Source organism: Pseudophryne corroboree (genome assembly GCF_028390025.1).
Source record: "Pseudophryne corroboree isolate aPseCor3 chromosome 3 unlocalized genomic scaffold, aPseCor3.hap2 SUPER_3_unloc_10, whole genome shotgun sequence".
Lineage (NCBI taxonomy): Eukaryota > Metazoa > Chordata > Amphibia > Anura > Myobatrachidae > Pseudophryne > Pseudophryne corroboree.
The window spans coordinates 400,706-689,063 of record NW_026967494.1 but is presented as its reverse complement, the minus strand read 5'-3'; the positions used below and the strand labels follow the sequence as shown (position 1 = coordinate 689,063).

Below are 288,358 nucleotides of genomic sequence, written 5' to 3'. Positions count from 1 at the left end.
CGGCGCCATCCGGAGGGCGCCGCACCAGGGCAAGATCCGCCACTGTGCACCCCGTAGTGCCCTGCTGTGCCCCCCTGCTTTGAAGGGAACCAGACGCGTAGCATCTAGTTTCCCTTCATGGAGAGGACCTTAGTTGTGCGGTGCGCGATGACGTCATCGCGCACCGCACAGCAAAGGTCCTCTCCATGAAGGGAAACTAGACGCTACGGTCTAGTTTCCCTTTGTCTAGAGGACCTTTGCTGTGCGATGCGCACCGCACAGCATAGTGGCACAGACACTAGGGGTCATAATTGACCTCTAGTGTCTACGCTGTTCTATGGGAGAGACGTAATAACGTCTCTCCCATAGATCGAAGAGAACAGAAGAGAGGAGGAGAGGAGAAGAGCGGCGCCGCCGGCGGAGGGGGTCTGGATCAGGAACGGGGATGGTAAGTATACTTTTTATTTATTTTTATTTTTTCTTTCAGCGCGCTGACCACGCCCCCAATCGAAGCCACGCCCCCATTTTTTGCCCGGGGCGCCACAAATCATAGAACCGGCCCTGGCCTCTGTCACTACCTTTTCCCCCATGAGCCTCTGTCACTACACCCCCCAATGGGCCCGTCACTACATCCCCCCTCCTCCCCATGGGCCCCTGTCACTACATACTCCCCTTGGGCCTCTGTCACTGCATCCAACCATGAACCTCTATCACTGCATCCCCCCCACCCCCCCTTATCACTTTGTCACTACATTTTTTCCATGGGCCTCTGTCACTACACCCTCCCCCATGGACCTCTGTCACTACATTCTCCTCCTTGGCCTCAGCCCGGTCAGTAACACCGCAGCTGTGACCATACATCACCCATTATTATTATACACACATCACAACATCAGGACGGGGAAAGCGCCATGTTCTCGGCTCCCTATGGGGGCCGCCATGTTGGCTTAGTCTGAGCAAGCTCTGATAATGACGTAACAGGGAGCTGGGGCTAGAGAGTAGGCGGGGCTAACGATGGCTGAGTGACGGAAATCTGGGTGCTGTGGGCGGAGCTGGAGCTAGTTGAGTGACGGGGCATTGCGGCCTATGAGAGGGAGAGAGGGCGGGGCTGGGTGTAACAGTGACTGGAAGCTGCGATTTATGAGCAGGAGAGTGGGCGTGGCCGCGGCCAATGTACAGGAGAGTGATAGGATACGGCGGCAAATGGGCGGGAGAGTGGGCGGGCAGGGAGAGGTTGTTGTGTGACGAGACGCTGCGTCCAATGGGCAGGGAGTGGGCGGGGCTAGAGGCAAATGAGTGACGGAGTATTGCGGCCTATGAGAGGAAGTAAGGGCGGGGCTGTGTTTAACTGTGACTGGAAGCTGCGACCTATAAGCAGTGAGTGGGCGGGGCTGCTCCTGGTTGCTGAGTTACCGTGGTAGTCACTACCCATAATCCCATGCGTTATGGTGACGATCCCACGGAAATGTCGCCCCGCCCACTTCCGGTACACATTTCTCCGTCCAGGCCAGGGTGTGAGCTGCTGCCTTATCCTCCACGTAATGTCCCCTCATCCCTCCTGTCTCCTGCCCCATCCTCTCCTAATACCCCCTCTCCTACCTCTCCTAATACCCCCTCTCCTGCCCCCATCCTCTCCTAATACCCCCTCTCCTGCCTCCTACCTCTCCTAATACCCCCTCTCCTGCCTCCAACCTCTCCTAATACCCCCTCTCCTGCCCCAACCTCTCCTAATACCCCCTCTCCTGCCCCAACCTCTCCTAATTCCCCCTCTCCTGCCCCAACCTCTCCTAATACCCCCTCTCCTGCCCCCATCCTCTCCTAATACCCCCTCTCCTGCCTCCTACCTCTCCTAATACCCCCTCTCCTGCCTCCAACCTCTCCTAATACCCCCTCTCCTGCCCCCATCCTCTCCTAATACCCCCTCTCCTGCCTCCTACCTCTCCTAATACCCCCTCTCCTGCCCCCATCCTCTCCTAATACCCCCTCTCCTGCCCCCACCTCTCCTAATACCCCCTCTCCTGCCCCATCCTCTCCTAATACCCCCTCTCCTGCCCCCATCCTCTCCTAATACCCCCTCTCCTGCCCCCATCCTCTCCTAATACCCCCTCTCCTGCCTCCTACCTCTCCTAATACCCCCTCTCCTGCCCCCATCCTCTCCTAATACCCCCTCTCCTGCCCCCACCTCTCCTAATACCCCCTCTCCTGCCCCATCCTCTCCTAATACCCCCTCTCCTGCCCCCATCCTCTCCTAATACCCCCTCTCCTGCCCCAACCCTCCTAATACCCCCTCTCCTGCCCCCACCTCTCCTAATACCCCCTCTCCTGCCCTCAACCTCTCCTAATACCCCCTCTCCTGCCTCCATCCTCTCCTAATACCCCCTCTCCTGCCCCCATCCTCTCCTAATACCCCCTCTCCTGCCCCCATCCTCTCCTAATACCCCCTCTCCTGCCCCCATCCTCTCCTAATACCCCTCTCCTGCCCCAACCTCTCCTAATACCCCCTCTCCTGCCCCCATCCTCTCCTAATACCCCCTCTCCTGCCCCCATCCTCTCCTAATACCCCCTCTCCTGCCCCATCCTCTCCTAATACCCCCTCTCCTGCCCCAACCTCTCCTAATACCTGCTTCTTCTGCCCCCAACCTCTCCTAATACCCCCTTCTCCTGCCCCCAACCTCTCCTAATACCCCCTCTCCTGCCCCCAACCTATCCTAATACCCCCTCTCCTTCCCCTGACATTCTACTAATGCCCCCTCACCTAATGACCTTCTATTGCCCTCTCTCCTGCCACTGACCTTCTCCTAATGCCGCCCTCACCTGCGGCCCCTGACATTGTCCTAATGCCCCCTCACCTGCGGCCCCTGACATTGTCCTAATGCCCCCATACCTGCGGCCCCTGACATTGTCCTAATGCCCCCTCACCTGCGGCCCCTATATTTTCCTAATGCCACCTCACCTGCGGCCCCTATATTCTCCTAATGCCTCCTCACCTGCTGCCCCTATATTCTCCTAATGCCCCCTCACCTGCTGCCCCTATATTTTCCTAATACCCCCTCACCTGCTGCCCCTATATTCTCCGAATACCCCCTCACCTGCCCCTATATTCTCCTAATACCCCCTCACCTGCCCCTATATTCTCCTAATACCCCCTCACTTGCAGCCCCTGACATTATCCTAATACCCCCTCACTTGCTGCCCCTGACATTCTCCTAATGCCCCCTCACTTGCTGCCCCTGACATTGTCCTAATGCCCCCTCACCTGCTGCCCCCGGCATTCTCCTAATGCCCCCTCACCTGCTGCCCCCGGCATTCTCCTAATGCCCCCTCACCTGCTGCCCCCGGCATTCTCCTAATGCCCCCTCACCTGCTGCCCCCGGCATTCTCCTAATGCCCCCTCACCTGCTGCCCCCGGCATTCTCCTAATGCCCCCTCACCTGCTGCCCCCGGCATTCTCCTAATGCCCCCTCACCTGCTGCCCCCGGCATTCTCCTAATGCCCGCTCACCTGCTGCCCCTGACATTCTCCTAATGCCCCCTCACCTGCTGCCCCTGACATTCTCCTAATGCCCCCTCACCTGCTGCCCCTGACATTCTCCTAATGCCCCCTCACCTGCTGCCCCTGCATTCTCCTAATGCCCCCTCAGCTGCTGCCCCTGCGTTCTCCTAATGCCCCCTCAGCTGCTGCCCCTGCGTTCTCCTAATGCCCCCTCAGCTGCTGCCTATGCGTTCTCCTAATGCCCCCTCACCTGCTGCCCCTGACATTCTCCTAATGCCCCCTCACCTGCTGCCCCTGACATTCTCCTAATGCCCCCTCACCTGCTGCCCCTGACATTCTCCTAATGCCCCCTCAGCTGCTGCCTATGCATTCTCCTAATGCCCCCTCACCTGCCGCCCCTCACATTCTCCTAATGCTTGCTGCCCCTGACATTATCCTAATTAATGCCCCCTCTCCTGCCCCTGACATTGTCCTAATGCCCCCTCACCTGCTGCCCCTGACACTCTCCTAATGACCCCTCACCTGCTGCCCCTGCATTCTCCTAATGCCCCCTTAGCTGCTGCCTATGCGTTCTTCTAATGCCCCCTCACCTGCTGCCCCTGCATTCTCCTAATGCCCCCTCACCTGCTGCCCCTGACATTGTCCTAATGCCCTCTCACCTGCTGCCCCTGCATTCTCCTAATGCCCCCTCAGTTGCTGCCTATGCATTCTCCTAATGCCCTCTCACCTGCTGCCCCCGGCATTCTCCTAATGCCCCCTTACCTGCTGCCCCTGACATTCTCCTAATGCCCCCTCACCTGCTGCCCCTGACATTCTCCTAATGCCCCCTCACCTGCTGCCCCTGACATTCTCCTAATGCCCCCTCACCTGCTGCCCCTGACATTCTCCTAATGCCCCCTCAGCTGCTGCCTATGCATTCTCCTAATGCCTGCTGCCCCTGACATTATCCTAATTAATGCCCCCTCTCCTGCCCCTGACATTGTCCTAATGCCCCCTCACCTGCTGCCCCTGACACTCTCCTAATGACCCCTCACCTGCTGCCCCTGCATTCTCCTAATGCCCCCTTAGCTGCTGCCTATGCGTTCTCCTAATGCCCCCTCACCTGCTGCCCCTGCATTCTCCTAATGCCCCCTCACCTGCTGCCCCTGACATTGTCCTAATGCCCTCTCACCTGCTGCCCCTGCATTCTCCTAATGCCCCCTCAGTTGCTGCCTATGCATTCTCCTAATGCCCCCTCACCTGCCGCCCCTCACATTCTCCTAATGCCTGCTGCCCCTGACATTATCCTAATTAATGCCCCCTCTCCTGCCCCTGACATTGTCCTAATGCCCCATCACCTGCTGCCCCTGACACTCTCCTAATGCCTCCTCACCTGCTGCCCCCTGCCTGTCACCTGCTACCCCCTGCCTGTACCCTACCACCCCGTCTGTCACCCGCCTCTCCTGCCACCCCCTGCCTCTACCCTGCCTGTCACCCACCTCTCATGCCACCCCCTGCCTGTCATCTGTTACTCCCTGTATGTCACCCGCCTCTGCTGACGCCCCTGCCTGTCACCCACCTCTCATGCCATCCCCTGCGTGTCATCTGCCTCCCCCTGCCACTCGCTGCCTGTCACCCACCTTTCCTTCCACCTCCTGCCTGTACCCTGCCACCCGCCTCTCCTGCCGCCCCCAGTCTATACCCTACCACCCCGTCCTGTACCTTACCACCCCCTGTCTGTTACCCACTTCTCATGCCGTCATCTGCCCCTCCCTGTATGTCACCTGCCTCTCCTGCCACCCCCTGCATGTCACCCACCTCTTTTGCCATCCCTTGCATGTCATCTGCCACTCCCTGTATGTCAAACTGCAAAGGTAAAGAAAAAACACCCTAAGGTGGATTTTCTCCAGGCGCTGATGAGGGAGGTGCACCACAGCAGCTAAAACAAATGGGGTTGGTCAGACCCCCAAAACACAAATGAGTATAGGAAGAATTAAAGCGCTAAAATGGTCATATATGAGAGCAGAAGGTCACATGAAAATACACATTTATTGAAATAAAAAATAAACTTAAAAATGGTTAAAAATTGTAACAATGTATGAAATATATAATAAAGGACACAATTAAGTGTCAAATCGCTGTCTCTCTCAGTCCTGATAGGAATGCATAGACAGTTCACACCTGTTCCAATAAAACAGTCCCTTAATTTGATATGCTCAAGGTATCCCGTCAATGTTCCATCATGTATAATAGTTACCACCAGCAGTTGTCCAAGGTGTTTAAGCGGATAGGCATCCGCAACGGCTTGTCCCTTGTTTAGCTGTGGGTGATGGATGTTCTTCAAACGGGTCCACAAAATGAGCCAGTGGTGGGGACCTGGTCCGGGTGGAGAGTCCTCAGGAATGGATTGTAGATGGTGGGCACACACAGCACCAATCGGGCGATTGCACGTGTATATACCTCTGCACCTGTGTACAATGCCCACGTGTATATACCTCTGCACCTGTGTCTGATGCCCACGTGTATATACCTCTGCACCTGTGTATAATGCCCACGTGTGTATACCTCTGCACCTGTGTATAATGCCCACGTGTGTATACCTCTGCACCTGTGTATAATGCCCACGTGTGTATACCTCTGCACCTGTGTACAATGCCCACGTGTATATACCTCTGCACCTGTGTCTGATGCCCACGTGTATATACCTCTGCACCTGTGTATAATGCCCACGTGTGTATACATCTGCACCTGTGTATAATGCCCACGTGTGTATACATCTGCACCTGTGTATAATGCCCACGTGTGTATACATCTGCACCTGTGTATAATGCCCACGTGTGTATACCTCTGCACCTGTGTATAATGCCCACGTGTGTATACCTCTGCACCTGTGTCTAATGCCCACGTGTATATACCTCTGCACCTGTGTATAATGCCCACGTGTGTATACCTCTGCACCTGTGTATAATGCCCACGTGTGTATACCTCTGCACCTGTGTATATAGCCCACGTGTATATACCTCTGCACCTGTGTCTAATGCCCACGTGTGTATACCTCTGCACCTGTGTATATTGCCCACGTGTATATAACTCTGCACCTGTGTATATAGCCCACGTGTGTATACCTCTGCACCTGTGTCTAATGCTCACGTGTGTATACCTCTGCACCTGTGTATATAGCCCACGTGTATATACCTCTGCACCTGTGTATAATGCCCACGTGTATATACCTCTGCACCTGTGTCTAATGCCCACGTGTATATACCTCTGCACCTGTGTCTAATGCTCACGTGTGTATACCTCTGCACCTGTGTATATAGCCCACGTGTATATACCTCTGCACCTGTGTATAATGCCCACGTGTATATACCTCTGCACCTGTGTCTAATGCTCACATGTATATACCTCTGCACCTGTGTATATAGCCCACGTGTATATACCTCTGCACCTGTGTATAATGCCCACGTGTATATACCTCTGCACCTGTGTCTAATGCCCACGTGTATATACCTCTGCACCTGTGTATAATGCCCACGTGTGTATACCTCTGCACCTGTGTCTAATGCTCACGTGTGTATACCTCTGCACCTGTGTATAATGCCCACGTGTGTATACCGCTGCACCTGTGTATAATGCCCACGTGTGTATACCTCTGCACCTGTGTATAATGCCCACGTGTGTATACCTCTGCACCTGTGTCTAATGCCCACGTGTGTATACCTCTGCACCTGTGTATAATGCCCACGTGTGTATACCACTGCACCTGTGTATAATGCCCACGTGTATATACCTCTGCACCTGTGTCTAATGCCCACGTGTGTATACCTCTGCACCTGTGTATAATGCCCACGTGTATATACCTCTGCACCTGTGTATAATGCCCACGTGTATATACCTCTGCACCTGTGTATAATGCCCACGTGTATATACCTCTGCACCTGTGTATAGTGCCCACGTGTATATACCACTGCACCTGTGTATAATGCCCACGTGTATATACCTCTGCACCTGTGTCTAATGCCCACGTGTATATACCTCTGCACCTGTGTATAATGCCCACATGTATATACCTCTGCACCTGTGTCTAATGCCCACGTGTATATACCTCTGCACCTGTGTATAATGCCCACGTGTGTATACCTCTGCACCTGTGTATAATGCCCACGTGTATATACTACTGCACCTGTGTCTAATGCCCACGTGTATATACCTCTGCACCTGTGTATAATGCCCACGTGTGTATACCTCTGCACCTGTGTATAGTGCCCACGTGTATATACCTCTGCACCTGTGTATAATGCCCACGTGTATATACCTCTGCACCTGTGTATAATGCCCACGTGTGTATACCTCTGCACCTGTGTCTAATGCCCACGTGTATATACCTCTGCACCTGTGTCTAATGCCCACGTGTTTATACTGCTGCCCCTGTGTCTAATGCCCACGTGTGTATACCTCTGCACCTGTGTATAATGCCCACGTGTATATACCTCTGCACCTGTGTATAATGCCCACGTGTATATACCTCTGCACCTGTGTATAATGCCCACGTGTGTATACCTCTGCACCTGTGTATAATGCCCACGTGTGTATACCTCTGCCCTGTGTATAATGCCCACGTGTGTATACCTCTGCACCTGTGTATAATGCCCACGTGTGTGTACCTCTGCACCTGTGTATATAGCCCACGTGTGTATACCTCTGCACCTGTGTATAATGCCCACGTGTGTATACCTCTGCACCTGTGTATAATGCCCACGTGTGTATACCTCTGCACCTGTGTATATAGCCCACGTGTGTATACCTCTGCACCTGTGTATAATGCCCACGTGTGTATACCTCTGCACCTGTGTATATAGCCCACGTGTGTATACCTCTGCACCTGTGTATAATGCCCACGTGTGTATACCTCTGCACCTGTGTATAATGCTCACGTGTGTATACCTCTGCACCTGTGTATAATGCCCACGTGTGTATACCACTGCACCTGTGTATAATGCCCACGTGTGTATACCTCTGCACCTGTGTATAATGCCCACGTGTGTATACCTCTGCACCTGTGTATAATGCCCACGTGTGTATACCTCTGCACTTGTGTATAATGCCCACGTGTGTATACCTCTCCACCTGTGTACAATGCCCACGTGTATATACCTCTGTACCTGTGTATAATGCCCACGTGTATATACCTCTGCACCTGTGTCTAATGCCCACGTGTATATACCTCTGCACCTGTGTATAATGCCCACGTGTGTATACCTCTGCACCTGTGTCTAATGCCCACGTGTATATACCTCTGCACCTGTGTCTAATGCCCACGTGTATATACCTCTGCACCTGTGTATAATGCACACGTGTGTATACCTCTGCACCTGTGTACAATGCCCACGTGTGTATACCTCTGCACCTGTGTATAATGCCCACGTGTGTATACCTCTGCACCTGTGTATAATGCCCACGTGTATATACCTCTGCACCTGTGTATAATGCCCACGTGTGTATACCTCTGCACCTGTGTACAATGCCCACGTGTGTATACCTCTGCACCTGTGTCTAATGCCCACGTGTGTATACCTCTGCACCTGTGTATAATGCCCACGTGTGTATACCTCTGCACCTGTGTATAATGCCCACGTGTATATACCTCTGCACCTGTGTCTAATGCTCACGTGTGTATACCTCTGCACCTGTGTCTAATGCCCACGTGTGTATACCTCTGCACCTGTGTATAATGCCCACGTGTATATACCTCTGCACCTGTGTCTAATGCTCACGTGTGTATACCTCTGCACCTGTGTCTAATGCCCACGTGTGTGTATACCTCTGCACCTGTGTATAGTGCCCACGTGTGTATACCTCTGCACCTGTGTATAATGCCCACGTGTGTATACCTCTGCACCTGTGTATAATGCTCACGTGTGTATACCTCTGCACCTGTGTATCATGCCCACGTGTGTATACCACTGCACCTGTGTCTAATGCCCACGTGTGTATACCTCTGCACCTGTGTCTAATGCCCACGTGTATATACCTCTGCACCTGTGTATAATGCCCACGTGTGTATACCTCTGCACCTGTGTATAATGCCCACGTGTATATACCTCTGCACCTGTGTATAATGCCCACGTGTGTATACCTCTGCACCTGTGTATAATGCCCACGTGTATATACCTCTGCACCTGTGTCTAATGCTCACGTGTGTATACCTCTGCACCTGTGTATAATCCCCACGTGTGTATACCTCTGCACCTGTGTATAATGCCCACGTGTATATACCTCTGCACCTGTGTCTAATGCCCACGTGTATATACCTCTGCACCTGTGTCTAATGCCCACGTGTATATACCTCTGCACCTGTGTATAATGCCCACGTGTGTATACCTCTGCACCTGTGTATAATGCCCACGTGTATATACCTCTGCACCTGTGTATAATGCCCACGTGTATATACCTCTGCACCTGTGTATATAGCCCACGTGTGTATACCTCTGCACCTGTGTATAATGCCCACGTGTATATACCACTGCACCTGTGTATAATGCCCACGTGTATATACCACTGCACCTGTGTATAATGCCCACGTGTATATACCTCTGCACCTGTGTATAATGCCCACGTGTATATACCTCTGCACCTGTGTATAATGCCCACGTGTATATACCACAGCACCTGTGTATATAGCCCACGTGTGTATACCTCTGCACCTGTGTATATAGCCCACGTGTGTATACCTCTGCACCTGTGTATAATGCCCACGTGTGTATACCACTGCACCTGTGTATAATGCCCACGTGTATATACCTCTGCACCTGTGTATAATGCCCACGTGTATATACCTCTGCACCTGTATATAATGCCCACGTGTGTATACCTCTGCACCTGTGTATAATGCCCACGTGTGTATACCTCTGCACCTGTGTATAATGCCCACGTGTATTTACCTCTGCACCTGTGTATAATGCCCACGTGTGTATACCTCTGCACCTGTGTATAATGCCCACGTGTATATACCACTGCACCTGTGTATAATGCCCACGTGTGTATACCACTGCACCTGTGTCTAATGCCCACGTGTATATACCTCTGCACCTGTGTCTAATGCCCACGTGTGTATACCTCTGCACCTGTGTATAATGCCCACGTGTGTATACCTCTGCACCTGTGTATAGTGCCCACGTGTGTATACCTTTGCACCTGTGTATATAGCCCACGTGTATATACCTCTGCACCTGTGTCTAATGCCCACGTGTGTATACCTCTGCACCTGTGTCTAATGCCCACGTGTATATACCTCTGCACCTGTGTCTAATGCCCACGTGTGTATACCTCTGCACCTGTGTATAATGCCCACGTGTGTATACCTCTGCACCTGTGTATAATGCCCACGTGTGTATACCACTGCACCTGTGTCTAATGCCCACGTGTATATACCTCTGCACCTGTGTCTAATGCCCACGTGTGTATACCTCTGCACCTGTGTATATAGCCCACGTGTGTATACCTCTGCACCTGTGTATAATGCCCACGTGTGTATACCTCTGCACCTGTGTATAGTGCCCACGTGTGTATACCTCTGCACCTGTGTATATAGCCCATGTGTATATACCTCTGCACCTGTGTCTAATGCCCACGTGTGTATACCTCTGCACCTGTGTATAATGCCCACGTGTGTATACCTCTGCACCTGTGTATAATGCCCACGTGTATATACCTCTGCACCTGTGTCTAATGCTCACGTGTGTATACCTCTGCACCTGTGTATAATGCCCACGTGTGTATACCACTGCACCTGTGTATAATGCCCACGTGTGTATACCACTGCACCTGTGTATAATGCCCACGTGTATATACCTCTGCACCTGTGTCTAATGCTCACGTGTGTATACCTCTGCACCTGTGTCTAATGCCCACGTGTGTATACCTCTGCACCTGTGTATAATGCCCACGTGTGTATACCTCTGCACCTGTGTATAATGCCCACGTGTGTATACCTCTGCACCTGTGTATAATGCCCACGTGTATATACCTCTGCACCTGTGTCTAATGCTCACGTGTATATACCACTGCACCTGTGTATAGTGCCCACGTGTGTGTATACCTCTGCACCTGTGTATAATGCCCACGTGTGTATACCTCTGCACCTGTGTATAATGCCCACGTGTATATACCTCTGCACCTGTGTCTAATGCTCACGTGTGTATACCTCTGCACCTGTGTATAATGCCCACGTGTGTATACCTCTGCACCTGTGTATAATGCCCACGTGTGTATACCTCTGCACCTGTGTATAATGCCCACGTGTGTATACCTCTGCATCTGTGTATAATGCCCACGTGTGTATACCTCTGCACCTGTGTCTAATGCCCACGTGTGTATACCTCTGCACCTTTGTATAATGCCCACGTGTGTATACCACTGCACCTGTGTCTAATGCCCACGTGTATATACCTCTGCACCTGTGTCTAATGCCCACGTGTGTATACCTCTGCACCTGTGTATAATGCCCACGTGTGTATACCTCTGCACCTGTGTATAGTGCCCACGTGTGTATACCTCTGCACCTGTGTATATAGCCCACGTGTATATACCTCTGCACCTGTGTCTAATGCCCACGTGTGTATACCTCTGCACCTGTGTATAATGCCCACGTGTGTATACCTCTGCACCTGTGTATAATGCCCACGTGTATATACCTCTGCACCTGTGTCTAATGCTCACGTGTGTATACCTCTGCACCTGTGTATAATGCCCACGTGTGTATACCTCTGCACCTGTGTATAATGCCCACGTGTGTATACCTCTGCACCTGTGTATAATGCCCACGTGTGTATACCTCTGCACCTGTGTATAATGCCCACGTGTATATACCTCTGCACCTGTGTCTAATGCTCACGTGTATATACCACTGCACCTGTGTATAATGCCCACGTGTGTATACCTCTGCACCTGTGTATAATGCCCACGTGTATATACCTCTGCACCTGTGTATCATGCCCACGTGTGTATACCTCTGCACCTGTGTATAATGCCCACGTGTGTATACTACTGCACCTGTGTATAATGCCCACGTGTATATACCTCTGCACCTGTGTATAATGCCCACGTGTATATACCACTGCACCTGTGTATAATGCCCACGTGTATATACCACAGCACCTGTGTATATAGCCCACGTGTGTATACCTCTGCACCTGTGTCTAATGCCCACGTGTGTATACCTCTGCACCTGTGTATAATGCCCACGTGTGTATACCTCTGCACCTGTGTATAATGCCCACGTGTGTATACCTCTGCACCTGTGTCTAATGCTCACGTGTGTATACCTCTGCACCTGTGTATAATGCCCACGTGTATATACCTCTGCACCTGTGTACAATGCCCACGTGTGTATACCTCTGCACCTGTGTCTAATGCCCACGTGTGTATACCTCTGCACCTGTGTCTAATGCCCACGTGTATATACTACTGCACCTGTGTATAATGCCCACGTGTGTATACCTCTGCACCTGTGTACAATGCCCACGTGTGTATACCTCTGCACCTGTGTACAATGCCCACGTGTGTATACCTCTGCACCTGTGTACAATGCCCACGTGTGTATACCTCTGCACCTGTGTACAATGCCCACGTGTGTATACCTCTGCTCCTGTGTGTAATCCTTGGGCTCATATATTGTGTGTAAATCTGGCTCTGGTACTAGCCAGTGCCTCCTGATAAATGTACCTCACCGCACGTCCCTGGTGTGTATGTCTGGTAGGTACATTGAGTAAAAAGAAGGTAACCATAATGCAGAGGTAAGTGTGCCCGTTATAGGACAGGTACACTGTGTGGGTTGGGATGAGTGTGTCTATTGGCACAATAGTAATAATACAGGGACATGACTGGGGAGGTGAGGGGATCTGGGAGCGTCACTGTGACATCAGTTATATCTATAGTAATAATACAGGGACATGACTGGAGAGGTGAGTGGATCTGGGAGCGTCACAGTGAAATCACTTATATCTATAGTAATAATACAGGTATATGACTGGGGAGGTGAGGGGAACTGGGAGCGTCACAGTGACATCACATATCTATTAATAATACAGGGACATGACTGGGGAGATGAGAAGATCTGTGAGTATTTACAGTGATGTCTCCCCCATTTCGCAGGGTTACGCAGTAGTGAAGAAGACATCCGGTGAGTGTGAGACACCGAGCAGCCATCCCCGTGTGTCAGGAGGACTGCGCAGGACCCAGAGCCCCATCACGGTGCCTCCACCTCACTCACTGACACATGAGACACATTGACCAGAATATCCTGCAACTCCCTAACAAGATCATTCAGCTGCTGACTGGAGAGGTGACTGCTGGGAATGGGATATTATACAGTAACACCAGGGGATGTGTCTGGGTAATGACTGGAGAGGTGACTGCTGTGACTGGGACATTATATAGTAACACCAGGGGACGTGTCTGGGTGATGACTGGAGAGGTGACTGCTGGGAATGGGACATTATACAGTAACACCAGGGGATGTGTCTGGGTGATGACTGGAGAGGTGACTGCTGTGACTGGGACATTATATAGTAACACCAGGGGACGTGTCTGGGTGATGACTGGAGAGGTGACTGCTGTGAATGGGGCATTATACAGTAACACCAGGGGACGTGTCTGGGTGATGACTGGAGAGGTGACTGCTGGGAATGGGACATTATATAGTAACACCAGGGGACGTGTCTGGGTGATGACTGGAGGTATGACTGCTGGGAATGGGACATTATACAGTAACACCAGGGGATGTGTCTGGGTGATGACTGGAGAGGTGATTGCTGGGAATTGGGCATTATACAGTAACACTGGGGGACGTGTCTGGGTGGTGACTGGAGGTATGACTGCTGGGAATGGGACATTATACAGTAACACCAGGGGATGTGTCTGGGTGATGACTGGAGAGGTGACTGCTGGGAATTGGGCATTATACAGTAACACTGGGGGACGTGTCTGGGTGGTGACTGGAGAGGTGACTGCTGGGAATGGGGCATTATACAGTAACACCAGGGGACGTGTCTGGGTGATGACTGGAGAGGTGACTGCTGGGAATGGGACATTATACAGTAACACCAGGGGATGTGTCTGGGTGATGACCGGAGAGGTGACTGCCGGGAATGGGACATTATACAGTAACACCAGGGGATGTGTCTGGGTGATGACTGGAGAGGTGACTGCTGGGATTGGGATATTATACAGTAACACCGGGGGATGTGTCTGGGTGATGACTGGAGAGGTGACTGCTGGGAATGGGACATTATACAGTAACACCAGGGGACGTGTCTGGGTGATGACTGGAGAGGTAACTGCTGGGAATGGGGCATTATACAGTAACACCGGGGGATGTCTGGGTGATGACTGTATCATTGTGTGTGTCAGGTTCCTATAAGGTGTCAGGATGTCACTGTCTATGTCTCCATGCAGGAGGTGGAGTATGTAGTGGAACACAGGGGTCTGTACAAGGACGTGATGATGGAGAATCACCGGCCCCTCACATCACTGGGTAAGAGGACAATGTCATGTATTGTACAGGGGAGAGCAGGTATGGGGGCCCCTATATACACACCTCATCTGATAATCACATATATACACTGTACTCAGTCACTGTGTGTCTCCTACAGATGGGCCCAGTAACAGAGATACCCCAGAGAGATGTCCCCGTCCTCTGTATTCCCAGGACTGTACAGAGGAGAATCACAGGATCCCACAGGAGGATCAGGTAGGTGGGATTTAGGGTCTCCCCAATATACCAAAGTGACTGTCACTATATAATGTGTAGAGGAGCTGTGTGTTTTATACACTGATATTATACTGTTTCACCTCAGTTTAACCAAACAGTATGCAAATGCCATTGTATTTTTTGGGTTATTTAGATAGAACGTCTTTCTCGTATAAAGGCAGAAGATATAATGAGAGAAGAAGAGACGTATGTGACTGATATGAAGGCAGAAGATATAGAGGGAGAAGAAGAGACGTATGTGACTGATATAAAGGCAGAAGATATAGAGGGAGAAGAAGAGACGTATGTGACTGATATAAAGGCAGAAGATATAGAGGGAGAAGAAGAGACGTATGTAACTGATATAAAGGCAGAAGATACAGAGGGAGAAGAAGAGACGTATGTGACTGATATAAAGGCAGAAGATACAGAGGGAGAAGAAGAGACGTATGTGACTGATATGAAGGCAGAAGATATAGAGGGAGAAGAAGAGACGTATGTGACTGATATGAAGGCAGAAGATACAGAGGGAGAAGAAGAGACGTATGTGACTGATATGAAGGCAGAAGATATAGAGGGAGAAGAAGAGATGTATGTGAAGGGTGATCAGCAGTGTAAGGAGGAGGAGATCCCTACAGATATCAGCACAGGTGAGTAATAAACACTTTTCTCTAACGTCCTAAGTGGATGCTGGGACTCCGTAAGGACCATGGGGAATAGCGGCTCCGCAGGAGACAGGGCACAAAATAAAAGCTTAAGGATCAGGTGGTGTGCACTGGCTCCTCCCCCTATGACCCTCCTCCAAGCCTCAGTTAGATTTTTGTGCCCGGCCGAGAAGGGTGCAATCTAGGTGGCTCTCCTGAGCTGCTTAGAATAAAAGTTTATTTAGGTTTTTTTATTTTCAGTGAGTCCTGCTGGCAACAGGCTCACTGCATCGTGGGACTAAGGGGAGAAGAAGCGAACTCACCTGAGTGCAGAGTGGATTGGGCTTCTTAGGCTACTGGACATTAGCTCCAGAGGGACGATCACAGGTACAGCCTGGATGGGTCACCGGAGCCGCGCCGCCGTCCCCCTTACAGAGCCAGAAGAGACGAAGAGGTCCGGTGAAATCGGCGGCAGAAGACATCCTGTCTTCAGACTAAGGTAGCGCACAGCACCGCAGCTGTGCGCCATTGCTCTCAGCACACTTCACTCTCCGGTCACTGAGGGTGCAGGGCGCTGGGGGGGGAGCGCCCTGAGACGCAATATAACAGAAATATACCTTAGGAGGCTAAAGAAATACATCACATATAGCTCCTGGGCTATATGGATGTATTTTATCCCCTGCCATTTTACACAGAAAAAGCGGGAGATAAGGACGTCGTGAAGGGGCGGAGCCTATCTCCTCAGCACACTGGCGCCATTTTCCCTCACAGCTCCGCTGGAAGGACGGCTCCCTGACTCTCCCCTGCAGTCCTGCTTCTGAATCAGGGTAAAAAAGAGAAGGGGGGGCATTTTGGCAGCAGATTACAATATAAAACAGCAGCTATAAGGGTTTAACACTTATATAAGGTTATCCCTGTATATATATAGCGCTGGGTGTGTGCTGGCAGACTCTCCCTCTGTCTCTCCAAAGGGCTAAGTGGGGTCCTGTCCTCTATCAGAGCATTCCCGGTGTGTGTGCTGTGTGTCGGTACGCGTGTGTCGACATGTATGAGGAGGAAAATGAGGTGGAGGCGGAGCAGTTGCCTGTGTTAGTGATGTCACCCCCTAGGGAGTCGACACCTGACTGGATGATTGTGTTTAAGCAATTAAGTGATAATGTCAGCAATTTGCAAAAAACTGTTGACGACATGAGAAAGCCGGCAAATCAATTAGTGCCTGTTCAGGCGTCTCAGACACCGTTAGGGGCCTTAAAACGGCCGTTACCTCAGTGGGTCGACACAGACCCTGACACAGATACTGAGTCTAGTGTCGACGGTGACGAGACAAACGTAATGTCCAGTAGGGCCACACGTTACATGATCACGGCAATGAAAGAGGCATTGAACCTTTCTGACACTACAAGTACCACAAAGACGGGTATTATGTGGGGTGTGAAAAAACTGCCAATAGTTTTTCCTGAGTCAGATGAAATAAATGAGGTGTGTGATAAAGCGTGGGTTTCCCCCGATAAAAAACAGCTAATTTCTAATAAATTATTAGCACTATACCCTTTCCCGCCAGAGCTTAGGGCGCGGTGGGAAACACCCCCTAGGGTAGATAAGGCGCTCACACGTTTATCTAAACAAGTAGCGTTGCCGTCCCCTGATACGGCCACCCTCAAAGAACCAGCTGATAGGAGGCTGGAAAATATCCTAAAAAGTATATACACACATACTGGTGTTATACTGCGACCAGCAATCGCATCAGCCTGGATGTGCAGTGCTGGAGTCGCTTGGACGGATTCCCTGACGGAGAATATTGATACCCTGGATAGGGACAATATTTTGTTAACTATAGAACATTTAAAGGATGCATTGCTATATATGCGTGATGCGCAGAGGGATATTTGTACCCTGGCATCAAGAGTAAGCGCAATGTCCATCTCTGCCAGAAGAGCATTATGGACGCGACAGTGGTCAGGGGATGCAGATTCCAAACGGCACATGGAAGTATTGCCGTATAAGGGGGAGGAGTTATTTGGGGCTGGTCTATCGGACCTGGTGGCCACGGCAACGGCTGGAAAATCCACCTTTTTACCCCGGGTTACTTCACATCAGCATTAAAAGACAGTCTTTTCAAACTCAGTCCTTTCGTTCCCATAAGTACAAGCGAGCAAAAGGCCACTCTTTTCTGCCCAAGGGCAGAGGAAGAGGAAAAAGACTGCACCATGCAGCCGCTTCCCAGGAGCAGAAGCCCTCCCCTGCTTCTGCCAAGTCTTCAGCATGACGCTGGGGCTTTACAAGCAGACTCAGACATGGTGGGGGCCCGTCTCAAGAATTTCAACGCGCAGTGGGCTCACTCGCAAGTGGATCCCTGGATTCTACAGGTAGTATCACAGGGGTACAAACTGGAATTCGAGGCGTTTCCTCCTCATCGGTTCCTGAAGTCTGCTTTACCAAAGTCTCCCTCAGACAGGGAGGCAGTTCTGGAAGCCATTCACAAGCTGTATTCCCAGCAGGTGATAATCAAGGTACCCCTCTTACAACAGGGAAAGGGGTATTATTCCACGCTGTTTGTGGTACCGAAGCCGGACGGCTCGGTGAGACCAATCTTAAATCTAAAATCTTTGAACACTTACATAAAAAGGTTCAAATTCAAGATTGAGTCACTCAGAGCAGTGATAGCGAACCTGGAAGAAGGGGACTATATGGTGTCTCTGGACATCAAGGATGCTTATCTCCACGTCCCAATATACCCTTCTCACCAAGGGTACCTCAGGTTTGTAGTACAAAACTGTCATCAGTTTCAGACGCTGCCGTTTGGATTGTCCACGGCGCCTCGGGTCTTTACCAAGGTAATGGCCGAAATGATGATTCTTCTACGAAGAAAAGGCATCTTAATTATCCCTTACTTGGACGATCTCCTGATAAGGGCAAGAACCAGGGAACAGTTAGAAGTCGGAGTGGCACTATCTCAGGTAGTACTACGTCAGCACGGGTGGATTCTAAATATTCCAAAATCGCAGCTGATTCCAACGACACGTCTACTGTTCCTAGGAATGATTCTGGACACAGTCCAGAAGAAGGTGTTTCTCCCGGAGGAGAAGGCCAGGGAGTTATCCGAGCTAGTCAGGAACCTCCTAAAACCAGGACAGGTCTCAGTACATCAGTGCACGAGGGTCCTGGGGAAAATGGTGGCTTCTTACGAAGCGATTCCATTTGGAAGATTCCATGCAAGAACGTTTCAATGGGATCTACTAGACAAATGGTCCGGATCGCATCTTCAGATGCATCAGCGGATAACCCTGTCAACAAGGACAAGGGTGTCTCTCCTGTGGTGGCTGCAGAGTGCTCATCTACTAGAGGGGCGCAGATTTGGCATTCAGGATTGGATCCTGGTAACCACGGATGCCAGCCTGAGAGGCTGGGGAGCAGTCACACAGGGAAGGAATTTCCAGGGCTTGTGGTCAAGCATGGAAACATCTCTTCATATAAATATTCTGGAACTAAGGGCCATTTACAATGCCCTAAGTCAAGCAAAACCTCTGCTTCAGGGTCAGGCGGTGTTGATCCAATCGGACAACATCACGTCAGTCGCCCACGTAAACAGACAGGGCGGCACGAGAAGCAGGAGGGCAATGGCAGAAGCTGCAAGGATTCTTCGCTGGGCGGAAAATCATGTGATAGCACTGTCAGCAGTGTTCATTCCGGGAGTGGACAACTGGGAAGCAGACTTCCTCAGCAGACACGACCTTCACCCGGGAGAGTGGGGACTTCACCCGGAAGTCTTCCACCTGATTGTAAACCGTTGGGAAAAACCAAAGGTGGACATGATGGCGTCACGTCTAAACAAAAAACTGGACAAATATTGCGCCAGGTCAAGGGACCCTCAGGCAATAGCAGTGGACGCTCTGGTAACGCCGTGGGTGTACCAGTCAGTGTATGTGTTCCCTCCTCTGCCTCTCATACCAAAAGTATTGAGAATCATAAGAAGGAGAGGAGTAAGAACTATACTCGTGGTTCCGGATTGGCAAAGAAGGACTTGGTACCCGGAACTTCAAGAGATGCTCACGGACGAACCGTGGCCTCTACCTCTAAGAAAGGACCTGCTACTGCAGGGGCCTTGTCTGTTCCAAGACTTACCGCGGCTGCGTTTGACGGCTTGGCGGTTGAACGCCGGATCCTAAAGGAAAAGGGCATTCCAGAAGAAGTCATCCCTACCCTGGTCAAAGCCAGGAAGGAAGTAACCGCAAAACATTATCACCGTATTTGGCGTAAATATGTTGCGTGGTGTGAGGCCAAGAAGGCCCCTACAGAGGAATTTCAACTGGGTCGTTTCCTGCATTTCCTGCAAACAGGACTGTCTATGGGCCTAAAATTAGGTTCCATTAAGGTTCAAATTTCGGCCTTGTCGATTTTCTTCCAGAAAGATTTTGGCTGTGGCAATCCTGCCATGGAATGTGCAAGCTGAATTGTACTGGCTTCAGTACCTGAAGTTCAGACATTTGTGAAAGGGGTGCTGCACATACAGCCTCCTTTTGTGCCTCCAGTGCCACCTTGGGATCTCAATGTTGTGTTGAGTTTTCTAAAATCACATTGGTTTGAACCACTTTCCACGATAGACTTAAAATATCTCACGTGGAAGGTGTCGATGCTGTTAGCCTTGGCTTCAGCCAGGCGTGTGTCAGAATTGGCGGCTTTATCATGTAAAAGCCCTTACTTAATTTTTCATTCTGACAGGGCGGAATTGAGGACTCGTCCTCAATTTCTACCTAAGGTGGTTTCTGCATTTCACATGAATCAACCTATTGTGGTACCTGCGGCTACTAGGGACTTAGAGGACTCTAAGTTGCTTGACGTTGTCAGGGCCTTGAAAATATATGTTTCCAGGACGGCTGGAGTCAGAAAATCTGACTCGCTGTTTATCCTGTATGCACCCAACAAGCTGGGTGCTCCTGCTTCTAAGCAGACGATTGCTCGTTGGATTTGTAGTACAATTCAGCTTGCACATTCCATGGCAGGATTGCCACAGCCAAAATCAGTAAAAGCCCATTCCACAAGGAAAGTGGGCTCATCTTGGGCGGCTGCCCGAGGGGTCTCGGCTTTACAACTTTGCCGAGCAGCTACTTGGTCAGGGGCAAACACGTTTGCAAAATTCTACAAATTTGATACCCTGGCTGAGGACGACCTGGAGTTCTCTCATTCGGTGCTGCAGAGTCATCCGCACTCTCCCGCCCGTTTGGGAGCTTTGGTATAATCCCCATGGTCCTTACGGAGTCCCAGCATCCACTTAGGACGTTAGAGAAAATAAGATTTTACTTACCGATAAATCTATTTCTCATAGTCCGTAGTGGATGCTGGGCGCCTATCCCAAGTGCGGATTGTCTGCAATACTTGTACATAGTTATTGTTACAAAAAAAATTGGGGTTATTATTGTTGAGCCATCTTTTTCAGAGGCTCCTTTGCATTTATCATACTGTTAACTGGGTTCAGATCACGAGTTGTACGGTGTGATTGGTGTGGCTGGTATGAGTCTTACCCGGGATTCAATATCCTTCCTTATTATGTACGCTCGTCCGGGCACAGTATCCTAACTGAGGCTTGGAGGAGGGTCATAGGGGGAGGAGCCAGTGCACACCACCTGATCCTTAAGCTTTTATTTTGTGCCCTGTCTCCTGCGGAGCCGCTATTCCCCATGGTCCTTACGGAGTCCCAGCATCCACTACGGACTATGAGAAATAGATTTATCGGTAAGTAAAATCTTATTATTACAGAAGTCACATATTCTCATTGCTCAGTCACTACAGCAATCTCTTATCCTACATCCTCCTCCACCATCAGCCCTGTTCTCAGTTGGGTGTTTCTAACACAAGGCTATCCTTGACAAACATCACATGAAGAGCGTTATTACACACAACACTATAATGTTATTAAAAGTAACAAGCAGAAGTTTATTTTTAGGGATCATATATAAGTAGTAGTGTGTTTTTTGTGGAGCGTCTAATTTGTATGGGATCTAAATTTCTCAGTTTAGCAACCTTTTATTAAATAACCTTCATTTTGTTAGATGATGCAGGTATTAAATAACTCCTTGTATATAGTAGACCTTTGGCTCACCACAGAAACCAGAGAGAAGGACATTATTAGCATTGGGGTGATCTGTAGACCACCTGGCCAGGGGCAGGATTTGGACAGGAATCTATTGTTGGACATCACTAAAATGGCTTTAAAGGGAGAAGTCCTAATCATGGGAGACTTTAATTTAACTGATACAAATTGGGTGGGGGTCTTTTGCAAGATCAGCTACAAGTGGAAAATTTCTATATTCCTTACAGGGAGCATCTCTCAAACAGCAGATATATCCCTTCTGCATAGAAGAGCGGTCGGGAAAGAAAGAGGTAAAACCTCCTTTCTCTTTCATCCATTAGGGGACACTGGAGTCTTATACAGTAGGGGTGTGACGCTTGCAACCGGAGGTGTGGCACAATCTAAAAATTAGCATTGTCTCCACATTCGGCTCCTCCCCCTTCACATCCCTCAATTTGAAAAATTGTTCCAAGGAGGTACCAGCACAAGAAGGGAGCTCCTGCTCCATTTCAATATTGAGACTGAGTTACCCTAATGTAAAGGGGGACGAAAGTCTTAAGAATAGAGAGACAATGATCCCTACTAAAGGGGATCTGCATCTCTCCTCAGAAAATCCGGAGCACAGAGTCAGCAGTGAGTACTGGTTGTGAAGGGGCCCTAGTTACAGTTACACTCACGGTAACCATAGCTTCTTCATGGATCCAGGAGGCAGTTTGACAGACTTCCTCCCGCGGACCGCACACAACGCTGCTACCTTCTGTCTCTAAGCCCTGGGACTCAGCAGCGCATCTTCCCCGCCGCCCCCCTCCTTCCGCTGGCGCTGTGACAGAACAAACGGTCTAAAACACTCCCTGGCCAGCTATATACTCCCGCTTCATGTCTGCTCCCCCGCCCGCCCTTCCTTCCTCTACAGACAGAGGGCTGAGGGAGACACAGCGCGGCTGTCAGCGGCAGCGTATACCGCCGCCTCTTAAACACACAGCGTGGCGCTTGAAAAGAGCGTCCCCTCCCGCTGAAACGACATATCTCTTGCTGCTAGCAGCCGCAGCTTCCCCTGCACTCACAGAGACCCGGGCTATATCCCCTGCACGCTTCCTCCCGCCGTCGGTGCTAGTACGAGGGCTTCTCATACGCTGCTGCCAAGTAACTTAAGCCCTGGTAGGCTAGCAGCGCAGCTCCTCCGCCGCTCCCCTTCTTTTAAAGAGAGTAGAGGCTATTCCATTTGGGGGTTAGATGATGTTTGATGAGTTAGACAAGTGGATTTCGCAGGCAACTGCAGTGACATCTACCTTTCTACCTACTTCTTACTCGAGCACCACATCACACGTTAGAGGAGGTTGCTCGGGACCAGTGTTTAAATTCATTTGATCGCTGTCGTACCGAGCCAGAAGAGGTTTTGGAGCAACAGACTCGTGGAACCAGAGGTAGAGGTCGTTCATAGTCAACACCAGAAAAGCAGAACAGACCTGTGGCATGATGGTTTCCCTGCTCACCTGGGGTCCCCCTTGGGGGGCGCAGAGTTGGAAGGTTTTCGGGACGCCTGGGCCAAAACATCACCAGATGTCTGGGTCAACCAGATATTTCCCAGGGTTACAGGATAGTTACAACAGCGTCCACACAGTCCGTTTATTTGCAGCGCGAGGTCCTAGGTGCCCATTGCGAGCAGGAGCGTTACAGGAGGCAACTTCAAAGACTCCTGCATACAAAGGGTTAAGTCGCCAGTCCCAGATCCTCAATGAGGAACGGGATTTTATTCAAAACTTTTGGTAGTGCAAAATACCTTCATATCCCGATTTGGACCCCTCACCAAGCTTACTTAAGATTTGCACCGGTGTGGGATCACTACCGAATCAGGGCCCTGCCATTCGGTCTATCATCAGCTCCAAGAATCTTTATAAAGATCATAGCAATAGTGGTGACAGGATTGAGACAGGGGTCACGATCATACCTTATCTAGACGATCTACTGATCAAGGCCTCATCTCAGAAACAGCTGATAAAGGATGCTCGGAAATCTCATCAATTTCTCATTCAACATGGGTGGATTGTGAACTTCCAGAAATCCAACCTCATGCCAACTCCACGGATTCAATTCCTCGGTCTCATCTTGGACACGATACAATTAAGAGTATTCCTACCAGAGAACTAGATCCAGGACCCACAGAGGTTAGTGGCTCAGGTACTAAGGACACAGATGGTTTCTCTACACCTCTGTGTGCTACTTCTCGAGAAGAGGGTGGCGTCATTCGCAGCTCTCCGGTGCGGAGGACTTTATTCCTGACGATTCCAGATTAAACTCATTGCTCAGGGAGCAGGTTCGCACTGGCTTCTACATCGAAGAATCCAGCATCCACCACGCATACGAACCTTCTTGATTTGGTGGTCGTTGCACAAGAATCTCGCAGCAGGCAAGAGATTCGGCATTTGGGATTGGAGGACCCTGACAACGGACGCCAGACTCAGAGATTGAAGTGCCGTCCTAGTGGAACAAATTCCTAACGGTTTGCAGATTCAAGATGGAATAAATCCAGTCAGTTATTGTGTGTTTAGAACATGGAGGGGTCATGGTATCCATGGACATAAAGGATGGACGTTACAGGAGAGCAGCCTACCCATAAACATTCTTGAACTGAGAGCAGTTTACAATGCACTTCTCTTAGCCGCAGACCTAGTCATGGGTCAACACTTAAAGATACAGTCGGACAATGTCACAATGACGGCTTACATAAACCATCAAGGAGGAACAAAGAACAGGATGGCGTTAAAGGAAGCCACAAAGATCTTGTTGTGGGCAGAAAGGCGAAACCTCATCCTCTCGGCAGTGTTCATTCCAGGTGTGGAAAACTGGGAAGCAGATTATCTCAGCCGCCAGGACATGCATCCGGGAGAGTAGTGCCTACATCCACGGATTTTTGACATGGTGGTGAGGAGATGGGGTCTACCTCAAGTCGATCTAATGGCGTCTCGGCAAAACCATCAGCTGCCCAGATATGTGTCCAGGCAAAAGTTCCAGCAGCAGAAGGAGTGGACGCATTGACAGGAGGGTTTACATTTTTCCACCTTTCCCACTCATACCCAGGGTTCTGAAATGGTTGAAATGAGAACGAGTGTGGTCAATTCTAATTGCACCAGATTGGCCCCACAGGAGTTGGTATTCAGACCTGCGAGGGTTACTAGTGGAAGATCCTTGATGGTTACCTCAGAGGGAGGACCTGCTATCTCAGGGATTGTTCCAACACCCAGCTACGTTTAACGGCGTCACTATTGAAACCCGGATCTTAAGAAACAGAGGGATACCAAGAACGGCCATTCCTACGATGTTTGCCGCTAGGAAGCCGGTCACAGCCATGCACTACTACAGGATTTATAAGAAGTGCATGGACTGGTGTCAAGAACGTGGTTGGAATTCGACGAACTTCCACTTATCCAGACTTCTACTCTTCCTTCAGGCCGGTCTAGATGTAGGACTGAGGCTGGGCTCTCTGAAGGTTCAAATTTCGGCTCTCTCCATCCTATTTCAACAAGCGGTTAGCACTCTTGTCAGAGGTTCAAACCTTTTTACAGGGGGTTCTGAGGATACAACCCCCTTTTTATCCTACCACTGCGCCATAGGACTTAAATTTTGGTGTTGGAATTTTTGAGATCTCCAACTTTTGAGCCGTTAGCAAGAACAGACCTGAAATATCTCTTTTGGAAAGTTACATTATTGCTTGCCTTGGTTTCAGCCAGGTGAGTTTCTGAGTTGGGAGCCTTATCGTGTAAGAGTCCTTTGAATGTTTCATGAGGATAGGGTAGAACTCCGTACAAGAGCAGGTTTCCTTCCTAAGGTTGGTTTCGGGGTTTCATGTAAACCAGCCAATTGTGGTCCCATCTTTTCAGGGTCTCACAGATGGGGAAGTGTCCTTGGATGTTGTCTGAGCTTTACGTGTATATGTACAAGTTACGTCGTCCTTTAGAAAGTTGGACCATTGTTTGTTCTTAAAAAGGGCTGGTCAGCATCTAAGCAGCCTTTGTCTAGATGGATTCGACTTGCCATTTGGCAAGCTTACATTTCCTGTGACAAACAGTTTCCGGTTCAGATGGGTGCTCATACCACCAGATCAGTGGGTGCGTCATGGGCAGCTGCCAGAGGTGTTTCCACTACTCAACTTTGCAGAGCGGTGATGTGGTCCTCAGCCCACACGTTCGCAAAATTTTACAAGGTTGATAACTTCGCGTCCGGAGACTCTATGTTTGGACGTTTTAGTTTTGCAGGCCACCGACAGCACTCCCTCCCTGGGGGATAACTTTAGGACGTCCCCTACTGTGTAGGACTCCAGTGTCCTCTAGTGGATGAAAGAGAAAAGAGGATTTTGGTACTTACCAATAAATCCATTTCTCTGAATCCTCTAGGGGACACTGGACGCCCACCTCGGTGCTGTCAACCTGCTGTGTTCAAGGTTCTTGTTCAAACAGTTTGTGCAAACAACGTTAGTTTTTCTGTTAAGAGTTTCTTGGATGCTGTTTGATATGTTGTGCGGGTCGGTTCCTCGCCATGTGCTATAGTATCATGTCCTGTTCTCTTGGTCAAATTTTCCAAACTGAGGGATGAGGGATGTGAAGGGGGAGGAGCCGTCTGTGCAGACAATGATCATTTTTAGATTGTGCCACACCTCCGGTTGCAAGCTTCACACCCCTACTGTATAAGACTCCAGTGTCCCCTAGGGGATTCAGAGAAATGGATTTATCGGTAAGTACCAAAATCCTCTTTTTTGGGAGCACTCTTGTTAACTTACTTACCTACCATACCTGGGCCCTCATTCCGAGTCGTTCGCTCGGTAAATTTCTTCGCATCGCAGCGATTTTCTGCTTAGTGCGCATGCGCAATATCCGCACTGCGACTGCGCCAAGTAATTTTGCTATGAAGAAAGTATTTTACTCACGGCTTTTTCTTCGCTCCGGCGATCGTAGTGTGATTGACAGGAAATGGGTGTTACTGGGCGGAAACAGGCCGTTTTATGGGCGTGTGGGAAAAAACGCTACCGTTTACGGAAAAAACGCGGGAGTGGCTGGAGAAACGGGGGAGTGTCTGGGCGAACGCTGGGTTTGTTTGTGACGTCAAACCAGGAACGACAAGCACTGAACTGATCGCAGATGCCGAGTAAGTCTGAAGCTACTCAGAAACTGCTACGAGGTGTGTAATCGCAATATTGCGAATACATCGTTCGCATTTTTACTATGCTAAGATTCACTCCCAGTAGGCGGCGGCTTAGCGTGTGCAATACTGCTAAAATCGCCTTGCGAGCGAACAACTCGGAATGACCACCATAGACAGGAAAACTATGTATATAGGAAACTATAGGTCAGTAAGACAATTCAGAAGAAACTATAGGTCAGTAAGACATTACAGAAGGAAACTAGGTCAGTAAGACAATACAGAAGGAAACTATAGGTCAGTAAGACAATACAGTAAGCCACGATACGTCAGCAAGACAATAAATAAGGAAAATATAGGTCAGTAAGACTACAGTAAGCCACGATACGTCAGTAAGACAATACAGTAAGGAACTATAGGTCAGCCAGACAATACAGAAGGAAACTATAGGTCAGTAAGACAATACAGAAGGAAACTATAGGTCAGTAAGACTACAGTAAGCTGCGATACGTCAGTAAAACAATACAGAAGGAAATTATAGGTCAGTAAGACTACAGTAAGCCACTATACATCAGTAAGACAATACAGTAAGAAACTATAGGTCAGTAAGACAATACATTAAGAAACTATGGGTCAGTAAGACAATACAGTAAGAAACTATAGGTCAGTAAGACAATACAGAAGAAACTAGTTCATTAAGACAATACAGAAGAAACTATAGGTCAGAAAGACAATACAGAAGGAAACTATAGGTCAGTAAGACAATACAGAAGGAAACTATAGGTCAGTAAGACTACAGTAAGCTGCGATACGTCAGTAAGACAATACAGAAGGAAACTATAGGTCAGTAAGACTACAGTAAGCTGCGATACGTCAGTAAGACAATACAGAAGGAAACTATAGGTCAGTAAGACTACAGTAAGCCACTATACATCAGTAAGACAATACAGTAAGAAACTTTAGGTCAGTAAGACAATACAGTAAGAAACTATAGGTCAGTACGACAATACAGAAGAAACTATAGGTCAGTAAGACAATACAGAAGAAACTATAGGTCAGTAAGACAATACAGAAGGAAACTATAGGTCAGTAAGACATTACAGAAGGAAACTATAGGTCAGTAAAACAATACAGAAGGAAACTATAGGTCAGTAAGACAATGCAGTAAGAAACTAGTGCCCTCATTCCGAGTTGTTCGCTCGCTAGCTGCTTTTAGCAGCATTGCACACGCTAGGCCGCCGCCCTCTGGGAGTGTATCTTAGCTTAGCAGAATTGCGAACAAAAGATTAGCAGTTCTGCTATTAAGTATTTCCTTGCAGTTTCTGAGTAGCTCCAGACCTACTCCTAGATTGCGATCACCTCAGTCCGTTTAGTTGCTGGTTTGACATCACAAACACACCCAGCGTCCGGTTAGCCACTCCCCCGTTTCTCCTGCCACTCAGGCATTTTTGCACACTCTCGGAAAACGCTCAGTTTCCGCCCCGGAAACACCCACTTCCTGTCAATCACTCACCGATCAGCAGAGCGACTGAAAAGCGTTGCTCGGACCTGTGAAAAATTGCATAGTTTCGTGTGAAAATACTTAGCGCGTGCGCCCTGCGGCTCATACGCATGGCAGATTCGCCCATTTTTAGCCTGATCGCTATTTTGCTAAAAACGGCAGTGAGCAAACAACTCGGAATGACCACCAATAGGTCAGTAAGACAATACAGTAGGAAACTATTATTTTATTAATTAGCAGTTTCTTATATGGCGCAGCATATTCCGTTGCGATTTACAATTAGAACAACAGTAATACAACAAAACTGGGTAAAAACAGACAGACATAGAGATAGGAAGGCCCTGCTCGCAAACTTACAATCTATGGAGAAATAGGCATTGATACACAAGGATAGATGCTACCTATTGCATAATGGTCAACCAGATTGCTAGGTTCTTAATTGGTTGTATGATAGGATCACCCAGCGATGTTGGCCAAGTGTCAGGAGGGTGTGAGAGTAAAGAAAGACAAGATATGTGATGTTATGTGTACTGTACAGAGAGGATTTAATTAGATAGGGAAGCACTGAAGGTTATGTGGGTAGGTTTGGAATTTGATAGGCTTGTTTGAAGAGGTGAGTTTTCAGGGAACATTTAAAGGTTAAATATATGTATTATATATATGTATAGTTTGGAGCAGAGAAGGGAAAGGGGGGACATGATAGAAACTTTCAAATATATGAAGGGTTTTAACAAAGTCCAGGAGGGAAACATTCTCCAAATGAAGAGAAGCAATAGGACACGAGGACATGCACTGAGACTGGAGGGGGGGAGGTTCAGGAGAAATTTGCGGAAAAATTACTTCACAGAAAGGGTAGTGGACAATTGGAATAGCCTCCTATCAGAGGTGGTAGAGGCTAAGACAGTAGAGCAATTTAAACATGCATGGTATAGACATAAGGATATACTTACAAAGAAATAAGGATCAAATAAGGTTAGAGATAAAAATAATGTAATACAAAATGGGACAGACTGATGGGCCAAGTGGTTCTTATCTGCCGACAAATTCTATGTTTAAAGTCTTTGACCCTTTATCTCAGGGAGTTCAAGTTCAAGATGGAGTCTCTGAGAGCTGTCATCTCAGGACTGACGGAGGGGGAATTCCTGGTGTCCCTGGACATCAAGGATGCATACCTCCACATTCCCATTTGGTCGCCGCATCAGGCTTATCTCAGGTTTGCACTGTTAAACGATCACTATCTGTTTCAACCGAGGGTCTTCACCAAGGTGATGGCAGAGATGATGGTTCTCCTCAGCAAGCAGGGGGTGAACATAATTCCATATCTGGACGATCTCCTGATCAAGGTTTCGTCCAGGGAGAAGTTATTAAGATCCATTGTTCTCACGACACTCTGCTCAAGGAGCACGGTTGGATACTGAAACTTCCAAAGTCTCACCTGGAGCCAACAAGGAGCCTGTCTTTCCTGGGAATGATCCTCGACACGGAGGTGCAGAGGGTGTTTCTACCGGTGGAAAAAGCATTGGTGATTCAAACAATGGTCCGGGGTGTCTTGAAGCCTTCCCGGGTATCGGTTCATCAGTGCATCTGCTTTCTGGGGAAGATGGTTGCCTCCTACGAGGCTCTGCAGCATGGAAGGTTTCATGCTCGATCCTTTCAGATGGATCTCTTGGACCAGTGGTCGGGATTTCACCTACATATGCACCAGAGGATACGTCTGTCACCATGAGCCAGGATTTTGCTCCTCTGGTGGCTACAACTACCACACCTTCTGGAAGGCCGAAGGTTCGGGGTTCAGGACTGGATTTTTCTAACCACGGATGCAAGTCTAAGAGGTTGGGGAGCGGTCGCTCAGGGAGAAACCTTCCAAGGAAGGTGTTCGTATCAAGAATCTCTTCTCCCAATAAACATCCTGGAGCTAAGGGCCGTGTACAATGGCCTTCTTCAAGCAGCACACCACTTACAGGATCGAGCTGTTCAGGTGCAGTTGGACAATGTGACAACAGTGGCCTACATAAACCAACAAGGTGGAACAAAGAGCAGGGCTGCAATGTCAGAGGTGTCAAGAATCCTCCTCTGGGCAGAAAGGCACGCAGTGGCGATGTCTGCAATCTTTATTCCGGGAGTAGACAACTGGGAAGCAGACTTCCTCAGCAAACACCATATCTATCCAGGAGAGAGGGGCCTCCACCTTGAGGTGTTCGATGAGGTAACCTATTTGGTGGCGGTACCTCACATAGACATGATGGCCTCCCATCTCAACAAGAAGCTGTGGAGGTACTGTTCCAGGTCGAGAGACCCGCAGGCATTGGCAGTGGACACACTGGTAACACCGTGGGTGTTCACGTCAGTGTATGTGTTCCCCCCCACTTCCTCTGATTCCAAGAGTTCTTCAACTTGTAAGAAGAACAAAGGTTCTGGCAATCCTCATTGCTCGGGACAGACCAAGGAGGGGTTGGTATGCGTATCTGCTGGATCTTCTTCTGTTGGAAGATCCATGGCCCTTACTTCTTCGGGAGGATCGGTCCCGCGAGCTCTGATTGGCTCACGGGCAGCGCTGACTTGAACAAAGGCACCTGTACCCGCCGGAGACTACGGGGAAGGAGAGGCGCAGGCTGCACTCTCCTCCCCTCACATCAGCGGTGGTGCGGGGAGCAGCAGAGGCAGGGAGGGAAGAGGAGCGGCGGCCCGTCGGTGTGGGTACGGCATACCCACGGCTAAATTCTTAAGGGTACGCCGTTCCTGCCCGTACCCGCATACTTGCACCGCTGCTCATAACTCACTGGTAACAGGGTGTTATAAGTATAGGGGGATGTATTTTGGGATGATGTTAATGTATTAATTCAGTGGAAGGTTATAAAAAAAGTTTCTAGTAGCGCTGGTATGTGGCTGGTTCATACTTCTGTATTGATCTGATTATTCTCTGAGGTAAATGTTGCAGACCGTCTGGGTATGAGGGTGAAAGTTCACATTATCAGTCTAAAGAGTATATCAGAGGATGTGCACTGTATGAATTCCTGTCCGATTAATCTGATAAATCAGTATACAAACTGTGTATCTGTGTATGTGTAACATTACAGTATATCATGTCTATAAGGAACATATATATATACATCAGTCAATGCAGAATGTAATTCAGCTATTGCTTCATGTCAGTAAGACAGGACGGTGTCATGTCTCCTGGTCCCCATGATGAGGATTTACAGAAGTTAAGTTTATAATTTCTCAGTTGAATGATATATTTATACAATTTGAAAACTTCTTTAGACCCCTCATGTCCCTCGAAGCGTGCTTTTACACGTATAATGCAAGTCGTCAGAAGTCGACACGGGGACGTGAGAGGGGATCTGTAGACAGAATGCTATCCTAGCAAAGTGTATTCAAACTATGATGCAAACTTCGGGGAAGAGTTAGAAATCGCTGTTACACTCCTGTACAGGAGATGAGAGATTATTTTACTATAAATACGAAGCCTGTGATAACATCCCCTATTTCTGATGCTATGTTTGAACACACCTGGAAAATCCCAGGCACATAAGTCCTGATTCTTAAGGGTATTTTCACGGCTTAGCCGTGTCCTGAAAAGGATAAGACATATTGGGAGATTTCTCCTGTGGTGCACACCGCTGTGTCCAGATTATCAGATTACTATTACCTGACCCGTCCCCGGTTCAGCATCACTGAAAGAACAGGCTGGCCGCATACTTGAGCCTACACTCCCATTTATATACTCGGCCAGTAAAACTGTCTTCAGGCCACCTATTGTGGGTGCATGGGTTTCCAGTACTATTGGAAAGTATGCAGGACCTCTGTTAGAATTTTATATATGTATATAAATGTTCGATTGGTAGGGATGCTCTTTTCTTGACCCTAGGGGCGGGATAACGGTAAGGTCCCGAGGTCCCCGCCTTTTTTTCGGGAAAGGAGGGGCAGGAACAGAATACGACATCTGTTCCACCTACTATTTTCACATGACGCTTCCCCCTGGAAGTCCACTCAGGTGGGAGACAGGGATCCGCTATGGGTATGCATTACCTACGGTCGCAAGTCAATAACTTAACTGGCTCCCACCTGGCGGAATTATCAAAAGAAATTTGGAAACTAAATCTCTGATTTCTCTGACGTCCTAGTGGATGCTGGGGACTCCGTAAGGACCATGGGGAATAGACGGCTCCGCAGGAGACTGGGCACATCTAAAGATAGATTTAGGACTATCTGGTGTGCACTGGCTCCTCCCCCTATGACCCTCCTCCAAGCCTCAGTTAGATTTCTGTGCCCGGCGGAGCTGGTTGCACACTAGGGGCTCTCCTGAGCACCTAGAAAGAAAGTATAGTTTAGGTTTTTTATTTTACAGTGAGACCTGCTGGCAACAGGCTCACTGCAATGAGGGACTAAGGGGAGAAGAAGCGAACCTACCTAAGTGGTGGTAGCTTGGGCTTCTTAGGCTACTGGACACCATTAGCTCCAGAGGGATCGAACACAGGACCCGACCTCGTCGTCCGTTCCTGGAGCCGCGCCGCCGTCCCCCTTACAGAGCCAGAAGCAAGAAGGTGGTCCGGAAAATCGGCGGCTGAAGACTTCTGTCTTCAAGGCAGCGCACAGCACTGCAGCTGTGCGCCATTGCTCCTCATGCACACCACACACTGCGGTCACTGATGGGTGCAGGGCGCTGGGGGGGGGGGGGGGGGGGGGAATTAAGAAGCAATAAAGAACACCTTGGCTGGCAAACTGATGCCATATATAACCCCAGGGGCTATATAGGTGTTAATTAACCCCTGCCAGAATTCTTAAAATAGCGGGAGAAAGCCAGCCGAAAAAGGGGCGGAGCCATCTCCCTCAGCACACCGGCACCATTTTCCCTCGCAGCTCCGCTGGAAGGATCGCTCCCTGGCTCTCCCCTGCAGTCCTGCACTACGGAAAGGGTAAAAGAGGGGGGGCACAAATTTAGGCGCAGTATAAATATATATATATAGCTATAAGGGAAAACACTCTTTATAGGTGATATCCCAGTGGTATATAGCGCTCTGGTGTGTGCTGGCATACTCTCCCTCTGTCTCCCCAAAGGGCTTTGTGGGGTCCTGTCCTCTGTCAGAGCATTCCCTGTGTGTGTGCTGTGTGTCGGTACTGCTGTGTCGACATGTATGATGAGGAAAATGATGTGGAGGCGGAGCAAATGCCTGTGAATGTGATGTCACCCCCTGTGGGGTCGACACCTGTGTGGATGGACTTATGGAAGGAATTACGTGACAGTGTCAACTCCTTACATAAAAGGTTTGACGACATAGGACAGCCGGCTACTCAGCTTGTGCCTGTTCCAGCGTCTCAAATGTCATCAGGGGCTTTAAAACGCCCGCTACCTCAGATGACAGACACAGATGTCGACACGGATACCGACTCCAGTGTCGACGACGATGAGACTAGTGTACCCTCCAATAGGTCCACCCGTTACATGATTGAGGCAATGAAAAATGTATTACACATTTCTGATAATACCCCAGGTACCACAAAAAATGGTATTATGTTTGGTGAGAAAAAACTACCTGTAGTTTTTCCTGCATCTGAGGAATTAAATGAGGTGTGTGAGGAAGCATGGACTTCCCCCGATAAGAAATTGATCATTTCTAAACGGTTATTGGCAGCGTACCCTTTCCCGCCAGAGGATAGGTCACGTTGGGAAACACCCCCTAGGGTAGATAAAGCACTGACACGCTTATCAAAAAAGGTGGCACTACCGTCTCCGGATACGGCCGCCCTAAAGGAACCTGCTGATAGAAAGCAGTAAACAACCTTTAAAGCTATATACACACACACGGGCATTATATTGAGGCCAGCTATTGCATCGGCATGGATGTGCAGTGCTGCTGCTGCTTGGTCAGATTCCTTGTCGGGATAATATGGATACTATGGATAGGGACAATATTTTGCTGACGATAGAGCATATAAAAGTCGCCATCTTATACATGCGTGATGCACAGAGGGATATTTGCCGGCTGGCATCAAAAATAAGCGCTATGTCCATTGCCGCCAGACGGGGGTTATGGACACGGCAATGGTCAGGTGATGCCGACTCGAAACGGCACATGGAAGTTTTGCCCTATAAGGGGGTGGAACTGTTTGGGGAGGGTCTTTCAGACCTCGTTTCCACAGCTACTGCTGGGAAATCGACTTTTTTGCCACAGTCTACCCCACAGCAAAAGAAAGCACCGTATTATCAGGTACAGTCCTTTCGGCCCCAGAAAAGCAAGAGGGCTAGAGGCGCATCCTTTCTGCCGAGAGGCAAAGGTAGAGGGAAAAAGCTGCAGCACACAGCCAGTTCCCAAGAGCAGAAGTCCTCCCCTGCGTCCGGTAAGTCCACAGCATGACGCTGGGGCTGCTCAGGCGGATCCGGGTACGGTGGGGGCCCGTCTCAGGAATTTCAGCGCACAGTGGGCTCTCTCACAGGTGGATCCCCGAGTCCTTCAAGTATTATCGCAGGGGTACAGGCTGGAATTCGAGACGTGTGCCGTCGTCCCCCCCTACGCTGTTTCCTAAAATCTGCCTTACCGGCAACTCCCTCTGCCAGGGAGGCGGTGTTGGTGGCTATTCAAAAACTGTATTCCCAGCAGGTGATAGTCAAGGTGCCCCTCCTTCAGCAAGGGAAGGGTTACTATTCCACTATGTTTGTGGTACCGAAACCGGACGGTTCGGTGAGACCCATCTTAAATTTAAAATCCTTGAACACTTATATCAAAAGGTTCAAGTTCAAGAGGGAATCGCTCAGGGCGGTTATTGCGACCCTGGACGAGGGGGATTACATGGTCTCCCTGGACATCAAGGATGCGTACCTGCATGTCCCCATTCACCCTCCTCACCAGGAGTACCTCAGGTTTGTGGTACAGGACTGTCACTATCAGTTCCAGACGCTGCCGTTTGGGTTATCCACGGCACCGAGGGTCTTTACCAAGGTAATGGTCGAAATGATGATACTCCTTCGCAAGAAGGGAGTTTTAATTATCCCGTACTTGGATGATCTCCTGATAAAGGCGAGGTCCAAGGAACAGTTGGTAGTGGGGATAGCACTTTCTCGGGAAGTGCTACAACAGCACGGCTGGATTCTCAATATTCCAAAGTCACAGCTGGTCCCGACGACACGTCTTCTGTTTCTGGGAATGATTCTGGACACAGACCAGAAAAAAGTGTTTCTTCCAGTGGAAAAAGCCGAGGAGTTGTCATCTCTAGTCAGAAACCTCCTAAAGCCAGGACAGGTGTCGGTACATCAATGCACACGAGTCCTGGGAAAAATGGTAGCTTCATACGAAGCAATTCCATTCGGGAGGTTCCACGCAAGGATTTTCCAGTGGGACCTGTTGGACAAATGGTCCGGGTCCCATCTCCAGATGCAGCAGCGGATAACCCTGTCGGCAAGGACCAGGGTGTCGCTGCTGTGGTGGCTACAGAGGGCTCATCTACTAGAGGGCCTCAGATTCGGAATACAGGACTGGGTCCTGGTGACCACGGATGCCAGCCTTCGGGGCTGGGGGGCAGTCACACAGGGAAGAAATTTCCAAGAACTGTGGTCAACTCAGGAGATTTCACTTCACATAAATGTTCTTGAGCTAAGGGCCATTTACAATGCCCTAAGCCAAGCAAGACCCCTGCTTCAGAACCAGCCGGTACTGATCCAATCAGACAACATCACGGCGGTCGCCCATGTAAACAGACAGGGCGGCACAAGAAGCAGGAGGGCAATGGCAGAAGCCACAAGGATTCTCCGATGGGTGGAAAATCACGTGTTAGCACTAACAGCAGTGTTCATTCCGGGAGTGGACAACTGGGAAGCAGACTTCCTCAGCAGGCACGACCTCCACCCGGGAGAATGGGGACTTCATCCAGAAGTCTTCCAAATGCTGGTAAACTGTTGGGAAAGACCACAGGTGGACATAATGGCGTCCCGCCTCAACAAAAAGCTAAAAAGATATTGCGCCAGGTCAAGGGACCCTCAGGCGATCGCTGTGGACGCTCTAGTAACACCGTGGGTGTACCAGTCGATTTGTGTTTCCTCCTCTGCCTCTCATTCCCAAGGTACTGAGAATAACACGAAGGCGAGGAGTGAAAACTATACTCGTGGTTCCGGATTGGCCAAGAAGAGCTTGGTACCTGGAACTTCAAGAGATGCTTTCAGAGGACCCATGGCCTCTACCACTACGGCGGGACCTGCTGCAGCAGGGGCCCTGCCTGTTCCAAGACTTACCGCAGCTGCATTTGACGGCATGGCGGTTGACCACTGGATCCTGAAGGAAAAATGCATTCCGGAGGAAGTCATCCCTACCCTGATCAAGGCCAGGAAGGATGTTACTGCAAAACATTATCACCGCATTTGGCGGAAATATGTTGCTTAGTGTGAGGCCAGAAAGGCCCCAACGGAGGAATTTCAACTGGGTCGATTCCTGCATTTCATGTAAGCAGGGGTGACGTTGGGCCTCAAATTGGGGTCCATTAAGGTCCAGATTTCGGCTCTGTCGATTTTCTTCCAGAAAGAACTGGCTTCACTGCCTGAAGTTCAGACTTTTGTCAAAGGAGTTCTGCATATTCAGCCTCCTTTTGTGCCCCCGGTGGCACCTTGGGATCTCAATGTGGTTTTGGAGTTCCTGAAATCACATTGTTTTGAGCCACTTAAGACTGTGGATTTAAAATATCTCACGTGGAAAGTGGTCATGCTGTTGGCCCTGGCTTCGGCCAGGCGTGTATCAGAGTTGGCGGCTTTGTCTTGTAAAAGCCCTTATCTGATTTTTCATATGGATAGGGCAGAGTTGAGAACTCGTCCTCAGTTTCTCCCGAAGGTGGTATCAGCTTTTCACTTGAACCAACCTATTGTGGTGCCTGCGGCTACTAGGGACTTGGAGGATTCCAAGTTACTGGACATAGTCAGGGCCCTGAAAATTTATGTTTCCAGGACGGCTGGAGTCAGGAAAACTGACTCGCTGTTTATCCTGTATGCACCCAATAAGCTGGGTGCTCCTGCTTCTAAGCAGACTATCGCGCGCTGGATTTGTAGCACTATTCAGCTGGCGCATTCTGCGGTGGGATTACCGCAGCCTAAATCTGTAAAAGCCCATTCCACAAGGAAGGTGGGCTCATCTTGGGCGGCTGCCCGAGGGGTCTCGGCTTTACAACTTTGCCGAGCTGCTACTTGGTCAGGGGCAAACACGTTTGCAAAATTCTACAAATTTGATACCCAGGCTGACGAGGACCTGGAGTTCTCTCATTCGGTGCTGCAGAGTCATCCGCACTCTCCTGCCCGTTTGGGAGCTTTGGTATAATCCCCATGGTCCTTACGGAGTCCCCAGCATCCACTAGGACGTCAGAGAAAATAAGAATTTACTCACCGGTAATTCTATTTCTCGTAGTCCGTAGTGGATGCTGGGCGCCCATTCCAAGTGCGGATTGTCTGCAGTACTTGTAAATAGTTATTGTTACTCAAATCGGGTTGTTATTGCGAGCCATCTGTTCAGAGGCTCCGTTGTTATCATACTGTTAACCGGGGTTCCTATCACGAGTTATATGGTGTGATTGGTGTGGCTGGTATGAGTCTTACCCGGGATTCAAAATCCTTCCTTATTGTGTTCGCTCTTCCGGGCACAGTGTTCTAACTGAGGCTTGGAGGAGGGTCATAGGGGGAGGAGCCAGTGCACACCAGATAGTCCTAAATTTTTCTTTAGATGTGCCCAGTCTCCTACGGAGCCGTCTATTCCCTATGGTCCTTACGGAGTCCTCAGCATCCACTACGGACTACGAGAAATAGAATTACCGGTGAGTAAATTCTTATTTTCCATTTGGAAAGGCAGTCTCTACGACTGGCGGGGCTAGGCCCGCTTCCCACTTGACCTCTGCGTCATACCTACATATGGTTGGCAATGCGGCACTGTTATCAGTTCTGGAGGTTCTTAGGCCTCTGTAATTGCAGAGGGTCCTTGTCCAGATGTTCACATCTTCCCTAATCCCGTAATATCTCACAGCACTGCTGTGGCGTAATTTAATGATTCCAGAACGAGTTCTTCTAGCGAAATCTCTAGGACAAGTGTTCAAAGCACATCTTGGGCTGTAACGGTGAGTACGCCGTTGAGCTTCCACCTAGATTTCATTCCCTGAAAAGGGGTAAAATGGTTCCATCTACTCGAGGAACGCAGGTTCAGAAGTCGTACCTGGATCCTCCTCTCTCAGGAGAAAGTTTGACAGACATTCGCGCAAGGGGAGAACTTCCACGACATGTCTGACTTCTTCGCACAAGCATTCTGTAACGAAGGTCGGACTGACATAGTTTACGTCAAAAATCTAAAACATTTGGTGCGTTCCTCTGTAGGGTGGAACGAATGTTTCATCTCAAAATAAAGTTTTGAACACTGGGTTCCAGAACAAACCCACATTCAGTGGCAGTCAGCCCTCTGTTGGTTCCAGGGGCGTTTAGTCAGTGGAGGTGTTCTCTCCAGTTACACTTAATGGAACATAAAATCTGGCGTCCCTCATTGCCCTGGGATGGCCAAGGAGAGCTTGTTTTCAGGCTCTTGGGTTACTTCCAAAGGTTCGAAGGCTTCCGCATCGTCAAAAGGACCTGCGTCTGAAGGGGCCAGTTCTTAATAAACACTTATCGCATATCCGTTTGATGATATGGAAGTTGTGCGGCTGATATTAGCTCGGAATGGTATTCCGAGCAAAGTCATCCCTATGCTATTCGGACAGGGGATGGAGTCACGTCAAGACTTTACCATGGTTTGTCACAACTGAGGGCTTGTGACCGTGACTGGGAGCCTCAGTTGTAGAGGCTGACGGGTACTTGAATTTAGGAGGAGCTGTGGGACTCCTGGACATACGTAGAAGTTGTATAACAAATGCCCTAAGGCGTGACCACGACAACAGGAATATCTTTAAATGCTTTCATTAAACGAAAAGTCAGATAATGTGCAACCAAACAAAAACAGTAACAAGAGAGTCTCTGAAATATTACTGGTTGTGACCAGTAATCTGAAGTATAAGTGGTATGCACTATTGTACTTAGAAGCACAGGTGAAGCATAAAGTGATGCTGGGGTTCGTTGGTAATCTTTGAGTGAAGCTGGGGTTTGCAGATAGAAATGCACTATTGTACTTAGAAGCACAGGTGAAGCATGATGTGATGCTGGGGATCGCTGGAGAGCTGTAGAAGAAGCTGGAGAATGGCTGCTGGAAAGCCGGAGTTCAGACACAGGTGAATCAGGGTAGGCTGTAGAGGGTTAATCACTGGAGTGTCGGGTTACACTGCAGAGTGTAATCACCAGGAAGTCAGGCTGTACCGCAGAGAAAGTCCATAGAACTGCACACTGGAATCACCGAAGACAATTGAAGCACTGACATCCTTCAGTGCTGGGACAGGCTATTTAAACCCACAGGTTAGCAGGGATTGGTGGGCAATTAGGCTCCAGCACTTGTCAGCACCGTGGATAGGAGAAACAATGTCATGTGACTGAAGTCCAACATGGCTGCGCCCATGAACACACACAGAAGGGGAATAAACTACTATAGGAAATGTGTAACAATGGCGATGAAGGCCGCAGTAGCAGAATCACATGCGCCCAGACACGCACAGTGGCCACAGGGACAGTCTCAGGAGGCATTTGGAAGGTAAATACTAATAAGGAATTACCTGGATCGTGACAGTACCCTCCCCTTTAGGAGTGGCCCCAAGACACTACTTAGGCTTGAGGAGGAAATCTGGCGTGGAAAGCCTGAAGCAACTGGATTGCTAGAAGTCATCCCAATCTTCTTCATCTGAAAGGACTGAGGAATAACATGTAGAAGGTTCCTTTCCTGGATTAGAAGTACGAGAAAATTGTGCTTTTGAAGCTAGCACTCCACTAAGGCTTAAATGAAATCTTGTTCTATAACGAGGACTTTTCATACAGAGACCTGTAGAGCTTTTTGGTAATTCTGGAACCTCTTCATGCGTGAAAGCATAACAGGAAAGAGCAGGACCTCCCATAATGCAGCTTGAGTCATCAACAAATTCACCTTCGGAATCTGAATTGAATCCTGATGAACTTGAACTGGCTGGAACCAGAGGAGTCTTTGGACTGACGGATAGGACTTGATTAGATTGGAAGGTGCTGGAATCGTCTGGAACCGAAGGAGGTTGATCCGGACAGACGGATGGGACAGGATTGGGTCCGGAAAAGCTTGACCCGGCTGGAACCGGTGGAAGCTTACTGGAATCGGCTGGAACCAAAGAGGCTTACTGGAATCAGCTGGAACCGAAGGAGTCAGAATCCGGTTGGAAACGGAATGAGTGGTATCCAAGTGTTCAGTTAGACCATCCAGGACCTGGTCCATGCTGGATGCCAACAGGGTGGTGCTCTCTGAAAACGGCAAACAGGAGTTCATAACTGTATCTGTAGCACAAAAATTTCCATCTGGGAACTCTGCTCTGGATACTTCCCTTGGGGCTGAAATTTCGGTGACCCCTCCTGGGGTTGACGAATCAGACACCTCTCTCAGGGTTGTTTTCTCCTGCACCCCTCCTGGAGTTGACAGATCAGAAACTCCTTTTTGAGAAGACGCATATGCCGCTAGTTGAGCTTGAACATTGGATACCCCTCCTGGGGCTGCAGAAACAGACGCCCCGTCTTGGGCTGCTGAATTGGATTTCCCTTTAGTGAAGAAAGTCTCATTAAATCTCTTTTTGTTTCCCGGAATTGGAAATGGGGCTCCTGGACACAGGACCCCAATTGTAGAATTGGGTTTTTCTTTGATCAACTTTTATATTTTTCTTGACCGGATCAGAAGGAGCTGAAGATTCCACATAGGAAGGTTTGTAACTATGAATGCTGTGATGTGGAGATCTATCCCACTTCCTTGGCTTACGGAGAGAACAGTCTTTAATAAAGTGATCAGAACCCCCACAGTAGAAGCAGAGTTGAAACTGCATGCGACGCTTGCGTTCCTCTTCAGAAAGTCTAGACCGTGGCTTACTCCGGAACTTATCTTTTCTTGGAGCAAGGGGAAACGACTTGGACATAGAGAGATTGGCAGCTGTAGCATCCTTGTTCTCAGCAAACTGTGGGAAGGCTTTCATGGAGATGGGAGCAGAGATAATAGGAGTATCACAGAGACACTTTGAAATAACTGGAACGATGCTAGAGAGAAGGTCTTGTAACTGAACCAACAGTTGACTGAGAGTCACAACACTGGCCGCCCCTGAACCATGAAGGGTTACTTGGATTCCATCCAGCCGGGTGGAAAGGTCCTGGAGACAGCGAATAACTTGACCCTGTGCAGCCTCCAGAAGTTCTAAGCGTGCTGCAAGTTGTTGCATCAGGTTAAACGCTTGGGCCTGGTCTCCGGCCAGATCCATTAGGTCAGTGCTTACTGTCACAACTGAGGGCTGGTGACCGTGACTGGGAGCCTCAGTTGTAGAGGCTGACGGGTACTTGAATTTAGGAGGAGCTGTGGGACTCCTGGACATACGTAGAAGCTGTATACCAAATGCCCGAAGGCGTGACCACGACAACAGGAATATCTTTAAATGCTTTTATTAAACGAAAAGTCAGATAATGTGCAACCAAACAAAAACAGTAACAAGAGAGTCTCTGAAATATTACTGGTTGTGACCAGTAATCTGAAGTATAAGTGGTATGCACAATTGTACTTAGAAGCACAGGTGAAGCATAAAGTGATGCTGGGGATCGTTGGTAATCTTTGAAGCTGGGGTTCGCAGATAGAAATGCACTATTGTACTTAGAAGCACAGGTGAAGCATGATGTGATGCTGGGGATCGCTGGAGAGCTGTAGAAGAAGCTGGAGAATGGCTGCTGGAAAGCCGGAGTTCAGACACAGGTGAATCAGGGTAGACTGTAGAGGGTTAATCACTGGAGAGTCGGGTTACACTGCAGAGTGTAATCACCAGGGAGTCAGGCTGTACCGCAGAGAAAGTCCATAGGAGAACTGCACACTGGAATCACTGAAGACAATTGAAGCACTGACATCCTTCAATGCTGGGACAGGCTATTTAAACCCACAGGTTAGCAGGGATTGGTGGGCAATTAGGCTCCAGCACTTGTCAGCACCGTGGATAGGAGAAACAATGTCATGTGACTGAAGTCCAACATGGCTGCGCCCATGAACACACACAGAAGGGGAATAAACTACTATAGGAAATGTGTAACAATGGCGATAAAGGCCGCAGTAGCAGAATCACATGCACCCAGACGCGCACAGCGGCCACAGGGACAGTCTCGGGAGGCATTTGGAAGGTAAATACTAATAAGGAATTACCTGGATCGTGACATGGTTATTGGAGAAAAGATGTCTTGGTGTACGTCCAAGAAACTTCCTTTAGTGGGGTTCCACGTAGGTCTTTTCCTTCTCTTTCCACAGTCCCGTGTGGTTGTGGGCCTATGATTAGGCTTGCTCAAGGTCCAGTTTTCGGCCTTGTTTGTTTTTTCTTCCGGAAACCATTGGCTGCGTTTCCTGCGGTGCAGACGTTCTTGAAAGGGGTTCTGCGGATACAGCCTCCTTTTTTTTTTTTTTTTTGTGTGCCTCCTACGGAGCCATAGGATGTTTCTGTTATGTTACAAGTCCTGCATTCAGATTCATTGAACCTTTATGAGAGGCAGAATTTCAGTTTCTTACATGAAAACTGATCACTTTGTTAGCATTGGCATCCGCAAGGCGGGTGTTGGAATGTGGGACCTTATCTCACAAGAGCCCTCTTTGTTTTTTCATGAGTTTTGAGTTGCGCTAAGGACGCGTCAACAATTCCTTCCTAGGGTTGTGTCGGTTTCTCATATCAACCAACCTGTTGTGGTGTCAGTGGCTACTGACATTTCTACTTCAGTAAGTCCTTGGACGTGGTCCGGGCTTTGAAGGTATACGTGACGAGGACTGCTCCTCTTATAAAGTCGGAAGCATTTTTTGTACTTCATGATACCGATTAAAATTGGGTGTGCTGCTTCTAAGCAGACTCTTTCTCGCTGGATCGAATGTACTATTCAGCATGTTTTCTGCGGCAGGTTTGCCGGAACCTAAATCGGTAAAGCATCACTCTACTCGTATAGTGGGCTCTTCCTGGACATCTGCCCGAGGTGTCTCCGCACTTCAAATTTCCTGAGCAGCTACGTGAGCAGGATCAAACGCATTTGCTAAGTTCTACAAGTTTGATACTTTGGCCTCTGATGACCTCCAGTTGGGTCAATTAGTTTGCAGGGTACATCAGCACTTTCCCTCCCCTAGTGGGAGCTTTGGTATAGGCTCCATGGTCTTTGATGCATCCCCAACATCCTCTAGGACATAAGAGAAAATAGGATTTTAATATACCTACCGGTAAATCCTTTTCTCGTAGTCCATAGAGGATGTTGGGCGCCCGCCCAGTGCTGATGTTTTCCTGCACGGTTGTTACTTGTTCAGTAATGGCAGCATTTGTTGCCACTCTTTGGTCATGTATACTGACATGTTTTCATTGAGTTACATGTGGTTGCATGTTATAAATTCAGTGTGATTTGGTGAAATCTCACCACACAGTTTTGTAGTATCCTCTCTCGAGGTTGTCCATCTCCTCAGGCACAGTTCCTAAAATGAGGTCTGGAGGAGTGGCATAGAGGGAGCAGCCAACCCACACTATTCAAATTTTATAGTACCCAAGGCTCCACAGGACCTATCTATACCCCATGGTCTTTGATGCATCCCCAACATCCTCTACGGACTACGAAATAAGGATTTACCGGTAGGTATATTAAAATCCTATTATTATTGCGCAAGCAGGACAGCACTTTCTCTTCTTTGCTGTTTTATTATTGCAAAACCCATGTCACCTATAGTAATCCCACATGAGCGTTCATGTCACCTCTAGTAATCCCACATGAGTGTCCATGTAACCTCTAGTAATCCCACATGAGCGTCCGTGTCACCTCTAGAAATCCCACATGAGCGTCCATGTCACCTCTAGTAATCCCACATGAGCGTCCATGTCACCTCTAGTAATCCCACATGAGCGTCCATGTCACCTCTAGTAATCCCACATGAGCGCCCATGTCACCTCTAGTAAACCTACGAGTGTCCATGTCACCTCTAGTAATCCCACATGAGCGTCCATGTCACCTCTAGTAATCCCACATGAGCGTCCATGTCACCTCTAGTAATCCCACATGAGCGTCCGTGTCACCTCTAGTAATCCCACATGAGCGCCCGTGTCACCTCTAGTAATCCCACGAGCGCCCGTGTCACCTCTAGTAATCCCACATGAGCGTCCATGTAACCTCTAGTAATCCCACATGAGCGTCCATGTCATAGAAACATAGAATTTGACGGCGGATAAGAACCACTTGGCCCATCTAGTCTGCCCCCCCCTTTTTTTTTTTTACATTCTTTTTATCTCTAACCTTATTTGATCCTTATTTCTTTGTAAGGATATCCTTATGTCTATCCCATGCGTGTTTAATTTGCTCTAATGTTTTAGCCTTTACCACCTCCGATGGGAGGCTATTCCACTTGTCCACTACCCTTTCTATGAAGTAATTTTTCCGCAAATTTCCCCCTGAACCCCACCCCCCCCACTCCCGTCTCAGTGCATGTCCCCGTGTTCTATTGCTTCTCTTCATTTGGAGAATGGACTTTGTTAAAACCCTTGATATATTTGAAAGTTTCTATCATGTTCCCCCTTTCCCTTCTCTGCTCCAAACTATACATATTGAGATTTCTTAGTCTTTCTGGGTATGTTTTGTAATGTAGGCCATGCACCATTTTAGTTGCCCTCCTTTGTACAGTTTCTAATGTATTAATATCCTTTTGAAGATATGGCCTCCAGAATTGAACACTGTATTCTAGATGAGGCCATACCAATGACCTATACAGTGGCATTATTACTTCTTTCTTTCTGCTGCTGATTCCTCTCCCAATGCAGCCAAGCATCTGACTAGCCTTCCTCATTGCTTTGTTACATTGCTTACCTGCCTATAAGTCATCTGAAATAGTGACTCCTAGATCCCTTTCCTCCTCAGTAGTTTCCAGTATAGTGCCATTACTACTATATTTAGCCTTTGGATTTTTGAGACCCAAGTGCATGATTTTGCATTTGTCACCTCTAGTACTCCCACATGAGCGTCCATGTCACATCTAGTAATCCCACATGAGCGTTCAGTGTTGATCAAGCTCCAGTCTAAGCATCCTAGCTTTTTTTGTTTTTTAATAAACATAAAAGCAATGATTTCAGGAAAAAATGTCAGTTTATAGAATTATATATTGTGTCCTGTAACACCCTGGGTCTTGTCTATTCATTTTATATATTAATGTATTTTATTTCCAGCAGATGGACACACAAGCAGGAACATCTCAGAAGGACATCTAATGTTATCCCTGGATTCTGAAATAACCGATAACGACAGTAGACAGGATTCTCCAGGAGCTAACCCCATTACCCCAATTATACATCCAGCTCTATCAGCTGATCCCTCTGATACTGGGAAATGTTCTCCTGATCACTCTGATATTGGTGCATCTGTTACAGCTCTGACAGTAAATACAGTGTTTCCCTGTTCTATAGATGCCAAATGTTTTACACAGAACACAAAGCGTATTACCAATCAGCCAGCTAAGGCAGGTGAGAGGCCATTTCCATGTTCTAAGTGTAGGAAATGTTTTGCACAGAAATCAGCTCTTGTTATACATCAGAGAAGTCACACAGGTGAGAAGCCATATTCCTGTTCTGAGTGTGGGAAATGTTTTGCACATAGCTCACATTTTGTTATTCATCAGCATGCTCACACAGGTGAGATGCCATTTTCCTGTTCTGAGTGTGGGAAATGTTTTCCACGGAAATCACATCTTGTTAATCATCAGAGAAGTCACACAGGTGAGAAGCCATATTCCTGTTCTGAGTGTGGGAAATGTTTTGCACTGAAATCAAATCTTGTCACACATCAGAGAAGTCACACAGGTGAGAAGCCATATTCCTGTTCTGAGTGTGGGAAATGTTTTGCACAGAAATCAAATCTTGTCACACATCAGAGTAGTCACACAGGTGAGAAGACATATTCCTGTTTTGAGTGTAGGAAATGTTTCACACAGAAATCAGCTCTTGTTATACATCAGAGAAGTCACACAGGTGAGAAGCCATTTTCCTGTTCTGAGTGTGGGAAATGTTTTGTACGGAAATTAAATCTTGTTTTACATCAGAGAAGTCACGCAGGTGAGAAGCCATTTTCCTGTTCTGAGTGTGGGAAATGTTTTGTACGGAAATCAAATCTTGTTTTACATCAGAGAAGTCACACAGGTGAGAAGCCATTTTACTGTTCTGAGTGTGGGAAATGTTTTGCACAGAAATCACATCTTGTTTTACATCAGAGAAGTCACACAGGTGAGAAGCCATTTTCCTGTTCTGAGTGTGGGAAATGTTTTGTACGGAAATCAGATCTTGTTTTACATCAGAGAAGTCACACAGGTGAGAAGCCATTTTCCTGTTCTGAGTGTGGGAAATGTTTTGTACGGAAATCAGATCTTGTTTTACATCAGAGAAGTCACACAGGTGAGAAGCCATTTTCCTGTTCTGAGTGTGGGAAATGTTTTGTACGGAAATCAGATCTTGTCACACATCAGAGAAGTCACACAGGTGAGAAGCCATATTCCTGTTTTGAGTGTAGGAAATGTTTCACACAGAAATTAGCTCTTGTTATACATCAGAGAAGTCACACAGGTGAGAAGCCATTTTCCTGTTCTGAGTGTGGGAAATGTTTTGTACGGAAATCAGATCTTGTTTTACATCGGAGAAGTCACACAGGTGAGAAGCCATTTTCCTGTTCTGAGTGTGGGAAATGTTTTGTACGGAAATCAGATCTTGTCACACATCAGAGAAGTCACACAGGTGAGAAGCCATTTTCATGCTGTGAGAGAAATAAATCCGCTCTTGTTGAACATATTAGACATTACCCAAGTACGGAACCATTTCCATCTTCTGGAGTATAATTATCACTGTCGTCCAATGTTCCTCAAGGGTGAATCCTATCTCTTATGCTTTATAAAATATACATGCTACCACTGGGTGAGATAATCAGACGTCATGGCCTGGTCTACCACTGCTATGCTGATTACCTGCTTTTTGCTCCATGTACTGAGAACCAAATACCAATCCTAGCTGAGCGCCAGGGTTGGATGATGCCAGTTGGCTGTGACTCAGTCTTTGTGAAACATAGTAGAAGCTTCCCAACAAAGGACAAGACTACAGCTTTACCAACCATCTGGATTTATGCTTTGGTGTTCAGAATTGCAAAATACTGAACATGTGCTGAATCTTTGTGTTGTCCTGGTATGTGGCTGACACAGACATCAGGTATCCACCACATACAAATCCACATTCTTCCATCTGTGGACCATAGACAGAATCAAGCACTTCATTCCCTCAGAAGTTCATAGACTACTGCAATGCCATCTACCTGGGTCACCCAGCAAAAGAATTACAGAGCTTGCAGCTAGTACAGAATGCAGCAGCCAAGCTGTTACCTAACCCGCCCGTTCCTGCCACATAACACCCATTCTCTACTCCCTTCACCGGCTGCCTGTAAGATGGAAAATCTATTTCATAATTGGCTAACTGACCTTCCCAGCACAACATTACATGGTCCAAGGTACTAGAAGCAGCTTCTGCGTCCTTACTGCCCTGCTTACTTCTACATATGAAGGACTGTTACCAGCAGTACCAAGAATCTCCTGTCATTCATTTATGGGTTGAACTTTTAGCTTTGCAGTCCTGACCATGGAACTCACTGCCTTGCACAGTCCAAAAGACCACCACTCTAGAGACCTTCACAAGCAGACTGGTGACTGCTACTCACACTTTTCATTAATGTACCTCTATTTACTTCCTAAATAATACATCCCAAATGCTTAGGTCTTTTTTCTGCTGTTTATTTTGTATCTTGTTCTTTGTGTAAATGTGAATGTCTAATACCAGTTTCCACAATCTGTATTGCTGCACGACAATATGGCGGCCATTGGAACGTGTTTTCACTTCTAGTTTGCCTAACTTGTTGCAGACACTCATCTTGATAAGGAGTGTTGAGTGTTTTCTGATACAAGATCCTATCCATATATACCCTGTACATTACCATGTGCATTAGAGTCACCCGGGTTCCATCTGCGGTGGTTTGTTGTATGTTACATCTATATGGTGCAGATACTCCCCTGTATGATTTCATAATAAAAGCTTTTGTTTGCGTCTAATTATTACATTAAAGCTTTTATTTTTTTTATCTGTTTTATATTCCCGTCTGAGTAATTACGCCATAATGTCTAATCTCGGAGTGGACACCAGAAGAAACCTTTGTAAGTGTTCCATCATTCTGTTTCGTGTAAGCATACAGGTAAGTGATGGCACGGTGGTCACTGACAGTCACATTCAGGTGGTATAATGGAAGTGGGACTGTCTGGGCTTCTTCTAGTCTACTGCAGAAATAAAAAAATCAGCCTTTATCCTGCTTAAAAAAAAATTAAAAAGCCCATAAATCAAGCTTGGTCGGTCAAGACAGAGGCCACATTAATTGTGGGCCATCATATAGGCTGAGGACCCATGCTTCTGGAATATATGGCATAACTCCCTCTTCGCCCACAAAACCTTCCCTTCACCATTCACAATGTCTACCATTGCCCCTTCAGAAGGGACACAACTTTCCTTTGCTTTTTCTACCTCCTCCTGTACAGAGCCCAGGACCACCTCCATGACCATTTCATGTTTATCTGGAGGCCTGGCATCTGGGAGGTTCATGGCCTGAGATGACCACAGAACCACTAGGTAGTGGGCAAGAAGAATCCACAGCCTCCTGAGGAACTGGAGAGTCCAAGGATCCACCCCACATGAGGCAGAGAAGGGTCAACCACAGGGTCTGGCTCACCAATTTCCTTCCTAAAAGCTGCTCTTTACCCAGTTTGGAACCTGTGGGCTCCCACTCCAATTTCCCTTGAGAGTCCTTACCCTCACTAATCCCCTCTGAACCTACCAGTTGCTTCCCCTTCCAACCACTCCTCCTTTTTAAGTTTTTCACCACCTGCTGTGTGAGTCCCATCCAACTACTCCATTCCTTGACTCATTGGTGTAGCAACCCCCTTCTCCCCCCACACCCCACTGCTACACTGCAGTTAAGCTGTGAGACTTGCTGCTAGCAGTACTCACTACTCAGCACACACACTCACATCATGATTACACAGCTGTGCCAGAGACTCTGTCTCACTGACAACCAGGACGAGACACTCCCAGAAAGGCATATATGTATGAGTACGGAGAGAGTGGGCGCAGTGGGGCTGCATGACTGACACCCAGGACGAGACACTCCCAGAAAGGCATGTATGTATGAGTACGGAGAGACTGGGAGCAGTGGGGCTGCATGACTGACAGCCAGGACGAGACACTCCCAGAAAGGCATGTATGTATGAGTACGGAGAGAGTGGGCGCAGTGGGGCTGCATCACTGACAGCTGAGCCTGTCACGTCAGTGAGATGACAAAATGCAAGATATAATTACCTAGCTAAATCAGGCGCTAATGCAATATTACATGTATTAAATGAGCACCAAATATATTGATTATTAGATAGCAGCTCTTATGCGGCAACTGGATGCCTCAGACGATATAGATTGTATCTCACAAAGTAGACGTGATTCCGCACCAGTTTTCTGAAGGTACAGAAAAAATAGTGATAACAATAATGATAGAGTACCAGAATAACATATGATATGTACGAATGATTCGTATTTTGATTGATAAGTCTGGTGGTTCACCCAGAGTCAGAAACAACTGGGAAGAAAAGGATTTACAGAAGACTCTTGTGTGGGTGCACTCTTGTTTATATTTGTTAGTATGAAGATATTAAAACATAACTTTTATTAACTCATTACTCTAAGAAAAAAAATCCACACTTATATAGTCCACCACAATTATTAAACTTAAGGAAATGTAGACATTTTTTAGAAAATTGGAAATGTTCTGGTTAGTCTATATTAGTAGACTTCAGGAGGGATGTAGACACTCTGGCTCTACATCCTAATCCTATCCCACCAGCACAAGCTCAGCTTGTATTAATAAGACCTCCAAGGGTCATTGAACTGAATTATAGTCAAAAATGTAGATCCTGATTAGTATTGACCAATTTTGGATCTATAATGAATAAAGGGAAACGGTACACAGATCAGAAGAATAAGCAAAAGAAATGATTCAGGGAGAATGTGGTGATCCTTCTGTTGGCTAAGAGTCGAGGAGGTCACGAATTACAACACCGGGTATTCTCTGGGGGTCACCCTCACAGATACTGACCCAGCCCACCACCGTTTTGCTTCCAAGATCGGACGAGATCAGGCTTTATCGGTGGGGTATGGTAGTAATTTATGCTTTCATTAAGGCCCATAGATTGTTTAAGTTTCAATAGAGACATAAAAGAGCGCTGATGGTATATAAATAAAAATATTTCTAATATTTATTACAGTTCAACACAATAAAAACAGTTATGCCAATAATAACCAGATAAAATGTAGCCACAATATTTCTGATTGTATATAAACTGTACACAGATTCAGCTGTAATCACTCACATTAGATCGATTGTATTTAAATGCAGCTGAATCAGCTGATATGTGCAGTACTGCGGTCCATTAATTAACATATTAGAGTGTAGGAGGACTCCAATTTATGTATATACCAGAGGGATCCCACGGTATGAAAGTGGATAATTTAAGTAGTTCAATATCCTCACTTATAGGTCAGTGTTCTCACCCAATGTTGGTAATCTCCGCTGGTTCCCGTCAATAGCAAAGTGCAGTGTGAGCTACAAACGGCTGCAGGTATCCTTCACAGATGGACCAGAGGGAGATGCCGCGAGCTCCGATGATCAGTCTGCAGACAGGGGGCCCCGGCACAGCAGAGGGCAGTAGCGTTCCGTCCCGTGTGACAGCAGTGAGGATCAATGAATTTGTTTATAGCAGGGTTAAACGAAGTGGATGAATCTCCTTCAATGGACCGGCAGTAGCTACAACCCTCAATGCGTTTCTCCGCCACAGGCAAACGGCGGTTTCCTCAGGAGATATGAATACCCAATGAAGAAGTAAATGGGTATTTAAACCATTTGTATCCAATTGGCTTTTGAGTGGTGATATGCACACCTGAGTGAATGCTCGGTGTTGCTTAATTTGTATAGAGTTGATCCACATGATGTAATTAATACAGGGGCTCTTTTGTTAAAAAGAAAAAGGAACTATACAGATACAGGTTGAGTATCCCATATCCAAAATGCTTGGGACCAGAAGTATTTTGGATATCGGATTTTTCCGTATTTTGGAATAATTGCATACCATAATAAGATATCATGGCGATGGGACCTAAATCTAAGCACAGAATGCATTTATGTCACATATACACCTTATACACACAGCCTGAAGGTAATTGTAGCCAATATTTTTAATAACTTTATTAAACAAAGTGTGTCTACATTCACACAATTCATTTATGTTTCATATACACCTTATACAAACAGCCTACAGGTCATTTAATACAATAATTATAATAACTTTGTGTATTAAACAAAGTTTGTGTACATTGAGACATCAAAAAACAAAGCTTTCACTATCTCACTCTCACTCAAAAAAGTCCGTATTTCGGAATATTTGGATATGGGATACTCAACCTGTAATATCAAGCTTAAACAATAAAATTAGTACTTATAGTAAATAGTGGTGGGAAAACAAAGAACACACTAATCCCCATATATATGTATATACAGATAGAATTTCTAATGGACACACAGATACCTAATATGTTGCTTTATTACTTTGACATTAAATACGTCTTGCTTTATAGAGATTTATAGAGATTATTTTTTATATATAGTTTGAATATTTATCATCCTCTCTATTCCTTTGAAGGGGTTTCGTGTTTCAAGTTATTCCCACCACTTTCTGAAAACATATATTCAATATAAAAAGGAATCTCTGAGTATAACCATTAATTTAATTAGAAAGCTCCAAGAAACAAGTATTTCAAAAGAGCTCATAATAACTAGACAGCTAAAATAGCTCAGTGAGTAAGTGACTGAGCTACAGTGAGAGATGTCATTGGTTCAAATCCAACCTAGACTCAATTACTTTATATAGAATTGTTCATATGTTTTAATGTTTACAGCCATTTAGAACAGTTGAAGGGCACCCCAATGGTTGTTATTGGAGAATACATTTATATTATAGGTTTAATCTATTAGGTACGTATATTGAGAAGAGGCAACAAATAAATCACAAGTTGTGGCAAGATTAAGGTGGAGGAAATACCTACAGCTGTATAAACTATTTATAACCCACCCAAAGCATATCGGACCAAACCACTGTATTCATAATAGTAGGAGAGAAAATATTCAAATAGATGTTCCTAATGTATACAGATAATAATTAAACAGAAAAATCTTTTCTGAATCATCAGTCATTGTGACAGAGACCATCTGAGTAAGCCATGTGCATCGTCATATTCAGTGTAAATTGGTGAATATATATATATATATATATATATATATGTCTATTGTTGCTCATATCACACTAGACAAAGAATAATCCAGAGATAGATACAAAGTACCATGTGTATAATATACTCCGTAGATATCTCAAAGGATATATATGTATATATAGACTAAGTTTCTTAACAGAAGGATAAGAAAACAGCAATGGAAAAAGAGGGGGAGGAAAGAAGAAAAATAAGGAAGCTATAGGATAAAATAGAATAACATACAGATATTGATTCATATATTATTCAGCTCAATGTTTTCGTTGAGACCTAGAGGGAACAAAGTATCTATCATACAAATCCAGTATGCTTCCCTCTTACAGAGGAGGTTATATCTATCCCCACCTCGGAATGTCTGTTTTATATGTTCAACTCCCTGTATGGACAGAACCCCACAATCACCTCCATGGAGTGAGAAAACATGTCTAGGTACACAGTGTTTAGTTGACTTTTTAAGAATGAATCTTCTATGTTCTAAAAACCTAGAGAGCGTATTGTTCTACCGACATATTGGCAACCGCAAATGCAGGAGATTACATAAACCACAAATGTTGTCTGGCAGTTTATATTGCCCACTATATCGAAGTATTCTTTAGTTCTATATGATAAGAATTATGATAGTCAGTGAGGTGGATGGGGCATCCCATTCCCAGCTGGAACAGCACACTATATGTAAGAGCCGGAGCGGTGCAGGGCTACTGGCTGACAGCCTAGCATCTCGGTGCAGCGGCAGAAGTCTGTAAATGATGGGAAATAACATCTGGCCCATGGCTACTGTGAGGAAATGAGAGGTCTGTGACAATATAGCTATGCCTCATTTCTCATGTCAGATATGTACTTTTTATCCCCATATCCCTATACATTCATCTGTTTCCTCATTCTCCATAACATGTCCATTACTGCTCACCCAATATTGTGTTTAAATCAACCTTAATATTAATATATGCAATTGTGTTACGTTATCTGTTACCCTTTGGAGCAATGCATTCATGTTAGACCTAGTTTTCTATTGTTTACTACCACCACAGTGGACACTCAAAGGGTGAGTCATATAAGGTACCATTGTCCCTTTTTGTTTACTCCCTATTGTCCAACAGTGAGCTGACCAGACATGGGTAACTACCTGGCTCTCTTCCTTTGATGGTAAAACTAGTTATCATCAGGTATAGACCATCAATGATTCCTGATCATCAATGGTTGATAGCCAATCCTAGACCAGAACCTGAGAGACCACAGCCACCACAAGATCCACAATGTGTACCTAGAAGCTGCCACATCTGGCACTTTATTACCCGCCATCAGATCTACCTTCTCCTAGAGAGCCACCTCTCCACATCTAAGCTGGAACTCTGCAGGTTTCCTTCACCACCAGCTTTGATCTCCTTTGCATCAGCATCACGGCCAGCCACACACAGGTCAATGGCATCAGCATTATGATAACATTTTTTTTTTATATTCAAGATTTTTTATTGAGGTTTTCAATTTTGCTTTAACATTTCACACATACAACACACAAACATTATCCACACCCAACATGTGTGGAGACAGCAGTACATGTATGCAGTCTATAATACATTTAGTAAACATTATTACTCATATAACATATAGTCACATAGCAACGGTGTCTTAGTTCAACACATCCGAAGCATAACAGTTCCCTTAAACTCATAAGCATAGCAGAATTGTCACATTATGTTACATATATCATAGCAAGGCAAGACAAGACCGGCCGCGGGGGTGCCCCCCTCGCACAACATCCCATACTGACACACGAGGAAGAATACGGGTTTAGCTATATCTCACTTTGTAATATTTAGAGTCCATCCATCTACCCCATATTGTGGACCATTTCCTCTCCACCTTCCTAGCCAGAAACACAAATTTTTCATGCGCAATTGTTTTGTTGACCAGGGATATCCACGCCCTAGATGTCGGGGCCTCACTGGCCAGCCATAGCCGGCAAATACAGACCCTAGTTAAAGCGCATAGGTTAATAACATATCGCCTACTAGGTGGGTCTAAGGCTTCCTCGTCCACAATCAGCAGTGTACAAAGCGCAGGAGTACATACGAAGGAGGGAATACCTGTGTCACATAAGATCTGTATAACCGCCGTCCAAAACACAGACACGCCAGGACACAACCACAGTAAATGCCAGAAATCTGCATCCACGACTCCACATCTAGGGCATTGCGAGTTGTGAGCACCCCCGATATGTGCTAATCTCACCGGGGTCATATACACCCTGTGTAGAATGTATAGTTGTATTTGCTGGTATCTAACAGAGGAAGTAGAGATCCGATGGGCTCCTATAGCAGTATTCCATGCATCATCCGATAGCGTACCCACATCTGATTCCCATCTACCAACCCGAAGAGCCGTGAGAGGGTCACCGTGGTGCATTTGCAGGATACGACCATATATCCTAGAGACTAAGTGTCCCGAGTCTAGCGTTTGCAACATTGTTTTAACCGGGGAGTCAGCTAAGACTGGAGGGCCATTTGGGAACTGGGCTGCCAGTGCATGTCTCAACCGTAGGAATTGAAAAAAGAACCTTGATGGAATGTTGTGTGCGTGTTGAAGTTGTTGGAAAGAGTTAAGAATCCCATCACTATATACATGGCCCAAAGATGATACTCCCCATCTTCCCCAAACCTCTCGGACCTGAAGATGACACAGTTCCGGTAACCCATATATGTTATCCAAAGGGTTGTTAGGGTCAACGCCATGGCCACGCATCACCGAGTGCACCATTTTCCACACCAGGAGGGGACCGAGATCATTAACCCATTCCCAGACATGTATCAGTTGCGCCGCGTAGTAATAGAAACGGAAATTGGGGAGGGCCAGACCCTCCATTTCACGTGTTCTGGTCATGGTATCTAGTTTTAAGCGTGCTCGTTTACTGGCCCACACCAGGGAGGAAAGCAACCCGTCTATTTGTTTAAAAATCTTCTGTGGAATATAGACAGGTGATTGCTGCAGGACATAGAGAAGCTTGGACTGGAAGAACATTTTAACCATATTAACCCTCCCCCTGACTGTTAAGGGCAACTTACCCCACGTCTGCACCCGGCCGCAGAGATACACTATTTGGGGAGTGATATTAAGAGAAGAGAATTTTTGAGAGTTATTAGACACCCAAATACCCAAATATTTGAATGATTCCACCCACTTCAATGGAAGAACCACCAACGGGGAGGCAGGGACTTCGCCCTTAAGTGGGATAATAGAGGATTTCTCCCAGTTTATCAGTAAACCAGAGTATCGCCCGAACCCATCAATAATTTCCAAGATCCTAGGTATAGACTCAGCATAGCGATCCACAAACATCAGGATGTCATCAGCATATAGGGCCACTCTGTCTTCCCGAGCACCCACTTTAAGTCCATAAATACCCGCATCTGTTCTCAGAAGACATGCCAGGGGTTCAATGGCCATAGCAAACAGAGTAGGGGACAAGGGGCAACCCTGTCGCGTGCCTCTAGATAAGGGAAAGGAGTGAGATACGAAACCATTGACCGCCACCCTTGCCGAGGGAGAGGAGTACATCAGTCGAACATATTTAATACATTTCGGGCCGATACCAAATCTACGCATAACTTCCCATAAATATTCCCACTCCACAGAGTCAAAAGCCTTAGCGGCATCTAACGAAACGACAATGGAGGAGGAAGGGTCCGCCCGGGGGATTTGTAGGTGGGTAAACAGACGTCTAAGATTAATGGAGGTCGATTTATTAGGCATAAATCCCGTCTGATCTGGGTGTATAATGTGGGAAATAACTGTATTTAATCTACCAGCCAATCTCTTAGCCAAAATTTTAATGTCAGTTGGTAGGAGGGATATAGGACGGTAAGACTCCACTTTCTTAGGATCCTTGTCAGGTTTAGGGAGAACCACAATCACTGCCTCCGTCTATGGCGGAGGCCATAGACGGGGGAAGAGACTCCTGTGTAAAAATCTGGCCATATAACTCAAGTAAGCGGGGGACAAAAAAATCCAAGTTATGCTTATAGACCTCGGAGGGTATTCCATCCAAGCCCGGGGCTTTACCACTAGGAGAGGCCTCAATCGCTGCTCTAACTTCATCAGGGGAAATAGGCGCCTCCAAAAGGTCACAAGCCTCCCCGGACAAGGTGGGGAAGCAGACACCGTCCAAATAACCATTTAATTGTGATGAGGTACAGTCCAATTAAGATTCATATAAGCGACTATAGAAGGATACAAATTCAGCCATCATCAGTGGAGTCTGGGTCAGGTGAACACCTTCAGCGCTCACAATCTCTACCACCACACTAGTAGGTCTGTCTCCCCGAGCCAGAGAGGCCAGGTATGTCCCCGGCCTGTCCCCCGTAGCGTAAAAGGTATGGGATGAGAAAAGGAGTCTATGCTGAGTCTTTTCCATTAGGTAGTCTCTCCATTCCCTCTGAGCCGACAACCAGGCTGACTTGGAACTGATCAAAGAATCCTGCAAATATTGTAGTTCTGCAGCGGCACTCCGGGCCTCCAACTCAGCCTCCCTTCTCCTATAGAAGGATTTTAACTCAGACACCCGTTTAATCAAACTCCCCCGTATAAAGGCCTTAAAGGTGTCCCATAAGTTAGAGATAGACTGGTCGGTACTGTTCAGCTCGAAGTACTCCCGCCATGCGGCTACCATTTCAGATCCGTCTCCCATGTGAACGAACCAGAATGGGTTAAATTTCCACACAGCTTGGCCTCTATCGCAATTAAAGTCTAAATTAAAGGTCAAGGGGGAGTGGTCTGATATACCTCTAGTCTCATATCTAATGTTACCAACGGGGGAACCTTGTCACTCGAGAGGAGGGCCAGGTCAATCCTAGAGAACGAAGAATGGGAGTGTGAGAAACACGAGTATTGTTTAAGAGAAGGGTGTCTCAGTCTTCACGGATCGACCAGGCCCAACCCCGACACCACATTTGCAAACCCAGACCTCCCAGGACCTGCAGCAGACGGAGACATGGAGAGCCTATCCATTACCACATCTAGCACATTATTGAAGTCCCCCAAGCAAATAACAGACACCCCGGGGGATAAGGCCATGAACCCAGCAACCCTCTTAAGTACATCGGGAGAGTATGGAGGGGGCACATAGACTGCTAGCAGGAGGACAGGAACATAAAATAACCTACATTTCAAAAACACATATCTCTCCCAAGGATCTGTTTGTATAGATTCCATTACAAAAGGGACGGTCCGCTTAATAAGGACTGAAACCCCGTGTGAGGCGGACGTGTGCATAGAGTGGTATGCCCAACACACCCAGGGTCTCTTCAGTGAGAGAATCTTACTACCTACCAAGTGTGTTTCCATAAGACAGACAATATCAGCGGCATAGTGTTTGAGCTGTCGGAGCACAAGAGACCTCTTAACTTTATCATTGAGCCCTCTCACATTCCACGATACCACCTTAATCCCCGTCATAGTACAACAAAGGTATGATCAGTGCATCGCCCAGCGGCCGGTCAGCCAGTCACATACAGATTCAGTAACCAGACACCATTGCTTATATTGCACAGTAATAAACCATGTACTTTCACTACATACATTTCCGCTCAAAAAATAAATATAACCCAACACCCTCCCCTTCCCCCCTCCCTGTATACCACCCCCAACATGCAGCATACCTGGATCCCAAAACTGAGTGTACATACCTAAAAATACCTCAGCGAGTGCCCACGTGTCCTATACAGGGTTATTCTACTACACAAATCCGCTGCTAGCTCCTTGTGCTGACCCTTTACATATTTGTAGATATTAATGTCTCCTCTTAGTTGCTGCGTACTCCAGAGACTCTAACCCTTTATTCAATTTAGTAGCCCGCCTTTGAACCCTTTCTAGTTCTCATATCTTTTTTATAATATGGTGCCAAAAATTTAACACAATATTGTGTTTTTCCCCAAAATGCATAATTTAGCATTTTTCTACATTGAACCTCATTCCCCATTTAGACGCCCAGGCTTCAAGTTTAAATAAGTCATTTTGTAGAGACTCCACATCGCTATCTGAATTAATTACCTTACACAGCTTAGAATCATCCACAAAGATTGACACTGTGCTTTCCAGGACTATTCCTAGATTGTTGCTAAATATATTGAACAGTATTGAATACCTTGTGGTATTCCGCTAACTACTGGTGCCCAGCTGTAGAACATCCCATTTACCATTACTCGTACTCTGTTATCCAGCCAATTACCTAGCCATGTACAAATAGTATATCCTAGACTAAGTTCCCTTAATTTGATGATCAGTCTCCTGTGAGGAACTGTTTTGAAGGCTTTTGCAAAATCTAAATACACCACCTCCACTGCTTTTCCCTGATCAAGATTCTCGCTCACTTCCTCGTAGAAGCTAATTGTTAGTTTGACATGATCTGTCCCTTACAAACCCATGCTGACTTTTGCTAATAATCTTATTAACCTGCAGATAATCCTCTATGCCACAGGTTCTCAAACTCGGTCCTCAGGACCCCACACGGTCCATGTTTTGCAGGTCACCTGTAGATTTTTAAAATGTGACAGTTGGTGATACACAGTGCAGTTGCTGGGTGACATGGAAAACGTGAACCGTGTGGGGTCCTGAGGACCGAGTTTGAGAACCACTGCTCTATGCTATCCCTCAAAATACCTTCCAATAATTTGCCCACTATAGAGGTTAAGCTAACTGGTCTATAATTACCAGGATTATTTTAAGTTCCCATTTTAAATAAAGGGACTACCTCCGCTATGCGCCAATCCTTAGGTACCTTGCCTGATCTGATTGAACTGTGGAAAATCAAGTATTGGGATCTTTATTTTGCTTAGTCTCTCCAGGACAACAAGTATCCAGCCAAGAGTCATTACCTTCACTATCTTTATGCACTACTTTCTCTGACTGATCCTTCCTGGTGAATACTGAGGAAAAAAATTGTTCAGTATTTCCGCTTTTATTTTATCATTGTTTATCAAAGCTCCCAATTCATCTTTTAATGGGCCTACGTTCTCCTTTAACTTTTTACTGTTTATGTATTTATAAAACTTTTTAGGATTGTTTTTACTCTCTATAGCGATTTGCTTTTTATTTACAATTTTGCTGCAATTATTACTTTTTTGCATTTTTTATTGCATTCCTTGTAATGCTGGAATGACTCCTCCCCTCCATTAGATTTAAATGTTTTGAAAGCACGCCTCTTTTTAGCCATTGCTTCTTTGACCCCCTTATTAAGCCACATTGGTTTGTTTTTAGTACTCCTGCGTTTACTGCTCATGGGAATGAATTTGTGAATATGCTCATGGGAATGAATTTGTGAATATTGCTATCAAGCAACCCTTTTAAAGCTACCCACATTACCGTTGTATCTTTACCATGAAACAAAACTTCCCAATCAATCTCGTTTAGTGCCTGTCTAAAATATCCCTCCAAATTCCCAACCCAGTCATGAGAGTCGTCCCACCATGTTTCCGTAATACAAATAATATCATACTGAGACTTTGATACAAGCCATTCCAATTCCCCCATTTTACCCGATAGGCTTCTTGCATTCACAAGTATACATCTTAGCTTGGCCTCTCCATTGTCCGTTTGTTTTAGTGGTATCTTATCTATATTTACTAGTGATGAGCACCGGAAATTTTTCGGGTTTTGTGTTCGGTTCCGCGGCCGTGTTTTGGGTTCGAACGCGTTTTGGCAAAACCTCACCGATTTTTTTTTGTCGGATTCGGGTGTGTTTTGGATTCGGGTGTTTTTTTAAAAAAAAACCCTAAAAAAACAGCTTAAATCATAGAATTTGGGGGTCATTTTGATCCCAAAGTATTATTAACCTCAATAACCATAATTTCCACTCATTTTCAGTCTATTCTGAACACCTCACACCTCAAAATATTATTTTTAGTCCTAAAATTTGCACCGAGGTCGCTGGATGACTAAGCTCAGCGACCCAAGTGGCCGACACAAACACCTGGCCCTTCTAGGAGTGGCACTGCAGTGTCACGCAGGATGGCCCTTCCAAAAAACACTCCCCAAACAGCACATGACGCAAAGAAAAAAAGAGGCGCAATGAGGTAGCTGTGTGACTAAGCTCAGCGACCCAAGTGGCCGACACAAATACCTGGCCCATCTAGGAGTGGCACTGCAGTGTCACGCAGGATGGCCCTTCCAAAAAACACTCCCCAAACAGCACATGACGCAAAGAAAAAAAGAGGCGCAATGAGGTAGCTGTGTGACTAAGATAAGCGACCCTAGTGGCCGACACAAACACCTGGCCCATCTAGGAGTGTCACTGCAGTGTCACGCAGGATGGCCCTTCCAAAAAACACTCCCCAAACAGCACATGACGCAAAGAAAAAAAGAGTCGCAATGAGGTAGCTGTGTGACTAAGATAAGCGACCCTAGTGGCCGACACAAACACCTGGCCCTTCCAAAAAACACTCCCCAAACAGCACATGACGCAAAGAAAAATGAAAGAAAAAAGAGGTGCAAGATGGAATTGTCCTTGGGCCCTCCCACCCACCCACCCTTATGTTGTATAAACAGGACATGCACACTTTAACCAACCCATCATTTCAGTGACAGGGTCTGCCACACGACTGTGACTGAAATGACGGGTTGGTTTGGACCCCCAGCAAAAAAGAAGCAATTAATCTCTCCTTGCACAAACTGGCTCTACAGAGGCAAGATGTCCACCTCATCATCATCCTCCAATATATCACCGTGTACATACCCCTCCTCACAGATTATCAATTCGTCCCCACTGGAATCAACCATCTCAGCTCCCTGTGTACTTTGTGGAGGCAATTGCTGCTGGTCAATGTCTCCACGGAGGAATTGATTTATAATTAATTTTAATGAACATCATCTTCTCCACATTTTATGGATGTAACCTCGTATGCCGATTGCTGACAAGGTGAGCGGCGGCACTAAACACTCTTTCGGAGTACACACTTGTGGGAGGGCAACTTAGGTAGAATAAAGCCAGTTTGTGCAAGGGCCTACAAATTGCCCCTTTTTCCTGCCAGTATAAGTACGGACTGTCTGACGTGCCTACTTGGATGCGGTCACTCATATAATCCTCCACCATTCTTTCAATGGGGAGAGAATCATATGCAGTGACAGTAGACGACATGTCCGTAATCGTTGTCAGGTCCTTCAGTCCGGACCAGATGTCAGCATCAGCAGTCGCTCCAGACTGCCCTGCATCACCGCCAGCGGGTGGGCTCGGAATTCTGAGCCTTTTCCTCGCACCCCCAGTTGCGGGAGAATGTGAAGGAGGAGATGTTGACAGGTCGCGTTCCGCTTGACTTGACAATTTTCTCACCAGCAGGTCTTTGAACCCCAGCAGACTTGTGTCTGCCGGAAAGAGAGATCCAAGGTAGGTTTTAAATCTAGGATCGAGCACGGTGGCCAAAATGTAGTGCTCTGATTTCAACAGATTGACCACCCGTGAATCCTTGTTAAGCGAATTAAGGGCTCCATCCACAAGTCCCACATGCCTAGCGGAATCGCTCCGTGTTAGCTCCTCCTTCAATGTCTCCAGCTTCTTCTGCAAAAGCCTGATGAGGGGAATGACCTGACTCAGGCTGGCAGTGTCTGAACTGACTTCACGTGTGGCAAGTTCAAAAGGTTGCAGAACCTTGCACAACGTTGAAATCATTCTCCACTGCGCTTGAGACAGGTGCATTCCACCTCCTATATCGTGCTCAGTTATATAGGCTTGAATGGCCTTTTGCTGCTCCTCCAACCTCTGAAGCATATAGAGGGTTGAATTCCACCTCGTTACCACCTCCTGCTTCAGATGATGGCAGGGCAGGTTCAGGCGTTTTTGGTGGTGCTCCAGTCTTCTGTACGCCGAAAGTGTCCCGCAATTCTTCTGGCCGCCGACAGCATCTCTTGCACGCCCCTGTCGTTTTTTTAAATAATTCTGCACCACCAAATTCAAGGTATGTGCAAAACATGGGACGTGCTGCAATTTGCCCAGATTTAATGCACACACAATATTGCTGGCGTTGTCCGATGCCACAAATCCACAGGAGAGTCCAATTGGGGTAAGCCATTCCGCGATGATCTTCCTCAGTTGCCATAAGAGGTTTTCAGCTGTATTCTGGAAAGCGGTGATACAAAGCGTAGCCTGCCTAGGAAAGAGTTGGCGTTTGCGAGATGCTGCTACCGGTGCCGCCGCTGCTGTTCTTGCGGCGGGAGTCCATACATCTACCCAGTGGGCTGTCACAGTCATATAGTCCTGAGCCTGCCCTGCTCCACTTGTCCACATGTCCATGGTTAAGTGGACATTGGGTACAACTGCATTTTTTAGGACACTGGTGACTCTTTTTCTGAGGTCTGTGTACATTTTCGGTATCGCCTGCCTAGAGAAATGGAACCTAGATGGTATTTGGTACCGGGGACACAGTACCTCCAACAAGTCTCTAGTTGGCTCTGCAGTAATGATGGATACCGGAACCACGTTTCTCACCACCCAGGATGCCAAGGCCTCAGTTATCCGCTTTGCAGCAGGATGACTGCTCTGATATTTCATCTTCCTCGCAAAGGACTGTTGGACAGTCAATTGCTTGGTGGAAGTAGTAAAAGTGGTCTTACGATTTCCCCTCTGGGATGACCATCGACTCCCAGCAGCAACAACAGCGCCAGCAGCAGTAGGCGTTACACGCAAGGATGCATCGGAGGAATCCCAGGCAGGAGAGGACTCGTCAGAATTGCCAGTGACATGGCCTGCAGGACTATTGGCATTCCTGGGGAAGAAGGATATTGACACTGAGGGAGTTGGTGGGGTGGTTTGCGTGAGCTTGGTTACAAGAGGAAGGGATTTACTGGTCAGTGGACTGCTTCCGCTGTCGCCAAAAGTTTTTGAACTTGTCACTGACTTATGATGAATGCGCTGCAGGTGACGTATAAGGGAGGATGTTCCGAGGTGGTTAACATCCTTACCCCTACTTATTACAGCTTGACAAAGGCAACACACGGCTTGACACCTGTTGTCCGCATTTCTGTTGAACCCATTTCTCTGTATTTTCTTCACACGATTGCATCTAGGAATATAGATAACTCAGCTCACTTAGATATGAGATTATCTCATACAGAGTGATGTACAATTTAGCTGGACATATTTCTAGTCTGCAGCGATAGCTGAAGTTATCTTTTGGTAATCCCCACTCCCTGATTGCCACTCGTGACATATTGCTCCTCACAGATTAGTTTATATATGGGGACTCTTCACTTTTCTTCTCGGGCGGGCATATACTTATGAGAGGACGGTGGTGGGGGAAATCCTACCTCACTATTGCTTTCATGTCCTCTAACGCTCATACACGTGGCCACTGTTATTGGTCCTTGTATATGACCGTTAGCCGGAGGTCGCTGGTCAATGCTAAAATGGTTATTAGTACGGTAATGTTTATCATATTGTACGACCCGTTGTTTACTTTTTTCTTTTCTAATGCTTCTCCCCCCCTTATATTGTCTCTATCCTCCCCCCTCTCACCTACCCCCCTCCCAGGATGTGACTGTCATTATCTGGATAAAGCTGATAGTGGTTGGTGTATATGTTTAATCTTTGACACGACAACATACCTGACTTAGTAGTGGGAACTTGGAATGTAGGGGGATTTAACTCCCCAGCGAAGAGACGGAAAATAATCCTTTATCTCAACAAACAACGGATAGATCTGGCTTTCCTGCAGGAAACGCACCTCACACAGGAGGAGACGGTGAAGTTGAACACCTTAAACTGGCAGGTACTGGGTTTTAGCTCATATAATTCTAAAGCTAGGGGTGTTGTCGTATTGGTAAAAAGTCATATTCTCACGGAGGTGGTTTCCACTTTAACTGACCCAGATGGTCGTTATGTTATATTATCTGCAAAGATTAATGGTAAAATGTACACCATATGCAACGTTTACGCTCCTAATGTTTATAACAAGATGTTTTTTCAGTCTCTACTAGCTAAATTGACCCCCTTTTTAACAGAACCTTTGCTCCTAGGTGGTGATTTTAACCTTATCTCTTCCTCCTATCTAGATAGGTCTCATCTTCCCGCGAGACATCTCACACTGCCCAAACTTGGAGTTCCCTTTTTAGCAGAAAGATTACAAGCAGTAGATATCTGGAGGGCTCTGCACCCCACGGAAAAAGAATACACATGCCTCTCCGCTGCACATCACACACTATCCAGGATAGATTACATTTTATTATCCCATTCTTTACTTCCTCATGTGTCTGACTCCCAAATTGAGACCATAGCCCTCTCGGATCATGCCCTGGTAACTGCGACCCTTCACTTTCCAAATGTCTCCTCCCCATCTCCTAAATTATGGCGGTTCCCGTCATATCTCGCAAACGCCCTAAAATTCCAACAGAAATTGGAATCCTCCTGGGAATCTTTTCTGACTAATAATGTATCCCATCTAGAAGAAGTTCCTATATTGTTCTGGATGACTGCGAAATCAGTTCTCCGGGGTGATGATATATCATACGTCTCAGCTAATAATAAAAAAATATGCCACTCAATATTTAGAGTTTCAGAGGCCCCTGTCAACAGCCTACCAGCAATACAAATCCTCCCCTACCCCACAAAACCGCCTCATTTATCTTAACTCTAAAACTCATTTTGACGAATTCATGTCATCTATGGGAAGTAGATTCTCCTTTTCCGTAAATAAATTCTTTAAATTTGGCAATAGAACTGGAAAATGATTGACGACTTTACTAAATGGTTCTCGTCCTCCTATGGTCACGCACCCACTTCGCACATCCACTGGTGCGCTAACCACTACTAACCAAGAAATCTCTGACATTATGAGATCCTTTTATGAAGGCCTATACTCCCCAACTCCACCTCCTTTGCCCGAATCTCCCCCTACAGTCTCCCCATGGCCCTCTACCTTTTGGGACACTCTTCCTGTTCCACGATTACTCCCCAATATGGTTCAATCATTGCTAGATCCCATCACACTTGAAGAAGTCAGAAATGTCATTGGACAATTCGGCAGGGACAAGGCACCGGGTCCTGATGGCTTCAGTGCTGATTTTTATAAGATTCTTCTACCACGTTTTGGTGAGTCTTTGGTGTCGGTCCTGAATGCGGTTTTGACCACTGACACTCTTCCCAGACATTTTAATACAGCCATTCTCAAGGTTCTTCCTAAACCCGGGAAGGACCTCTCTCAGCCGGGATCATACCGCCCAATCTCTTTACTGAATCTCAATTACAAGTTACTTACCAAAATATTAGCGGATCAGATTAAACATTTACTCCCTCATATTATACAGGAGGACCAAACAGGATTTATCTGGCGAAGACACTCGGAGGTCAACGTACGACGGGTCCTGTCAGCTATCTATGCTTCCTCCTCCTCTTTTTCTCTCGCCACTCACCCATTTATCCTATCTCTTGACGCAGAAAAAGCGTTCGATCTGGGTGACTGGGATCACCTTTTCTCTTCTCTTTCACTTTTTGGCTTTCCTGCCCCTTTTGTAAATCTCCTGAAACTCCTTTACACTACTCCTCGGACGCAGGTCTGGTGTAATGGAGTTCTATCCCCAGCTTTTGAGATACATAGAGGAACCAGACAGGGATGCCCCCTGTCACCCTTACTCTTCGCCATAGCGCTGGAGCCTCTGGCGATAGCCTTACGACAATCCCCAAGATTTAAAGGAATCAAAATAGGGGACGTGGATCTCCGCCTGGCCCTTTTTGCTGATGACATTGTCTCAGACCCAGTGACCTCCATCCCAGAGATTCTGGGCCTAATTCAGACATTTGGAAATAGGGCAGGATATAGGATTAATGTAGCTGAATCAGACATTTTACTCTTAGGCCCCACTACAAATGTCCTATCAGATCTCTTTTCATCGCTTTCTTTCAAAATTGCCCCCACAAAAATCACAAACCTAGGGATCCAAATCCCGGCGAATCTGTCTAGATTGTACGAGGAGAATTACTCCCCTAGCCTGGCACGAGTAACAACACTTTTGGATAGTTGGAAATGACTTCCCTTGTCACTGTTGGGGAGGATAGCAGTGTTACAAAACATAATCTTCCCCAAACTGTTTTACCTTATGCAAATGCTCCCAATCCGACTTAATAATCGAGACATCCAATACCTACGGAAAATTATGTCAAGATTCTTGTGGAAAGGAAAAAAATCATTCATAGCTTTAGACAAGCTGATGGCTCCTAAGTTGGAGGGTGGGTTCGGGGTCCCTGATTACGTGTCTTATTCAATGGCTTCGCTGTTTTGTTTCGCTGCTGACTGGCTGTTTGATAGAGAACTCTTCACTGACTCCGCACTGGATGAGGCCTTGTTCTCTCCTTATTCCCCGGGAGCTCTGCTACTTTGAAACATAGAATTTGTCGGCAGATAAGAACCACTTGGCCCATCTAGTCTGCCCCTTATTTTTATTTTTTTTATATTATTTTTTATCACTAACCTTATTTGATCCTTATTTCTTTGTAAGGATATCCTTATGTCTATCCCATGCATGTTTAAATTGCTCTACTGTCTTAGCCTCTACCACCTCTGATGGGAGGCTATTCCACTTGTCCACTACCCTTTCTGTAAAATAATTTTTCAGCAAATTTCCCCTGAACCTCCCCCCCTCCAGTCTCAGTGCATGTCCTCGTGTCCTATTGCTTCTCTTCATTTGGAGAATGTTTCCCTCCTGGACTTTGTTAATACCCTTCATATATTTGAAAATTTCTATCATGTCCCCCCTTTCCCTTCTCTGCTCCAAACTATACATATTGAGATTTCTTAGTCTTTCTGGGTATGTTTTGTGATGTAGGCCATGCACCATTAGTTGCCCTCCTTTGTACAGTTTCTAATGTATTAATATCCTTTTGAAGATATGGCTCCAGAACTGAATACAGTATTCTAGATGAGGCCGTACCAATGACCTATACAGTGATTATTACTTCTTTCTTTCTGCTGCTGATTCCTCTCCCAATGCAGCCAAGCATCTGACTAGCCTTCCTCATTGCCTTGTTACATTGCTTACCTGCTTTTAAGTCATCTGAAATAGTGACTCCTAGATCCCTTTCCTCCTCAGTAGTTTCCAGTATAGTGCCATTAATACTGTATTTAGCTTTAGGATTTTTGAGACCCAAGTGCATGATTTTGCATTTTTTGGCATTAAACTGTAACTGCCAGACTCTTGACCATTCCTCTAGTCTACCTAGATCCTCAATCATTTGTTTTACCCCACCTGGTGTGTCTACCTTACCTTACTTTGTAAACCTTCTTTGATCCCCTCATCGATTCGCAATAATCCCCTTTTCCATGATATCTATTATAACTGGCGCTCCCTACACAAAAAATTCAGGAGTAATCCAGAAATCTCACCATGCATCCCACTATGGGGCAACCCTGCATTTCCCCCATCTCTTATTAATCCTAATTACCGACTCTGGAAAGAGAAGGGTCTCTCTAACTCCTCCAGGGTCTTTGATCCGGGAGGCTCAATGCGGTCTTTTTCCTTCCTCCAAGAGAAGTTCAACCTACCTCACACCCACTTTTACATGTACCTACAAGTCAGACACTATTTAAACCCCACAAATCCCAAACATAACCACCCCCAAGACAACTCTTCTCTTTCCACCCCACTGTCACTTTCACTTGCTGCACACAGAGTTGGACCCACACGCATCAGACAGATATATAACATCCTGACTTCTAGATCAACAGAACACAGATGGAATAGATTATTAGACCAATGGCGAAAAGATATACCCAGTCTAACTTCCCATCAGCAACTCAGTGAGCACTATATCTCCTCTCTGAAAGCCTTAGCCTCCCCGTACTTACAGGAGGTACATCTTCGCACCCTACAGAGGGCATATATTTCCCCCACACAACATGCCCGATTTAATCCCACGGAATCTGGGGAATGTCCCAAATGTCATGTCAGTGTAGCCTCGTTTTATCACATGTTTTGGGAGTGTGGTCTGATCCGCCGCTTCTGGCATAAAGTAATGGCCTTTATTAACCAGCTATTACACATCCATGTGGAAGCGACGCCGCTATCTTGCCTGTGTGCAAATTTCTCAGAATGGGACTTAGGACCAGGGAGACAGAAAATACAACCATTTCTAACCATCCTAGTAACGGTATCAAAAAAAATTATCCTGTCTCACTGGCTCTTGTCCACATCCCCGACTCTGACGGAGGTGCACAGTAAACTTTTGCAGATCTTATACTATGACAGAAAATCGGCCCAAATTAATATTGAATCAGGGATTAAAACCTTTTATAAAAAATGGGGTCTTTATATTGATTCACGGGATCAGACCACACAGACTCAAATATTTAAGGTTTTTGAACACACAAAATGGTTCTTGTATAGGAAATTATTGGAAGACACCTTGCCGTGACATTCCACACTAATATCTACTAGTACCTTTGGGACAAGAACACCATGTTTCCTATAATTGTGCTACTACATCAATTGCGATTCTTCTCACTATATATTTCTAGATAGGACATCCTTATATTCCCCAATCATTCACCCTCATGTGTTACCCTCCCCTTCCCCTTCCCTCCTCTTTTGAGCACTCACTTTTTACTTCTCTTTCTTTTCTCTTTCCTCTGTTTAGTGTTATATATATGTCAGGATACCAAATTCCAAAAGAATCGAACCTCATTATTATGTTTATTGTTATTTAGGAAAAGGTAATCTGGTTCTAGAGGTGTATACACCTTTCTTTATGATTCTGATGATAAAGCGTTGATGGAGACTCCTACGGTTTTGACCCCACAGTTTTGATGTACAAGACAGATTCGCATAAACACTATATACCTTGGTTAATGTTAGTGCAATACTCTTGTGACAAAATACGGATTATGGTTTGGAGTCCACAAGTCTAGATTCTACGGATTTGAACTGTCCCCCTCTTAACAGACTATAATGTATTTGTCAACTTTAGCCTTAACTTCATAATCTCCATTGTCTGCTACTTCGTTGTTTCATATTGAATTTATATTATGTGAAAATCCTAATAAACAGATTTAAAAAAAATATATATATAAATGAAGTAGTAGAAGCACATATCATGTAAAAGCCTGTTATTGAAAGGTGGATTGAAAAGAACCTCACTCTAGAAGATTTCTTTATACATTGTTGCTTATCCAATTGCTACATACTCTGACATTGATTGTAGCTGATACGGCTTAATTCCTTCCCTTCACAGGGAGAGCAGGCTGCGGTGTAACACATTTGTTACAGTGTTGCTATGCAGTTCTCCTGCTGGCAGTACTGTAATGATGGGGTATATGTAATTGTGGTCGAATTGCCGCAAATGTCAAAAAACGGGGCATTTTAAATTCGACAATGCAATACAGTACTTTTCGATAAAAAAACGGACGTTTCAGATTCGACTTTTTGAAATTCGACAGTTGTCAAATTCGACATGTCTGCAGTGGTAAAAATGCGGCTTATCGACAAAAGTATATTCAATTGAAGAAAGTCGATTCGACAACAGTCCTTTTCGACAGTAATTTTGTAAATTTCATTCCGCCTCACTTTGCTGGTGGAATCTAATAAAAAATGTAAAAACATGTTTTTTATTGTGTTTTTTTTTTTTATTGCTAATAGCATATCTATTTATATTAGAATGGATTATGTACCTGGTTTGTCTATTAGGAGCCACAAGTATTATTTATATATTTTTAAAAGAAAATTTTTTTAACTGACTAAAATAGAGAGAGCATGGTTTTCAGTGGGAAGGGGTGGGAACGGGTTAAAATCAAGAAAAAAAATGCGTGGGGTCCCCCCTCCTAAGCATAACCAGCCTCGGGCTCTTTGAGTCGGTCCTGGTTCTAAAAATACGGGGGGGAAATTGACAGGGGATCCGGTCCTGGTGCAAAAAATACAGGGGACAAAAGATGTAGGGGCCCCCCGTATTTTTAACACCAGCACCGGGCTCCACTAGCTGGAGAGATAATGCCACAGCCGGGGGACACTTTTATACCGGTCCCTGCGGCCGTGGCATTAAATCCCCAACTAGTCACCCCTGGCTGGGGTACCCTGGAGGAGTGGGGACCCCTTAAATCAAAGGTTCCCCCCCTCCAGCCACCCAAGGGCCAGGGGTGAAGCCCGAGGCTGTTGCCCCCCATCCATGGGCTGTGGATGGGAGGCTGATAGCCAACTGACACAAAGAAAGAATATTGTTTTTTGTAGCAGAACTACAAGTCCTGGCAAGCCTCCACCGCAAGCTGGTACTTGGAGAACCACAAGTACCAGCATGCGGGGGGGAAATGGGCCCGCTGGTACCTGTAGTTCTACCACAAAAAAAATACCCAAATAAAAACAGTACACGCACACCGTTAAAGTAAAACTTTATTACATACATGCTGACACACACATACTTACCTATGTTCACACGAGGCTCGGTCCACTTCTCCAAGTAGAATCCTCGGTGTACCTGAAAATAAAATTATATTCACCAAAATTCAGTGTAGCATTTGTCCTCTTCTTTTTTGTAATCCACATACTTGGCAAAAAAACTAAAACCGCATTTACCCAGACCACGCACTGAAAGGGGTCCCATGTTTACACATGGGACCCCTTTCCCCGAATTCTGAGACCCGCTCCATTATCCTTAATGGTGGGAACTTTGCGGTCAGCAGTGAGGTTACTCGCGCCTTCGATACAGTGCCTCACAGGAGACTGATCAAATTAAGGGAACTTGGTCTAGGATATACTATTTGTACATGGATAGGTAATTGGCTGGATAACAGAGTACAACGAGAAATGGTCAACGGGATGTTCTCCAGCTGGGCACCAGTAGTTAGTGGAATACCACAAGGGTCCGTACTTGGCGCGCAACTGTTCAATACATTTATCAACGATCTAGGAATAGTCCTGGAAAGCACAGTGTCAATCTTTGTGGATGATTCTAAGCTGTGTAACGTAATTCAGATAGCGATGTGGAGTCTCTACAAAATGACTTATTTAAACTTGAAGCCTGGGTGTCTAAATGGGGAATGAGGTTCAATATAGAAAAATGCAAACTTATGCATTTCGGGACAAAAAACACACAAGCAGCGTACACTCTAAATGGGGAAATTATAGGGGTAACTGTGGTGGAAAAAGATTTGGGGGTGCTCATGGATAATAGGCTTACAGTACACAATGTCAAAATGCTGCAAAAAAGACAAGTAAGGTGCTTGCATGCATAAAACGGGGCATTGAGACAAGGGATGAGGATGTAATCCTGCCACTGTACAAATCATTGGTACGTCTGTATCTGGCATATTGTGTTCAGTTCTGGGTCCCATATTATAAAAAAGATTTAGGAGAACTAGAAAGGGTTCAAAGGCGGGCTACTAAATTGATTAATGGGCTAGAGACACTGGAGTACGAGGAAAGGCTTGCTAAATTATATCTGTATACACTAGAAAAGCGGAGACTTAGAGGAGACATTATTAATATCTTCAAATATGTAAAGGGTCAGCACAAGGAGCTAGCAGCGGATTTATTAGAAGAACTTTGTATAGGACACGTGGGCTCCCGCTGAGGCTAGAGGAGAGAAAATTCCGTATACAAAGTAGGAAAGGGTTCTTCACGGTAAGAGCATTAAAAATGTGAATCTCCCTGCCGGAGAAGATAGTAATGGCAGACTCTGTAAATGTATTTAAAAACCGATTAGACAAATTTCTAACTGGAAAGAGTATGCAGGGTTATAGCATTTACCACAGTGACATTAATCTGGGAGTGGTAAGAGTCATTGTTGTCAATTGGTACTAAGCATTACATCAGCAGGTACATTATAATATGATCAGCTGATCACAGAATACAGGTTGAACCCGATGGGCATTTTGCCTCTTTTCAATCTCACTAATTATGTAACTATGTAACTATTACCTTATATAGGAGTTTAACCGTATTCAGACGCATAGCAAAAGAAACAACAGTAATAATTATTAGACTCGTATGCATCCGGCACTTATCCAACTATTCATACTCAAAAGGTAGATAGAGACTTAGTACTGTGTTACCCGGCTCAATAGAGTGGGATACAGGGAGACTCACCCCGCTTCCAGGACCGATAAATACGTTAGCAAACGCTGAGCGGATCCAGACGCTAATAGTGTAAACACTCGCCCCATGAACCTGCAGTGATCAGAGACGCACCAGTCACAGTCGCCTATGCTGCGACTGGGTCCTTTTAGATACACAGCGTCTCAGACAGAAGCGGGAAAATGGTTCATGGTGGGAGACTTGGAAGAAACTGGTCATGAATCAGGGGGAGGGGCGACCAGGGGCGCCTCTGACTCCCCACTACTGATACCAATACCAGATATTGTGGCCTCATACTACCTCTGGAGCCTATGATCCCTAAGGCCTTGCGCTGGTGCACCCTAGGTGGCAGCCGTGTCAGTGACTGGTAGTCTCCTCCAAAACAGTGCGGCTGTGTCCGTGTTCCCCCACTAAGAAGAACCGATGCCTTACCTTCTCCCCGTGCTCCAGCCACAGCCTGGTAACTTCTGCTGGACTTGCTAGTATATTCGACACAGACGCTCCCCAACAGTGCCGTAACTAGACATTTTAGTGCTGTGTGCAAGAAACGGCATCGGCGCCCCACCCCTTAATGCAAACCAGCGGTGTGCGTCATAGGCGTGCACAAAAAATATAGGGGCTGGGCTTCACGGGAAAGGGGTGTGGCCACAAAATACCACCAATTCATACACTGGTCCCCATTATTCAAATGACGCTGCACAGTAGTGCCCCTTTTTCACATTACGGCAGACAGATTCCCCTTTTTACACAATACGGCAGACAGCGTCCCCCTTTTTTTTTACACATTACGGCAGACAGCGTCCCCTTTTTAGCACATTACGGCAGACAGCGTCCCCTTTTTAGCACATTACGGCAGCCAGCGTCCTCTTTTTTTAAACATTACGGCAGACAGCGCCCCCCTCTTTTACACATTGCGGCAGACAGTGTCCCCTTTTTCACATTACAGCAGACAGCGCCCCCTTTTTTACACAGTACGGCAGACAGCGTCCTCCTTTTTACACATTGTGGCAGCCAGTCCCCCTTTTTACACTTTACGGCAGACAGCGTCCACCTTTTTAACACATTACGGCAGACAGCGACCCCTTTTTACACATTACGGCAGACAGCATCCCCCATTTTACACATTACGGCAGACAGCATCCCCCATTTTACACATTGCGGCAGACAGCATCCCCCATTTTACACATTGCGGCAGACAGCATCCCCCATTTTACACATTGCGGCAGACAGCATCCCCCATTTTACACATTGCGGCAGCCAGTCCCACTTTTTACACATTACGGCAGACAGCGTCCCCTTTTTACACATTACGGCAGACAGCATCCTCCTTTTTACACATTGCGGCAGCCAGTCCCCCTTTATACACATTACGGCAGACAGCGTCCCCCTTTTTACACATAAGGGCAGACAGTGTCCCCCTTTTTACACATTACGGCAGACAGCATCCCCTTTTTATACATTACGGCAGACAGCGTCCCGTTTTACACATTACAGCAGACAGCGCCCCCTTTTTTACACAGTACGGCAGACAGCGTCCTCCTTTTTACACATTGCGGCAGCCAGTCCCCCTTTTTACACATTACGGCAGACAGCGTCCCCCTTTTTACACATTGCGGCAGCCAGTCCCCCTTTTTACACATTACGGCAGAAAGGATAGAGAAAGAGAGATACTTACCATTTCCCCGCTGGCAGTCAGGCTCCTCGTGCTGGCAGCTTCCTCGGTGCAGGCAGGGGAGAAGGAGGAGGAGGGAGGGGGACTGGAGCCGCAGCAGCGCTATGTAATTGGTAGTAGCGCCGCTGCAGCAGTCCCCTCTCCTTCTGTAATTGCTGCCCAACGCCGCTTTGAATGCTGGGATGGAGGAACCGCACCCCAGCATTCACAGCAGCGCCGGGCAGCCAATACGGAAGGAGAGGGGGCTGCTGCAGCGGCACAACTACCAATTACATAGCGCTGCTGCGGCTCCAGTCCCCCTCCCTCCTCCTCCTCCTCCACTGCCCGGCGCTGATCTCTCCTCTCCAGTGCGGCGTACGGCACACAGCAGAGGCGGCATGTAATTAGTCAATTTGACTCATTACATGCCGCTGAGCCCTCAGGGCAACTGCGCTGTGTGCCAGGCACACCTGGCACACACGTAATTACACTCCTGCTCCCCAAATCAGCGCTGTACATGTGGGTAAGCGTTGTCACGACCCGGCAGGGAATTGTTGGAGCGACTCTTTCTAAGGTGCGTATAAGACACTTTTTAGAAAGATCACTCAAGAAAAATGGTCTATAAAAATAAAATAAGAACGCTTATGGCTGATAAAAAACAGCAGCCCTCCTGACATGGTCTGGCTCCTGCCACACACCAAACAAAAAACTGATTTGCATGAGCCAGGAGGTGGGGCTATAGGGACAGACCCACTGCATGCTGGGAGGCCAAAAGCTTTGACCGTTTGGTGCAAATCCGCTGTCATGTCATCATATCCCAAGGTTATCCTGTGGATATCCTGTGGACCCTGCAGGAGAAAAAACTGTTGCAGCAGCTGGGATACAGTTACATAAAATGAGGAGCTGGTGCAGCTGGTTAATGAACTGGAGGAAATCACAGGAACTATACAGCAGCTGCAGCAAATAAAGAGTCAAAAGTTATCATAATGGTGATTCCATGGACCTGTCTGAGGCTGGCCGGGATGCTGATGCAAAGGAGATCAAAGGTAATGGTTAAGGAAACCTGCAGAGTTCCAGAAAGCTGTGGAGAGGTGGCTCTCTAGGAGAAGGTAGATCCGATGGCGGGTGACAAAGTGCCAGATGTGGCAGTTTCTAGGTACACATTGTGGATCTGGTGGTGGCTGTGGTCTCTCATGGTCTGGTCTAGGATTGGCCATCAACCATTGATGATCAGGAATCATTGATTGTCTATACCTGATGATAACTAGTTTTACCATCAAAGGAAGAGAGCCAGGTAGTTACCCGCCATTGATAGTAGCTGTGAAGATACTAGGTTCCAAATCACTCAGGCACAGTGGTAGATGAAAAACCAACAGTGGTTATTGAACAGAATGGGTTATAAACAGCTTTGCACATGCTAAGCCGCTGCCTACTGGGAGTGAATCTTAGCTTCTTAGATTTGCAAACGACGGATTCGCAATATTGCGATTAGCACACTTCTTAGCAGTTTCTGAGTAGCTTGAGACTTACTCTGCCATTGCGATCAGTTCAGTCAGTATCGTTCCTGTTTGACGTCACAAATACGCCCAGCGTTCGCCCAGGCACTCCCCCATTTCTCCAGCCACTCCCGCATTTTTCCAAAATACGTCAGCGTTTTTTCACACACACCCATAAAACGCTCAGTTTCCGCCCAGTAACACCCACTTCCTGTCAATCACATTACGATCACCAGAACGAAGAAAAACCCTCGCAATGCCGTGAGTAAAATACCTAACTGCATAGCAAATTTACTTGGCGCAGTCGCACTGCGGACATTGTGCATGCGCAGTAAGCGGTAAATCGCAAAATAACGAAAATGGGCAACGAGCGAACAACTCGGAATGACCACCCATGTCTGGTCAGCTCACTGTTGGACAATAGGGAGTAAACAAAAATGGGCAATGGTACCTTATATGACTCAACCTTTGAGTGTCCACTGTGGTGGTAGTAAACAATAGAAAACTAGGTCTAACATGAATACATTATCCAAAGGGTAACAGATAACGTAACACAATTGCATATATTAATATTAAGGTTGATTTAAACACAATATTGGGTGAGCAGTAATGGACATGTTATGGAGAATGGGGAAACAGATGAATGTATAGGGATATGGGGATAAAAAGTACATATCTGACATGAGAAATGAGGCATAGCTATATTGTCACAGACCTCTCATTTCCTCACAGTAGCCATGGGCCAGATGTTATTTCCCATCATTTACAGACTTCTGCGGCTGCACCGAGATGCTAGGCTGTCAGCCAGTAGCCCTGCACCGCTCCGGCTCTTACATATAGTGTGCTGTTCCGGCTGGGAATGGGATGCCCCCAGTGCCAGATTAAGGACCACATGGGCCTGGAGCTGAAATTTATGAAGGGCCTATTGTGTACTGTTGCAGGGGGTGTGATCAGCAACAGCAGGGTTGTAACTAGGGGTTGTGTCACGCAGGGCCCACCACACATTGGCCCTCATTCCGAGTTGTTCGCTCGCTAGCTGTTTTTAGCAGCCGAGCAAACGCTAAGCCGCCGCCCTCTGGGAGTGTATTTTAGCTTAGCAGAAGTGCGACCAAAAGGATCGCAGAACGGCACAAAAATATTTTTATGCAGTTTCAGAGCAGCTCCAGACCTACTCAGCGCTTGCGATGACTTCAGACCGTTCAGTTCCTGTTTCGACGTCACAAACACGCCCTGCGTTCGGCCAGCCACGCCTGCATTTTTCCTGGCACACCTGCGTTTTTACGAGCACTCCCTGAAAACGGTCAGTTGACACCCAGAAACGCCCACTTCAATCACTCTGCGGCCAGCAGTGCGACTGAAAAGCTTTGCTAGATCTTGTGTAAAAAAGCATTGGCTGTTGTGAAAGTACGTCGCGCATGCGCTGAACTGACGCTTTTTTGCCTAATCGCTGCGCTGTGAACGAAAACAGCTAGCAAACAACTCGGAAAGACCACTGAAAACAGCTAGCGAACAACTCGGAAAGACCACTGAAAACAGCTAGCGAACAACTCGGAAAGACCACTGAAAACAGCTAGCGAACAACTCGGAAAGACCACTGAAAACAGCTAGCGAACAACTCGGAATGGCCACCATAGTCCCTTGCCTGAGTCAAAGCTGCCAATAATTACAGCAGCCGCTCTCAAGCCAACACGTAACTGCGGGTACTTTTTGTCTTGAGAGTGACTGCTGTAATTGTTGGAGGTCTTGAAATTGGTCCGTAAGGGGACCGAAGCATGACACTTCAGGTGACTTTATAACTGACAGCCTTTACTACAGCATGTGATGCAGGTTATACTGTTTCTGGTGGTATTACATTTCCATTCTTTCTTCTATCTCTCTCTCTCTCTCTATATATATACCGTACATCATTTTAGTGGTGTGCAGATGCGCTAAAGTGCATCTGAGTTGGAAGCTGCTAGGTTGGAGGTAACAGTGGTGGTGTGTGGTGAAGGGTAGAAGGACCACAGGGTAAAGAGGATGTAGCATATAAATTAGTTATAAATATGCTTAACACAGTACAGTGTAGTCAGTAAAACCCAGGAGTGGGTAACAAATCACATCGTAAATAACTAATAAATTAAGTATATTAGTAAATGACTTACTGTTAGCCTAGGTGTCTGTGTTGGTGATTAATCAGTGGTGGCGTGCAGCTGGAAAAACACAGCTCAGTAAGGTTGTGATCCATTTATATTTTATTAGTAATAAATCAATACAGTTCAATCAATGTATTCAAAGTGGCCCAGGGGAGAGTATTAAAACAATCTAAAATACCTACTGTAATAAGGTTGGTGATGTAGGTGCTGACCAGTGTCTAATAGAAGTGTGTAGAATGTAATATGTGTTATTAGACAGTACTCAGGGTGGGTGGGTGAGGGAAGTATATGAAGACAGGTGTGGGGAGCACCAGTGGTCAGTAGAAGTTCTTTAGGGGAACACTTGTATAGCAGTGACCTGGGAACAGTACCGGCTCTTGCCACGGGCTATTTGCCCGGGGCGCCGCTACCTCTAGGGCGCCGCTGCCATGGCAAGAGTCGCTACTGCTCCACCCTCCCTCTCTCCCTGCTCCCCCGGCTGCAGCGAGCGCGGTGTGCGCCCGCTGCAGCTGGCTTCGCTAACTGACGCTAGAGGTAAAAATTGACCCCTAGTGTAAGCGCGGCGCTGCTATCGGAGAGATGTCATGACGTCTCTCCCATAGAGCGGAGCCGGCGCCCGGAGGCAGCGGCAGCAGCTGTCCAGAAGCAGGAGCGAGGCTGGTACGTATGGTGTATTTTTTTTTTTAGGGTTTCAAAGCGGCTACAGGGGGCACAACTACACGAGGCACAGCTACTGGGGGCAGATCTACTGGGGGCACTGGTACAGGGGGAACAGCTACTGGGGGCAAATAAACTGGGGGCACTACTACAGGGGGCACAACTACAGGGGGCAAATTAACAGGTGGCACAGCTGCTGGGGACACAACTACAGGGGGATAACTGAGGGTTCGCCCCTTCCCTATGAAGAAGCCACACCCCTTCCCTATGAAGAAGCCACACCCCTTCCCTATGAAGCCACGCCTCTGTTTTGGGGTGTGCGCCCACGGCCTGCACCAACCTCTGTCTGTGCAGCAGCTATTTATCCCAGCTTTACTTAGCAATCAGCACCAGCCAGATAACTCAGTCACGATCTCCCGGGCTGTCTTCCAGAAGCTAAGCTTGACTGCTGCCAAGGGCAGATTGGGATGGAAAACCAGCTGAGGAAACCTCTGTAAGCAGCCCCAGTGGAGGCGGGGTTTGCTGAGGGGGGCAGGATCCAGGGCTGACCTTATGACCTTATGGCACCCAGGGTGTACGATTCCTTTGGTGCCCCACTTTTCCCCATTTAAAACAGGGACAGTGCTCGCTGATGACATGTGCAAATAATGTAGGGGAGGGGCTTCATTGGGGAAGGGGCATGGCCACATAATAGTACCAATTCACATTATACCACACCGTAGACTCCATCAGTCACATTACACCACACAGTAGTACCCCTTATACACGCCAGGTAGAGCCCCTTATACACAATATGCCAGGTAGAGCCCCTTTTATACATGTTGCGCTAGGTAGAGCATGTTATACAAACTGCACCAGGTAGCCCCTTATACACATTGCACAAGTAGCCCCTTATACACATTTGCACCAGGTAGCACATTATACCCAGTGCACCAGGTATCCCATTATACACATTGTGCCAGGTAGCCCCTTATACACATTGCGCCAGGTAGCCCCTTATACACATTACGCCACGTAGCCCCTTATACACATTGCGCCGGGTAGCACATTATACACAGTGCACCAAGTAGCCCATTATACACAGTGCGCCAAGTAGCCCATTATACACATTGCGCCAGATAGCACCTTATACACATTGCACCAGGTAGCCCATTATACATGTTGTGCCAGATAGCACACTACACACATTGCACCAGGTAGCCCATTATACACAGTGCGCCAAGTAGCCCATTATAAAGATCGCAGCAGATAGCCCCTTATACACATTGTGCCAGGTAGTGCCTTATACAAATTGCACCAGCAAGCCATCACTCACCATTTGGCACTTGTGGTCCTCCAGCTCTATGTTCTTGTCATACTTCCGCGGTGGGGTGCAGGCAGCGTGAAGTGGCCAGGATGGTAGGCGGGCGGCCGGAGCAGAAAGTGGTGAGGGGCATTTTGATGCAGGCAGCAGATGGGTGCTGATGGCGCTTGCGGAATTACTGTGGCCTCAGGCTGCAGATAGCCCACCCTGATAGCCCGCACCTAAAACCTCCACTGGCAGGATCCCCTGAGCTGGACGAACAGTGACCCTCCACGCCCCCACCCCCGCAGTCAACAGTCCAACACTGCTAACAAAGTCCCTCCCAGTGCACGTAGGGCGTCATTCCAAAATGATCGTAGCTCTGCTAAATTTAGCACAGCTACGATCATTCACACAGACATGCGGGGGGACGGCCAGCACAGAGCTAGTACGCCCCGCATGTCAGTGCCGCCCCCACTCCCCCCCGCAGAAGTGCAAAGGCATCGCACAACGGCACTTCAAGAGTAACTCCCGACCAGCGCAGCTTTAGCATGGCCGGGAGCTACTCATCTCTCCCCGGCCCGCAGCTGCTGTGACGTCACGCAGCCGCTGCGACCCGCCCCCCGTTTGGTCCTGCCACGCCTGCGTTGGCTGGACCTCGCCCACGAAACCGCTGGCAAATGCCGCCATTCCACCCTCTAACCCCCCCCCACCCAGTGACCGCTTCTGCCTGTCAATCAGGCAGAGGCAATCATAGCGGGCCGACGCCCTTCGGTCGCCTGGCATATGCCAGCGTACTGCGGTGTTCTGACTTCATCGCACCACTGCGATAAACTGCAGCGATCAGGTCAGAATGACCACCATAGTGCAGCAGAATGCACAAGGATCGAGCAGATCGCCCACCTGAGCATAGCCTCTAATGTGACCAACCCAGAGTCTGTGCATGCAACTATTCCCAGCAACATGCCCATGTTACCACACACACAAAGCCTGCCCCCCACTCCCTACACACACAGCCTGTTTCCCTGTCCCCACACACACACAGCCTGTTCCCCCCCCACCTCCACCCCTACACAGCCTGCCCCTCCAGTCACACACACACTCACCTTGTTCCCTACACACACCTGTCTGTTCTTTCAACACACATACCCTGTTTACCACAGCCCTCCCACTCTCCCCGTTTCCCCCAATCACTCATCACTGCACCTTGTGGACACAGCAGGAGCAGACAGGCCGACCAGGAAAAGGTGGGGGCGTGGCCTTATCAGGGACCCGTGACCACGCCCCCTTTGGGAGAAAAAACCCTACCATTAAGTAAGCACCACTAGCTGGCTCGTCAGAGGGGGTAACGGTATTGAAACAGCGGCTAAGTCACTGTCACCTCACCATGCGTCCCTGGAGGCAAGTACTCTGCTGGCTGCTGCTGCGGTGCACGGGAGAGGGGAGGCGCCTGTGGCATGTCTTACAAAGTGTGATGTCACGGCGCAGGGGAGGAAAAAACAAATGTTTCAGCGCAGAGAGGGCTTTTGAGGCTTCTCTGGTGCTGCTGACTTGATGTGATAGGAAAAATGTTTTCAGCAGGGGATGCTGTGGGCCTATTTTCATGGGGAGGCCTGGAGCTGCAGCTCCATCCGCCCCATTGTTAATCCGGCCCTGGATGCCCCATCCACCTCACTGACGATCATAACTCTTATCATATAGAACTAAAGAATACTTCGATATAGTGGGCAATATAAACTGCCAGACAACATTTGTGGTTTATGTAATCTCCTGCATTTGCGGTTGCCAATATGTCGGTAGAACAATACGCTCTCTAGGTTTTTAGAACATAGAAGATTCATTCTTAAAAAGTCAACTAAACACAGTGTACCTAGACATGTTTTCTCACTCCATGGAGGTGATTGTGGGGTTCTGTCCATACAGGGAGTTGAACATATAAAACAGACATTCCCAGGTGGGGATAGATATAACCTCCTCTGTAAGAGGGAAGCATACTGGATTTGTATGATAGATACTTTGTTCCCTCTAGGTCTCAACGAAAACATTGAGCTGAATAATATATGAATCAATATCTGTATGTTATTCTATTTTATCCTATAGCTTCCTTTTTTTTCTTCTTCCCTCCCCCTTTTTTCCCCTGGCTGTTTTCTTATCCTTCTGTTAAGAAACTTAGGGGCAGATTTATTAAGCTCGGTGAAGTGATAAAGTGGAAGGTGATAAAGAACCAGCCAATCAGATCCTAGCTGTCATGTCACAGGCTGGCTTTTATTATTGGCATAACTGTTTTTATTGTGTTGAACTTTAATATTAGAAATACATTTATTTATATACCATCAGCGCTCTTTTATGTCTCTATTGAAATTTAAATCATTTATATCGTCTAAGTCATCCAGTTGCCGCATAGGAGCTGCTATCTAATAATCAATATATTTGCTGCTCATTTAATACATGTAACATTGCATTAGCGCCTGATTTAGCTAGGTGATTATGGGCCAGATGTACTAAGCCTTGAAAAGTGATAAATATCACGGTGATAAAGTACCAGCCAATCGACTCCTAACTGTCATTTTTCAAACACAGCCAGTGACATGGTAGTTAGGAGCTGATTGGCTGGTAGTTTATCACTGTGAAATGTATCACTTTTCAGGCTTAGTACATTTCCCCCTATATCTTGCATTTAGTCACCTCACTGACCTGACAGGCTCAGCTGTCAGTCATGCAGCCCCACTGCTCCCACTCTCTCCGTACTCATATATACATGCCTTTCTGGGAGTGTCTCGTCCTGGGTGTCAGTCATGCAGCCCCACTACACCCACTCTCTCCGTACTCATACATACATGCCTTTCTGGGAGTGTCTCGTCCTGGCTGTCAGTCATGCAGCCCCACTGCTCCCACTCTCTCCGTACTCATACATACATGCCTTTCTGGGAGTGTCTCATCCTGGGTGTCAGTGATGCAGCCCCACTGCGCCCACTCTCTCCGTACTCATACATACATGCCTTTCTGGGAGTGTCTCGTCCTGGTTGTCAGTGATGCAGCCCCACTGCGCCCACTCTCTCCGTACTCATACATACATGTCTTTCTGGGAGTGTCCCGTCCTGGTTGTCAGTGATGCAGCCCCACTGCGCCCACTCTCTCCGTACTCATACATACATGTCTTTCTGGGAGTGTCCCGTCCTGGTTGTCAGTCATGCAGCCCCACTGCGCCCACTCTCTCCGTACTCATACATACATGCCTTTCTGGGAGTGTCTCGTCCTGGCTGTCAGTGATGCAGCCCCACTGCTCCCACTCTCTCCGTACTCATACATACATGCCTTTCTGGGAGTGTCTCGTCCTGGTTGTCAGTGATGCAGCCCCACTGCGCCCACTCTCTCCGTACTCATACATACATGTCTTTCTGGGAGTGTCCCGTCCTGGTTGTCAGTCATGCAGCCCCACTGCGCCCACTCTCTCCGTACTCATACATACATGCCTTTCTGGGAGTGTCTCGTCCTGGCTGTCAGTGATGCAGCCCCACTGCGCCCACTCTCTCCGTACACATACATACATGTCTTTCTGGGAGTGTCCCGTCCTGGTTGTCAGTCATGCAGCCCCACTGCGCCCACTCTCTCCGTACACATACATACATGTCTTTCTGGGAGTGTCTCGTCCTGGGTGCAAGTGATGCAGCCCCACTGCGCCCACTCTCTCTGTACTCATACATACATGCCTTTCTGGGAGTGTCTCGTCCTGGGTGTCAGTGATGCAGCCCCACTGCGCCCACTCTCTCTGTACTCATACATACATGCCTTTCTGGGAGTGTCTCGTCCTGGGTGTCAGTGATGCAGCCCCACTGCACCCACTCTCTCCGTACTCATACATACATGTCTTTCTGGGAGTGTCTCGTCCTGGCTGTCAGTCATGCAGCCCCACTGCGCCCACTCTCTCTGTACTCATACATACATGCCTTTCTGGGAGTGTCTCGTCCTGGGTGTCAGTCATGCAGACCCACTGCGCCCACTCTCTCCGTACTCATACATACATGTCTTTCTGGGAGTGTCTCGTCCTGGCTGTCAGTCATGCAGCCCCACTGCGCCCACTCTCTTCGTACTCATACATACATGCCTTTCTGGGAGTGTCTCGTCCTGGGTGTCAGTGATGCAGCCCCACTGCTCCCAGTCTCTCCGTACTCATACATACATGCCTTTCTGGGAGTGTCTCGTCCTGGTTGTCAGTGATGCAGCCCCACTGCGCCCACTCTCTCCGTACTCATACATACATGCCTTTCTGGGAGTGTCTCGTCCTGGTTGTCAGTGAGACAGTGTTTCTGGCACAGGTGTGTAATCATGATGTGTGTGTGCTGAGTAGTGAGTGCTGCTAGCAGCAAGTCTCACAGCTTGACTGCAGTATAGCAGTGTGGTGGGGGTGGGAGAAGGGGGTTGCTACACCAATGAGTCAAGGAATGGAGTTGTATGGGACTCACACAGCAGGTGGTGAAAAGCTTAAAAATGAGGAGTGGTTGGAAGGGGAAGGAACTGGTAGGTTCAGAGGGGATTAGTGAGGGTAAGGACTCCCAAGGGAAATTGGAGTGGGATCCCACAGGTTCCAAACTGGGTAAAGAGCAGCTTTTAGGAAGGAAATTGGTGAGCCAGTCCCTGTGGTTGACCCTTCTCTGCCTCATGTGGGGTGGATCCTTGGACTCTCCAGTTCCTCAGGAGGCTGTGGATTCTTCTTGCCCACTACCTGGTGGTTCTGTGGTCATCTCAGGCCATGAACCTCCCAGATACCTGGCCTCCAGTTAAACATGAAATGGTCATGGAGGTGGTCCTGGGCTCTGTGAAGGTGGAAAAAGCAAAGGAAAGTTGTGTCCCTTCTGAAGGGGCAATGGTGGACATTGTGAATGGTGAAGGGAAGGTTTTTGTGGGTGAAGAGAGAGTTATGCCATATATCCCAGAAGCATGGGTCCTCAGCCTATATGATGTGCCACCATGAATGTGGCTTCAGTCTTGTCCGACCAAGCTTGATTTATGGGCTTTGTAATTTTTTTAAGCAGGATAAAGGCTGAGTTTTTTTATTTCTGCAGTAGACTAGAATAAGCCCAGACAGTCCACTTCCATTATACCACCGGAATGTGACGGTCAGTGACCACCGTGCCATCACTTACCTGTATGCTTACATGAAACAGAATGATGAAAAAAATAGAATACCGGTAAATACTTTTCTATGAGCCCGTAGAGGATGTTGGGGACACCAAAAGAACCATGGGGTATAGATGGGACCCGCAGGAGACATGGGCACTTTAATACTTTTAAGGGGCGTGACCTAGCTCCTCCCTCTATATCCCTCCTCCTCTAGACCTCAGCTTAGGAACTGTGCCCAGGGAGACGGACATTTCGAGGAAAGGAATTATTGTCAACCAAGGCAAGCATCTTACCAGGCCACGCCATAAGCATGCCGTACAACATGGTATTCAACTGAACACATGTCAACGAACATGAACAAATTCAGCAACAAGCTGAACCAACAGAAACACAACTAGTGTGTAACCAGAACTAATAACTGCAGATACAGTACACACTGGGACGGGCGCCCAACATCCTCTACGGACTCATAGAAAAGGATTTACCGGTAGGTATTAAAATCCTATTTTTTATTTCGTCCTAGAGGATGTTGGGGACACCAAAAGAACCATGGGGTTTATACCAAAGCTCTATAGCGGGCGGGAGAGTGCGGATGACCCTGCAGCACCGATTGACCAAGCTTTAGGTCTTCATTGGCTAAGGTATCAAACTTGTAAAACATAGCAAACGTGTTTGACCCCGATCTAGTAGCAGCTCGGCAAAGTTGTAATGCAAAGACACCCCGGGCAGCCGCCCAGGACGTGCCCACCTTCCTTGTTGAAAGGGCCCTCACCGATTTCGGTAACGGCAAACCTGCCGTGGAATGAGCCCGCTGAATTGTCTGACATATCCAGCGGGCAATGGTCTGCTTGGAAGCAGGACACCCAATCTTATTGGGAGCATAGAGGACAAACAGAGACTCTGGTTTTCCAACTGGAGCTGTTCTGGCGACATAAATTTTCAAAGCTCTGACCACATCCAGAGACTTTTCCTCAGCCAAAGCGCCAGTAGCCACTGGCACCACAATAGGTTGGTTGATATAAAAAGAGGAAACCACCTTCTGCAGAATTGTTGCCAAGTCCTCAATGCTGCTCTATCTTTATGAAAGATCAAATAAGGGCTCTTGTAAGACAAGGACGCCAACGCAGACACCCGCCTAGCGGATGCCAATGCTAACAAAATGACAACCTTCCAAGTGAGGAATTTCAACACCCTTCACGTAAAGGTTCAAACCAATGTGATTTTAGGAATGTTAATACCACCTTAAGGTCCCATGGTGCACAAAGGGAGGTTGGATGTGCAGGACCCCTTTTACAAAGGTCTGCACCTCAGGAAGTGAGGCCAATTGTTTCTGAAAGAAAATCGACAAAGCAGAAATCTGCACTTTTATGGAGTCTAATTTAAGGCCTGCATCCACTCCATTTTGTAGAAAAATGGAGAAAACGTCCAAGGTCAAATTTCTCCACTGGAGCTTTCTTGGACTCGCGCCAGGAAATATATTTCCTCTCGGGCTAAAATCTGGCGTTCAACCGCCATGCCGTCAAACGTAGCCACTGTAAGTCTAGATAGACGAACGGCCCCTGCCGTAGCAGGTCCTTGCGAAGAGGAAGAGGCCAGGGATCTTCGACCAGTAACATCTGAAGATCCGGGGAACCAAATTCTCCTTGGCCAATCTGGAACTCCAAGGAGTGCTGGAATCAGTGTTCTTCTCAGAATTCTCAAAACCTTTGGGATGAGAGGAAGTGGAGAGAATATGTATACTGACGGATATACCCAAGGTGTCGTCAGTGCATCCACTGCCGCCGCTTGAGGGTCCCTGGACCTGGAACAAACTTCAGAATTTTTCTGCTGATGTGAGATGCCATCATGTCTATATGGGGAAACCCCCCCAAAGACATGTCACTATCGTGAAGACCTCCTGATGGAGGCTCCACTCTCTTGGATGTAGGTCGTGTCTGCTGAGGAAGTCTGCTTCCCAGTCGTCCACACCCGGAATGAATATTGCAGACAGAACGCTTGTATGTTTCTCCGCCCAGCGAAGAATCTTTGTGGCTTCTGCCATTGCTGCTCTGCTTTCTGCGCCGCCTTGGCGGTTTATGTATGCTACTGCCGTGACATTGCCCGAGTGGATCAGGACTGGCAGGTAGTGAAGATGTCAGTTCCAGAACGTTTATATGAAGATGAGTTTTCAGACTTGACCATCTTCCTTGGAAGTTCACCCCCAGAGTGACTGCCCCCCCCCCCAACCTCGGAGACTTGTATCCGTGGTCACTAGGATCCAGTCCTGGATCCCGAACCGGCGTCCTGCTAAGAGGTGAGAGCTGTGGAGCCACCACAGGAGTGAGATTCTGGTGTTGGGAGATAGAATTATCCTCCGGTGCATATGAAGGTGGGATCCGGACTACTTGTCTAACAGGTCCCACTGAAACACCCTGGCATGGAACCTCCCTACTGGAGGGCCTCGCATGCTGCCACCATTTCCCCCAGCAATTGAATGCATCGATGAATGTTTTTGGTTTCAGCAAGAGTTTTACCAAACTCTGAATATCCAGAGCCTTCTCCATAGGGAGAAACACACTCTGCTGGACTGTGCTGCAGAATCGACAGGGACAGTGCAATGTCCTGTACCAACTTGTCCTGTGATTTCGTTTTTATCAGGAGAACGTCCAAGTACAGGATAATTGTAACTCCTTGCTTGCGTAGGAGAAGAACCATCATTTCTACCATAACTTTGGTGAAAATCCTCTGAGCCATGGACCGGCCAAACGGCAACGTCGGAAATTAGTAATGAATATCCTGGATTGCAAACCTCAGGTAACTTTGGTGAGGGGGATAGATGGGGACATGAAGGTAAGCATCCTTCATGTCCAACGAGACCATGAATTCCCCCTCCTCCAGACTGGAGATCACCGCTCTGAGAGACTCCATCTGGAATTTGAATTTCTTCAGGAAGAAATTGAGAGATATCAGGTTGAGGATAGGTCTTACCGAGCCATCCGGCTTTAGTACTACAAACAGGCTTGAATAAAAGCCCTCCCCTTGCTGTGCCAGTGGAGCCGGGACCACAATCTGATTTAGACACAATTTTTGTACTGCTCCACAGACTAGAACTCTGTCTGGAAGTGAAACTGGTAAGGTTGATTTGAAAAAACAGCGAGGGGGAACGTCTTGAAACTCCAGTGTGTATCCTTAGGACACAATTTGCAGAGCTGGAGACGTGCCCCCACCGGTGCGGTCTCCTGCAGTGGAGACCCAGCATCATGCGGTGGATTTGGCAGAAGCCGGGGAGGACTTCTGCTCCTGGGAACCCGAGGAGGCGGGTGTCCTCATATCCGAAAAGGATGTCGAGGAAACATAGGGCAAACAGGTAAACCTACTTGTGGCAGCTGCCAAGATCAAAAAATGTTTGTTTTTTTATCAGGCCGCCACCAATCAGGCTTCCCTGTATAGGGAAGAGACTCCAATTCTACTTGGAGGTAGCATCAGAATTCCAATATGAATGTGCAATGACCTCCTAGCCGAGACCTTCATGGAATCGGTCTGTGAACTCAAGAATTCCCCTGCAGTATCACGGAATCATGCTGCAGCGTCCATGATACGACCCAACGTAAGGAGTATTTAATCCCCCTCCAGGGTATCAATATCGGATGTTAAGACATACCAACCATTTTGAATGCTACTATGCACCCATGTGCCTGCTATGGCAGGTCTAAGTAATGTACCCGTGGGTACATAGCTAGAATACATTCATACAATAATACATTAATATACCTGCATACGACCCACCGGATATGTGACATGGTCCCATGTAGAGCAGGGAGCAACTCCCACTTAATCTGTCTGTGGCGTGAACAAATAATAAAAATAATACTAATAATAATAAATGGAATCCTCCAGGATTCTATCTCACAGAGCGCTCAACCCAGGTGGTCAGTATATATCTGTACATACATACACACAAATGTATATATATATACATCAAGCCACAGACATATATGGACCCTCTGTCAGACACAGCATTAATATGTCCTAAATTGTACTGCTCAATAATGGATCTTATCAGGAAAAACAACCTGGTCGACACCGGAGGCAGTATCCGTGTCGGCAGCAGGGATTAGGAACTGGGCAAATTAACATCCTTGCGACCTCGAGGGGTCTGAGAGAAAAAATAGCTATGAACATCACAACCTTCATAGATAATTCCACACTGTGTCTGGGACACACATTTATGCAACTGTTTTCTGATATGCAAATATTTTACCCAGTCAGATATTGGTGGTGTTGACAGGGCCACCCACACACATTCGTTCTCTTGTGAGAAAAAACATTCAGTTACCGATATGTCGACACACACGTACTAAGCACCCACAGACATTCTAGCTCATGGGAGTAACGTACAGAGGGACCCAGGATTGTTCAGCACATAAAACAAACAGCGTTAACAACTTACAGTCTGGACAATAATACTATAATAAATGACAGACCTGTAGCATTTTCATATGTACATATATATATATATGTAAACACAAGCACCTATATTCACTGCCCCCCCCCCCCCCCCCTGTTTTCCCTGAACACCTCAGTAGGAAAGGAAGGAGCAGCATCTCCCTGAGGAGAAAAAATGGCGCTGAGCTGTGTGCTGGAGAAGTGAGGAAGAAGCCACGCCCCCTCTTCCTGCATTTTTGTAATATATTTAATTATATTTATTTATACTGGCGGGTGCATGTGTTTGGACATAAATGTCCTATATTGCCAGTTCTCTAGAAGTTAATGCTGCCCAGGGCGCTCCCCCCCCAGCGCCCTGCACCCGTAGTGCCTGTGTGTGGGAGCATGACGCGCTGCGCTGAGCCGTGCGGTACCTCATGTAATGCCGTCATCTGAAGAGAAATCTTCTTTTCTTCTTCTACTCACCTGTCGTCGGACTTCTGGCTCTGAAATGGGGTGACGACAGGCTGTGGGAGCGAGCATCCGAGCGTACCCGGCGTTCATCTCCCCTCAGGTGCGGAAGGCATCCTGTCAGCAGCAGCAGAGCCCTGAAACTCAATAGAAGTGGGTCATACTTCTCTCTCCTCAGTCCCACGAAGCAGGGAGGTTGATGCCAGCAGTCCTCCCTGAAAATAAAAAACCTAACAAAAGTCATTTACCAGAGAGCTCTGTAGAGCTCCCCCTTGTGTGACCAGTCTCCTCTGGGCACATTTCTAAACTGAGGTCTAGAGGAGGAGGGATATAGAGGTAGGAGCCAGGTCACACCCCTTAAAAGTCTTAAAGTGCCCATGTCTCCTGCGGATCCTGTCTATACCCCATGGTTCTTTTGGTGTCCCCAACATCCTCTAGGACGAAATAGAAACTTACAAGGTTTCTTTAAATCTTCTGGGGTCCACTCCGAGATTAGACATTATGGTGTAATTATTCAGACGGGAATATAAAACAGAATAAAAATAAAAGATTTAATGTAATAATTAGATGCAAACAAAAGCTTTTATTATGAAATACAGGGGAGTATCCGCACCATATAGATATAACATACAACAAACCACCGCAGATGGAACCCGGGTGACTCTAATGCACATGGTAATGTACAGGGTATATATGGACAGGATCTTGTATCAGAAAACACTCAGCACTCCTGATCAAGATGAGTGTCTGCAACAAGTTAGGCAAACTAGAAGTGAAAACACGTTCCAATGGCCACCATATTGTCGTGCAGCAATACAGATTGTGTAAACTGGTATTAGACATTCACATTTACACAAAGCACAAGATACAAAATAAACAGCAGAAAACAGACCTAAGCATTTGGGACGTATTATTTAGGAAGTAAATAGAGGTACATTAATGAAAAGCGTGAGTAACAGTCATCAGTCTGCTTGTGAAGGTCCCTAGAGTGGAGGCCTCTTGGACTGTGCAAGGCAGTGAGTTCCATGGTCAAGGCTGCAAAGCTAAACGTTCAACCCTTAAATGCATGACAGGAGATTCTTGGTACTGCTGGTAACAGTCCTTCATCTTTAGAAGTAAGCAAGCGGGGCAGTAAGGAGGCAGAAGCTGCTTCTAGTACCTTGGACCATGTAATGCTGGGCTGGCATCATCCACCCCTGGCGCTCAGCTAGACAACCATTTAGGATTGGTATTAGGTTCTCAGTACATGGAGCAAAAAGCAGGTCATCTGCCTAGCAGTGGTAGACCAGGCCATGATGTCTGATTATATAACCCATGGTAGCATGTATATTTTATAAAACATAGGAGATAGGATTGACCCTTGAGGAACATGCACAACAGTGATAATTATACTCCAGAAGATTTAAATGGTCCCGTGCTTGGGTAATGTCTAATATGTTCAACAAGAGCAGATTTATTTATCTCTCAGCATGAAAATGGCTTCTCACCTGTGAAATCGCTGATGTTTAACAAGAACTGATTTCCATGCAAAACATTTCCCACACTCAGAACAGGAGTACGGATTCTCACCTGTGTGACTTCTCTGATGTGTAACAAGATATGATTTCGATGCAAAACATTTCCCACACTCAGAACAGGAATATGGCTTCTCACCTGTGTGACTTTTCTGATGTGTAACAAGATATGATTTCGATGCAAAACATTTCCCACACTGAGAACAGGAATACGGCTTCTCATCTGTGTGACTTCTCTGATGTGTAACAAGATTTGATTTCAATGCAAAACATTTCCCACACTCAGAACAGAAGTACGGCTTCTCATCTGTGTGACTTCTCTGATGTGTAACAAGATTTGATTTACATGCAAAACATTTCCCACACTCAGAACAGGAATATGGCTTCTCACCTGTGTGACTTCTCTGATGTGTAACAAGATCTGATTTACGTGGAAAACATTTCCCACACTCAGCACAGGTATATGGCTTCTCACCTGTGTGACTTTTCTGATGTATAACAAGACCTGATTTCAATGCAAAACATTTCCCACACTCAGCACAGGAATATGGCTTCTCACCTGTGTGACTTTTCTGATGTGTAACAAGTTTTGATTTATATGCAAAACATTTCCCACACTCAAAACAGGAATATGGCTCCTCACCTGTGTGACTCTTCTGATGTGTAACAAGATATGATTTCGATGCAAAACATTTCCCACACTCAGAACAGGAATATGGCTTCTCACCTCTGTGACTTTTCTGATGTGTAACAAGATATGATTTCGATGCAAAACATTTCCCACACTGAGAACAGGAATATGGCTTCTCACCTGTGTGATTCCTCTGATGTGTAACAAGATTTGATTTCGATGCAAAACATTTCCCACACTCAGAACAGAAGTACGGCTTCTCATCTGTGTGACTTCTCTGATGTGTAACAAGATTTGATTTCCATGCAAAACATTTCCCACACTCAGAACAGGAATATGGCTTCTCACCTGTGTGACTTCTCTGATGTTTAACAAGTTCTGATTTCCGTGGAAAACATTTCCTACACTCAGAACAGGAATATGACTTCTCACCTGTGTGACTCCTCTGATGTACAACAAGATCTGATTTGTATTTAAAACATTTCCCACACTCAGAACATATCAGTGGCCTCTCACCTGCCTTAGCTGGCTGATGGGTAATACGCTTTGTGTTCTGTGTAAAACATTTGGCATCTATAGAACACGGAAACACTGTATCTACTCTCAGAGCTGTAACAGATGCACCAATATCAGAGTGATCAGGAGAACATTTCTCAGGATCAGGGGGATCAGCTGATAGAGCTGGATGTTTAATTGCGGTAATGGGGTTAGCTCCTGGAGAATCCTGTCTACTGTCATCTTTTATGTCACAATCCGGGGATAACATTAGATGTCCTTCTGTGATATTCCTGCTTGTGTGTCCATCTGCTGGAAATAAAATACATTAAAATATAAAATGACCCAGGGTGTTACAGATTACAATATATAATTCTATAACTGACATTTTTTTACCTGTAATCATTAAAAAACAAAAAAGCTAGGATGCTTAGACTGGAGCTTGATCATGTGGGATTACTAGAGGTGACACAGACGCTTGTGTGGGATTACTAGAGGTGACACGGACGCTTGTGTGGGATAACTAGAGGTGACATGGACGCTCACGTGGGATTACTAGAGGTGACATGGACGCTCACGCGGGATTACTAGAGGTGACACGGACGCTCATGTGGGATTATTAGAGGTGACGCTTCTCTGAATCTACCTACTCTTCGCTACCTCTTTCAGTTGGAGTACCGCAAGGCTCAGTCTTGGGTCCTCTGCTTTTCTCTATCTATACCTCATCTCTTGGTAAACTAATCAGCTCTTTTGGTTTTCAGTATCATCTGTACGCAGATGATACTCAAATATACCTATCCTCCCCTGACTTGTCCCTATCTGTACTGGACCGTGTCACTGAATGCCTTTCTGCCATCTCATCCTGGATGACATCTCGCCACCTCAAACTTAATATTTCAAAGACAGAGTTAATTATATTTCCACCGGCCAATAGTAGGTACCAACCTGATATCTCTATCACTGTTGAAAACTTGACTATCTGCCCTACCCCACAAGCTCGCTGCCTAGGTGTCATCCTTGACTCTGATCTGTCCTTTGTTCCCCACATTCAATCTGTCTCAAGATCATGTTACATGCATCTAAAAAACATATCCAAAATATGACCATACCTTACACAAGACACTGCTAAAACTCTAATCCACGCTCTCATTATCTCCCGCATTGATTATTGCAATAGTCTCCTAACTGGTCTTCCCAAAACAAGACTCTCACCACTACAATCCATTCTGAATGCAGCGGCGAGGCTCATCTTCCTCGCTAGACGTTCATCGTCTGCAGATCCACTCTGTCAGTCCCTCCATTGGTTACCTGTACTCTACCACATTCAATATAAAAATAAGAATTTACTCACCGGTAATTCTATTTCTCGTAGTCCGTAGTGGATGCTGGGGACTCCGTCAGGACCATGGGGATAGCGGCTCCGCAGGAGACAGGGCACAAAAATTAAAAGTTTGACCACTAGGTGGTGTGCACTGGCTCCTCCCCCTATGACCCTCCTCCAAGCCTCAGTTAGGATACTGTGCCCGGACGAGCGTACACAATAAGGAAGGATTTTGAATCCCGGGTAAGACTCATACCAGCCACACCAATCACACTGTACAACTTGTGATCTGAACCCAGTTAACAGCATGATAACAGCGGAGCCTCTGAAAAGATGGCTCACAACAATAATAACCCGATTTTTGTAACAATAACTATGTACAAGTATTGCAGGCAATCCGCACTTGGGATGGGCGCCCAGCATCCACTACGGACTACGAGAAATAGAATTACCGGTGAGTAAATTCTTATTTTCTCTGATGTCCTAAGTGGATGCTGGAGACTCCGTCAGGACCATGGGGATTATACCAAAGCTCCCAAACGGGCGGGAGAGTGCGGATGACTCGGCAGCACCGAATGAGAGAACTCCAGGTCCTCCTTAGCCAGGGTATCAAATTTGTAGAATTTTACAAACGTGTTCTCCCCTGACCACGTAGCTGCTCGGCAGAGTTGTAATGCCGAGACCCCTTGGGCAGCAGCCCAAGATGAGCCCACCTTCCTTGTGGAGTGGGCATTTACAGATTTAGGCTGTGGCAGGCCTGCCACAGAATGCGCAAGTTGAATTGTGCTACAAATCCAACGAGCAATCGTCTGCTTAGACGCAGGAGCACCCAGCTTGTTGGGTGCATACAGTATAAACAGCGAGTCAGACTTTCTGACTCCAGCCGTCCTTGAAATATATATTTTTAAGGCTCTGACAACGTCCAACAACTTGGAGTCCTCCAAGTCGCTAGTAGCCGCAGGCACCACAATAGGAAGGTTTAGGTGAAACGCTGAAACCACCTTAGGGAGAAACTGAGGACGCGTCAACAGTTCTGCCCTGTCCGAATGGAAAATCAGATATGGGCTTTTGTACGATAAAGCCGCCAACTCTGACACTCTCCTGGCCGAAGCCAGGGCCAGTAGCATGGTCACTTTCCATGTAAGATATTTCAAATCCACCGATTTGAGTGGCTCAAACCAATGGGATTTGAGGAATTCTAAAACTACGTTGAGATCCCACGGTGCCACTGGAGGCATAACCGGGGGCTGTATATGTAGTACTCCTTTGACAAAAGTTTGGACTTCAGGAACTGAAGCCAATTCTTTCTGGAAGAAAATCGACAGGGCCGAAATTTGAACCCTAATGGACCCCAATTTGAGGCCCATAGACAATCCTGTTTGCAGGAAATGTAGGAATCGACCCAGTTGAAATTCCTCCGTCGGGGCCCTCCTGGCCTCACACCACGCAACATATTTTCTCCAAATGCGGTGATAATGCTGTGCGGTCACTTCCTTCCTGGCTTTAATCAGGGTAGGGATGACTTCCTCTGGAATGCCTTTTTCCTTCAGGATCCGGCGTTCAACCGCCATGCCGTCAAACGCAGCCGCGGTAAGTCTTGGAATAGACAAGGTCACTGCTGAAGCAGGTCCCTTCTTAGAGGTAGGGGCCATGGATCTTTCGTGAGCATCTCCTGAAGTTCCGGGTACCAAGTCCTTCTTGGCCAATCCGGAGCCACGAGTATCGTTCTTACTCCTCTTATATTTATGTGAAGAGACGTCTGCAGGCTTGACCACACGCCCTGGAAGTTTCTTCCCTGTGTGACCGCTCCCCAGCCTCTCAGGCTGGCATCCGTGGTCACCAGGACCCAGTCCTGTATGCCGAATCTGCGGCCCTCTAACAGATGAGCACTCTGCAACCACCATAGCAGAGACACCCTTGTCCTTGGAGACAGGGTTATCCGCTGATGCATCTGCAGATGCGACCCGGACCATTTGTCCAGCACATCCCACTGAAAAATTTGTGCGTGGAATCTGCCGAATGGAATTTCTTCGTAAGAAGCCACCATTTTCCCCAGGACTCTTGTGCATTGATGCACAGACACTTTTCCTGGTTTTAGGAGGTTCCTGACAAGTTCGGATAACTCCCTGGCTTTCTCCTCCGGAAGAAACACCTTTTTCTGAACAGTGTCCAGAATCATCCCTAGGAACAGCAGACGTGTCGTCGGGATCAGCTGGGATTTTGGAAAATTCAGAATCCACCCGTGCTGTTGTAGCACTACTTGGGTTAGTGCTACACCGACCTCTAGCTGTTCTCTGGACCTTGCCCTTATCAGGAGATCGTCCAAGTAAGGGATAATTAATACGCCTTTTCTTCGAAGAAGAATCATCATTTCGGCCATTACCTTGGTAAAGACCCGGGGTGCCGTGGACAATCCAAACGGCAGCGTCTGAAACTGATAATGACAGTTTTGTACCACGAACCTGAGGTACCCTTGGTGTGAAGGGCAAATTGGGACATGGAGGTAAGCATCCTTGATGTCCAAGGACACCATAAAGTCCCCTTCTTCCAGATTCGCTATCACTGCTCTGAGTGACTCCATCTTGAACTTGAACTTTTGTATGTACATGTTCAAGGACTTCAGATTTAGAATAGGTCTTACCGAGCCGTCCGGCTTCGGTACCACAAACAGTGTGGAATAATACCTCTTTCCCTGTTGTAAAAGGGGTACCTTGACTATCACCTGCTGAGAATGCAGCTTGTGAATGGATTCCAATACCGTCGCCCTGTCGGAGGGAGACGTTGGTAAAGCAGACTTCAGGAACCGGCGAGGGGGAGACGTCTCGAATTCCAACCTGTAACCCTGAGATACTACCTGCAAGATCCAAGGGTCCACTTGCGAGTGAGCCCACTGCGCGCTGAAATTCTTGAGGCGACCCCCCACCGCACCTGAGTCCGCTTGTAAGGTCCCAGCGTCATGCTGAGGACTTTGCAGAAGCGGGGGAGGGCTTCTGCTTCTGGGAGGGAGCTGCTTGCTGCAGTCTCTTACCCTTTCCTTTGCCTCGGGGCAGATATGAATGTCCTTTTGCTCGCTTATTCTTATGGGAACGAAAGGACTGCGGCTGAAAAGACGGTGTCTTTTTCTGCTGGGAGGTGACCTGAGGTAAAAAGGTGGATTTTCCGGCTGTTGCCGTGGCCACCAAGTCCGATAGACCGACCCCAAATAACTCCTCCCCTTTATACAGCAATACTTCCATATGCCGTTTGGAATCCGCATCGCCTGACCACTGTCGCGTCCATAAACTTCTTCTGGCAGAAATGGACAGCGCACTTACTCTTGATGCCAGAGTGCAAATATCCCTCTGTGCATCTCGCATATAAAGAAATGCATCCTTTAAATGCTCTATAGTCAATAAAATATTGTCCCTATCCAGGGTATCAATATTTTCAGTCAGTGACTCCGACCAAGCCACCCCAGCACTGCACATCCAGGCTGAGGCGATAGCTGGTCGCAGTAAAACACCAGTATGTGTGTATATACTTTTTAGGGTATTTTCCAGCCTCCTATCAGCTGGGTCTTTGAGGGTGGCCGTTTCTGGAGACGGTAACGCCACTTGTTTTGATAAGCGTGTGAGCGCCTTATCTACCCTAGGGGGTGTTTCCCAGCGCGCCCTAACCTCTGGCGGGAAAGGGTATAATGCCAATAACTTCTTTGAAATTAGCAGTTTTTTATCGGGGGTAACCCACGCTTCATCACACACTTCATTCAATTCATCTGATTCAGGAAAAACTACAGGTAGTTTTTTCACACCCCACATAATACCCCTTTTTGTGGTACTTGCAGCATCAGATATATGCAAAGCCTCCTTCATTGCCGTGATCATATAACGTGTGGCCCTACTGGAAAATACGTTTGTTTCTTCACCGTCGACACTGGAGTCAGTGTCCGTGTCGGTGTCTGTGTCGACCGACTGAGGTAATGGGCGTTTTACAGCCCCTGGCGGTGTTTGAGACGCCTGGACAGGCACCAATTGGTTTGCCGGCCGTCTCATGTCGTCAACCGACTTTTGCAGCGTGCTGACACTATCACGTAATTCCATAAACAAAGCCATCCATTCCGGTGTCGACTCCCTAGGGGGTGACATCACCATTACAGGCAATTGCTCCGCCTCCACGCCAACATCGTCCTCATACATGTCGACATACACGTACCGACACACAGCAGACACACAGGGAATGCTCTGATAGAAGACAGGACCCCACTAGGCCTTTGGGGAGACAGAGGGAGAGTTTGCCAGCACACACCCAAGCACTATAATATACAGGGGCAACCTTAATATAAGTGTGTTCCCTTTATAGCTGCTTAAATATTATAATTATCGCCAAAAGTGCCCCCCCTCTCTGATTTTACCCTGTTTCTGTAGTGCAGTGCAGGGGAGAGCCTGGGAGCCTTCCTACCAGCGGAACTGTGTGGGAAAAATGGCGCTGTGTGTTGAGGAGATAGGCCCCGCCCCCTTTTCGGCAGGCTCTTCTCCCGTTTTTTTCTGGATTCCTGGCAGGGGTTAAATACATCCATATAGCCCAGGGGCTATATGTGATGTATTTTTAGCCAGCTTAGGTATCTACATTGCTGCCCAGGTCGCCCCCCCCCCCCCAGCGCCCTGCACCCTCAGTGACCGCTGGTGTGAAGTGTGCTGAGAGCAATGGCGCACAGCTGCAGTGCTGTGCGCTACCTTAAGAAGACTGGGAAGTCTTCAGCCGCCGATTCCTGGACCTCTTCTGTCTTCAGCATCTGCAAGGGGGCCGGCGGCGCGGCTCCGGTGACCCATCCAGGCTGTACCTGTGATCGTCCCTCTGGAGCTAGTGTCCAGTAGCCTAAGAAGCCAATCCATCCTGCACGCAGGTGAGTTCACATCTTCTCCCCTAAGTCCCGTGTTGCAGTGAGCCTGTTGCCAGCAGGACTCACTGAAAATAAAAAACCTAACATAGGAGAGCCACCTAGATTGCACCCTGCTCGGTCGGGCACAAAAACCTAACTGAGGCTTGGAGGAGGGTCATAGGGGGAGGAGCCAGTGCACACCACCTAGTGGTCAAACTTTTAATTTTTGTGCCCTGTCTCCTGTGGAGCCGCTATCCCCATGGCCCTGACGGAGTCCCCAGCATCCACTTAGGACGTCAGAGAAATACTTTTACTCACACACAAGGCCATTAACCAAACTACACCAACGTACATCACTTCGCTTATCACAAAATATCTCCCAACCCGACCTCTGCGCTCTTCACAAGACCTGCGTCTCTCATCCACACTCATTACTCGCTCCCACTCACGACTGCAGGACTTTCATCGGGCTGCACCCACTCTGTGGAATACCCTACCACGCACAATAAGACTCTCCTCTAGTCTCCAAACCTTCAAGCGTTCCCTCAAAACTTACCTCTTTAGGCAAGCGTATCAAATTCCTGAACCGCCCAGATAACTTTCCTAAACCTTCCTATCAAATTACATCCACTCTGTACAGTCCACACATATCCTCACATGTCTTCTCATTCTATGCAATAGATAGCACCTTTCCTTGTGTACATATGCCTATTTCCCTATAGATTGTAAGCTTGCGAGCAGGGCCTTCCTACCTCTATGACTGTTATCACCCAGTTTGTTATTATTTCAAATTGTAAAGCGCAACGAAATTTGCAGCGCTATATAAGAAACTGTTAATAAATAAATAAATAGGTGACACGGACGCTCATGTGGGATTACTAGAGGTGACATGGACGCTCATGTCTGATTACTAGATGTGACATGGACGCTCATGTGGGATTACTAGAGGTGACATGGACGCTCATGTCTGATTACTAGATGTGACATGGATGCTCATGTGGGATTACTAGAGGTGACATGGACGCTCATGTGGGATTACTAGAGGTGACATGGACGCTCATGTGGGATTACTAGAGGTGACATGGACGCTCATGTGGGATTACTAGAGGTGAGATGGACGCTCATGTGGGATTACTAGAGGTGACATGGATGCTCATGTGGGATTACTAGAGAGGACATGGACTGTCATGTGGGATTACTAGAGGTGACACGGACGCTTGTGTGGGATGACTAGAGGTGATATGGACGCTCATGTGGGATTACTAGAAGTGACATGGACGCTCATGTGGGATTACTAGAGGTGACATGGACAATCATGTGGGATTACTAGAGGCGACATGGACGCTCATGTGGGATTACTAGAGGCGACGTGGACGCTCACGTGGGATTACTAGAGGTGACACAGACGTTCATGTGGGATTACTAGAGGTGACATGGACAATCATGTGGAATTACTAGAGGTGACATGGACGCTCATGTGGGATTACTAGAGGTGACGTGGACGCTCACGTGGGATTACTAGAGGTGACATGGACGCTCATGTGGGATTACTAGAGGTGACATGGACAATCATGTGGAATTACTAGAGGTGACATGGACGCTTATGTGGAATTACTAGAGGTGACATGGACGCTCATGTGGGATTACTAGAGGTGACGTGGACGCTCACGTGGGATTACTAGAGGTGACACAGACGTTCATGTGGGATTACTAGAGGTGACATGGACAATCATGTGGAATTACTAGAGGTGACATGGACGCTCATGTGGGATTACTAGAGGTGACATGGACGCTCATGTGGGATTACTAGAGGTGACATGGACGCTCATGTGGGATTACTAGAGGTGACACGGACGCACATGTGGGATTACTAGAGGTGACATGGGCTTTGCAATAATAAAACAGCAAAGAAGAGAAAGTGCTATCCTGTTTGCGCACTAAAATAATATATAACCTTTATTAAGTACAGTAAAGTATGTAAGATAAATGAGTGATATATAAAACACAAAAGTAAATGTATAAAGGTGAATAAAGTAATAAAAAAAACAAGTGTATTTGTTATTAAACATTGGCATGTATATTATATTGGGTGATAACTGATTCAGTGCTGGTAATCCTGTTCAGTAAGAATATATTAATATATTACACCCATACGAGGATGGGATAAATTACACATTCAATAATATTGTGGCAGCATTTGCTCCAGCGGAAATCTCAATGTAACATCATACTGTATGTATAAACACTTTATGGGGGGGGGGAATCAGTTAATCGCAAAAAATTCCCTATCCATTTAGCCGCAAATAGTGGTGAAAATTCTCCATAGGTTTTACTGCAAGTTTTTTTATTTTGCGCACAAATGTCTGCGCACTGAGCAGTTGTGCGGTGTTAGGAGGAACTCGTATAAAAAGGCTTTTTAAATGTTTCCTACTGTATTGTCTTACTGACCTATAGTTTCTTACTGGATTCTCTTACTGACCTATAGTTTCTTACTGGATTCTCTTACTGACCTATAGTTTCTTACTATATTGTGTTTCTGACCTATAGTTTCTTACTGTATTCTCTTACTGACCTATAGTTTCCTACTGTATTGTCTTACTGACCTATAGTTTCCTACTGTATTGTCTTACTGACCTAGTTTCCTACTGTATTGTCTTACTGACCTATAGTTTCCTACTGTATTGTCTTACTGACCTAGTTTCCTACTGTATTGTCTTACTGACCTATAGTTTCTTACTGTATTCTCTTACTGACCTATAGTTTCTTACTATATTGTGTTTCTGACCTATAGTTTCTTACTGTATTGTCGTATTGACCTAGTTTCCTAATGTATTATCTTACTGACCTATAGTTTCCTTCCATATTGTCTTACTGACCTATAGCCTCTTACTGAATTGTCTTACTGACCTATAGTTTCCTAATGTATTATCTTACTGACCTATAGTTTCCTTCCATATTGTCTTACTGACCTATAGCCTCTTACTGTATTGCCTTACTGACCTATAGTTTCTTACTGTATTGTCTTACTGACCTATAGTTTCTTACTATATTGTGTTTCTGACCTATAGTTTCTTACTGTATTGTCTTACTGACCTATAGCTTCTTACTGAATTCTTACTGACCTATAGTTTCCTACTGTATTGTCTTACTGACCTAGTTTCTGACTGTATTGACTTATTGACCTACAGCTTCCTACTATATTGTCTTACTGACCTATAGTTTCCTACTGTATTGTTTTACTGACCTTCAGTTTCCTACTGTATTGTCTTACTGACCTATAGTTTCTTACTGTATTGTCTTACTTACCTAGAGTTTCCTTCTGTATTCTTTTACTGACCTAGTTTTCTTCTTTATTGACCTAGTTTCCTTCTTTATTGTCATACTGACCTATAGTTTCTTAATGTATTGTCTTACTGACCTATAGTTTCTTTTTTTAAATATTAAATTTTTATTAAATTTTCACACAGCGTACATAGATATGTATATGTGGAATTAATATAAACAATCTGGATGAGGGTAAAGGGACATACTTACATACACCGCAACTAATAAAGACATTAAAGACATTGGGGGGGGGGGGGAATACAAATCAGGGGTATCATAATGCAACAATGAAGATACAGTACAGTGTAAAGCAAAAGATCTACTTCTCTTTAACCCGTTAATGTCTGGAACGGACTGGGGGATCGAAGCACGGAAAGGTCTAAAGTAGAGATCGAAGCCCAGGGGGAACCTAACTGGTCCGAACCATCCCTGTAAAGGGACCATTTAATCCATTTCTTGCTCATAGCGGTATTTCCTGAGAGATACTTGTTTTGTGCAGTTTCAAAAACATAATGTTGGTGGACTTTGTTTTCTATCATAGAAATAGTGGGGACATTTGCTGTTTTCCATTTGGAGGCGATGGCGGCTTTGGAGGCTATAAGGATATGGCCTAATATGTATCTATCTCCGCTGGGCATTTCCTTACCATAGTAATGGAAGAGCGCCAAGAGAGGTTCGGGCATAAGTACCACTCCCAATACGTGGGATATCAGTAGAAACACTTCCCTCCACAGCGCCCGAATTATTGGGCACAGCCAAAATATATGTAGGATATCTCCCACCATCCCGCAGTTCCTCCAGCACTTAGCAGAAACATCTGGCCATATTGTGTGCATGCGCTCTGGCGTTAGATACACCCTATGGACCAATCTGTAATACATATCACAATGATTTACACATTTAGAAATTCTAAAACAGGATTTAAAGATATCTCTCCACACCTCTTCAGTGAAGGTTGCAGGGAGATCCCTTTCCCATTTGGCCTGTGCAGGGAAAATTCCTCGATGGCCCTCTGTCACCAGATGTTGGTACCATCGTGATATGCCTCCTCTGTTGCCGCTGGGTGTAAGAAGTGACATCAATAATTTAGGGAAATCAGTATGTGGAACTCTATTTGGCACACAACTTTGAAGCCAATGTCGCAGTTGTAAATATTTATGAAAGTCCTGTTTGGGAATCTGAAACTTTTCTTGGAGCAGGGAGAAGGAAACTAGGGTGCCGTCTTGAAGGACGTCCTTAAGGGTATTAAGACCTAGGTCCTGCCAATGGTATAATTGCATGTCTGGTATCAGTAGGGCTATAGTGTGGAGGGACAACTGAGGGGAGGGTATAGCGCCAGGTGAGAGAGATCTAATTACTTCTTTCCATGCCATTAGGGTTGTGTGCACTGCTGGACATTCAGCAACCTTATTTGGAACCAAGTTGGTGGGCAGCCACAGCAGATCTGATAATGTGAAGGGGGATATCGCGTCTCGCTCCAGGGACACCCATGGTTTAGACTTGCTCTGAGTGAACCAGTCCTTAGCCTGTGTAAGTAAACAAGCGGTATGGTATTTCTCTAGATCTGGATACGCAACACCCCCATTCCATTTATGTGCCGTCAATGTTGATTTCGCTATTCTCGGTTTCGAGCCTCCCCATATGTATTTAGTCAAAAGCCGATTAAATCTGTTACAAACATCTTTGGGGAAAGCTCTTGGGATGGTGCGAAACAGGTACATCAACTTTGGCAAAAGGACCATCTTTGCCGCTGCCACCCGTCCGACCCAGGAGACCTCCTGCATCATCCAGTCTTTAATCATCAATTCAAATGTACGATAAAGGGGGTCATAGTTGCAACCTATTAAGTCTCGCCCCCTAGATATATGAACACCCAGATATTTAAGTGACCTAAGTTGCCACGCATACTTATAGTCATTCTTTAGACGACTAAGAGTGCTATCGGGAATGTACAAAGGGAGGGCCTCAGTCTTGGTGGTGTTTAGCTTGTAGTAGGAGACCGCTGCATATGAGTCTAATATAGAATGTAGATGGGGTAGGGACGCCTCCGGTTCTCTAAGACACACCAGAATATCATCCGCAAAAAGACAGATTTTATGTGGTTCCCCCCCTACTTCTGGGCCTATAATTGAATCTGACATTCTAATTTGTTCCGCTAGGGGTTCAACTGCTAATACAAAAATCAGGGGTGATAGTGGGCAGCCCTGCCGGGTCCCATTAGTAATATTAAATATGGAGGAGTTGTACCCATTGTTGAAAACCGAAGCTGAGGGGGAGGAGTACAAAGCCAATATAGAGTCAAGTATTCTACCTTCAAATCCAAAATGACCCAAGGTAATCTTTAGATATTCCCAGTGGATCCTATCGAATGCTTTTTCTGCATCCAGAGACAGAAGCAGGAGAGGTTCGTTCCGGGCCTGGCAGCGGTCAATTAAGTCAATAACTCTACGAGTGTTATCCGACGCCTGTCTGCCCATCACAAAACCTACCTGGTCCGAATTAATCAGACCTGGCAAGAGAGGGGCAATCCTATTTGCCACCATCTTGGCGAACAATTTAAGGTCAGTGTTCAGCAATGCTATGGGGCGGTAGTTCTGAACCACTGTAGGGGATTTTCCTGGTTTAGGGATGGTGACTATTCTGGCCTCCAACATTTCTCTCGGGAAGCATTTGGAACCAGAGGCTTCATTATATACTGATAGTAAGAGTGGGGCCAGGGTTAATTTGAATGTTTTGTAAAAGTTGGAGGGATACCCATCTGGGCCCGGGGCCTTATTTATTGGGCAGGAATCTATAGCTTCTATGACTTCTTCAATTAACCATGGGGTGCTAAGGGATTCACGGGTCTGGGCGTCTATAGTGGGAAGCGATATCTTGTCTAAGAAACCTTTGATGTCTGCTATCGTGGGTTGGGGGGTGTCAAGGTCATTTTTAAGATTGTACAGCTGCGAGTAGTATTCAGCAAACGCGTTTGCTATCTCGATCGGGTCAGTTACTTTGACTCCCGAAGATGTGTGAACAGCATGTATGCGTTCCTTGGCTCTGCGTCCTCTCAATTTGCGCGCCAATAACTTTCCTGCTCTGTTACCAAGCCTATAATAGTTTTGGTTTAGCCGCTGCAGGTTGCGATGTACTTCGGTTAAGGCAAAGGCGTTTACCTTGTCTCGAGCAGTAAGGAGTTGCTTATAAAGAAGCTTATTATCGGGGTCTATTTTATGTGCCGCTTCCAGTCGCGCAGCCTCTTTGTCGGCTGATTCGTGTCTCTTCTTGTATTCGCGCTTAATTCTAGCTGCGCTTTGAATTGCAGAGCCTCTAATCACGGCCTTCAAGGAACACCAATGGGTAAAAACAGATGTATCTCCGGGGCAGTTAGTGGTCAAATATAGGTCAATCGATTGCTGAATGGCCTGGTGAGCCTCATGGTGAGCCAACAAATGCTGGCCCATTCTCCAGGGGCTATGGGGAACCACCCTCTTACTAATATCCCAAACAACAATGATCGGAGAGTGGTCAGACCAAGACATGGGTAGTATATCTATTTTGTTAATAGTCGCTAATGTCCATCTATCTGCTAATGCTAGATCTATACGAGAGTATGAACTATGGACATGGGAATAAAAAGTGTAATCTCGTTCTCGTGGGTGTTTAGCCCTCCAGACATCATACAGTTCGTACTCAGCCAGTAGTTGGTTAAATTTGCCTGAGGGGTCCTGAAGCGGGCTGCTACGGAGGGCCCGGGTCGGACGGGAGCGGTCGACGACAGGGTCTAGTACCATATTGAAGTCCCCTAGAATTAAAAGGGCTCCCTTCATACGTTCTTTGAGAATTCTACAGAAGGATCTAAGGAATGGGATTTGTTTGGTGTTAGGCGCATAACATGAGACCAAAGTAGTCTCTACATTCTCTAATTTACCTATTAAGATTAAATATCTCCCGTCTGGGTCTTCATATTTATCGGACATAACAAACGCGCAATGTTGTGCTATAAGGATAGCCACCCCAGCTTTCTTGGTGGGCCCATTTGCCATGTAACAGAGGGGGTAACGCGTGTTAGTAAATGTGGGAGGGTTTAGGTTCTGGAAGTGTGTCTCCTGTACCGCCACTACTTGTGCTTTAAGTTTATAAAAACAATTTAGGGCAACTCTTCGTTTGTGAGGGGAGTTAAGCCCTTTAGCATTGATAGAAACTATGTTAACCATAGTCCTTTACAAAAGGAGCTAAACGTTCCGATGACCAATTTCCGTGCTTAAACTGATATACCTGATAGGGGAAGGGGATCATTTCCAGGGGGGGGAGGGCAGACAGACAAAAAACTGAAAAAACAAAACTGAATTGATCTCCCTTGAGATCATAACCAGTCGCCATAATAAGGCGGCTGTGTAGGCTAAGGAGGGGGTTAGTGGCGTAGCGCCTACCCGCTGCCATATTTTATATTGCATTCTATACTGAACGCATAAACGAAACATAAACAGAATCATAATCATCCCTGCAATATTAAGGCTTGTAAGGACTTATGACTGTAAATAGAACATGAGGAACAAACATTACAACATTATTCAACTAAGACTTTCCAGTCTGTATACACGGCTCACATACTGGCACCATCGTCAGAGGCATCGACAGGGTTTCTCCAGCAACTCATCTTATCTCTCAACTTCAAATATTCATAGCTGGAGAGTCATTAGTGTCATTACTTTACCAAAATGGCCTCTGCTGACGATGTCCAACTCCAAGCCTGTCACCTCACTTCACCGCGGACCAGTCCTGCTGAAGTCTACGGGGTGAGGAGTCCGCTGAGGATTCCGCAATGTTCCAAGATTTGAGCAACTTTGCTCCTTCATCCGCTGTAGATATAGAGACAGTGGAGCCATCCCGATGGATCAGTAGCTTTGTGGGGAAGCCCCATCTGTACGGGATATCCGCTTTCCTGAGAGCTGCCGTAATGGGGTGAAAGGAGCGCCTTTTATAAAGAGTAGCTGCTGATAAGTCCCCGAAAAGCTGAAGACCCTTAAGGGCTGAGGAGCTATCCGACGTTGGTCTTGATGCTTTCAGTAATGCCTCCTTTACGTGGAAGTAGTGCATTTTCATCAGGACATCTCTAGGCGCGTCTCCTGGGGCTGCTCTTGCCTTTGGCAGTCTGTGTATTCGGTCAATAATGAAATCTGCCGAAGGAGACTGAGGTAGTAGATCTTTGAATAGGGCCACAGCGTAATCATGTAAACTGCTATGTGACACAGATTCGGGAACTCCCCGCAATTTAAGGTTGCTGCGTCGTGATCTGTCCTCCAACTCTGTGACTTAGTCTCGCAGAAGCTTCACCTCTGCCTCCAAGGCGTCATGGGAGTCTAGTAAGCCGTTATGGGACCCCACGACCTCTTCCATTTTATTTTCCAGATGATCAGTACGTCCCCCTAGGTCATCTATAGATTGTTGACACGCTGTTAAGGTGGTACGAATCTCCGCTGCCACGTCGTCTTTAAAGCGAGATAGAAGGAGTTTCATAGTGCCCACAGTCAGAGCATCTCCATCTTCAACTTTGTCCAGGCTTGTAGCGGCCATGGAAGCAGGCGGAGGCATCTCCCGAGAGGGGGGAGTTTGCGGTACTGTTTCTGTAACAGAAGATACAGTGGGTTTAGGGCCCGGCACCTTGGGGGATGACTTGAAAAATAAAGGCTGCTGCTTGGGCTTAGATGTCTTGCCGCGTCTGGACGGCATGCTAAGGCCAAGGCAAGAAAGCTCGGCCTATCTGATCCCGTAAGATATGTACAGTTGGGGCTCCGCTGTCTCTGGTATTATCAGGATGTCATGTAGATATTGGCAAGGGTAGGGGGTACTGCTCCCTTTACATTGGCATGAGCAAGGCTTGCGAGGCTATGTAACTAGCCATCCTCATCTTTGTGCCTATGTATCGTTGGGGTGGACTCCTGTCCCGCGCTCCCAGTCGGCCAGGTATTCTAAGAGTCAAGGGGCAATTCGTGTAGAATCGAGGAAAAGCCCGATTCCGGCCGGACATATAGTACCACCTTGCTGAGGAAAGGTTTTTGGTGGCACCAGGCGTAGGGCTAATAGTGTGGCACCGTGCCGTGTTTCCCGATCAATCTCTGCACAGCTCCCGGTTTTAATGTGAGGGGCCTGTTGGTCGTATGGCTCTGCTTCTCCCCTCCGCTCCCTCCAATGGGCCACCCGCAGCCGTGGGTGTATCCGCAGAGGAGTCGGGAACACACAGGTTTTCCTCGTATCCACAGGTAATTTCTGTGTGTGCAGATGGGGTGGGCGAGGGGGGGGACTGCGGCTATCACTTGTTGTTTAATGAGAACCCGCACCTCCAATTGCGCCCCAGCGTCTCCAGAGCGTGGATAGCTGAGAGCGTTTCTTTACTGTGGCTCTGGTTATATACTTTCTGACATGCAGGGGGGGGGGGGGAGGGGGGGGCCCCGTTCGGAGCAGTGCGCCACCGGAATCCAGCACAGGGACCTCACACCACGGAGGGGAGATGAACAGCCACCACACAGAGTGGACCCGTCTATCCGCTCACCTCCCGGGTCACGCGATGTCTCCTCCGGGTCTCCGCTGTCCTGCCTCCCGTTCCCCTGTCTCCAAGATGGCCGCCACTCGTGTCCCGTCGTGCGCTTCTCGGCTGCTCTCTGAGCCTGGGCTTCCCTTCGCCAGCCAGCGGGAACCTCCAGTGAGTCCTCCGATGCACCCTTACAAGGGGTGAAATGGTAGCCGGTCCCTCGATCTTTCCGGGCAGGCCGATCTCTCAGCTGGGGTGTAATGTGGAAAATTTAGGCCCCGGCTTCTGGGTGTTGAGTAGGCCGCAATCCGCGGGAGCCAGAAAACCGGCTCCCCGATTCCGCAGCTCTTACTCGCCACCTGCAGTAGCCCTCTAGATATAGGATCCAGTTGGTTTGGATCAAATCTGATAGGATGTTGCTGTAATATTCTGTTATAACTCTCAGGTCCCTGAGAGCTCACTAAAAAACGCAGCCTGCTCATACAGCCTCCAGGCCACGCCCCCCCAGTTAGTCGACCTATAGTTTCTTAATGTATTGTCTTACTGACTGAAGGTTTAAAGGGTCCATGTTCTTTACTCACTGTTATTGCTACAGAGACAAAGACGTCTCAAGGTTCCCTTATAAGTTTATAACCATATGAAGCTACTCCCACGCCACACACTGAAACTATGGCCCTCATTCCGAGTTGATCGGTCGCAAGGCGAATTTAGCAGAGTTACACACGCTAAGCCGCCGCCTACTGGGAGTGAATCTTAGCTTCTTAAAATTGCGACCGATGTATTCGCAATATTGCGATTACTAACTACTTAGCAGTTTCTGAGTAGCTCCAGACTTACTCTGCCTGTGCGATCATTTCAGTGCTTGTCGTTCCTGGTTGACGTCACAAACACACCCAGCGTTCGCCCAGGCACTCCCACCGTTTCCCCGGCCACTCCTGCGTTTTTTCCGGAAACGGTAGCGTTTTCAGCCACACGCCCCTGAAACGCCGTGTTTCCGCCCAGTAACACCCATTTCCTGTCAATCACATTACGATCGCCGGAGCGATGAAAAAGCCGTGAGTAAAATTACTTTCTACATAGTAAAGTTACTTGGCGCAGTCGCAGTGCGAACATTGCGCATGCGTACTAAGCGGATTTTCACTGCGATGCGATGAAAAATACCGAGCGAACAACTCGGAATGAGGGCCTATGTACTAACTGTGCCTCAGTTTCAACACGTACCCCTGTCCGTGTACGGAAGTCCTTATAAGGACATAGAGCTCGTGGTGCCCTCGTGCATTTCATGTTTCCGCTGTATGATATCCTGCATGTAGTGTCGTAAGTTAACTTCCTTAACCAATTATGTTCTTGCACGTATTGTATACACCCATGTGTCTTATCTACATAGTGAGCCGTAATCCCTATAATAAACAGAGTGATTCTTAACCAACAGCTGCGTGTTTATTCTTTGTGTTAAGAGTTGCTCTCACGGGTACCTAAGAGGTCATCACATCGAGGGGGTTAAAAGGCAAGATCCTAACAATCTGGGGGCTCGGAGCCGGGGTCCAGACGATCGTCCCCTGACCGGTAAGATAGAGAATTTTGTTGTCTGTCTTGCCCACTAAGGGATTGCGACCATCTACTGGATCTGAACCCGTAGCGTGTTCTGGGAACACGTATGGTAATATCTGAGTCAAGGACTCGATAGTACTCATAGCATAAGAAAAGGAAAATTTAGGCGCCAATAACAGGTATCAGGGATACCTATAGAGGACCAGGGGTCCGTAAAAATGCCTCCTCGATATGATCACCTACTATTTCTTGTCATGACAAACTGATATCATTAGAGCTATAAGGACATTAATTGTACGGGTGGTAAGTGTACGTACATTTGGTGTCACATATTGTTGTACTGCTGTTGTTTTCTGTCCCCGGTAGTTTGTGTAGGAAATATGCAGTCTCACATGTTACCAATGATCTATGATCAGATCAGCTGAATGCATACATAGACTATTGTTCCCCTTCCCTGTTATTTGTGAATTCTTTTAGAAATATATTGCGCGGGTGGTAAGTGTACGCGCATTATATGACATTGTGTTCGGAACAGTCTATGTTTTTATGATAAGATTGTTGCAACTTCACTTTAAACACGTTAGTTACTTGTTGGTAATATGGGATCAGACCAGAGTAAAGAAACTGAATACCCCCCTCCCCTCCCGGGAGAGACCTGCAAGGAATATGTTGCTCGTGTCTCCCCTACAAACTACTACCTTGTTAATCCCTGGCTAGACAACCTAGCTGGCTGGACAGAAGCCATGAAAAGTCCCGATCCCTTGAACTGAGTGAACATATGGACGCAGTGTTTAAAACCCGCTCGTCTCTCCCAGTAGCAGTAGCTTGCAAACAGAAACCTAGTGAGAATGTGACTGAATTCTGGAAGAGATTTAAAAAGTGTTGGTCAGAGGAGGCAGGTCTCACCCTAGTTAATACCGACAACTTACTCATTTCTACATTTATAAACAACTTGTTGCCATCCGTGACATTAACTGTAAAACAAAGTGTTTCTAGTTGGACCTCAGACAACATTGAGGTATTTAGTAAACACTTATATGAGAAGGAAGCAGCAGGCTGCTTTGACATTAAAAAGATTACTCAAAACGTACCGACCCACAGTTTTCAGAACCCCCGGGGGCAACACAGGAACCCTCGCCCCCATCGGGACATCCCACAGAATAGGGGTCCCCCTGCACCTCCAAACAGACGACACACATCCTGCTTTAATTGCGGAAAGGATGGACATTGGGCTAGGGACTGTCCTTACCCCTCTAACAAGACCAAACAACCATTGACTGAACCTGTCCCCACTAACAATACTCCCAGAGACGCCCCAAGGTTCCCAATTGACTGGCAGGGACAGCCCCGCTGACGGGGCCCGGAGGAGAGTGTCCCGACTTTCATGCAGCTCACTGGTCACTGGAAGGAACCCCCAATGGTCAATCTAGGCATAAATGGAACAAGTGTCCCATTCCTGATTGACAGTGGAGCCACCACCAGTGTCCTGTGTAGGGACCATTACCATGGACCCTTGAGAAAGTCCGCTCCTTCAATGGGAATCAATGGGATACCCACAAAAGCTTATTCCACTGTACCTATCCCTATTGACACACCACGGGGACATTACATAGGTACTCACTCATTCACTGTCATACCTGACTGCCCAGTTAACCTGTTGGGAAGAGACCTCCTTACTAAACTACAGATAACAATCACCCCTACTGGTGGGGGTATGGACATAATTTCACCACACTTCCCCGTGATTACTGAATCCTCTGAACTAGGCACCATAGACCCCCACGTATGGGCAGAAGGGCCCCTCGACACAGGCCTGATATCTTGTACCCCTTACAAGGCCACACTGAAACCTGATGTACACCCCGTTTACCAGAAACAATATCCATTGTCTAAAGAAAAAATGGATGGCCTTAAGCCCATGGTAGAGCAATTCCTGCAGCAAGGCATACTCAGACCTGTAGTTTCTCCTTACTGTACTCCTGTCAACCCTGTTGCTAAATCAGATGGCTCAACTAGATTTGTACAGGACTTAAGGGCAATTAACCAGCTAATTGTCCCCATTGCTCCCATAGTCCCAGACACTAACTCCCTCCTCTCAGCCATCCCTGCGAACGCTGTGTATTTTACCGTCAATGACTTGAAAAATGCCTTTTTTAGCATACCTGTTGACCCACAGACACAATTGCTGTTCGCATTTTCTTTTGGGGGCCAGCAATTAACTTGGTGTGGGTTACCCCAGGGGTTCATAGACGCTCCTGTCGTTTACACCATTGTCCTCCAAGCCACTTTAAAATCATGGCACCCCCCCCCCCAGGGTTCTGTCCTGCTACAGTATGCAGATGACCTGCTTCTCTGTAGTCAAACGGAGGAGGCCTGCCGAGAGGATGGTTTATCACTGTTACTATGGCTCTGTCAATGTGGACACAAAGTGTCAATAACTAAAATGCAATGGTGTAAAAAGCAAGTTGATTATCTGGGTTTTGTCCTCACAGAGGGAGAGAGGAAGGTCAGTCCACAACGCATTCAGTCTGTACTGGGTCTGGTCCGCCCAGCCACTCAGAAGGAAATGCTGTCCTTTCTGGGTATGATAAACTACTGCAGACAGTGGATATCTGATTGTTCCTATTATGACAATATTCTGAGACAAGCCACAGTAGCTGACAAACCCAGAGACATACAATGGTCACAAGAAATGTTGGATGCATATGAGAATTTGAAATGTTTGTTGATTAAAAGTCCGGCACTTGGCCTCCCCAACTATGTATTACCTTTTCATCTCTTTGCAAGGGACAACTGTAAAACCATGGCGGGGGTACTAACTCAAGAACATGGAGGTAAGCTGCGCCCCGTGGCATTTTTTTCTAAAATAATGCCCGTGTCAGTCCAGGGAATGCCTGCTTGTCTTCGAGCCCTGGCAGCCTGCGCAAAGGTGGCTGAGATGGCCATGACTCTCACCCTAGGTCACCTTACTGTACTACATACCACACATAATGTAGTTACCCTACTTAAAGGCCTCCACACACAACATATGTCTGCCCAACGCCTTAGTGGCTACGAAGTACAATTGCTGGGAAATCCCTCCCTTACTATTAAGTATGCCAATGCAACTTCAGGCCCTGCCCCTATACTAAATGCTCTTCTTGGTCTCAAAGGTCCCCAAGACGACTTACCCGATGACCATGATTGCGGTATGACTATAGAGACTGAGACATCTCCCAGACTGGACATGTCCCCCATACCGGTACCTGATTCTGACCATGTCTTTGTGGACGGCTCTTGCACTAGACCAAATGACTCCACATACCAAGCAGGTTATGCCGTTGTGCGCCTGCCAAATGACGTTCTTGAGGCAAAGCCCATACCTTATCAATCTGCACAGGCTGCTGAACTCATAGCCCTAACCAGGGCATGTATTCTGTACCAGGATAAACCTGTCACCATCTACACAGACTCAAAATACGCCTACGGCGTTGTGCATGACCATGGAGTTATCTGGTCCCGCCGGGGTTTCATCGGAGCTGACGGTAAGAACATTTCACATGCCCAACTTATCACAGACTTACTTCATGCAATACTCCTGCCTAGTGACATTGCCATCTTACATTGTAGAGCCCACACTGGTGGGGCTGATGAAATTTCCAGGGGTAATGCTCTCGCAGATAGCTCCGCCCGTCAGGCAGCTCAGCTCCCTACCATACACCAAGCAATGGCTGTCATGACCCCACCCATGATAGATGATCAGTATCTACTTACTGAACTCCAAGTTTCTGCCTCCCCCAAAGATTTAGCTGATTGGTTGTTTCCAATAATGCAGAAGAATCCTAAAACAGGATTAATCTGCAAAGAGGGGAAACCATGTATACCTCAAGCAAGTGCTCCTCATGGGATTGGTCACAACAGCAAACATACTACACATACATTACTAGACAAAGATTTCTACATCACAGACGCTAGATTACTAGTTGACCAGTATGTTAGCAGATGCATTACATGCTTAAGAAACAACCCTAACAATCCTATGAAGGCAGCTCACCAACACCTGGCATATCCAACCACGCCCTTTACTCATTTGCAAATTGATTTTACTCATATCCCAAACAAAGGGGCTAAACAGGAGTATGCCTTATAGTAGACATGTTTTCAAGGTGGCCCGAAGCATTCCCTACCAAGGTGGAGGATGCCAAGACTGTTGCTAGAATACTCACACAGGAAGTTATACCCAGGTGGGGCTGCCCATTACAAATAAATAGTGACAAAGGTTCAGCTTTCACGGCCAAGATCACACAGGCTTTGGTAAAGGCCCTACAGATAGAATGGAAGTTTCACATTCCGTATCACCCCCAAAGTTCAGGGGTCGTAGAGAGGATGAATAGGACTATTAAGGACAAGTTAAGGAAGGCCACGGGAGGTACCTTTCACAAATGGAAACAAGTCCTCCCTATCATTCTAGCAGAAATCAGGATGACCCCACAGAAGACTTTGGGATACTCCCCCTTTTGAGATACTCATGGGAAGACCTTTTCCCACGCCCTGGGCAAAGAAACCCAGATCAGATCAGGGAAGAGTATGTCAGGTCTCTCATAACCAAACTGACTGAAGTTTAGCATAATGTTGTTCGGAAAAATCCCTCTAATCCACAGGAACCAACTCACCCCTTCCAGGTGGGAGACAGAGTGGTTGTTAAGGTTCTCCCCAGAAACAAGGAACCAGGAGACTTCGCGTACGGTCCCGAAACAGAGGTTGTTGCAGTTACCAGAACAGCGATCCTTACCAAAGAAGGCCCTACCTGGATACATGCATCCCGAGTGAAGAACATACCTAGACCAGACCGGGAAGGAAGACCAGAAGGGGTACTAACGGGAGTAGACAACTCTGACCCCCAACAACAAAGAGAGGTACTAACGGGGGCAGACAGCCCTGACCTCCAGCAGGAAGAGGTACTAACGGGGGCAGACAGCCCTGACCTCCAGCAGGAAGAGGTACTAACGGGGGCAGACAGCCCTGACCTCCAACTTAACCAAAATGATGACTTCATACATGGAGAAGATGATGGTGAACCACGGACCATGCTGGGCTTGTTTCCCTGACTTTTATCGCAGTCCTGCCACTCCTCTGTAGAACTGAGGTGGCCATAACTGAGAAGGCAGGCATATATACCTTTTGGTATAATTCCTCTAGTACCGAGGTAGCCACCTACATAATAGACTATTGTACCATCGTCCCCTGTAAGTCCAAACGGTGGTCCTGGCAATGTGACCAATATGGGACACCACATTCTTCTAATCAGGCCTACATTTGTGTTACCAGCCCTAGTTGGGGGGGGAGTGTAACTCTTGGGGGGCTGTGGGGTGGAATTCAGGAATTAATTGGGGATATCAGCCCCCTGAGGCAGCTACCAGACGTGATAAAAATGGGGAATCATTGCTTTCTCGACTCACCCTTTATAGGAAAAATAAGTGTGATAGTCACTTTATACTAAGTATACGGCATTCTCAACCCACTGACGCTAGCACCTATGTTCTAGGTAAATACGGAGAATATCTATCACCTCGGAGACAATTTCTATTAAAAGATATGTTTAAGAACTCAGAATATCAGCCTAAAGCTAGTACCCAAAATAACCCCCTCAAACCCCATATAACCACATTCAACGACATAATAGCCATAGATAACCCCACCTTCGAAGACACCCTGGCTATTGAGACCGGGTTCTCTGACATCAATTTCTGGTTAGAATCGATGAAATATAGTGCCATCAAACATAATAAAAGTAACTGCTATGTTTGTGGCAAATCTAGACCTCACTTAGGTACAGTGCCCCTGAATATACCCCTATCCCAGGAGGGTTGTTTTTTCAGCCTCTACAACGGCACCAAGACCAATGACAGTGAGTGTGAAATGTGGAAAAGGGAATCTTTATATTGATTACTCTCATTCTTATATGTGTTATTGTGTTCTGCATCCTACCATGTTGCCGACGGCTCACAACTAAGACCATCGAGAATAATCTCATGTATGAGTCTATAGCCCCACCACATGACAACTCACCTGCAGGCTATAAACAATATCTGGCCAAATACCGTTCAGGGAAACCTCCTCGGAAGAATCATATCATATGAATTTATGATTCTAAGAGGGGGTTGAAGGGTTAAAGGGTCCATGTTCTTTACTCACTGTTATTGCTACAGAGACAAAGACGTCTCAAGGTTCCCATATAAGTTTATAACCATATGAAGCTACTCCCACGCCACACACTGAAACTATGTACTAACTGTGCCTTAGTTTCAACACGTACCCCTGTCCGTGTACGGAAGTCCTTATAAGGACATAGAGCTCGTGGTGCCCTCGTGCATTTCATGTTTCCGCTGTATGATATCCTGCATGTAGTGTCGTAAGTTAACTTCCTTAACCAATTATGTTCTTGCACGTATTGTATACACCCATGTGTCTTATCTACATAGTGAGCCGTAATCCCTATAATAAACAGAGTGATTCTTAACCAACAGCTGCGTGTTTATTCTTTGTGTTAAGAGTTGCTCTCACGGGTACCTAAGAGGTCATCACATCGAGGGGGTTAAAAGGCAAGATCCTAACACTGACCTATAGTTTACAGGAAAAAAAGAGAAGAATTTGAAATGCCCTATAGTGGTGCACACAATCTTATATTAAAATATAACTTTTATTGAAATATATATTAAGCCCAGCGAATATTAAAAGGAAAGTTGCATAGTGTAAATAGAGAAGAAATCGTGTTTTAAAATGAAAATGCTGCGCACTAGAGGTCACCAGATTCGCTCATATATTGCTAACAAAATCTATAGATGGTCAAGAGTAGAGTTCTCAAACTCGGTCCTCAGGACCCCACACAGTGCATGTTTTGCAGTTAACCCAGCAGGTGCACAGGTGTATTAATTACTCACTGACACATTTTTAAAGGTCCACAGGTGGAGGTAATATTTCACTTGTGATGCTGTGAGGAGACCTGCAAAACATGCACTGTGTGGGCCCCCGAGGACCGAGTTTGAGAACCTCTGGTCAAGAGTGTATCAGAAATATTTCATATATTAGACAACTAAGAAGGCTCCAAGAATAGGTGTCCCACAATTATATATATTCCTTCCCAGGATTCCAAATATAGGAGCGTTGAAGCCAGATTCCAGATGTCACCATATAGAACGCTAATGGTTTGCTATATGTCATGCTGAAATATCTCTCAATAAAATAATCAAGATATTAAATGTGTACTGTGTCTCTCTATATCTCACAGTTAATATACAAGCTCTGTTATAAGGTCTCAATAACACCTGTGTGTTCCAGTGGCGTGCAGTGAGGTCAGTGGCTGGTGAGGCATGCCCACTAAAGCCACCGCTATGGCCGCTGCCAGAGGCGAGTTTAGACCTCATGGAGCCCTAAGCAACACACGGATTTGGGGCCCCCTTCCTCGTACAATACATAGCACTATATCATGTCATCACAGCCCCTGGCTGTGCCTGCTGTGCTTGTGTCTCCTTCCTGCACTACAGCAGTAGGGAGCAGATTCTGGAGCCTCCTCTCGGACAGCATGGGGACAGACTCTGCTCACCTCCATTTTCCTCCAGCAGCAGCAGGTCTCCCAACAGCTGCGCTGCTGCTTGTGATGGAGGCTGGAGACAAGTAGAGTCATCCCTGGCCAGCAGTACCAGTCTAGGAATGGGCTCTACCTGGCGCAGTTTAAGAACAGGCTGCAGGCAGGGAGGGTTGGGGGGGTTGTTGGGATCCTGCACATCGGGATGACGCTGTCGGTATTCTGATCATCACTATGCAAAAAGAAGGAGAGTATACACTGCGCCCACAGACAACAGCAGTAAAGGTGTACAGGGAGATGTCACTCTTTCTCCACAAAAATTCTTAGAACAAAAAGTACAAAAGTCCACCCTTTGCTGCGCTATCCTTAAGTCCTTAAATAACAATCATAAGTCCCAAATTCTAAAGTTCATAGAGGTGAATTCTCCACAATCCGAGTGTTTAATAATCAATGAGACGGGGGGGTTCTTCAATGTATAATATTTGACAGTAGTCTGGTCTGTAAATGTTGAAAAGAGGTTCTATGTAGGTACGCACCGTACTCACATATACATTGTGCGTGTTGTACTCGTAAAGGTATCTTTCTCCCTTGTGCACCTTAAGTCTCCTTCCTCACGGGATCCCCTCGATGGCCAAGAAATGAGAATAAAAGAAGAAAAAAGGGGGGGGGGGGTATAAAACCCCAATGGTGTAATACGTTCAATATAATGGATATATAAATAGTTTCCACAGATGTTTTTATGTCTTATTTGATGTTTTAGGTGAGTACCCAACTCACATAAGCAAAAGAAATAATGTTCCTATAAAGGTATCTTTTATTAATTCAAAAGCAATGGGGGTGATGCGTACCCCAAACTCACGTTCTGCAGGATTTCTGAAGACACATCAGGGTTTCTTTAGAGGTTTGTTCTCCTGCCCCTTCTCCGTTGTGCTCTCCCCAGGGTCACCAGGTATGTGGAACCCACAAAGAAGGAAGTTGTTTTTAGGGTTATATATTCATTTATTTGTTAAAACCAATTTAAAACAAATAAATTCTTCTTAAAATCAGAATCAAAATCCACCATGCAAACAAAAACGGGGGAACACGACCAAATACTAGGAGGTAGTTGTGAAAAACAGACCTGGGGTGCGGTACGTCCGGACTCCCACACTCCTAAGTGCTGATCTCCTGGGTACTGGGGTGTGCCGCCTGAACCACCAACGCGTTTCGACTTAAAAAGTCTTTAAGACTTCTTTGTGGGTTCCACATACCTGGTGACCCTGGGGAGAGCACAACGGAGAAGGGGCAGGAGAACAAACCTCTAAAGAAACCCTGATGTGTCTTCAGAAATCCTGCAGAACGTGAGTTTGGGGTACGCATCACCCCCATTGCTTTTGAATTAATAAAAGATACCTTTATAGGAACATTATTTCTTTTGCTTATGTGAGTTAGGTACTCACCTAAAACATCAAATAAGACATAAAAACATCTGTGGAAACTATTTATATATCCATTATATTGAACGTATTACACCATTGGGGTTTTATACCCCCCCCCCCTTTTTTCTTCTTTTATTCTCATTTCTTGGCCATCGAGGGGATCCCGTGAGGAAGGAGACTTAAGGTGCACAAGGGAGAAAGATACCTTTACGAGTACAACACGCACAATGTATATGTGAGTACGGTGCGTACCTACATAGAACCTCTTTTCAACATTTACAGACCAGACTACTGTCAAATATTATACATTGAAGAACCCCCCGTCTCATTGATTATTAAACACTCGGATTGTGGAGAATTCACCTCTATGAACTTTAGAATTTGGGACTTATGATTGTTATTTAAGGACTTAAGGATAGCGCAGCAAAGGGTGGACTTTTGTACTTTTTGGTATTCTGACCATCGTTATCTCAATCGCCAGGATTCTGATACCATCCATCCCTCACAGTGGTCGAAGTGGAATTTTGAAGTTGGGATATGGAAAAGTGAAGGTTGCAATTATGTGCGCGCCGAAGGCGCATGCGCTCCGGATAAGGCGGCGTGGCCACTCACAAAGGGCGTGTGTCCTTCCATGTAGGTTTACCACACCATATACCCCACAATAGTAGAACCCCTTATACTGTCTAGTACTGGTGCCCATTTCACATTATACCACACAGTATATGCGGAAATTCACATTATAGCACACAGAATGAGCCGACATTCACATTGTAGCACACTGAATGATCCAATATTCACATTGTAGCACACTGAATGAGATGAAATTCACCTTGTAGCACACTGAATGAGCCGAAACTCACATTGTAGCACACTGAATGAGCCGACATTCACATTGTAGCACACTGAATGATCCAATATTCACATTGTAGCACACTGAATGAGATGAAATTCACCTTGTAGCACACTGAATGAGCCGAAACTCACATTGTAGCACACTGAATGAGCCGACATTCACATTATAGCACACTGAATGAGCCGAAATTCACATTGTAGCACACTGAACTGAATGAGCCGAAATTCACATTGTAGCACACTGAATGAGCCGACATTCACATTGTAGCACACTGAATGATCCGATATTCACATTGTAGCACACTGACTGAGGCAAAATTCACATCTGGTGTATGACTAGGCTGCGATCACCCCCGCTGGTGGCTCATGTGGTCTATACATACATCACATGAGTCGTCAGCGGGGGTGAGCCCAGCAGTCTCAGCGGAGCCCTAGGCACAGCACTGCAGCTTCTCCCGGCCGACACTCAATGAGCCACCAGCGGGGGGTGAGCGCAGGATAGTGTCAGCGAAGCCCCGGGCACGGGCTGGCACTACAGCTTCCCCCAGCCGCCCAATACCCCAGAAACCAGGAGGCTGACTGTGAGCTGGGGGTGGAGCCATGGGCAGTAAATTCCTCAACCCGCGGCTCCACCCCCAGCTCACAGTCAGCCTCCTTGTCTGTTGCGTGTGCAGCCACGGCGACATAATTATGTCACGGCACCCACCAGCAAAAAGATAGATTGGCGCCACTGGGTGGGGGGAGTTTGGGAATTTACAAGCTACTCACCAGTCACCGGTGTCTGTCAATAGCGGCTGTGGTCTCTCACATATTCCCAGATGCTGCGGCCAAGCCTCTGCAACTTCTCCTGCGCTCCCTCCAGGTTATAGCCCAGCTCAGCTCAGCTGGCAAGCAAACGGCGGGCGGTAGTGAGGTGGAGGGGGGAGATAAGCAGCACTGGCAGTGAGCAGGGGGAGGGGTGGGAGTCCTTGGGGAAGATGAGCAGCGCTGGCAGTGAGCGGGGGGAGATGAGCAGCACTGGCAGTGAGCGGGGAGGGGCTGTGGGGAAGATGAACAGCACCGGCAGTGAGCGGGGTGGGAAGTGTAAGCACTGGTGGTGAGCGGAGGGAGAGGTGGGGGCTGTGGGGAAGATGAGCAGCACTGGCAGTGAGCGGGGGGATGACCAGCACTGGCGGTGAGCAGGGGGGGGGGGGGGTGATGAGCACTGGCGGTGAGTGAGGAGGGAGAGATGAGCAGCATTGGCACTGAGGGGGGAGGATGTGCAGCACCAGCGTTTGTTTGGGGGCTGGGGGGGTTGGGAGATTAGCAGCACTGATGGTGAGTGGGGGGGGGGATGAGCAGCACCAGATGAGTGGGGGGGGGGGGGAGATGATGAGCAGCACTGGCACTGAGCAGAGGGGGGGGGAGATGAGAGATGAGCAGCATTGTTGGTGAGCGGGGGGTGGGGGGGGAGATGAGCAGCACTGATGGTGAGTGGGGGAGGGGGGATGAGCAGCACCAGATGAGTGGGGGGGGGGGATGATGAGCAGCACTGGCACTGAGCAGGGGGAGGGGGGGAGATGAGAGGAGAGATGAGCTGCATTGTTGGTGAGCGGGGGGTGGGGGGGGGAGATGAGCAGCACTAGGTGAGTGGGGGGGGAGAGAGATGAGCAGCACTGAGCAGAGGGGAGGGGGGGGGAGATGAGAAGCACCTGCGGTGGTTGGGGGGGAGAGATGAGCTGCACTGATGGTGAGATGGTGAGCGGGGGGTGGGGGGGAGATGAGCAGCACTAGGTGAGTGGGGGGGGGAGAGAGATGAGCAGCACTGAGCAGAGGGGAGGGGGGGGGAGATGAGAAGCACCTGCGGTGGTTGGGGGGGGAGAGATGAGCTGCACTGATGGTGAGTGGGGGGTGGGGGGGAGATGAGCAGCACTAGGTGAGTGGGGGGGGGGGGGAGAGAGATGAGCAGCACTGAGCAGAGGGGAGGGGGGTTGGTGGAAGATGAGAAGCACCAGCGGTGGTTTTGGGGGGGGAGAGATGGGCAGCACTGGCACTGAGGGGGGGAGATGTGCAGCACCGACGGTGTGGGAGGGCGGGGGGGGGGGGGGAAGAGATGAGCAGCACTGACAGTGAGGGGGGGGGGGATAAGCAGCACGCCATGAGATGAGAGCCACCAGCGGTGGTTGCAGGGGAGGGTAGCAATGACAGTGAGCGGGGGGGTTGGATGAGCAGCACCAGGTGAGCGGGGAATGAGCGGCGCCGGTGGTGTGCGGGTGATTAGCGGCGCAGGGCACTCTACGCGGCCGCCTGGTCAGGAGGAGAGGTCAGCACCAACGAGCGGGGGGAGGGTGCGGGGGTGATGAGCGGCGCCGGCGGTGACTGTGCAGGTGATGCGGGTCTGGCCGGAGGAAGGAGGATCAGACAGTACCCAATCATATCTGTCTCAGAGGAAGCGGCGTGCTTTCATATGGGCAGAAGGCACGTCCCTGTCACTGAGGCACTCACACTGGTGCCGCTGTTCCTGTTTTTTTTAATGGGCTTTTACAGCCCTCTCCTTGGCCCCGCCCCCCGCTTCCGGACCTTTGTCATTATCTACAGGAGGCACCGCTCTCGATGCCTCTAAAAACAAATTAAACAGTTTGAAAATGTAGAAATTACTAAAATAATATAAAGCATATACTTAGGACACAGAATGTGTGTCAGAAGTATCTTCTTGATATTATTGTAACAAAATCGTTAATGACAGGGGAGAATGACAGGGGAGGCACTGCCTCCCCTGACTGCACGTTCCTGGTGTGTTCTCTCAGGCTTCATGAGCAGTGTTGTATCCACTGAAATAGGAGCATAAGAAACATTCAGATACAAATGTATCCACTAAAGAGAAACAATTGTTCAGCTCTGACAGTATCCAATCTTTCAGTTGTCACAAGGTTTTATCATAGCATCACTATGGCTCATTGAGAGCTGTGACAATTAGTGACAATAAGTGGTCAGAAATCTTATAACAGGATATTGCTGTACACCATATTCATTCCCTTAAGTTCCTTATACTCAGATATATGTTAATGATCTAAGATCATAAGAGTAGTTTATTCCTCTATGTTATAATAGAAATGTTGAGGGCTCAGCATATTCTTATATGAATGTAGGCTCAAAATATTAATTTAAACCTAGTTCATTAATGTATCATGTTATGCCTTCAGGGTGTGTGTGTAATAGTGAATCTTACACCTGGTACCTACATATATTAGGCGCCGTCTGCTGCCCTTTTATTTAGGAGGGTTACATATATTCAGTGAATATATAACACTTGCTGTAAATGGATCTATGATCACTATAGAGTTGTTGTAAATGTGAAACATGTCACTAGTGTCCTGACAGACATCCAGCCTTTTATAGAATCATTTCTGATATAGATTTATATACACATTAAATATCTTTTGGTATGCGTATCAGGGCTTTATTATCCAGCCTTGTGAACACCATCTAATACCATTCATAATACACAGTGTTATTTCGGCACAGTGAATTATTTTATCAGCGTCTGATTGTGCAGTTTCCACACTTTGCCTGGATTGAGACACTTTCAAAATAAATTATTTCTGATATAGACATATAGACACATTAAACGTCTAATGACCATATGGATTAGAACTTTGGTGTACAGCCTTAAATATAAGGTTCAGTATGGTTCATTACACATAGTATTTTCTTGCACAGTAAGGCATTATGTTAGCAGCTATGTTGTTTGCTTTCAATACTGACCTAGTTTCCTACTGTATTGTCTTACTGACCTAGTTTCCTACTGTATTGTCTTACTGACCTAGTTTCCTACTGTATTGTCTTACTGACCTAGTTTCTTACTGTATTGTCTTACTGACCTAGTTTCCTACTGTATTGTCTTACTGACCTAGTTTCCTACTGTATTGTCTTACTGACCTATAGTCTCCTGTGGTATTGTCTTACTGACCTAGTTTCCTTCTGTATTGTCTTACTGACCTAGTTTCCTACTGTATTGTCTTACTGACCTAGTTTCCTTCTGTATTGTCTTACCGACCTAGTTTCCTACTGTATTGTCTTACGGACCTAGTTTCCTACTGTATTGTCTTACTGACCTAGTTTCCTACTGTATTGTCTTACGGACCTAGTTTCCTACTGTATTGTCTTACTGACCTAGTTTCCTACTGTATTGTCTTACGGACCTAGTTTCCTACTGTATTGTCTTACGGACCTAGTTTCCTACTGTATTGTCTTACGGACCTAGTTTCCTACTGTATTGTCTTACGGACCTAGTTTCTTACTGTATTGTCTTACTGACCTAGTTTCTTACTGTATTGTCTTACTGACCTAGTTTCCTACTGTATTGTCTTACTGACCTAGTATCCTACTGTATTGTCTTACGGACCTAGTTTCCTACTGTATTGTCTTACTGACATAGTTTCCTACTGTATTGTCTTACTGACCTAGTATCCTACTGTATTGTCTTACGGACCTAGTTTCCTACTGTATTGTCTTACTGACCTAGTTTCTTACTGTATTGTCTTACTGACCTAGTTTCCTACTGTATTGTCTTACTGACCTAGTTTCCTACTGTATTGTCTTTACTGACCTAGTTTCTTACTGTATTGTCTTACTGACCTATAGTCTCCTGTGGTATTGTCTTACTGACCTATAGTTTCCTACTGTATTGTCTTACTGACCTATAATTTCCTAATCCTACTGTGTTGTCTTACTAACCTATAGTCTCCTGTGGTATTGTCTTAGTGACCTATAGTTTCCTACTGTATTGTCTTACTGACCTATCATTTCCTAATCCTACTGTATCGTCTTACTGACCTATCATTTCCTAATCCTACTGTGTTGTCTTACTAACCTATAGTCTCTTGTGGTATTGTCTTAGTGACCTAAAGTTTCCTACTGTATTGGCTTACTGACCTAAATTATTTCTGATATAGACATATAGACACATTAAACGTCTAATGACCATATGGATTAGAACTTTGGTGTACAGCCTTAAATATAAGGTTCAGTATGGTTCATTACACATAGTATTTTCTTGCACAGTAAGGCATTATGTTAGCAGCTGACTGTTGTTTGCTTTCAATACTGACCTAGTTTCCTACTGTATTGGCTTACTGAGCTATAATTTCCTACTGGATTCTCTTAACGACCTATAGTTTCTTACTGTATTGTCTTACTGACCTATAGTCTCCTGTGGTATTGTCTTACTGACCTATAGTTTCCTACTGTATTGTCTTACTGATCTATCATTTCCTAATCCTACTGTATCGTCTTACTGACCTATCATTTCCTAATCCTACTGTGTTGTCTTACTTACCTATAGTCTCCTGTGGTATTGTCTTAGTGACCTAAAAAGTTTCCTACTGTATTGTCTTACTGACCCATAGTTTCCTACTGTATTGTCTTACTGACCTAGTTTCCTACTGTATTGTCTTACTGACCTAGTTTCCTACTGTATTGTCTTACTGACCTAGTTTCCTACTGTATTGTCTGACTGACCTAGTTTCCTACTGTATTGTCTTACTGACCCATAGTTTCCTAATGTATTGTCTTACTGACCTAGTTTCCTACTGTATTGTCTTACTGACCTAGTTTCCTACTGTATTGTCTTACTGACCTAGTTTCCTACTGTATTGTCTTACTGACCCATAGTTTCCTACTGTATTGTCTTACTGACCTAGTTTCCTACTGTATTGTCTTACTGACCTAGTTTCCTACTGTATTGTCTTACTGACCTAGTTTCCTACTGTATTGTCTTACTGACCCATAGTTTCCTACTGTATTGTCTTACTGACCTACAGTTTCCTACTGTATTGTCTTACTGATCTATCATTTCCTAATCCTACTGTATCGTCTTACTGACCTATCATTTCCTAATCCTACTGTGTTGTCTTACTAACCTATAGTCTCCTGTGGTATTGTCTTAGTGACCTAAAGTTTCCTATTGTATTGGCTTACTGACCTATAATTTTCTACTGGATTCTCTTAACGACCTATAGTTTCTTACTGTATTGTCTTACCGACCTATCATTTCCTAATCCTACTGTATTGTCTTACCGACGTACAGTTTTCTACTGTGTTGTCTTACTGACCTATAGTTTCCTACTGTATTGTCTTACGGACCTATAGTTTCTTATGTATTGTCTTATTGACCTACAGTTTCCTACTGTATTGTCTTACTGTCCTATAGATTCCTACTGTATTGTCTTACAGACTTATTGTTTCTTCTGTATTGTCTTACTTACCTATAGTCTCCTGTGGTATTGTCTTAGTGACCTAAAGTTTCCTACTGTATTGTCTTACTGACCTATAATTTCCGACTGGATTCTCTTAACGACCTATAGTTCCTTACTGTAATATCTTACCTACCTATAGTTTTCTTCTGAATGGTCTTACTGACCTATAGTTTCTTAATGTATTGTCTTAATGACCTATAGTTTCCTACTGTATTGTCTTACTGACCTAGTTTCCTACTGTATTGTCTTACTGACCTATAGTTTCCTACTGTATTGTCTTGCTAACCTACACTTTCCTACTGTATTGTCTTACTGACCTAGTTTCTTACTGTATTGTCTTACTGACCTATCATTTCCTAATCCTACTGTATTGTCTTACTGACCTACAGTTTCCTACTGTGTTGTCTTACTTACCTATAGTTTCCTTCTGTATTGTTTTACTGACCTAATCTCCTTCTGTATTGTCATACTGACCTATAGTTTCTTAATGTATTGTCTTCCTGACATACAGTTTTACTGCATTGTCTTAATGACCTATAGTTTCTTACTGTATTGTCTTACTGACCTATAGTTTCCTTCCATATTGTCTTACAGGCCTATAGTTTCTTACTGTATTGTCTTACTGACCCATAGTTTCCTTCCATATTGTCTTACAGTCCTATAGTTTCTTACTGTATTGTCTTACAGGCCTATAGTTTCTTACTGTATTGTCTTACTGACCTATAGTTTCTTACTGTATTTTCTTACTGACCTACAGTTTCCTACTGTATTGTCTTAATGACCTATAGTTTCTTACTGTATTGTCTTACAAACTTAGTTTCTTCTGTATTGTCTTAGTGGCCTATAGTTTCCTACTGTATTGTATTACTGAGCTATAGTATCATTCCTGTATTGTCTTACTGATGTAGTTTCCTACTGTATTGTCTTACTAACCTACACTTTCCTACTGTATTGTCTTACTGACCTAGTTTCCTACTGTATTGTCTTACTGACCTATAGTTTCCCACTGTATTGTCTTACTGACCTATAGTTTCCTACTGTATTGTCTTACTAACCTACACTTTCCTACTGTATTGTCTTACTGACCTAGTTTCTTACTGTATTGTCTTACTGACCTATAATTTCCTAATCCTACTGTATTGTCTTACTGACCTACAGTTTCCTACTGTGTTGTCTTACTTACCTATAGTTTCCTTCTGTATTGTTTTACTGACCTAATCTTCTGTATTGTCATACTGACCTATAGTTTCTTAATGTATTGTCTTACTGACCTACAGTTTCTTACTGCATTGTCTTACTGACCTACAGTTTCTTACTGTATTGTCTTACTGACCTATAGATCCCTACTGTATTGTCGTACAGACTTTGTTTCTTCTGTATTGTCTTACTAACCTATAGTCTCCTGTGGTATTGTCTTAGTGACCTAAAGTTTCCTACTGTATTGTCTTACTGACCTATAGTTTCTTACTATATTGTCTTACTGTACTATAGTTTCGTAATGTATTGTCTTACTGACTTATAGTTTCCTAATGTATTGTCTTACTGACCTAGTTTCCTTCTGTATTGACTTACTGACATATAGTTCCTTAATGTATTGTCTTACTGACCTATAGTTTCTTACTGACCTATAGTTTCCTACTCTATTGCCTTACTGACCTATAGTTTCCTTCTGTATTGCCTTACTGACCTATAGTTTCCTTCTGTATTGTCTTACTGACCTATAGTTACTTAATGTATTGTCTTACTGACCTATAGTTTCTTAATGTATTGTCTTACTGACCTATAGTTCCTTAATGTATTGTCATACTGACCTATAGTTTCTTAATGTATTGTCTTACTGACCTATTGATGCCTACTGTATTGTCTTACTGACCTAGTCTCCTTCTGTATTGTCTTACTGGCCTATAGTTTATTAAGGTATTAGCTTACCAATAATTTCCTTCTGTATTGTCTTACTGACCTAGTCTCCTTCTATATTGTCTTACTGACCTATAGTTTCTTACTGTATTATCAATCTGACCTACAGTTTCTTACTGTATTGACTTACTGACCTATAGTTTCTTACTGTAATGTCTTACTGACCTATAGTTTCCTACTTCATTATCTTACTGACCTATATATTACTACTGTATTGACTTACTGACCTATAGCTTCTTACTGTATTGTCTTACTGACTTATAGTTTCTTCTGTATTGTGTATCTGATCTATAGTTTCTTACTGTATTGATTATTGACCTATAGTTTCCTTCCATATTGTCTAAATGGCCTATAGTTTCCTACTGTATTGTCTTACTGACCCATAGTTTCCTAATGTATTGTCTTACTGACCTAGTTTCCTACTGTATTGTCTTACTGACCTATAGTCTCCTGTGGTATTGTCTTACTGACCTATAGTTTCCTACTGTATTGTCTTACTGATCTATCATTTCCTAATCCTACTGTATCGTCTTACTGACCTATCATTTACTAATCCTACTGTGTTGTCTTACTAACCTATAGTCTCCTGTGGTATTGTCTTAGTGACCTAAAGTTTCCTACTGTATTGGCTTACTGACCTATAATTTTCTACTGGATTCTCTTAACGACCTATAGTTTCCTACTGTATTGTCTTACCGACCTATCATTTCCTAATCCTACTGTATTGTCTTACCGACGTACAGTTTTCTACTGTGTTGTCTTACTGACCTATAGTTTCCTACTGTATTGTCTTACTGACCTATAGTTTCTTATGTATTGTCTTACTGACCTATAGTTTCCTACTGTATTGTCTTACTGTCCTATAGATTCCTACTGTATTGTCTTACTGACCTATAGTTTCTTATGTATTGTCTTATTGACCTATAGTTTCCTACTGTATTGTCTTACTGTCCTATAGATTCCTACTGTATTGTCTTACAGACTTATTGTTTCTTCTGTATTGTCTTACTTACCTATAGTCTCCTGTGGTATTGTCTTAGTGACCTAAAGTTTCCTACTGTATTGTCTTACTGACCTATAATTTCCGACTGGATTCTCTTAACGACCTATAGTTCCTTACTGTAATATCTTACCTACCTATAGTTTTCTTCTGAATTGTCTTACTGACCTATAGTTTCTTAATGTATTGTCTTAATGACCTATAGTTTCCTACTGTATTGTCTTACTGACCTAGTTTCCTACTGTATTGTCTTACTGACCTATAGTTTCCCACTGTATTGTCTTACTGACCTATAGTTTCCTACTGTATTGTCTTACTGACCTATAGTTTCCTACTGTATTGTCTTACTGACCTAGTATCTTACTGTATTGTCTTACTGACCTATCATTTCCTAATCCTACTGTATTGTCTTACTGACCTACAGTTTCCTACTGTGTTGTCTTACTTACCTATAGTTTCCTTCTGTATTGTTTTACTGACCTAATCTCCTTCTGTATTGTCATACTGACCTATAGTTTCTTAATGTATTGTCTTACTGACATACAGTTTTACTGCATTGTCTTAATGACCTATAGTTTCTTACTGTATTGTCTTACTGACCTATAGTTTCCTTCCATATTGTCTTACAGGCCTATAGTTTCTTACTGTATTGTCTTACTGACCTATAGTTTCCTTCCATATTGTCTTACAGGCCTATAGTTTCTTACTGTATTGTCTTACAGGCCTATAGTTTCTTACTGTATTGTCTTACTGACCTATAGTTTCTTACTGTATTGTCTTACTGACCTACAGTTTCCTACTGTATTGTCTTAATGACCTATAGTTTCTTACTGTATTGTCTTACAAACTTAGTTTCTTCTGTATTGTCTTAGTGACCTATAGTTTCCTACTGTATTGTCTTAGTGGCCTATAGTTTCCTACTGTATTGTATTACTGAGCTATAGTATCATTCCTGTATTGTCTTACTGATGTAGTTTCCTACTGTATTGTCTTACTAACCTACACTTTCCTACTGTATTGTCTTACTGACCTAGTTTCCTACTGTATTGTCTTACTGACCTATAGTTTCCCATTGTATTGTCTTACTGACCTATAGTTTCCTACTGTATTGTCTTACTAACCTACACTTTCCTACTGTATTGTCTTACTGACCTAGTTTCTTACTGTATTGTCTTACTGACCTATAATTTCCTAATCCTACTGTATTGTCTTACTGACCTACAGTTTCCTACTGTGTTGTCTTACTTACCTATAGTTTCCTTCTGTATTGTTTTACTGACCTAATCTCCTTCTGTATTGTCATACTGACCTATAGTTTCTTAATGTATTGTCTTACTGACCTACAGTTTCTTACTGCATTGTCTTACTGACCTACAGTTTCTTACTGTATTGTCTTACTGACCTATAGATCCCTACTGTATTGTCGTACAGACTTTGGGGTATATTCAATTAGCAGTGATAACGGACTTTTCACGTGAAAAGTCCGGTTTTCGGGTGAAAAAACGGACTTTTCACGTGAAACGCAATTACAGCCTATTCAATTATCCTGGAAAATTTATCACTGATCATTTTTTCACTAATTTCACTTCACCTTCTCTGAAGCAGGTGAAAAGTTGGGAAAAGTCACTATTTTAAGGTAAAAATGTTTGGATATGGTACAGAACTCCTGGGACACCCCCCTTAATGACTAATTAGGCACGTTGAAGTTTTTAATTATTTTTAATTGGCCAGTAATGACATGTCATTTTTGGGGTGAAAAAGTAAAAAGTGATGGAAATTGAGGTTCAAGGTATGGGACAGGTATATTGGGGTGCTTTATGAGTGGGACAGGTGTTTTTTAGGCTTGCAGATGGGAGCAATCGGTCTGTTTCCACTTTTTTTTAAAGTACCCTAAAATGACCCAAATATATACTTATACCCATTTTCATGTACCCCAAATTTAATGAAAGCATTTATTTTGCTCAAAAAAACTTGCTTTCTATCATTTTTTTGCATTTTTAAAAAAATGCATATAACAGCCATTTCACACAATTTAAGTCCCGAAAAACTCTCTAATGTGATCTCTAGCACACTTCTCTTCTGTTTTCCTATGTTAGTTTAGCATTTTTTGGGGTACAGGCCGATTTCCCCATTTTCACCTGCACTTTTCACTGCAAGAATTTTCACGTGAAACCCGGTCGGAATTGAATAGGTCGAAAAACGGAACGTTTTTGCGGCAATTTTCGGCCGATTGCCGCGAAAAATTTTCGGGCGCAAAATTGCCGCAAATTTGCGGATAATTGAATATCCCACTTTGTTTCTTCTGTATTGTCTTACTAACCTATAGTCTCCTGTGGTATTGTCTTAGTGACCTAAAGTTTCCTACTGTATTGTCTTACTGACCTATAGTTTTACTGTATTGTCTTACTGTACTATAGTTTCCTAATGTATTGTCTTACTGACTTATAGTTTCCTAATGTATTGTCTTACTGACCTAGTTTCCTTCTGTATTGTCTTACTGACATATAGTTTCCTTCTGTATTGCCTTACTGACCTATAGTTTCCTTCTGTATTGTCTTACTGACCTATAGTTACTTAATGTATTGTCTTACTGACCTATAGTTCCTTAATGTATTGTCTTACTGACCTATAGTTTCTTAATGTATTGTCTTACTGACCTATAGTTCCTTAATGTATTGTCATACTGACCTATAGTTTCTTAATGTATTGTCTTACTGACCTATAGTTTCTTACTGTATTGTCTTACTGACCTATTGATGCCTACTGTATTGTCTTACTGACCTAGTCTCCTTCTATATTGTCTTACTGACCTATAGTTTCTTACTGTATTATCAATCTGAACTACAGTTTCTTACTGTATTGTTTTACTGACCTAGCTTCTTACTGTATTGACTTACTGACCTATAGTTTCTTACTGTAATGTCTTACTGACCTATAGTTTCCTACTTCATTATCTTACTGACCTATATATTACTACTGTATTGACTTACTGACCTATAGTTTCTTACTGTATTGTCTTAATGACCTATAGCTTCTTACTGTATTGTCTTACTGACTTATAGTTTCTTCTGTATTGTGTATCTGATCTATAGTTTCTTACTGTATTGATTATTGACCTATAGTTTCCTTCCATATTGTCTAAATGGCCTATAGTTTCCTACTGTATTGACTTACTGACCTATAGTTTCTTACTGTATTGTCTTAATGACCTATAGCTTCTTACTGTATTGTCTTACTGACTTATAGTTTCTTCTGTATTGTGTATCTGATCTATAGTTTCTTACTGTATTGATTATTGACCTATAGTTTCCTTCCATATTGTCTAAATGGCCTATAGTTTCCTACTGTATTGTCTTACTGACCTATAGTTTCTTACTGTATTGTCTTACTTATAGTTTCCTACTGTATTGTCTTACTGACCTATACTTTTATTCCTGTATTGTCTTACTGATGTATAGTTTCCTACTGTATTGTCTTAATGACCTAAAGTTTCCTACTGTATTGTCTTACTGACCTATAGTTTTACAGTTTTGTCTTAATGACCTATCATTTCCTAATCCTACTGTATTGTCTTACTGACCTAGTTTCCTACTGTATTGTAATACTGACCCATAGTTTCTTAATGTAGTCTTACTGACCTAGTTTCTTACTGTATTGTCTAACTAACCTATAGTCTCCTGTGGTATTGTCTTAGTGACCTAAAGTTTCCTACTGTATTGTCTTACTGACCTATAATTTCCTACTGGATTCTCTTAACGACCTATAGTTTTACTGTAATATCTTACCTACCTATAGTTTCCTTCTATATTGTCTTACTGACATATAGTTCCTTAATGTATTGTCTTACGGACCTATAGTTCCTTAATGTATTGTCTTACTGACCTATAGTTTCTTACTGACCTATAGTTTCCTACTGTATTGTCTTACTGTACTATAGTTTTCTAATGTATTGTCTTACTGACCTATAATTTCCTACTGGATTCTCTTAACGACCTATAGTTTTACTGTAATATCTTACCTACCTATAGTTTCCTTCTGTATTGTCTTACTGACCTATTGTTCCTTAATGTATTGTCTTACTGACCTATAGTTTCTTACTGACCTATAGTTTCCTACTGTATTGTCTTACTGACCTATAGTTTCCTTCTGTATTGCCTTACTGATCTATAGTTTCCTTCTGTATTGTCTTACTGACCTATAGTTCCTTAATGTATTGTCTTACTAACCTATAGTTTTTTAATGACCTATAGTTTCCTACTGTATTGTCACACTGACCTATAGTTTCTTAATGTATTGTCTTACTGACCTATAGTTTCTTACTGTATTGTCTTACGGACCTATAGTTTCCTACTGTATTGTCTTACTGACCTATAGTTTCCTACTGTATTGTCTTACTGACCTATAGTTTCCTACTGTATTGTCTTACTGACCTAGTCTCCTACTGTATTGTCTTACTGACCTAGTTTCCTACTGTATTGTCTTACTGACCTATAGTTTCCTACTGTATTGTCTTACTGACCTAGTCTCCTTCTATATTGTCTTACTGGCCTATAGTTTCTTACTGTATTGTTTTACTGACCTAGCTTCTTACTGTATTGACTTAATGACCTATAGTTTCTTACTGTAATGTCTTACTGACCTATAGTTTCCTACTTCATTATCTTACTGACCTATATATTACTACTGTATTGTCTTACTGACCTACAGTTTCTTACTGCATTGTCTTAGTGACCTATAGTTTCCTTTTGTATTGTTTCACTGACCTATAGATTCCTACTGTATTGTCTTACTGACCTAGTCTCCTTCTATATTGTCTTACTGACCTATAGTTTCTTACTGTATTGTCTTAGTGACCTATAGTTTCCTACTGTATTGTATTACTGACCTAGTTTCCTACTGTATTGTCTTACTGACCTACTTTCCTACTGTATTGTCTTTCTGACCTATAGTTTATTACTGTATTGTCTAACTGATCTATCATTTCCTAATTCTACTGTATTGTCTTAATGACCTATAGTTTCTTACTGTATTGTCTTACAGACCTATAGTGTATTACTGTATTTTTCTAATGTATTACCTTACTGACCTATAGTTATCTACTGTGTTGTCTTACTGACCTATAGTTTCCTTCCATAATGTCTTAATGGCCTATAGTTTCCTACTGTATTGGCTTACTGGCCTATAGTTTCTTAATGGATTGTCTTACTGACCTAGTTTCTTACTGTATTGTCTAACTGACCTATCATTTCCTAATTCTACTGTATTGTCTTAATGACCTATAGTTTTTACTGTATTGTCTTAGTGATTTATAGTTTCATACTGTATTGTATTACTGACCTAAAGTTTGCTTTTGTATTGTCTTAATTACCTATAGTTTCCTTCTGTATTGTCTTAATGACCTATAGTTTCTTATTGTATTGTCTTTCTGACCTATAGTTTCTTACTCTATTGTCTTACTGACCTATAGTTTCTTAATGTATTGTCCTACTGACCTATAGTTTTACTATATTGTCTTATTGACCGATAGTTTCTTAATGTATTGTCTAACTGACCTATAGTTTCCTACTGTATTGTCTTACTGACCTATAGTTTCATACTGTATTGTCTTACTGAACTAGCCTTCTTCCATATTGTCTTACTGACCTATAGTTTCTTACTGTATTGTCTTACTGACCTACAGTTTCCTACTGTATTGTCTTACTGACCTATAGTTTCTTACTGTATTGTCTTACCGACCTATAGTTTATACTGTATTGTCTTACTGAACTAGCCTTCTTCCATATTGTCTTACTGACCTATAGTTCCTTAATGTATTGTCTTACTGACCTATAGTTTCTTACTGACCTATAGTTTCATACTGTATTGTCTTACTGACCTATAGTTTCTTACTGTACTTTCTTATTGACCTATAGAATCCTACTCTATTGTCTTATTGACCAATAGTTTCTTACTGTATTATTTTATGACCTATAGTTTCCTACTTTATTGTCTTACTGACCCTATAGTTTCCTATGGTATTCTTACTGACCTATAGTTTCCTACTGTATTGTCTTACTGACCTATAGTTTCAAACTGTATTGTCTTACTGATTTATAGTTTCCTTCCATATTGTTTTAATTATCTATAGTTTCTTACTGTATTGTCTTACTGACAGTTTTTTACGGTATTGTTTTAATGACCTAGTTTCCTACTGTATTGTCTTACTGACCTACAGTTTCCTACTGTATTGTCTTAATGACCTAGTTTCCTACTGTATTGTCTTAATGACCTATAGTTTCTTACTGTATTCTCTTACAGACTTATAGTTTCTTCTGTATTGTCTTAGTGACCTATAGTTTTCTACTGTATTGTATTACTGACCTAAAGTTTTCTTTTGTGTTGTCTTAATTACCTATAGTTCCTTACTGTATTGTCTTTCTGACCTATAGTTTCTTACTCTATTATCTTACTGACCTAAAGTTTCTTAATGTATTGTGTTTCTGACCTATAGTTTCTTACTGTATTGATAATTGACCTATATTTTTCTAATGTATTGCCTTACTGCCCTGTATTGTATTACTGACCTATAGTTTCCTTTTGTATTGTCTTAATTACCTATAGTTCCTTACTGTATTGTCTTACTGACCTATTGTTTCTTACTGTATTGTCTTTCTGACCTATAGTTTCTTAATGTATTGTCTTACTGACCTATAGTTTCCTTCCATATTGTCTTACTGACCTATAGTTTCTTATTGTATTGTCTTATAGTTTCCTACTGTATTGTCTTACTGACCTTTCATTTCCTAATCCTACTGTATTGTCTTACTGACCTAGTTTACTACTGTATTGTCTTATTAACCTACAGCTTCTTACTTTGTCCTAATGACTTAGTTTCCTACTGTATTGTCTTACTGACCTATAGTTTCTTACTGTATTGTTTTACTGACCTATAGTTTCTTACTGTATTGTTTTACTGACCTATAGTTTCTTACTGTATTGTTTTACTGACCTATAGTTTTACTGTATTGTCTTACTGACCTATAGTTTCTTAATGTATTGTCTTACTGATGTATAGTTTCCTACTGTATTGTCTTACTGACCTACAATTTCCTACTGTATTGTCTTACTGACCTAGTTTCCTTCTGTATTGTCTTAGTGACCAACATGGATGCTCATGTGGGATTACTAGAGGTGACATGGACGCTCGTGTGGGATTACTAGAGGTGACATGGACGCTCGTGTGGGATTACTAGAGGTGACATGGACGCTCGTGTGGGATTACTAGAGGTGACATGGACGCTCGTGTGGGATTACTAGAGGTGACATGGACGCTCGTGTGGGATTACTAGAGGTGACATGGACGCTCGTGTGGGATTACTAGAGGTGACATGGACGCTCACGTGGGATTACTAGAGGTGACATGGACGCTCACGTGGGATTACTAGAGGTGACATGGACGCTCACGTGGGATTACTAGAGGTGACATGGACGCTCACGTGGGATTACTAGAGGTGACATGGACGCTCACGTGGGATTACTAGAGGTGACATGGTCGCTCACGTGGGATTACTAGAGGTGACAGGGTTATATTATTACCATATGTATACTGCTTCTGATGGATGATGGAACCATCAGTATATGGACTAGAGCAGCAGGGATGTAAGGAGCATGAAGAGAGTTCACTTTGTAAATTCTCCATACAAGTAAGTTACCCATTGCAATGGCTGACATGGAAGATGAAGAGGGAAAACACTACTGTCTCCAAGCTTGCGGAAACCATTTCCAATATCCATATGCATGCCTGGCGAGGGTACAAAGGTGACCCCAGTACTAGGCATCAAAGTGCCAAGGGGTCCCAAGCAACAATATTACTAGACAAATTCAATGTGTAACACGCTGGCCGGCAGAGCAAAAACATGAAAAAACAAAAGTGTCTCACCCATAGTGCACATGTGCAAAAATGGGATTTTAATACCTACCGGTAAATCCTTTTCCCTTAGTCCGTAGAGAATGCTTCAAGAACCATGGAGTATAGACGGGATCCGCAGGAGACATGGGCACTTTAAGACTTTAAAAGGGGTGTTAACTGGCTCCTCCCTCTATGCCCCTCCTCCAGACTCGTTATAGGAAGTGCACAGGGAGATGGACAATTCGATGAAAAGGATTTATTTAATTTTAAACTAAGGTGAGATACACACCAGCTGACACCTCAAACACGCCCTACAACATGGCAGTCAACAACAACGCATGCAACAGCATGACCAACCTCAGCCACAGACTGACTGTACTTAACTCAACATGAGAGTAACCATAACCAATAACTGCAGCACAGCACGCACTGGGACGGGCGCCCAGCATCCTCTACAGACTAAGAGAAAAGGATTTACCGGTAGGTATTAAAATCCTATTTTCTCCTACGTACTAGAGGATGCTGGGGATGCTTCAAGAACCATGGGGTTTATACCAAAGCTCTAGAACGGGCGGGAGAGTGCGGATGACTCTGCTGCACCGATTGACCAAATAAGAGGTCCTCCTCGGCCAGGGTATCAAACTTGTAAAACTTCGCAAAGGTGTTTGATCCTTACCAAGTAGCAGCTCGGCAAAGCTGTAATGCCGAGACCCCTCGGGCAGCCGCCCAGGATGCGCCCACCTTTCTGGTAGAGTGGGCCTTAACCGATTTTGGTAACGGCAATCCTGCTGTAGAATGAGCCTGCTGAACCGTATTACAGATCCAGCGTGCAATAGTCTGCTTGGAAGCAGGAGCCCCAATCTTGGTGGAAGCATACAGGACAAACAGAGCCTCTGTTTTCCTAATCTGAGCCGTTCTGGCGACATAGATTTTCAAAGCTCTGACCACATCGAGAGACGTCGACTCCGCCAAGGCATCAGTAGCCACTGGCACCACAATAGGCTGGTTTACGTGAAACGATGAAACCACTTTTGGCAGAAATTGCTGACGAGTTCTCAACTCCGCTCTATCTACATGGAAGATTAAATAGGGTCTTTTGTGAGACAAAGCCGCTAACTCAGACACTCGCCTTGCGTATGCCAAGGCCAACAACATGACTACTTTCCAAGTAAATAATTTCAACTCAACCTTACGTAAAGGTTAAAACCAATGAGATTGCAGGAACTGCAACACCACATTAAGATCCCATGGTGCCACTGGGGGCACAAAGGGAGGTTGGATGTGCAGCACGCCTTTCACGAAAGTCTAAACTTCTGGAAGGGAGGCCAATTATTTTTGAAAGAAAATTGATAAGGCCATAATTTGTACTTTAATGAAGCCTAACTTTAGGCCCGCATCCACACCTGCTTGCAGAAAATGGAGAAAACGCCCCAGCTGGAATTCCTCTATAGGAGCCTTCTTGGATTCACACCAAGACACACATTTTTTCCAAATACGGTGATAATGTTTCGCCGTCACTTCTTTTCTAGCCTGAAGAAGTGTGGGAATGACTTCACTGGGAATACCTTTTCGGGCTAGGATTTGGCGTTCAACTGCCATGCCGTCAAACGCAGACGCAGTAAATCTTGATACACGCACGGCCCTTGCTGTAACAGGTCCTCTCGTAGAGGAAGAGGCCAGAGATCTCCTATGAGTAATTCCTGAAGATCCGGATACCAGGCCCTCCTTGGCCAGTCTGGAACAATGAGTATTGCATGAACCCTTGCTCTTCTTATGACCTTTAACACTTTTGGAATGAGTGGAAGTGGAAGGAACACATAGACCGGCTGAAACACCCACGGTGTCCACCGCTATTGCTTGAGGGTCCCTCGACCTGAAACAATATCTCTGAAGCTTCTTGTTGAGGCGAGACGCCATCATGTCTATTTGAGGAATTCCCCAACGACTTGTCACTTCTGCAAAGACCTCTTGATGAAGACCCCACTCTCCTGGATGGAGATCGTGTCTGCTGAGGAAGTCTGCTTCCCAGTTGTACACGCCTGGAATGAAGAACGCTGACAGAGCGCTTGCATGTCTTTCTGCCCAGCGGAGAACTTTTATAGCCTCTGCCATTTCCGTTCTGCTCTTTGTTCCGCCCTCGCGGTTTATGTACGCCACTGCTGTTATGTTGTCCGACTGAATCAAGACGGGCAGACCGCGCAGAAGATGTTCCGCTTGCAGAAGGCCGTTGTAAATGGTCCTTAATTCCAGAATGTTTATGTGCAGACAAGCTTCCTGGATTGACCATTTTCCCTGGAAATTTTCCCCGTGTGACTGCTCCCCAGCCTCGGAGACTTGCATCCGTGGTCACCAGGATCCAATCCTGAATCCCGAACCTGTGACCCTCTAGGAGATGAGAGCTGTGCAGCCACCACAGAAGGGAGATTCTGGTCCTGGAGGACAGGATTATTTTCCGGTGCATGTGTAGGTGAGACGTGGACCACTTGTCCAACAGATCCCACTAAAACACCCTGGCATGGAATCTGCTAAACTGAATGGCCTCGTAGGCCGCCACCATCTTCCCCAGCAACCGAGTGCATTGATGAATCGACCCTCTTGCCGGTTTCAGAATCTGTTTGACCATGTTCTGAATTTCCAGAGCCTTTTCCACTGGAAGAAAGACTCTGCAATTGTGTGTCCAGAATCATACCCAGGAATGACAGCCGTGTTGTCGGAACCAACTGTGACTTTGGCAAGTTTAGGAGCCAACCATGTTGTTGCAGAATTGTCAGGGAGAGCGTCATGTTCTGCAGTAATTGCTCCTTAAATCTCGCCTTTATCAGGAGATCGTCCAAGTACGGGATAATTGTGACTCCCTGCTTGCGCAGGAGTACCATAATTTCCGCCATTACTTTGGTGAAAATTTTAGGAGCCGTGGACGGACCAAACGGCAACGTCTGAAACTGATAATGGAAATCCTGCATTCCAAAACTCAGATAAATGGGAACACGCAAGTAGGCATCCTTTATATCTACCGGCACCATAAAATCCCCCTCCTCCAGACTGGAGATCACCGCCCGGAGAGATTCCATCTTGAATTTGAATTTCCTTAGGTAGAAATTGAGGTATTTGAGGTTCAGGATAGGCCTGACAGCTGTCTGGCTTCGGGACCACAAACAGGCTGGAATAAAAGCCTTCGCCTTGTTGAGACAGGGGAAACCTGACAATGACCTGATTTAGACACAATTTTTGTATTGCATCGCATACCACCTCCCTGTCCTGAAGAGAAACTGGTAAGGCCGATTTGAAAAATTGGTGAGGGGGAACGTCTTGAAACTCTAGCTGGGACACTATTTCCAAAACCCATGGGTCTAGGGCCGAACGAGCCCAGAACTGACTGAAGAGTTTGAGACGTGTCCCCACCGGTGCCGACTCCTCCAGAGGAGCCCCAGCGTCATGCGGTGGATTTGGTAGAAGCCGGGGAGGAAGTCTGCTCTTGGGAACTTGCCGCAGCCGGTGACCTTTTTCCCATTCCTCTTCCCCTTGAAGGAAGGAAATCCCTCCTCCTTTTTTGTACTTACTGGGACGAAAGGACTGCATCTGATAGTGGTGCGTTTTCTTTTGTTGCGCAGGAACATAAGGTAAAAATGACAACTTACCCGCGGTAGCCGTAGATACCAGGTCAGTGTCACCGTCTCCAAACAAGACACCACCTTTATACGGCAGAGACTCCATAGCCTTCTTAGAGTCAGCATCAGCATTCCATTGATGAATCCACAATGCTCTCCTGGCTGAGACTGCCATGGCATTGGCCCTCGATCCCAAGAGGCCAATATCCGTCGCAGTTTCCTTTGGGTAGGCTGCAGCGTCCCTGATATGACCTAGTGTCAAAAGAACGCTATCCATATCCAGGGTATCTATCTCAGATGACATGTTATCTGCACATTTTTCAATAGTGCTACTCACCCATGCCGATGCCACAGCAGGTCTGAGCAGCGTACCTGTAGTGACATGAATGGATTTTAATGTATTTTCCTGCTTACGATCCGCAGGTTCCTTTAGGGCTGCCGTTTCGGGGGTCGGCAGCGCCACCTTTTTGGACAGCCGTGACAGAGCTTTGTCCACAGTGGGGAGTGACTCCCACTTTTCCCTATCCCCCGAGGGGAATAGAAAAGAAAATGTGAGCCCTACCACTGCGCACACTAAGCAGCCCCTGTGATTAGATTGATGAAGAATGTCACCTACACTCCAACAAATATATAAAAACAGTAATATCACCAATACAAAATCCCTCGACGCTCTGAGAAATGAGGTGTGTGTCAAATCTCATCCAATGTAAGGTATCTTCTGTCCTTAAGGTGTCCTCAAACATAAAGAAGAGAGAAACACTTCATAGGGCAAAAGGTATGTATTCTTGTGGCTCAGGATAATGATGCTAAAAATGGACTCCTACCATGTGTATTGGTCTACATGGGGAGTAGACAACAGCGCATGTGTTTGGAGAGGGTTTCAACCCAACAACGAATAGCATCCACGTGTCCTCAAAATATAATGGAAAGAATCCACCATAGCGTACCAAATGATTTAATATCAACAAACATAAAACATTAAAATATGTACAGGCAGAAGTACTGGACTCTCACCGAATGTAGTGGTCCACTTTGCAAAGCAGACAAACAGGCATAAGTATGTTATTATCAGGCGTCCCTGCAAGCACTGTCCAAAACACCGATGGTCATCCAGTCTCCTGTCACCAACCTCCTTGCGACGCGTTTCGATACTCCCAGGTATCTTTATCACAGCATAATGAGGTTGAATACTGTAGGAATATTTATACCCCTAACAGGTAACACCTATTTCCAGACATGGATTTCTAACAGCTAATATCCTCCTATTCTAACTATTGCACAATCCCGATCCATTTCCTCCAGGCCAGTAGATTCGTGTGGTTCTGTTCATTAGAGCCCCAAAATGAGAACAGCTGTATCACAAAAGGTCCTTCCGTTGGCGGGCGCCGAACTTCCTGTTTCTGCCGGAAGTTACGTCATGCGTTCCACCGTTCATGCCGGAAGTTGCGTCTTTTGCGTTCCACCCATAACGCTGGCGGGATGTGCGGATACTGCTCGATTGTAATAGGGGAAATGTATGCGGTTCACCTTGCGTCTCATTCCCCCGATAATGAGTCCATATAAAATAGAAGCAGACACATATTAGGCAACAATAAAATAATTTTTCAAACAAACATTTTAAAGAAACCATTTGACTTCAAAATCCTTGTTAAGGCCAGACGGAGCAAGGGTTTTATATTTATAAATAAAACTCATTTCCTCTTTGGCCAACTTGGATATAATATCTGTATCTCTTGGCCCGAGACTGACTTTTTTGAGCCCATAAAAATTTTTAATTTTTGTACTGTCACAATTATGAACTAATTTAAAATGTAAAGAGAGGGCATGAGTTTCCAGGCCTTTGCGAATGTTTCTGACATGTTCGCTAATTCTTATTTTTAATTGTCTGCTTGTTCTCCCTATGTAAAATTTTCCGCAGTTGCACTCAATTCCATAAATAACACTAGTGGTGTGACATGTAATAAAATCCTTAATAAAACATCTTTATCATTAATATTAAGTTGGGTTGCCTTCTTTCCAAACGAGTTGGGGATACATTTGCATCCCACACAAGTGCCGCATCTATAAAACCCCTCTGAAGTGACAACACCTTTCTTTTTGTTTCCTGTGTGAAAACTCTTAACGAGTTTTTGTTTCAGATTGGGAGCTTTCCTGAAAATACAGATGGCCCCGAGTTATGCCAACATTTTTATGGGGTTGTGGGAGGAGGAGTCTGGGTTGTGGTTAAAAACATTCAGGGCAAACCTGGTGTCCTTTATGGAATTGAGTGCGACTGCGGAAAATTTTACATAGGGAGAACAAGCAGACAATTAAAAATAAGAATTAGCGAACATGTCAGAAACATTCGCAGCGTCCCCAGCATCCTCTAGGACGTATGAGAAAACTCTCTACATATGATATTTGTCATGGATAGCCTTGTGTTAGAAACACCCAACTGAGAACAAGGCTGATGGCGGAGGAGGGTGTAGGATAAGAGATTGCTGTAGTGACTGAGCAATGAGAATATGTGATTTCTGTAATAAGTGTTTATTACTCACCTGTGCTGATATCTGTAGGGATCTCCTCCTCCTTACACTGCTGATCCCCCCTCACATACGTGTCTTCTTCTCCCTCTATATCTTCTGCCTTTATATCAGTCACATACGTCTCTTCTTCTCCCTCTATATCTTCTGCCTTTATATCAGTCACATACGTCTCTCCTTCTCCCTCTGTATCTTCTGCCTTTATATCAGTCACATACGTCTCTTCTTCTCCCTCTATATCTTCTGCCTTTATATCAGTCACATACGTCTCTTCTTCTCCCTCTATATCTTCTGCCTTTATATCAGTCACATACGTCTCTTCTTCTCCCTCTATATCTTCTGCCTTTATATCAGTCACATACGTCTCTCCTTCTCCCTCTGTATCTTCTGCCTTTATATCAGTCACATACGTCTCTTCTTCTCCCTCTATATCTTCTGCCTTTATATCAGTCACATACGTCTCTTCTTCTCCCTCTATATCTTCTGCCTTTATATCAGTCACATACGTCTCTTCTTCTCCCTCTATATCTTCTGCCTTCATATCAGTCACATACGTCTCTTCTTCTCCCTCTGTATCTTCTACATTTATATCAGTCACATACCTCTCTTCTTCTCCCTCTATATCTTCTGCCTTTATATCAGTCACATACGTCTCTTCTTCTCCCTCTATATCTTCTGCCTTCATATCAGTCACATATGTCTCTTCTTCTCCCTCTACATCTTCTGTCTTTATATCAGTCACATGCGTCTCTTCTTCTCCCTCTACATCTTCTGCCTTTATATCAGTCACATACGTCTCTTCTTCTCCCTCTAGATCTTCTGCCTTTATATCAGTCACATACGTCTCTTCTTCTCCCTCTATATCTTCTGCCTTTATATCAGTCACATACGTCTCTTCTTCTCCCTCTACATCTTCTGTCTTTATATCAGTCACATGCGTCTCTTCTTCTCCCTCTATATCTTCTGCCTTTATATCAGTCACATACGTCTCTTCTTCTCCCTCTATATCTTCTGTTTTAATATCAGACAGACGTTGTGCCTAAAAAACAAACACACACTATAATGACATTAAAAAACAAACACAATAATGACATTTGCATACAGTCAGATTAGACTGAGGTGAATCAGTATAATATCAGTGTATAAGACACACAGCTCCTCTACAGATCATATAGTGACAGTCACTTTGGTATATTGGGGAGACCCTAAATCCCACCTACCTGATCCTCCTGTGGGATCCTGTGATTCTCCTCTGTACAATCCTGGGAATACAGAGGACGGGGACATCTCTCTGGGGTATCTCTGTTACTGGGCCCATCTGTAGGAGACACACAGTGACTGAGTACAGTGTATATATGTGATTATCAGATGATGTGTGTATATAGGGGGCCCCATACCTGCTCTCCCCTGTACAATACATGACAGTCTCCTCTTACCCAGTGATGTGAGGGGCCGCTGATTCTCCATCATCACGTCCTTGTACAGACCCCTGTGTTCCTCTATATACTCCCCCTCCTGCATGGAGACATAGACAGTGACATCCTGACACCTTAAAGGAACCTGACACACACAGTGATACAGTCATCACCCAGACACATCCCCTGGTGTTACTGTATAATGCCCAATTCCCAGCAGTCACCTCTCCAGTCATCACCCAGACAACCCCCGGTGTTACTGTATAATGTCCCATTCCCAGTAGTCACCTCTCCAGTCATCACCCAGACACATTCCCCAGTGTTACTGTATAATGTCCAATAACCAGCAGTCACCTCTCCAGTCATCACCCAGACATCCCCCGGTGTTACGGTATAATGACCTCTCCAGTCAGCAGCTGAATGATCTTGTTGGTGAGTTCCAGGATCTTCTTGTCAATGTGTCTCACGTGTCAGTGAGTGAGGTGGAGGCACCGGGATGAGGCTCTGAGTCCTTCTTCTTCCTGACACACGGGGATGGCTGCTCGGTGTCTCACCCTCACCAGATGTCTTCTTCACTACTGTGTAACCCTGCGAAATGGGGGAGACATCACTGTAAATACTCCCAGATCCCCTCACCTCCCTAGTCATGTCCCTGTATGATCACAATGGATATAAGTGATGTCACTGTGACGCTTCCAGATCCCCTCACCTCCCCAGTTATGTCCCTGTATTATTACTATCGTGCCAATAGACACGCTCATCCCAACACAAACATACAGTGCACCTGTCCTATAATGGGCACACTTACCTCTGCATTATGGTTACCTCCATTCTACTCAATGTACCTACTAGACATGCACACCAGAGACGTGCAGTGAGGTACATTTCTCAAGAGGCACTGGCTAGTACCAGAACCAGATTTACACACAATATATGAGCCCAAGGATTATACATAGGGGCAGAGGTATACACACGTGGCCATTACACACAGGGGCAGAGGTATACACACGTGGCCATTACACACGTGGCCATTACACACAGGGGCAGCGGTATACACACGTGGCCATTACACACAGGGGCAGCGGTATACACACGTGGCCATTACACACAGGGGCAGCGGAATACACACGTGGCCATTACACACAGGGGCAGCGGTATACACACGTGGCCATTACACACAGGGGCAGCGGTATACACACGTGGCCATTACACACAGGGGCAGCGGTATACACACGTGGCCATTACACACAGGGGCAGCGGTATACACACGTGGCCATTACACACAGGGGCAGCGGTATACACACGTGGCCATTACACACAGGGGCAGCGGTATACACACGTGGCCATTACACACAGGGGCAGCGGTATACACACGTGGCCATTACACACAGGGGCAGCGGTATACACACGTGGCCATTACACACAGGGGCAGCGGTATACACACGTGGGCAGCGGTATACACACGTGGGCATTACACACAGAGGCAGCGGTATACACACGTGGCCATTACACACAGGGGCAGCGGTATACACACGTGGGCATTACACACAGGGGCAGCGGTATACACATGTTGGCATTATACACAGGTGCAGCGGTATATACATGTGGACATTATACACAGGTGTAGCAGTATATACATGTGGACATTATACACAGGTGTAGCAGTTTATACACATCTGGGCATTATACACAGGAGGAGGAGTATAAATTTGGTGATTGCGGGTAAGGTAGGTGGACATGATGGGGAGGGGGGGGGGGGGGTGGAGCACTGCCTCCCCTACCATAGAATTTTTACTTCTGACTACAGAAATGATTAGAATAATACAAAGATGATATTTATATGTTCTTTGTATTTTACATATACTGTATATAGTGAAAACTGTGGTGTATACGTTAGTATGACAGGAAAAGCTCTGTCTCCCCGCAAGTCACTGATACACAGGTACATCCAACCCCGTGTGTGCGGAGCGTTCTACCCTCACTTCTGCTGTGCACACTTCTCCCACCACAACCTAACTGTGACGTGTGCGCATCCTACCCTCACTTCTGCTGTGCACACTTATCCCACCACAACCTAACTGTGATGTGTGCGCATCCTACCCTCACTTCTGCTGTGCACACTTCTCCCACCACAACCTAACTGTGATGTGTGCGCATCCTACCCTCACTTCTGCTGTCAACACTTATCCCACCACAACCTGTGATGTGTGCACCTATCAGTCACACATCCTACCCCCAATGCTGCCACCATTCACGCACCCCTCCCCCATGAAGCCACCGGTCACACACACCCCTGCCCCATGCAGCCACCGGTCACGCACCCCTACCCCATGCTGCCATCGGTCACTGGGTGGAAGGCTACAGGCAGCGGGTGGAAGGCTACAGGCAGGGGGCGGCAGGTGAGAAGGCATTAGGAGAATGTCAGGGGCAGCAGGTGAGGGGGCATTAGGAGAATGTCAGGGGCAGCAGGTGAGGGGGCATTAGGAGAATGTCAGGGGCAGCAGGTGAGGGGGCATTAGGAGAATGTCAGGGGCAGCAGGTGAGGGGGCATTAGGAGAATGTCAGGGGCAGCAGGTGAGGGGGCATTAGGAGAATGTCAGGGGCAGCAGGTGAGGGGGCATTAGGAGAATGTCAGGGGCAGCAGGTGAGGGGGCATTAGGAGAATGTCAGGGGCAGCAGGTGAGGGGGCATTAGGAGAATGTCAGGGGCAGCAGGTGAGGGGGCATTAGGAGAATGTCAGGGGCAGCAGGTGAGGGGGCATTAGGAGAATGTCAGGGGCAGCAGGTGAGGGGGCATTAGGAGAATATAAGGACAGCAGGTGAGGGGGCATTAGGAGAATATAAGGACAGCAGGTGAGGAGGCATTAGGAGAATGCCAGGGGCAGCAGGTGAAGGGGCATTAGGAGAATGTCAGGGGCAGCAGGTGAGGGGGCATTAGGAGAATGTCAGGGGCAGCAGGTGAGGGGGCATTAGGAGAATGTCAGGGGCAGCAGGTGAGGGGGCATTAGGAGAATGTCAGGGGCAGCAGGTGAGGGGGCATTAGGAGAATGTCAGGGGCAGCAGGTGAGGGGGCATTAGGAGAATGTCAGGGGCAGCAGGTGAGGGGGCATTAGGAGAATGTCAGGGGCAGCAGGTGAGGGGGCATTAGGAGAATGTCAGGGGCAGCAGGTGAGGGGGCATTAGGAGAATGTCAGGGGCAGCAGGTGAGGGGAAGCAGGTGAGGGGGCATTAGGAGAATGTCAGGGGCAGCAGGTGAGGGGGCATTAGGAGGATGTCAGGGGCAGCAGGTGAGGGGGCATTAGGAGCATGTCAGGGCTAGCAGGAGAGGGGGCATTAGGAGCATGTCAGGGCTAGCAGGAGAGGGGGCATTAGGAGCATGTCAGGGGCAGCAGGTGAGGGGGCATTAGGAGAATGTCAGGGGCAGCAGGTGAGGGGGTATTAGGAGAATGTCAGGGGCAGCAGGTGAGGGGGCATTAGGAGAATGTCAGGGGCAGCAGGTGAGGGGGCATTAGGAGAATGTCAGGGGCAGCAGGTGAGGGGGCATTAGGAGAATATAAGGGCAGCAGGTGATGGGGCATTAGGAGAATGTCAGGGGCAGCAGGTGATGGGGCATTAGGAGAATGTAGGGCAGCAGGTGAGGGGGCATTAGGAGAATGTCAGGGCCAGCATGTGAGGGGGCATTAGGAGAATGTCAGGGGCAGCAGGTGAGGAGGCATTAGGAGAATGTCAGGGGCAGCAGGTGAGGAGGCATTAGGAGAATGTAGGGGCAGCAGGTGAGGGGGCTTTAGAGAATGTCAGGGGAAGCAGGTGAGGGGGCATTAGGAGAATGTCAGGGGCAGCCGGTTGGGCAGCAGGTGAGGGGGCATTAGGAGGATGTCAGGGGCAGCAGGTGAGGGGGCATTAGGAGCATGTCAGGGCTAGCACGAGAGGGGGCATTAGGAGCATGTCAGGGGCAGCAGGTGAGGGGGCATTAGGAGCATGTCAGGGGCAGCAGGTGAGGGGGCATTAGGAGAATGTCAGGGGCAGCAGGTGAGGGGGCCTTAGGAGAATATAAGGACAGCAGGTGAGGGGGTATTAGGAGAATATTTGGGGCAGCAGGTGAGGGGGTATTAGGAGAATGTCTGGGGCAGCAGGTGAGGGGGTATTAGGAGAATGTCTGGGGCAGCAGGTGAGGGGGTATTAGGAAAGGATAGGGGCAGGAGAGAGGGTATTAGGAGAGGATGGGAGCAGGAGAGAGGGTATTAGGAGAGGATGGGAGCAGGAGAGGGGGTATTAGGAGAGGATGGGAGCAGGAGAGGGGGTATTAGGAGAGGATGGGGGCAGGAGAGGGGGTATTAGGAGAGGATGGGGCAGGAGAGGGGGTATTAGGAGAGGATGGGAGCAGGAGAGGGGGTATTAGGAGAGGATGGGGCAGGAGAGGGGGTATTAGGAGAGGATGGGGCAGGAGAGGGGGTATTAGGAGAGGATGGGGCAGGAGAGGGGGTATTAGGAGAGGATGGGGCAGGAGAGGGGGTATTAGGAGAGGATGGGAGCAGGAGAGGGGTTATTAGGAGAGGATGGGAGCAGGAGAGGGGGTATTAGGAGAGGATGGGGCAGGAGAGGGGGTATTAGGAGAGGATGGGGCAGTAGAGGGGGTATTAGGAGAGGATGGGAGCAGGAGAGGGGGTATTAGGAGAGGATGGGGCAGGAGAGGGGGTATTAGGAGAGGATGGGACAGGAGAGGGGGTATTAGGAGAGGATGGGAGCAGGAGAGGGGGTATTAGGAGAATATCTGGGGCAGCAGGTGAGGGGGTATTAGGAGAATGTCTGGGGCAGCAGGTGAGGGAGTATTAGGAGAATGTCTGGGGCAGCAGGTGAGGGGGTATTAGGAAAGGATAGGGGCAGGAGAGAGGGTATGAGGAGAGGATGGGAGCAGGAGAGAGGGTATTAGGAGAGGATGGGAGCAGGAGAGGGGGTATTAGGAGAGGATGGGAGCAGGAGAGGGGGTATTAGGAGAGGATGGGGGCAGGAGAGGGGGTATTAGGAGAGGATGGGGCAGGAGAGGGGGTATTAGGAGAGGATGGGAGCAGGAGAGGGGGTATTAGGAGAGGATGGGGCAGGAGAGGGGGTATTAGGAGAGGATGGGGCAGGAGAGGGGGTATTAGGAGAGGATGGGGCAGGAGAGGGGGTATTAGGAGAGGATGGGAGCAGGAGAGGGGTTATTAGGAGAGGATGGGAGCAGGAGAGGGGGTATTAGGAGAGGATGGGGCAGGAGAGGGGGTATTAGGAGAGGATGGGGCAGGAGAGGGGGTATTAGGAGAGGATGGGAGCAGGAGAGGGGGTATTAGGAGAGGATGGGGCAGGAGAGGGGGTATTAGGAGAGGATGGGACAGGAGAGGGGGTATTAGGAGAGGATGGGAGCAGGAGAGGGGGTATTAGGAGAGGATGGGGCAGGAGAGGGGGTATTAGGAGAGGATGGGGCAGGAGAGGGGGTATTAGGAGAGGATGGGGCAGGAGAGGGGGTATTAGGAGAGGATGGGAGCATTAGGAGAGGATGGGGCAGGAGAGGGGGTATTAGGAGAGGATGGGGCAGGAGAGGGGGTATTAGGAGAGGATGGGAGCAGGAGAGGGGGTATTAGGAGAGGATGGGGGCAGGAGAGGGGGTATTAGGAGAGGATGGGGGCAGGAGAGGGGGTATTAGGAGAGGATGGGGGCAGGAGAGGGGGTATTAGGAGAGGATGGGGGCAGGAGAGGGGGTATTAGGAGAGGATGGGGCAGGAGAGGGGGTATTAGGAGAGGATGGGAGCAGGAGAGGGAGTATTAGGAGAGGATGGGGCAGGAGAGGGGGTATTAGGAGAGGATGGGAGCATTAGGAGAGGATGGGGCAGGAGAGGGGGTATTAGGAGAGGATGGGGCAGGAGAGGGGGTATTAGGAGAGGATGGGAGCAGGAGAGAGGGTATTAGGAGAGGATGGGGGCAGGAGAGGGGGTATTAGGAGAGGATGGGGGCAGGAGAGGGGGTATTAGGAGAGGATGGGGGCAGGAGAGGGGGTATTAGGAGAGGATGGGGCAGGAGAGGGGGTATTAGGAGAGGATGGGGCAGGAGAGGGGGTATTAGGAGAGGATGGGAGCAGGAGAGGGGGTATTAGGAGAGGATGGGGCAGGAGAGGGGGTATTAGGAGAGGATGGGAGCAGGAGAGGGGTTATTAGGAGAGGATGGGGCAGGAGAGAGGGTATTAGGAGAGGATGGGGGCAGGAGAGGGGGTATTAGGAGAGGATGGGGGCAGGAGAGGGGGTATTAGGAGAGGATGGGAGCAGGAGAGGGGGTATTAGGAGAGGATGGGGCAGGAGAGGGGGTATTAGGAGAGGATGGGGCAGGAGAGGGGGTATTAGGAGAGGATGGGGCAGGAGAGGGGGTATTAGGAGAGGATGGGGGCAGGAGAGGGGGTATTAGGAGAGGATGGGGGCAGGAGAGGGGGTATTAGGAGAGGATGGGGCAGGAGAGGGGTATTAGGAGAGGATGGGGGCAGGAGAGGGGGTATTAGGAGAGGATGGGGGCAGGAGAGGGGGTATTAGGAGAGGATGGGAGCAGGAGAGGGGGTATTAGGAGAGGATTGGAGCAGGAGAGGGGGTATTAGGAGAGGATGGGGCAGGAGAGGGGGTATTAGGAGAGGATGGGGCAGGAGAGGGGGTATTAGGAGAGGATGGGGCAGGAGAGGGGGTATTAGGAGAGGATGGGGGCAGGAGAGGGGGTATTAGGAGAGGATGGGGCAGGAGAGGGGGTATTAGGAGAGGATGGGAGCAGGAGATGGGGTATTAGGAGAGGATGGGGCAGGAGAGTGGGTATTAGGAGAGGATGGGGGCAGGAGAGGGGGTATAAGGCGAGGATGGGGGCAGGAGAGGGGGTATTAGGTGGGGATAGGGGCAGGAGAGGGGGTATTAGGTGAGGATAGGGGCAGGAGAGGGGGTATTAGGAGAGGATGGGGGCAGGAGAGGGGGTATTAGGAGAGGATGGGAGCAGGAGAGGGGGTATTAGGAGAGGATGGGGCAGGAGAGTGGGTATTAGGAGAGGATGGGGGTATTAGGAGAGGATGGGGGCAGGAGAGGGGGTATTAGGTGAGGATAGGGGCAGGAGAGGGGGTATTAGGAGAGGATGGGGGCAGGAGAGGGGGTATTAGGAGAGGATGGGGCAGGAGACAGGTGGGATGAGGGAACATTACCTGGAGGATGAGTGGGCAGGACAGATCACACCGTGGACGGAGGAATGTGTACCGGAAGTGGGCGGGGCGGTATTTCTGAGCCATCGCCTGCATAGCGAATGGGATTATGGGTAGTGACTACCACGGTAACTCAGCAACCACGAGCAGCCCCGCCCACTCACTGCCCATTGGTCGCGGCCTCCAGTCACTGCCTCGCCCTCTCATAGGCCGCAATGATCCGTCACTCATTTACCTCCAGCCCCGCCAGTTTTGATTAGGATTCATGCTTACCAGGGCGCCACCCCCCTCCCCCCGCGCGCCCTGCAGTGCCTGTGTGTGAATGGTAGCACGGCGCGCAGCGTTCCCGCCCACTGCGCGGCACCTGTTAGCCATCACGATGGTTGAAGATCTTCTGGCTCTGTGAGGGGGGTGACGGCGTGCTGCGGGAGTGAGCACATAGCCGCAGCTAGCATTCAGTACCCTTCAGGAGCTAATGGTGTCCTGTCAGCCAGAAGCAGAGCCATGAAACTCTTCAGGAAGTTGGTTCCTACTACTGCCCCCTCAGTCCCACGAAGCAGGGAGACTGTTGCCAGCAGCCTCCATGAAAATAAAAACCCTAACATAAGTCTTTTCAGAGAAACTCAGTAGAGCTCCCCTGTAGTGCGTCCAGTCTGCCTGGGCACATTTTCTAAACTGAGGTCTGGAGGAGGGGCATAGAGGGAGGAGCCAGTTCACACCCTTGAAAAGTCTTAAAGTGCCCATGGCTCCTGCGGAACCATCTATACCCCATGGCACTAAAGTGGACCCCAGTATCCTCTAGGACGTATGAGAAAAGGCCTCCTCAACTTGCTCAGGGGTTGTGTCAGTAATATTCAACACATCTCTCATGGCCTCAATCGTCAACTGCACCCCCTTAGCAAGTGATGCCGCCCCCCTCAACACATCCCCGTCACCATCTGCCATGTCAGAATCGGTATCCGTGTCATCCTGCGTAATGTGGGCAAGATCACGTGTGTGAGAATATACCGCAGGGGACCCCGAGGGAACAGGACCAGGATATACAGCCATAGAGGACTGTAATACCTGAGTGGCAGTATCAGTCCTAGCAACACGGTCAGAAATCTGAGAAATAGTCCCCCTAAGAGAAGCTAACCACTCCGGTTTCCTAGCCGGGATCTGCGCTACAACAGTGCAATCCTGACTACATGGAATCTTCCTGTGAAGATATATCCTCTGCAGCATATGAGACAGAGTCTCTAGACATGGCTGCTTGTACACCCCACACACACCACATACACACAGGGTACTGGGCAGACAGAGTCCCCCCCCCCCCAAGAATGGCAGAGAGACGTAGAGATTGGAGCCAACCCACACACAGCGCTATTACAGGTATAGGGAGACCCCAAACCAGCGCTGACTGTGTCCATTAATAGGTGACCCTGCCTATATACAGCCTCCCCTCCCTTCTACCGTACACATAGCTGGAGGTGTTCTTCACAGGCAGCGTGCATGCAGACAGGAAAATGGCGCTGAACGCTGCTGGGTCCGCTCTGAGGAGAAGCTCCGCCCCCGTAATGGCGCTGTCTTCCCGCTCTTGAAGATTATCCTGGCATGAGGAGTTTTGGTGCTGGCTGAGATCCAGGGACCCCGACAGGCTGTGTGGTCAGTATAGGGTGTAGGCGTCGGCTCAGGGCGTCCCAAACAGCGCCGCACCAAGTGCCGCAGAGCCCCGGGCGCAGTTATCACATGCTCCCTACCCTGTTGCCGCCATCTTCACATCGGCTCCACGCTTGCCAGGGGCCGAATACTCTTCAGCTCTGCAAGGGTGCTAATAGTGACACTCTCAGAGAATGTAATGTATGGCTGCACAGTAACATGATGTGAGGGGAGAGCAGGAGTATAATAGGGGCTGATGTCTCCTGATGTATGAGATACACCAGAGAGTGTGGGGAGGAGACTGGTCAGATCTCTGGGCTGGTAACACACAGTGATATGATGTGAGGGGAAGAGCAGAAGTATAATAGGGGCTGATGTCTCCTGATGTATGAGAAACACCAGAGAGTGTGGGGAGAAGACTGGTCAGATCTCTGGGCTGGTAACACACAGTGACATGATGTGAGGGGGAGAGCAGGAGTATAATAGGGGCTGATGGCTCCTGATGTATGAGATACACCAGAGAGTGTGGGGAAGAGACTGGTCAGATCTCTGGGCTGGTAACACACAGTGACATGATGTGAGGGGGAGAGCAGGAGTATAATAGGGGCTGATGGCTCCTGATGTATGAGATACACCAGAGAGAGTGGGGAGGAGACTGATCAGATCTCTGGGCTGGTAACACAAAATTACATGATGTGAGGGGGAGAGCAGGAGTATAATAGGGGCTGATGGATCCTGATGTATGAGATACACCAGAGAGTGTGGGGAGGAGACTGGTCAGATCTCTGGGCTGGTAACACAAAATTACATGATGTGAGGGGGAGAGCAGGAGTATAATAGGGGCTGATGTCTCCTGATGTATGAGATACACCAGAGAGTGTGGGGAGGAGACTGGTCAGATCTCTGGGCTGGTAACACTGTGATATGATGTGAGGAGGAGAGCAGGAGTATAATAGGGGCTGATGGCTCCTGATGTATGAGATACACCAGAGAGTGTGGGGAGAAGACTGGTCAGATCTCTGGGCTGGTAACACACAGTGACATGATGTGAGGGGGAGAGCAGGAGTATAATAGGGGCTGATGGCTCCTGATGTATCAGATACACCAGAGAGTGTGGGGAGGAGACTGGTCAGATCTCTGGGCTGGTAACACACAGTGACTTGATGTGAGGGGGAGAGCAGGAGTATAATAGGGGCTGATGTCTCCTGATGTATAAGATACACCAGAGAGTGTGGGGAGGAGACTGGTCAGATCTCTGGGCTGGTAACACAGTGACATGATGTGAGGAGGAGAGCAGGAGTATAATAGGGGCTGATGGCTCCTGATGCATGAGATACATCAGAGAGTGTGGGGAGGAGACTGGTCAGATCTCTGGGCTGGTAACACACAGTGACATGATGTGAGGAGGAGAGCAGGAGTATAATAGGGGCTGATGGCTCCTAATGTATGAGATACACCGTGACATGATGTGAGGGGGAGAGCAGGAGTATAATAGTGGCTGATGGCTCCTGATGTATGAATTACACCAGAGAGTGTGGGGAGGAGACTGGTCAGATCTCTGGGCTAGTAACACACAGTGACATGATGTGAGGGGGAGAGCAGGAGTATAATAGGGGCTGATAGCTCCTGATGTATGAGATACACCAGAGAGAGTGAGGAGGAGACTGGTCAGATCTCTGGACTGGTAACACACAGTGACATGATGTGAGGGGGTGAGCAGGAGTATAATAGGGGCTGATGGATCCTGATGTATGAGATACAACAGAGAGTGTGGGGAGGAGACTGGTCAGATCTCTGGGCTGGTAACACAGTAACATGATGTGAGGGGGAGAGCAGGAGTATAATAGAGCCTGATGGCTCCTGATGTATTAGATACACCAGAGAGTGTGGGGAGGAGACTGGTCAGATATCTGGGCTGGTAACACACAGTGGCATGATGTGAGGGGGAGAGCAGGAGTATAATAGGGGCTGATGGCCCCACTGGGAAAATACATATTCCTCATTAGTTTGTACTGACAGAGGAGGGTGTAGGTTAAGAGATTGTTGTAGTGACTGAGCAAGGAGAATATGTGACTCTTTTCTGTAATAAGTGTATATTACTCACCTGTGCTGATATATGTAGGGATCTGCTCCTCCTTACACTGATCACCCCTCACATACGTTTCTTCTTCTCCCTCTATATCTTCTGCCTTTATATCAGTCACATACGTCTCTTCTTCTCCCTCTATATCTTCTGCCTTTATATCAGTCATATACGTCTCTTCTTCTCCATCTATGTCTTCTGCCTTTATATCGGACACATACGTCTCTTCTTCTCCCTCTATATCTTCTGCCTTTATATCAGTCACATACGTCTCTTCTTCTCCCTCTATATCTTCTGCCTTTATATCAGTCACATACGTCTGTTCTTCTCCCTCTATATCTTCTGCCTTTATATCAGTCACATACGTCTGTTCTTCTCCCTCTATATCTTCTACCTTCATATCAGTCACATACATCTCTTCTTCTCCCTCTGTATCTTCTGCCTTCATATCAGTCACATACGTCTCTTCTTCTCCCTCTATATCTTCTGCCTTTATATCAGTCACATACGTCTCTTCTTCTCCCTCTATATCTTCTGCCTTCATATCAGTCACATACGTCTCTTCTTCTCCCTCTATATCTTCTGCCTTCATATCAGTCACATACGTCTCTTCTTCTCCCTCTATATCTTCTGCCTTTGTATCAGTCACATACGTCTCATCTTCTCCCTCTATATCTTCTATTTTAATATCAGACAGACGTTCTACCTAAAAAAAACAAAAAACACTATAATGACATTTGCATACAGTCAGATTAGACTGAGGTGAAACAGTATAATATCAGTGTATAAGACACACAGCTCCTCTACAGATCATATAGTGACAGTCACTTTGGTACATTGGGGAGACCCTAAATCCCACCTACCTGATCCTCCTGTGGGATCCTGTGATTCTCCTCTGTACAATCCTGGGAATACAGGGGATGGGGACATCTCTCTGGGGTATCTCTGTTACTGGGCCCATGTGTAGGAGACACACAGTGACTGAGTACAGTGTATATATGTGATTATCAGATGATGTGTGTATATAGGGGCCACCATACCTGCTCTCCCCTGTACAATACATGACAGTCTCCTCTTACCCAGTGATGTGAGGGGCTGGTGATTCTCCATCATCACGTCCTTGTACAGACCCCTGTGTTCCTCTATATACTCCCCTTCCTGCATGGAGACATAGACAGCGACATCCTGACACCTTATAGGCACCTGACACACACAGTGATACAGTCATCACCCAGATACATCCCCTGGTGTTACAGTATAATGTCCCATTCCCAGCAGTCACTTCTCCAGTCATCATCCAAACACATCCCCTGGTGTTACTGTATAATGTCCGATTCCCATCAGTCACCTCTCCAGTCATCACCCAGACACGTCCCCTGGTGGTACTGTATAATGTCCCATTCCCAGCAGTCACCTCTCTAGTGATCACCCAGATACGTCCCCTGGCGTTACTGTATAATGTCCCATACCCAGCAGTCATCGCTCCAGTCATCACCCAGACACGTCCCCTGGTGTTACTGTATAATGTCCCATTCCCGGCAGTCACCTCTCCAGTCATCACCCAGACATATTCCTTGGTGTTACTGTATAATGTGAAATTCCCAGCAGTCACCTCTCCAGTCATAACCCAGACACGTCCCCTGGTGTTACTGTATAATGTCCCATTACCAGCAGTCACCTCTCCAGTCATCACCCAGACACATTCCTTGGTGTTACTGTATAATGTACAATTCCCAGCAGTCACCTCTCCAGTCATTACCCAAACACATCCCCTGGTGGTACTGTATAATGTCCCATTCCCAGCAGTCACCTCTCTAGTGATCACCCAGACACGTCCCCTGGAGTTACTGTATAATGCCCCATTCCCAGCAGTCACCTCTCCAGTCATTTCCCAGACACATCCCCTGGTGTTACTGTATAATGTCTTATTCCCGGCAGTCACCTCTCCAGTCATTACCCAGACACATCCCCTGGTGGTACTGTATAATGTCCCATTCCCGGCAGTCACCTCTATAGTCATTACCCAGACACATCCCCTGGTGGTACGGTATAATGTCCCATTCCCAGCAGTCAACTCTCTAGTGATCACCCAGACACATCCCCTTTAGTTACTGTATAATGCCCTATTCCCAGCAGTCACCTCTCCAGTCATCACCCAGACACGTCCCCTGGTGTTACTGTATAATGCCCCATTCCCAGCAGTCACCTCTCCAGTCATCACCCAGACACATCCCCTGGTGTTACTGTATAATGTCCCATTCCCAGCAGTCACCTCTCCAGTCATCACCCAGACACCCCTCCTGTGTTACTGTATATTTCCGCATTCTCAGCAGTCACCTCTCCAGTCATTACCCAGACACATCCCCTGGTGTTACTGTATAATATCCCATTCCCGGCAGTCACCTTTCCAGTCAGCAGCTGAATGATCTTGTTGGTGAGTTCCAGGATCTTCTGGTCACTGTGTCTCATGTATCAGTGAGTTAGGTGGAGGCACCGTGATGGGGCTCTGGGTTCTGCTTAGTCCTCCTGACACACGGGGATGGCTGCTGGGTGTCTCACACTCACCAGATGTCTTCCTCACTATTGTGCAACCCTGCGAAATGGGGGAGGCATCAATATCACTGTAAATACTGCCAGATCCCCTCACCTTCCCAGTCATGTCCCTGTATTATTACTATAGATAGGGCTAATAGACCAGGGTGACATAGAAGCGGAAGACTGAGCACGGATAAGAGGGTTAGGAGGACAATTGGCTGGGGTTGGTGAAGAAGTGCGCCTTAAAAGCCCATTTGAAGTTTTGTAGAGAGGTGGAGAGTGAGATGGGGAGAGCACGTGCAAAATAGGTAGGACTGGGAGTGTCACGATCCGGGTATCTGGACGCCATTTCTTACCTATCAGATGCCTCCTAAGGCTGGTTCAGCGCTCCAGGACCGGATCCCATCTGTTATCCTGATGTGCACATTCCTGCATCCTCTCCTGTCTCTCTGGACGCAGTCACAGTAACGCCTTATACATCTGGCATGGCGTCTCCCGCGGCCTCCGCCGCCGTCCCTGAGCTTCTGCATTCAGAGTGGCGATTACGTCAGCCGCGGCCTCCGCTGTGTCCGCGTGGTCGGATGTGCATCTGTCAGCCTGGCGTCTCCTGTCTCCGGTGGCCGGCGCCGCCATTACTGTTTTCCAGACCACATGGATTACAATCCAAACTTCCCTCCAAGTGTCTGCATGGGCGCAGCCATCTTGGATTCTGTCAGCTGATCATTCCTACCAATCCGTTGTCAGTATTATTAATTTGCATAATTGCCTAGCCAATGCCTTCCTTGCTGCAGGTATAAATAGGTTGTGCCTGAGCAAGGAAGGCGTCAGTGCTTTGGTTGTCAAACCTTGTTCCAGTTTGTCTCTCTCCTGTGAATGTCTTCCAGGTTCCAGCTCCTGTCTCAAGACTTCTGCTATAGAGACCCGCACCAGCATTCCACCTGCGGTGTAGCCTGACTCTCCGATCCATTCTGGACTCACCTGTTTCCAGCTACAACATCACCTGCTTCCAGCTCAGCTTCCAGCAGTGTACAGCTTCTCTTAAAGGGCCGGTGTCCTTTCTGCAGTTTACCACTCTCCACTGGTATTATTATTTCTCCGCTCTCAAATTCTACATTTCATCTATATTGCATCGCTCTCAAGCTTTATTTATTATTTCACTGGTTCCAGCCAGTATCCACTCCGTGCCAACACCTGTCTGGTTCTAACCAGTACCCACAGCAGCATTTTATCTTCAGCAGTCCAGCTTTCCCTGGAACACCAGCTGGTACAACCCTGGGCTTTCCTCATTGCTACAGTTGAGCCTGGTAAGGACTTTCCAACTTGCAGATAATAAGAACTGTCTCATACCACCAGAGCTCTGTGGCCCCTGCCACCCTGTAGTACCCAGGAACTGTATTATTATTTCTCTGCTGATTTTTATGTTTCTTTTTACTGCTACTGTGATGCATGGAGTTTGTCATAAATAAATATCATTGACTTTTACTCAAGTTGTCGTGGTCACGCCTTCGGGCGGTTTCTCTTCATGTTACTTACATGTCCAGGGGTCTGATACAACCTCCCAGGTTCCGGTACATCTCAGCCCCTACAACTGAGGCTGCCTTCCGTCAGCTCAGGCCCTCAGTTGTGACAGTAAGCACTGACCTAATGAATCCAGCCGGAGACCAGGATCAAGCGGCCAGGCCGATGCAAGAACTGGCAGCCCGACTTGAACATCAGGAGGCTGCACAGGGCCACATCATCCGCTGTCTCCAGGATCTCTCTACTCGGCTGGATGGGATTCAGACAACTCTCCGTGGATCAGGCGCATCTGGGGCGTCAACCACAGTGACTCCAACTATAACCCCACCCACCTTACCCATTTCTGCTCCACGTCTTCATCTTCCAACGCCAGCAAAATTTGACGGATCTCCAAGATTCTGCAGGGGATTTCTCAACCAGTGCGAGATTCAGTTTGAGCTACAACCTGGCAATTTTCCCAGTGACCGTACAAAAATTGCCTACATCATCTCTCTTCTCAGTGGCTCAGCCCTTGACTGGGCATCACCGTTATGGGAGAGGTCCGACACCCTGCTATCTTCTTACACCGCATTCGTGTCAACATTCAGGCGCATCTTCGACGAGCCAGGCCGGGTAACTTCAGCTTCGTCTGAGATTCTCCGTTTACGCCAGGGATCACGTACTGTAGGACAATATCTTATACAGTTCCAGATCCTGGCATCTGAACTGGCTTGGAACGACGAGGCCCTGTATGCTGCATTTTGGCATGGTTTATCCGAGCGTATTAAAGATGAGTTAGCTACCAGAGACTTACCCTCCAAGTTAGATGAGCTAATCTCACTTTGTACGAAAGTTGACTTACGGTTCAGAGAGAGAGCAACTGAGCGTGGAAGATCATCTGCTCCAAAATCTTCTGCTCCTCCTCCTCGCCAACTGTCACCAACTAAAGATGAACCCATGCAAATTGGCCGTTCCCGTTTAACTCCTGCTGAGCGCCGAAGACGTCTCTCTGAGTCTCTCTGTCTGTATTGTGCAGCTCCGTCTCACACTATTAATGCCTGTCCCAAACGTCCGGGAAACTCCAAATCCTAGCTCGCCAAGGAGAGGGCCGGCTAGGAGTAATGATCTCCTCTCCATCTCCTCAAGATTGTAATCTCCCAGTCTCGCTTCAAGTTGCTCAGCGTTATCAGAACGTCATTGCCCTCCTGGATTCCGGAGCAGCTGGGAACTTTATTACCGAAGCCTATGTTAAACGGTGGTCCCTACCCACCGAGAGACTTCCTTCCTCCTTTTCCTTAACTGCCATGGATGGCAGTAAAATTTTTGATACAGTTATTGCTCTAAGGACTCTACCAGTTCGTCTGAGAGTGGGAGTTCTTCATTCCGAACTTATTTCACTTTTAGTGATTCCAAGAGCCACACATCCTGTGGTCCTGGGCCTTCCATGGCTCCGTCTTCACAATCCTACAATTGATTGGATGACTACGCAAATTCTGGCATGGGGTCCCTCCTGTGCTGAGACATGTTTGTTTAAAGTGTTGCCTGTCTGTTCTTCCTCCCCCAGGTCGTCTGATGTTCCACCTCCTCCATATCAAGATTTCACGGATGTGTTCAGTAAAGCTTCTGCTGATATCCTTCCTCCTCATAGAGAATGGGACTGCCCGATTGATCTCGTTCCAGGGAAGGTTCCACCTCGAGGCCGAACTTATCCGTTGTCTCTGCCTGAGACGCATTCTATGGAGGAATACATTAAAGAGAACCTAGCAAAGGGGTTCATTCGACCTTCTAATTCTCCAGCCGGCGCAGGCTTCTTTTTTGTAAAAAAGAAAGATGGTGGTCTGCGGCCGTGCATCGACTACAGAGGTTTGAACGACATTACCATCAAGAACCGCTATCCTTTACCCCTGATTACTGAGCTCTTTGACAGAGTTAGCGGAGCTACCATCTTTACAAAGCTGGACTTGAGAGGTGCATACAATCTCATCCGGATCCGTGAGGGTGACGAGTGGAAGACCGCATTTAACACCCGTGACGGACATTATGAGTACCTCGTCATGCCCTTCGGATTGAGCAATGCTCCAGCTGTCTTCCAGCATTTCGTCAATGAGATCTTCAGAGACATTCTATACCGTCATGTCGTGGTCTATCTAGATGATATCCTCATTTTTGCCAACGATTTAGAGGAACATCGTTTCTGGGTAAAGGAGGTTCTGTCCCGTCTCCGTGTCAATCATCTCTACTGCAAATTAGAGAAATGCGTCTTTAAAGTCAAGTCCATTCCGTTTCTAGGATACATTGTGTCCGGTTCCGGACTAGAGATGGATCCTGAGAAACTACAAGCAATCCAGAATTGGCCGGTACCCTTAACCCTCAAAGGGGTCCAGAGGTTCTTAGGGTTCGCCAATTATTACCGAAAGTTTATACGAGACTTTTCCACCATTGTGGCGCCTATTACTGCTTTCACCAAGAAGGGTGCTAACCCGTCCAAGTGGTCTGAAGAAGCCATGCAAGCTTTTCATCTTTTAAAACAGAGGTTCATCTCTGCACCTGTCCTGAAACAGCCTGACATCGACTCTCCTTTCATCTTAGAGGTGGATGCCTCCTCCGTTGGAGTAGGAGCGGTGTTATCTCAGAGGGCTAAAGATGGTCATTTACATCCTTGCAGTTTCTTCTCACGGAAGTTCTCCCCAGCGGAGCGCAACTATGCCATTGGCGACCAGGAGTTGCTAGCCATCAAGCTCGCTCTAGAGGAGTGGAGATATCTGTTGGAGGGAGCTTCTCATTCAATCACCATCCTTACAGACCACAAGAACCTTCTATATCTAAAAGGCGCACAATGTCTCAACCCTCGTCAGGCCAGATGGGCACTTTTCTTTTCCAGGTTCGACTTTAAACTCCAGTTCTGTCCGGGCTCTCAGAATCGCAAGGCCGATGCCCTTTCCCGCTCATGGGAGCAAGAAAATGAGTCAGAATCTTCAGACAAGCATCCTATTATAAATCCGTTGGCATTCTCCACGGTAGGGATGGACTCTACGCCCCCATCAGGGAAAAGTTTTGTGAAGCCGACACTAAGGAAGAAGCTCATGCATTGGGCCCATGCTTCCCGTTTTGCCGGACATACAGGTATCCAAAAAACCCTGGAGTTTATCTCTAGGTCCTATTGGTGGCCAACTCTGAAAAAGGACGTTTTGGAGTTTATTGCATCTTGCCCAAAGTGTGCTCAACATAAAGTATCCCGCCAGTCGCCTGCGGGGCAACTGGTTCCACTATCTGTTCCCCGTCGACCATGGACCCATTTGTCGATGGATTTTATTACAGATTTGCCCATGTGCAACAAGTTCAATACCATCTGGGTGGTAGTTGACCGGTTCACCAAGATGGCACACTTCATTCCTCTCACCGGTCTTCCGTCAGCTTCCAAGTTGGCTCAAGTATTCATACAAGAGATCTTCCGACTCCACGGTCTTCCAGAAGAAATTATCTCAGATCGAGGAGTTCAATTCACAGCCAAATTCTGGCGAAGTTTATGTCAAGTCCTCCAAGTCAAGTTAAAGTTTTCCACGGCTTACCATCCTCAGACCAATGGTCAAACTGAGAGGGTGAATCAGGACTTGGAGGCCTTCCTCCGCATCTATGTGTCCTCCTCTCAAGATGACTGGGTTCAATTACTTCCCTGGGCCGAGTTCTGTCATAACAACCAGTATCATTCTTCATCTTCTTCAACACCATTCTTCACCAACTTTGGATTCCACCCTAAAGTCCCTGAGTTCCAACCGCTTCCAGCAACTTCTGTTCCCGCAGTGGATATCACCTTGCATCAGTTTGCCAATATCTGGAAGAGCGTACGATCAGCCCTGCTCAAGGCATCGTTCAGGTACAAGAAGTTTGCGGATAAGAAGCGTCGAGCAGTTCCTGCTCTCAAGGTGGGTGATCGGGTATGGTTATCCACGAAGAATTTGAGGTTAAGAGTTCCCAGTATGAAGTTTGCACCTCGCTACATCGGTCCTTTTAAAATTGATCAAGTCATCAATCCTGTTGCTTACAGACTCCAGTTACCTCCCTTCTTAAAAATACCCAGGACATTCCATGTTTCCCTGTTGAAACCGCTAATCTTGAATCGGTTTCATTCCTCACTTCCACCAACTCCGAAAGTCCAAACTCAACGAGGCGTTGAGTATGAAGTGGCCAAGATCCTGGACTCACGTCACCGTTACGGTCAACTTCAGTATCTCATTGACTGGAAGGGCTATGATCCTGAAGAACGCTCTTGGACCAATGCCTCTGACGTCCATGCTCCTGCCTTGGTCCGAAATTTCCACGCAAAGTTTCCTTTAAAGCCTAAGAAGTGTCCTGGGGCCACTCCTAAAGGGGGGGGTGCTGTCACGATCCGGGTATCTGGACGCCATTACTTACCCTTCAGATGCCTCCTAAGGCGGGCTCAGCGTTCCAGGACCGGATCCCGCTGTTCCTGAGTTTCCACATGCAGAGTGTCAGAGTGGTGTTTTCATCAGCCGCGGCCTCCGCTGTGCCCGCGTGGTTAAATGTGCATCTATCAGCCTGGCGTCTCCTGTCTCCGGTGGCCGGCGCCGCCATTACTGTTTCCCAGACCACATGGAATACAAACCAAACTTCCCTCCAAGTGTCTGCATGGGCGCAGCCATCTTGGATTCTGTCATCTGATCATTTCCACCAATCTGCTGTCTGTATTGTTGATTTGCATAATTGCCTAGCCAACCCCTTCCTTGCTGCAGGTATAAGTAAGCTGTGCCTGAGCAAGGAAGACGTCAGTGCTTTGGTTGTCAAACCTAGTTCCTGTTTGTCTCTCTCCTGTGATTGTCTTCCAGGTTCCAGCTCCTGTCTCAAGACTTCCACCATAGAGACCCGCACCTGCATTCCACCTGCGGTGTAGCCTGACTCTCCAATCCATTGTGGATTCATCTGTTTCCAGCTACAACATTACCTGCTTCCAGCTCAGCTTCCAGCAGAGTACAGCTTCCCTTAAAGGGCCGGTGTCCTTTCTACACTTTACCACTCTCCACCGGTATTATTATTTCTCCGCTCTCAAGTTCTACATTTCAGTTCATATTTCATCGCTCCCAAGTTCATTTATTATTTAACTGGTTCCAGCCAGTATCCACTACGTGCTAACAACAGTCTGGTTCCAGCCAGTATCCACAGCAGCTGTTTTACCTTCAGCAACCCAGCTTTTCCTGGAACACCAGCTGGCACAATCCTGGGTTATCTCCATTGCTACAGTCGGGCCTGGTAAGGACTTTCCATCTAGAAGATCATAAGAACTATCTCACACTACCAGTGCCCTGTGGCTCCTGCCACCCTTTAGTACCCAGGAACTGTATTTATTCTTTGCTGACTTTTACGTTTTCTTTTACTGCTGCTGTGTTGCGGAGTTGTCATAATAAACATCATTGACTTTTATCCAAGTTGTCGTGGTCACGCCTTCGGGCAGTTATTATTCATGTTACTTACATGTCCAGGGATCTGATACAACCTCCCAGGTTCCGGTACATCTCAGCCCCTACAACTGAGGCTGCCTCCCGTCAGCTCAGGCCCTCAGTTGTGACAGTAAGCACTGACCTAATGAATCCAGCCGGAGACCAGGATCAAGCGGCCAGGCCGATGCAAGAACTGGCAGCCCGACTAGAACATCAGGAGGCTGCACAGGGCCACATCATCCGCTGTCTCCAGGATCTCTCTACTCGGCTGGATGGGATTCAGACAACTCTCCGTGGATCAGGCGCGTCTGGTGCGTCAACCACAGTGACTCCAGCTATAACCCCACCCACCTTACCCATTTCTGCTCCACGTCTTCATCTTCCAACGCCAGCAAAATTTGACGGATCTCCAAGATTCTGCAGGGGATTTCTCAACCAGTGTGAGATTCAGTTTGAGCTACAACCTGGCAATTTTCCCAGTGACCGTACAAAAATTGCCTACATTATTTCTCTTCTCAGTGGCTCAGCCCTTGATTGGGCATCACCGTTATGGGAGAGGTCCGACACCCTGCTATCTTCTTACACTGCATTCGTGTCAACATTCAGGCGCATCTTCGACGAGCCAGGCCGGGTAACTTCAGCTTCGTCTGAGATTCTCCGTTTACGCCAGGGATCACGTACTGTAGGACAATATCTGATACAGTTCCAGATCCTGGCATCCGAACTGGCATGGAACGACGAGGCCCTGTATGCTGCATTCTGGCATGGTTTATCCGAGCGTATTAAAGATGAGTTAGCTACCAGAGACTTACCCTCCAAGTTAGATGAGCTAATCTCACTTTGTACGAAAGTTGACTTACGTTTCAGAGAGAGAGCAACTGAGCGTGGAAGATCATCTGCTCCAAAATCTTCTGCTCCTCCTCCTCGCCAACTGTCACCAACTAAAGATGAACCCATGCAAATTGGCCGTTCCCGTTTAACTCCTGCTGAGCGCCGAAGACGTCTCTCCGAGTTTCTCTGTCTGTATTGTGCAGCTCCGTCTCACACCATTAATGCCTGTCCCAAACGTCCGGGAAACTCCAAATCCTAGCTCGCCAAGGAGAGGGCCGGCTAGGAGTAATGATCTCCTCTCCATCTCCTCAAGATTGTAACCTCCCAGTCTCGCTTCAAGTTGCTCAACGTTATCAGAACGTCATTGCCCTCCTGGATTCCGGAGCAGCTGGGAACTTTATTACCGAAGCCTATGTTAAACGGTGGTCCCTACCCACCGAGAGACTTCCTTCGTCCTTTTCCTTAACTGCTGTGGATGGCAGTAAAATTTTTGATACAGTTATTTCTCTAAGGACTCTACCAGTTCGTCTGAGAGTGGGAGTTCTTCATTCCGAACTTATTTCACTTTTAGTGATTCCAAGAGCCACACACCCTGTGGTCCTGGGCCTTCCATGGCTCCGTCTTCACAATCCTACAATTGATTGGACGACTACGCAAATCCTGGCATGGGGTTCCTCCTGTACTAAGACATGTTTGTTTAAAGTGTTGCCTGTCTGTTCTTCCTCCCCCAGGTCGTCTGATGTTCCACCTCCTCCATATCAAGATTTCACGGATGTGTTCAGTAAAGCTTCTGCCGATATCCTTCCTCCTCATAGAGAATGGGACTGCCCGATTGATCTCGTTCCAGGGAAGGTTCCACCTCGAGGCCGAACTTATCCGTTGTCTCTCCCCGAGACGCATTCTATGGAGGAATACATTAAAGAGAACCTAGCAAAGGGGTTAATTCGACCTTCTTCTTCTCCAGCCGGCGCAGGCTTCTTTTTTGTAAAGAAGAAAGATGGTGGTCTGCGGCCGTGCATCGACTACAGAGGTTTGAACGACATTACCATCAAGAACCGCTATCCTTTACCCCTGATTACTGAGCTCTTTGACAGAATTAGCGGAGCTACCATCTTTACAAAGCTGGACCTGAGAGGTGCATACAATCTCATCCGGATCCGTGAGGGTGACGAGTGGAAGACCGCATTTAACACCCGTGACAGACATAATGAGTACCTCGTCATGCCCTTCGGATTGAGCAATGCTCCAGCTGTCTTCCAGCATTTCGTCAATGAGATCTTCAGAGACATTCTATACCGTCATGTCGTGGTCTATCTAGATGATATCCTCATTTTTGCCAACGATTTAGAGGAACATCGTTTCTGGGTAAAGGAGGTTCTGTCCCGTCTCCGTGTCAATCATCTCTACTGCAAATTAGAGAAATGCGTCTTTAAAGTCAAGTCCATTCCGTTTCTAGGATACATTGTGTCCGGTTCCGGACTAGAGATGGATCCTGAGAAACTACAAGCAATCCAGAATTGGCCGGTACCCTTAACCCTCAAAGGGGTCCAGAGGTTCTTAGGGTTCGCCAATTATTACCGAAAGTTTATACGAGACTTTTCCACCATTGTGGCGCCTATTACTGCTTTCACCAAGAAGGGTGCTAACCCGTCCAAGTGGTCTGAAGAAGCCATGCAAGCTTTTCATCTTTTAAAACAGAGGTTCATCTCTGCACCTGTCCTGAAACAGCCTGACATCGACTCTCCTTTCATCTTAGAGGTGGATGCCTCCTCCGTTGGAGTAGGAGCGGTGTTATCTCAGAGGGCTAAAGATGGTCATTTACATCCTTGCAGTTTCTTCTCACGGAAGTTCTCCCCAGCGGAGCGCAACTATGCCATTGGCGACCAGGAGTTGCTAGCCATCAAGCTCGCTCTAGAGGAGTGGAGATATCTGTTGGAGGGAGCTTCTCATTCAATCACCATCCTTACAGACCACAAGAACCTTCTATATCTAAAAGGCGCACAATGTCTCAACCCTCGTCAGGCCAGATGGGCACTTTTCTTTTCCAGGTTCGACTTTAAACTCCAGTTCTGTCCGGGCTCTCAGAATCGCAAGGCCGATGCCCTTTCCCGCTCATGGGAGCAAGAAAATGAGTCAGAATCTTCAGACAAGCATCCTATTATAAATCCGTTGGCATTCTCCACGGTAGGGATGGACTCTACGCCCCCATCAGGGAAAAGTTTTGTGAAGCCGACACTAAGGAAGAAGCTCATGCATTGGGCCCATGCTTCCCGTTTTGCCGGACATACAGGTATCCAAAAAACCCTGGAGTTTATCTCTAGGTCCTATTGGTGGCCAACTCTGAAAAAGGACGTTTTGGAGTTTATTGCATCTTGCCCAAAGTGTGCTCAACATAAAGTATCCCGCCAGTCGCCTGCGGGGCAACTGGTTCCACTATCTGTTCCCCGTCGACCATGGACCCATTTGTCGATGGATTTTATTACAGATTTGCCCATGTGCAACAAGTTCAATACCATCTGGGTGGTAGTTGACCGGTTCACCAAGATGGCACACTTCATTCCTCTCACCGGTCTTCCGTCAGCTTCCAAGTTGGCTCAAGTATTCATACAAGAGATCTTCCGACTCCACGGTCTTCCAGAAGAAATTATCTCAGATCGAGGAGTTCAATTCACAGCCAAATTCTGGCGAAGTTTATGTCAAGTCCTCCAAGTCAAGTTAAAGTTTTCCACGGCTTACCATCCTCAGACCAATGGTCAAACTGAGAGGGTGAATCAGGACTTGGAGGCCTTCCTCCGCATCTATGTGTCCTCCTCTCAAGATGACTGGGTTCAATTACTTCCCTGGGCCGAGTTCTGTCATAACAACCAGTATCATTCTTCATCTTCTTCAACACCATTCTTCACCAACTTTGGATTCCACCCTAAAGTCCCTGAGTTCCAACCGCTTCCAGCAACTTCTGTTCCCGCAGTGGATATCACCTTGCATCAGTTTGCCAATATCTGGAAGAGCGTACGATCAGCTCTGCTCAAGGCATCGTTCAGGTACAAGAAGTTTGCGGATAAGAAGCGTCGAGCAGTTCCTGCTCTCAAGGTGGGTGATCGGGTATGGTTATCCACGAAGAATTTGAGGTTAAGAGTTCCCAGTATGAAGTTTGCACCTCGCTACATCGGTCCTTTTAAAATTGATCAAGTCATCAATCCTGTTGCTTACAGACTCCAGTTACCTCCCTTCTTAAAAATACCCAGGACATTCCATGTTTCCCTGTTGAAACCGCTAATCTTGAATCGGTTTCATTCCTCACTTCCACCAACTCCGAAAGTCCAAACTCAACGAGGCGTTGAGTATGAAGTGGCCAAGATCCTGGACTCACGTCACCGTTACGGTCAACTTCAGTATCTCATTGACTGGAAGGGCTATGGTCCTGAAGAACGCTCTTGGACCAATGCCTCTGACGTCCATGCTCCTGCCTTGGTCCGAAATTTCCACGCAAAGTTTCCTTTAAAGCCTAAGAAGTGTCCTGGGGCCACTCCTAAAGGGGGGGGTGCTGTCACGATCCGGGTATCTGGACGCCATTACTTACCCTTCAGATGCCTCCTAAGGCGGGCTCAGCGTTCCAGGACCGGATCCCGCTGTTCCTGAGTTTCCACATGCAGAGTGTCAGAGTGGTGTTTTCATCAGCCGCGGCCTCCGCTGTGCCCGCGTGGTTAAATGTGCATCTATCAGCCTGGCGTCTCCTGTCTCCGGTGGCCGGCGCCGCCATTACTGTTTCCCAGACCACATGGAATACAAACCAAACTTCCCTCCAAGTGTCTGCATGGGCGCAGCCATCTTGGATTCTGTCATCTGATCATTTCCACCAATCTGCTGTCTGTATTGTTGATTTGCATAATTGCCTAGCCAACCCCTTCCTTGCTGCAGGTATAAGTAAGCTGTGCCTGAGCAAGGAAGACGTCAGTGCTTTGGTTGTCAAACCTAGTTCCTGTTTGTCTCTCTCCTGTGATTGTCTTCCAGGTTCCAGCTCCTGTCTCAAGACTTCCACCATAGAGACCCGCACCTGCATTCCACCTGCGGTGTAGCCTGACTCTCCAATCCATTGTGGATTCATCTGTTTCCAGCTACAACATTACCTGCTTCCAGCTCAGCTTCCAGCAGAGTACAGCTTCCCTTAAAGGGCCGGTGTCCTTTCTACACTTTACCACTCTCCACCGGTATTATTATTTCTCCGCTCTCAAGTTCTACATTTCAGTTCATATTTCATCGCTCCCAAGTTCATTTATTATTTAACTGGTTCCAGCCAGTATCCACTCCGTGCTAACAACAGTCTGGTTCCAGCCAGTATCCACAGCAGCTGTTTTACCTTCAGCAACCCAGCTTTTCCTGGAACACCAGCTGGCACAATCCTGGGTTATCTCCATTGCTACAGTCGGGCCTGGTAAGGACTTTCCATCTAGAAGATCATAAGAACTATCTCACACTACCAGTGCCCTGTGGCTCCTGCCACCCTTTAGTACCCAGGAACTGTATTTATTCTTTGCTGACTTTTACGTTTTCTTTTACTGCTGCTGTGTTGCGGAGTTGTCATAATAAACATCATTGACTTTTATCCAAGTTGTCGTGGTCACGCCTTCGGGCAGTTATTATTCATGTTACTTACATGTCCAGGGATCTGATACAACCTCCCAGGTTCCGGTACATCTCAGCCCCTACAACTGAGGCTGCCTCCCGTCAGCTCAGGCCCTCAGTTGTGACAGTAAGCACTGACCTAATGAATCCAGCCGGAGACCAGGATCAAGCGGCCAGGCCGATGCAAGAACTGGCAGCCCGACTAGAACATCAGGAGGCTGCACAGGGCCACATCATCCGCTGTCTCCAGGATCTCTCTACTCGGCTGGATGGGATTCAGACAACTCTCCGTGGATCAGGCGCGTCTGGTGCGTCAACCACAGTGACTCCAGCTATAACCCCACCCACCTTACCCATTTCTGCTCCACGTCTTCATCTTCCAACGCCAGCAAAATTTGACGGATCTCCAAGATTCTGCAGGGGATTTCTCAACCAGTGTGAGATTCAGTTTGAGCTACAACCTGGCAATTTTCCCAGTGACCGTACAAAAATTGCCTACATTATTTCTCTTCTCAGTGGCTCAGCCCTTGATTGGGCATCACCGTTATGGGAGAGGTCCGACACCCTGCTATCTTCTTACACTGCATTCGTGTCAACATTCAGGCGCATCTTCGACGAGCCAGGCCGGGTAACTTCAGCTTCGTCTGAGATTCTCCGTTTACGCCAGGGATCACGTACTGTAGGACAATATCTGATACAGTTCCAGATCCTGGCATCCGAACTGGCATGGAACGACGAGGCCCTGTATGCTGCATTCTGGCATGGTTTATCCGAGCGTATTAAAGATGAGTTAGCTACCAGAGACTTACCCTCCAAGTTAGATGAGCTAATCTCACTTTGTACGAAAGTTGACTTACGTTTCAGAGAGAGAGCAACTGAGCGTGGAAGATCATCTGCTCCAAAATCTTCTGCTCCTCCTCCTCGCCAACTGTCACCAACTAAAGATGAACCCATGCAAATTGGCCGTTCCCGTTTAACTCCTGCTGAGCGCCGAAGACGTCTCTCCGAGTTTCTCTGTCTGTATTGTGCAGCTCCGTCTCACACCATTAATGCCTGTCCCAAACGTCCGGGAAACTCCAAATCCTAGCTCGCCAAGGAGAGGGCCGGCTAGGAGTAATGATCTCCTCTCCATCTCCTCAAGATTGTAACCTCCCAGTCTCGCTTCAAGTTGCTCAACGTTATCAGAACGTCATTGCCCTCCTGGATTCCGGAGCAGCTGGGAACTTTATTACCGAAGCCTATGTTAAACGGTGGTCCCTACCCACCGAGAGACTTCCTTCGTCCTTTTCCTTAACTGCTGTGGATGGCAGTAAAATTTTTGATACAGTTATTTCTCTAAGGACTCTACCAGTTCGTCTGAGAGTGGGAGTTCTTCATTCCGAACTTATTTCACTTTTAGTGATTCCAAGAGCCACACACCCTGTGGTCCTGGGCCTTCCATGGCTCCGTCTTCACAATCCTACAATTGATTGGACGACTACGCAAATCCTGGCATGGGGTTCCTCCTGTACTAAGACATGTTTGTTTAAAGTGTTGCCTGTCTGTTCTTCCTCCCCCAGGTCGTCTGATGTTCCACCTCCTCCATATCAAGATTTCACGGATGTGTTCAGTAAAGCTTCTGCCGATATCCTTCCTCCTCATAGAGAATGGGACTGCCCGATTGATCTCGTTCCAGGGAAGGTTCCACCTCGAGGCCGAACTTATCCGTTGTCTCTCCCCGAGACGCATTCTATGGAGGAATACATTAAAGAGAACCTAGCAAAGGGGTTAATTCGACCTTCTTCTTCTCCAGCCGGCGCAGGCTTCTTTTTTGTAAAGAAGAAAGATGGTGGTCTGCGGCTGTGCATCGACTACAGAGGTTTGAACGACATTACCATCAAGAACCGCTATCCTTTACCCCTGATTACTGAGCTCTTTGACAGAATTAGCGGAGCTACCATCTTTACAAAGCTGGACCTGAGAGGTGCATACAATCTCATCCGGATCCGTGAGGGTGACGAGTGGAAGACCGCATTTAACACCCGTGACAGACATTATGAGTACCTCGTCATGCCCTTCGGATTGAGCAATGCTCCAGCTGTCTTCCAGCATTTCGTCAATGAGATCTTCAGAGACATTCTATACCGTCATGTCGTGGTCTATCTAGATGATATCCTCATTTTTGCCAACGATTTAGAGGAACATCGTTTCTGGGTAAAGGAGGTTCTGTCCCGTCTCCGTGTCAATCATCTCTACTGCAAATTAGAGAAATGCGTCTTTAAAGTCAAGTCCATTCCGTTTCTAGGATACATTGTGTCCGGTTCCGGACTAGAGATGGATCCTGAGAAACTACAAGCAATCCAGAATTGGCCGGTACCCTTAACCCTCAAAGGGGTCCAGAGGTTCTTAGGGTTCGCCAATTATTACCGAAAGTTTATACGAGACTTTTCCACCATTGTGGCGCCTATTACTGCTTTCACCAAGAAGGGTGCTAACCCGTCCAAGTGGTCTGAAGAAGCCATGCAAGCTTTTCATCTTTTAAAACAGAGGTTCATCTCTGCACCTGTCCTGAAACAGCCTGACATCGACTCTCCTTTCATCTTAGAGGTGGATGCCTCCTCCGTTGGAGTAGGAGCGGTGTTATCTCAGAGGGCTAAAGATGGTCATTTACATCCTTGCAGTTTCTTCTCACGGAAGTTCTCCCCAGCGGAGCGCAACTATGCCATTGGCGACCAGGAGTTGCTAGCCATCAAGCTCGCTCTAGAGGAGTGGAGATATCTGTTGGAGGGAGCTTCTCATTCAATCACCATCCTTACAGACCACAAGAACCTTCTATATCTAAAAGGCGCACAATGTCTCAACCCTCGTCAGGCCAGATGGGCACTTTTCTTTTCCAGGTTCGACTTTAAACTCCAGTTCTGTCCGGGCTCTCAGAATCGCAAGGCCGATGCCCTTTCCCGCTCATGGGAGCAAGAAAATGAGTCAGAATCTTCAGACAAGCATCCTATTATAAATCCGTTGGCATTCTCCACGGTAGGGATGGACTCTACGCCCCCATCAGGGAAAAGTTTTGTGAAGCCGACACTAAGGAAGAAGCTCATGCATTGGGCCCATGCTTCCCGTTTTGCCGGACATACAGGTATCCAAAAAACCCTGGAGTTTATCTCTAGGTCCTATTGGTGGCCAACTCTGAAAAAGGACGTTTTGGAGTTTATTGCATCTTGCCCAAAGTGTGCTCAACATAAAGTATCCCGCCAGTCGCCTGCGGGGCAACTGGTTCCACTATCTGTTCCCCGTCGACCATGGACCCATTTGTCGATGGATTTTATTACAGATTTGCCCATGTGCAACAAGTTCAATACCATCTGGGTGGTAGTTGACCGGTTCACCAAGATGGCACACTTCATTCCTCTCACCGGTCTTCCGTCAGCTTCCAAGTTGGCTCAAGTATTCATACAAGAGATCTTCCGACTCCACGGTCTTCCAGAAGAAATTATCTCAGATCGAGGAGTTCAATTCACAGCCAAATTCTGGCGAAGTTTATGTCAAGTCCTCCAAGTCAAGTTAAAGTTTTCCACGGCTTACCATCCTCAGACCAATGGTCAAACTGAGAGGGTGAATCAGGACTTGGAGGCCTTCCTCCGCATCTATGTGTCCTCCTCTCAAGATGACTGGGTTCAATTACTTCCCTGGGCCGAGTTCTGTCATAACAACCAGTATCATTCTTCATCTTCTTCAACACCATTCTTCACCAACTTTGGATTCCACCCTAAAGTCCCTGAGTTCCAACCGCTTCCAGCAACTTCTGTTCCCGCAGTGGATATCACCTTGCATCAGTTTGCCAATATCTGGAAGAGCGTACGATCAGCTCTGCTCAAGGCATCGTTCAGGTACAAGAAGTTTGCGGATAAGAAGCGTCGAGCAGTTCCTGCTCTCAAGGTGGGTGATCGGGTATGGTTATCCACGAAGAATTTGAGGTTAAGAGTTCCCAGTATGAAGTTTGCACCTCGCTACATCGGTCCTTTTAAAATTGATCAAGTCATCAATCCTGTTGCTTACAGACTCCAGTTACCTCCCTTCTTAAAAATACCCAGGACATTCCATGTTTCCCTGTTGAAACCGCTAATCTTGAATCGGTTTCATTCCTCACTTCCACCAACTCCGAAAGTCCAAACTCAACGAGGCGTTGAGTATGAAGTGGCCAAGATCCTGGACTCACGTCACCGTTACGGTCAACTTCAGTATCTCATTGACTGGAAGGGCTATGGTCCTGAAGAACGCTCTTGGACCAATGCCTCTGACGTCCATGCTCCTGCCTTGGTCCGAAATTTCCACGCAAAGTTTCCTTTAAAGCCTAAGAAGTGTCCTGGGGCCACTCCTAAAGGGGGGGGTGCTGTCACGATCCGGGTATCTGGACGCCATTACTTACCCTTCAGATGCCTCCTAAGGCGGGCTCAGCGTTCCAGGACCGGATCCCGCTGTTCCTGAGTTTCCACATGCAGAGTGTCAGAGTGGTGTTTTCATCAGCCGCGGCCTCCGCTGTGCCCGCGTGGTTAAATGTGCATCTATCAGCCTGGCGTCTCCTGTCTCCGGTGGCCGGCGCCGCCATTACTGTTTCCCAGACCACATGGAATACAAACCAAACTTCCCTCCAAGTGTCTGCATGGGCGCAGCCATCTTGGATTCTGTCATCTGATCATTTCCACCAATCTGCTGTCTGTATTGTTGATTTGCATAATTGCCTAGCCAACCCCTTCCTTGCTGCAGGTATAAGTAAGCTGTGCCTGAGCAAGGAAGACGTCAGTGCTTTGGTTGTCAAACCTAGTTCCTGTTTGTCTCTCTCCTGTGATTGTCTTCCAGGTTCCAGCTCCTGTCTCAAGACTTCCACCATAGAGACCCGCACCTGCATTCCACCTGCGGTGTAGCCTGACTCTCCAATCCATTGTGGATTCATCTGTTTCCAGCTACAACATTACCTGCTTCCAGCTCAGCTTCCAGCAGAGTACAGCTTCCCTTAAAGGGCCGGTGTCCTTTCTACACTTTACCACTCTCCACCGGTATTATTATTTCTCCGCTCTCAAGTTCTACATTTCAGTTCATATTTCATCGCTCCCAAGTTCATTTATTATTTAACTGGTTCCAGCCAGTATCCACTCCGTGCTAACAACAGTCTGGTTCCAGCCAGTATCCACAGCAGCTGTTTTACCTTCAGCAACCCAGCTTTTCCTGGAACACCAGCTGGCACAATCCTGGGTTATCTCCATTGCTACAGTCGGGCCTGGTAAGGACTTTCCATCTAGAAGATCATAAGAACTATCTCACACTACCAGTGCCCTGTGGCTCCTGCCACCCTTTAGTACCCAGGAACTGTATTTATTCTTTGCTGACTTTTACGTTTTCTTTTACTGCTGCTGTGTTGCGGAGTTGTCATAATAAACATCATTGACTTTTATCCAAGTTGTCGTGGTCACGCCTTCGGGCAGTTATTATTCATGTTACTTACATGTCCAGGGATCTGATACAACCTCCCAGGTTCCGGTACATCTCAGCCCCTACAACTGAGGCTGCCTCCCGTCAGCTCAGGCCCTCAGTTGTGACAGTAAGCACTGACCTAATGAATCCAGCCGGAGACCAGGATCAAGCGGCCAGGCCGATGCAAGAACTGGCAGCCCGACTAGAACATCAGGAGGCTGCACAGGGCCACATCATCCGCTGTCTCCAGGATCTCTCTACTCGGCTGGATGGGATTCAGACAACTCTCCGTGGATCAGGCGCGTCTGGTGCGTCAACCACAGTGACTCCAGCTATAACCCCACCCACCTTACCCATTTCTGCTCCACGTCTTCATCTTCCAACGCCAGCAAAATTTGACGGATCTCCAAGATTCTGCAGGGGATTTCTCAACCAGTGTGAGATTCAGTTTGAGCTACAACCTGGCAATTTTCCCAGTGACCGTACAAAAATTGCCTACATTATTTCTCTTCTCAGTGGCTCAGCCCTTGATTGGGCATCACCGTTATGGGAGAGGTCCGACACCCTGCTATCTTCTTACACTGCATTCGTGTCAACATTCAGGCGCATCTTCGACGAGCCAGGCCGGGTAACTTCAGCTTCGTCTGAGATTCTCCGTTTACGCCAGGGATCACGTACTGTAGGACAATATCTGATACAGTTCCAGATCCTGGCATCCGAACTGGCATGGAACGACGAGGCCCTGTATGCTGCATTCTGGCATGGTTTATCCGAGCGTATTAAAGATGAGTTAGCTACCAGAGACTTACCCTCCAAGTTAGATGAGCTAATCTCACTTTGTACGAAAGTTGACTTACGTTTCAGAGAGAGAGCAACTGAGCGTGGAAGATCATCTGCTCCAAAATCTTCTGCTCCTCCTCCTCGCCAACTGTCACCAACTAAAGATGAACCCATGCAAATTGGCCGTTCCCGTTTAACTCCTGCTGAGCGCCGAAGACGTCTCTCCGAGTTTCTCTGTCTGTATTGTGCAGCTCCGTCTCACACCATTAATGCCTGTCCCAAACGTCCGGGAAACTCCAAATCCTAGCTCGCCAAGGAGAGGGCCGGCTAGGAGTAATGATCTCCTCTCCATCTCCTCAAGATTGTAACCTCCCAGTCTCGCTTCAAGTTGCTCAACGTTATCAGAACGTCATTGCCCTCCTGGATTCCGGAGCAGCTGGGAACTTTATTACCGAAGCCTATGTTAAACGGTGGTCCCTACCCACCGAGAGACTTCCTTCGTCCTTTTCCTTAACTGCTGTGGATGGCAGTAAAATTTTTGATACAGTTATTTCTCTAAGGACTCTACCAGTTCGTCTGAGAGTGGGAGTTCTTCATTCCGAACTTATTTCACTTTTAGTGATTCCAAGAGCCACACACCCTGTGGTCCTGGGCCTTCCATGGCTCCGTCTTCACAATCCTACAATTGATTGGACGACTACGCAAATCCTGGCATGGGGTTCCTCCTGTACTAAGACATGTTTGTTTAAAGTGTTGCCTGTCTGTTCTTCCTCCCCCAGGTCGTCTGATGTTCCACCTCCTCCATATCAAGATTTCACGGATGTGTTCAGTAAAGCTTCTGCCGATATCCTTCCTCCTCATAGAGAATGGGACTGCCCGATTGATCTCGTTCCAGGGAAGGTTCCACCTCGAGGCCGAACTTATCCGTTGTCTCTCCCCGAGACGCATTCTATGGAGGAATACATTAAAGAGAACCTAGCAAAGGGGTTAATTCGACCTTCTTCTTCTCCAGCCGGCGCAGGCTTCTTTTTTGTAAAGAAGAAAGATGGTGGTCTGCGGCCGTGCATCGACTACAGAGGTTTGAACGACATTACCATCAAGAACCGCTATCCTTTACCCCTGATTACTGAGCTCTTTGACAGAATTAGCGGAGCTACCATCTTTACAAAGCTGGACCTGAGAGGTGCATACAATCTCATCCGGATCCGTGAGGGTGACGAGTGGAAGACCGCATTTAACACCCGTGACAGACATTATGAGTACCTCGTCATGCCCTTCGGATTGAGCAATGCTCCAGCTGTCTTCCAGCATTTCGTCAATGAGATCTTCAGAGACATTCTATACCGTCATGTCGTGGTCTATCTAGATGATATCCTCATTTTTGCCAACGATTTAGAGGAACATCGTTTCTGGGTAAAGGAGGTTCTGTCCCGTCTCCGTGTCAATCATCTCTACTGCAAATTAGAGAAATGCGTCTTTAAAGTCAAGTCCATTCCGTTTCTAGGATACATTGTGTCCGGTTCCGGACTAGAGATGGATCCTGAGAAACTACAAGCAATCCAGAATTGGCCGGTACCCTTAACCCTCAAAGGGGTCCAGAGGTTCTTAGGGTTCGCCAATTATTACCGAAAGTTTATACGAGACTTTTCCACCATTGTGGCGCCTATTACTGCTTTCACCAAGAAGGGTGCTAACCCGTCCAAGTGGTCTGAAGAAGCCATGCAAGCTTTTCATCTTTTAAAACAGAGGTTCATCTCTGCACCTGTCCTGAAACAGCCTGACATCGACTCTCCTTTCATCTTAGAGGTGGATGCCTCCTCCGTTGGAGTAGGAGCGGTGTTATCTCAGAGGGCTAAAGATGGTCATTTACATCCTTGCAGTTTCTTCTCACGGAAGTTCTCCCCAGCGGAGCGCAACTATGCCATTGGCGACCAGGAGTTGCTAGCCATCAAGCTCGCTCTAGAGGAGTGGAGATATCTGTTGGAGGGAGCTTCTCATTCAATCACCATCCTTACAGACCACAAGAACCTTCTATATCTAAAAGGCGCACAATGTCTCAACCCTCGTCAGGCCAGATGGGCACTTTTCTTTTCCAGGTTCGACTTTAAACTCCAGTTCTGTCCGGGCTCTCAGAATCGCAAGGCCGATGCCCTTTCCCGCTCATGGGAGCAAGAAAATGAGTCAGAATCTTCAGACAAGCATCCTATTATAAATCCGTTGGCATTCTCCACGGTAGGGATGGACTCTACGCCCCCATCAGGGAAAAGTTTTGTGAAGCCGACACTAAGGAAGAAGCTCATGCATTGGGCCCATGCTTCCCGTTTTGCCGGACATACAGGTATCCAAAAAACCCTGGAGTTTATCTCTAGGTCCTATTGGTGGCCAACTCTGAAAAAGGACGTTTTGGAGTTTATTGCATCTTGCCCAAAGTGTGCTCAACATAAAGTATCCCGCCAGTCGCCTGCGGGGCAACTGGTTCCACTATCTGTTCCCCGTCGACCATGGACCCATTTGTCGATGGATTTTATTACAGATTTGCCCATGTGCAACAAGTTCAATACCATCTGGGTGGTAGTTGACCGGTTCACCAAGATGGCACACTTCATTCCTCTCACCGGTCTTCCGTCAGCTTCCAAGTTGGCTCAAGTATTCATACAAGAGATCTTCCGACTCCACGGTCTTCCAGAAGAAATTATCTCAGATCGAGGAGTTCAATTCACAGCCAAATTCTGGCGAAGTTTATGTCAAGTCCTCCAAGTCAAGTTAAAGTTTTCCACGGCTTACCATCCTCAGACCAATGGTCAAACTGAGAGGGTGAATCAGGACTTGGAGGCCTTCCTCCGCATCTATGTGTCCTCCTCTCAAGATGACTGGGTTCAATTACTTCCCTGGGCCGAGTTCTGTCATAACAACCAGTATCATTCTTCATCTTCTTCAACACCATTCTTCACCAACTTTGGATTCCACCCTAAAGTCCCTGAGTTCCAACCGCTTCCAGCAACTTCTGTTCCCGCAGTGGATATCACCTTGCATCAGTTTGCCAATATCTGGAAGAGCGTACGATCAGCTCTGCTCAAGGCATCGTTCAGGTACAAGAAGTTTGCGGATAAGAAGCGTCGAGCAGTTCCTGCTCTCAAGGTGGGTGATCGGGTATGGTTATCCACGAAGAATTTGAGGTTAAGAGTTCCCAGTATGAAGTTTGCACCTCGCTACATCGGTCCTTTTAAAATTGATCAAGTCATCAATCCTGTTGCTTACAGACTCCAGTTACCTCCCTTCTTAAAAATACCCAGGACATTCCATGTTTCCCTGTTGAAACCGCTAATCTTGAATCGGTTTCATTCCTCACTTCCACCAACTCCGAAAGTCCAAACTCAACGAGGCGTTGAGTATGAAGTGGCCAAGATCCTGGACTCACGTCACCGTTACGGTCAACTTCAGTATCTCATTGACTGGAAGGGCTATGGTCCTGAAGAACGCTCTTGGACCAATGCCTCTGACGTCCATGCTCCTGCCTTGGTCCGAAATTTCCACGCAAAGTTTCCTTTAAAGCCTAAGAAGTGTCCTGGGGCCACTCCTAAAGGGGGGGGTGCTGTCACGATCCGGGTATCTGGACGCCATTACTTACCCTTCAGATGCCTCCTAAGGCGGGCTCAGCGTTCCAGGACCGGATCCCGCTGTTCCTGAGTTTCCACATGCAGAGTGTCAGAGTGGTGTTTTCATCAGCCGCGGCCTCCGCTGTGCCCGCGTGGTTAAATGTGCATCTATCAGCCTGGCGTCTCCTGTCTCCGGTGGCCGGCGCCGCCATTACTGTTTCCCAGACCACATGGAATACAAACCAAACTTCCCTCCAAGTGTCTGCATGGGCGCAGCCATCTTGGATTCTGTCATCTGATCATTTCCACCAATCTGCTGTCTGTATTGTTGATTTGCATAATTGCCTAGCCAACCCCTTCCTTGCTGCAGGTATAAGTAAGCTGTGCCTGAGCAAGGAAGACGTCAGTGCTTTGGTTGTCAAACCTAGTTCCTGTTTGTCTCTCTCCTGTGATTGTCTTCCAGGTTCCAGCTCCTGTCTCAAGACTTCCACCATAGAGACCCGCACCTGCATTCCACCTGCGGTGTAGCCTGACTCTCCAATCCATTGTGGATTCATCTGTTTCCAGCTACAACATTACCTGCTTCCAGCTCAGCTTCCAGCAGAGTACAGCTTCCCTTAAAGGGCCGGTGTCCTTTCTACACTTTACCACTCTCCACCGGTATTATTATTTCTCCGCTCTCAAGTTCTACATTTCAGTTCATATTTCATCGCTCCCAAGTTCATTTATTATTTAACTGGTTCCAGCCAGTATCCACTCCGTGCTAACAACAGTCTGGTTCCAGCCAGTATCCACAGCAGCTGTTTTACCTTCAGCAACCCAGCTTTTCCTGGAACACCAGCTGGCACAATCCTGGGTTATCTCCATTGCTACAGTCGGGCCTGGTAAGGACTTTCCATCTAGAAGATCATAAGAACTATCTCACACTACCAGTGCCCTGTGGCTCCTGCCACCCTTTAGTACCCAGGAACTGTATTTATTCTTTGCTGACTTTTACGTTTTCTTTTACTGCTGCTGTGTTGCGGAGTTGTCATAATAAACATCATTGACTTTTATCCAAGTTGTCGTGGTCACGCCTTCGGGCAGTTATTATTCATGTTACTTACATGTCCAGGGATCTGATACAACCTCCCAGGTTCCGGTACATCTCAGCCCCTACAACTGAGGCTGCCTCCCGTCAGCTCAGGCCCTCAGTTGTGACAGTAAGCACTGACCTAATGAATCCAGCCGGAGACCAGGATCAAGCGGCCAGGCCGATGCAAGAACTGGCAGCCCGACTAGAACATCAGGAGGCTGCACAGGGCCACATCATCCGCTGTCTCCAGGATCTCTCTACTCGGCTGGATGGGATTCAGACAACTCTCCGTGGATCAGGCGCGTCTGGTGCGTCAACCACAGTGACTCCAGCTATAACCCCACCCACCTTACCCATTTCTGCTCCACGTCTTCATCTTCCAACGCCAGCAAAATTTGACGGATCTCCAAGATTCTGCAGGGGATTTCTCAACCAGTGTGAGATTCAGTTTGAGCTACAACCTGGCAATTTTCCCAGTGACCGTACAAAAATTGCCTACATTATTTCTCTTCTCAGTGGCTCAGCCCTTGATTGGGCATCACCGTTATGGGAGAGGTCCGACACCCTGCTATCTTCTTACACTGCATTCGTGTCAACATTCAGGCGCATCTTCGACGAGCCAGGCCGGGTAACTTCAGCTTCGTCTGAGATTCTCCGTTTACGCCAGGGATCACGTACTGTAGGACAATATCTGATACAGTTCCAGATCCTGGCATCCGAACTGGCATGGAACGACGAGGCCCTGTATGCTGCATTCTGGCATGGTTTATCCGAGCGTATTAAAGATGAGTTAGCTACCAGAGACTTACCCTCCAAGTTAGATGAGCTAATCTCACTTTGTACGAAAGTTGACTTACGTTTCAGAGAGAGAGCAACTGAGCGTGGAAGATCATCTGCTCCAAAATCTTCTGCTCCTCCTCCTCGCCAACTGTCACCAACTAAAGATGAACCCATGCAAATTGGCCGTTCCCGTTTAACTCCTGCTGAGCGCCGAAGACGTCTCTCCGAGTTTCTCTGTCTGTATTGTGCAGCTCCGTCTCACACCATTAATGCCTGTCCCAAACGTCCGGGAAACTCCAAATCCTAGCTCGCCAAGGAGAGGGCCGGCTAGGAGTAATGATCTCCTCTCCATCTCCTCAAGATTGTAACCTCCCAGTCTCGCTTCAAGTTGCTCAACGTTATCAGAACGTCATTGCCCTCCTGGATTCCGGAGCAGCTGGGAACTTTATTACCGAAGCCTATGTTAAACGGTGGTCCCTACCCACCGAGAGACTTCCTTCGTCCTTTTCCTTAACTGCTGTGGATGGCAGTAAAATTTTTGATACAGTTATTTCTCTAAGGACTCTACCAGTTCGTCTGAGAGTGGGAGTTCTTCATTCCGAACTTATTTCACTTTTAGTGATTCCAAGAGCCACACACCCTGTGGTCCTGGGCCTTCCATGGCTCCGTCTTCACAATCCTACAATTGATTGGACGACTACGCAAATCCTGGCATGGGGTTCCTCCTGTACTAAGACATGTTTGTTTAAAGTGTTGCCTGTCTGTTCTTCCTCCCCCAGGTCGTCTGATGTTCCACCTCCTCCATATCAAGATTTCACGGATGTGTTCAGTAAAGCTTCTGCCGATATCCTTCCTCCTCATAGAGAATGGGACTGCCCGATTGATCTCGTTCCAGGGAAGGTTCCACCTCGAGGCCGAACTTATCCGTTGTCTCTCCCCGAGACGCATTCTATGGAGGAATACATTAAAGAGAACCTAGCAAAGGGGTTAATTCGACCTTCTTCTTCTCCAGCCGGCACAGGCTTCTTTTTTGTAAAGAAGAAAGATGGTGGTCTGCGGCCGTGCATCGACTACAGAGGTTTGAACGACATTACCATCAAGAACCGCTATCCTTTACCCCTGATTACTGAGCTCTTTGACAGAATTAGCGGAGCTACCATCTTTACAAAGCTGGACCTGAGAGGTGCATACAATCTCATCCGGATCCGTGAGGGTGACGAGTGGAAGACCGCATTTAACACCCGTGACAGACATTATGAGTACCTCGTCATGCCCTTCGGATTGAGCAATGCTCCAGCTGTCTTCCAGCATTTCGTCAATGAGATCTTCAGAGACATTCTATACCGTCATGTCGTGGTCTATCTAGATGATATCCTCATTTTTGCCAACGATTTAGAGGAACATCGTTTCTGGGTAAAGGAGGTTCTGTCCCGTCTCCGTGTCAATCATCTCTACTGCAAATTAGAGAAATGCGTCTTTAAAGTCAAGTCCATTCCGTTTCTAGGATACATTGTGTCCGGTTCCGGACTAGAGATGGATCCTGAGAAACTACAAGCAATCCAGAATTGGCCGGTACCCTTAACCCTCAAAGGGGTCCAGAGGTTCTTAGGGTTCGCCAATTATTACCGAAAGTTTATACGAGACTTTTCCACCATTGTGGCGCCTATTACTGCTTTCACCAAGAAGGGTGCTAACCCGTCCAAGTGGTCTGAAGAAGCCATGCAAGCTTTTCATCTTTTAAAACAGAGGTTCATCTCTGCACCTGTCCTGAAACAGCCTGACATCGACTCTCCTTTCATCTTAGAGGTGGATGCCTCCTCCGTTGGAGTAGGAGCGGTGTTATCTCAGAGGGCTAAAGATGGTCATTTACATCCTTGCAGTTTCTTCTCACGGAAGTTCTCCCCAGCGGAGCGCAACTATGCCATTGGCGACCAGGAGTTGCTAGCCATCAAGCTCGCTCTAGAGGAGTGGAGATATCTGTTGGAGGGAGCTTCTCATTCAATCACCATCCTTACAGACCACAAGAACCTTCTATATCTAAAAGGCGCACAATGTCTCAACCCTCGTCAGGCCAGATGGGCACTTTTCTTTTCCAGGTTCGACTTTAAACTCCAGTTCTGTCCGGGCTCTCAGAATCGCAAGGCCGATGCCCTTTCCCGCTCATGGGAGCAAGAAAATGAGTCAGAATCTTCAGACAAGCATCCTATTATAAATCCGTTGGCATTCTCCACGGTAGGGATGGACTCTACGCCCCCATCAGGGAAAAGTTTTGTGAAGCCGACACTAAGGAAGAAGCTCATGCATTGGGCCCATGCTTCCCGTTTTGCCGGACATACAGGTATCCAAAAAACCCTGGAGTTTATCTCTAGGTCCTATTGGTGGCCAACTCTGAAAAAGGACGTTTTGGAGTTTATTGCATCTTGCCCAAAGTGTGCTCAACATAAAGTATCCCGCCAGTCGCCTGCGGGGCAACTGGTTCCACTATCTGTTCCCCGTCGACCATGGACCCATTTGTCGATGGATTTTATTACAGATTTGCCCATGTGCAACAAGTTCAATACCATCTGGGTGGTAGTTGACCGGTTCACCAAGATGGCACACTTCATTCCTCTCACCGGTCTTCCGTCAGCTTCCAAGTTGGCTCAAGTATTCATACAAGAGATCTTCCGACTCCACGGTCTTCCAGAAGAAATTATCTCAGATCGAGGAGTTCAATTCACAGCCAAATTCTGGCGAAGTTTATGTCAAGTCCTCCAAGTCAAGTTAAAGTTTTCCACGGCTTACCATCCTCAGACCAATGGTCAAACTGAGAGGGTGAATCAGGACTTGGAGGCCTTCCTCCGCATCTATGTGTCCTCCTCTCAAGATGACTGGGTTCAATTACTTCCCTGGGCCGAGTTCTGTCATAACAACCAGTATCATTCTTCATCTTCTTCAACACCATTCTTCACCAACTTTGGATTCCACCCTAAAGTCCCTGAGTTCCAACCGCTTCCAGCAACTTCTGTTCCCGCAGTGGATATCACCTTGCATCAGTTTGCCAATATCTGGAAGAGCGTACGATCAGCTCTGCTCAAGGCATCGTTCAGGTACAAGAAGTTTGCGGATAAGAAGCGTCGAGCAGTTCCTGCTCTCAAGGTGGGTGATCGGGTATGGTTATCCACGAAGAATTTGAGGTTAAGAGTTCCCAGTATGAAGTTTGCACCTCGCTACATCGGTCCTTTTAAAATTGATCAAGTCATCAATCCTGTTGCTTACAGACTCCAGTTACCTCCCTTCTTAAAAATACCCAGGACATTCCATGTTTCCCTGTTGAAACCGCTAATCTTGAATCGGTTTCATTCCTCACTTCCACCAACTCCGAAAGTCCAAACTCAACGAGGCGTTGAGTATGAAGTGGCCAAGATCCTGGACTCACGTCACCGTTACGGTCAACTTCAGTATCTCATTGACTGGAAGGGCTATGGTCCTGAAGAACGCTCTTGGACCAATGCCTCTGACGTCCATGCTCCTGCCTTGGTCCGAAATTTCCACGCAAAGTTTCCTTTAAAGCCTAAGAAGTGTCCTGGGGCCACTCCTAAAGGGGGGGGTGCTGTCACGATCCGGGTATCTGGACGCCATTACTTACCCTTCAGATGCCTCCTAAGGCGGGCTCAGCGTTCCAGGACCGGATCCCGCTGTTCCTGAGTTTCCACATGCAGAGTGTCAGAGTGGTGTTTTCATCAGCCGCGGCCTCCGCTGTGCCCGCGTGGTTAAATGTGCATCTATCAGCCTGGCGTCTCCTGTCTCCGGTGGCCGGCGCCGCCATTACTGTTTCCCAGACCACATGGAATACAAACCAAACTTCCCTCCAAGTGTCTGCATGGGCGCAGCCATCTTGGATTCTGTCATCTGATCATTTCCACCAATCTGCTGTCTGTATTGTTGATTTGCATAATTGCCTAGCCAACCCCTTCCTTGCTGCAGGTATAAGTAAGCTGTGCCTGAGCAAGGAAGACGTCAGTGCTTTGGTTGTCAAACCTAGTTCCTGTTTGTCTCTCTCCTGTGATTGTCTTCCAGGTTCCAGCTCCTGTCTCAAGACTTCCACCATAGAGACCCGCACCTGCATTCCACCTGCGGTGTAGCCTGACTCTCCAATCCATTGTGGATTCATCTGTTTCCAGCTACAACATTACCTGCTTCCAGCTCAGCTTCCAGCAGAGTACAGCTTCCCTTAAAGGGCCGGTGTCCTTTCTACACTTTACCACTCTCCACCGGTATTATTATTTCTCCACTCTCAAGTTCTACATTTCAGTTCATATTTCATCGCTCCCAAGTTCATTTATTATTTAACTGGTTCCAGCCAGTATCCACTCCGTGCTAACAACAGTCTGGTTCCAGCCAGTATCCACAGCAGCTGTTTTACCTTCAGCAACCCAGCTTTTCCTGGAACACCAGCTGGCACAATCCTGGGTTATCTCCATTGCTACAGTCGGGCCTGGTAAGGACTTTCCATCTAGAAGATCATAAGAACTATCTCACACTACCAGTGCCCTGTGGCTCCTGCCACCCTTTAGTACCCAGGAACTGTATTTATTCTTTGCTGACTTTTACGTTTTCTTTTACTGCTGCTGTGTTGCGGAGTTGTCATAATAAACATCATTGACTTTTATCCAAGTTGTCGTGGTCACGCCTTCGGGCAGTTATTATTCATGTTACTTACATGTCCAGGGGTCTGATACAACCTCCCAGGTTCTGGTACATCTCAGCCCCTACAACTGAGGCTGCCTCCCGTCAGCTCAGGCCCTCAGTTGTGACATGTGTCTCATATGTGTAAGGGGCATTACTCTGTGGCATTATGTGTATAAGGTGCTCTACTATGTGGCGTTGCGTATAGAAAGGGCACTACGGTGTCGTCTAATGTGAATAAAGAGCAATAGAGTGGTGTAATGTGAATAAGGAGCAATTCAGTGTGATGTAATGTGAATAAGGGCCTCTACTGTGAGGAATTAACGTTTATAGTGATACTACTGTGGGATGCAATATGAATTATGGACACTATCGCATGATCAAATGTGAATAAAGTTGCAGTACTGTGTGGCGTAATTGGAATTGGGGTTACTATTGTGTGGCCATGCCCCTTGCCAGCAAAAACACACCCAAATGTGCGAATTGTTCCTATTTAAAATATAGGGGGTACAAACACCAAAATAAGGACTGTTATGGGTGAGGGGTGATGGTGCTGGGAAAGAGGTGCAAGGTCAGAGGCGGAACCAGCGATGGTGCTAGGGGGCACCAGCTAAAATCTTGCCTAGGGCATCATATTGGTTAGGGCCGGCTCTGTACCCAGGTGAGGTGTGAGAGGGAGGAGACAAGTTGGGGGCATTACACAGGTAATTCAATGATAACCATCCCTAGCGGGCAGTGAGGGGCATGTACCCAGGTGAAGGGGGAGACAGGGCGGGGGCATTACACAGGTAACACAGTGATAACCATCCCTAACGGGCAGTGAGGGGCATGTACCGTGTGAGAGGGGGAGATGACAGGGGGCATTACACAGGTAATTCAGTGATAACCATCCCTAACGGGTATTGAGGGGCATGTACCCAGGTGAGGTGTGAGAGTTGGGAGACAGGGCGGGGGCATTACACAGGTAACGCAGTGATGGCCTTCCTTAGCGGGCAGTGAGGGGCATGTACCCAGGTGAAGTGTGAGAGGGGGAGACAGGGTGGGGGCATTACACAGGTAACGCAGTGATGGCCATCCCTAGTGGGCAGTGAGGGGCATGTACCCAGGTGAGGTGTGAGAGGGGGGAGACATGGCGGGGGGGCATTACACAGGTAACACAGTAATGGCCATCCCTAGTGGGCAGTGAGGGGCATGTACCCAGGTGAGGTGTGAGAGGGAGGAGACAGGGCTGGGGCATTACACAGGTAACACAGTGATAACCATCCCTAGTGGGCAGTGAGGGGCATGTACCCAGATGAGGTGTGGGAAGGGGGAGACAGGGTGGGGGCATTACACAGGTAACACAGTGATGGCCATCCCTAGTGGGCATTGAGGGGTATGTACCCAGGTGAGGTGTGGGAAGGGGGAGACAGGGTAGGGGCATACACAGGTAATTCAGTGATAACCATCCCTTGTGGGCAGTGAGGGGCATGTACCCAGGTGAGGTGTGAGAGGGGGGAGACAGGGCTGGGGCAGTACACAGGTAATACAGTGATGGACATCCCTAGTGGGCAGTGAGGGGCATGTACCCAGGTAAGCTGTGAGAGGGGGGAGACAGGGCGGGGGCATTACACAGGTAATTCAGTGATAACAATCCCTAGTGGGCAGTGAGGGGCATGTACCCAGGTGAGGTGTGAGAGGGGGAGACAGGGCGGGGGCATTACACAGGTAACACAGCGTTGGACATCCCTAGTGGGCAGTGAGGGGCATGTACCCAGGTAAGCTGTGAGAGGGGGGAGACAGGGCGGGGGGCATTACACAGGTAATTCAGTGATAACAATCCCTAGTGGGCAGTGACGGGCATGTACCCAGGTGAGGTGTGAGAGGAGAAGACAGGGTGGGGGGCATTACACAGGTAATTCAGTGATAACCATCCCTAGTGGGCAGTGAATGGTGGGAACTTTGAGGTAAGCGGTGAGTTTACTCTCGGTCATCCGCTGACCACAAAGTTCCCACCATTGGTTACAATAGAGCGCATAGGCGCTACATTGTAACACTGCCGGGTGCCGCCTGTCAATCAGTACAGGAGCACACAGCCGATCAGGAGGGTGCCAAACGTGGCGCTCCCTGATTGGCTGATGGAACCTTCTTGGACTTAAGTCAGAGGGTGTTCCAGGCATTCGGGGAAAGGGGTCCCATGTGAAAACATGGGGCCCCTTTCAGTGCGAGGTCGGGTATCCGTTTTTTTATTTTAACAAGTACGTGGATTACAAAAGGATTACCAGCCGAGGAGCCTTCTACACTGGATTTGGTGAGTATAATTTTATCAACAGGTACACCATGGATTCTACTGGAGAAGAGGACCGACCTGCGTGTGAACATAAGGTAAGTATGTGTATATGGTGGTGTGCATGTATGTATTAAAGTTATACTTTCAAGGTGTGTGTGTGATGTCTTTATTGGGGTATTTTTTTAGTACTAGTACTACAGGTACCAGCGGGCCCGTTTTTCCGCCGCATGCTGGTACTTTTGGTTCTCCAAGTACCAGCTTGCGGGGAGGCTTGCTGGGCCTTGTAGTACTGCTACTAAAAACAATATCAATCACTTTTAACAAAGGCTATCAGCCCCCCATCCGCAGCCCTTGGATGGGGGGGACAGCCTCGGACTTCACCCCTGGCCCTTGGGTGGCTGGGGGGGGGCCCTTGATTGAAGGGGTCCCCACTCCCCCAGGCTACACCGGCCAGGGGTGACTAGTTGGGTATTTAATGCCACGGCCGCAGGGCACTGTATAAAAGTGACCCCCGGCTGTGGCATTATCTGTCCAGCTAGTGGAGCTCGGTGCTGGTTGCAAAAATACGGGGGACCCCTACTCTTTTTGTCCCCCGTATTTTTGGAACCAGGACCAGGCGCAGAGCCCGATGCTGGTTGTTTAAATATGGGGGAACCCCTGTCCATTTTCCCCCCATATTTTTACAACCAGGATCGGCTCAAAGAGCCCGAGGCTGGTTTGGCTTAGGAGGGGGGACCCCACGCAATTTTTTTTTATAAAAAATAACACTTTCCCACCCATTCCCAATGATTAACATGCACGGATCTCATGGATCCGTGCATGCATATCAGAACACGGTAATAAAAAGCAGGTCTGTTTTTTTTTAGCACTTTATTACGATTTGTATTTTTTCACAGACACATTACAAATACGAATGGTTAGTAAATGACCGTGATTCAGACCTAAACCGCCGCGTTTTGACCGATGGTGTATTCATTCGTATTTTTTTCTTTGACTTCCAAAAAAATACGAATGCCCTCTAGGTGTGAAGAAACTGAATACGTGAAGATGGGGCTAAAAACTCTGAAGAAATATGGTTACTGGATATTAGAAGACGTGGCTGAAGAACTCTGAAGAAATGTGGTGACTGGATATTTAGACATGTGTCTGAAAAACTCTGAAGATGTATGGATACTGAGTATTAGAAGACGTGGCTGTAGAACTTGGATATTCAAACACGTGGCTGAAGAACTCAGATATTCAAGATGTGGCTGAAGAACACAGATATTCAAAGATGTGGCTTAAGAACTCTGAAGGGAGATTGGCAGACCCCACAGGATCCCAGGGAACCCAAAGTACCAACCAGAGCACAGGTAACTGTGGGCGGTGTACTTGAGTGCTGGCCGGTAGTATGCAGCGGTGGAAAGCAGGTATTCACAGTGAGCGGAGTGGGAACCGAGACTACCTGGAGACACAGAATCTATATGTGGGAGCACAGAGCTGGGCATTTACTAAGCAACAACAAAGCACTGGCAGAGAGTGCAACAAGATGTCCCTATTTAAAGGAGGAAAGGCATCAGGATTGGCTGGACACTTACCCTGAGAAGCCCCATTGGTTCCTAAGCCATTTTGGTCTCCAACATGGCCGCCTCTCATGCTGCAGACACACAGGAATGCAGCCATGCCCCTGCCCATCCACACAGCACTGCCAGCAGCTGGATCAGCAACGCCTGGATCCCAGTACCCACGGTAAGTCTGTGGCGGTGCGTGAAAGGTGTGTAAAGGGCGTAATGCTGTGTAATAATGTGTAACGGGCATTACGGATGTGTAATTTTGTGTAATGTGCACTACGGTGTGTACTAGTGTGTAATGGGCATTACGGTGTGTACTAGTGTGTAATGGGCATTACGGTGTGTAATAATGTGTAACGGGCATTACGGATGTGTAATTTTGTGTAATGTGCACTACGGTGTGTACTAGTGTGTAATGGGCATTATGGTGTGTACTAGTGTGTAACGGGCATTACGGATGTGTAATTTTGTGTAATGTGCACTACGGTGTGTAATAATGTGTAATGGGCATTATGGTGTGTAATAATGTGTAATGGGCATTATGTGTGTAATAATGTGTAATGTGCACTACGGTGTGTACTAGTGTGTAATGGGCATTACGGTGTGTAATAATGTGTAATGGGCATTATGGTGTGTAATAATGTGTAACGGTGCTGCAGATTGGTTTCAGTTTTCAGCTGGGTGCTCATAATTCAAGTTGCTGTTTGTGCGTTACTATACAGCAGGGCTGGCCAAAACGGTCCTCGAGATCTACCAACAGTTCATGTTTTCCAGGCCTCCTGGAGATCTGTAGAATTGTCAGTTAGGAATGAATGCAGCACATCTTAATTAGTAATGACTACACCTGTGCACCAGCTAGGTGGTCTGGAAAATGTGTACTGTTGGTAGATCTCGAGGACTGGTTTGGCCAGACCTGCTATACAGGTTGTATGACACAGGTGTGTACATTACACTTGTACTTTGTAGTTAAATTGTGTATAATATTTTTCCCACAGATGTGTCAGCAGAGGAAAATCACAAATTCTGGTCTGGATTCATTGAATTGTATCACGAGAACGAGTGCCTGTAGTGTGTAATAAGTGTGGACTATGCCAACAGGACACAGAAGAACCGGGCATATGACCAGCTGATCAGATACAATAGAGCCAGGAACAGCGCTGCAGACCTTTGGTAAAGAAGCACATCGCAAATTTCCAGTGTTTTTGTAGGAGCACAAGAAGTATATGGAATCGCAACATTCTGGAGCCGGGACGGATGAGGTTTACAAGCCAACGCTGTGGTACTATAACCTCATGAAATTCACTTTGGAACAAGAGCCAAGGATAAGGTCACAGTGTGACTCTTGTGGAAGAGGAGGCATCGGAGAGTCTGGATCTGGTAAGTACACACACATTTCTCCCATCACACAGCCTTTTCCCATGCCTTACCGCCCCTTCCCATCCCTCTTACCAACTCTGACATCTTTCTCCCATGCATCTGAAGAGGAAGTCATGGCTCTCATTCCTTCCTGTCCCCTCGCCACCTCCCCACTTGACCCTATCACCTCCCGACCTCCTCCGCTACCTCTCTCCTTCTGCTTGTTGCCATCTTTCCCACCTTCTCAATCTCTCCCCCTCATCAGGCACTGACCCCTGTGCCTTTAAGCATGCACTCAGCTCTCCTATTCTTAAAAAACCTACCCTTGATCCAAACACTCTCTCCAACTACCGACCCATCTCTCTTCTCCAAACTCCTTGAGCGTATTGTCTACAACCGCTTTACTTCCTTTCTTTTCTCACACTCACTGCTTGACCCATTCCAGTCTGGCTTCCATCCTCTCCACTCCACTGAAACTGCCCTTACAAAAGTATGCATAGAAACATAGAATTTGTCGGCAGATAAGAACCACTTGGCCCATCTAGTCTGCCCCTTTTTTTTTTATATATTATTTTTTTTTATCACTAACCTTATTTGATCCTTATTTCTTTGTAAGGATATCCTTATGTCTATCCCATGCATGTTTAAATTGCTCTACTGTCTTAGCCTCTACCACCTCTGATGGGAGGCTATTCCACTTGTCCACTACCCTTTCTGTGAAATAATTTTTCCGCAAATTTCCCCTGAACCTCCCCCCTCCAGTCTCAGTGCATGTCCTCGTGTCCTATTGCTTCTCTTCATTTGGAGAATGTTTCCCTCCTGGACTTTGTTAAAACCCTTCATATATTTGAAAGTTTCTATCATGTCCCCCCTTTCTCTTCTCTGCTCCAAACTATACATATTGAGATTTCTTCGTCTTTCTGGGTATGTTTTGTGATGTAGGCCATGCACCATTTTAGTTGCCCTCCTTTGTACAGTTTCTAATGTATTAATATCCTTTTGAAGATATGGCCTCCAGAACTGAATACAGTATTCTAGATGAGGCCGTACCAATGACCTATACAGTGGCATTATTACTTCTTTCTTTCTGTTACTGATTCCTCTCCCAATGCAGCCAAGCATCTGACTAGCCTTCCTCATTGCCTTGTTACATTGCTTACCTGCTTTTAAGTCATCTGAAATAGTGACTCCTAGATCCCTTTCCTCCTCAGTAGTTTTCAGTATAGTGCCATTAATACTGTATTTAGCTTTAGGATTTTTGAGACCCAAGTGCATGATTTTGCATTTTTGGGCATTAAACTGTAATTGCCAGACTCTTGACCATTCCTCTAGTCTACTTAGATCCTCAATCATTTGTTTTACCCCACCTGGTGTGTCTACCCTGTTGCATACCTTTGTGTCATCTGCAAAAAGGCATACTTTCCCTTTAATCCCATTTGCAATGTCACCAATAAAGATATTAAAAAGCACTGGTCCAAGTACAGATCCCTGGGGTACTCCACTGGTAACATTTCTCTCCTGTGAATGCACTCCATTTACCACAACTCTCTGTTTTCTATCAATGCAATGACCTCTATGCTGCTAAATCTAAGGGATACTACTCTCTACTTATTCTACTTGATCTCTCTGCTGCGTTTGACACTGTGGACCATCCTCTCCTACTGCAAATCCTTCACTCCATTGGTCTGCGTGACACTTCCCTCTCTTGGCTGTCTTCCTACCTCTCTGACCATTCATTCTCTGTCTCCTCCCATGGCTCCACTTCCCCCCACTTCCACTAACTGTAGATGTACCCAAAGCTTCTGTCCTTGGACCTCTTCTCTTCTCTCTCTATACGTCCTCACTAGGTAAGCTCATTAGTTCTTTTGGTTTCCAATATCATCTCAATGCTGATGACACCCAAATCTATCTTTCCTCTCCAGACCTCTCTCCTCACTCGAATCTCCAAGTGTCTCTCTGCTATCTCTGTTTGGATGTCCCAGCGCTATTACACCTAACATGTCTAAGACTGAGCTGATCATCTTCTCTCCCTCCTGCATAACCTCACCTCCTACAATCTCATTATCTATTGATGGTACTACTATCTCCTCTAGCTCCCAAGTGCGCTGTCTTGGAGTAATCCTTGACTCCTCCCTCTCCTTCAAACCACACATTCAGCACCTCTCACAAACCTGCCATTTTCATCTAAAAATGATTTCCAGGATCAGACCCTTTCTGACCCAGGATGCTACTAAGACTCTTATCCACTCACTGGTCATCTCCAGACTGGACTACTGTAATCTCCTCCTGACTGGCATTCCTGACAAATATCTCTCCACTCCAATCTATCCTCAATGCTGCTGCCCGGCTCATTTTCCTCACCAAACGCACTACGTCCACCTCTCCTCTCTTACTGGACCTACACTGGCTCCCATTCCCTTTCAGAATCCATTTCAAGCTTCTCACACTCGCTTACAAAGCCCTCTCCCACTCCTATCCCATCTACATCTCTGACCTTATCTTCCTTTACACTCCCACCTGTCCTATTCGCTCTGCTAATGCACGCCAACTCTCCTGCCTATGGATTACTTCCTCCCACTCCTACCTCCAAGATTTTTCACATGCTGCACCACTTCTCTGGAATTCCCTACCTCTCCCCCTCAGACTCTCCAGCTCTCTACAAAACTTCAAACGGGCTCTCAAGACCCACTTCTTCACCAAACCCAGCCAAATCTCATCCTAACCCTGTTTCACGCTCGCTATGTACCCCATCTGTGTCATGCCTGTCTGTCTACCCCTCCACTTTAGAATGTAAGCTCTCACGAGCAGGGCCCTCCTCCCTCATGTGCTTATCCTTTCTTACTTTAATAATCTTCAACTGCACCAATTCCAGCAGTCTTCTGCCACCTGATACTTATTCCAGTATCATCTGCTGATGTAACTATGTGTATTTACCCTGTACTTGTCCTATACTGTCATCAACTGTAAGTCGCTGTTTTCCTGTTTGATTATATATGTATTCTGTAATTGGGTGCTGTGGTAACCTTGTGGCGCCATATAAAGGATAATAATAATAATAATTTGTATTGTACCCACACATTTTTACATGTAGTTCATTTTTGTTTTATATTGCAGGATATTACACCGGAGCTGGAAGTGGAGCCTTCCATGAGCGAGGCAACTGAAGTGGATGACCCAACCCCACAGCCACAACCCCTGACACAGCGGAGGTCATCAGGAAACCCACTTCTGCCCCGCCCAGCTCACAACAGTTTTTCACTCACACCGAGGAGATTCTTAATAGGCCCCCGGACTTGGAGCAATCGTTTGGCAATTACATCGCGGCGGAGATTCGACTGATGGAGGAGGATCAAAAGATCTACAAGCGTCTGGTTCTTGATGCTACCTCACGCGCAAATAAAGAATCTCTTGATGAGGCGTGTGAGATAACACCTCCTGCCAGGCGCTGTCTCCCAAGTGTGCCCCACCCACATCACCAACCCATGCATTATGTACCGGGAAACCCTCAACAGATGAGCTGTTTTCTGCTGGGACCCACACAGCCCACCCCCTCCTCCCATTCCAGCGCGTCGTCCAGTGGTATGTACTTAGACATGCTGAGTACACAGTCCTCTGTACTGGACCATCCTTGTTTTTTTTATAGTTTTTTCAAACCAGTTTTTTTATGTGTTTGAAAAATTGTTGTTGCCCTTACCCCAGTCTCTTCCTCCAAGTGACCTGTATTGAGGTCATTAGTACCACAGCGTTGGTTTCTTCACCTCATTGTCCCGGACTTCTGATCACTGTGATCTATGCACTTCTTGTGTTCCTTCTAAAAGCACTGTTTGGGCCTAATTCAGACCTGATCGTAGCCCTACACATTGACATGTGGGGGGGATGCTCAGCACAGGGCTACGATCAGGCACACTGACATGTGGGGGGGATGCTCAGCACAGGGCTACTATCAGGCACACTGACATGTGGGGGGGATGCTCAGCACAGGGCTACTATCAGGCACACTGACATGTGGGGGGGATGCTCAGCACAGGGCTACTATCAGGCACACTGACATGTGGGGGGGATGCTCAGCACAGGGCTACGATCAGGCACACTGACATGTGGGGGGGATGCTCAGCACAGGGCTACGATCAGGCACACTGACATGCGGGGGGGATGCTCAGCACAGGGCTACGATCAGGCACACTGACATGCGGGGGGGATGCTCAGCACAGGGCTACGATCAGGCACACTGACATGCGGGGGGGATGCTCAGCACAGGGCTACGATCAGGCACACTGACATGCGGGGGGGGATGCTCAGCACAGGGCTACGATCAGGCACACTGACATGTGGGGGGATGCTCAGCACAGGGCTACGATCAGGCACACTGACATGCGGGGGGGATGCTCAGCACAGGGCTACGATCGGGCACACTGACATGCGGGGGGAATGCTCAGCACAGGGCTACGATCGGGCACACTGACATGCGGGGGGGATGCTCAGCACAGGGCTACGATCGGGCACACTGACATGCGGGGGGGAACGCTCAGCACAGGGCTACGATCGGGCACACTGACATGCGGGGGGGACGCTCAGCACAGGGCTACGATCAGGCACACTGACATGCGGGGGGACGCTCAGCACAGGGCTACGATCAGGCACACTGACATGCGGGGGGACGCTCAGCACAGGGATACGATCAGGCACACTGACATGCGGGGGGACGCTCAGCACAGGGATACGATCAGGCACACTGACATGCGGGGGGACGCTCAGCACAGGGCTACGATCAGGCACACTGACATGCGGGGGGACGCTCAGCACAGGGATACGATCAGGCACACTGACATGCGGGGGGGATGCTCAGCACAGGACTACGATCGGGCACACTGACATGCGGGGGGAATGCTCAGCACAGGGCTACGATCGGGCACACTGACATGCGGGGGGAATGCTCAGCACAGGGCTACGATCGGGCACACTGACATGCGGGGGGAATGCTCAGCACAGGGCTACGATCAGGCACACTGACATGCGGGGGGGATGCTCAGCACAGGGCTACGATCAGGCACACTGACATGCGGGGGGGGATGCTCAGCACAGGACTACGATCAGGCACACTGACATGTGGGGGGGATGCTCAGCACAGGGCTACGATCAGGCACACTGACATGTGGGGGGGATGCTCAGCACAGGACTACGATCAGGCACACTGACATGTGGGGGGGATGCTCAGCACAGGACTACGATCAGGCACACTGACATGCGGGGGGATGCTCAGCACAGGGCTACGATCAGGTACACTGACATGTGGGGGGGATGCTCAGCACAGGGCTACGATCAGGCACACTGACATGTGGGGGGGATGCTCAGCACAGGGCTACGATCAGGCACACTGACATGTGGGGGGGATGCTCAGCACAGGGCTACGATCAGGCACACTGACATGCGGGGGGGACGCTCAGCACAGGGCTACGATCAGGCACACTGACATGCGGGGGGGACGCTCAGCACAGGGCTACGATCAGGCACACTGACATGCGGGGGGGATGCTCAGCACAGGGCTACGATCAGGCACACTGACATGCGGGGGGGATGCTCAGCACAGGGCTACGATCAGGCACACTGACATGTGGGGGGGATGCTCAGCACAGGGCTACGATCAGGCACACTGACATGTGGGGGGGACGCTCAGCACAGGACTACGATCAGGCACACTGACATGTAGGGGGGGATGCTCAGCACAGGGCTACGATCAGGCACACTGACATGCGGGGGACGCTCAGCACAGGGCTACGATCAGGCACACTGACATGTGGGGGGGATGCTCAGCACAGGGCTACGATCAGGCACACTGACATGTGGGGGGAATGCTCAGCACAGGGCTACGATCAGGCACACTGACATGTGGGGGGGATGCTCAGCACAGGGCTACGATCAGGCACACTGACATGTGGGGGGGATGCTCAGCACAGGGCTACGATCAGGCACACTGACATGTGGGGGGGATGCTCAGCACAGGGCTACGATCAGGCACACTGACATGTGGGGGGGATGCTCAGCACAGGGCTACGATCAGGCACACTGACATGTGGGGGGGATGCTCAGCACAGGGCTACGATCAGGCACACTGACATGCGGGGGACGCTCAGCACAGGGCTACGATCAGGCACACTGACATGTGGGGGGGATGCTCAGCACAGGGCTACGATCAGGCACACTGACATGCGGGGGACGCTCAGCACAGGGCTACGATCAGGCACACTGACATGCGGGGGACGCTCAGCACAGGGCTACGATCAGGCACACTGACATGTGGGGGGGATGCTCAGCACATGGCTACGATCAGGTACACTGACATGTGGGGGGGATGCTCAGCACAGGGCTACGATCAGGCACACTGACATGTGGGGGGGATGCTCAGCACAGGGCTACGATCAGGTACACTGACATGTGGGGGGGATGCTCAGCACAGGGCTACGATCAGGCACACTGACATGTGGGGGGGATGCTCAGCACAGGGCTACGATCAGGCACACTGACATGTGGGGGGGATGCTCAGCACAGGGCTACGATCAGGCACACTGACATGCGGGGGGGATGCTCAGCACAGGACTACGATCAGGCACACCGACATGTGGGGGGGACGCTCAGCACAGGGATATGATCAGGCACACTAACATGTGGGGGGGATGCTCAGCACAGGGCTACGATCAGGCACACTGACATGTGGGGGGGATGCTCAGCACAGGGATACGATCAGGTACACTGACATGTGGGGGGGATGCTCAGCACAGGGCTACGATCAGGCACACTGACATGTGGGGGGGATGCTCAGCACAGGGCTACGATCAGGCACACTGACATGCGGGGGGGATGCTCAGCACAGGACTACGATCAGGCACACCGACATGTGGGGGGGACGCTCAGCACAGGGATATGATCAGGCACACTAACATGTGGGGGGGATGCTCAGCACAGGGCTACGATCAGGCACACTGACATGTGGGGGGGATGCTCAGCACAGGGATACGATCAGGTACACTGACATGTGGGGGGGATGCTCAGCACAGGGCTACGATCAGGCACACTGACATGTGGGGGGGATGCTCAGCACAGGGCTACGATCAGGCACACTGACATGCGGGGGGGATGCTCAGCACAGGACTACGATCAGGCACACTGACATGTGGGGGGGATGCTCAGCACAGGGCTACTATCAGGCACACTGACATGTGGGGGGGATGCTCAGCACAGGGCTACGATCAGGCACACTGACATGCGGGGGGGGATGCTCAGCACAGGGCTACGATCAGGCACACTGACATGTGGGGGGGATGCTCAGCACAGGGCTACGATCAGGCACACTGACATGTGGGGGGGATGGTCAGCACAGGGCTACGATCAGGCACACTGACATGCGGGGGGGGATGCTCAGCACAGGGCTACGATCAGGCACACTGACATGCGGGGGGGGATGCTCAGCACAGGGCTACGATCAGGCACACTGACATGTGGGGGGGATGCTCAGCACAGGGCTACGATCAGGCACACTGACATGTGGGGGGGATGGTCAGCACAGGGCTACGATCAGGCACACTGACATGCGGGGGGGGATGCTCAGCACAGGGCTACGATCAGGCACACTGACATGTGGGGGGGATGCTCAGCACAGGGCTACGATCAGGCACACTGACATGTGGGGGGGATGGTCAGCACAGGGCTACGATCAGGCACACTGACATGCGGGGGACGCTCAGCACAGGGCTACGATCAGGCACACTGACATGTGGGGGGGACGCTCAGCACAGGGCTACGATCAGGCACACTGACATGTGGGGGGATGCTCAGCACAGGGCTACGATCAGACACACTGACATGTGGGGGGGACGCTCAGCACAGGGCTACGATCAGGCACACTGACATGTGGGGGGACGCTCAGCACAGGGCTACGATCAGGCACACTGACATGTGGGGGGGACGCTCAGCACAGGGCTACGATCAGGTACACTGACATGCGGGGGGGATGCTCAGCACAGGGCTACGATCAGGCACACTGACATGTGGGGGGGGATGCTCAGCACAGGGCTACGATCAGGCACACTGACATGTGGGGGGATGCTCAGCACAGGGCTACGATCAGACACACTGACATGTGGGGGGACGCTCAGCACAGGGCTACGATCAGGCACACTGACATGTGGGGGGGACGCTCAGCACAGGGCTACGATCAGGTACACTGACATGCGGGGGGGATGCTCAGCACAGGGCTACGATCAGGCACACTGACATGTGGGGGGGGATGCTCAGCACAGGGCTACGATCAGGCACACTGACATGTGGGGGGATGCTCAGCACAGGGCTACGATCAGGCACACTGACATGTGGGGGGATGCTCAGCACAGGGCTACGATCAGACACACTGACATGTGGGGGGGATGCTCAGCACAGGGCTACGATCAGGCACACTGACATGTGGGGGGGATGCTCAGCACAGGGCTACGATCAGGCACACTGACATGCGGGGGGATGCTCAGCACAGGGCTACGATCAGGCACACTGACATGTGGGGGGGATGCTCAGCACAGGGCTACGATCAGGCACACTGACATGTGGGGGGATGCTCAGCACAGGGCTACGATCAGGCACACTGACATGTGGGGGGATGCTCAGCACAGGGCTACGATCAGACACACTGACATGTGGGGGGGATGCTCAGCACAGGGCTACGATCAGGCACACTGACATGCGGGGGGATGCTCAGCACAGGGCTACGATCAGGCACACTGACATGTGGGGGGGACGCTCAGCACAGGGCTACGATCAGGCACACTGACATGTGGGGGGGATGCTCAGCACAGGGCTAGTCCACCCCGCATGTCAGGCCCCCCACTGCAAAAGTACAAAAGCATCGCACAACAGTGATGCTTTTTGCACTTCAGGAGTATCTCCCAGCCAGTGCAGCACCTGCGTGTTGGCCGGGAGGTGCTCAGGTCGCAGTGGCTGCATGTGATGTCACGCAGCTGCTGCGGTCCGTCCCTCACATGGTCTGGACATGTCTGCATTGCCTGGACCTTGCCCCTAAAACGGCGGCTAAATGCCACCATTTTGCACCCTCCCGCCCAGCAAACACCTCTGCCTGTCAATCAGACAGAGGCGTTCTCAGGGCTACGACAGCCATTGGCTGTCTGCTATGCACCGGTGCACTGCGGCGCGGGTGAATGCACAGTTCTAACCTGATCGGCTGCTGTGCAAATTCTGACAGCACCAAACAGGTCTGAATTAGGCCCTTTATCTTCTCTCCCCAATGTATGGTGGCAGCACTGATATTCTGTGGGATACGCCTGATTCCTCTACTGGTTATTTGCTGCTAATTCCCCCAAAATTACTGTACCTCCCAAATGTAAGAAGGGGCTGCAGCAGGTATCTCCCATACCTTCATACATGGACATTTCCAGGAAAGGGTCAGGTAAGTTATTATTTAAAAACAACAACCCTAATTCACCTACAAGTAAAAAAAAACACCCAGAACATTTGAATAGACATCATTTATTTAAAACAAATTATATATATATATATATATATATATATATATATATATATATATATATATATATATATATATATATATATATATATACACACACACACACACACACACATATACATATATATATATACATATATATATATATATATATATATACATATATATACACACACACACACACGGGAATGATGTAATTGCAGCTTCCTGCCAGGCCACTGCCCCCACTCCACAGAAATGCACTGATATAAAATGTCTGCCACTATCTAGTTACACAGAGAGACCCCCCCCCCCCCCCCTGTAATGTCACCCACTATTCACATGAGCTGTCACAATCACACATAGCCACAATCACAGGTACATATGTACATAAGCACAGTCACAATGGCAGCGTGTGTACCCACCTTTACACACCAGACGGGATATTTATACACAGCAACACTGATATTATGTGGACACAAAAGTAACAATACAAGGGACACAGTAACAGGAAATTGTTTCTGTCACCATAGAGACAATTATCTGGAAATAAGATAATACAGACACATAAAAAGACTCAACGGAAATCTTTTGTTTTTAAACAACTTTATTTCATATCTTTAATACACAGATTTTTCTCTATATTTTAAACTTAAAAAATACTTTACTCTGCACAACATGGACAAAATGTCCTTTAAATCACAGAAACAATTCAAGTTACATTATAGTATTGCAGGTAAGTAAAACAGATACATATCAGGAGATCCAAAACACTATGGGGGTCATTCAGACCCAGCCGCAATAGCGGCTCGCAGCAGTTTGCTGGTGGTGGCAATATGCATATGCGCAGCGGCCGCACAGACACACACATTGCGGTCACATCTCTGAGGGGTAAATGCGTGTGGGCCGGGACCATTTTCCGGGGGGCTGAGTGATGTCACATCTGCGTTCATCTCTGATTAACCCCCTATAAGCTTCCAGAGTGCACCTCACATCTCATCTTTTCCAAGTTACTACAAATGATATAAGATCGGTAGCAGCACTACTTTCAGGATTAATACACAGAACACACATAAAGGCTGACACCGCAAATAACAGTAACACATACAAGGGATTCATTAGAAATAAGGAAGCATAATCATCAATAAAATAAGAATTTACTTACCGATAATTCTATTTCTCGTAGTCCGTAGTGGATGCTGGGAACTCCGTAAAGACCATGGGGAATAGCGGCTCCGCAGGAGTCTGGGCACATCTAAAGAAAGCTTTAGGATCACCTGGTGTGCACTGGCTCCTCCCCCTATGACCCTCCTCCAAGCCTCAGTTAGGATACTGTGCCCGGACGAGCGTACATAATAAGGAAGGATTTTGAATCCCGGGTAAGACTCATACCAGCCACACCGTACAACCTGTGATCTGAACCCAGTTAACAGCATGATAACAGAGGAGCCTCTAGAAAAGATGGCTCACTACAACAATAACCCAAATTTTTTTTTTTTTTTGGTAACAATAATTATGTACCAGTACTGCAGACAATCCGCACTTGGGATGGGCGCCCAGCATCCACTACGGACTACGAGAAATAGAATTATCGGTAAGTAAATTCTTATTTTCTCTGACGTCCTAGTGGATGCTGGGAACTCCGTAAGGACCATGGGGATTATACCAAAGCTCCCAAACGGGTGGGAGAGTGCGGATGACTCTGCAGCACCCCAATGAGAGAACTCCCGGTCCTCCTCAGCCAGGGTATCAAATTTGTAGAATTTTACAAACGTGTTTGCTCCTGACCAAGTAACTGCTCGGCAAAGTTGTAAAGCCGAGACCCTTCGGGCAGCTGCCCAAGATGAGCCCACCTTCCTTGTGGAGTGGGCATTTACAGATTTTTGGCTGTGGCAGGCCTGCCACAGAATGTGCAAGCTGAATTGTACTACAAATCCAACGAGCAATAGTCTGCTTAGAAGCAGGAGCACCCAGCTAGTTGGGTGCATACAGGATAAACAGCGAGTCAGATTTCCTGACTCCAGCCGTCCTGGAAACATATATTTTCCGGGTCCTGACAACGTCCAGCAACTTGGAGTCCTCCAAGTCCCTAGTAGCCGCAGGCACCACAATAGGTTTGGTTCAGGTGAACGCTGAAACCACCTTAGGGAGAAACTGAGGACGAGTCCTCAATTCCGCCCTGTCCGAATGGAAAATCAGATAAGGGCTTTTACAGGATAAAGCCACCAATTCTGACACGCGCCTGGCCCAGGCCAGAGCCAACAGCATGACCACTTTTTCTGTGAGATATTTTAACTCCACAGATTTAAGTGGGTCAAACCAATGTGACTTTTGGAACCCAAAAACCACCTGGAGATCCCAAAAGTGCCACTGAAGGCACAAAAGGAGGCTGTATATGCAGTACCCCTTTAACAAATGTCTGAACTTCAGGGACTGAAGCTAGTTCTTTTTTGGAAGAAAATTGACAGAGCCGAAATTTGAACCTTAATGGACCCCAATTTCAGGCCCATAGATACTCCTGTTTGCAGGAAATGTAGGAATCGACCCAGTTGAATTTCCTCCGTCGAGCCTTACTGGCCTCGCACCACGCAACATATTTTCGCCAAATGTGGTGATAATGTTTTGCGGTTACATCCTTCCTGGCTTTGATCAGGATAGGGATGACTTCATCCGGAATGCCTTTTTCCTTCAGGATCCGGCGTTCAACCGCCATGCCGTCAACGCAGCCGCGGTAAGTCTTGGAACAGACAAGGTCCTTGCTGGAGCAGGTCCCTTCTTAGAGGTAGAGGCCACGGATCCTCTGTGAGCATCTCTTGAATTTCCGGTTACCAAGTCCTTCTTGGCCAATCCGGAGCCACTAATATAGTGCTTACTCCTCTCCATCTTATCAATCTCAGTACCTTGGGTATGAGAGGCAGAGGAGGGAACCCATACACTGATTGGTACACCCACGGTGTTACCAGAGCATCTACAGCTATTGCCTGAGGGTCCCTTGACCTGGCGCAATACCTGTCGAGTTTTTCCCAACGGTTTATAATCATGTGGAAGACTTCTGGGTGAAGTCCTTACTCTCCCGGGTGGAGGTCGTGCTGAGGAAAACTGCTTCCCAGTTGTCCACTCCCGGAATGAAAACTGCTGACAGTGCTATCACATGGTTTTTCGCCCCGCTAAGAATCCTTGCAGCTTCTGCCATTGCCCTCCTGCTTCTTGTGGCACCCTGTCTGTTTACGTGGGTGACTGCCGTAATGTTGTCCGACTGGATCAACACCGGCTGACCTTGAAGCAGAGGTCTTGCTAAGCTTAGAGCATTGTAAATGGCCCTTAGCTTCAGGATATTTATGTGAAGTGATGTCTCCAGGCTTGACCATAAGCCCTGGATATTCCTTCCCTGTGTGACTGCTCCCCAGCCTCGCAGGCTGGCATCCGTGGTCACCAGGACCCAGTCCCGACTGCCGAATCTGCGGCCCTCTAGAAGATGAGCACTCTGCAACCACCACAGGAGGGATACCCTTGTCCCTGGTGACAGGGTTATCCGCTGATGCATCTGAAGATGCGACCCGGACCATTTGTCCAGTAGGTTCCACTGGAAAGTCTTGCGTGGAATCTGCCGAATGGGATTGCTTCGTAGGAAGCCACCATTTTTACCCAGAACCCTTGTGCATTGATGCACTGAGACTTGGTTCGGTTTTAGGAGGTCCCTGACTAGCTCGGATAACTCCCTGGCTTTCTCCTCCGGGAGAAACACCTTCTTTCTGGACTGTGTCCAGGATCATCCCTAGGAACAGAAGACAAGTCGTCGGAACCAGCTGCGATTTTGGAATATTGAGAATCCAATCGTGCTGCCGCAACACTACCTGAGATAGTGCTACACCGACCTCCAACTGTTCCCTGGATCTTACCCTTATCAGGGAATCGTCCAAGTAAAGGATAACTAAAATTCCCTTCCTTCGTAGGAATATCATCATTTCGGTCATTACTTCAGTAAAGACCCGGGGTGCCGTGGACCATTCCTATGGCAGCGTCTGAACTGATAGTGACAGTTCTGTACCATAACCTGAGATACCCTTGGTGAGAAGGGTAAATTTTGACATGAAGGTAAGCATCCTTGATGTCCCGAGACATCATGTAGTCCCCTTCTTCCAGGTTTGCAATCACTGCTCTGAGTGACTCAATTTTGAATTTGAACCTCTGTATGTAAGTGTTCAAAGATTTTAGATTTTAAAATCGGTCTCACCGAGCCGTCTGGCTTCGGTACCACAATAGTGTGGAATAATACCCCGTTCCCTGTTGCAGGAGGGGTACCTTAATTATCACCTGCTGGGAATACAGCTTGTGAATGGCTTCCAAAACTGCCTCCCTGTCAGCGGGAGACGTCGGTAAAACAGACTTTTGGAAACGGCAGAAAAGAGGAACCCTTTTGTCCGCTTGCCAACCAGGACTGCGCCTGATAATACAGCGTCTTATTTTGAGAGGCGACCTGGGGTACATCCGGAATCCGCATCACCTGACCACTTTACTGGTATAATTGGACAACGCACTTATACTTGATGCCAGTCGGCAAATATTCCGCTGTGCATCATGCATATATAGAAATGCATCCTTTAATTGCTCTATAGGCAATAATATACTGTCCTTATCTAGGATATCATATTTCCAGTCAGGGAATCCGACCACGCCAACCCAGCACTGCACATCCAGGCTGAGGCGATTGCTGGTCGCAGTATAACACCAGTATGTGTGTAAATACATTTTAGGATACCCTCCTGCTTTCTATCAGCAGGATCCTTAAGGGCGGCCATCTCAAGAGAGGGTAGAGCCCTTGTTCTTACAAGCGTGTGAGCGCCTTATCCCCCCCTAGGGGGTGTTTCCCAACGCACCCTAACCTCTGGCGGGAAAAGGTATACTGCCAATAACTTTTTAGAAATTATCAATTGTTATCGGGGGGAAACCCACGCATCATCACACACCTCATTTTATTTCTCAGATTCAGGAAAACTACAGGAAGTTTTTCCTCACCAAACATAATACCCCTTTTTTGGTGGTATTCATATTATCAGAAAAGTGTAAACTTTTTCCATTGCCTCAATCATGCAATGTGTGGCCCTATTGGAAATCACGGTTGTCTCTTCACCGTCGACACAGGAGTCAGTATCCGTGTCGGCGTCTGTATCTGAGGTAACGGGCGCTTTAGAGCCCCTGTATGAGACGTCTGGACATGCACAAGCTGAGTAGCCGGCTGTCTCATGTCAACCACTGTCCTTTTATACAAAGCTGACACTGTCACGCAATTTCAACAGTACATCCACTCAGGTGTCGACCCCCTAGGGGGTGACAACACTATTACAGACACTCTACTCCGTCTCCTCATACATGTCGACACAAACGTACCGACACACAGCACACAGCGCGGCTCCGGGACCCATCCAGGCTGAACCTGTGATCGTCCCTCTGGAGCTAATGTCCAGTAGCCTAAGAAGCCCAATCCACTCTGCACGCAGGTCAGTTCGCTTCTTCTCCCCTTAGTCCCTCGATGCAGTGAGCCTGTTGCCAGCAGGTCTCACTGAAAATAATAAACCTAAACTAAAACTTTCACAAAGAGCTCAGGAGAGCCCCTAGTGTGCACCCTTCTCGTCGGGCACAGAAATCTAACTGAGGCTTGGAGGGGGGTCATAGGGGGAGGAGCCAGTGCACACCAGGTGATCCTAAAGCTTTCTTTAGATGTGCCCAGACTCCTGCGGAGCCGCTCTTCCCCATGGTCCTTACGGAGTTCCCAGCATCCACTAGGACGTCAGAGAAATCTAATTATCAACTGGTTCTGTGTGGGACCCATACACCTCTTTACTGCCTCCAGCAGCCCCTGGTACTGCACTGCGGCCACCCACCCTGTCTCCCACCCCACTACTGCCACCACCCTGTCTCCCCCCACTGCTGTCACCCGCCCTGTCTCCCCCCACTGCTGTCACCCGCCCTGTCTCCCCCCACTGCTGTCACCCACCCTGTCTCCCCCCCACTGCTGCCACCCACCCTGTCTCCCCCCACTGCTGTCTCCCCTCAGTACTGCCACCCACCATCTCCCCCCAGTACTGCCACCCACCCTGTCTACCCCCACTACTGCCACCCTCCACAAATGCCACCGCCCTGCCTCCCTCCACTAACTCCATTCGCCCTGTCTCCCCCCCCACTACTGCTATCGCTCTGTCTCCCCCACCACTGCTACCCACCGTCTCCCCCCACACTACTGCCACCACCCTGTCTACACCCACTACTGCCACCGCCCTGCCTCCCTCCACTAATGCCACCCACCCCATCCCCTCCCCACTACTGCCACCCGCCCTGTCTCCTTTCCACTACTTCCACCACCTTGTCTCCCCCTCTGACACCTTAACTCTGCTTGAGGACAAGATTCTCACACATACACTGCCTCCTGCAGTCCCCACTACTGCCAGCCACCCTGAGTACACCCTCAGCTCTGCTTGGGGATAATATTACCCAGACAGTGCCACCGATACAGCAATAGTGCCACCCACCCTGTCTACCCCTGACATCTCAGCACTGCTTGGGGATTCTTGGTACTGCTGGTAACAGACCTTCATCTGCAGATGGAAGCAAGTAGGACAGTAAGGAGTTAGAAGCTGCTTCTGGTACCTGTGACCCTGGTCATGTAGGGCTGGGAGAGTCAGTAAGATTATGTAATAGTTACCATCTTACAGGCAGCCGGTGGAGGGAACAGAGAATGGGTGTTATGTGGCGTCTGGTTGGTAGTAAAGCTGAGTTGTAGCCCTGCCGTTTATTGGTGAGCTTCTATCATAAGGACATGTTTCACCAGGACTGAGTCACAGCCAACTGGCATCACCCACACCTGGAGCTCAGCTAGACAACCATTTAGGATTGGTACTGGTTTCTCAGTACCTGGCACAAAAGACAGGTCATCTGAATATCAGTGGTAGATGAGGGCATGACACCTGATTATTTCACCCAGTGGTAGCATGTATATTGCAAAAAGCATAGGAGATACGATAAGAAACTTGAAGAACAACGCATGGCAAAGATGAGTAAACTCCAGAAGATTTAATGGTTCCTCACCTGAGTGATGTCTAATGTGTGCAACAAGAGATGATATATTTCTCAGAGCATGGAAATGGCTTCTCACCTGTGTGACTTCTGTGATGTGTAACAAGTTGTGATTTCTGTGTAAAACATTTCCCGCACTGTGAGCAAGAAAAATAAGATTTTACTCACCGGTAAATCTATTTCTCGTAGTCCGTAGTGGATGCTGGGGACTCCGTAAGGAGCATGGGGAATAGACGGGCTCCGCAGGAGATAGGGCACTCTAGAAAAGAATTAGGACTACTGGTGTGCACTGGCTCCTCCCTCTATGTCCCTCCTCCAGACCTCAGTTAAGGAAACTGTGCCCAGACGAGCGAACATTACAAGGAAAGGATTTTGGAATCCAGGGTAAGACTCATACCAGCCACACCAATCACACCGTATAACTCGTGATACTCAAACCCAGTTAACAGTATGAAACAATTACAACCATCAGACAACCTGATGTAACATAACATAACATAACCCTTTATTAAGCAATAACTATATACAAGTATTGCAGAAGAAGTCCGCACTTGGGACGGGCGCCCAGCATCCACTGCTGACTAGGAGAAATAGATTTACCGGTGAGTAAAATCTTATTTTCTCTAACGTCCTAAGTGGATGCTGGGGACTCCGTAAGGACCATGGGGATTATACCAAAGCACCCAAACGGGCGGGAGAGTGCGGATGACTCTGCAGCACCGAATGAGCAAACTCAAGGTCCCCTCAGCTAGGGTATCAAACCTGCAGAACTTTGCAAATGTGTTTGATCCCGACCAATTAGCTGCTCAGCAAAGTTGTAATGCCGAGACCCCTCGGGCAGCCGCACAAGTAGAGCCCACCTTCCTAGTGGAATGGTCCTTTACTGATTTTGGCAGCGGCAATCCAGCCGCAGAATGAGCCTGCTGAATCGTGTTACATATCCAGCGAACAATAGTCTGCTTTGAAGCAGGAGCACCAAGCTTGTTGGATGCATACAGGATAAACAGCGACTCCGTTTTCCTGACCTTAGCCGTTCTGGCCACATAAATCTTCAAAGCCCGCACTACATCTAGTAACTCGAAATTATCCAAGTCCCTTGTAGCCACAGGCACCACAATGGGTTGGTTCATATGAAAAGATGACACCACCTTGGGCAGAAATTGTGGACGCATCCGCAATTCTGCCCTGTCCATATGAAAAACCAGATAGGGACTTTTATGTGACAAAGCAGCCAATTCCGATACACGCCTGGCTGAAGCCAGAGCTAGCAGCATAACCACGTTCCACATGAGATATTTTAACTCCACTGTTCTTAGTGGTTCAAACCAGTGTGATTTTAGGAAACTCAACACCACGTTAAGATCCCAAGGTGCCACTGGAGGCACAAACTGGGGGCTGTATATGCAAGCACTCCCTTCACAAAGGTCTGAACTTCAGGAAGAGCTGCCAGTTCTTTTTGAAAGAAAATGGATAGGGCTGAAATCTGGACCTTAATGGATCCCAATTTTAGGCCCAAAGACACTCCCGATTGTAGGAAGTGAAGGAATCGGCCCAGCTGGAATTCCTCTGTAGGAGCTTTCCGGGCTTCACACCAAGCAACATATTTTCGCCATATACGGTGATAATGCTTAGATGTTACATCCTTCCTAGCCTTAATAAGCGTAGGAATAACCTCATCCGGAATCCCCTTTTCTGCTAGGATCCGGCGTTCAACCGCCATGCCGTCAAACGCAGCCTCGGTAAGTCTTGGAACAAACAGGGCCCCTGTTGTAACATATCCTGTCTTAAGGGCAGAGGCCATGGGTCCTCTGTGAGCATTTCTTGCAGATCCGGATACCAAACCCTTCTTGGCCAATCCGGAACAATGAGAATTGTTCTCACTCCTCTTTTTCTTATGATTCTCAATACCTTGGGTATGAGAGGAAGAGGGGGAAACACATAAACCGACTGGAACACCCACGGTGTTACTAGTGCGTCCACAGCAATCGCCTGAGGGTCTCTTGACCTGGCGCAGTACCTTTGTAGTTTTTTGTTCAGTCGGGACGCCATCATGTCCACTTGTGGCAGTTCCCACCGGTCTGTGACCTGTGTGAAGACTTCTGGATGAAGTCCCCATTCTCCCGGGTGGAGGTCGTGTCTGCTGAGGAAGTCTGCCTCCCAGTTGTCCACTCCCGGGATGAACACTGCTGATAGTGCTTTTACGCGATTATCCGCCCAACGAAGAATCCTGGTGGCTTCTGTCATCGCCAACCTGCTCTTTGTGCCGCGCCTTGACGGTTTACATGAGCCACTGCGGTGCATGAGCAGTACCGCCTATGGAAGAAGTAACTGGATGTTACGAAACGCGTCTAGGACTCCCTGTTTAAGTGATCGCTGACTGCTGAATGGTTCAGACCTTCTCCCGGCATTTCCAGAGCACTTGGCACCTGCTACGAGCAAACCGTGGAAGTTACCATCGCACGGTGCCGGAGAGAACAGTGTTCTTTGGAAGCCGGAGCAGCGAGGTGGCTGACCGCTGGAGCGGGCTGAGCAACAGCATTTGCCCCCTCGTGGGAACTGTCGGGTTGCCCGTACGGAAACCTTTCTTCATCCTGCTAAACGGACACAGAAACTGCCATATGTACATGCACCACACCGCTACAACTCGCAGGTAACAGTTGTCCATTATACTGTGTAATCCCGGGGACGCTCGGGTCACACATATAAGCTCCTCAAACTTGCAAACAGGTCCCGTATTACAAGCACAAGGGACAGAGTGAGCAAAGGTACCTGTGATCTTTACAATTGTGGTGCACAGTGTCTGGACGAAAACATCAGTGTCCTATTATCATTGGGTGCAAATTAACATAAAGGATCCTATTACAGACTGAAATTGTGGCATAATATATTGCCGGTCTGGACATTATACTATTCAGCACACTTAATTTTATTAATGAGAAATATTAATTTATAATTGGTATGCAGTCGAGGGTGTTGTGACCACACCAAATCTTAATACTCTAGGAATAAAATATACATTTATGTTTTTACATGGTTATATGTTTTAAATAAATATTTTTAATTGGAAATGGTGTGGAATAATTAATTGGTTCTATAGCGCGACCTCTTTTCCTTATAAATTGTATTTGTTATATTGAAGCCATTAGAGACAGGCTTCTGAGGTCTGACGAAATAGAACCATTTGTCATATGATCACAAGGTGACAGATATTATATTATATATAACATAATTATTTATATTGATTGCGCCATCAGGTATATTCTTTTCACTGCGGTGATGTTGTCTGATTGAATCAGCACCGATTTGTCTTGAAGCAGGTTTACTGCCTGACTTAGGGCGTTGTATATGGCCCTTATTTCCAGAATGTTTATGTGCAGACAAGTCTCCTGACTTGACCACAGGCCTTGGAAATTTCTTCCCTGTGTGACTGCTCCCCACCCTCGGAGGCTCGCATCCGTGGTCACCAGGAACCAGTCCTGAATGCCGAATTTTCAGCCCTCGAGAAGGTGAGCACTCTGCAGCCACCACAGCAGAGACACCCTTGCCCTAGGGGATAGGGTGATCAGCCGATGCATCTGTAGATGTGATCCAGACCACTTGTCCAACAGATCCCATTGAAAGGTCCTTGCATGGAACCTTCCAAAGGGAATGGCCTCGTATGATGCCACCATCTTTCCTAGGACTCGCGTGCACTGATGCACCGACACCTGTCTTGGCTTCAATAATTCTCTGACCAGGGTCAAGAGTTCCTGTGCCTTCTCCGTCGGGAGATACACCCTCTTCTGGTCTGTGTCCAGAATCATGCCCAGGAAAGGCAGACAAGTCATAGGGATCAACTGCGACTTTGGGAGATTTAGAACCCAGCCGTGTTGCTGCAACACTTCCTGAGAGCGTGCTACACTGATCAGCAACTGTTCCCTGGACCTTGCCTTTATAAGGAGATCGTCCAAGTATGGGATAATTGTGATTCCCTGCTTCCGCAGGATCACCATCATTTTTGCCATTACCTTGGTAAATATCCTCGGTGCCGTCGATAGACCAAACGGCAGCGTCTGGAATTGGTAGTGACAATCTTGTACCACAAATCTGAGGTACTCTTTATGAGGTGGATAAATCGGGACATGCAGGTAAGCATCCTTTATGTCAGCTACACCATAAAATCCCCTTCTTCCAGGCTCGCAATGACCGCTCTTAGCGATTCCATCTTGAACTTGAACCGTTTCAGGTAAACGTTCAGGGATTTTAAGTTCAGAATGGGCCTGACCGATCCGTCCGGTTTCGGTACCACAAATAACGTGGAATAATACCCTCTCCCCCGTTGCAGGGGGGGGGGGACCTCCACCACCACCTGCTGGATGTACAATTTCTGGATCGCCGCTAGTACCAACTCCCTTTCTATGGGGGATGTTGGCAGAGCCGATTTTAGGAAGCGGCGAGGAGGCGTCTCCTCGAATTCCAGCCTGTACCCCTGAGATACTATCTGTAAAACCCAGGGATCTGCTTGTGAGCAAACCCACTGGTGGCTGAAATTTCGCAGACGCGCCCCAACCGACCCTGGCTCCACCTGTGGAGCCCCAGCGTCATGCGGTTGAAGCCGGGGAGGACTTCTGTTCCTGGGAACTAGCTGTGTTATGCAGCTTCCTTCCTCTACCCTTGCCTCTGGCAAGAAAGGACGCACCTCGGACTTTCTTACCCTCCTGTGAACGAAAGGACTGCATCTGATAATACGGTGCTTTCTTATGTTGTGATGGAATAAATGGTAAAAAATTTGACTTCCCAGCCGTAGCTGTGGCCACTAGGTCCGACAGACCTTCCCCAAATAATTCCACACCCTTGTAAGGTAAAACCTCCATGTGCCGCTTAGAGTCGGCATCACCTGTCCACTGTCGAGTCCATAGGCCCCTTCTGGCTGAAATCGACATAGCATTTATTCTAGAGCTCAGCATGGCAATATTCCTCTGAGCATCTCTCATATACAGGACAGTGTCTTTGATATGCCCCAATGTCAGTATTATAGTATCCTTGTCCAGTGTATCCATTTCTTCGGATAACATGTCAGCCCATGCTGCTACTGCACTACACATCCATGCCAACGCAATGGCCGGTCTAAGAACAGTACCAGAATGTGTGTATATGGACCTATGGATAGCTTCCTGCTTTCTATCTGCAGGATCTTTTAAGGCTGCCGTATCCTGTGACGGTAGGGCCACCTTTTTTGACAAGCATGTCAGCGCTTTGTCTACCCTTGCGGCGGATTCCCAGCGTAACCTGTCCGTTGGCGGTAAGGGGTACGCCATTAGCATCCTTTTAGGGATCAGCAGTTTCTTATCTGGTGATTCCCAAGCTCTCTCACATAGCTCATTTAATTCATGAGACGGGGGAAAGGTCACCACTTGTCTCTTTTCCCCAAACATATTAACCCTCTTGTCAGGGACAGGGCTCTCCTCGGAGATGTGTAACACCTCCTTCATAGCTATAATCATATAACGTATAACTTTGGCCATTTTAGGTTGTAACCTGGCCTCCTCATCATCGACGCTGGAGTCGGACTCCGTGTCGATATCTGTGTCAACAACCTGGGATAGTGGATGCTTTTGAGACCCTGACGGCCCCTGCGTAGTAGGATCAGGCAAGGGCTGAGACCCAGACTGTCCCAAGGCTTCTGCTTTTTCCAGCCTTTTGTGTAAGGAATTAACATTCTCATTTAAAACCTTCCACATATCCATCCAATCCGGTGTCGGCAACACCACACTCGTTTCCTCTCGCTCCGCCTCCACATAGCCTTCCTCGTCAAACATGTCGACACACGCGTACCGACACACCATACACACAGGGAAAGCTCTTTTGAAGACAATTCCCCCACCAGGCCCTTTGGGGAAACAGAGAGAGAGTTTGCCAGTACACACCCCAGCGCTATATAACCCAGGAACAAACACAGTACCTCAGTGTTTACCCAGTAGCTGCTGTAATATCTGTTTTGCGCCTAAATTTGTGTGCCCCCCCCCTCTTTTTCACCCCTCTACCGTGATTCTACAGGGGAGAGTCTGGGGAGCTTCCTTCCAGCGGAGCTTTGAAGAGAAAATGGCGCTGGTGAGTACTGAGGAAGAAGCCCCACCACTTTCTGTCGGCTTTCTGTCCCGCGTTTGTGTGTGTAAAAAATGGCGGGGGCTCATGCAGACATACAGTGCCTACCTGTATGTCTGCAAAACTATTTTCAAAAGGTACCTTATTGCTGCCCAGGGCGCCCCCCCTGCGCCCTGCACCCTACAGTGACCGGAGTGTGTGGTGTGCTGTGGGAGCAATGGCGCACAGCTGCAGTGCTGTGCGCTACCTTATCTGAAGACAGGAGTCTTCTGCCGCCGATTTCAACTCCACGCCGTGCTTCTTGCTTCTGGCTCTGCGAGGGGGACGGCGGCGCAGCTCCGGGAACGGACCGCCAATGGTCAGTACCTGTGTTCGATCCCTCTGGAGCTAATGGTGTCCAGTAACCTAAGAAGCGCAATCTATCCAGCAGTTGGTAAGGTTTGTTTCTCTCCCCTCAGTCCCACGTAGCAGAGAGTCTGTTGCCAGCAGAATGCTCTCTGAAAATAATAAAACCTAACAAAATACTTTTCTTCTCAGCAAGCTCAGGAGAGCCCACTAAGTTGGACCCTTCTCGTTCGGGCACATATTCTAACTGAGGTCTGGAGGGGGGACATAGAGGGAGGAGCCAGTGCACACCAGTAGTCCTAATTCTTTTCTACAGTGTCCTATCTCCTGCGGAGCCCGCCTATTCCCCATGGTCCTTACGGACTCCCCAGCATCCACTTAGGACGTTAGAGAAATGGCTTCTCACCTGTGTGACTTCTCTCATGGTTTCTAAGATCCGATTTGTGTGCAGAACATTTCCCACACTCAGAACATGGAAATATATTCTCACCTGTGTGACTTCTGTAATGAGTAACAAGTTGTGATTTCCATCTAACACATTTCCCACACTCAGAGCAAGAAAATGGCTTCTCACCTGTGTGACTTCTCTGATGTAGAACAAGATGTGATTTCTGGGAAAAACATTTCCCACACTCAGAGCAAGAAAATGGCTTCTCACCTGTGTGACTTCTCTGATGTAGAACAAGATGTGATTTCTGGGAAAAACATTTCCCACACTCAGAACATGGAAATATATTCTCACCTGTGTGACTTCTGTAATGAGTAAGAAGTTGTGATTTCCATCTAACACATTTTCCACACTCAGAGCAAGAAAATGGCTTCTCACCTGTGTGACTTCGCTGATGTGTAACAAGTGGTGATTTCTGGGAAAAACATTTCCCGCACTCAGAGCAAGAAAACGGCTTCTCACCTGTGTGACTTCTCTGATGTATAACAAGATGCGATTTCCGTGCAAAACATTTCCCACACTCAGAACATGGAAATGGCTTCTCACCTGTGTGACTTCTCTGATGTGTAACAAGATCTGATTTATGTGCAAAAGATTTCCCATACTCTGAACGTATCAGTGGCCTCTCACCTTCCTTACCTGTGTGTGGGTTAATACGCTTTGTGTTCTGTGTAAAACATTTGGCATCTATAGAACAGGGAATCACTGTATCTACTGTCAGAGCTGTAACAGATGCACCAATATCAGAGTGATCAGGAGAACATTTCCCAGGATCAGAGGGATCAGCTGATAGAGCTGGATGTATAATTGGGGTAATGGGGTTATCTCCTGGAGAATCCTGTCTACTGTCATTATCTTTTATGTCACAATCCGGGGATAACATTAGATGTCCTTCTGAGATATTCCTGCTTGTGTGTCCATCTGCTGGAAATAAAATACATTATGGAAATGTGACATTTTCTGTAACAATATTAATCTTGTAAACAATAGGAGAAGACGACTCTCTGGGACACTTAATTGTAAATGTGTGTATAATAAAACATAACTTTTTATGAAGGCTTTATAATATTGTGTCTCAGACTATCATTGTGTCCACCCTCCAGAGAACACTCACAATAACAAATGTAATATTATAATAAGACTAATAGGCCCTACACACCTAGCGATATTTTGAAAGATATGACTCGTTCATAAATGAACGAGAACTCGTTCATATCTTTCAGTGTGGAGACTCCAACGATGAACGATGCGCGTCCCCGCGCTCGTTCATCGCTGGTCTCCCGTCGGCTGTGCATGCAGGCCAATATGGACGATCTCGTCCATATTAGCCTGCACTTCAATGCAGCCGGGTGACGGGGGGAGTGAAGAAACTTCACTCCCCCCGTCACTGCCCCCCCGCCGCCGGGTCGCTCGTCGGCCGTATCCGCCGTCGGGCAGCTCGGCGGCGGATCGCCGGGTGTGTAGGGCCCTTTAGATATATCTCTCTCTCTTGTACTGGTAACTAACCATGAAGTATAAATGGAGATGTAGTCACTCGCCAAGTCCTATGTCAGCACCAATGTAAAACAATGGATAGGAACATATCGTATGAATTGGAGATTCTAGATGAACAATAACATCAGTCATATGAGCTGATGGATCAGAGAAATGTCTCAACGTTACTCCTGGAAGCATTGGTAAGGTAGCATTCCTTTATGTGTGTGCTCATACGCTGGTAAGCCTGTACATGTGTTACTCACCCTTATATAAGATATATTGCTACAGCAGAGTAGGTGTGGAACAAGGTATTTTACATGCAATACACCATATGATACCCTGTAATCATCATCATCATCATCATCATCATCTGCTAGGTTATAATACCCTGTTACAGCCCCATCATCAGTGTCTTACCTCTATAGTCTCAATAGTAATAAGGATGATGTGTGTACGGTAAGTATGATATAGAGAATTACATATCAGAATCTATACTGCGGCCGCCATACTTCTGCTTCTCATACGCAAGCTACTGGCAGCAGTGAACATCTGAGTGAGAGTGCAGGGAAGACAGCAGAGTCTGATAAGAAAGAGATTGGATCTGCCTTTGCAGGGATGTACCACACCTGTCACCCCTGTTAGTATATAAAATAATAAATAAGAGGAGCGTGGTCCATCCAGACGTACTTTCTGGAGCTCTCCTCACTAAGTGGCTTCTTATCTACCTGATAGCTCTCGGCCGCCGCTGGGACCAAGACCCAATCTATTAAGTCCCCCGCTCCTCCTGCCCTAAAGTCACTCGCTCCGCTCACTCCGAGCACTGTTCACTGTCGCAGCCTAGCGATGCCGCTGAAGCCACGGGCTGAATTTTGGGGATAAGTGCGCCCAGTCTTTCCTGCACGCTCCAAACACCTGACTTGGGGGCAATTTTTCCTCAGGTGGGAGCAAATGCTCTCCCACTCACATGGGTGCGCAGCTCCCACTATTGCTGGGGACAGAATGGGCTGCCCACAGTCACCGAGCCCGGCAATGATATTGGAAAGTGAGGTGGCTGCCATTTTGAATCCTGGCACCCACCCACCGCATGCTTTGCCTTCAATAAGGTGTAAAATTGATATAAGCTGCTAAATAAATGTCCTGATGGCTAGACTGGGGTCACTACACTAAATTGAGGCATTTGCTTGGAGGTGAAACTACCTTCTATTTATATGGTACCACTATAATCTACTTCCTCTCAGTCTACATACAGAGCCCAGTAACAAGTATCTTCTGAGTACAGCTCATTACACTCCGATTACAACTCACAGTATATTATTTTGTGGATTTATTCACTGAATATATTTTGCCATTTGTGTCTCTCTGTGCTGAGTACTTCACGTCTGTGATCACGCTGACCTCTAGTGGAATATCTCGCTCATTACTGTGTTATTTGAGTTGCATTACATCATGTTTACTTGAAATTTTTGCTCAAAAACCCGTCACCCCAAGAACGTCATTGTGAAAGGAGTCATCTTGATGTAACCTCCTGACAGCGTACTACTGCTCCTTTTATTTATAGATCGTTTGTATTTTCCCATCTCCGAGAGGTCAGTCTCTTTGTAGCCGGCTTTCCATACCTCCAAGAAAGGTTAAAAGATACCCAATCGGCCCCACCTATCCATCTCTTTGGGGGTGTAGTATGGCTGACCGGCGGTCTCCTGACCGCCGGTCAGCTTACCGACGCCAGGATCCTGGCAGCATACAGACGCCAGGATCCCAGCAGGGAGGGGCGAGTGCAGCAAGCCCATTGCGGGCTCGGTGGCGACCTGCGATCGCCACGGGTTCTATTTCCACTCTATGGGTGTCGTGGACACCCACGAGTGGAAATAGTCCCTGTTGGAAGGCATGCCGACCATCGGGAAAGTGAGCCGTCGGGCTCGTGGAGGAGGTCATGTGACTGTCAGTCAGCTGACCGGCGGTCACATGAATACCACCCCTCTTTGGTATCTCGAATTCAGGTGGTCCATCTGAGACCGCTAAAACATCATCTGCTTCTTCTTGTCAGATGCACAGCCCAGCTGTAATGGCTGAAGACATCTTAAGACATCCTAGATGATCCTATTACTTTACGCTCTATACATTCTATGTTATCTACATTTAGGGACTGAAATATATTCAGAACTTAGCTCTAATATTCAAGCTTTAAGGTCCAGTATAAGTGAGATTGGCACTCGTACAGACTAAAATGAAAGAGATTGTTGTGTCTCATAAAGATCTGATTTCAGCACATGACACCCTTCAGGAAGACACGGTCTCTATTCGTGATAAAGTCATTGATTTAGAAGACAGGTCTCGGAGAAATAATATCAGAATAATGGGCATTCTGAATTCTGTTACAAATGCTGAGCTTTATGATTATGCCACGGCTCTCTTTTCAGAAGCTTCCAAAGGCTTCTGCCGCTGACCTTCTGTCACGAACCGGTCTCTCACCTTTGCGGGTTCTGGGGTTCATCCGTTGCCAGTGCGGTTGCTTGCGGTGCTGTGCGCCCGTGTGGGGACGCGGCGTGATCAATGGCACAGGTAATGCAGAGTCTGGGAACTGTGAGTGCGGGGACCAAATGGCCTAAGGCACTGCGGTGTGTCTGCTGTATAGGAGGTGGCCATGTTGGAGACCAAATAGCTAATACAGAGCACTTGTGAAAACACCTGTGGGCAGGTGTAAGCCAATCCCGTGCTTGTGCTGCCTTTAAGTAGGCTGGGATTATGTTACTCTGGGCCAGTGCTTTGTTGTATCAAAGCTGTGCTCTAGCTCTGAACTCTCTCCGTGCATTCCTGTGTGATTCCCGTGGTCCAGATTTCGCCTCCGTTCCCAGAGGTCCGTTTGCAGCCTTCACTGCCAAAGATCCACCGGCTCTCTATTGTGCTATCAGTCAATTGCACACCTATTGGAAATACTTGGATTCCCAGTGTCCTGCATGAGGTTACCTTGTCTGTCTGCCTTTCATACAAAGTCTGGAGGATTCCAATTCCCTCAGCTGTTCGTTTGTTCAACTCTGCATTTAACCCATTCATCACCTTGCCATCTACTACAGTTTCACAGTGATCTCCGGAACCCGCAAGTAACCCAATTCAGTACTTTTATTTTCTATGTTGTCATTACAAGGATAATTCTTCACAGTCTCTCAGTTAACTCTTAAAACTCCATTGCAAATTCTTACAGTTAATTCTCCATGTCTGCATTAACCAGTTAAACACAATCTGCAGTTCAGCCACAAACTTGTTTATATTTGGACAATTCAACATTTATTCATCAGCTTGTTTTGCATACAGTTTCATGAACATTTCTTTTATTTATCTTTGAGTTTTATCCTGCATATTGTTTCTGCCATTCCTGCAATACTTCAGTATAATATGATGATTAACAACTTGCCATTTAACACCTTACTGAATTGTTATTTCTAATAAAATATGAAACGGAACCTTCTTCGTCCTCCCTGCTCTCATTTCCCACCAGCACCTACACCTGTGGTTGGTTCAGGGTTTACGGATTCACAAAAACACCCGGACCTGACAGTAAGCACTGGCCACATGGATCCGTCAAGTGACCAATTCGCAGGAGGCGGTGCTACATCAGATATCCTTTCCCGTCTGGAAAACCAGGAGTCTATACAGACACAAATAGTGCAGTTTATGCAAACTATGGCAGACCGTTTAGAGATTCTTCATACAGCTATTAAAACGTCTCTAGTCCAGATTCCAACTCCAGTTGTCCCAGTTACCACTACAGCTTCTCTTGAGACGCTACCTACGTCCTGTTTGCAGTTACCCTCTCCAAGTAAGTTTGACGGAATCCCAAAACTTTGCAGAGGATTCCTGAATCAATGCGAGATCCAGTTTGAACTGTTGTCCGCCAGTTTCCCATCAGCTCGTTCTAAGGTTGCATATATTATTGCCCTCCTCTCCGGTCAGGCTCTGGAGTGGGCATCTCCATTATGGGAAAGAGGTGATCCTATCCTCTCTAATTACAAGGAGTTTGTATCATCCTTCCGGAGAATTTTTGACGAACCAGGCAGAACCACCTCAGCATCTTTAGAGATTCTCCGTCTGCGTCAAGGTTTACGTCCTGTCAGTCAATATATTATTCAGTTTCGTACGTTGTCTTCAGAGTTAAATTGGAATGAGGAGGCCCTGATCGCCGCGTTTTGGAATGGACTTTCAGAGAAAATCAAGGATGATTTAACCATCCGGGATGTGCCTACTACACTGGATGAATTGATTTCTCTCTGTAACAAACTTGACCTACGCTACAGAGAGCGATGTTTAGAGAAATCCAGGACAGAGCGATCTAGTCCACGTTATCATCTTAGGCCTCGACAAGATTCTTCATCACAGTCGCCGGTAACAACTGAAGAACCTATCCAGATTTGGCGCTCTCACCTCACAGAGGAGGAACTACTTCATCGTCAACAGGGTAACCTCTGCATGTACTGTGGGTCGTCCGAACATTTAGTTAAATCCTGCAAACTCCGGCCTGGAAAACTCTCGCTCCTAGCTTATTCAAGGGAGGTTAAGCTAGGAGTTACTTTAGAACCACGTTCTGGGAAAGAGCCGACCTTGACTATTCAATTACAAGTTCCAAGTTCTACAGTGAAAGTTTCAGCCCTCCTAGATTCCGGGGCAGCCGAGAACTTCATCTCCTCAGCCTTTGTCATACGGTCTAAAGTTCAAACCATGCCCCTGGAAGCAGCAGTTGCTGTTACAGCAGTGGATGGAAGTCGAATTCCAGATGGTATAATTACTCATCGAACCGTATGTCTCAAGATGAAAGTTGGTGTGCTCCATTCCGAATACCTCTCCTTCTACGTGATTCCCAAAGCCTCTCAAGATGTGATACTTGGTTTACCTTGGCTGCAGAAACATAATCCTCAACTCAATTGGCAAACCATGGAAGTCCTTTCGTGGGGTAAATCTTGTACCAAGGACTGTTTAGCCTCAATTGTACCTCTCCGGTCAATTAGCCTTCCCGACCTACCTCCGGTGTATCAATCCTTTGCAGATGTTTTCAGTAAACAAGCAGCAGACTCTCTACCTCCTCATCGCGAATGGGACTGCCCAATCGTCCTGGTTCCGGGCAAAACCCCTCCTAGGGGACGAATTTATCCGCTATCCATCCCAGAGACGCAAGCTATGTCTGACTATATACAGGAAAATCTAACCAAAGGATTTATCAGACCATCTTCTTCACCTGCAGGAGCCGGATTCTTTTTCGTTAAGAAGGAGGACGGTGGGTTACGACCATGCATAGATTACCGTGGACTCAATGAGATCACTGTGAAAAACAAGTATCTATTACCCCTAATTCCAGAATTATTTGACCGGGTAAAGGGAGCTACTGTGTTTACAAAACTGGATCTCCGAGGGGCCTACAATTTAATCCGCATCCGGGCAGGGGACGAGTGGAAGACTGCTTTTAATACCCGGGATGGGCATTACGAATACCTTGTAATGCCCTTTGGTCTTTGTAATGCACCTGCAGTTTTTCAAAGCTATGTGAATGAACTTTTTCGTGATCTTCTCTACAAGTGTCTAGTAGTGTACCTGGATGATATCCTAATATTCTCTAAGGATCTAAAGTCTCACCGTCACCAAGTTAAAGAGGTACTGACACGTCTGAGGAAAAATCAACTTTATTGTAAGTTAGAGAAGTGCACTTTTGAAGTATCTTCCATACCGTTCCTTGGTTACATCATTTGTGGATCAGAGCTATGTATGGATCCAGGTAAGGTACAAGCTATCCGAGATTGGTCCACTCCTTCAACTCTCAAGGGGATTCAGCGATTTCTTGGATTTGCGAATTTCTATAGGAGATTCATCAAGAATTATTCTACGTTAGCTGCTCCCATCACAGCCCTAACTCGCAAGGGAGCAAATCCTATGAACTGGTCTTCTGAAGCAATCAAAGCCTTCTCTGATTTAAAGCAAGCCTTTGTGTCAGCCCCAATTCTTCGACAGCCTGATTTGAATCGTCCCTTTCTACTAGAGGTGGATGCATCCACAGAAGCAGTAGGAGCTGTGTTGTCACAAGTCTTTGAAGATAAAAAGGTCCATCCCTGCGGATATTTCTCCCGTAAGTTCCTCCCGGCAGAACGTAATTATGCAATCGGTGAGCAAGAGTTACTTGCCATCAAGTTGGCATTTGAGGAGTGGAGATACCTTCTAGAAGGAGCTCAACATCGCATTACAGTTTATACTGACCATAAGAATCTTCTGTATCTGCAGTCAGCTCAGTGTTTGAATCCACGACAAGCTCGATGGGCGCTTTTCTTCTCACGATTTGATTTCAAACTCACCTATCGTCCAGGGTCTCAGAACAAAAAGGCAGATGCCCTTTCCCGGTCCTTTGCTTCTTCTGAATTAAATGATGCTACCACGAATCAAGCCATTGTGAATCCTACGTCCTTTTTAATGACTCGAACCTCTCCAGTTCCTCCGCTTGGCAAGACCTTTGTCGCCACAAGTCTTCGAAAACGGCTGCTTACCTGGGCTCACTCCTCTTCCTTCATGGGTCATCCTGGGGTTCTAAAGACTCTCAAATTTATTCAACAGTCTTATTGGTGGCCACGTCTCAAAGCCGATGTCCAAGAGTTTATAGCAGCATGTCCTAAATGTGCCCAACATAAGAGTCCAAGAAGTTCTCCATCAGGTCTATTACATCCACTATCCATACCCAAACAACCATGGACTCATATCTCAATGGATTTCGTGACCGATCTACCTCCATCAAAAGGGCGAAATACCATTTGGGTGATAGTGGATCGATTTTCGAAAATGGCACATTTCATTCCATTAACTGGGTTACCATCAGCCCCTTTACTAGCCAGATTGTTCATCTCTGAAATCTTCAAGTTGCATGGCCTTCCTCGAGAAATTATCTCTGATCGGGGAACACAGTTTGTGGCCAAGTTTTGGAGGTCGCTTTGTTCATCTTTAAATGTCAAGTTGAACTTTTCTTCTGCATATCATCCTCAGACAGATGGACAAACTGAGAGAGTCAACCAAGACCTTGAAACATTTCTCCGGCTATATATATCGTCCTCACAGGATGACTGGGTTGACTACCTTCCATTGGCAGAATTTGCTCATAATAATCTCTTCCATTCATCTTCAGAATCTACTCCCTTTTATATTAACTTCGGCTTTCATCCTCGTGTGCCAGAGTTTCATCCATTGCCAGCCCTAGAGGTCCCAGCGGCAGATCAAGAGCTTCAACGTCTATCTAGCATCTGGAGTTGTGTACGTAAGTCCTTGGTCAAAACTTCCGCTCGTTATAAATCTTTTGCAGATAGAAAACGTAAAGCTGTACCGAATTACAAAGTGGGAGACCAAGTTTGGATTTCTACGCGCAATCTCAAGTTCAAAGTTCCTTCTAAGAAATTTGCTCCCAGGTTTATTGGTCCATTTCCCATTGTAAAGGTACTCAACCCTGTGTCATACAAAGTCAAGTTGCCACCGTCTTTGAGAATTCCTAACGCCTTTCATACATCTTTACTAAAGCCTTTGATTCTCAATAAGTTCCGTACTACCCAGTCCAAATCTCCTAAAGTTCACTCTTTGCAGAATGAGGAATTTGAAGTTAAAGAGATTGTGTACTCACGTTCCCGATACGGACGTTTACAGTTTCTGGTCGACTGGAAGGGTTACGGTCCGGAGGAGAGATCCTGGGTTTTCTCTGAAGATGTTCATGCTCCAAGACTGGTACAGAAATACTTCTCCAAAAATCCTGACAAGGTTCAAAGGTGTTCGGAGACCACCCGTAGAAGAGGGGGTACTGTCACGAACCGGTCTCTCACCTTTGCGGGTTCTGGGGTTCATCCGTTGCCAGTGCGGTTGCTTGCGGTGCTGTGCGCCCGTGTGGGGACGCGGCGTGATCAATGGCACAGGTAATGCAGAGTCTGGGAACTGTGAGTGCGGGGACCAAATGGCCTAAGGCACTGCGGTGTGTCTGCTGTATAGGAGGTGGCCATGTTGGAGACCAAATAGCTAATACAGAGCACTTGTGAAAACACCTGTGGGCAGGTGTAAGCCAATCCCGTGCTTGTGCTGCCTTTAAGTAGGCTGGGATTATGTTACTCTGGGCCAGTGCTTTGTTGTATCAAAGCTGTGCTCTAGCTCTGAACTCTCTCCGTGCATTCCTGTGTGATTCCCGTGGTCCAGATATCGCCTCCGTTCCCAGAGGTCCGTTTGCAGCCTTCACTGCCAAAGATCCACCGGCTCTCTATTGTGCTATCAGTCAATTGCACACCTATTGGAAATACTTGGATTCCCAGTGTCCTGCATGAGGTTACCTTGTCTGTCTGCCTTTCATACAAAGTCTGGAGGATTCCAATTCCCTCAGCTGTTCGTTTGTTCAACTCTGCATTTAACCCATTCATCACCTTGCCATCTACTACAGTTTCACAGTGATCTCCGGAACCCGCAAGTAACCCAATTCAGTACTTTTATTTTCTATGTTGTCATTACAAGGATAATTCTTCACAGTCTCTCAGTTAACTCTTAAAACTCCATTGCAAATTCTTACAGTTAATTCTCCATGTCTGCATTAACCAGTTAAACACAATCTGCAGTTCAGCATCAAAGCTTGTTTATATTTGGACAATTCAACATTTATTCATCAGCTTGTTTTGCATACAGTTTCATGAACATTTCTTTTATTTATCTTTGAGTTTTATCCTGCATATTGTTTCTGCCATTCCTGCAATACTTCAGTATAATATGATGATTAACAACTTGCCATTTAACACCTTACTGAATTGTTATTTCTAATAAAATATGAAACGGAACCTTCTTCGTCCTCCCTGCTCTCATTTCCCACCAGCACCTACACCTGTGGTTGGTTCAGGGTTTACGGATTCACAAAAACACCCGGACCTGACACCTTCTTACTGATATGATCCATAGGCTCCCAAAGTCCAAACAGGCCCCTATCCAGGAACCAAGGGACACTCTGCTCAGGGTCCATTTTTCATATTAAAGAATGCATTCTACAAGTCGCTTTGTCTTCCTCATCCACGGCTGAGTGCCTGGATAATCTGCAGCTATATCTGGATATTTCTCCTGTGACGATGGCCAAAAGGCGTCTATTCCACCCAAGGAAATGTGCAATACAAATGGGGCTTTCTTACTAAGATTATTGTGATGCGAAACAATGCCTTCACAGTGATACCTTCACCCGAGGATGGCCCTGCTATTCTGAAAAATTGGGACATTCCTGTTGACAGTCCTTCATGACACTTTGCCTAAACCAATCCCGGAGGAGTTGTCTTCCGTCTCGAAGTAATATGATAAAGGAGTAAGACTGTTACAGACACTCAGAGTTTGTTTCTTACTGTAACATGTGCCAACTGGGACTAAGTTACTGGGCATGGATCTATTTTTGGGCCAGATTTATTTGTTCTTGTTATGGGTATAAAGCATACAGCATATTTTTTGCGTTATTTCCTTTGCTATTTAATTGCTATATGGTATGTGGCCTGATATTCTTTCCACTGTTACGTTTCATTATACCTTTCTAGAATGTTTGGGTGTTCAGGCAAAGCATGACTGATTTGTCTAAGATCCTGCTGCCCTTAGAGTGTGGAGTTGGGACTGGTCAGACGTCTGGGCTGGTAAAACACACAGTGACATGATGTAAGGAGAAGAGCAGGAGTATAATAGGGGCTGATGTCTCCTGACTCCCCAACGGGGAAAATACATATTCCTCATTAGTTTGTACTAACAGAGGCTGTAGTATAAGAGATTGCTGTAGTGACTGAGCAAGGAGAATATGTCACCATGTGACTCTGTTCTGTAATAAGTGTTTATTACTCACCTGTGCTGATATCTGTAGGGATCTCCTCCTCTTTCCACTGCTGATCACCCCTCACATACGTCTCTTCTACTTCCTCTATATCTTCTGCCTTTATATCAGTCACATACGTCTCTTCTTCTCCCTCTATATCTTCTGCCTTTATATCAGTCACATACGTCTCTTCTTCTCCCTCTATATCTTCTGCCTTTATATCAGTCACATACGTCTCTTCTTCTCCCTCTGTATCTTCTGCCTTTATATCAGTCACATACGTCTCTTCTTCTCCCTCTGTATCTTCTTCCTTTATATCAGTCACATACGTCTCTTCTTCTCCCTCCATATCTTCTGCCTTTATATCAGTCACATACGTCTCTTCTTCTCCCTCTATATCTTCTGCCTTTATATCAGTCACATACGTCTCTTCTTCTCCCTCTATATCTTCTGCCTTTATATCAGTCACATACGTCTCTTCTTCTCCCTCTATATCTTCTGCCTTTATATCAGTCACATACGTCTCTTCTTCTCCCTCTGTATCTTCTGCCTTTATATCAGTCACATACGTCTCTTCTTCTCCCTCTGTATCTTCTGCCTTTATATCAGTCACATACGTCTCTTCTCCCTCTATATCTTCTGCCTTCATATCAGTCACATACGTCTCTTCTTCTCCCGCTGTATCTTCTGCCTTTATATCAGTCACATACATCTCTTCTTCTCCTTCTATATCTTCTGTTTTAATATTAGACAGACGTTCTACCTAAAAAAAAAAAATAAGATTTTACTCACCGGTAAATCTATTTCTCGTAGTCCTAAGTGGATGCTGGCGACTCCGTAAGGACCATGGGGAATAGACGGGCTCCGCAGGAGACTGGGCACTTTAAGAAAGATTTGATACTATATCTGGTGTGCACTGGCTCCTCCCTCTATGCCCCTCCTCCAGACCTCAGTTAAGGAAACTGTGCCCGGAAGAGCTGACATTATAAGGAAAGGATTTGGAACCCAGGATAAGACTCATTCCAGCCACACTGTACAACTTGTGATAAACTTACCCAGTTAACAGTATGAACATAAACTGAGCCTAACTGAACAGATGGCTCATAACCAAAAACCCTGTATTACGCAATAACTATATACACGTATTGCAGAAAGTCCGCACTTGGGACGGGCGCCCAGCATCCACTACGGACTACGAGAAATAGATTTACCGGTGAGTAAAATCTTATTTTCTCTAACGTCCTAAGTGGATACTGGGGACTCCGTAAGGACCATGGGGATTATACCAAAGCTCCCAAACGGGCGGGAGAGTGCGGATGACTCTGCAGCACCAAATGAGCAAACTCAAGGTCCTCCTCAGCCAGGGTATCAAACTTGTAAAACTTAGCAAAAGTGTTTGAACCCGACCAAGTAGTAATGCCGAGACCCCTCGGGCAGCCGCCCAAGAAGAGCCCACCTTCCTTGTGGAATGGGCCTTTACTGATCTTGGATGCGGCAATCCTGCCGCAGAATGAGCTTGCTGAATCGTGTTACAGATCCAGCGAGCAATAATTTGCTTTGAAGCAGGTGCACCCAGTTTGTTGGGTGCATACAGAATGAACAGCGCATCAGTTTTTCTGACTCCAGCCGTTCTAGAAACATACATCTTCAAAGCCCGGACTACGTCGAGTAACTTGGAGTACTCCAGGTCACGAGTAGCCGCAGGTACCACAATAGGTTGGTTTAGGTGAAAAGAAACTGCGGGCGGGTACGCAATTCTGCCCTATCTTCATGGAAAATCAGGTAGGGGCTTTTACAGGACAAAGCCGCCAATTCTGACACACGCCTAGCCGAAGCCAAAGCCAACAGCATGACCACCTTCCAAGTGAGATAATTCAGCTCCACAGTCTTAAGAGGCTCAAACCAGTGGGATTTCAGAAAATCCAAAACTACATTGAGATCCCACGGTGCCACTGGTGGCACAAAAGGGAGCTGAATATGCAGCACTCCTTTAACAAATGTCTGATCCCCAGGCAGTGAAGCAAGTTCTTTTTGAAAGAAAATGGATAGGGCCGAAATCTGGACCTTTATGGATCCCAGTTTAAGGCCAATAGTTACATCTGCCTGCAGAAAATGTAGGAATCTCCCAAGCTGGCATTCCTCTGTAGGGGCCTTACTGCCCTACACCAAGCAACATATTTTCGCCATATCCGGTGATAATGCTTTGCCGTCACGTCCTTCCTAGCCTTTATTAGCGTAGGGAAACTTCCTCCGGAATTCCCTTTTCTGCTAGGATCCGGCATTCAACCGTCATGCCGTCAAACGCAGCCGCGGTAAGTCTTGGAGCAGACAGGGCCCCTGTTGCAACAGGTCCTGTCTGAGAGGCAGAGGCCACGGGTCCTCTGAGAGCAACTCTTGCAGTTCTGGGTACCAAGTTCTTCTTGGCCAAACCGGAACAATGAGTATTGTTCTTACTCCTCTTTTCCTTATGATCCTCAACACCTTGGGTATGAGAGGTAGAGGAGGAAACACAGACTAACTGGAACACCCACGGTGTTACCAGAGCGTCCACAGCTATTGCCTGAGGGTCCCTTGACCTGGCGCAATACCTTTTTAGCATTTTGTTGAGACGGGACGCCATCATGTCCACCTGTGGCAGTTCCCATCGATTTACAATCTGCGAGAAGACTTCTGGATGAAGTCCCCACTCTCCCGGGTGTAGGTCGTGTCTGCTGAGGAAATCGGCTTCCTAGTTGTCCACTCCCGGAATGAACACTGCTGACAGTGCTTGTACGTGATTCTCCGCCCAACGAAGAATCCTGGTGGCTTCCGCCATTGCCACCCTGCTTCTTTAGGTTTACATGAGCGACCGCAGTGATGTTGTCTGACTGGATCAGCACTGGTTTGTCTCGGAGTAGAGGCTCCGCTTCAGTCAGGGCGTTGTATATTGCCCTTAGTTCCAGGATATTGATGTGCAGACAAGTCTCTTGACTTGACCACAGTCCTTGGAAGTTTTTTCCCTGAGTGACTGCCCCCCACCCTCGGAGGCTTGCATCCGTGGTCACCAGGACCCAATCCTGTATGCCGAAACTGCGACCCTCTAGTACAGGCATTCCCAACCACGGTCCTCAAGGCACACCAACAGTGCATGTTTTAGTGATATCCAGGCTTCAGCACAGGTGACTTAATTAGTAGCTCAGTTATTTTGATTTAACCATCTGTGCTGCAGCCTGGATATCACTAAAACCTGCACTGTTGGTGTGCCTTGAGGACCGTGGTTGGGAATGCCTGCTCTAGTAGGTGAGCACTCTGCAGCCACCACAGAAGAGACACCCTGGTCCTGGAGGACAGGGAGATTAGCCGGTGCATCTGAAGATGCGATCCGGACCACTTGTCCAACAGGTCCCACTGAAATATCCTTGCATGGAACCTGCCGAATAGAATGGCCTCGTAAGACGCCACCATCTTTCCCAGTACTCGCGTGCAATGATGCACCGATACCTGTTTTGGTTTTAGGAGCCCTCTGACCAGAGTCACAAGCTCCTGAGCCTTCTCCTCCGGGAGAAACACTTTCTTCTGGTCTATGTCCAGAATCATGCCCAGGAAGGGCAGACGTGTCGTAGGAATCAGCTGCGACTTTGGAATATTCAGGATCCAGCCGTGCTGTCTCAACACTTCCTGAGAGTGTGCCACGTTGATCAGCAACTGCTCTCTGGACCTCGCCTTTATGAGGAGATCGTCCAAGTATGGGATAATTATAACTCCTTGCTTCCGAAGGAGAATCATCATCTCCGCCATCACCTTGGTAAATATTCTCGGTGCCGTGGACAGGCCAAACGGAAACGTCTGGAATTGGTAATGACAGTCCTGTACCACAAACCTGAGGTACTCCTGATGAGGAGGAAAAATGGGGATATGCAAGTAAGCATCCTTGATGTCCAGCGACACCATGTAATCCCCCTCCTCCAGGCTTGCAATGACCGCTCTGAGCGATTCCATTTTGAATTTGAATTTCTTTAGATAAATGTTCAGGGACTTTAAATTCAAAATGGGCCTGACCGAACCGTCCGTTTTCAGTACCACAAACGTGGTGGAGTAGTAACCCCTTCCCTGCTGAAGTAGGGGAACCTTCACCACCACCTGCTGGAGATATAGTTTGTGAATTGCCGCCAGCACTACTTCCCTTTCCATGGGGGAAGCGGCAAGGAAGATTTTAGGAAACGTAGAGGGGGCGTCTCTTCGAATTCCAGCTTGTATCCCTGAGACACAATTTGTATCGCCCAAGGATCCACCTGTGAACACACCCACTGGTGGCTGAAATTCTTGAGATGTGCCCCCACCGCTCCTGGCTCTGCCTGTGGAGCCCCAGCGTCATACGGCAGATTTAGAGGAGGCCGGGGAGGACTTCTGCTCCTGGGAACTGGCTGCCTGATGCAGCTTTTTTCCTTTTCCCTTACCTCTGGCAAGGAAAGATGCACCTCTGACCTTTTTGGTCTTTGGGGGACGAAAGGACTGCATTTGATAATACGGTGCTTTCTTAGGCTGTGAGGAAACATACGGCAAGAATTTTGACTTCCCATCGGTCGCCGTGGAAATCAGGTCTGAGAGACAGTCCCCAAATAATTATTCTCCCTTATATGGTAAAACTTCCATATGTCTTTTCGAATCAGCATCCCCTGTCCACTGCCTAGTCCATAAGACCCTTCTGGCAGAGATGGACATTGCATTTACTTTAGAGCTGAGAGAACAAATGTCCCTCTGAGCATCCCGCATATACAGAACCGCGTCTTTGATATGCCCCAGGGTCAGTAAGATATTATCTCTATCCAGGGTGTCTAACTCCTCAGACAGAGAATCTGTCCAGGCTGCTACTGCGTTGCACATCCATGCCGACGCAATGGCAGGCCTCAGGATAGTACCTGAATGTGTATACACAGCTTTCAGGATTGATTCCTGCTTTCTTTCCTTTTTTTTTTTTTTTTTAAGTACTGTTTATTGAAAGTTTTTACTAAAGTACAATACGCAATGTACATAAGGGTGGGCGGAGGGGAAGACAGAAGGAAAAATGGGAGGGGAGGGAAAAAGAATGGGGTACAGCAATGCAAAAATATGATATCAAATAGGCAAATATATCAAAAACCGTATGTCAAGGGAAGGGGGCATTTGTAGTACGCCAGCCATGGGGACCAAATCTCAGAAAATATAACTGCATCGCTCTCGATCACACTAGAGAGGAACTCCATATGGTAGGTATCCCAGACAGCAGCAATCACAGCCGCTATGGATGGGAGTGTGTGCGATTTCCAGTGGAAAGCAATTTTACATCTCAGTGCGGTCGCGATGTGCCAGATGAGCTTTTGTGAGGGTTTCGGTGTTCCGGGAATAGGTCTCGGGAAAAGGAAGAAGGACGGGGAAAAGGGCATATTCACTCCGGTGATTCGCAAGATCAATCTCCGGGTGACCTTCCAGAGTGATGCTATCCCGGGACAATCCCAAAATATATGGAGCAGGGTACCCTCCGATCCGCAGCCCCTCCAACATCTATCTGATGCGGAAGGGAATATTCTACTCAGTCACGTCGGGACCAGGTACAAACGGACATATAATTTAAACGAGTTCTCTCTGTGTCTAATAGAGGTCGCAGAGGAAACCAGATTCTGCTTAATCTGCTCCCAGGTGTCCGTCTCTATGTGTTCCTGTAAGTCAGCTTCCCAAGCTATTTCGTGAGAGGCCAATGTGGGTAGGTTATGTGTAAGCATGAGGCGATATATTGATGACAGTAGGCCCTTAGAGGGAGAGCGCAGTAGCATAACGATCCCAGAGGGGATCGGGACAGAGAGTGTGTGATTGGAGAAATGCTATGTGAAAGCTACGTAACTGCAGGTATTGGAAGAAGCATTGCGGAGGGAGTCCATATCAATTCTGTAAATCTGCGAATGCTGGGAAAGAGCGAGACAGTGCAATATCGTTGATAAACAGAAGGTCATGAGCCGACCAGTGCTGGAAGGCATGTGAGGACCGTCCTTCGGCGAACAGTGGATTGTCCCAAAGGGGGGCAATAGCAGGAGGGGAGGATAATAGAGCAAAGGTCTTAGTGAGCCTATCCCATAGTGAGATGGTGAATGTTATGGATGGGAAATTAGTATAATAAGGGGGTCTGTGAGAACGTGGGATCCATAGAAGGGTGGAGACGGAGCGCATACGAACAAGTTCGGATTCCAATTGAACCCATCTACGAGAAGATATGTGCCAGTGCCAGAGAACGGCCTGTGATAGATGGGCCGCATAATAGTACAATTTAATGTTGGGCACTCCAAGTCCACCCTCCCTGGCCCTGTTATAGAGCGTCTTGAATCTAACTCGGGGCCTTTTGCCTGACCATAGAAAGTGTGAGAATTTCTTCTGTAAATCTTAGAACACTTGTGAGGGAATCCGCACCGGAAGCGACTGAAAGAGGTATAAGAGGCGAGGTAGGATATTCATTTTCAGAGCGTTAGCTCGGCCAGACCAAGAAATGAATTGGCCAGACCATCTCTGGAGATCACCAGTAATACTGTGAATCAACTCAGGGTAGTTAGCTGCATATAGTTGGGAATATTGTCTGGTGAGATATACGCCCAGGTATTTCAGTCGGGATTTTTTCCAGTCAAATTTGAAATTGTTACATAGGGTGGCTTTCAACGGGGTTTGTAGGTGGAAGTCTAATACCTCTGTCTTAGATGCGTTAACTTTGAAATTGGAAATAACACCAAACTCCTGTATGATTTTGAAAAGGGTTGGGAGAGAGATATGTGGATTCGAGAGAGTAAGCAAAATATCATCCGCATATAGAGAGATCTTGAACTGAGAAGAGCCCACTGTGATCCCCGAGATATCCGGGCAGCTGCGGATTCTTGACGCCAGAGGCTCCATCATTAGAGCGAAAATTAAGGGTGACAAAGGACAGCCCTGTCTCGTGCCATTCGCAATTGAGAATGGAGGGGATAGTAGACCGTTCACTAGGACACAAGCTGACGGGGAGGCGTAGAGAGATTCAATGCCCGTGAGGAAACAGCCCGAAAGACCAAAGCGTCGAAGGGTGCAATCCATGTATATCCATGATATGCGGTCGAACGTTTTTTCAGCGTCCAACCCCATCACCAGGGAGGGGATCCCAGAGGAGTCAGCGAAGTGCAGGGTATCGATCGCCCTTCTAATGTTGTCAAAGGCCTGTCTGCCGGGGATGAAACCGACCTGGTCCGGGTGAACCAGGGAAGCCATCATCCCCGCAAGCCGGTTGGCAAGTATTTTCGCAAATAATTTCAGGTCAGAATTTAGCAGGGATATTGGGCGATAGCTGCTACAGTCTGTGGGATCACGTCCGGGTTTAAGTATGATGACTATTTCCGCTCTAGTAGTGGAGCTATCGAAGGGAGTACCAGCTAGAATCGCATTGAACAATACCATCAGGGCCGGGGTCAGCGTACCATTAAATTTCTTATAGTATAAAGCTGGCAGTCCATCCGAACCCGGAGCTGAGGCATTCCTCAATGATTTGATTGTGATATCCACTTCCTCTGCGGATATCTCTGTGTTGAGTAAGTCCATCTGTTGTTTAGAGAGTGTCGGAAGGGGGCAGGAAGAGAGGAAGTTGTCTATGCGTTCTTGCAAACTAACAGGGTCATCAAGAGTGGGTAGGTTATACAAGGACTGGTAGTATTCCTTGAAACAGTGGGCAATTTGTTGAGGATCATAGGTCAGCTTGTGGCGTTGGTCCTTCAGTGAGAGGATTCTATTCCTCTGTTTACGGGCGCGTAGGCGGGAGGCTAAGAGGGAGTCAGCTTTGTCACCCTTGGAATAGAACTTATGTTGTAACCATCGCATGGTCTTAGCTGCTTTGGCCGATAATATTTGGTATAATTGGCCTTTGAGAGCCAGGAGTTTGCTATATATAGAGCGTCTGGGCGTCTGTTGATGTCGGGTCGTTAGCTCTTTGATTTGGTTCTCAAGATCCGCAACTGCCCTGCGATCCTTTAATTTTTGGGCTTTAGTTAAAGAAATAAAGTGCCCGCGGATGGTAGCTTTGTGTGCTTCCCAGACTATTGCGGGAGATATCTCGTCCGTGGCATTCAAGGAGAAGAATTCCCTCAGGACTTCAGTAGTCTGTACGATATATTCCTTTTTCAGAAGGATAGCAGAGTTTAATCTCCAACGGAAGGTTGTGGGGGTGTAGGGGAGGAATCAATAGTCAAGAAAACTGCCAGATGATCTGACCACACCACAGGGGAAATCGAGGCCTTAATCAGGCCTTGTACCGTGGAAGAGTCTACTAGGAAAAGGTCAAGTCTAGAGTGGAGGTCATGGGGGATAGAGTAGTGAGTGTACGTTCGTTCACATGGGTATAGTACCCTCCAAGCGTCGTAATACCCCGAGGACGTTATGTATTCAGCTAATCGTCTGGATTCCCTAACTGTCGACGGACTAGGGTTACGAGACTGAGTACGGTCCCACACTAGATCTGGTACGGCATTAAAGTCTCCACCAATGATCACCCGTCCCCTCGATAGTATATCGAGTTGGCTACGGAAATCATTGTGGAAGGCACCCGGCTCCATATTAGGGGAATAAACCGAGGCTATAGTTAAAAATGAGCCTCCAAGCTGTAGGACAACAATAGTAAAACGACCCTTGGGATCCGAGAAGGAGCTCTCAATAGTGTACTGAAGGGAGGCATGAAGCAGGATAGCAGTACCTTTACGTTTTTGGGGGGTTGTGGAGTAGAAGGCCTGAGGGTAAGCCTTCGAGGCCAAGGATGGGTGTTCAGTTTTGAAGTGAGTTTCTTGTAAAAGAATTATGTCCGCTTTCTGTTTTTTAAAAAATTGGATGGCCATAGTACGTTTTTGGGGGGAGTTGAGTCCGTTAACATTCAGTGATATAATGTTAAGAGTCATGGGGGGTTCCAGGGCGAAACACCGCGCGAGGGGGGTCTAACCACCCAGGGTGTAGTGCAAAGCTGCGTAGGGAGGGTATAAGGGGGACGGGAGAAATTAGGGACAAGAAACAAGGGGATTGGAGGCCATGCGGCCAACCGTGTATCCGGAAAAAGTCGCAGTCTGAAGGACACGACGTACAACACCACTATAGGGCCCGGTCCGCACAGGAGGGGGACCTGGTGTTGTGGGGGTAAGGCCGGGAAGAGAACAGAGGCATACCAACTGTCCACCAACCAGAGTAACAGTAGAACGTGGACCATTAACGAGGGCACGGGGGGAGGGTGGTCTGCAAGGCAAAAAAGGGGGAGGGGGATACCCCAGTAACTTGTTGACAGGGTCTGAGTGTACTCCAACTAGGGAGGGTCCATTCCAGTGATGGAATGATCCTAGCAGAGGGGCAGACTATACCCTATGGTGTCAGGTTAGAGTATCACAGTATAACATACAAATATAATAGGATTTAAACGTATAACAGCTAAGAGAGATAGGTATTTATCATCAACAAAGACAATCATAACATCACCGAACAGCGGCATGGGGCGACCCCGGGGTTGTCATATGGGGACATCACGGAGTCAGTTTGATAGTGGGCCGGGGATGCAGGATGTGAGGGTGTATAAGGGGAGCCCTAGGCACAAATGCAGTATAAACAAAGACATAAACAACATCTCTACAACCTTAGATTAGAAAAAGATATTTTGAAAGTCCATGTAACAAAAACCTGAGAGTCCTGAGGTCGAGTAGTGTACTCAGCGGGCGGTCGACCATTCAGCACGCGGAGGGGATCTCGACCTCGGGTTCCCAGGAGAATCTGAGGATGGTGCAGGAGGAGACGTTGAGAAGAGCCCCAGTCGCCGCAGGACCGACAAGCCATCGTCAGGGTTCTTCACCGAGTGATTCCGACCGTTGAAGGTGAACTGAAGAGCAAACGGAAATCCCCATCTATATAGGATCTGACGGTTGCGTAGGGCCTTAGTGACAGGTAACATCTCTCTTCGCTTTTTGAGCGTGGAGGGGGCCAGATCCTGGTAAATGAGGAGGTTAGATCCCTGGTATGGGATAGCAGGAGTGCCTCGGCAGGCGTTGAGTACCTTAGTTTTGATGTGGAAATAGTGCATGCGGAGGACAATATCTCTCGGAGGTTTGTCCGGGGGGGTTTTGCACGGAGAGTCCTGTGTGCTCTATCCAGCAGAAATTGTTCCTCCGAGTGATCCGGGAGTAGTTGTTGAAAGAGACCTAGGAGATACTCCGGTATCGCAGGTGTATCTATCGACTCTGGCACGTTGCGTATTCGCAAATTGTTTCTGCGCGAGCGATTCTCCAGGTCCTCGACTTGTTCGCGCATGAGGTCAACTTCCGACCGCAGTTCCGAGACTTCCTGAGTGACCACATCTTGGTAGTTGCAGATATCATCAGTCTTACGTTCTAAAGCGTCAGTACGCGAGCCAAAGGAAGATATCTCCGTTTTAAGTTCCTGAATGGCCGCACGTAGTTCAACTCTGAATGTGGTCGCAATCCTCTGTACCAAGGAATCATAGGGGTCAGAGTCAACAGTGAGAGCTGAGTCGGATCTGGACGGAGAGGATCCCGCATCCTGTAGAGTCCCAGGCGAAGCCGGGTGTTGATTCGCACTTTTGCCCCTTTTAGGGCCAAAGAATGACGATGAGTCTCCAGGAGGAGCTTTACGGTTTCTGTTAGACATGACCACAATATTTCAGAGCGGTAATGTATAGATGTATAGAAAAAACTGTGAGAGGAGTGGGGTAGAGCCCAGTGCCTTGCAGAGAGGGAAAGGCGTTTCACATGGACATCACGGAGGGGCTACACAGAGTGAGCCTGAGCCCCGACCAGCGGCGACTCCTTCTCTTCGATAATCCAGGGGTGTTCAGAGCCCAGGATGTTACTATGTGTGGAGTTGTTGCCACCTCCAAGAATCCTGTGGGGGTGGAAACAGGGGTAGTCGGCAAGGTAGGAGGTAGAAAGGGAGCTCCAGCCGTTTGTCTCAGAGCCAGGGGGAGTGGAATAGCAGGTTCAGGGTGGAGTTATGAGAGCGTCAATCGAGAGCTGAGGGAGAGACAGCATCAGAGAGCCACGATACTGTTAGGGTCTTGGATGGTATAAAGAGGCATGCAGGTGGGAGTTTTAATGGAGTGCACCCAATTTCATGCAATGAGACCTAATCTCCACCAGGGGGAGCCAGACAAGCAGGGACGACAGGTGCTAAGAATACAGTGTGGTGCCTGGCTTGCTTATCCCCCTCCAGGATCGATACCGGGAGCCCACCCGCAAGGTGAGGTCCGGCCAAGGTCTAGCCGGCGGCCAGGGCACCCCCAGGGCCAGGTGGCAGTGAGAGAGGATCGATGGGCACCGGAGTACTGGCCACAGTAGAAGCAGAGGTGGCCTCCTGAGAGCACTAGGGAAGGTAGGAGCGTGCAGGAGGGACGGTGCAGGAGATTCAGAGAGAGGGGTGCACCACAGCGCTGGGGCTCACCTGCTGGCTTTAAGTCCCGGCTTCCGGACGGAGGGTAGGCTCAGGGCAGCGGGGTGATCTTCCAGGAGACGATTTCCCGCCGGGCGGCACAACTCCGTGCCGTGTGCGCGATCCGTCTCCAAGCTCTAAGCCTGGAGCGGTGTCCTCCTCCCGTCTGGCCTCCAAGCGCCGCACAGCTCCGGCCACCCTCCGATGGCTCCAGCCGGCCGGGTCCAGGGCTCAGCCGCAGTGTTCCGGCGTCTGCCTCAGGCTGTGTTCGGCGTCAGCCCCGTTCCTCAGCTGTAGTGGAAGGATCTGGGGTAAAGTCACTCCGGTCCTGGGAGGCCCTCCAGGCCGGTGCGGAAATTGAGGCCCCGGTCTGAGAGGTGCCTGTAGGCCGCAATCCGTGGGAGCTCCGAAAGGTGCTCCCCGGTTCCGCGGTTCTAACAGGGGTGCACCAGCGGAGACATAAGGGGCTTAGGTTCTTTTTATTTAGTAGAGGTGGTAGGAAAGACCCTTATAATAGTATGATATATATATATATATATATATATATATATATATATATATATATATATATATATATATATATATATATATATATATAATAATAATAATCTCTGCATCCAGGCCACGCTTCTGATTCCTGCTTTCTATCTGCAGGATCCTTGAGGGCGGCCGTATCCGGAGACGGTAGGGCCACCTTCTTGGATAAGCGTGTCAACGCCTTGTCTACCCTGGGAGGAGATTCCCAGCGTGACCTATCCGTTGTCGGGAAAGGATACGCCATAAGTAGCCTCCTGGGAATTATGACCTTCTTTTCCGGGGATTCCCAGGCTTTCTCACATAATTCATTTAACTCATGTGAAGGGGGAAAAGTAACCTCTTGTTTTTTCACCCCAAACATATAAACCCTCTTGTCAGGGACCGGGATTTCCTCAGCAATGTGCAACACATCTTTCATTGCTATAATCATGTAGCGGATGGCTTTAGTCATTTTAGGCTACAATTTAGCCTCATCGTCGTCGACACTGGAGTCAGACTCCGTGTCGATTAACAGACAGTGGACGCTTGTGAGACCCTGACGGCCCCTGCACTGTGGGATCAGGCACTGGGTGAGACCCTGACTGTCCCAAGGCTTCAGCTTTGTCCAACCTCTTATGTAAGGAGTTCACATTATCATTTAGCACCTTCCACATATCCATCCAACTTTGTGTCGGCACCGGCAGTGTCGACACCACATCCATCTGCACCTGCTCCGCCTCCACATACCCTTCCTCATCAAACATGTCGACACTGACGTACCGACACACCGCACACACACTGGGAATGCTCTGACTGAGGACAGGACCCCACTAAGGCTTTTGGAGAGACAGAGAAGGAGTATGCCAGCACACACCACAGCGTTATATAACCCAGGGATTTACACTATAATATGTGTTTACCCAGTAGCTGCTGATTTATACCGTTTTGCGCCTAAATTTATGTGCCCCTCCTCTCTTTTTGCCCTTGGAGTACCTGGATACTGCAGGGGAGAGCCTGGGGAGCTGCTTCCTGCTTGTGAAGGAATAATGGCGCTGGTGTGCTGAGGAAGAAGGCCCCGCCCCCTCAGCGGCGGGCTTGTGTCCCACTTAAACTGTGAGGAAAAATGGCGGGGGTATCCCTATATACAGTCTAGGACTGTATATATGGGTGCTTTTTCTCAAAAGGTACATTATTGCTGCCCAGGGCGCCCCCCCTCCCCCCCAGCGCCTTGCACCCTACAGTGACCGGAGTACGTAAGTGTGCTGGGAGCAATGGCGCACAGCTGCGGTGCTGTGCGCTACGTTAGTGAAGACAGAAGTCTTCATGCTGCCGATTTCGAAGTCTTCTTGCTTCTCCTGGACTTCAGTGCTTCTGGCTCTGTGAGTGGGACGGCGGCGCGGCTCCGGGAACGGACCGCCTGTGTTCGATCCCTCTGGAGCTAATGGTGTCCAGTAGCCTAGAAGCGCAACCCGGCTGCAAGCAGGCAGGTTTGCTTCTCTCCCCTCAGTCCCTCGTAGCAGTGAGTCTGTTGCCAGCAGAGCTCACTGAAAATAAAAAACCTAACAAATACTTTCTTTATCTAGGAAGCTCAGGAGACCCCCTAGAGTGCAACCAGCTCTGGCCGGGCACAGATTCTAACTGAGGTCTGGAGGAGGGGCATAGAGGGAGGAGCCAGTGCACACCAGATGTAGTACTAAATCTTTCTTAAAGTGCCCAGTCTCCTGCAGAGCCAGTCTATTCCCCATGGTCCTTACGGAGTCCCCAGCATCCACTTAGGACGTTCGAGAAAAACAAAAAACACTATACAGGTTGAGTATCCCTTATCCAAAATGCTTGGGACCAGAGGTATTTTGCATATGGGATTTTTCTGTATTTTGGAATAATTGCATACCATAATGAGATATCATGGCGATGGGACCTAAATCTAAGCACAGAATGCATTTATGTTTCATATACACCTTATACACACAGCCTGAAGGTCATTTAATACAATATGTTTAATAACTTTGTGCATTAAACAAAGTTTGCGTACATTGAGCCATCAAAAAACAAAGGTTTCACTACCTCACTCTCACTCAAAAAAGTCCGTATTTCGGAATATTTGGATATGGGATACTCAACCTGTAATGATATTTCAATACAGTCAGATTAAACCGAGGTGAAACAGTATAATATCAGTGTATAAGACACACAGCTCCTCTACAGATCATATAGTGACAGTCTCTTTGGTATATTGGGGAGACCCTAAATCCCACCTACCTGATCCTCCTGTGGGGTCCTGTGATTCTCCTCTGTACAATCCTGGTAATACAGAGGACGGGGACATCTCTCTGGGGTATCTCTGTTACTGGGCCCATCTATAGGAGACACACAGTGACTGAGTACAGTGTATATATGTGATTATCAGATGATGTGTGTATATAGGGGCCCCCATACCTGCTCTCCCCTGTACAATACATGACAGTCTCCTCTTACCCAGTGATGTGAGGGGCCGGTGATTCTCCATCATCACGTCCTTGTACAGACCCCTGTGTTCCTCTATATACTCCCCCTCCTGCATGGAGACATAGACAGTGACATCCTGACACCTTATAGACACCTGACACACACAGTGATACAGTCATCACCCAGACACATCCCCTGGTATTACTGTATACTGTCCCATTCCCAGCAGTCACCTCTCCAGTCATCACCCAGACACATCCCCTGGTGTTACTGTATAATGCCCCATTCCCAGCAGTCACCTCTCCAGTCATCACCCAGACACTTCCCCTGGTGTTACTGTATAATGTCCCATTCCCAGCAGTCACCTCTCCAGTCATCACCCAGACACATCCCCTGGTGTTACTGTATAATGTCCCATTCCCAGCAGTCACCTCTCCAGTCATCACCCAGACACATCCTCTGGTGTTACTGTATAATGTCCCATTCCCAGCAGTCACCTCTCCAGTCATCAACCAGACACATCCCCTGGTGTTACTGTATAATGTCCCATTCCCAGCAGTCACCTCTCCAGTCATCAGCCAGACACATCCCCTGGTGTTACTGTATAACGTCCCATTCCCAGCAGTCACCTCTCCAGTCATCACCTAGACACGTCCCCTGGTGTTACTGTATAATGTCCCATTCCCAGCAGTCACCTCTCCAGTCATCACCCAGACACGTCCCCTGGTGTTACTGTATAATGTCCCATTCCCAGCAATCACCTCTCCAGTCATTACTCAGACACATCCCCCGGTGTTACTGTATAATGTCCCATTCCCAGCAGTCACCTCTCCAGTCATCACCCAGACACATCCCCTGGTGATACTGTATAATGCCCCATTCCCAGCAGCCACCTCTCCAGTCATCACCCAGACACATCCCCTGGTGTTACTGTATAATGTCCCATTCCCAGCAGTCACCTCTCCAGTCATCACCCAGACACATCCCCTGGTGTTACTGTATAATGTCCCATTCCCAGCAGTCACCTCTCCAGTCATCACCCAGACACATCCTCTGGTGTTACTGTATAATGTCCCATTCCCAGCAGTCACCTCTCCAGTCATCAACCAGACACATCCCCTGGTGTTACTGTATAATGTCCCATTCCCAGCAGTCACCTCTCCAGTCCTCACCCAGACATGTTCCCTGGTGTTACTGTATAATGTCCCATTCCCAGCAGTCACCTCTCCAGTCAGCAGCTGAATGATCTTTTTAGGGAGTTCCAGGATCTTCTGGTCAATGTGTCTCATGTGTCAGTGAGTGAGGTGGAGGCACCGTGTTGGGGCTCTGGGTCCTGCGCAGTCTTCCTGACACACGGGGATGGCTGCTCGGTGTGTCACACTCACCGGATGTCTTCTTCACTACTGTGTAACCCTGCGAAATGGGGGAGACATCACTGTAAATACTCACAGATCCCCTCACCTCCCCAGTCATGTCCCTGTATTAATAATATAGATATGTGATGTCACTGTGCCACTCCCAGTTCCCCTCACGTCCCCAGTCATGTCCCTGTATTACTACTGTGCCAATAGACACACTCACCCCAACCCACACAGTGCACCTGTCCTGTAACGGGCACACTTACCTCTGCATTATGGTTACCTCCTTTCAATGTACCTACCAGACATACACACCAGGGATGTGCGATGAGGTACATTTATCAGGAGGCACTGGCTAGTACCAGAGCCAGATTTCCACACAATATATGAGCCCAAGGATTACACACAGGTGCAGCAGTATGCACACGTGGGCATTACACACAGGGGCAGCGGTATGCACACGTGGGCATTACACACAGGGGCAGCGGTATGCACACGTGGGCATTACACACAGGGGCAGCGGGATGCACACGTGGGCATTACACACAGGGGCAGCGGTATGCACACGTGGGCATTACACACAGGGGCAGCGGTATGCACACGTGGGCATTACACACAGGGGCAGCGGTATGCACACGTGGGCATTACACACAGGGGCAGTAGTATATACACGTGGGCATAAGACACAGGTGCAGAGGTATATACAAGTGGGCATTAGACACAGGTGCAGAGGTATATACAAGTGGGCATTAGACACAGGTGCAGCGGTACATACACGTGGGCATTATACACAGGTGCAGCTGTACATACACATGGGCATTATACACAGGTGCAGAGGTATATACACGTGGGCATTATACACAGGTGCAGAGGTATATACACGTGGGCATTATACACAGGTGCAGAGGTATACACACGTGGGCATTATACACAGTTGCAGAGGTATACACCCGTGGGCATTATACACAGGTGCAGAGGTACACACCCGTGGGCATTAGACACAGGTGCAGAGGTATATACACGTGGGCATTAGACACAGGTGCAGAGGTATACACACGTGGGCTATATACACAGGTGCAGCGGTATACACACGTGGGCATTATACACAGGTGCAGAGGTATACACACGTGGGCATTATACACAGGTGCAGTAGTATATACACGTGGGCATTATACACAGGTGCAGTAGTATATACACGTGGGCATTATACACAGATGCAGAGGTATATACACGTGGGCATTATACACAGGTGCAGAGGTATATACACGTGGGCATTAGACACAGGTGCAGAGGTATACACACACGTGGGCATTATACACAGGTGCAGTAGTATATACACGTGGGCATTATACACAGGTGCACAGGTATATACACGTGGGCATTATACACAGGTGCAGAGGTATATACACGTGGGCATTATACACAGGTGCAGAGGTATATACACGTGGGCATTATACACAGGTGCAGAGGTATATACACGTGGGCATTATACACAGGTGCAGAGGTATATACACGTGGGCATTAGACACAGGTGCAGAGGTATACACACACGTGGGCATTATACACAGGTGCAGTAGTATATACACGTGGGCATTATACACAGGTGCAGAGGTATATACACGTGGGCATTATACACAGGTGCAGAGGTATATACACGTGGGCATTATACACAGGTGCAGAGGTATACACCCGTGGGCATTATACACAGGTGCAGTAGTATATACACGTGGGCATTATACACAGGTGCAGAGGTATACACACGTGGGCTATATACACAGGTGCAGAGGTATACACACGTGGGCATTATACACAGGTGCAGAGGTATATACACGTGGGCATTATACACAGGTGCAGAGGTATATACACGTGGGCATTATACACAGGTGCAGAGGTATACACCCGTGGGCATTATACACAGGTGCAGAGGTATACACACGTGGGCATTATACACAGGGGCAGAGGTATACACACGTGGGCATTAGACACAGGTGCAGAGGTATATACACGTGGGCATTATACACAGGTGCAGAGGTATACACACGTGGGCTATATACACAGGTGCAGCGGTATACACACGTGGGCATTATACACAGGTGCAGAGGTATACACACGTGGGCATTATACACAGGTGCAGTAGTATATACACGTGGGCATTATACACAGGTGCAGAGGTATATACACGTGGGCATTATACACAGGTGCAGAGGTATATACACGTGGGCATTAGACACAGGTGCAGAGGTATACACACACGTGGGCATTATACACAGGTGCAGTAGTATATACACGTGGGCATTATACACAGGTGCACAGGTATATACACGTGGGCATTATACACAGGTGTAGAGGTATATACACGTGGGCATTATACACAGGTGTAGAGGTATATACACGTGGGCATTATACACAGGTGCAGAGGTATATACACGTGGGCATTATACACAGGTGCAGAGGTATATACACGTGGGCATTAGACACAGGTGCAGAGGTATACACACACGTGGGCATTATACACAGGTGCAGTAGTATATACACGTGGGCATTATACACAGGTGCAGAGGTATACACCCGTGGGCATTATACACAGGTGCAGAGGTATATACACGTGGGCATTGTACACAGGTGCAGAGGTATACACACGTGGGCTATATACACAGGTGCAGAGGTATACACACGTGGGCATTATACACAGGTGCAGAGGTATATACACGTGGGCATTATACACAGGTGCAGTGGTATACACACGTGGGCATTAGACACAGGTGCAGAGGTATATACACGTGGGCATTAGACACAGGTGCAGTAGTATATACACGTGGGCATTATACACAGGTGCAGTAGTATATACACGTGGGCATTATACACAGGTGCAGAGGTATACACACGTGGGCTATATACACAGGTGCAGAGGTATACACACGTGGGCATTATACACAGGTGCAGAGGTATATACACGTGGGCATTATACACAGGTGCAGAGGTATACACCCGTGGGCATTATACACAGGGGCAGAGGTATACACACGTGGGCATTATACACAGGGGCAGAGGTATACACACGTGGGCATTAGACACAGGTGCAGAGGTATATACACGTGGGCATTATACACAGGTGCAGAGGTATATAAATGTGGACACTATACACAGGTGCAGTAGTATATACACGTGGGCATTATACACAGGTGCAGAGGTATATACACGTGGGCATTAGACACAGGTGCAGAGGTATATACACGTGGGCATTAGACACAGGTGCAGAGGTATATACACGTGGGCATTAGACACAGGTGCAGAGGTATATACACGTGGGCATTAGACACAGGTGCAGAGGTATATACACGTGGGCATTAGACACAGGTGCAGAGGTATATACACGTGGGCATTAGACACAGGTGCAGATGTATACACACGTGGGCATTAGACACAGGTGCAGATGTATACACACGTGGGCATTATACACAGGTGCAGAGGTATACACACGTGGGCATTATACACAGGTGCAGAGGTATATACACGTGGGCATTAGACACAGGTGCAGAGGTATACACACGTGAGCATTATACACAGGTGCAGAGGTATACATACGTGGGCATTATACACAGGTGCAGAGGTATATACACGTGGGCATTAGACACAGGTGCAGAGGTATACACACACGTGGGCTATATACACAGGTGCAGAGGTATACACACGTGGGCATTAGACACAGGTGCAGAGGTATATACACGTGGGCATTAGACACAGGTGCAGAGGTATACACACGTGAGCATTATACACAGGTGCAGAGGTATACACATGTGGGCATTATACACAGGTGCAGAGGTATACACACGTGGGCATTATACACAGGTGCAGAGATATACACACGTGGGCATTATACACAGGTGCAGTAGTATATACACGTGGGCATTATACACAGGTGCAGAGGTATACACACGTGGGCATTATACACAGGTGCAGAGGTACACACACGTGGGCATTATACACAGGTGCAGAGGTATATACACGTGGGCATTATACACAGGAGCAGAGGTATATACACGTGGGCATTAGACACAGGTGCAGAGGTATACACACGTGGGCATTATACACAGGTGCAGAGGTATACACACGTGGGCATTATACACAGGTGCAGAGGTATACACACGTGGGCATTATACACAGGTGCAGAGGTATACACACGTGGGCATTATACACAGGTGCAGTGGTATATACACGTGGGCATTATACACAGGTGCAGAGGTATACACACGTGGGCTATATACACAGGTGCAGAGGTATACACACGTGGGCATTAGACACAGGTGCAGAGGTATACACACGTGGGCATTAGACACAGGTGCAGAGGTATATACACGTGGGCATTAGACACAGGTGCAGAGGTATATACACGTGGGCTATATACACAGGTGCAGAGGTATACACACGTGGGCATTATACACAGGTGCAGAGGTATATACACGTGGGCATTAGACACAGGTGCAGAGGTATACACACGTGAGCATTATACACAGGTGCAGAGGTATACACACGTGGGCATTATACACAGGTGCAGAGGTATACACACGTGGGCATTATACACAGGTGCAGAGGTATATACAAGTGGGCATTAGACACAGGTGCAGAGGTATACACACGTGGGCATTAGACACAGGTGCAGAGGTATACACACGTGGGCATTAGACACAGGTGCAGAGGTATACACACACGTGGGCTATATACACAGGTGCAGAGGTATATACACGTGGGCTATATACACAGGTGCAGAGGTATACACACGTGGGCATTATACACAGGTGCAGAGGTATACACACGTGGGCATTAGACACAGGTGCAGAGGTATACACACGTGAGCATTATACACAGGTGCAGAGGTATACACACGTGGGCATTAGACACAGGTGCAGAGGTATATACACGTGGGCATTAGACACAGGTGCAGAGGTATATACACGTGGGCTATATACACAGGTGCAGAGGTATATACACGCGGGCATTAGACACAGGTGCAGTGGTATATACACGTGGGCATTATACACAGGTGCAGAGGTATATACACGTGGGCATTAGACACAGGTGCAGAGGTATACACACGTGGGCATTAGACACAGGTGCCGAGGTATATACACGTGGGCATTATACACAGGTGCAGAGGTATATACACACGTGGGCATTATACACAGGTGCAGAGGTATATACACACGTGGGCATTATACACAGGTGCAGAGGTATACACACGTGGGCATTATACACAGGTGCAGAGGTATATACACGTGGGCATTAGACACAGGTGCAGAGGTACATACACGTGGGCATTATACACAGGTGCAGTAGTATATACACAGGTGCAGAGGTATACACACGTGGGCATTATACACAGGTGCAGAGGTATATACACGTGGGCATTATACACAGGTGCAGAGGTATATACACGTGGGCATTATACACAGGTGCAGAGGTATATACACGTGGGCATTATACACAGGTGCAGAGGTATACACACGTGGGCTATATACACAGGTGCAGAGGTATACACACACGTGGGCATTATACACAGGTGCAGTAGTATATACACGTGGGCATTAGACACAGGTGCAGAGGTATACACACGTGGGCATTATACACAGGTCCAGAGGTATACACACGTGGGCATTAGACACAGGTGCAGAGGTATACACACGTGGGCATTATACACAGGTGCAGAGGTATACACACGTGGGCATTATACACAGGTGCAGAGGTATACACACGTGGGCATTATACACAGGTGCAGAGGTATACACACGTGGGCATTATACACAGGTGCAGAGGTATACACACGTGGGCATTATACACAGGTGCACAGGTATACACACGTGGGCATTATACACAGGTGCACAGGTATATACACGTGGGCATTATACACAGGTGCAGAGGTATATACACGTGGGCATTAGACACAGGTGCAGAGGTACATACACGTGGGCATTATACACCGGTGCAGTAGTATATACACGTGGGCATTAGACACAGGTGCAGAGGTACATACACGTGGGCATTATACACAGGTGCAGTAGTATATACACAGGTGCAGAGGTATACACACGTGGGCATTATACACAGGTGCAGAGGTATATACACGTGGGCATTATACACAGGTGCAGAGGTATATACACGTGGGCATTATACACAGGTGCAGAGGTATATACACGTGGGCATTATACACAGGTGCAGAGGTATATACACGTGGGCATTATACACAGGTGCAGAGGTATACACACGTGGGCTATATACACAGGTGCAGAGGTATACACACACGTGGGCATTATACACAGGTGCAGTAGTATATACACGTGGGCATTAGACACAGGTGCAGAGGTATACACACGTGGGCATTATACACAGGTCCAGAGGTATACACACGTGGGCATTAGACACAGGTGCAGAGGTATACACACGTGGGCATTATACACAGGTGCAGAGGTATACACACGTGGGCATTATACACAGGTGCAGAGGTATACACACGTGGGCATTATACACAGGTGCAGAGGTATACACACGTGGGCATTATACACAGGTGCAGAGGTATACACACGTGGGCATTATACACAGGTGCACAGGTATACACACGTGGGCATTATACACAGGTGCACAGGTATATACACGTGGGCATTATACACAGGTGCAGAGGTATATACACGTGGGCATTAGACACAGGTGCAGAGGTATACACACGTGGGCATTATACACAGGTGCAGTGGTATATACATGTGGACACTATACATAGGTGCAGAGGTATATACACGTGGGCATTATACACAGGTGCAGCAGTATATACACATTTGGGCATTATATACAGGTGCAGCTGTATATACATGTGGACATTATACACAGGTGCAGTGGTATATACACGTGGGCACTATACACAGGTGCAGAGGTATATACACGTGGGCATTATATACAGGTGCAGCGGTATATACACGTGGGCACTATACACAGGTGCAGCGGTATATACATGTGGGCATTATACACAGGTGCAGAGGTATACACACGTGGGCATTATACACAGGTGCAGTGGTATACACACGTGGGCATTACACACAGGTGCAGTGGTATATACACGTGAGCATTATACACAGGTGCAGAGGTATACACACGTGGGCACTATACACAGGTGCAGCGGTATATACACGTGGGCATTATACACAGGTGCAGCGGTATATACACGTGGGCACTATACACAGGTGCAGAGGTATATACACGTGGGCATTATATACAGGTGCAGCGGTATATACACGTGGGCACTATACACAGGTGCAGCGGTATATACATGTGGGCATTATACACAGGTGCAGCAGTATATACACATGTGGACATTATACACAGGAGGAGGGGTATAAATTTGGTGAGTGCGGGTAAGGTAGGTGGAGATGGGGGGGGGGGCACTGCCTCACCTACCATAGAATTTTTACTTCAGACTTTTGACTACAGAAATGATTAGAATAATACAAATATGATATTTATATGTTCTTTGTATTTTTTATATACTGGATACAGTCAAAACTGTGGCGTATATGTTAGTATGACAGGAAAAGCTCCGTCTCCCCGCACGTCACTGATACACAGGTACACCCAACCCCATGTGTGCGGAGCGTTCTACCCTCACTTCTGCTGTGCACACTTCTCCCACCACAACCAAACTGTGATGTGTGCGCATCCTACCCTCACTGATGTGCCTACTGGTCACCTACCCGGCACCCATGTAGCCACCTGACACGCACCCCTCCCCATGCAGCCACCGGTCACGCATCTCACCCTCACTGATGTGCCTACTGACACCTACCCTGCACCCATGTAGCCACCTGACACGCACCCCTCCCCCATGCAGCCACCGGTCACACCCCCCTCCCCCATGCAGCCACCGGTCACACATCCCACCCTCACTGATGTGCCTACTGGTCACACACCCCACCCCCATGCAGCTACAATCACACATCCCACCCTCACTATGCTGTGCCTGCTGGTTATACCCCAATGCAGCCACCGGTCACGCAACCTCACCCCCATGCAGCCACAGGTCACGCAACCTCACCCCCATGCAGCCACAGGTCACGCAACCTCACCCCCATGCAGCCACCGGTCACGCAACTCCTCCCCCATGCAGCTGCCGGTCACGCCGACAGGTGACGGCCAGGGGAGGGGGCGACAGGTGACGGCCAGGGGGGACGGACGACGACAGGTGACAGCTGGGGGGGGGGGGGGACGACGACGACGACGACGACAGGTGACGGTCGGGGTGGGGGTGGGGGGGCGCCAGGTGACACGGCAGGTGATGAAAAGGGGGTGGCAGGAGAGGAAGATGTGTCAGGGTACAGCCAGGCAGATGCAGGAGAGGCAGGTGATGAGTAGGGGGCTGCAGGTGAGGCAGCAGGGTGCAAGCAGGAGAGCCAGGTGACGGACATGTGGGTGGCAGGAGATGCAGGTGGTGGAGGATGATGGGCAGGGGGTGGTAGAAGAGGCAATGGAGGAAAGGTACAGGCAGAGGGGCACAGGTAAGACAGGCGGTGGCAGGTGAAAGACAGCGGGTGGTAGTAGAGGCAGGTTACAGGCAGGAAAGTGGCAGGTGATGGGCAGGGGGGTGGTAGGAGAGGCAGGTGGTGGCAGGTGATGGGCAGGGGGTGGTAGGAGAGGCAGGTGGTGGCAGGTGACAGACAGGGGGTGGTAGGAGAGGCAGGTGATGGGCAGGGGGTGGTAGGAGAGGCAGGTGGTGGCAGGTGACAGACAGGGGGTGGTAGGAGAGGCAGGGGGCAGCAGGAGTGTCAGGCAACTGGCAAGCGGCTGCAGACGACTGGCAGGGTACAGGACAGGGTGGTATGTGGTGGCAAGAGAGGTGGGTGATAGACGGGGTGGCAGGGGTGTGGTAGAGGCAGGTGGTGGCAGGTGACAGACAGGGGGTGGTAGTAGAGGCAGGTTACAGGCAGGAAAGTGGCAGGTGATGGGCAGGGCGGTGGTAGGAGAGGCAGGTCGTGGCAGGTGACCGACAGGGTGGTAGGAGAGGCAGGAGTGCCAGGCGACTGGCAGGGTACAGGAAGAGGGCGGTAGGGTTCAGGACAGGTTGGTAGGGTATAGACTGAGGACAGCAGGTGACAGACGGGGTGGCAGGAGCGGTGGGTGACAGGCAGTGGGTGGCAGGGTACAGGCAGTGGGTGGAAGGAGAGTGGGTGACAGGCAGCGGGTGGCAGGGTAGAGGCAAGGTGTGGCAGGAGAGGTGGGTGACATACAGGGAGTGGCAGATGACATGCAACGGATGGCATGAGAGGTGGGTGACATGCAGGGGGTTGCAGGAGAGGCAGGTGACATACAGGGAGTGGCAGATGACAGGCAGTGGATGGCATGAGAAGTGGGTGACAGACAGGGGGTGGTAAGGTACAGGACGGGGTGGTAGGGTATAGACTGGGGGCAGCAAGAGAGGCAGGTGGCAGACGGGGTGGCAGGGTACAGGCAGGGGTTGGCAGGAGCAGTGGGTGACAGGCAGTGGGTGGCAGGGGGTGGAAGGAAAGGTGAGTGACAGGCAGCGAGTGGCAGGGGGAGGCAGATGACATGCAGGGGGTGGCATGAGAGGTGGGTGACAGGCAGGGGCTGGCAGGGGTGGCAGCAGAGGGGAGTGACATACAGGGAGTAACAGATGACAGGCAGGGGATGGCATGAGAGGTGGGTGACAGGCAGGGGGTGGCAGGAGAGGCGGGTGACAGACGGGATGGTAAGGTACAGGCAGTCGGTAGCAGGTGACAAGCAGGGGGCAGCAGGTGAGAGGGCATTAGGAGAATGTGAGGGGCAGCAGGTGAGGGGGCATTAGGAGAATGTGAGGGGCAGCAGGTGAGGGGGCATTAGGAGAATGCAGGGGCAGCAGCTGAGTGGGCATTAGGAGAATGTGAGGGGCAGCAGCTGAGGGGGCATTAGGAGAATGCAGGGGCAGCAGCTGAGGGGGCATTAGGAGAATGCAGGGGCAGCAGCTGAGGGGGCATTAGGAGAATGCAGGGGCAGCAGCTGAGGGGGCATTAGGAGAATGCAGGGGCAGCAGCTGAGGGGGCATTAGGAAAGGATGGGGCAGGATAGGGGGTATTAGGAGAGGATGGGGCAGGAGAGGGGGTATTAGGAGAGGATGGGGGCAGGAGAGGGGGTATTAGGAGAGGATGGGGGCAGGAGAGGGGGTATTAGGAGAGGTTGGGGGCAGGAGAGGGGGTATTAGGAGAGGTTGGGGGCAGGAGAGGGGGTATTAGGAGAGGTTGGGGGCAGGAGAGGGGGTATTAGGAGAGGTTGGGGGCAGGAGAGGGGGTATTAGGAGAGGTTGGGGGCAGGAGAGGGGGTATTAGGAGAGGTTGGGGGCAGGAGAGGGGGTATTAGGAGAGGTTGGGGGCAGGAGAGCAGTGATCGCGCTGAGCCCAAAAAAAAGTGGGTCCCAGGGACCCCTAACTTTTAAAAATTGGGGTCCTACCGGTTCTTTTCTGGGTCCCATCGGAATTAAGGTTTTTATTCATATTAATCTTATTTGGACACTACAGAAGTGTTGCAAGGTGGGGGAATGGGGTGACAGTGCTGCTGGGGTGTGTAGCATGCAGGACACTCTGCCCCAGAGCTTTAACTAGATATTTTGGTGCCCTTTGGCAGAAAGTGAATTGGAGTTCCACCTCCCAGATGCAAAACAGGTGGTGCGCGCCGCAGGCGCGCCGCAAAAATTTAGGGGCATGGCTTCATGGAGAAGGGGCGTGACCACATAATAGTGCCAATTCACATTACACCACACTGTAGTGCCGCTTATACACATTGCACCAGGTAGAACCTCCTATATACACTGCGCCAGGTAGAGCACGTTATACACACTGCAGCAGGCAGAGCACGCCGTTATACACACTGCGCCAGGTACAGCACGCCGTTATACACACTGCACCAGGTACAGCACGCCGTTATACACACTGCGCCAGGTAGAGCACGCCGTTATACACACTGTGCCAGGTAGAGCACGCCGTTATACACACTGTGCCAGGTAGAGCACGTCGTTATACACACTGCGCCAGGTAGAGCACGCCGTTATACACACTGCGCCAGGTAGAGCACGCCGTTATACACACTGCGCCAGGTAGAGAATGCCGTTACACACACTGCGCCAGGTAGAGCACGCCGTTACACACACTGCGCCAGGTAGAGCACGCCATTATACACATTGCGCCAGGTAGAGCACGCCATTATACACATTGCGCCAGGTAGAGCACACCATTATACACATTGCGCCAGGTAGAGCACACCATTATAAACATTGCGCCAGGTAGAGCACACCATTATACACATTGCGCCAGGTAGAGCAGGCTGTAATACACATTGCGCCAGGTAGAGCACGCCGTTATACACATTGCGCCAGGTAGAGCACGCCGTTATACACACTGCGCCAGGTAGAGCACGCCGTTATACACACTGCGCCAGGTAGAGCACGTACCTTCCGCACCACCAGGGCCCTGTGCTGTCACCGCTGCTTCCGTCAGGCAAAAGAAGTGAGAAGAAGTTTGAGGGGGGGGGGGTGTACCCAATGCGGTCACCTCGGGAACTGGCTCTCCTGTCACAGGCCCGCTAGCTGAGCGTCCGTAGGGATGCTGGGGACACCTGATGGTAATGGTGCAGCCCGCTCTTCTCCCCAGCAGCGGTATGGGGGCAGAGCACGGCAGGGGCTGGAGGTGAGGTTCCTGGCCGGTCACCGCTGCTCTCCCTCACACAGATCGCGGGAGAGCACACCGGAGGCAGCCGAGAGGGAGGCAGATATCGGGTTGGGAGGGAGCTGCAGTTCACGGTGTTGGCAAGTCACCGCCCGCCCGCAGCACACGCCTTCTCTCTCGGCCTGGCTCCCGTGTGAAGCCGCTGCAGCCAACTACTTGTAAATTGAAGGGGACGGCGCTTCCTGCCTGTACAGAGCGGAGCCTTACCACAGGCAGTGTGGCGGTGCCTCCCCCCCCTCCTGGTCACTGCACGTGACCAAGAGGGGGCACCGCCAGACTGCCAGTGGTAAGGCTCCACCTCCGCTCTGTACGGGCAAGAAGCGCCGTCCCCTTCAATTTACAAGTAGTTGGCTGCAGCGGAGCGCGTCCCCGGGGACCCTCCCATTTTTGAAAAACGCCTTCAGATCCGGGTAAAATATGCGCTATAGCGCGTATTTGCGAACACTGCACGTAACCAGGGGAGACACGTCAGCGTACAGTACACGTAACCAGGGACACGCACACACAGTGTGCAGTACACGTAACCAGTGGGGCACATAGCGTACAGTACACGTAACCGGGGAGACACGTCAGCGTACAGTACACGTAACAAGGGACACGCACACACAGTGTGCAGTACACGTAACCAGTGGGGCACATAGCGTACAGTACACGTAACCGGGGAGACACGTAGCGTACAGTACACGTAACAAGGGACACGCACACACAGTGTGCAGTACACGTAACCAGTGGGGCACATAGCGTACAGTACACGTAACCGGGGAGACACGTAGCGTACAGTACACGTAACAAGGGACACGCACACACAGTGTGCAGTACACGTAACCAGTGGGGCACATAGCGTACAGTACACGTAACCGGGGAGACACGTAGCGTACAGTACACGTAACAAGGGACACGCACACACAGTGTGCAGTACACGTAACCAGTGGGGCACATAGCGTACAGTACACGTAACCGGGGAGACACGTCAGCGTACAGTACACGTAACAAGGGACACGCACACACAGTGTGCAGTACACGTAACCAGTGGGGCACATAGCGTACAGTACACGTAACCGGGGAGACACGTAGCGTACAGTACACGTAACAAGGGACACGCACACACAGTGTGCAGTACACGTAACCAGTGGGGCACATAGCGTACAGTACACGTAACCGGGGAGACACGTAGCGTACAGTACACGTAACAAGGGACACGCACACACAGTGTGCAGTACACGTAACCAGTGGGGCACATAGCGTACAGTACACGTAACCGGGGAGACACGTAGCGTACAGTACACGTAACAAGGGACACGCACACACAGTGTGCAGTACACGTAACCAGTGGGGCACATAGCGTACAGTACACGTAACCGGGGAGACACGTAGCGTACAGTACACGTAACAAGGGACACGCACACACAGTGTGCAGTACACGTAACCAGTGGGGCACATAGCGTACAGTACACGTAACCGGGCAGACACGTCAGCGTACAGTACACGTAACAAGGGACACGCACACACAGTGTGCAGTACACGTAACCAGTGGGGCACATAGCGTACAGTACACGTAACCGGGGAGACACGTCAGCGTACAGTACACGTAACCAGGGACACGCACACACAGTGTGCAGTACACGTAACCAGTGGGGCACATAGCGTACAGTACACGTAACCGGGGAGACACGTAGCGTACAGTACACGTAACAAGGGACACGCACACACAGTGTGCAGTACACGTAACCAGTGGGGCACATAGCGTACAGTACACGTAACCGGGCAGACACGTCAGCGTACAGTACACGTAACAAGGGACACGCACACACAGTGTGCAGTACACGTAACCAGTGGGGCACATAGCGTACAGTACACGTAACCGGGGAGACACGTAGCGTACAGTACACGTAACAAGGGACACGCACACACAGTGTGCAGTACACGTAACCAGTGGGGCACATAGCGTACAGTACACGTAACCGGGGAGACACGTAGCGTACAGTACACGTAACAAGGGACACGCACACACAGTGTGCAGTACACGTAACCAGTGGGGCACATAGCGTACAGTACACGTAACCGGGGAGACACGTAGCGTACAGTACACGTAACAAGGGACACGCACACACAGTGTGCAGTACACGTAACCAGTGGGGCACATAGCGTACAGTACACGTAACCGGGGAGACACGTCAGCGTACAGTACACGTAACCAGGGACACGCACACACAGTGTGCAGTACACGTAACCAGTGGGGCACATAGCGTACAGTACACGTAACCGGGGAGACACGTAGCGTACAGTACACGTAACAAGGGACACGCACACACAGTGTGCAGTACACGTAACCAGTGGGGCACATAGCGTACAGTACACGTAACCGGGGAGACACGTCAGCGTACAGTACACGTAACAAGGGACACGCACACACAGTGTGCAGTACACGTAACCAGTGGGGCACATAGCGTATAGTACACGTAACCGGGGAGACACGTAGCGTACAGTACACGTAACAAGGGACACGCACACACAGTGTGCAGTACACGTAACCAGTGGGGCACATAGCGTACAGTACACGTAACCGGGGAGACACGTCAGCGTACAGTACACGTAACAAGGGACACGCACACACAGTGTGCAGTACACGTAACCAGTGGGGCACATAGCGTACAGTACACGTAACCGGGGAGACACGTCAGCGTACAGTACACGTAACAAGGGACACGCACACACAGTGTGCAGTACACGTAACCAGTGGGGCACATAGCGTACAGTACACGTAACCGGGGAGACACGTAGCGTACAGTACACGTAACCAGGGAGGGATGACTTAGCGTTCAGTACAGGTAACCTGGGGGGGGGGGGGGCGCGGACGGGGGGGGGGACGGGCAGACACAGCCTACAGTAAACGTAACCAGGGGACACACGTCGTACAGTATGCGTGACCTCGCCTGGCTCCCGTGTGAAGCCGCTGCAGCCAACTACTTGTAAATTGAAGGGGACGGCGCTTCCTGCCTGTACAGAGCGGAGCCTTACCACAGGCAGTGCGGCGGTGCCCCCTCCCCCTCCTGGTCACTGCACGTGACCAAGAGGGGGCACCGCCAGACTGCCAGTGGTAAGGCTCCACCTCCGCTCTGTACGGGCAAGAAGCGCCGTCCCCTTCAATTTACAAGTAGTTGGCTGCAGCGGAGCGCGTCCCCGGGGACCCTCCCATATTTGAAAAGTGAGTCCCCGCCATCAGATCCGGGTAAAATACGCGCTATAGCGCGTATTTGCGAACACTGGAGAGAGGGTATTAGGAGAGGTTGGGGGCAGGAGAGAGGGTATTAGGAGAGGTTGGGGGCAGGAGAGAGGGTATTAGGAGAGGTGGGGGCAGGAGAGGGGGTATTAGGAGAGGATGGGGCAGGAGAGGAGGTATTAGGAGAGGTTGGGGCAGGAGAGGGGGTATTGGGGGCAGGAGAGGGGGTATTAGGAGAGGATGGGGCAGGAGAGGGGGTATTAGGAGAGGATGGGGCAGGAGAGGGGGTATTAGGAGAGGTTGGGGGCAGAAGAGGGGGTATTAGGAGAGGTTGGGGGCAGAAGAGGGGGTATTAGGAGAGGTTGGGGGCAGGAGAGGGGGTATTAGGAGAGGTTGGGGGCAGGAGAGGGGGTATTAGGAGAGGTTGGGGGCAGGAGAGGGGGTATTAGGAGAGGTTGGGGGCAGGAGAGGGGGTATTAGGAGAGGTTGGGGGCAGGAGAGGGGGTATTAGGAGAGGATGGGGGCAGGAGAGGGGGTATTAGGAGAGGATGGGGGCAGGAGAGGGGGTATTAGGAGAGGATGGGGGCAGGAGAGGGGGTATTAGGAGAGGATGGGGGCAGGAGAGGGGGTATTAGGAGAGGTTGGGGCAGGATAGGGGGTATTAGGAGAGGATGGGGGCAGGAGAGGGGGTATTAGGAGAGGATGGGGCAGGAGAGGGGGTATTAGGAGAGGTTGGGGGCAGGAGAGGGGGTATTAGGAGAGGTGGGGGCAGGAGAGGGGGTATTAGGAGAGGATGGGGGCAGGAGAGGGGGTATTAGGAGAGGATGGGGGCAGGAGAGGGGGTATTAGGAGAGGATGGGGGCAGGAGAGGGGGTATTAGGAGAGGTTGGGGCAGGAGAGGGGGTATTAGGAGAGGTTGGGGCAGGAGAGGGGGTATTAGGAGAGGATGGGGGCAGGAGAGGGGGTATTAGGAGAGGATGGGGCAGGAGAGGGGGTATTGGGGGCAGGAGAGGGGGTATTAGGAGAGGATGGGGGCAGGAGAGGGGGTATTAGGAGAGGTTGGGGGCAGGAGAGGGGGTATTAGGAGAGGTTGGGGGCAGGAGAGGGGGTATTAGGAGAGGTGGGGGCAGGAGAGGGGGTATTAGGAGAGGATGGGGGCAGGAGAGGGGGTATTAGGAGAGGTTGGGGCAGGAGAGGGGGTATTAGGAGAGGTGGGGGCAGGAGACAGGTGGGATGAGGGAACATTACCTGGAGGATGAGGCGGAAGCAGCAGCACACACCGTCACCCTGGCCTGGACGGAGGAATGTGTACCGGAAGTGGGCGGGACAGAATTTTCGTGGGATCGTCAGCATAACGCATGGGACCACGGTAACTCGGCAACCAGGAGCAGCCCCGCCTACTCACTGCTCATAGGCCGAAGCTTCCAGTCACAGTTAAACACAGCCCCGCCCTTACTCCCTCTTCTTATAGGTCGCAATACTCCGTCGCTCATTTACCTCTAGCCCCTCCCACTCCCTGCCCATTGGACGCAGCGGCTCGTCACACAAGAACCGCACCCTGCCCGTCCACTCTCCTGTCCATTGGCCGCGGCCACTCTCATCATGGAACGCACAATCCGGAAGGTGGAACGCACAGGCAGGAAGTAGGGCATGATTGACAAAGGCTGCTTACTGGTTACTGGCCTCTTCCCTCCTTCACCCCGCCTACAGCCCCGCCCTCTGTATTTACAATTGCCATACATGTCCTCAATGCAGGATGCCGGCGGCCATTTTCTTGTAGACCAGTCCGGCAGCAGCAATAGGTTCCCTGGCCGTGTAGTGACGTCAGGAGCGGCGGCCATTTTCCCCTGGTCTGAGCTCCGCCTTCCTTCTATCATTCCCACAAGGCAGCAGGAGCAGAGAGCAGCCATTGCTGTGTCTGGCAGCAGGTAATGATATTATTATTATTATTCTATAGGCTGAGCAGCTCTGGTGTCAGGTTCTGTACTACAGGGGAAGCAGCCTCTGGTGCCTTGTTATAGTGCAGCTGGAGCAGCCTCTGGTGCTGCATTATCCCTGTACAGGTGGCAGACACTCTAGTGTCCTATTACCGTAATACAGGTGGTGCAGACCCCGCCGTTACCGTAATACAGGTGGCGCAGACTCCGCCGTTACCGTAATACAGGTGGCGCAGACCCCGCTGTTACCGTAACGCAGGTGGTGCAGAAACCGCCGTTACCGCAATACCCCCTGCCGTTACCGTTATACAAGTGGTTCAGACTCCACCGTTACCATGATACAGGGGGTGCAGACCCCGCCATTACCGTAATAAATGTGGCGCAAAACCCGCCATTACCGTAATGTAGGTGGAGCAGGCCCCGCCGTTACCGTGATACAGGTGGTGCAGTCCCCGCCGTTACCGTAATACAGGTGATGTAGACCCCGCCATTACGGTAATACAGATGGCGCAGACCTCGCCGTTGCCGTAATGCAGGGGATGCACACCCCACCGTTACCGTAATACAGGGGGAGCAGACCCCGCTGTTACCGCAATACCCCCTGCCGTTACCGTAATACAGGTGGCGCAGACTCTACCGTTACCATAATACAGGGGGCGCAGACCCCGCCATTACCGTAATACAGGTGGAGCAGGCCCCGCCGTTACCGTGATACAGGTGGTGCAGTCCCCGTCGTTACCGTGATACAGGTGGCGCAGACTCTACCGTTATACAGGTGGTGCAGTCTCCGCCGTTACCGTAATACAGGTGGCGCAGACCTCGCCATTACCGTAATACAGGGGGTGCACACCCCACCGTTACCATAATACAGGGGGAGCAGACCCCGCCATTACCGTAATACAGGTGGCGCACATTCCGCCGTTACCGTGATACAGGTGGTGCAGACCCCACCGTTACTGTAATTCTATGGGACATTACAGGTGTTGTGTCCTGTGGCATTGTACTATACAGGTGGAGCGGCATATGTTGTATTAATATTCAGTAGAGCTGTATATATATATATATATATATATACAGGGGAGCGGCAGGTGTTGTCCTACTCAACAGGGGGAGCGACCTGGGGCATCCTCCTATACAGGGGTAGTGGATTATGACTTCCTACTATACAGAGGCAGCAGCCGGTGTTTCCTTTTTATACAGGGGAAGTGGCCTGTGGTGTCTTGTTACTATTATTATATAGGGTGAACGACATGTATTGTCTTTCTATACAGGAGGAGTGGCCTATGTTGTCATAATACAGGGGCATCATCCTGTACTGTCATAGTATACAGGGGGAGTGGCCTGTGTTGTCATAATAAACAAGCAGAGGGGCCTTTGGTGTCTTGTTACTATTATTATATAGGGTGATCGGAATGTATTTTCTTTCTATACAGAAGGAGTGGCCTGTGTTGTCATAATATACAGGGGTAGCTTCCTGTGCTGTCATAGTATACAGGGGGAGCAGCCTGTGTTGTCATAATATACAGGGGTAGCTTTCTGCAGAGGCGGAACTCCGGGAGGCAGCGTAGTCGGCTGCCGCCGGGCTCCTGACCTGAAGAGGGCGCCTCGCAGTGGCGCCACTGACTTTACACAGATTGACATGCGGACGAGCGTCCGCATGTCAATCTGCGGTCTCCCTCCCTGCTGTGTTGGAGGGACACGGAGCGCATAGAGCGTCTCTCCTGTGTCCCTCCCTGGCTCTCTCCCCCGGCGGTCTAATACATGAAGTGCCGTTCGTGAGCTCTGATTGGCTCACGAACCGGCACTTCCTGTATTAGACCGGCCGGGGGAGAGAGCCAGGGAGGGACACAGGAGAGACGCTCTATGCGCTCCGTGTCCCTCCAACATGGGGGGGGGGAGCAGGCACTGGGGGCATATACCTGGCACTGGGGGGCATATACCTGGCAGTGGGGGGAGACCTGGCACTGGGGGGCATATACATGGCACTGTGGGGGAAGACCTGGCACTGGGGGGCATATACCTGGCACTGGGGGGGGGAGACCTAGCACTGGGGGGCATATACCTGGCACTGGGGGCATATACCTGGCACTGGGGGGCATGTACCTGGCACTGGGGGGCATATACCTGGCACTGGGGGGCATATACCTGGCACTGGGGGGCATATACCTGGCACTGGGGGGCATATACCTGGCACTGGGGGGGAAGACCTGGCACTGGGGGGGGGAGCATATGTGGCACTGGGGAGGGGGGTATATTTGGCACTGGAGGCATATACCTGGCACTGTGGGGGAAGATCTGGCACTGGGGGCATATACCTGGCACTGTGGGGGAATATCTGGCACTGGGGGCATATACCTGGCACTGGGCGCATATACCTGGCCCTGTGGGGGAATATCTGGCACTGGGGGCATATACCTGGCACTGTGGGGGAAGATCTGGCACTGGGGGCATATACCTGGCCCTGTGGGGGAATATCTGGCACTGGGGGCATACACCTGGCACTGTGGGGGAAGATCTGGCACTGGGGGGCATATACCTGGCCCTGTGGGGGAATATCTGGCACTGGGGGCATATGCCTGGCACTGTGGAGGAATATCTGGCACTGGGGGCATATAGCTGGCACTGTGGGGGAGTAGGCACTGAGGGGGCATATGTGGCACTGTGGTGGAATATTTGGCACTGGGGGGAGCAGGCACTGAGGGGGCATATGTGGCACTGGGGGGGGTATATTTGGCACTGGGGGCATGTACCTGGCACTGGAGGCATATACCTGACACTGTGGGGGAATATCTGGCACTGGGAGCACGGCCCTAGCAACAAGCACTACCCCCTAGCAACGAGCATGACACCCAGTGCATGAAACCCCTGGCAACGAGCATGACACCCTGAGCACGAAAACCCCTGGCACCGTGCATGGAACTAAGAGCATGAAACCGCTGGCAACGAGCATGACACCCAGTGCATGAAACCCCTGGCAACGAGCATGACATCCTGAGCATGAAAACCCCTGGCACCGTGCATAGAACCAAGAGCATGAAACCGCTGGCAACGAACATGACACCCAGTGCATGAAACCCCTGGCAACGAGCATGACACCCTGAGCATGAAAACCCCTGGCACCGTGCATGGAACCAAGAGCATGAAACCCCTGGCAACGAGCAGGTAATTTAAAAGTAATTAGAAGCCTTACTGTAGAACTTAATGTATAATGGGCATTACGGTGTGTGGCATAATGTATCACGGACATTGTGGTGTGTGTCATAATGTGTCGGGCATTACGGTGTATGGTATACTATATCGCGGGCATTGTGATATGTGGTATATTGTCTCAGGCTCATTGTGGTTTGTGTTATACTGTGTCAAAGACATTGTATGTGCTATAATGTATCAAGGGCATTGCGGTGTGTGTCATAATGTGTCGGGCATTACGGTGTATGGTATACTATATCGCGGGCATTGTGATATGTGGTATAATGTCTCAGGCTCATTGTGGTGTGTGTTATACTGTGTCAAAGACATTGTATGTGCTATAATGTATCAAGGGCATTGCAGTGTGTAGCATAATGTATAACGGGCATTGTGATTCCTGTCATAATGTGTCACAGGCATTACGGTGTGTGGTATAATGTATCAGGGGCATTGCAGTGTGTAGCATAATGTATAACGGGCATTGCGATTCCTGTCATAATGTGTCGGGGGCATTACGGTGTGTGGCATAATGTGTCAGGGGCATTATGGTGTGTGGCATAATGTGTCATGGGCATTATTGTGTGTGGCATAATGTCTAAGGGCCACTGCAGTATGTGGCATAATGTATACTGGGCATTACTATAAGGAGGAAAAATTACAAATAATGTAAGGGGCATGAATCAGGATTATTTTTTGGCTTGGGGGATAAAAATGTCTAGTTACGTCACTGAACTGACTCATTCCTGTAAGCCGCCACTACAGCGCAAACCCCAGGAGAGTACGCTGGTGCGCGCCTGCTGTGGGAGGTAGGAGAGGAGCTGCTGCTACCGTTGCCCCGCTGCTGTGGGGAAGGGGGGGACGGGACGGATGGACACACGTGCGAGGCGGTGTTTAAGAGCTGGTACCACGCTTGCCTTGGATTCCACTTCCTAATTGCGCTCTGTCTCCGGTAATTGGGGAGGAGAGAAGAGCCTTCTTTCACTACACAAGGTATCCATCTATGCTCCCTTTCTCCCTGCATAAGTGCACTGCCAGTATACTGTATGTATGTTTGTATATATAGATAGAGGTAGGGGTCTGGCACAGCCACATAATAGACTAATACATTGGGTGCCCTCACAGCAAAGTAGTTTAGCAAAATAGAGGTGGTGCGGCACTCCAATGATTTGCACACTGACACCAATTGAAGTAGTGCAACGTTTCAATGCCCGTTTAATGAATCTGCATTTTTGTCATATATACAATGACCCCCATTCTGCCTCATCCCGTCCTCCAGACCTCTGTTACTCCATCTGCCCCCCCCATTTGCCAAGTCCTTCTGCCCGCCCACGACCATCCCTCCCCATCTTCCTCCCATAATATGTGACTATATTCTGTAATATGCATGCACAGATAGGACTCCGGATCATACACCGGGAAGTTCTAGTGTATCATGGCAAAGAATAGCTCTCACCGCAAGAGCTGTCCTTTGGAAATTTCTTCATGCATACGCCATTATGCTTGCAAAGAATGGCAGGATATATATAAATATATATATAGCCTGCAGGATCAATATTGGTGTGGTGTGTGTGTATATATATATATATATATATATATATAAAAAAAATTTTTTTTTGCCTCTATATAGGGGGGCACCTGTATTTATATTGCCTCCGGGCGTCTAGGACGAACTTACGCCACTGGCTTTCTGTGTTGTCATAGTATATAGGTGGAGCGGCCTGTATTGTCATAGTATACAGGGGTAGCTTCCTGTGCTGTCATAGTATATAGAGGGAGCGGCCTGTATTGTCATAATATACAGGAGGAGTGGCCTATGTTGTCATAATATACAGGGGTAGCTTTCTGTGCTGTCATAATATAGAGGGGCAGCATCCTGTGTTGTCATAATATATAGGGGTAGCTTTCTGTGCTGTCATTATATACAGGGGCAGCATCCTGTGTTGTTATAATATACAGGGGTAGCTTCCTGGGCTGTCATAGTATACAGGGGGAGCGGCATGTGTTGTTATAATATACAGGGGTAGCTTTCTGTGCTGTCATAGTATACAGGGGGAGCGGCCTGTGTTGTATTTATTAGCAGTTTCTTATATAGCGCAGCATATTCAGTTGCGCTTTACAATTAGAACAGCAGTAATAGAACAAAACTGGGTAAAAACAGACAGACATAGAGGTAGGAAGGCCCTGCTCGCAAGCTTACAATCTATGGGGGAATAGGCATTGATACACAAGGATAGATGCTACCTGTTGCATAATGGTCCACCAGCTTGCTAGGTTCTTAATGGGTTGTATGATATGATCATCCAGCAATGAGATGAGGTACAGACTGAGAACTTAAGACTGAGCCTTGCGGTACTCCAACTGATAGAGGTAGAAAAGAAGAGGTAGAATCAGAGAAGTGAACACTGAAAGAGCGATTAGATAGGTAGGATGAGAACCAGGAGAGGGCCGTGTCCTGAAGACCTAGAGATTGTAGTATTTGTATGAGAAGAGAGTGGTCAGCAGTGTCATAAGCAGCAGAGAGATCTAGAAGAATGAGTAGTGTGTAGTGGCCTTTAGATCTAGCAGTGACCAGATCATTCACTACTTTGGTCTGTGCCATCTCTATGGAGTGTTGGGCATGAAAGCCTGACTGAAGTGGGTCCAATAAGTTGTGGGAATTAAGAATGTGTGTAAGGCGAGTGTAGGCAAGTCTCTCAAGTAGCTTGGAGGGACCTGGTAGCTGAGAAATGGACGGTAGTTAGAGAGTGTGTTTGGGTCAGAGTTGTGTTTGTTTAGTAATGGGAGTAATCACTGCATGCTTAAACAGAGAAGGAAAGATACCAGTAGAGAGAGAGAGATTACAGATGTTAGTTAAGGTTGGGATAAGCACAGGAGACAAGGTTTTACTGACCTGTGAGGGTATAGGATCAAGAGGAGAGGTAGTGGAGTAGGAGGATGGAAAGAGTGTTGATACTTCATCTTCACTTGTGGGATCAAATTAAGAGAATGTGCCAGAGGGTTCAGGTAGGGAATTGAGCAGGTCACTGGCTGAGGAACAGCGTACCATTCCATCTCGGATTTTATCACTCTTATCCTTGAAGTAGGAGGCAAGTTCTTGTGCACTGATAGTAGCTAGTGGGGGAGGTGTGGGAGGGTAAAGAAGTGATTTAAATGTATTAAAAAGTCGCTTGGGGTTGGTGGCATGAGAAGAGATGAGAGATTGGAAATATGTTTGTTTGGCAGTGTCCAGGGCCTGATGATAGCAGTGGTAGGTAGTCTTATATGTGAGAAAGTCACATGGATTCTGAGATTTACGCCACTGACGTTCTACTTTACGTGACTGTTTTTGTAGGTGTCTTGTTGATTTAGAGTGCCATGGTTGGCATCTAAGCCTACGTGGAGTGTGATGGGTAGCTGGAGCCACTTCATCAAGGGCACTCTCTAGGGTCTTGTGCAGGTGGGATACAGCAGTGTCAGGTGTGGTGAATGTAGAGATTGGTGAGAGCAGTTGTTGCAGGGAAGTGGAAAGTTGTTGAAAATTTATTTTGTTCTGCAGGTTAGAGGAGGCTTGCTAGGTTTTAGTGTCATAGAATTTAGAGTAATAGAAGAGATTGTGAAGGTGATCAGGTTGTGATCAGAGAGAGGGAAAGGAGTGTTAATGAATTCAGATCTGAGCAGAGCCTGGTGAACACAAGATCAATGCAGTGGCCTTCCTGATGAGTAGAGGTGTCAGACCATTGGGTGAGGCCCAGAGAGGAGGTTAGAGAGAGGAGTTTGGAGGCATGAACAGTTTGTGGAGTGTCAAGAGCTATATTGATATCGACCCATAATGATGGTGGAGATGTCAGAGGATAAGATGTGTGGGAGCCAGGCAGAAAAATCTTCTAGAAATTGTTGTTTGGGTTGCCCAGGGGGGCGATAGATAGCTGCAACATGCAGAGAGAAGGGGTTAAAATCCTGATAGAGTGATCTTCAAATGATGTGAATGCGAGTGATGGAACCTGAGTTAGAACAGTGTATGTGAAAAATTGGGACAGTAAGATTCCAACCCCACCACCTTTACTATTACCAGGCCTGGGGGGGGGGGGGGTGAAGTGGAAGCCACCGTGTGACAGTGCTGCAGGGGAGGCCGTGTCTGATTGTGTGAGCCAGGTTTCTGTTATAGTCAGCAGATTAAAGTTGTGAGATATGAAGAGGTCATGAATGGATGTTAATTTGTTACAAACAGAGCGTGCATTCCATAAGCCACATTTTAGTGACTTGGAGGGGGATGGGAGACGTGATATTTATGAGATTAGATGGATTTCTATATTGTTTTGAGATAGCTGAGTGTGAGAGGGACAGGTGGTTGGGGCCAGGATTTGGTGATATGGCACCAGCTAATAAAAGCAGAAGAGTGACATAAATATTGGTGGATGTTTGCGAGTGTTTATTCTAGTGGCCAATTGTGGTTGTCAAAGTACTTGTAGAGAAGTAAGTATAAAGCTCATGAGTGGTTAGAAGAGGGGAGTGGAGAATAGAACCTGTAATGTACACAGAGGGGTGAGTTTTAGGGTGAGTGTAGAATATGTTACATTTGGTGAGAATTCCATGAATTGAAATAAGAAACAGTAGTTTGATGAACATGCTGTGGTCGTTTGTGAGATAATTTGGTTTAAGTGGTGTAGGAATAAGTGGTTTAAGTAAGTTACCTTTCCTTGATGGTGCTCAATGTTTGTTCAACTGTTTTTTTAACTGTTCAGATAACACACTTCTTAATTCTACACTTATTAAATTCTACGCAAGCTACCCCCAGCAAGCTGACCCCTTCACATTACACAGTGACACCGGGGGACTTGTCTGGGTGATGACTGGAGAGGTGACTGCTGGGAATGGGACATTATACAGTAACACCAGGGGACGTGTCTGGGTGATGACTGGAGAGGTGACTGCTGGGAATTGGGACATTATACAGTAACACCAGGGGACGTGTCTGGGTGATGACTGGAGAGGTGACTGCTGGGAATTGGGACATTATACAGTAACACCAGGGGACGTGTCTGGGTGATGACTGGAGAGGTGACTGCTGGGAATTGGGACATTATACAGTAACACCAGGGGACGTGTCTGGGTGATAACTGGAGAGGTGACTGCTGGGAATGGGACATTATACAGTAACACCAGAGGATGTGTCTGAGTGATGACTGGAGAGGTGACTGCTGGGAATGGGACATTATACAGTAACACCAGGGGATGTGTCTGGGTGATGACTGGAGAGGTGACTCCTGGGAATGGGGCATTATACAGTAACACCAGGGGATGTGTCTTGGTGATGACTGGAGAGGTGACTGCTGGGAATGGGGCAATATACAGTAACACCAGGGGATGTGTCTGGGTGATGACTGGAGAGGTGACTGCTGGGAATGGGGCATTATACAGTAACACCAGGGGATGTATCTGGGTGATGACTGGAGAGGTGACTGCTGGGAATGGGACATTATACAGTAACACCAGGGGACGTGTCCGGGTGATGACTGGAGAGGTGACTGCTGGGAATGGGACATTATACAGTAACACCAGGGGATGTGTCTGGGTGATGACTGGAGAGGTGACTGCTGAGAATGGAACATTATACAGTAACACCAGGGGACGTGTCTGGGTGATGACTGGAGAGGTGACTGCTGGGAATGGGGCATTATACAGTAACACCAGGGGATGTGTCTGGGTGATGACTGGAGAGGTGACTGCTGGGAATGGGGCATTATAGAGTAACACCGGGGGATGTGTCTGGGTGATGACTAGAGAGGTGACTGCTGGGAATGGGACATTATACAGTAACACCAGGGGACGTGTCTGGGTAATGACTGGAGAGGTGACTTCTGGGAATGGGACATTATACAGTAACACCGGGGGACGTGTCTGGGTAATGACTGGAGAGGTGACTTCTGGGAATGGGACATTATACAGTAACACCGGGGGACGTGTCTGGGTGATGACTGGAGAGGTGACTGCTGGGAATGGGACATTATACAGTAACACCAGGGGACGTGTCTGGGTGATGACTGGAGAGGTGACTGCTGGGAATGGGACATTATACAGTAACACCAGGGGACGTGTCTGGGTGATGACTGGAGAGGTGACTGCTGGGAATGGGGCATTATACAGTAACACCAGGGGATGTGTCTGGGTGATGACTGGAGAAGTGACTGCTGGGAATTGCACATTATACGGTAACACCAGGGGATGTGTCTGGGTGATGACTGGAGAAGTGACTGCTGGGAATGTGACATTATACAGTAACACCGGGAGACATGTCTGGGTGATGACTTGAGGGGTGACTGCTGGGAATGGGACATTATACGGTAACACCAGGGGATGTGTCTGGGTGATGACTGGAGAAGTGACTGCTGGGAATGAGACATTATACAGTAACACCGGGAGACATGTCTGGGTGATGACTTGAGAGGTGACTGCTGGGAATGGGACATTATACAGTAACACCAGGGGATGTGTCTGGGTGATGACTGGAGAGGTGACTGCTGGGAATGGGGCATTATACAGTAATACTAGGGGATGTGTCTGGGTGATGACTGGAGAGGTGACTGCTGGGAATGGGACATTATACAGTAACACCAGGGGATGTGTCTGGGTGATGATTGGAGAGGTGACTGCTGGGAATGGGACATTATACAATAACACCAGGGGACGTGTCTGGGTGATGACTGGAGAGGTGACTGCTGGGAATGGGACATTATACAGTAACACCAGGGGATGTGTCTGGGTGATGATTGGAGAGGTGACTGCTGGGAATGGGACATTATACAGTAACATCGGGGGACGTGTCTGGGTGATGACTGGAGAGGTGACTGCTGGGAATGGGACATTATACAGTAACACCAGGGGATGTCTGGGTGATGACTGGAGAGGTGACTGCTGGGAATGGGACATTATACAGTAACACCAGAGGAAGTTTCTGGGTGATAACTGGAGAGGTGACTGCCGGGAATGGGGCATTATACAGTAACACCAGGGGATGTGTCTGGGTGATGACTGGAGAGGTGACTGCTGGGAATGGGGCATTATACAGTAACACCAGGGGACGTGTCTGGGTGATGACTGGAGAGGTGACTGCTGGGAATGGGGCATTATACAGTAACACCAGGGGACGTGTCTGGGTGATGACTGGAGAGGTGACTGCTGGGAATGGGACATTATACAGTAACACCAGGGGATGTGTCTGGGTGATGACTGTATCACTGTGTGTGTCAGGTTCCTATAAGGTGTCAGGATGTCACTGTCTATGTCTCCATGCAGGAGGGGGAGTATATAGAGGAACACAGGGGTCTGTACAAGGACGTGATGATGAAGAATCACCGGCCCCTCACATCACTGGGTAAGAGAAGACTGTCATGTATTGTACAGGGGAGAGCAGGTATGGGGCCCCCTATATACACACATCATCTGATAATCACATATATACACTGTACTCAGTCACTGTGTGTCTCCTACAGATGGGCCCAGTAACAGAGATACCCCAGAGAGATGTCCCCGTCCTCTGTATTCCCAGGATTGTACAGAGGAGAATCACAGGACCCCACAGGAGGATCAGGTAGGTGGGATTTAGGGTCTCCCGAATATACCAAAGTGACCATCACTATATGATCTGTAGAGGAGCTGTGTGTCTTATGCACTGATATTATACTGTTTCACCTCAGTTTAATCTGACACTATGCAAATGCCATTGTATTATTTTTTGGGTTATTTAGGTAGAACGTTTGTCTGATATAAAGTCAGAAGATATAGAGGGAGCAGAAGAGACGTATGTGACTGATATGAAGGGAGAAGAAGAGACGTATGTGACTGATATAAAGGCAGAAGATATAGAGGGAGAAGAAGAGACGTATGTGACTGATATAAAGGCAGAAGATATAGATGGAGAAGAAGAGACGTATGTGACTGATATAAAGGCAGAAGATTCAGAGGGAGAAGAAGAGATGTATGTGACTGATATGAAGGCAGAAGATATAGAGGAAGAAGAAGAGACGTATGTGACTGATATGAAGGGAGAAGAAGAGACGTATGTGACTGATATAAAGGTAGAAGATATAGAGGGAGAAGAAGAGACGTATGTGACTGATATAAAGGCAGAAGATATAGAGGGAGAAGAAGAGACGTATGTGAGGGGTGATCAGCAGTGTAAGGAGGAGGAGATCCCTACAGATATCAGCACAGGTGAGTAATAAACACTTATTACAGAAGTCACATATTCTCATTGCTCAGTCACTACAGCAATCTTTTATCCTACACCCTCCTCTGCCATCAGCCCTGTTCTCAGTTGGGTGTTTCTAACACAAGGCTGTCCATGACAAATATCACATGTAGAGAGTTATTACACACAACACTATAATGTTATTAAAAGTAACAAGCAGAAGTTTATTATTAGTGATTATATATAAATGTGTATATATGTATGTATATCATATAATTAGTATTGTTTTTTGTGGAGTGCCTAATTTATATGCATTTTGTTAGATGATGCAGGTGTGAAATATTTCCTGCTATACAGTAGACCTGAGGTCACCAAATACAATTCGTATAAGATTCAGAAATAAAATGAAATTTGAATCTAGAACTTCAAGTAAAACAGAGTAAAAGCTTATCACAAGTACATAACTGTATAATCATAAGACAAGCGTTTAGCACTTGTCGTCACCCTTGCATGGGCGGGCTTGTTCTTATCTACTCCAATTCACTCTAAATACCAATTGTGTGTCTTCCAACGCGTTTCGTCAATAGTGACTTCTTCAGGGGTGTTTTCTGTTAAAGGCTTTATTCTCAAATATCAGTTGTGTAGACTTGAAATAATTGTGTAACCTTCAGACAGTAATTGTGGACTTGTTCATGATGAACACATTCCTAATTACTTGTGAATAATAGTTCCTGCTCTGTGCAGTTCTGAGGTTATGACTTTAGGGAATGCAATGGCCAGATCCAATATTGCTCAATCTAAGGTCTCCCAGTAGCCTTACTACATACATAAATGTGTCTTGCATTACTATTTTAACTAACAATAATAAACAGTGGAGTTTTAGTTCATGTATTGCTCAGTGCATTTAAGTCTGCAGCTCCCGACAAGGGACCCCACTATACTGCAGGTGCTACTCTATTACTCAAAATAATTACCATAAAAACAGCTATCACATTAGTGTTAGACTTTAGGTTTGCTCTCAGCGGCGGAACAGTGGCTGAAAGGCTTGGATTGGTTTTCAGAGCACCAGTCTGACGTGCCACCACATCTCACGTGGCCCTCCAATTCACCAGATCTGGGACTGCTTGGCTGGGTCCGGCATTGTACTGTTGGTGCATTTCCTGATGCGTTTGGAACGATTGGTGGTTGCTAGGCGCCCTAAATGCCTGTGGTCCCGATTTGTCATGATCTACTTTCGCCCACTGTTCTACCTCTGAGATTCTTGGTGTCCATGCTTCTTCCACTGTAGATGGATACTAGTCACTGTCTACAAGGCATCATCAACAAACAAATGCCGGTCTCGGCCAAAACCAATGGCTCCCTTTTGCCAGTCGCATCACGTGCACGACCCATGGTTCCATCTGAAAAAGAAACAATATCTCAACAAATTTGCATTGTATCAATACCTCAGACATTCACAATGATCATCCAGTAGTTTTAGTGTCACCATCTACACACATGTGCACGTTCGTGTCGTTAATATACCCGGTGGAACAGTCCATGTCGCCATCCGTCACACGCTCCAGCACATCAAAGTGACGTCATCTGACGCACGCTACGTCCGGGGACACGGAGAGAACCTTGTCCACGTGATCTATAGTAACCAATGAGGACAAAAGTATCAAGTAACCTGCCAACAAAACAGTGTAACAACACCAATCAAATTCTATCCTCTTAGATATATATATATCTTTCTCCGGCAGGGTCCACAGGTTATCCACAGGATAACATTGGGATATGATGACGTGACAGCGGATTTGCACCAAACGGTCAAAGCTTTCAGCCTCCCAGCATGCAACGGGCTTGTCCATATATTCCTGGCTCAGGCAAATCAGTTTTTGTTTGGTGCAGCAGGAGCCGGACCATGGTCAGAGGGCTGCTGGTTTTTAGCAACCATAAGTTTTCTTATTTTATTTTTCTCTAACGTCCTAGTGGATGCTGGGGACTCTGTAAGGACCATGGGGAATAGACTGGCTCCGCAGGAGACTGGGCACTTTAATGAAAGATTTAGTACTACCTGGTGTGCATTGGCTCCTCCCTCTATGCCCCTCCTCCAGATCTCAGTTAGAATCTGTGCCCGGCCAGAGCTGGGTGCTTTTAGTAGGCTATCCTGAGCTTACTAAGAAGAAAGTATTTTAGTATAGGTTTTTTATTTTCAGTGAGCTTCTGCTGGCAACAGACTCTCTGCTACGTGGGACTGAGGGGAGAGAAGCAAACCTACCTAACTGCAGCTAGGTTGCGCTTCTTAGGCTACTGGACACCATTAGCTCCAGAGGGATCGAACACAGGTACCTAACCTCGATCGTCCGCTCCCGGAGCCGCGCCGCCGTCCCCCTCGCAGAGCCAGAAGAACAGAAGCATGAAGACATCGAAATCGGCGGCAAAAGACTCCTGTCTTCACTTAAGGTAGCGCACAGCACCGCAGCTGTGCGCCATTGCTCCCGCAGCACACCTTCACACTCCGGTCACTGTAGGGTGCAGGGCGCCCCCGCCATTTTTTACACATAGAAGCGGGACAGAAGCCCGCCGCTGAGGGGGCGGGGCCTTCTTCCTCAGCACACCAGCGCCGTTTTCTCTTCACAGCTCCGCTGGAAGGACGCTCCCCAGGCTCTCCCCTGCAGTATCCAGGTGCAAAAAGGGTAAAAAAGAGAGGGGGGGGGGGGCACATAAATTTAGGCGCAAATTATTATATACAGCAGCTACTGGGTAGACACTATATTACTGTGTAATCCCTGGGTTATATAGCGCTGGGGTGTGTGCTGGCATACTCTCTCTCTGTCTCCCCAAAAGCCTTTGTGGGGTCCTGTCCTCAGTCAGAGCATTCCCTGTGTGTGTACAGTGTGTCGGTACGTCAGTCTCGACATGTTTGATGAGGAAGGATACGTGGAGGCAGAACAAGTGCAGTTGAATGTGGCGTCACCGCCGACGGTGCCGACACCTGATTGGATAGATATGTGGAAGGTGTTAAATGAGAATGTAAGCTCCTTGCATAAAAGGTTGGATAAAGCTGAAGCCCGTGTCTGATCCTACAGCTCAGAGGCCGTCAGGGTCTCAAAAGCGCCCACTATCTCAGTTAGTTGACACAGATGTCGACACGGAGTCTGACTCCAGTGTCAATGACGATGAGGCTAAGTTGCAGCCTAAAATGACTAAAGCCACCAGCTACATGATTATAGCAATGAAGGATGTATTGCACATATCTGAGGAAAATCCTGTCCCTGACAAGAGGATTTATATGTTTGGGGAGAGAAAACAAAAAGTGACTTTTCCCCCTTCACATGAATTAAATGAATTATGTGAAAAAGCGTGGGATTCCCCTGATAGGAAGGTAATAATTTCCAAGAGATTACTTATGGCGTATCCTTTCCCGCCATCGGACAGGTTACGCTGGGAATCCTCTCCTAGGGTAGACAAGGCATTAACACGCTTGTCTAAGAAGGTGGCCCTGCCGTCTCAGGATACGGCCGCCCGAAAAGGATCCTGCGGATAGAAAGCAGGAAGGTATCCTGAAGTCTGTTTATACACATTCTGGTACACTGCTGAGGCCAGCAATTGCTTCGACCTGGATGTGTAGTGCGGTAGCAGCCTGGACGGATACTCTGTCTGAGGAGTTAGATACCCTGGACAGGGATACGGTTCTACTGACCCTGGGACATATTAAATACACTGTCCTATATATGCGGGATGCCCAGAGGGACATTTGCCTGCTGGGATCTAGAGTAAACGCAATGTCGATTTCTGCCAGAAGGGTCTTATGGACTCGGAAATTGACAGGGGATGCCGACTCTAAAAAACTTATGGAGGTTTTGCCTTATAAGGGTGAGAAATTATTTGGGGACGGTCTCTCGGACCTCGTTTCCACAGCTACAGCTGGGAAGTCAAATTTCTTGCCTTATGTTCCCTCACAGCCTAAGAAAGCACCGTATTACCAAATGCAGTCCTTTCGTCCTCAGAAAAGCAAGAAGGTCAGGGGTGCATCCTTTCTTGCCAGAGCCAGGGGTAAAGGAAAAAAGCCGCATCATACAGCCAGTTCCCAAGAACAAATGTCCTCCCTGGCTTCCACTAAATCCACCGCATGACGCTGGGGCTTCACAGGCGGAGCCAGAAGCAGTGGGGGCGCGTCTCAAAAATTTCAGCCACCAGTGGGTTTGTTCACAGGTGGATCCTTGGGCGATATAAATTGTGTCTCAGGGATACAAGCTGGAATTCGAAGTGACGCCCCCTCACCGTTACCTGAAATCGGCCTTGCCAGCTTCCCCCATGGAGGGGGAGGTAGTGTTGGCGGCAATTCACAAACTATATCTTCAGTAGGTGGTGGTAAAGGTTCCCCTACTTCAACAGGGAAGGGGCTACTATTCCACCATGTTTGTGGTACCGAAACCGGACGGTTCGGTCAGACCCATTTTGAATTTAAAATCCCTGAACATTTATCTGAAGAAATTCAAGTTCAAAATGGAATCGCTCATAGCGGTCATTGCAAGCCTGGAAGAGGGGGATTTTATGGTGTCTCTGGACATCAAGGATGCTTACCTTCTCATCAGGAGTACCTCAGGTTTGTGGTACAGGACTGTCATTACCAATTCCAGACGTTGCCGTTTGGCCTGTCCACGGCACCGAGAATATTTACCAAGGTGATGGCGGAGATGATGGTGCTTCTTCGGAAGCAAGGAGTTACAATTATCCCATACTTGGACGATCTCCTCATAAATGCGAGATCCAGGGAGCAGTTGCTGATCAACGTAGCACACTCTCAGGAAGTTTTGCGACAACATGGCTGGATTCTGAATATTCCAAAGTCGCAGCTGATTCCTACGACGCGTCTGCCCTTCCTGGGCATGATTCTGGACACAGACCAGAAGAAGGTGTTTGTCCTGGAAGAGAAGGCTCAGGAGCTCGTGACTCTGGTCAGAGACCTCCTAAAACCAAAACAGGTATCGGTCCATCACTGCACGCGAGTCCTGGGAAAGATGGTGGCGTCATACGAAGCCTTTCCCTTCGGCAGGTTCCATGCAAGGATCTTTCAGTGGGATCTGCTGGACAAGTGGTCCGGATCGCATCTTCAGATGCATCGGCTGATCACCCTGTCCCCCAGGGCCAGGGTGTCTCTTCTGTGGTGGCTGCAAAGTGCTCACCTCCTCGAGGGCATACAGGACTGGGTCCTGGTGACCACGGATGCAAGCCTCCGAGGATGGGGGGCAGTTACTCAGGGAAGAAACTTCTAAGGGCTGTGGTCAAGTCAGGAGACTTGTCTGCACATCAATGTCCTGGAGCTACGGGCCATATACAACGCCCTGAGTCGAGCAGAGCCTCTGCTTCGAAACCAACCAGTGCTGATTCAGTCAGACAACATCACTGCAGTCGCCCATGTAAACCGACAGGGCGGCACAAGAAGCAGGGTGGCAATGGCGGAAGCCACCAGGATTCTTCGTTGGGCAGAGAATCACGTGCAAGCACTGTCAGCAGTGTTCATTCCGGGAGTGGACAACTGGGAAGCAGACTTCCTCAGCAGACACGACCTCCACCCGTGAGAGTGGGGACTTCATCAAGAAGTCTTCACGCAGATTGTAAATCGATGGGAACTGTCACAGGTGGACATGATGGCGTCCCGCCTCAAGAAAAAGCTAAAAAGGTATTGCGCCAGGTGAAGGGACCCTCAGGCTATAGCTGTGGATGCACTGGTAACACCGGCGTGGGTGTTCCAGTTGGTCTATGTGTTTCCTCCTCTTCCTCTCTTTCCCAAGGTGTTGAAAATCTTAAGAAAAAGAGGAGTGAGAACAATACTCATTGTTCCAGATTGGCCAAGAAGGACTTGGTACCCGGAACTGCAAGAAATGCTTACAGAGGACCCATGGCCTCTACCTCTCAGACAGGACCTGTTGCAACAGGGGCCCTGTCTATTCCAAGACTTACCGCAGCTGCGTTTGACAGCATGGCGGTTGAACGCTGTATCCTAGCAGAAAAGGGCATTCCGGATGAATTTATTCCTACGCTGATAAAGGCTAGGAAGGACGTGACAGCAAAGCATTATCACCGGATATGGCGAAAATATGTTGCTTGGTGTGAGGCCAGGAAGGCCCCTACAGAGGAATTCCAGCTGGGTCGATTCCTACACTTCCTACAGTCTGGTGTGACTATGGGCCTAAAATTAGGGTCCATAAAGGTCCAGATCTGGTTTTCCATATGGACAGGGCAGAATTGCGGACTCTTTTCATTTGAACAAACCTATTGTGGGGCCTGCGGCTACTCGTGACTTGGAGGACTCCAAGTTGCTGGACATAGTCCGGGCTTTGAAGATATATGTAACCAGAACGGCTGGAGTCAGGAAGACTGATTCGCTGTTTATCCTGTATGCACCCAACAAGCTGGGTGCTACTGCTTCAAAGCAAACTATTGCTCGCTGGATCTGTAACATGATTCAGCAGGCTCATTCTGCGGCGGGATTGCCGCATCCAAAATCAGTAAAAGCCCATTCCACAAGGAAAGTGGGCTCTTCTTGGGCGGCTGCCCGAGGGGTCTCGGCATTACAGCTTTGCCGAGCTGCTACTTGGTCGGGTTCAAACACTTTTGCAAAATTCCACAGGTTTGATACCCTGGCTGAAGAGGACCTTGTGTTTGCCCATTCCGTGCTGCAGAGTCATCCGCACTCTCCCGCCCGTTTGGGAGCTTTGGTATAATCCCCATGGTCCTTACGGAGTCCCCAGCATCCACTAGGACGTTAGAGAAAATAAGAATTTACTCACCGGTAATTCTATTTCTCGTAGTCCGTAGTGGATGCTGGGCGCCCGTCCCAAGTGCGGATTTTCTGTAGTACGTGTATATAGTTATTGCTTGATAAAGGGTTATTGTTATGTGGCATCCGTTGAGTGATGCTCAGTTGTTGTTCATACTGTTAACTGGGTAAGGTTATCACAAGTTATACGGTGTAATTGGTGTGGCTGGTATGAGTCTTACCCTGGATTCCAAAATCCTTTCCTTGTAATGTCAGCTCTTCCGCGCACAGTTTCCTTAACTGAGGTCTGGAGGAGGGGCATAGAGGGAGGAGCCAGTGCACACCAGGTAGTACTAAATCTTTCTTTAAAGTGCCCAGTCTCCTGCGGAGCCCGTCTATTCCCCATGGTCCTTACGGAGTCCCCAACATCCACTACGGACTTCGAGAAATAGAATTACCGGTGAGTAAATTCTAATTTTCTAGTATTACTATTTTTTTTGAGTGATCTTTTTAAGTATCTTATACACACCTTAGAGTCGCTCCAACATCTCCCCGCTGGGTCACGACAACGCTTACCCACGTGTACAGTGAGTCAGGCACAGGTCCTGGTAAACCTTCATGGGCTACTTTGCACAGACATTATCCAATGTAGCTGAGCAGTTTATACCAGCTCCTATACCAGTGATAGGTTTCCCTATTAACCCTTACATGCAACATTCATTCTGAGGTTTATACACCTAGGGAATTGTCAGCCTCTCAAAAAAGCAGGCTGAAATGCTGGTGGTAAGTAAATCACATAGACATGATACAACATCTTCACAGTCTACACATGTTTTAGATGAGGAGTCGTTGGAGGATGAGGACTCATTGCACTTCAGAAGATCTCAGCTCAGTGGACATACATGAGCTAATTAGTGCTATGTAAGCCATTCTATCCTTAGAAGAGGCAGCAGAGCCTGTGTTAAAAACTAAGGCAACTGTGTTTAAACATCCCAAAACAGCTGATTGAATTTTTGGGTTATGCCCAGTAGGAAGTTAGAATTCCAAGAAATGGAATTCCAATTTCTCATACGTCCTAGAGGATGCTGGGGTCCACTTCCGTACCATGGGGTATAGACGGTTCCGCAGGAGCCATGGGCACTTTAAGACTTTTTCAGAGTGTGAACTGGCTTCTCCCTCTATGCCCCTCCTCCAAACCTCAGTTTAGAAAATGTGCCCAGGCAGACTGGTCGCACTCTAGTGGAGCTCTACTGAGTTTCACTAAAAAGACTTTGTTAGGTTTTTTATTTTCATGGAGGCTGCTGGCAACAGTCTCCCTGCTTCGTGGGACTTAGGGGGTAACTGTGTGAACTGGCTCCTCCCTCTATGCCCCTCCTCCAGACCTCAGTATAGGAACTGTGCCCAGGACATTTTGAGGAAAGGATTTACTTTTTTAGTTAATGGTGAGATTCATACCAGCTCACACTTCAACCATGCTGCACACATGGCATTTAACAAAATACATGCCAACGGGCATGAACATTACAGCAACCGTGCTGAAAACATTTTTAACAAATTAACAACTGCAGGAAAAGTACACACTGGGCTGGGTACTCAGCATCCTCTACGGACTAGGAGAAAAGGATATACCGGTAGGTATTAAAATCCTGTTTTCTCATACGTCCTAGAGGATGCTGGGGTCCACTTTAGTACCATGGGTTTATACCAAAGTTCCAGTACAGGTGGGAGAGTGCAGATGACCCTGCAGCACCGACTGACCAAACTTAAGGTCCTCATCGACCAAGGTGTCAAACTTGTAAAACTTAGCAAACGTGTTTGCCCCTGACCAAGTAGCTGCTCGGCAAAGTTGTAATGCCGAGAACCCCCGGGCAGCCGCCCAGGACGAGCCCACCTTTCTAGTAGAATGGGCAGTCACCGAATTCGGTACCGGCAATCCTGCCGTGGAATGAGCGTGCTGAATCGTACCTCTGACCCAGTGCTCAATCATCTGCTTTGAAGCAGGACACCCAATCTTGTTGGAAGCATACAGGACAAACAGTGCCTCTGTTTTTCTTATCCGAGCCGTTCTGACGACATAGATTTTCAAAGCCCTGACCACGTCCAGTGCCACTGGCACCACAATTGGTTGGTTTATATGGAAAAAAGAAACCACCTTTGGAAGAAATTGCTGACGAGTTCTTAACTCAGCCCTATCTTCATGGAAAACCAAGTAAGGGCTCTTGTGAGACAAGGCCCCTAACTCAGACACCCGTCTTGCGGATGCCAAGGCCAACAGCATGACCACTTTCCAAGTGAGAAATTTTAACTCTATCTCCTGGAGAGGTTCAAACCAATTTGATTTGAAGGAATCGTAACATCACGTTAAGATCCCATGGTGCCACAGGAGGCACAAACGGAGATTGGATGTGTAGCACCCCTTTCACGAATGTCTGAACTTCTGGAAGGAAGGCCAATTGTTTCTGAAAGAAAATGGACAAAGCCAAAATCTGGACCTTGATTGAACCCAATCGTAGGCCTGCATCCACACCAGCCTGGAGAAAATGTAGAAAACGTCCTAACTGAAACTCTTCCATTGTAGCCTTCTTGGTTTCACACTAAGACACATATTTTCTCCAAATACAGTTACGAACTCGTCAGCAATTTCTTCCAAAGGTGGTTTCTTTTTTCCATATAACCCAACCAATTGTGGTGCCAGTGGCACTGGACGTGGTCAGGGCTTTGAAAATCTATGTCGTCAGAACGGCTCGGATAAGAAAAACAGAGGCACTGTTTGTCCTGTATGCTTCCAACAAGATTGGGTGTCCTGCTTCAAAGCAGATGATTGAGTACTGGGTCAGAGGTACGATTCAGCACGCTCATTCCACGGCAGGATTGCCGGTACCGAATTCGGTGACTGCCCATTCTACTAGAAAGGTGGGCTCGTCCTGGGCGGCTGCCCGGGGGTTCTCGGCATTACAACTTTGCCGAGCAGCTACTTGGTCAGGGGCAAACACGTTTGCTAAGTTTTACAAGTTTGACACCTTGGTCGATGAGGACCTCAAGTTTGGTCAGTCGGTGCTGCAGGGTCATCTGCACTCTCCCACCTGTACTGGAACTTTGGTATAAACCCATGGTACTAAAGTGGACCCCAGCATCCTCTAGGACGTATGAGAAAACAGGATTTTAATACCTACCGGTAAATCCTTTTCTCCTAGTCCGTAGAGGATGCTGAGTACCCAGCCCAGTGTGTACTTTTCCTGCAGTTGTTAATTTGTTAAAAATGTTTTCAGCACGGTTGCTGTAATGTTCATGCCCGTTGGCATGTATTTTGTTAAATGCAATGTGTGCAGCATGGTTGAAGTGTGAGCTGGTATGAATCTCACCATTAACTAAAAAAGTAAATCCTTTCCTCAAAATGTCCTGGGCACAGTTCCTATACTGAGGTCTGGAGGAGGGGCATAGAGGGAGGAGCCAGTTCACACAGTTACCCCCTAAGTCCCACGAAGCAGGGAGACTGTTGCCAGCAGCCTCCATGAAAATAAAAAACCTAACAAAGTCTTTTTAGTGAAACTCAGTAGAGCTCCACTAGAGTGCGACCAGTCTGCCTGGGCACATTTTCTAAACTGAGGTCTGGAGGAGGGGTATAGAGGGAGGTGCCAGTTCACACCCTTTGAAAAGTCCTAAAGTGCCCATGGCTCCTGCAGAACCGTTATACCCCCTGGTACTGAAGTGGACCCCAGCATCCTCTATGGACTAGGAGAAAAGGATTTACCGGTAGGTATTAAAATCCCATTTATCCTCGTCCAGCTGGGGACTGTTTAAAAAAACAAAAAGCGAGGTGGCTCCCAAAGTAGATTCGCAGGTCTTAGATTGGTGCGAAAATCTACATTACTTTTGTTTCACCGAGGGCTGTGCGCCCTGTCCACTCTTGTGCCTAGCCGTGCTGTTGGAGTCATGTGGAGAGGCTGACTGGGGATCAGTAGTGACCACAGCGGGAGACACGGAGCAGAGCTCCTCTCCCGGCATCTGATGAGGCGCATACTACAGAGATTGTTGGCTTCAGCAGGGACGCGTCAGGTTAGTCAGCTCACCCGCCTGCAGCCTACCTTCTCCTACTGTCCGGCCATTGAAGCCCTGAGTCGTGGCAGCGGGAAATACATTGAGCGCTTACCTGTCATCACTCCAGCAGTGTCCCGGCATCTCCCCCTCTCCTCCTAACCCATGGTGCTATGGGGGAATCTGGTGGAGCTGTGAATTATAGAGGACATACATGTGGGGTTCCTGTGCAGCCAGATACGCTACCCTGTGCCACTGCACCCTAGTACCCTCTGCTCTCCTGCCTTATTACTGACCTGGTTCACCCACCATAGCCGGCCAGTTTCTTCTCATCTGGGCTTCCCTGCCAGAAGTGCCATCTTGAAAACTGGCAATATAGCCACATGCCCTCCTGAAACCAGCCGCTTCTCTGGGAGCTACAGACACTGCCAGCCCATGATCAGTGCCCTTCACTACAGCCTCAGTGATTTCCGGCAGGGACTTCTGCCGCTGCGGCCCTACCTGGGCAGTAAGTGGTCATCTGAACTGCTTTTATTATTATTATTATTGCCTGGCCTCCACTCCTGCTCTGTCTCCCTCTGGTGGCAGACTGTGCTGACTGCATCCTCCGTACTATTTGACTGCTGCTGTTTTTTTCCCCTCCTGCTCCCCTCAATCCCCGTAAAATCCAATTAGAGCTCTTGAGGCATCAGTATAGCTACGGCGTAACAGTCCATGTGTCCAGGACAGTAGCAAGCTCCAGTTGCTGGCTCCTATAAATTACTTTACCGCTCAAGGATGGCATCTTCTTGCTATTACCCATAAACAACTGACCTCACAATATTTCTGTAACCGATGGCCACTGGGGGTCTATGCTCACTGATGTCTCCCTATTTCCACACTTCAATACTTCTGCTATGTCGCTACTGGCCTCCTGACCTTGTTCTCTAATCTCCGTAATGTTATGCTGAAGAATGGGCAGAACTGGAAAATCATCTCATAAGAAAGCTAAACCTCGTCCTCAACAGTAAACCTCTCAAACTGACTTGAGACCTTTTCTTCTTCCTAATCAACTAACATTAAGTCCCAGTCCTGATCATTCAGAATCTTCTCCCATTCCGTCTTCTCCTCCAAGTCCTTCCATGATGGCTTAAACTCATTGTTTAAACCCAAGGCAAGCCAGGTGGGCTCTCTTCTTCTCTCGGTTCTCCTTCAAACTCTTTAACCGTCCAGGAACCTTAAATTAAAGAGCAGATGCACTTTCTCGTTCTTTTCAAATGGATGATTCACTCAACTCCTCTGAGAAACAATTTTTCTCTGACGTCCTAGTGGATGCTGGGACTCCGTCAGGACCATGGGGATTAGCGGCTCCGCAGGAGACAGGGCACAAAAATAAAGCTTTAGGATCAAGTGGTGTGCACTGGCTCCTCCCCCTATGACCCTCCTCCAAGCCTCAGTTTGGTTTTTGTGCCCTTCCGAGCAGGGTGCAATCTAGGTGGCTCTCCTAAAGAGCTGCTTAGAATAAAAGTTTAAGTTAGGTTTTTTATTTTCAGTGAGTCCTGCTGGCAACAGGCTCACTGCATCGAGGGACTTAGGGGAGAGAAGTGAACTCACCTGCGTGCAGGATGGATTGGCTTCTTAGGCTACTGGACACCATTAGCTCCAGAGGGATCGAACACAGGCCCAGCCATGGAGTCCGGTCCCGTAGCCGCGCCGCCGACCCCCTTGCAGATGCCGAAAAATGAAGAGGTCCAGAAACCGGCGGCAGAAGACTTTTCAGTCTTCATGAGGTAGCGCACAGCACTGCAGCTGTGCGCCATTGTTGTCAGCACACTTCACACAGCGGTCACTGAGGGTGCAGGGCGCTGGGGGGGGCGCCCTGGGCAGCAATGTATAATACCTTTTTTATGGCGAAAAATACATCACATATAGCCCTTGAGGCTATATGGATGTATTTAACCCCTGCCAGATCTCACAAACTCCGGGAGAAGAGCCCGCCGAAATAGGGGGCGGGGCTTATTCTCCTCAGCACACAGCGCCATTTTCCTGCTCAGCTCCGCTGTGAGGAAGGCTCCCAGGACTCTCCCCTGCACTGCACTACCGAAACAGGGTAAAACAGAGAGGGGGGGCACTTTTTTTGGCGATATTACTATATTTGAGCTGCTATAAGGATACAACACTTATATAGGGTTGTTCCCATATATATTATAGCGCTTGGGTGTGTGCTGGCAAACTCTCCCTCTGTCTCCCCAAAGGGCTAGTGGGGTCCTGTCTTCAATAGAGCATTCCCTGTGTGTCTGCTGTGTGTCGGTACGTGTGTGTCGACATGTATGAGGACGATGTTGGTGTGGAGGCGGAGCAATTGCCGGTAATGGTGATGTCACCCCCCAGGGAGTCGACACCGGAATGGATGGCTTTGTTTATGGAATTACGTGATAATGTCAGCACATTACAAAAATCAGTTGACGACATGAGACGGCCGGCAAACCAGTTAGTACCTGCCCAGGCGTCTCAGACACCGTCAGGGGCTGTAAAACGCCCTTTACCTCAGTCGGTCGACACAGACCCAGACACGGACACTGAATCTAGTGTCGACGGTGAAGAAACAAACGTATTTTCCAGTAGGGCCACACGTTATATGATCACGGCAATGAAGGAGGCTTTGCATATCTCTGATACTGCAAGTACCACAAAAAGGGGTATTATGTGGGGTGTGAAAAAACTACCTGTAGTTTTTCCTGAATCAGAGGAATTGAATGATGTATGTGATGAAGCGTGGGTTAACCCAGATAGAAAAGTGCTAATTTCAAAAAAGTTATTGGCATTATACCCTTTCCCGCAAGAGGTTAGGGCGCGCTGGGAAACACCCCCTAGGGTGGATAAGGCGCTCACACGCTTATCAAAACAAGTGGCGTTACCGTCTCCTGATACGGCCGCCCTCAAGGATCCAGCTGATAGGAGGCTGGAAACTACCCTAAAAAGTATATACACACATACTGGTGTTATACTGCGACCAGCCATCGCCTCAGCCTGGATGTGCAGTGCTGTGGTGGTCTGGTCGGATTCCCTGACTGAAAATATTGATACCCTGGATAGGGACAGTATTTTATTGACTTTAGAGCAATTAAAGGATGCTTTTCTTTATATGCGAGATGCGCAGAGGGATATTTGCACTCTGGCATCGAGAGTAAGTGCGATGTCCATATCTGCCAGAAGAAGTTTATGGACGCGACAGTGGTCAGGTGATGCGGATTCCAAACGGCATATGGAAGTATTGCCGTATAAAGGGGAGGAATTATTTGGCGTCGGTCTATCGGATTTGGTGGCCACGGCAACTGCCGGGAAATCCACCTTTTTACCTCAGGCCCCCTCCCAACAGAAAAAGACATCGTCTTTTCAGCCGCAGTCCTTTCGGTCCTATAAGAACAAGCGGGCAAAAGGACAGTCATATTTGCCCCGAGGCAAAGGAAAGGGTAAGAGAGGGCAGCAAGCAGCTCCTTCCCAGGAACAGAAGCCCTCCCCGGGTTCTGCAAAGCCCTCAGCATGACGCTGGGGCTTTACAAGCGGACTCAGGAGCGGTGGGGGGTCGACTCAAGAATTTCAGCGCGCAGTGGGCTTGCTCACAGGTGGACCCCTGGATCCTGCAGGTAGTATCTCAGGGTTACAGGTTGGAATTCGAGAAGTCTCCCCCTCGCCGGTTCCTAAAGTCTGCTTTGCCAACGTCTCCCTCAGACAGGGCGACGGTATTGGAAGCCATTCACAAGCTGTTTTCTCAGCAGGTGATAGTCAAGGTACCCCTCCTACAACAGGGAAAGGGGTATTACTCCACGCTATTTGTGGTACCGAAGCCGGACGGCTCGGTAAGACCTATTCTAAATCTGAAATCTTTGAACCTGTACATACAAAAATTCAAGTTCAAGATAGAGTCACTCAGAGCAGTGATAGCGAATCTGGAAGAAGGGGACTTTATGGTGTCCCTGGACATAAAGGATGCTTACCTGCATGTCCCAATTTGCCCTTCACATCAAGGGTACCTCAGGTTCGTGGTGCAAAACTGTCATTATCAGTTTCAGACGCTGCCGTTTGGATTGTCCACGGCACCTCGGGTCTTTACCAAGGTAATGGCCGAAATGATGATTCTTCTGCGAAGAAGAGGCGTATTAATTATCCCTTACTTGGACGATCTCCTGATAAGGGCAAGGTCCAGAGAACAGCTGGAGGACGGAGTAGCACTAACTCAAGTAGTGCTGCAACAGCACGGGTGGATTCTGAATTTTCCAAAATCTCAATTGACCCCGACGACACGTCTGCTGTTCCTGGGAATGATTCTGGACACGGTTCAGAAAAAGGTGTTTCTTCCGGAGGAGAAAGCCAGGGAGTTATCCGAACTTGTCAGGAACCTCCTAAAACCAGGAAAAGTGTCTGTGCATCAATGCACAAGAGTCCTGGGAAAGATGGTGGCTTCTTACGAAGCGATTCCATTCGGCAGATTCCACGCACAAACTTTTCAGTGGGATCTGCTGGACAAATGGTCCGGATCGCATCTTCAGATGCATCAGCGGATAACCCTGTCGCCACGGACAAGGGTGTCTCTTCTGTGGTGGTTGCAGAGTGCTCATCTGTTAGAGGGACGCAGATTCTGCATACAGAATTGGGTCCTGGTGACAACGGATGCCAGTCTGAGAGGCTAGGGAGCAGTCACACAGGGAAGAAACTTCCAAGGGGTGTGGTCAACCCTGGAGATGTCTCTTTACATAAATATACTGGAGCTAAGAGCGATTTACAATGCTCTAAGCCTGGCAAAACCCCTGCTTCAGGGTCAGCCGGTGTTGATCCAGTCGGACAACATCACAGCAGTCGCCCTTGTAAACAGACAGGGCGGCACAAGAAGCAGGAGGGCAATGGCAGAAGCTGCAAGGATTCTTCGCTGGGCGGAAGATCATGTAATAGCACTGTCAGCAGTGTTCATTCCGGGAGTGGACAACTGGGAAGCAGACTTCCTCAGCAGACACGATCTACACCCGGGAGAGTGGGGACTTCATCCAGAAGTCTTCCACACGATTGTGAACCGTTGGGAAAAACCAAAGGTGGACATGATGGCGTCCCGCCTCAACAAAAAACTGAACAGATATTGCGCCAGGTCAAGAGACCCTCATGCAATAGCTGTGGACGCTCTGGTGACACCGTGGGTGTACCAATCAGTGTATGTGTTTCCGCCTCTGCCTCTCATACCAAAGGTACTGAGAATTATACGGCAAAGGGGAGTAAGAACAATACTAGTGGCTCCGGATTGGCCAAGAAGAACTTGGTACCCGGAACTTCAGGAGATGCTCACGGAAGATCCGTGGCCTCTACCTCTAAGAAGGGATCTGCTTCTATTTCAAGACTTACCGCGGTTGCGTTTGACGGCATGGCGGTTGAACGCCGGATCCTAAGGGAAAAAGGCATTCCAGAGGAAGTCATTCCTACCCTAATTAAGGCCAGAAAGGAAGTGACCGCACAACATTATCACCGCATTTGGAGAAAATATGTTGCGTGGTGTGAGGCCAGAAAGGCCCCGACGGAGGAATTTCAACTGGGTCGTTTCCTGAATTTCCTGCAAACAGGATTGTCTATGGGCCTCAAATTGGGGTCCATTAAGGTTCAAATTTCGGCTCTGTCGATTTTCTTCCAAAAAGAATTGGCTTCAGTTCCTGAAGTCCAGACGTTTGTCAAAGGAGTACTACATATACAGCCCCCGGTGGTGCCCCCAGTGGCACCGTGGGATCTCAATGTAGTTTTGGAGTTTCTCAAATCCCATTGGTTTGAGCCGCTCAAATCGGTGGATTTAAAATATCTTACATGGAAAGTAACCATGTTACTGGCGCTGGCTTCAGCCAGGAGAGTATCAGAATTGGCGGCTTTGTCGTACAAAAGCCCATATCTGATCTTCCATTCGGACAGGGCAGAACTGCGGACGCGTCCTCAATTTCTCCCTAAGGTGGTTTCAGCATTTCATTTGAACCAGCCTATTGTGGTGCCTGCAGCTACTAGCGAATTGGAGGACTCCAAGTTGCTAGACGTTGTCAGAGCTCTAAAAATATATATTTCTAGGACGGCTGGAGTCAGAAAATCTGACTCGCTGTTTATACTGTATGCACCCAACAAGCTGGGTGCTCCTGCTTCTAAGCAGACGATTGCTCGTTGGATTTGTAGCACTATTCAACTTGCACATTCTGTGGCAGGCCTGCCACAGCCTAAATCTGTAAATGCCCACTCCACCAGGAAGGTTGGCTCATCTTGGGCGGCTGCCCGAGGGGTCTCGGCATTACAACTTTGCCGAGCAGCTACGTGGTCAGGGCAGAACACGTTTGTAAAATTCTACAAATTTGATACCCTGGCTAAGGAGGACCTGGAGTTCTCTCATTTGGTGCTGCAGAGTCATCCGCACTCTCCCGCCCGTTTGGGAGCTTTGGTATAATCCCCATGGTCCTGACGGAGTCCCAGCATCCACTTAGGACGTCAGAGAAAATAAGAATTTACTCACCGGTAA

At 47.9% G+C, this 288,358-nt stretch overlaps 2 protein-coding genes and 1 pseudogene across 2 annotated transcripts; 1 reads left to right on the top strand and 2 right to left on the bottom strand.

Annotated features, from left to right (window-relative positions):
* Positions 1–30,642: 30,642 nt before the first annotated feature.
* On the top strand, positions 30,643–47,675 carry LOC134983234 (zinc finger protein OZF-like). The gene is made up of 2 exons (XM_063948968.1): positions 30,643–30,818; positions 46,177–47,675. The coding sequence occupies exons 1-2, from the start codon at positions 30,643–30,645 to the stop codon at positions 47,498–47,500; spliced, it is 1,500 nt and encodes a 499-aa protein (XP_063805038.1). The 3' UTR covers positions 47,501–47,675.
* Positions 47,676–50,786: 3,111 nt separating this feature from the next.
* Positions 50,787–50,905, bottom strand: LOC134983241 (5S ribosomal RNA; annotated as a pseudogene).
* Positions 50,906–91,785: 40,880 nt separating this feature from the next.
* Positions 91,786–259,283, bottom strand: LOC134983209 (zinc finger protein 84-like). Its single transcript, XM_063948948.1, has 7 exons — positions 259,020–259,283; positions 242,670–242,859; positions 241,477–241,555; positions 241,261–241,358; positions 227,086–227,818; positions 215,805–216,686; positions 91,786–92,963 (listed from the first exon to the last, which is right to left on the bottom strand). The coding sequence occupies exons 2-7, from the start codon at positions 242,733–242,735 to the stop codon at positions 91,786–91,788; spliced, it is 3,036 nt and encodes a 1,011-aa protein (XP_063805018.1). The 5' UTR covers positions 242,736–242,859; positions 259,020–259,283.
* Positions 259,284–288,358: the final 29,075 nt, after the last annotated feature.

Bases quoted from the DNA above. Each gene is read 5' to 3' on its own strand.
- LOC134983234 (XM_063948968.1), top strand. From the start codon at position 30,643: ATGTCTGCAATCTTTATTCCGGGAGTAGACAACTGGGAAGCAGACTTC. The intron at 30,819-46,176 runs GTACTGTTCCAG...GTGTAGGAAATG, and splicing joins CTCAACAAGAAGCTGTGGAG to TTTTGCACAGAAATCAGCTC.
- LOC134983209 (XM_063948948.1), bottom strand. From the start codon at position 242,735: ATGAGACACATTGACCAGAAGATCCTGGAACTCCCTAAAAAGATCATT. The intron at 216,687-227,085 runs GTGAGTAATAAA...TTTTATTTCCAG, and splicing joins CCCTACAGATATCAGCACAG to CAGATGGACACACAAGCAGG. The intron at 92,964-215,804 runs GTGAGAATATAT...CAGCTAAGGCAG, and splicing joins TCATTACAGAAGTCACACAG to GTGAGAGGCCACTGATATGT.